The sequence below is a fragment of the Gasterosteus aculeatus genome, chromosome 4 (assembly GCF_964276395.1).
Source record: "Gasterosteus aculeatus chromosome 4, fGasAcu3.hap1.1, whole genome shotgun sequence".
Classification (NCBI taxonomy): domain Eukaryota; kingdom Metazoa; phylum Chordata; class Actinopteri; order Perciformes; family Gasterosteidae; genus Gasterosteus; species Gasterosteus aculeatus.
This window is the reverse complement of record NC_135691.1, coordinates 7539420-7827777: the sequence shown is the minus strand read 5'-3', so window position 1 is coordinate 7827777 and position 288358 is coordinate 7539420. Positions and strand designations below refer to the sequence as shown.

General features: G+C 42.9%; 3 protein-coding genes and 1 pseudogene across 12 annotated transcripts in view; all 4 read left to right on the top strand.

Annotated features, from left to right (window-relative positions):
* The first annotated feature begins 44648 nt into the window (after positions 1 to 44648).
* Positions 44649 to 47631, top strand: LOC120818506 (E3 ubiquitin-protein ligase TRIM21). The gene is made up of 2 exons (XM_040175634.2): positions 44649 to 44785; positions 45219 to 47631. The coding sequence occupies exon 2, from the start codon at positions 45221 to 45223 to the stop codon at positions 46859 to 46861; it is 1641 nt and encodes a 546-aa protein (XP_040031568.1). The 5' UTR covers positions 44649 to 44785; positions 45219 to 45220; the 3' UTR covers positions 46862 to 47631.
* A 100043-nt stretch (positions 47632 to 147674) lies between these two features.
* Positions 147675 to 271201, top strand: enox2 (ecto-NOX disulfide-thiol exchanger 2). Of its 10 annotated transcripts, XM_078100724.1 has the most exons (18): positions 147726 to 147899; positions 161350 to 161445; positions 172575 to 172670; positions 206130 to 206276; positions 230360 to 230491; positions 241825 to 241980; positions 242573 to 242638; positions 246491 to 246697; positions 248992 to 249225; positions 250458 to 250670; positions 253255 to 253361; positions 256857 to 256971; positions 259820 to 260007; positions 261575 to 261715; positions 264424 to 264480; positions 265131 to 265236; positions 267543 to 267628; positions 270483 to 271201. In XM_078100724.1, exons 5-18 carry the CDS (start codon positions 230374 to 230376, stop codon positions 270612 to 270614), a joined length of 1926 nt encoding a protein of 641 aa, XP_077956850.1. In that variant the 5' UTR covers positions 147726 to 147899; positions 161350 to 161445; positions 172575 to 172670; positions 206130 to 206276; positions 230360 to 230373; the 3' UTR covers positions 270615 to 271201. The 10 variants fall into 10 exon arrangements, with proteins under 10 accessions (XP_040029941.1, XP_040029940.1, XP_077956844.1 ...); XM_040174007.2 differs by lacking the exon at positions 172575 to 172670 and having other exon boundaries at positions 147675 to 147899; positions 206130 to 206234; XM_040174006.2 differs by lacking the exon at positions 172575 to 172670 and having other exon boundaries at positions 147675 to 147899.
* Positions 187005 to 190185, top strand: LOC144406143 (uncharacterized; annotated as a pseudogene).
* A 10605-nt stretch (positions 271202 to 281806) lies between the features above and the next one.
* The window catches only part of LOC120817863 (ATP-binding cassette sub-family C member 5), a gene marked incomplete in the record, with an annotated part of 20497 nt that continues 13945 nt past the window's right edge, over positions 281807 to 288358 (top strand). Inside the window, 5 exon segments of the mRNA XM_078100717.1 lie at positions 281807 to 282153; positions 283878 to 284066; positions 284485 to 284640; positions 287065 to 287124; positions 287967 to 288200. Of these exon segments, the coding sequence (XP_077956843.1) occupies positions 287101 to 287124; positions 287967 to 288200 (258 nt within the window).

The window sequence follows — 288358 nt, the reverse complement described above, 5'->3', positions numbered from 1 at the left end:
ACAGCTGAAGTCTCAACCATCATTGACGCCACGACAGCTTTATATTTCAGGGTTATTTCTATTAATTTAAGCTTTAATTAGCTTTGCTAACTTCCACTGTTAATACATTAGTGCCTTAAGCAGCTTTCTCTGCTTACAATTAAACCAAAACCTCTTCAAAGTTTAGGCAGAGTTTGTGTTTCTTGTTCAATATACAACCAAAATTGCACTGATAGTAGAGTAACAATAGAAATGTTTGTACAAGTCTAAAAGCCTCACTAAGCTGATGTAAATATGTGTTTATTCTTAAATAAGTAGGCTCCCAATAACCAACCATTAACAAAACCAGAGAGATTCCTCTATCATGCCACGATGGGAATATGATGATAAGCGGCAACATGGAACAATGGCTTGAATCATTTTTCTATTACAAAGATATTCAAGTCAAATACAACACCATTAGAATGGAAATTGAATCCTTCGGTCCGGTGAGAGGCTGATCCTTTTGTGTCGATTGTTTGAAGCATGAAGGACGTTGCCGACTGAACAAAGATGAATGTTGATTAATCTAATCTCAGAAAGGGCAGGCTTTCCATGCATGATATGAGTGACTGGTTTGGTCCGCACAAGGCAAACTAAGAAATTGATTGATTAAAGCTCAAATGTGAACAATTTTATCAAACAAATCAAAAGTTGGAATAACGCAGTGGTCCCCAACCTTTTTCGACGCCTGTCTTGAATGAAAAGAAATAAACAGGTTTTTTTTTTTCTTACTCTGCAGCCTTGTTACCAAGCGGCACCGTGGTTTGGGGACCACTAGTATAATGCACAACTCAAGTTAGGGGTTATTATGGTCATTAAGGGTTAATAATTTGACATACTGTGATGGGTAGAGCTCCCCCTCCCTTTACCTGTTTGGCCACACCCCTCTAATTAGCGATTCGCAACAGGTGAGGCCAAATTACTTCCTGGTTTCCTTTAAATATAGGCTTTGCCGCAGGTTTTCCCAGCTCCACACTGGTCTCAGGAATGACTACAGCTAGTCAAGGTGCAGGACTGAGCACTAAAGGGGACTAGTCAAAGAGCACCCACCCCATCTGAGAAGCACTCACCATGTGTGGCTGTACAGTGTGCAATTTCCACGTATGTCTGTTTTTGAACTAGAGCAGGGTTTTTTATTGGTTTTCTTTAAATATGCTCCATAGCGGTGCCATGATGTTCAGTGAAATTTTACATTGTTTATGACATGTTCTTCTTTTTTGGAATAGGAACGGGGAAGTGATGTCTGCTTTTGGTGGTAGCTGAGCTCCAGCCACTGCTGTTTTTGCCCCCCTTTTGAAAATATGTTTTGTATTTATGGTTACGTTGTTTATGCTAGTATTTTGATTATGAATTGTTAGTAAATTTCTTTTTTTCCTAGAAAAGTTGGTGTCTAATTTTTTTTTCCCTTTTGTAAACCTACTGGAGTAGGTCCTACACTGAGGTCCTCTTAATATCAGTACTCGTGGGCTGGTCATAGGTCTATAGGTGGTGGTTCACTAGGTGGAGGGCTTCCTCATTTTTTTGTTTATTTGGCATGTTTTATATTTGTTCTAATTTGTGTCTTTTTTGCTTTGCAGTTTGTGACTTTTCCTTTCTGGTCCCTGGTGGTGGCCCCTTCCCCCTTCACTCTCCCACTCCTTTAGACCTCCCTGATACAGTCACCTTGTGCTGGTAAAAACACTGAAGTATAGTGACATCATTTTTTACCATAAAGCTATTTTTGTAATAAAAGCCGTATTTTCAAACTGAGACAGTTATCTAACCAATCTGAAGCTTACTTATAAATAAAACTGGACACTATTCAAAACTAGAAATTCACCTCTGCTCCCCTTTCTTGAACAAAGAACCTTTTATTTGTGGTACTCTCTGGGTGACAGTCCCAGAGTGGCGTTGTTTCATTGCGGCCAGGCACATCAGTTGCCCCGGTCACAATACCTTCAACTCTTTAATTCTATTAAAGTTTGGTTAATCTAACCATTGCAACAACACTACTTGATCAAGGTCAGATATTACATTATGGTTTGGGTTAAAATAATACAACAACAATATAACAAAGTCCACACTTACTTAAGTCCAAACTGGGCACAGTGGTCTCCTGTCCGGTGTGCTCACAACCGTGGTGCATTGGCTCATAATATTATACTCGTTATTACGAGTTGAAATGTAAATTTCTATATTAGTCACTGGATTAACGGCGTGCTCTGACCGAATACAAAAATGTCCACATATTTACAGATGTATCCCTCGTTCGCAGAACCATTTTTTCCCTGCAGACTGTTTAAAAAGAAAAGGCTTAAAAAGCAAGTGTATTCTGGTGTGCTGAGTGAATCGAGCGACAGCTGTGAAAGCAAAACCTTGAAATGTAACTTATGTAAATATTAAGTTGCCCCCCTGGCTGACAAAATAAAAAACTGAAAATATAATCTTATAGCAGCCTAAGAAAAATTATAGTGATTTTCTTGCTCGCCAACTGACAGAACAAATTGGACAGCAGTGAAACGTACCTCAAGCAGAGCAGGAATATATGACTCATTCATGTACACTTTGAACTGCTGCAACCACTTTCCCATGGTTATACAGCCGTGGCCTGAATCACACCAGTTTCCATCAATCGCACAGACAACAGTACTCGAAGGGTTGGACATAAAACGTTGAATGATGGCCTCAAGACGAGCCATTATTCAGTGCTGTGGCTCCAGGGCTGGAGCGCCACTAGCAAAGCCATAGTAGAACACATCAGAGGGACTTTATGTCCGTGACCTCCTCATGTCACAGCTTGCTCTGACACACGGCCCAAATGCCTTCGTCCCATGACCTTGGCGATGATGGCTTTTAAAACTGGACACATGCACACACTGGTGGCTGCACCCTCTCATTCGCGTACCAACGGCCAGAAAACCCACACAAGGGCATCAACACTAGGACAGCACCAAGGTGATGGTTTGCCTGACTTTACTTTGCAGTCAGCTAAAATATGTGGTGCTTCATTGCACGATTCAGCATTAAATTGCTATTTCTGGCAGAGTTCGGCTGATGAGGATTGTGGGAAAAAATAAAAGGACAAGGCAACAGTGACATTTAGCTGACATCCTTGCTTCATATGAAGCCCGCTTTAAAAAGAAAAACCCACCTTTTCCAGACTAGAGATGTGACTGCATTACCAATTGCTTGGCTTTGAAAAGAGGATGGAATCCATACTGGGAACGTTTTAGAAAAGGAGGCACGTAGACAGGAGGCTTCTGAAGGGCATCGCTGGTATTTAACTTTATGGTAATTTCACATCAATGAAAAAGTGTTGTAAATTCCCCTTGTGTATCTTGCACCTCACAAGCAATATTATACAAAAAGACTACAGTCTACCCCGTGCAAAATCAGATCCCCTCAAACACTTTATTGGTCAAACATCTGGAATGTAAATCATCCAGATCATTGAACCCAGAGGTATTACTATCCTTAAATCACATGGATTGAAACTAGAAGATGTGTGGCAAGGCCGCAGAGGGTGTATTCTTCTTGTAATCCTCAGTAATGTTTTCCTTATTTCATCAGTTATATCCTGATTTATTGTCCTCTAGTTTCAGGTCACTTCACTTCTTGTCTATGTGTGTTTTTCTCATCGTATCCTGGTCCTGGTTGTGCCGTTGAGTTTTGCATTTTCTGAGTAGTATGAGTCATAATAAATAATAGCCGTTAAATGTAATCTTACTTTTCAGATCACGGACCGTCAATTTACGACCACTGAAGGCTCCTGTTTTTGTAAATGTCAGTATTGTGCAAACGATAATGAAATAAAACGTATTCTCCATAATATTGTCAGACATGTATAATGAAAACTTGAGCCTGTCTGTGCTGACGTTTCCTAGCCATTGGGCCGTGATGTCACCAACACACATGCCACGTTTGACCACCTTGCTCTCATTTCAGATCCTCCTACATCAGCTCATTACCCTCAACTGGTTATTATTGTCCTTCTCACCTGCACAACATCCCCTCGTCAGCCACTCACTATTTAAGGCTGTCACATTCTGTTGTTCCCTGTAGATCGTTTTGTGTGCTAAGTTTTCAAGCGGTTCTGAATTAGCTTAGAGCCTTCTGTTCCGATCTCGCCTGCCTTTGCCATTTCATTTTGACTTCCTGTTTTTCCTTTTAAAATGCATCATCTCCATCCTGTGCACCTCCAACACTATTGAAGCCACTAATGTCTTCTGCACTCTGTACTCACAATGTACTGTATACTGTACTGTATATACTCCAGTCCCCTTATCATTTGGTCCAAATAAAACTGCTTGAGTTGAATGTTCACTTAAGCAGTTTTCTTTGCAGAGATCTGAAAGACATACATTTAACACAAAAAAAGAAACAAAATAACGGAAGCTTGAAGAACAAACATATTCGTGAATACCAAGATAAATAAAATATATGAAGAACGTAACTAAAATGATGGAGCTATGAAGCTTGATCGAGAGAGTTTTAGTTTTGTCAGTTAAAGGTCAATAAGGAGGAAGCTGTCCGAGGTGGCAGACCTGGGGGGTCGTGGTTCATGTGATAGCTGCCATATGGAACCTGCTGTCCTCTATTCACATCAGACACACACACAACAAATACCTAAGGGGAAACAGAACACTGACTCACAATCATCCTTCACACACTGCTCAAGCAACATTTCTATCCACTTTTTTTTGTTTTTCTCCTTTATTTTACCCCCCCACACACACACACACACACACAGCACATGGACATTTGATGCTCCTTTTCAAGGAATACATTCAAAAAGATGCACGTCAGGTATCTATTGTGGCCCTGTGCGTTGTCCCCTGTGGTGGAACTATATCCCGCTTTGACACCCTTGGAAGAACCTTAGGGGCTTCAATTATAGCGAAAAACCTACCGGTGAGCCAAGAAATGTCCTCCATGGCTCTGCTTGGCTGTGGGTGAATGTCTTCCCATCTGTTCAAATAAATTGCAGCACTAAATTCCTACCGTGAATGCTTTTATTTAGTTGGCAATTGCCCTTTTCCTCTTCAGAAGTGCCTGGTACTGAGGAATGTCTTCTTATTGATTTCAAGGGACTGTTTTGAGGGCCTCTTGGTCTATTGTAGAGGACGACAGCGGCATCTTTCAAAACGGAAAAAACTGCTTCACTTTCATGTCGGAAGTGAATTGGCTTCTGCGAAAACTAACCTTTCTGCTTTCTCTCGACGCACTTCTTGCCTTAAAGGTGACATGGCAACAATCAACAGAATGTAATAAGGAAGGAAGAAATCCCTCAGTTGTGTGTTAAGTGTTAAGAAGGAAACTCAAATTGGAGTTAATTTCTGCAACCATATGATTTACATGAATTGTGCAAGCTAACTGCAATTCACAAAAATAATTTGTTGTAATTTTTTTTTGATTATTAATAGGCTTGCAGAAAATGAGCAGTCCTGCCTCAGCGCTCAATGCACGCCGGACCTATTTGTGTCCCACTTGGTCACGACACAACAACCTCAGATAGTTTTGTATTTTTCAAAGACCTCTGCTGCTCATTTTGAACGTATTGATTATCATGAACGAATGAAAAAGAGGAATCTTGCATTAAAAACAAAAAATTTCCACAGAATTCAAGACGGATTCTTTTTATTTTCTAAAGAACTTTGGAAAAGCAAAAAATGACTCCATATGAGACCATATGAATAGGCTCACTAAAGGAGTCTAATCAGAGAAAATAAATTGAATTGAGGGTAAATGGAGTGATCAGTTCTGATAGCAGTGTGATTGCTGATGCACCTATTCTGTCCAATCAGTGGAAGTACTGGCAGCTAACTTTGGACAGATAGAGCTGTCGGAGGCCTAATGACACTGCAAATGCAAGGTAAAACAACATTTCACTGCCTTCTGGTCCCCAAAACAACAAACTGACAGCACCGATACTCCTCTGTGCGACCTTCAATCACATTTCCTCTGTTGTCTTTCAGCAACAAGTCACACAACACAACAACAAACGAACCGGATAAAAGAGAGTAGGGTCCTTTCAACTGGATCGTCAGACACTTTTAATGACCATCTGAGCCTGTCAGTGGCGACACAAGCACTTTACGCTGCAGCCCGCTTTGAGGCCGGGGTCGCAACGTCCTCCCTCGATGCAAGATAATCCCAATGAGAAGGGGGCAGCCTAAAAGTTCATCAAAATGAAAATATATCATATATTTGTGTTGTTCAGTAATAGCACAATTGAAATATGTGGCTGGTAATCCCCAATCCTGTTTTTAAATAGATGTAGGTTGATGAAGAAGATGAAGATGAAGCCGCAAAAGCATTTTGTTTCAGGCTTCAGCAGAGAAGTAAGCTTGTTTAAAACGGCTTGATAAAGAAGAAAATAATGTTAGTATCAATCAAATGAATACAGAGATGTTGGGAAGAAAATTAAGAGGAGTCAGACAATGTGAGAGAAAAGAGAGATCGCCGCTGCTTACGGGAAATATCTCAAAGATGTGGGAAGGTGTTGCCCTGATGGAGGGAAGGTTAAAAGTGAGGTTTTTCTTTCAAGCAGCTTAATGTGCACCTCACATTCTATCCTAACACGACACTATAGGTGGATGCTTTTATCCCAAGTGTTTTAGAAGTAGCATGGCTGCTTACATTGTCTGTGTGAGGCCCATACACAGTAGATGGCCCCCTTTCACCTTAATGGGGTGTCGTTTGTAGAAACTTTAGTTTTTAAATTTTCTTCTTCAGCTTTTCAGTCCATTTTTTTCACATCTAATGCCAGATACATACAAAAGAAATGTCAAGGCTTGAATTGAATAAATGTCCTTAAATAACAGGGGCTCCGGTGAATAAAGCCGAAAAGGAAAGTGGGAAATTTCTCACAATGGGAACAGGAACACGAGGTCACACAGCAAGTGCTGATGGGTTGTTACGTTCGCAGTCGACTCCTCATTTAGCCTCAGGATTAGAATGAATTCTGTATAAGAAGCACTGTTTTCCATGTCCTCGCCTCTGATCTGCCGCGTGAAGGCCTAAAGGTGTGGAGGAAATATTCATTAATTTATTGTGCGTGATGAATGTATCATTCTGCATTAAACCACGAGGGTGAGGCTTCACACAAAGAGGGAGCTGAACTCGAGGTATCAAAGGCAGACTCCCATAATGGTTGTTTTGCGAGGAACTCTCTCCAATAGTATACATGGAACATTGATATCTTCTCCATCTGACATGTGAAGCTGCCTTGTAACAGAAAAGGCAGAGTCCTTACTTTACAATGGCCCCATGAAGGGATAAAGAGGCGAAATAACCTTTTGTATGGTTTCATCTCACTGCATGTATTGTCATATTACCTTATTCTTTTGTGAAAAATGAATTAATATATTAATGCTGGATCTTGCCATACATTGCAGTAGCATGTTATGAAAGGCTATAAGGGGGACGGGTCTTACTGTTCTCACAGAGGCAACGGCCCACGTGGGAGCCGTCCAGTTTCCTCCTCCTGTTCTGGTTCGGGTGGAAAACTTCTTCCTTTTTTTGATAATAAGAAAAATACTCCTTATAATTTCTACAAAGCACAGTGGAATGATTAACCTAATTGCTAGGAACCACCTAGAAGGGCCCACAGGGGGCGGGCGGGGGGAGGGGCGTACAATAGCTATGAATGATAATGATATTCTAACAATTCCGTTATGAGCGTGGGGACTTTTTCGCACGTTGATCCAAATCAAATTTTCACCCTGTGAGTTTGTGAAGGTTCAAGGATATGGTTTCCCAACAGCCCCCGTAAGTTTAATGTCTCCATGCACCAACGCTTGCACGGTAAACACATGTATGTTTATTTGACCGTGTGCAAAAAGATAGTACGTATTCATCCATATACATGTGCAGCAGTCAGAGGCCGGCAGAGACCTTTTCACCTGGAAGTAGTTTCTGGAAGACAGAGGTGATCAGGTAATTAAGTGGATTCGACCTCTTCAACGCAAGGTGGGAGGAGAGGAAATGCAGTATATGAGAGAGCGAGAGAGCGAGAGAACGAGCGAGAGAATGAGAGAGCTATACGTGCGCATGGTACAATGGAGCGAGCAGGTAAAGCGAGATAAGGGGGAACTCGAGCTAAGACGAGGACAGAGTCCACCGCCCCTTTGGCCTGGCATATTGGAGACAGCAGCACTGTGTTCTGTGCTCACAGAGGTCACTCCTCCAATTATACATTCACAGGCATCAGACAAGTGCACGCCGGCGTGCATACACACACCTGAACACCTACTTTAATCCCTCTCCTCCCCTCCCGTCCTGATGAAAAGGGAATGCAAATCAGCCACGCTCGGCTGGCTAAGAATTACTAAAGGTGACATTAAGGAAGCATGCTCCCTTCCTCTTCATTGTCACACAAGGACCGGCTGAGTGGTGCACAGGTGTCGACTGGCGGCCCGAGTGCGAGGCCAGAGATGAGTCACAGATAACGCACACTGCTGCAGCGGTAAATGAAACATGCCCTGGGCTCGGCCAGCAAAGCGTCTCTGCGCTGCTCTTTCACAACGGCAGCGGTGGCATTCTGTGAGACAGCGTACAGCTTTGCAGTGGATGATCTCCTTGGCGACGGGTGGGTCCTGGGGGAGGGGCGGGGTTGCCAGGCCCCATGCTGGGCATCGTGGGATTTTAAGGGGCTAATGCCAGTCATCGGCCCAAAACCGGGGTCAAAGTCGGGAGTCGGGAGAGAAACGTGGTTGACAATACAGAGCGAGCGCCGCAGCAGCCGCAGCAGCCACAGTGAGACGCAGTGAGATGCAGTGAGACACAGTGAGACACAGTTGCACACACTTTAAGAAATAAGCTTTTGTCTCCTAACCGCTATTCAGTCATAGCTAACCTTTACTGTGACATCATTAGAGCACACATCGGCTGCTTCTTGTTGAATCTAACATTGTGTACTTCCTCTGCGAACGAGGAGCGACACTTCTGTCAACAGCAATGACACACAAGCGGTGTATAAATAACTGCATATATCAGCCACTCATGAATGACTCTTCTGATGAAAAATATGAATATTTCAACTATTTTTACTGTCTTGTCTTCTTCCCATCTCTCTCTCTCTCTCTTCCCCCCCCCCTCCATCCCACTGGTTTGTCTTCCTTTCTTGAATCTCTTTCTTTTTTCCCTCACCTTCCCACCTTCCCCTCTTTAGTCTTTAAATAACAACCTGTAACATCACAAAGAACTTTCAGAACAACAAAAAAACGTTCCGATTTAGACTGCATGCTTCCGGGCAGAAAAACGCACACCTGTACTATGGCAAACATTCCCAGCCGTTTCTGATGCGTAAATCCACGTACCTCTCCCATGAGTCCCCACTGCAGTTGCAGCAGTAAACGGTAAAATGATGGTATTGTCAAACTTAAACTGAAACAAAACTGAAATGAGAGCGCAGCGCTGACGTAAAGGGCCGGCACGGAGGTTTTGTTTTTCTGTCAACGGAGAAAGACAGATCTAGTTTGATTATGCAGCAGAGTGAAGAGCTGAAAGCGGTTATCGGTGAAAGACTTCTTCTGCTGAGGTGAAGGAGAGGAAGGTGGATAACGAGGAGGAAGATATACGAAGCAGTAAAAGAGAAACAGAGCACAAAAACCTGATGCAATTATTACCATGGCATGCAGGATGTACTGTTTTCCCCTTAAACTCTATCTGTACCGGTGGTCGCAGTCGTACCTAATTGTATTAAATATCTGTATTTGTCATAGAAAAAGAATGGCTGCCTTCTGTATAGCAACCCTCTCATGAAATGCATCCTGATTTTGTTTGTCTGCCGCCTCTCATACTCGAGCGTCAGAGTCTCTAACGACGCGCCATAAATAAGACTTTTCAAAGGTCTGTGCTCTAAATGGCATTACGGAGCAACAGCACGGTAACTAAGGAAGAAAAGAAGACATTATATATTCACTGTACTTCACTTTAGTCTAAAAGATCAATCACAGTTCAAACATGTTGAAAAGAAGAGAAACCAAATGGCTGCAGGGTTGAAAAATGTTCAGCAGTGATGATTATGAATACCAAGGCTGTGCCCAAATCTGCTTCCCAATCGATTACAAATCACCGGTTGAGGTGTTTGTGAACAGGGCGCATTATGCAGTTTACAATTTTATAACTGATTTACGAGACAGCAACATTTTGAATTTGCTACAGTCACACTGCGGTTGAAATTGTTCAAAGCTTTAAAATGTAATTTCCTCTAAGCATGATTTCTAATGAGCAAAACGAAAAAAAGGGAATGTTTTCCCGTTGAGTTGCATCTTTCTTGTTAAATTATTAAAAGCAGTCCTGTCAGTACACTTAGGCCTGACTTACAAACACTTACAAATGACTTATTGTAGGACATTGCAGCTGTGCAGGGCCGGGAGTGAGAACTGAAGACAGATACACAACAATAGAATAATGACCTTTCGTACAAAAGCTTCTGACCAATAACTCGGTCAGAACTCGAAGGCACCTTCCTTACAGATATGTGTTGAAACCACGTGGGAGTAGAGTGGGTGGGAAAATGGAAGGGGACATTATTGTTACTCTGCGCACGCATGACTTCTCAGCGTCACTGACAGTTGGGGGACATGAATTCTGAACGGACACGACCAGGCGTCTGCGAATGTGAGATATGAGCAGCATTTAGAAAGCGAGCATGAAGACCTTGTTACCCTCGTACCATTTCTATTCATGCATTATATTAATACAAATGTTAATGAGTGTTATTTTTTTGTCAAATTGTGATGTTGTGTGCGCTTGGATTCTTCTTACTTTCTGTACTTCCTGCACAAATTAAATAAGGCTCTTTCCGACGCAGGAAAACATTGAGATCAGAGAAAAAGTTGTCTACCGGGTTACATCCCGGCTTCCCCTGCTTCTTGCACTCTGAACTCAGGTAAGTGTCAGTTGCTCCCGTGGATTTGGACTTCTTTCTCCGCCTGCTCATTTCTACCTTTGCGTCCATTTGTTGTGGGAGCTTTTTTTTTAAATGTCACTTTTATTATTTTCCAACCAATTAATCGATTGAAACAGATGCAAACGTTGACGATGTTTGAATGTTATGATGATAAAAAAGGCTGAAATAAGACGCGGGACAAAAAGCTGAAACAAAAGTTGTCCTATAACTGTTAAATTAAGCGTGGTGGTGGAGCTGATCGGATTTCTTGTTTGAGCAGAGAAGCCGTGGAGTTCACCATAAAAAAAATGAGATTCAGCCGTGTGACCCATCAAGCACATTTTTAGTCGATGTCCGTCAGAATCAAAGAGTGAAAAGGAGCTGGGAATCCCTTTCAGATCTTATCAGATCAAACAATCAAAACATAGAAAATAAGACAAAAGAAATGCATTTCTTTGTGCAACGGTAGTCTCTGTTTAATCAGCTCTGAGGCGCTTTAGGCTTGGCTCTTATTTTCCCCAAAATGGATAATGTCAATCTCTTCATACTGTTTGATCTTGGGGAATTCTCACTTCAAAGTCGAGGAAAACTGACAACATGAGACAACTCCGCCAATTTAGAGATTTTGTGAAAAAGACGTCAAATTTCAGAGAGTTTTAAAGCCCCAAATCCTGAAAATCCTGCAAAAACCCATCTGATAAAATAACCAAAAAACACTATACAAAACAAACTTTCAAGCTAGTATCCTACCATTAACACAAACAAATTCCTAAAACTCACTTTGTAAAATCAATATTTCATGTTTCCGTCTTTTCCCTGTCACCAAACAGCCTCACAATCTCATCTTCCTCCTCCTCCTTCTCCTTTGATCTAAATTGGTATTTTTCATTTCTAGCCGTCCCAGCTGCTTTCGCAGTTTGCCGAACAAATCAAGGCGCATTTAAACTTCTTGCATTCGCACACAGTAGCCACAGCCGCAGGAGCCACTTGGGGTTGAGTGTCTTTCCCAAGGACACATCGACATGGACAAGCAAAGCCGAGGGCGGAACCGCCGATCCTCTAATTGCAAGACAACCCCGCTCTACCCTGCCTCGCCAATATTGGCTGGTCGATCGATCCACTACTTTGGTCCAGACGGAGAAATGCGATGCAGACATTATGGTTCCTAGAGCGGCGAGCCTGATGACGTTGAAAGATCGCCTCACCGAGCACCGTCATTTGGCAGTTAAATGTGCCAAAACATTTCACTGAATATTGTAAGAAGTTATATTTGACCTGTAACAACAGCCCTGTTTTCCTACATCCATCAAACTACACATCACCGGTCCTGTCAGAGCAGAAGCACCAGAGATGTGTGTGATGAGATATTATTCACTGAAGGGGATTTCTAGTTGCCACGGCTCTCTCATCGCTATAGCAACAATGGCGCTTCACCCCGCAAGCCTTGTTTTCTGTTTCATTACTCACGATGACCTAGTGTTGGAGCGGCTTGAGTGCAAAGGGGGTCTGGTGGTGAGGAACTCCTTCGAGGCCCCAAAGATCGTGGCGGTGCCCTCAAAAAAAAAAAACATCAAGAAAAACCTTTCAGCTCTTCGACCGCCCACGCGAAGCCGCCAACCTCTCTTCTATGTATCTCTGATCTCTTTTTCTCCAGCTTATCGTTTAGCTAAAAGAAAAAACATCTCTCTGCGCATTGTTTCATTACTGTCCATGCCTCTGCTCAAAAGCATTTATACATGCGGTGCATCTTTATTCTGGTGAATCTCTTTTTAATGTAAAATCTTTCCTGGAGGTTAAATGTAACTGCATTCAAGCCTGCCTCCCGGTGAGAAGCAGAGACAGGAAATTAAAATGAAAAAATATAAATTTAAATAGACTAAGCTCCCGGCTATCACTGTTGCACTTCCTTTTCTGCCTCGACACAACGTCCCCCTCCCCTCTCTCCCTCCTCCCACTGTGATTTCCATAGTAAATGTTCCCGGTCCTCAGTCAGCGATGGGTTGCGGTCGGGGGGACGTGGACAGCCGCTGTGAGGCATGTTGGGTATTATGGGTAATATCTTCTGATGAACAGACAGGCCTAAGCCTCCTGGAACCTTTGCCTTTTACTCACCTTGCCAACTGTCTCAACATTTTCATCTCCATTTCCCTAATAATCTCTTCGAGATATCGCTCAAAAAACCATCAATCTTAACTAACCATAAATAATCATTTCTATTATTTTCAGTATTGTGACGGACAAAACTTCATTACATTTGTTCTGCATAGATTGTAACTGTTAAACTCTGACATTTTTCAACCAAAACTTTCATCCTTCATTTTTACACAATCAATTTCCCACAGACTTAATCGTAATAAGATATTAACCTGACTCGGTCTCTGGCTGATTAAATCATGAAGAATGAGCATATGTATGTGTGTGTGTGTGTGTGTGTGTGTGTGTGTGTGTGTGTGTGTCTTCATCTATAACTACAATGTGCAAAATGAACACAGCAGGGTCTCCTCCTGTGAGGCCTTTAATGTGAGAGTGTGTTTGTGTGTTTGCCTGTAAGCAGCTGCCTTCGACCCAATAACACTTCTAATCAAGGCCATTATTGCTTGTAAAATAAACATATATTTCTATAAGAAGTGCCCTCTTGGTCCTGGAGTGCTGTGAATTAACCGAAGAGGAATTTCACAGCGAGTGTACTATGAGATACATTTACTATCCACTTCTGCCTACATGAAAACACTTACTGTAATTCCCTCCAGCTGACTCTGACCTCTGGCCTCCCACGGAGCTATAGGGCAAATTATTATTTATGTATACCTATGGGTATATCCCAAGCCTCTTAATTGCATCCACGTTTCCTTCACTTGTGTCTCGAATAATCAAACAAGTCCAATTATTATTGGAAGTGTCGGCCAGCTAAAACGCTTGCTGCATCCCTAAAACACATCCCACCTCCCTCCTTGCCTCTCAGAGCAGAAATGAGAGCTTTGAGACAGCCGTCAATATGGCGGTGCTGAACAACTTAGCAGGTAATAGTGAGTCTCAAGGAAGAGACTTGGGATGTATCCTGTCTAGAGCTCATCTTAGAGGAAACACAAGCATTTGAATGTCATAGTGACATTCAAATGCTTGTTTTCTGGCGCTCCTACGTGTAACATCTGATAAGATATCTGACGTTCAACGTTACAGTTGGCTTGGTCAGTGAGAAGCATCACAGAGTCTTTAACCAGCCAAGAAGAGCTACTTTCTGTACTTTGTAGATGTAGCCATGGTCTTTTTTTATTGAATGATTACTCTTTTTCTGACTTTATCTTGTATGTGTTATTTTATTTATTTTATATTGCAATGAGCCCTCTTGTGGGTCTTTTTTAAGCTACAGGTCGGGGTCCGTAAGAGACATCGACATTCTGCAGGACCAGATATAGACTTCCATAACTGTGCTGGTGATTAATAAATACTCATTCCACCGTTTATTGTTATATAAAACGTAACATTGTGAGCTAGCTGGTCAACAGTAGCTAGACGGTCATGAGATACTGAGCGATGCCAGAGCTCCATCTATCAATTACTCCCTGGTGGAGAATCTTGAATGAATGTTGACCCGGTGGCTCGCCTCTCTCGCCTCTCTCGCTTTTCGCGTCCTGCAGTCTCAGTTGGAGCAGGTAGAATGAGCGTATACTTTCAGTGCGTGCCTAACCTGGTATTTTTGCCGAAAGTGCTTGATCCTCAGTCTATGACTCAGGTGCAAGGGGTATTACAGGCAGAGCCGGAAGAGATGCCCAACCTGTGCCCCGGTAGGGCATTGTAAGCGTATATGACTCACACTCAGCCTCTAAGGAAGTTTCCCCCACAGCTTTTATTTCCCACCCCGGCTGCAGCCTGTTCACCCTGTTGCAGCCTGGCAAGCAGTACAGAAGCACCAACTGCTGTATCACCAGCAGCTCTTTTCCTCAGGCTGTCAGACCAAATTTATCTTCCCCCATATAATATAGTTTTGCTTTTCAAGTGCTTTTGTTGTGTAGCAGATGTGTCTACAGTGCATTTTGTTTGGCAAACCTGTTCTGTATATTGATAATAAATGAATCATGTCACTTTGCAAAACTGGGGATTTTCATATAGGCCACATTGGTTGGTTGATTTAATTTCCTATGCTTACCCAAAACACAGATGTGGAGATGCGAGTGTCTGTAATAACAAGTGGTAGCTTGTACGGTCAAGGAGAAAGAAAAAGAGAGAGAGAGAATGCAAAGTTAAAGGCCACTGCATGAGCATTCAAAGTAGAATAAGCTTGGTGGTCATTTTCATAATGATGGATCTAAACGTGGCTTCATACTTCAGACAAAAATGATGCATTAACGGATTTCTGTAGAAAATAATGCATAAATTTACACATCTGCTGATTGACAAGCTTACCGTTTTTATAAATAAAAGATGGTAATACAAAAAGACTATTGAGCCTTTTACTACACCAATGTGACGTATATGATGGTTTGTTTTGACCTTTACTTGTTATAGAACTGACAAGTTTCATCAAATTCAGATGACTTAACAACCATACAAACTAATACAGACGGTTCCAATGTCTGTCTCCTGCTACCACATTCACCAGAAAACTGTTCAATTCTAAAAATAACGGATTGACAAATGACACAAAAATGCAAAATGTCAATTAACGCAGAATTAAATGACAAAGTGATGAGACATACTTTTATAACAAAAATCATCTTCATTTATACAGCACGTATCTTAAAGAAGAATTGACAAAGTGCTCTACAGCCAATTGGTGCATCTGTCTGGTCAGTTTTGATTAAATCATAGGGGATAGAAGAAAAATTGACATTTTTAGAAATACACTTATTTGTTTTCTTACCAGCTAATTATATTGATTTTATCTTTGTTCATTTGATAAAAAGTCCAATGCTTGTTTAGCCTAGCAATCAGGCTTCAAAAGACCCCACAGCTTTCATATGTACACATTTTACGTATGTATGTTGAGCAGTTAGCTGCTGTCGGGTGTCAGGGGGATTTACTGCACCCACTCGTTGCACGCGGCTTCTCAGCAGCTGTTGTTGGCTTTAAAGGTCCTGCAGAGCGATGGTCCACCAACACAAGTGTCAATTATAGTCCTTCTTTCGAGGTTTTCCCAAGACAGTGTGGGCGTGAACAGACTTAGCTTGACTGACACCTCCCTCACTTTCATGAGCTTCGTAGCAACTGCCAGAGTGGGGACCAATTACATTATATAGTTGGATGACCTCACACGTCAACCTGAGCGGTGTAATCAGCCAGGCTAAGTGAAAATACCAGTGGGAGAGTGTGCAGGTCCTTTCAAATCATCTATAACTCACAACCATAACTCTAGAGTTTAAAATAACAATATATGAGCCAATATAACGAAACCGTATTCATGCGTTTCCCTAAGATTTGTTTTAATGAGGGGGATCATTTCCTTGACAACTTCTATCTTCCTCCATCTGATGTAACGACGGCTAAATCACCAGCTAACAGGACACAACACTTCCCACTATTGTGCAGCTGTATTTTTACTCTTTTATCTCTTTTCATTGAACGCCCAAAGAGGATTACATTCACGCTCTCACCTAGCTAAAAGTATGAGAAGAACAATCAGTAGCAGCCATTTAAAATTGATGAACAACCTCCACATATATCAAAGAGACACAGAGACCTGGAGCGCTTCTTCTATTTCAGAGTCAATACAGAGCAGGATAAATTAAGTCATGATGGATAGTTGAGAGTCAGTCCATCTGGATTATAAGACCATGAAATATAAGATGTGACAGAGTGTGTGCATCTTTTATATGCTCTCTGCGTGTGTGTGTGTGTGTGGCTCAGGGGGAAGACATGCGTGTGCTCTACGCAGTATGTACACATTTTAATTCATATTATCTTGTATAGTCCAAAATCACAAATTGGCCTCAGAGGCCTTTTCCTCTGTGCCGAAATCTTCACACGTTAAGAGCAGAAAAACTACAAAAGTCTACTGAACCTATTGGTTATGTACGGAGTGCAGCACAGGTCAGGCTTAATGCTTGGATGAATCTATTCAGCTGCATGTCTAAGTGCAGCCCGAATAGGGGCGGTTAGACCCACAGCCGCAACTCTGACTGCGCAGAGCAGTCGACTTTGATTGAGCTGAGATTTCCGCTTCATAAATGGTTAAAGGAGAGGGACAGCCAGGGAAGGTGGGAGTAGAAAACACGAAAAAGAAACGGTAGGATTACTTCATAGAGAAGGATTTCTTCCTGTCGGAAAGAAAATTCCGTTCGTCTGTCTGCAGAGGCATTTTACTGAGAGGAAAGTTTCTCACTGATAAGCATGGCGATTATCTGATAGGGTTCTGCTCTGTAGGGAAATATGTATCACATAAAAGCTAACGAATTGAGTGATTAAACTAACTGTGGTTAAAGGAGAAATTTATCCAGCTCCTGGACAAGACACATACAATATCCATTTTAGATAGAGAGTGAGGTACCGTATTCTGTTACTTCTTTCAATTTATATATACAAATATATATATAGATATACATACATATATATACATATATTCAGTTTGCAGCACAACCCAGTGAATCACAGGGGCCTTTTGAGTTTTGCAGAGAGCGTGTGATATGTGAGTGAAGGCGAGAAACTGTGTCGCGCTCATCTCTGTGAAAACCGAGCGAGCAGCGTCTGCTCTAATGTGGGAGAGGGTTACTGCGGCTGACTCAGCTGTAATGAGACCTTAATGACGATGTCGGGTAATTTGGGCTGGCCAGGGAGAAAGAGAGGGAGGGAGACGGGGCGAACGGGGAAGGGGAGAGCAGGAAGGTAGAGGCAAAAGGAACGGGAAGCACCAGCTGCTCTCCCAGATGATCCATGAGGGGAGCACGCAGCTGTCCTCTTCACCCGACCCTCCTCCCTCTCCATCTCTGTCTCCTCCCTTCTGTCCTCTGCACACCACCCTTCAGACTCCGCTTGGGCAAACAACTTTAATGAAGACGTATGACCACAGCTCAGGCGTTATCTATTGTTTGCCACACAGATCAAATCCCTGCAAACACCTCTGCCTCCCAACGCGTGGGCAGGAGTGTTTCCCTCCATCTCCATCGTAGACAGCTCCCCACTCATTTGGTAGTGTTTATGATGCCTTAAATGAGGGCTGGCAGAGGCTGTGCTGAGTGGGAGAGCAGTAACAAACACACGTGTAATTCACGAGGTGAACCGCGGTAGTGAGGTGTGGCAACTTCCACGACCATTTATCTTTAATTTAGATACTGTTCTCACAATCAAATGCATGGACGTGAACACATAAAAGAAAGGCATGTGCTAAGTGAAAACAAATAAGGAAGAAAGAAACTGTTTACAGATTGAGGGCAAAAGACAGGAGCTACACTTCAAGTTGAATGGAATTGGTTTCAAAGCTGACTACTGGGTATGGTGAAGTGCTCTCTGAAGCTGAAATGACGTTGGAAAATAATAAACAGCGTCAACAAGCGTCAATTAGCATTAAAGCACTGTGCTTTAATTTATTTAGCCTGCGTTCTGGATAACACTGTTAATTAAGTGGTTTAAGTCTGTTGGCGAAACACAAGTTATTTGCATGAGATTTGTTGTGCCTATAAGGGATTTATCAACACAGCTCTCTGATTGGTGTTCATCATGATTGTGAACGGTTTCCATGTTTCAAGCTCCTTGAATGTCATCTTTGCATAAGCTCATTGCAACAAGAAAAACTGAGATGGCTGCGAGGGTGCTCAAACATCTCACACATCTTTTTTGTGTGTGCATATAAGTGTTGTGTTCATCGTCATGGAGTCATACATTACAATACAATACATTACACTTTACAGGCCTAATACAAACTCCCACAACCTCATTGGGCATCTTTTATGCAGATAAATACAATCAAAAAATTCTTGTGAAAGGTACTATTTTTTTGTTTATGAGATTCTTCTCAAGTTTGTCTACCACCTGGGCAAAGGAGGTTCAACCAAAACGATGGCCTCGCTAACCCGTGAAGTTTTAAACCAGTAAAATGACGTTAAAGGCATTTCATAATTTATAATTAGTGTACTTTTTAAAACCAAAAGTGAAGTCATTTTATTGACGTCTGTGATGGTTGACGAACAGGAGCTCACAAGTCAACCATGGATGGGAAGTGAAGGGGCCGGATTCAGATAACCTTTTCGTTGATGAAATCAAATCAAATCTGATGAAATGTCAGTTTTAATCACAGTTATGGCATTTGTTGTGGCATCTAAATAAACGCCATAAAAGTGTTTCACGCTCAGGTTGTAAACATTTCAACGCTAAAAGGAGGTGGGGCCCTCGGTGCCCAGCCCATTGTGAGCCACTCAGCTGTTTGCAGCTCACTTTGTGGGACGTTTTAAGTGTTCCTTGCTCTGGTTTCCACAGGAGCCCTCAGGCAGGCAATTAGTTCACTTATGCGTCAGTTTGGTTCTGGCTCTGGTCCTGAGGAAATAATTGACTCCATGCGCATGACATATTGATGAAGTGGATACAGTTTGTCATGGGAGCTCGTGGGTCAGAGATTTGGGCTTTTAATTCACAGTCTCTTATTATTCATATTTCTTTTTAGATTTTTACTTTTAAATATGACACATTGCAAATGAATGTGGAGTCAAAAGTTAATTTATGAACGCAATTTGAGTGGGAATATTTTTCTCACAGGAAATACTTTTCCTGATTTCCTGAAAACAAGATTCTTTGAATGAAAACCTAAAAAAATACCGGAAAAAAGGAAACTAGTGTGGGGCACCAACCAACACCCAGTTTAACTGTGATTTTTGGCCAGTTTCTTGTCAGGAACGAGCTGTGTAACACCAACCAATTTTAAGATTACAGGAGAACGGCGTTCGTATTCCAGTAGCTGCCTCTGAGGCAGAGCTATGGAGCGTCACTCCTTCTAGGGCAGTGAAGAATATGGTTTTTGCTAAAATAACTTTTGCTATTGATTATTTTTGTATTATTGTACACTAACTGGGCACTTTTCTTTGCAAGGCATAGACGTATCTTAACTGAGTCACTCTTCAAAAAAAGGAAGTCTGCTCATGCCTCAGTTGAGGTTGTGAACCGTAGTTGAAGAAAACAGGTCTTGGAGGGATTATAGGGATCTTGGCGTGTTTATATATCTTAACTTTAAGCGAGCTGGGATATACAGAAGGGTTTAACAAGGAAAAACATCATCTTTTCCGGACATTTGAGATGACAACTGTACTAGAACCTTGTCAGCTGCTGTAACCTGACCAAAGCAGGCACTCGATAAACATCACAACTAAAGCCTAGTTTATGCTTCTGCGTTTTCAAAGCGACGCAGACGCAAGACCCCCTTGCGGGTCCCTTGCGTGCCTTTTCACACCTCCTTGCGTCCTTGCGTGCGTCGACCCATTTTTCTATGCTTGCGTCGAAAGCGACGCAAACCTCCCGCAGCGCACTAGGCTGCGATTGGTCCGCTAACTACGTCCTTTACAAGAGTCTCACATTTACGTTTTCATAGCCCGATACCGGCATTATTAAAACGAAGAATGTTTACGAGAGAACGGATCAGATTTAAGAACTTTTGCCAGAAGAAATGCGTAAATATGACCCCTTCTACAAGCCTCATTGTATAGGCGGGTTGGATTCATGGAGGGAGATCTCCGCAAAAGTCGGTTTGCCGGTCGAGAGGTGCACCAAGTTGTTGGGGGAAAATACGAGACAAATGTGTCCGCGATGAAAAGCAGCAGTGGCGATGCACGGGGCGATAAAGTCTATGATAAATAAATAAACAAACCAACGACTTCCACACACAAAGATGTTTTTTTCAATAAAAACACGTTACTCCACCTGTTGTTCTGGCAGTGAATTGCTCTGCAACACACGCAAGACTTTTAGAACCATGAATTGAAACTAGTGCGTCGACGCAATGACGCAGACTCAGAAGCATGCCCCAGCCTTAAAGTGCATTAGCTGAACCCTGTGATAGGACTCATTCATTGGAAAAGATTGACATGTTGGGAATGAACAATAATTCTTAAACAGATGAGAGGATTGATATCACCATCACTGCTATCCATTACATGTGAAGCTAGTAGCCGGTTAGCCCAGAACAATCAAAATAGTGGGGACCAACCAGCCTCCAAAACAACCAAGCAACATGTCATTGTGAAATTCGTAGGAAATCAAAAATGTATAAAAGACATACCTCCTTAGGCTTTACAGGGTTTTCGGTGCAAAACAATTCCTTGGGTGAGAGAAATTGCTTCAAAATCACGGCTCATGGCCAAGAAAATAGTGCTGCGGTGATTAACCTCTGTTTCCCAGTTTCTAGTCTAAATGATTATCGCCCTTTGGCTCTCACCCCATTCTGATGAAGTGCTTTGAAAATCTTGTTCTCCAGCACATTCAAAAACAACATCTCACTTAGCCTTGACACTCGCCAGTTTGCATACTGAACCAACTGTTCCACAGAGAATGACGTCTTCACTGATTTCCAATCATCACTCATCTTAAAAAATAACAACACCTACAACACAATTCTGTTTGTTGATTTCCGCTCAGTCTGTAACACCCTCTCCACCAGGAAAATAATTAGTAAACTCTGGGCTCCCTCACAAACAGATCCCAAGCGGTTCAGCTTGGCCGCCGAACGTTCTCCACTCAATTGTTGAACACAGGAGCCCCCCAGGGCTGTGTGCTCAGCCCCCACCTGTTCACACTGTACATCCACGACTGCTGCCCTAAAACATCTAGAGAACCCTGTTGCAAAGTCGGCAGATGAAGCTTCCTTCATCGGCCATATTAAAAACATCGATGACACTGCATACAAAGAGGAAATCAATGCTCCTACAAAGAGGTGATAAGAGAACAATTTACTGCTTAGCGTCGGTATCCGAGGAAGTGATTGTTGATTTTAGACAGAGAGGAATGATAATAATTATAAACCAGCATGGGCTGTGTACGCCACAGGGTAGAAAGGGCTCTACGGTGGTAGATTAAAACCACCCAAAACTTCATTAGCACAAGTCTACTAAATATCTGTGGTAATGATGAGAATAGGAGCCTGCAAAGAGCCAAGGGGACATTAAAAGACAAAACACACCCAACCATAACTTGTTCACCCTCCTGCTGTCTGGAGGAGATACAGATCAAAAGGCTGCCGAACTACCAGGTTCTTTCTCTCGTTGCTCCTAGATTCATTCACTCCTTGGGCGAGGCATGAAAACTATTTTACAAAAATGCAAAAACCTCAGCCTCAGCCACACCATAGTGTGCATGTATAAACTTAGAGGCCCTCCTGGCCGGGGGTAGTGGAACAGTGAAGAAACTCCTTCGAGGAAGTAACCACACTGAACATCCTGAGTTTCAGACAGGCTGCCTTCACCACCACCACAGACCCCACAGTTGTAAAACACACACAAATGTCGTAGTCCACTGGACACGTTTGGCAGAGGTTCAAAGAAGAAATATGAGCCAAGAGCACGTCCTTTTTTTTAGCTGCATAGGTGGATGCAGAGGAGAGAAAGCTGCAGACATTCAAACACTGACGCATCGGGAGCAGCCCAGTGCGATGACTACGTCTTCTCCAGTGCTGACGTTCACCTGGTTGCTCAAAGGCACTTTGAGGGCCGCGGAGGGGGAGTTAACACTGTTACTCATATCCTCCTACACATGTTTTTCCCAGTCAGTCTGTGGATTCAAGGCAACAATTAAAGCAGGTTTTGTAACCTTCGGGTGGCTTTTTCTTCCACATCTCAAAACCTATAGCTTTACAGTAAGTCTCGACTGAAATATAGAAAGAAATTATGAGCTGTGGCATATAAATTCCCACACAAATATATGTACTGTACAATACAAAAACCTTTTATTTTATTTGTGTGTCACCATGTGCCCTGTTTGGCAGCATGTAGCCTGCTTTCTGAGGTGCCTGGCATGAGCTGTCATGCCTAGCGGAGCATCTCCATGCTGCTTGTCGCTGTTGCCTAGGCGCTGTGGTCCGACATGGGCATGGTCACGGAGTTTGAAGCTCATGTTCAGGTTACAGTTCCTGTATAGAGAGGAATAGACACACGTGAGGAAATCGTTTTTTTAAATTCCCCTTTTGGATCATTATTCACATAGTTCAAAAAGATGCGCATCGGTTTAGATGTTTAGGTCCGAGGTCAAAACTCCGAAAATATTTCAAAACTCTGGCTTATTTGATAATAACTTAGTATAGCTAGTATAACTAGAATATACTTAGCTTATACCTTGTTGCCATGAGTGCTTTGTTTCTCCAGCCTGCTTTCAATTCTGTCACATGGGTGAGGAGATGTCAGCCCTCTGTGACCCCCCCCTTTCCGTTTAACTTTTGCCCCACCGTCATTTATATTCATCCTCATGGAGTAGTTAATTCAACATCCTCGCCTCTTGACACTTCCTGTCTCAGTGACCTATGACCTCTGCTCAAAAGGTTTCTATGCATTGAGTTTGTGTTCAGAACAACGTCCAGTCGGATGTTATTTCTAATACATTTATTTGCTAAATTATTATGGCGATATTAAAGATGATGTGTAATTAAAATGATTTATCAAGTAAATCAAGATAAAGAGTTAATCTTGATCTGATTGTACATGTGATTAATCATGTGACAGATCCGTGATTGAGAGCTGCTTCTGAAGTTTACTCAAACACTTCACTGGGTATAAGAAAGTTTCTTAAAAAAATCTGTTTTATTTCTTACAGTCAACTCAAATTTTCAGCAAAGTCTCTGTTGACCTCACAGCAGTGCTATTCTTAGAAGTTTGACAAATAAAAGGCCTGACCAAAGTTCAACTTGAAAAACACTAAACAAGGGCACAAAGCATTATACATATAACATTGCCTCAAGTAAAAATGCAATATCTGAGGAATAAAATAAAATCCTCCAACGGCCTCACACATCAGCTGCCACTCAACACTTCAGGCTCGTGGTTCTTTGCCAAGTCCTGAGTCTTTCCAAGAAAAGAAAACATACTCCGCTCCCCACAGATAAAAAAATAAAAAGAAACTGCAGTCAAGTAAACAGCAGAGGTGTCAAAAATATTCACATTCAAGTACAGATATTTGCGTGAAAATGTAAGGAGTAGAAATAAAAAGTCGTCTGGAAAAATAAATACTCCAGTAAGGTATAGATACCCAAAATGTCTGCTTAAGTATTTAAGTATTTGTACTTCGTTACTTGACACCTCTGGTAAACAGTAACGCACATCCACCTGCGGCTGCTTCTCAACTTTTGCTTGTGCATCTTGCCGGTGAAGCTCTCGCTGGAAAGAGCGTTAAATTTGCGAGTGTCAGTCGCTGCTGGCAGAGCGACAAGTTTAACTGTGTTAATACAAACCAGCACCAAACTGCACTGAGAGATTACACTTCAAAAAAGCAGTTTTTTGTCCCTGTGCTGTTCATGTTCCCGGTTATTCTTACGGTAGCACACAGAAATATCTTTATCCAGCTGACAGAACAGCATACACAACATGCTGCAGAGATGTTTACAAACAAAACACCTCTATGTCATCAGTATTATGTAAATGTAATATTGCGTAATTAGGACGGTTCAAAATGTATTTAATGTCTAATTAATAAGGCTGTGTTTGGTAAAAAGGCTTTGACAAAGCGTGCTTGTCATATAGCAACAGGACCGTTTAACATTGCCTTTCATTCTGCTAATTAATATTCTTCTGAATTCCACTAACACAACAACAGCGTCCCAGCTCAGATCCACTCATTAAAAGCGGCCCGCATGTTGCCTCGGTGAGGCCCGATAACGCACCCGTGGTGGTGGTGTTGCTATGTTAATGTTCCCGACGGGAGCTTCACAGGCCTGTTAACGGCTAACAAGCCGAGCTGTGCCGCCGACTGGACGGCAGCGCACTCGGGGCGGAGATGATATAGTGGCGGGAACATAAAGCTTTACGACATGGCCTTGCCCATTACAAAGCAGGTTTACAACATAAAGAGAGACTGTATGAAAACTAATGTAGGGTTTGACAATAGACTGCCTACTGTCCGGCTGGCTGGAAAAGGCTGATTAGAACGGGGAAACGTGCCATACATTAGCATAATTGTCCACAGAAATAGTATCCAGACCACTGTAGCGTTCACAAGCCTGTGACGGCGTCATGTTTCCACTGCTCTCGACCCACTCTTTAATTTCTTCTGTCCTTTTTAACAAAACAGATTTCGTGCCAGCTCAGAGTAAGTCAGAGAGTTGGGCGGTGCAGTTGTGGGGGCTGCTGCTTTTGAATTAATGGACATTAATTAAAGAATTTAAATCAACCTGTCTTCCAGCCTATAAAATTAAGGGTCAAACTACTTTTTTTTGTGTGCCCTCAGAAAGTGTGAGAAGTTATATACCTTCCCCTCATTTCCTGGATTTTAAGGGGATCCACTTCTGTGTTTGTAAGATTTTGTAACTGTATATAGAATTTCACAATAACTGTATATATATATATATATATATATATATATATATATATATATATATATATATATATATATATATATACAGTGTGTGTGTGTATATATAGCAAGAACAGACAGATAAATTGAACCAAAGGCATGTGCAGCTCAACAAAAGAAATTCAACCAGAGAAAACAATCATCCAGACTTTACTTTCCTAAAAAAAATGTAATAATACACTGGCACAGTCATCTTTAAACTGCTTTTTATCTAAATCTATTTGCGGTTATTACATTCGTGAGCTATTTACTCCTCATTTCATCATGTTCACAATTCACCTACCCAGCTCCCTTGGCCATAAGAGGCGGTGTGTCTAATTAACAGAGTCACAGTTGAAAGCCCTTCACTTTTAAGCAGTTGGTTCAAGAGGAGCTTGTAGAAACAGAGTCAAGGACAAAGTCTGACAGCCGCTTATGAGTCAGAATTCATTATTTAGAGGCATCTGACAACTTCCATTAATTCACCATGCGGTACCACGCTGATACACACAATTATTTCGGAAAGTCGTGGGTGATATCGCATATCATACATTGAACGAGTCACTAAGAGAGCAGGAACTGGGTCATTATAATTACACAATACAGAAGCTGATTGAAGTGAGAAAATACTTTGAACTGAATGCCCCATTGACACAAAAACATATTAACATATCAACAAAACATTCAGTTAGAACATCTTGAATACATTTTTATGTTATTTAAAACACGATTATGTTCCATCACCACATCCACTCTGTGTGGTGAATAATCAAACATGATATAATGTGGTAATTGGTAACATTGAAAGTGGCTGCTTGAGGGGAATTTGTCTCTACTCGTTTATGCTAAGCTAAGCTAATCATTGGCAGGATGTGACCTCATATTCATTAATATACTGAATTATTTGAATAAGATGTCCTTTTTATGTGAAACTGTTATAAATTTAAAAAATGTAACTGCTAAATAATAGAGTTTTTTATATCCCTGTTTACTAAAACTGATTGGCTGGCCCTACCAAAAAAAAAATCCACCAGCCCCCACGGCATTTAAGGTCCTTATTTCGGTTTGCTTCCCTTGTGATTGGCACATTTAATACGGCAAATTAATGGCGGATAACTGCCTTTTTACAATGTTGTCTATTGAGTCTGGTTTCCTTTTTTCCTATAATTGAAATCGACAAGTCTGGTTGAAAATAGTCTGGGTGAAAATAATTAGCCGATGGGAAGTTGATTCCCCCTGTGCCCCTGAGTCAGGAACTTGTGAACTCTGACGGTTGATTTCAGACCAAAGCTTTACTGGTCTCCTGGACTTCACTAAATGCTCCCTCCGCAGGGTGGGGCTGGTGGAAATTGGAGCCATTTTAAGGCCATTGGCTGTAAAACTCCAAGTTGAGTTCACAACGGACAAGCTCTCCATCGCAAACCACTAGCATGACAGTGGTTCATGCTAGTGGTTTGCGAGAGGAGGAAAAAGTTTAGCTGAGGAGTTGAGAGAGAAAGAAATAAGCGAGTCAATACAAAACAACAATATGTGGCTTGGCCATCGCTTTGCATTTACATAGAAGAACTGCATAACTCTCAATAACCTCCTTTTATATGTTAAAAAAATAAATAAATAAACACTCCATTATTGGGGGTGGTAACTGCACTGTATGCAGTATAAGTTAGTTGAATTATGATGATATGTAAGGCAAAATCTGATAATTTAAATGTTAAGAGAAACATCACAGGCATCAAGTGACTCCTTAATCAGGAAAACACACAGCAGGCACAATAAAATGCACAGATTGCAAAACTGCCTCATAGTAGTGGATGGCTTTTTGACCTAACTGAGATGGAGTGTGTGTGTGTGTGTCTTTATGCATCCTCCTCACCTACGGACAACATCAGCAAAACCAGGAAAGTTAAACCACATCAGCATAAAACCTGGATCATCGCTACCAAGAGCCTCCTATCATACATTTAACATGAGTGGAGTGCATCATTGTGACAGTAACTGCAGAGAAAGAGTGAGTGTTTCATAAAGACTGGACGGGTCGACTTGGAGTACGCCGTTGTAGGGGCATTCTTAATTCACTTTTTATCCATCCGAGAGAACACCACAATCTTTGATTGATTGACCAGTGGACAATCTCCACTCGCTCCGCCCTCCCGCACCGGTTTGCTCTGATATCTACTGACAATCGTACACATATTCTGCAGCGAAACACAGAGAGAGCGAGGGAGAGAGATGGAGAGAGAAAGAGAGAGAGAGAGAGAGAGAGAGAGAGAGAGAGAGAGAGAGAGAGAGAGAGAGACATTATCTGGTCAATATCAAATCAAATCAATACTGATGCATTCATAATTTAGTATGATGTTTGTTCTTAACTCAACAGTCTCAATATTGGAGACCGGGCTCTTTTAATGAGTTATTAGCAAGCATGTAACGGGCACTGTTTCCCCAACCGCTATATTTAGGGAATTACAGGTGCATGACAACACAGTATGTTGCCGTGCCGATTAATGCACGCACACCCAATAGAACATACACACCTGCTTTCACACGTCACTCTGCACATCATTGTCAATCAAGATCTCAGCCTTCTTCCCTGGTGCACACACGTGCAGAAATACTGACACAACGGTGTTAATATTTTATATATTCCCTTCTCGACTGCTTTGATCTGTTACTTACAGCGCATGAAAACCAGTGGGGGTCAACTCGTAAGTTATCTCCCGCTGTGCCTCTCCTTTTTAGATGACAGAAATGCATTCTGGTTCTTGTTCCATTTTATTACAATGAACACCTTCCTTAATGCAGTTACCGTGAAAATGTAGACACAGGGTGAGAAAACGTGAGAATAGAGCAGTTTGTGTGAAAGTGTGTGTGAGAGAGATAATAGAGACTTTCTTACGTTGATGTAAATCTCCTTCAGCTCGTTATGAGGTTTGGGTTGGACTCAATAGATTGATCCACTGTCTCTCTACCCTTGAGGTCTATGCCATCAATAAATGTTTCTTCAAAGCATCCATTACAGAGGCGGTGCCATCGACAGAAAGAGGCAGAATGTTTACTGATGAATACTCAAACACGGTGATTACTGATCGGTACGCTGCTCCGAACAACCACCAAAAACTGCCACATCGTGTGTATTCCGACAGCGAGCTACTCCTTATCAGTCCTCTGTCAATCAAAGCTGGCGCTCAGCCTGTAACCCACCGAGGTTTATCTTAATCATGCACAGACAGCCGAGGATTTGCAAGAGTACTCATAAGTATGCAGAAATACCACACTCCATTCTCAGCATATATCGCATTCATGCACGCACGGTTGCACGGTTCTACCAACCAACAGTGAGTGATACACAAACTATTATTTAAAACACAAACTGATGAGAATGATAACAGGCGCTTGTTTTGTAAGGAAAAACATTCCGAGGCTTCGGGGGTTTATTTTCACTTTACTTCCTCCCCGTTATGGATAAGCCCGAACACAGCTCCAGGCCCTGTGAACATTGGGGAACGGGCGATTGTGCTGTATTCCGTCTCTATTTTGCCTGCGGCGAGTTACAAGGATGAAGCGAGTACAGTAGCACACCGTCAGGAAATCAGCAAAAAAAATAAGAGTCTGGAGACGCCACCTACTACTGTATTAGATGGTGAATATGCTGCAGATACAAATTGACTTTAAATAACTAAACCAAATAGGAAGAAATCTTCTTCCTTCAGGTTATTTGACGCTTCATTATCCATAGTTTTCACGGCCAGAAATAATTTGTAACATTCTTTTGGCCCACTGGTTACGGGACAGTAATGCAGGGAGGGGAATAACATGCCACAGAGAATTTGTTAGGATTGACATAAAGCATGTCTGGGGCAGCCGGAGCCCGGAGATTAAAGAAGTGCACTTGTGACTGAAAGCCACTTTGAATTTCTGGGTTGACCGAGAAAATGTAGGAGGAGAGACCCAACGACCAGGACTCTCACATCCCTTAAATATCATTGATTAGTCCTAGATGAAAGGAGCCGCTTCAGGCCCAGAGCTGGAAGACGCAGTGGGAAGGTGTGGAGCGTAAAGAGACAGAGGTTCTGCATGTTCGAGCAAATGACATAATTAAAGTAAGTGAATACTCCAAAATCTACGTTTTGAGAGGAGACAAAAAGTTGTTTCGAGACTATTTCACTTTTTTGAAAATGGCCGGCGAGCGCGTTCAGACAAACGCTTGGCCCAATTCACAATCAAGCCGTGGGTTGAGCTCAGCAGGGTTGCATATTGAATGTTTGCAAAAGTGTGAGTGTGTGTGCTGGAAACAAACACTGAGTACACATCTCCTGAATACCACCCACCTTTTGCCATCATAAAGTCCTTCAGCATTTAATCAGACATCCATAGACACATAAGCACCCACATATCCTTATTTCCTACCTGATTTAGTTTGTTTGACTTGAACCCCTCAGGTGGGCTTCTACCTTTGTTTTCCTTTCATTAATCCTGATATAAAAAATGATGGACAAGGCATTATGGATTTATTTATAGTCAATAAAAGACTCCTTCAACTCATCTCCCAAGATTGGACTCAAGGCATATGGTAGGCTGCATCGAGTACTAATCTGATCCTGCAAGAGAGCAATAAAATTGGTTTTACTATGCCTATTAAATGTGTCACAGCTCAGTGTGAGATGTTATTGAATAAAGAATGAGAGGCACAATGGTAATTACTATAGGAAGGACTACATAGGCCTCCCTTAGAAGAATTAATTGGAAAAGAGCCCGCCGTGTTGTTATGATCAGGGTGAAATCTTCAGAAGCACAATGACAGAAGCAAGTACGCCTCATATTTGAGATGAATAAAACAATACATATTTGATTATGTAATTTCAGATATATAGGATCCAAATCTCAAGCTGTGTAATGGGAAATGGATTTATTTTTTCAGTAATTATAAGTTAGTTAGAGACGGTATCTACTAAGTTCCCACATGTGATTCCTTTGGATAAATTATTATACAATGAGTCAAAACACAGTGTGAGGATTCATCAGAGTGGAGTGATGCGCTGGACGATGCATTCAATGACATTCAGCCCTCCTGCTAAGCTGCCTGTCAGTCAAAAAAGACAAAGAAACCCCCTTATGACAGAAAGAAAACGGCAGCCTGAAAGGGACAAAACAAACTCTTAACAGGCACAACAAAGATAAAGTCAAAAGAATAACGGATGTCAAAAGAAGAATCTGCCACAGCGGGCTGTCAGTCAAAACAATCCCTAGGAGACATGAACAGAGAATATACTCTGCCTCCATCTTGTCACTCATACAAATAGAACAACTCTCCAGAGGGAAAAAAACCAAAAGACAAGAAGCCTGAATAAGCTGTTGATTCTGGGTTACGTGGGAGACATAACATAAGGGTGGAACAGGTAGGAAGAATGGTCAAAGTCCACTTTGAAACACACTGCGACTTTTACAATGAAAAGAAAACAAGATGAATGTATTTTTCTCTGACGACGAGTTGTTTTTCAAGCCACCCTCATGAATCAAGAGTTGAAAAGGAGGGTATTCCCGAACTTTTCAAAACGTTTCAGTTATATTTATCGATACCATCTCTGTTTCCCTCTCTGGCTTCCTTAGGAAGCCTCCGCTTCAAGAGGAGAAAATACACATGCATGGGAGTACGCGATGGGTTCTGTATGCAGGTTTTCATCATTGACCTTTTAAGACAAACCTGCACCACATTGCTGCAGAGTAAAACAAATGTGCCATAAGATCTGGACCGAGTTTGACATTAACGCTCTTCTCTCCATCCATCTCTCGATCGGTGAGACCGCTCCATCACTACACACCAACTGCCAGTTGTCATTAAGATGGATGGCATAGATGGATGGATGGTTTATTTCAGGACAAATGGCGATACAGGAGCTGGGGATCATTTATTCTCTCATTCTTCACCGTCTCCTCCCATTACCTTTAATAAAACAACACATCTTTAACAGCAAACATTAATCACTTTAACTGAGCAGGAAAACTTAATTTCAAAATAAACGTGAGTAATTGCAAAAGGTGAAACGGGAGATAAGTAGAATGATGAGCAGAATGTCAGTGTCTGCAGAAGGCCATTTGGTGCCATGCTCAAAGGCAACGCTGCACTGCCCAAGGAGGTAAATTAGCAACTCTGCATGTACTAGCACAGACTCAACACCTGTTACGCCCAGGGCCTAAAATCATTGTGTGATATATGTTTGGTTTTAGTTAAACGCCTTGTTGCAGAGCTCTGGACTAGTTGGAGTCAGAGGGAGAACATTTGTGCAGGAAAAAGAAAAAAAGGCTGTTTTTGATACAGCTTTCCAGACATCGGCTTTATAGGCTTGCCAAATTTAACTCAGTAGTTAAATCAGTAGTGCATGAGGCAAGACAAACCTTCAGTGTGATAGCACAGCATTTGCACCACAGAGGATGTAGTCACTAAACTTTAAAAGGTGTTTATTTAGGATCAGCTGATTGATTCCGAGTTTGAAGATAACTGGTGAGATCACATTACAAGAAGATCTTGATTCTATTTTGCAAAATGAATTTTGTAAAGCTGGAACTGAAAAAATCTGTTAGTTTAAAGAAGGGCAGGCCATTCTGATATCATTAAAACCCACATGTGATTATCTCACTACCACATGGTCTAATTGGGGAAAGCACAACTTTTGACTTAGTAGTTTTAAATATTCCCAAAAAGCTTTTTCCAAATATACTCCGACAACGATAAGATCCAATATTTAAAGGTTTTAACAAACAATATTCACAGCTTTGTCAAAGTACATTTACCTAATTATTCATCATGTCAAAAATGAGTCACACAATCAATTCAATGTATCATTAAATTTGGAACTATTCGTGCAATGAACTCTTTTTAGTTTCTTTATGGCTTATGTCAAGATTTAATTTCCACATGACAGCCTTTCAGGGAGGTTTGCGTAGCAAAAAAACGTGAGCCTGTTTCGTCAGAAGCATTCAACAGTTGAATCAAACATGAGGCCGAGCGAATAATACTCGCTATGGTACACGGTGCGGTTGAATTCACTGAGAATAGGAAATGTAAAATCCTTTCTGTGAAAGAGGTGTGCACAAAGACTAAGACCTTGCATTGTCGTGTAATTACATGCGGCCAGCTGTGACTGTAAGAATTCTTGCCCGTGATTAAAGTAATGCCTTGTCTACGTATGAAATATGATAAGGGGTACATTCGGGTAAAATTAACCACCCAGACATTTTAACACACACATGCATATTCTGTAAAGTGAACATTCAATGTTTTAGCTATTCAGGATTTATAGTTTGAAATTCTTCTGACGTGTAGGGTCAAAAACAGTAAATGTCACACTAAAAATCAACTCCAGACCTTTTGCTCAGTTAATTTTCTACCAAGCATGAACATGACACACCCGTCCGAGAAATATTTGAGCAGGCGATCATGCCATGACCATTGGCCTCTTAAAATTGGAGATGATGTGCTTGTCAGCTACCTTGAAATTGAAGTCTTTACTTTGACCTTACTTACCATTTATTTTAAAACCTGAAGTGACATAGTACAATCTATGCACATTGAAGTCCTTCAACATACAAGCTGCATTTTGCAGTAGATATATCAGCAACTACTTATATCAAAAGACATAAAAGGAACAAAGCACAAAAAGGTACTATTTGATAGAATATCTACTACGGATTTCTGCACTGTAGTGGCAAATAATTTGTGGCTTGAAAAATCATTTGAGTCCACAGAATGCTTGAAATCCACTCTAGTACTTAAAGTTGCAGCCTCTGAATTCTCTCTATTGGGTCACATAATCATAATGTTTTCCATGAGTCAGTGTCACCATACTAATTGTCACTAATTTCAGGCCGTTTTCCATCACTTCCTGCTTTGCCCAGTTGCCTTGCATTAGGGCATATAACCAGCAACTGAAAAAACACACTGAATTGTCATTGGGGAAGGTTAGAAAATGAAAATGTACACATGTTCAATGAACCTTTTTGTTTGTTTTTTGTGCAACAATTCACTCTTGTGTCTCTTGTACCTCTAGCCCTTTGTCAGCAGGGGATTTTATAGTGTGGAAACACCTTCCTACAGATGGGGGAACATGGTTTGAGATACAGCGTCTGTAAGCAATAATCTGCTTCAGGGTCTTTTTACAGTGAATCCACCACCTCTACATAGCAAGAAAAGTAAACTCGATATTTTCCCATTGCGCATGTGATGTATAACATGATCGGAACAGAGCTATATTTTTCACTAGCATAGTCAAAGTCAGACAACTCCTTTTGAAAAGCCTTAATCTATTTGGTGAGGTATTGCTTCATCAAAAGGTAACAGAACTACAAATCCCCTTTTATCAGTTGTCAGTGGAGGATCCCCTGTCTAATGTCAAACTTGAAGGTAACAATGCTGATTGATGTTGAAAGCAAGACCTTGGGAAAAGTTACTTTGACTTTGGTGATCATCATGTTTCACGGTGCAACCTTACAAAGAAACATGGCAACGCTACGGACTGAATGTCTAGTTGATCCATTCACCGCAGGTGTGCCTATTCTTCGGTTATCTAGCTCCCAGGAGTTTGCAGTGAAAGACAAAAACAGATAGAAATGTCAAAAATGTCTCCTGAATAAGATATTGATTCACTACTAGTATTAACACCTAACTGGATCCTGTTTGAAGAGCTGGGATTTCAAGAGCTCCTATATATGCGTTAATTGAAGATGGGTGGGTACTCCATGAGTAGTCCATCCCCCCCATGGTTACAGCATTCAAAAGACAGATCTATGCATTTCACAGACACCACCGTCCGTTAGGCACTGCGGACTGCACAGGGTGTTGCCATGTAATGGATCTCTTGCATCTTATGGCTCCACCACGATCCATTTACCAATAAAAGAAATTGTTGCTCGTTCACAAGACCAATTACCTAATTATCAGGTCCCCTTCTGCAACCAACAAGATTTTCCAAAGTAAGATTTGGTGCAATGTTTCTTCCTGGAAACATGAAGAAGGCTTATCCAACTGCTCAGTTTTAAGGCTTAAAAGCGGCATCACATTAAATAAAATGTAAACAAATATCCAGTTTGTTGCTTGTGAGGTCAGTACTCTTTGATTTTGCTGCTTATAAAACACGATGGCTCATGAGCCACAGAGCAACTTTTCTTACTTTGTATCCTGTTCTCTGGGTTGCCAGTACCGGAGCTCAGCCTGCCAGCTGCTGTCAATCAGACACAGACACCGACATGGCTCTCCCTCTGCTTGAGACTAAGTAAAGCAATTCCAATGTTTCACAAAAAAATCTATTTTTGTTGCAGCTTCTAAGAATAAAAAAAAATAAAAAAATGTAGTGCTCGGTCAAAAAGTTCTAAGACCAACACCCTTTGCTCCCATCGGGGCTGCCATCCAATCCAGAACTCCCATTTCAGCCACCTCCAGCTTGTGAGTCATTACTTTTTGTCTATCGTAGGTATTAAGTAGTTTTATTTTGACTTTATAAAAGCAGAGGATTGCTGCCTGGAGAAGACCATTTAAAAGCAGTTGACAAAAGGTGTCCATTTGTCTTGCACGCTACATTGACAAACCAAGGTTGGACAGAAAGAGTAAGTGGCACTTTATGGTCCCCGAAGGCACGAGCAGCACACATGGTCACACACAAGTGTTCATCAGCAGAGACAGGCTTGTCACGTGTCATCAAACATGATGGGGAAACTTGACGGCCTGACCTAAACACAGAAGCTTCTAGAATATGGGGTGGAAAAAAAAAATACAATATGGGCTTAACCTCCAGTCAAACCCATCAGAGTACCAGTCCATCCGTCTCACAACTCCCATTATTATAAATCAACAGAGAGTGATCCACCTGGATGCTTCATGAGCAGAAGTAAGACATATTTGCTGAAGGGCTACGTGCATCGTCTCCCCCCTTTCGTCAGTATATCCGTTATCTGATCTCAAAGCTCCAGCTAAACCAAGTTCATTGTGTTACATTCTTTATCTTCAGCGAATTACCTGCTGTGCACTTACACACCTACTAGATCTGCTTAAAACATTTATCGCTCTCTTTCTCCTTTAGAACATTTTTGCTTAGTCAAACTGTTGTTGAGTCTTGCCAACATTGGCTAAAGAATGTTAGCTTTGAAGCTGGCAAAGGCATCCTACTCTCGTGCTTGCATTATTAGTAATATCTCTACCTACAAATAACGGTGAGTCTGATACGTGTTGGTATTTTCTTAGTTTGATGCAGGGCTTAGTAAGTTAGGAGGGTGGCACCTCACGTTTTTGTAAAGAACGGTACATCCAGTCTTATGACTGTATAAAAAGGTATGTTGATGTATTTGTTTCTTCTGGACTAGATTATTGCAATGTAATTCATTATTATCAGGCTGCTTTGGTAAATATCTTATACATTGTCTACCATTGATCCAGAATGCTGCAGAAGGTCTACTTACCAAAACTAAGAAAAGATGTAATTTGTTGCTGAAATAGCTTCTCTGCACTGCAGAGTGACTACAAGTCACTGTAAAATCTGAAATTGAATTTAAAATCCCTATTCTCACCTTCAAGGCCTAATTGGTCCGGACCATCATATCGTAAGGAGCGTATAGCACTACATCACCCCACTAAAGACCCGCCCCAATGCAAGGTTACTTGAGTCATACAAAGAAGGACGGGAGCCAGATTATTCACTTATCAAGCTCCTCTTCTGTGGAACAGCTTTAAGTTTCAGGCTGGGGGGCGGACATACTCACCTCATTTAGTGGAATTCCCCTTTTTGATAACTCGTATAGTTGGGGCTGGCTCGGGTTTTCCATGGGGCCACAGATGGATACGCTGCCATTGACACAAACGGCCGTGGGGGGCATCGTAGGATACACTGAGCTTCTCTTTCTTCTTCCTTATCTGCTGCATGACTTCATGTCACATTAATGGTTTGCTTCTTTGTAGCCATTAATGCACATTTTCCAATGCGAGGGTCCTGATACAGAGGATCATCGGATTCTAAATTCCTCTGGAGCAAATTTAGGTGGAGATCAATAGCATGTAAAGTAAAGGCCAATGCAGATTGTGAATGCAACCTAAACAAGATGACCGTTTTTGCTCATCAGCAAGTGTCTCAGCTTGCAAGTCACTATAAATCTTCCCACGCTATCTGTGGTCATGCAAAACACTAAACACCATGACGTCGAGACAGAGTTTTAAATTTATTCAGTTTTAAAATGGGAGTTCCCAAACAGAAGCATTTTGTACAGTCCAGTGGTCGTCAACACATTTCAAATATGATCAATCAAGTGATTGAGTTTACCGAGTGACCCTGTTATGTGGCGACTCTTAACCAAATGAGCGCGGTTGCATGTGAGCGAGGGAGCGAGCGCCGCTCCGCGTTTTTCATTTTTAACCAAATCAAAAGACGGAGTTGCAGGCCTGCACCGGGCCACCGTGGACATCTGCATTACAAATGAGAGCGTAGGTGTTGTGTGAGAGTTGCAATAAAAAAAACACGTCTGATGCACTTGCCGCCTAGGTGTGTGTGTGTGTGTAGAGGGGTGAGGAGGAGGGAGTCATTCAATTGTGTGTTTTTAAGCGATTATACAACAGTGGTCTTCGCAGACGCACCTGGTGGAGATCTGCATTCTACTGAGTGCATATTTTTATTTATTCAGACGTTGTGATGCCCCCATGACTGAGTGAACGGCCGATTCAACATTTTGAGAGTCATATCTGTCAGCGTTTTGTTCACTGAGAGAATGTTTTTTGCCTCGTTTTCATTTTCACCAGGAGTCCAAAGGGAGGTGGACGAGCTGGGTGATCCCAACAGGAAGGACAAGGATAACTATGACCAGGCTGAGTAATGTTAATTTATAGACCAACACAAACATTTTACACAAATGTGTAGCATTAACAATCAGTACATGAATAAACATTTTGTTATTATGTTGATTGTATTTCATATTGCAATATGACTAGTGTACAACTGGAAATTCTAGCATAATGAGTTGGTAGTCAAAGCCTTTTTACATAAAATGCGTAGTTGCATGCCTTTCGGATGAGTTAACCATTCAATTTGCTGTAGTGACTACAGATTTAATAAACAATTCTTCCTTATTATACGAAAACCTGGGGGGAAAGGAAATCCATAAACTGTAGCAAGGGAATGTTTAAAGGCTGTTAACAGAGTGTCTGCTTTGTTCATACAAACATCACAACGCTACCAAGCCGCCCTCGTGAACTGACGCTTCAAAGAGACAAGACTCGTTGTCACTGGCAAATTGCCCGAGAGATTGGATCAGTCAATAAGAAGACTGTACACTTTGACCATTTTCCATCTGCTGTATGCAGGACATTGTAGTTGACATTAGTTAGTACACATCTTGTTGAGGGTTTTAATCCAGACAGGCCTGGGAACAAAGCCAACTGGATAAAATATCCAGTTGTTTTCCTTGGCGATTCAATTATACTAAATTAATAAACTCACATGTATAAGATATTGTGGACTGAAACAACATTACTGGGATCTGCAAAACAATTTATCTCAATATAATCCATAGAAAGAACATTTATCTATTAAAAAGTTTAACCAGAAAAAGTGCTTCAGTAAGCCAATAAATGTGTACTTTAATGTGTACATTATGCTCAGTATTACAACAACATGAGGAACCCATAAAACAAAGTATTCACATTGTTACTAGCCTGGAAAAATCCTAGGAGAGCAACACAAAGTAAAAAAGGAGGGGGCGCTGCTCTTTTTAAATTTAATTCTGTCATATAGTGAAGTTCATTACTACATCGGTGGTGGGGTGGCGGTGGGTGGTGGGGGGGGGGGGGGGGCTGTTGTCGGGATAGTGGAAAAAAAGCATCAAGGAACAAGTGGTGTGTCATTGCCTTAAATCCAGCAGACTTCTGAAATGTCACCATTAAGTGACAGCCTTTTACGGAGTTGCAATCCTGTTTGTTGAAAGTCATTTAAGACAATAAATATAGAAAGACTGCAGTGTCTTGAAGAATATATACCTCATGCCTGACTACTTCAGACATCTTTCATCTAAATATCAGAAATAATTCAGGCTGTGAGGTTGAGTGTGGTTTTACAGAGAGCAACAAATCACATTGTAAAGAGGAAATGCAAATATTTGGGCTTATTCCCGATAGAGAGACGCTCACAGTAATAACGAGAGGGGCGGAGAGAGACAGGGCAGAGCCACGAGCCAGGCTGCCAAACAACAATAAAAAGCACTTGTGTATGATAGATCAAGCTGTGGGAGGAAAATGAAGGGCGAGCCGGGGTCAGTTAGATCCTCTGTGATCTCCCCCATATTTCCGAAAACACCGTCTGTGGCATCACAGACGACACGGAGGCCAGACAGATGGCAAAGAGGGAGGACAGTATATGGAGAGAGAAAAGACGGGTACATAGACAGAAACTGTGAGAGAAACGATGGAAGGAGACATGGAGGGATTGTGAGATGAAGGCCCCTCGTCGCGAAGCTGTTAAGAGATAACGCATCCATCCTGCTCCCACAAATATTACAACAAATGCAGCTGTGTTGTTGTTTTTTCTTTTTGTAATCCTGCTGTGCCTCTGATTTTTTTCTTCTTTTTTTCAGGAGTTTCTGTCCCTTTTAAATCTCACTAGTCGTTGGCCTCCTTTGGTTTCCCTTTTGTGTTTTGTGGTTATTTTGCGTCTCTTTTTGGGTCTGTATATTTTGTCTCTTTGTAGGCATTATGTGTCTCTTTGTGGTTGTTGAGTCTCTTTGTAATCTTGTTGTCTTTGTTTAGTATAGTCAAGTGTGTCGTTTTTAGTCTTTCTTTGTAGTTTAACTCTTTATTGCTCTGTTCTTTTGTATTATCGTCTCGTGTATTTATCGCTGTGTTCTTTTGTCTTAAATTTTTATATTTTTTGTAATTAGGTTGACTCTTTGTTGTCTCTTTTTAGATGTTTTGCGTTGCCGCAGTTATGAATGTCTCTCATTGTTTTACTCCTCATGGTAGTATTTTTAGGCCTCTGTAGAAATGTATCCATGGAACTTGGAGGGTCTTACGGGACAGCGAGGAGATGGCTAGCTGACCTCAGGACCTTTTGCAGCTGCATGACTGGCTGAACATATTTGATCCCACTGCTAAAGCATTCCAGAGAGGGGCTGAAGGTAGAGGGAGGTCGTAAGACGGGGATGCTCTGTGGCTTCGGTGAGAAACATGCCTTTCTCACATTTATCACGGTCAGGTTGAATGCTGGACGAATCTGAGCAGCTTCCTCTCCCTGCTTTTTACTGCAGCTTAAAGATGATGGAAGGCCAGCAAACACAGGGGCCGTCCAGGAGAGCACTATAGGACTGTCTGCTGAAGCCTGCTGGCTTTTGCCTCCTCCTAAAATCTATTAATGAACAGATTTACTAGACCTTACAGGAGTGCGACGAGTGATGAGTATTTAAAAATCTCGGTGCCTCTCTGTCTTTCTCCTCTGCTATGGATCAATAACTCTTTTATACTGTCGATAATTGAAATGCACGGAGCCTGAGGTGATTTAGTTGGCTTTAATTTCCTTGTTTTATTATGAATGCAAATTTAAGACAGAGGACATCAGATCTCCAGGCATCTATAGACACACAATTCATTCCTACCCTTACTAACTTAAATAATATTATAATAATATGATATAGCTATAAAGTCTGCTTATAGCTGCTGCAACTGATTATTTTCTTTGACAATTATTCTGCTGATTGTTATCTCAATTTCTTGAGTATTTTTCTCAGAGTCAAATGTACAGAAAATATAAAACCGTCGAGAGATTCAAGTCGCTTTCATAGAAAATGTAACGTGCAACGAATTTTGCCATTACAAAGACTGCTTTTATTATTTTTAGTTGAAAAATGACTAAAATTCTTAATTTATGTGCAACAAAGTAAGTTATCTTGCAATTAAATAATATAATACACCAACATAATAATTTGAGAGAGAAAAGTGTTTTAATTTCATCCAATAAATAATAAATTAATAAACTATAATGTAAAGTAAGCCAATATTAAATTGGAAAAATCTGTCCTAACTAAGTCCTAAAAGTGTTTTAGAAATGTCCTGGCTACTATTTAAAATATCTCTTTAAGATGCTTAAATCATCTCTACCCGTACTTTAGGCCTACCGTGTACATCCTCAGAGAAAGGTGAAATTGCAGGGAAAAGGGGAAAGTGGTAGAATGAATGAGAAAAGAGCGAAAGTGCAGGACCTTGTAATAAGCCCCATGGTGACAGCCAAGGAGTGGCTGCACCTCCAAGTGCTGCAAAATGAGGAGAAGGGTGCTTGTATGAAAGGGAAAATAAAGTTGACAGAAGTAAAAGCATCGAAGGGATAAAAATCAGACAGAGAAACCCAAACCTTTACTGAAAAATAAAAGCCTTAACCTTTCTAAACACTAAACTGTGTCAATATTATCGATGCTGGAATAAATAATTGCCTGTCAATTCCTCAAGCATTTGAGATCCTTAAAATCCCCTATTGTCTTTTATCTCAATGTCTATCAGGGGTGTTGCAGGTGACACTATCCGAAGAGGCAAAGTTGAGGCAAAGAGTTTCTGCTGATTTTACAACTGTAAATGGTGGACATATCTGGCTTTCTAAGGCTCCACAACTACACAGAGTTTAGGACCTCTGTAACATCAAAGCATTTTACCTCATTGAGTCTTAAATCATTCAATCCTCGTCAAATTTTCTGTCACGGACACTGAGTCTGGCAAATAGCACAAATGAATAATTCAACAGCTGAAGCAACCTATCAGAGCCACTAACTCCACTGGTGTGTGGAGGATCTCAGATAGGGCTGAAAATGCAAGAGTCGCCACCCGCTTAATGAACATGAGCATAGATGAAATAGCACATCAGCCTTCACATTTGGGAAAAAGCTCTCGGACCCTGTAAATCTCCGGCAGCTCTCAGGGTTCAAGAAAAAGTCGTGTTTGATTTCTGTGCAGCAGAGTAGCAACCACGCAAGTCGCAGAACCCACAGCTTTCAAAGGCTTTTCTTACACTTTGACATATTAAAAATATTTCCCAGACCGAGTCTACTCCTTTTCTGAAAGGCTTTTCCTGCTGTGTCAATCAGGCAGAAGTTCAGTATCAATGACTTCTCATTTCGTCTTCAGTGGGTCACCTTACGAACTTCAAATAACGTCTCATGTTCTCATCATGACTTCAAAGCCTTAGGATCGTTAGTAAGTAACCTGCTTTAAATCTGCAAACACCCCGACAAAGATGGAGCTTTCCCTGCAAGCATGTGAAAGTCATCTCATCAGGGAGGAAAATGTAAAGATGAGGAGCAGAAACACTGGAGGAAAAGGACTCTCATTTGGCTTTGGTTCCTCTGTGGCAGCCAGGTTCCCCGGGCTGATGGATGAAGGGAGAAACTCATCTTATGACTAATTATTTATCTTCCCTTTCAGAACTATTTTGTATGGGGGTTGAAAATAGCAAAACTCTTCGCTCTGACCAAGTAGTAAACAAACCCCATGGAAGCGAATGAGTCTCCTCTTTGTCTCTCACAACACTGCAGTGCTTGGCTGCAAGGCACACAGCCAACGTACAAAATCTGGCAGCTTATATTACTACAATCTTATTGTTGAGTGTATAATTACCTCAATAATTACTTCAATAATTGCTGTTAGATCACGAGTGATGTTATTGTGACACATCGAATGTGTGAGAACCGCATTTTTGAAGGATTGCTAGGTTGCTAAAGTTTGAATGAACTGAGAACTGAACACATATGTTGACATGCACAATATTTCCATCTTTCTGTTAAAATGCTTCCCTCAAACGAATATATTGAGATTATTGCAGACAAACATATGCTAGGTGAATAAATAAAACAATTAGCAATAAAAAATGGGCACATATGGCAATATTGGAGATGTCCATTAATAGTAACTGTTTCAAGTTCAACTATTTATGTGGGGGAGTCAAACTCACTTTTAACTAAAGTATTAACTATAACAATAAACAAAGAATAATTACTACTGAGATTACCGTTTATTTAGGCATTGAAACATTTAATATTTTGGCATTTGGACAGTTTTAAACTAAAATATATAGAAGCAGAAAACTTAGTTAGTTATTACAGCACTGTAATCATTCCTCTGGTTATACTCACAGAGCAGTGAATTATTAATTTTTAAATTAAATTTAAATTTTGTGCAAAAAGAATAGAAAGTTCCATCAATCTGAGTCAACCAAACAAAGTTAATTCAAACTTTGCCCTAAGTGAATGTGGCAGACGGGTATGTCGACAAGTCACATGTTATGTTATGGCTGCGTTGCCATAAAGCAACACAGCTGTTGGGATCTGTTCAAATCCACATGATCCGGCTGTCTGCTGAATTTTCAAAATAAAAGAATATCTGCATTTTATACGGACTTGGATTCTCTGACAGTTTAGTCGCTCTACAACATTGTAATTATATTATATATATTTTACTGATATGTTTAAGGATAATTGTGAGTTTAACTAATGCTAATTCAGAGAGTAGTGAGCCACAGTTGTCTCTTGGGATGTATAATCTGCTTTAGAGCAGGCTTCACTGTCAAATCACACCTAGTTTAAACCCAAGCAGGCACCTAGCAGGAGGCACTCAATTCTAATAGGAGGAGGTCTCTCCTCTTTGAGCTCCTCTCATCTCTTATTCATGTAGTGAAGGTGAGAGGAGAGAAGGAGCTACAAGTGAGAGCCGAATGGGTCAGAGAAGAGAGATGAAAAGGGGGAGAAAGCTCTGGTTAAAAGAAGAAAGAGGTGAACAGAAGAAAAAAAGATGGCAGGAGAAAAGCCCCAACTCCCTCTCACCCTTCCAGTTGATCCCACGGAGGAGAAGAAAGACTCTGGTCCTGGAGCTCCACACAGACCAGGATCAAAAGGAATCCCCAACTGATCCAAATGTTGTTTTAATGTTTCATGTCGGACAAGACATTGAGTTGAGGCTCGGATGAAACACGGCCCAAAGGGACTCTGATCAGACGACGTTTTCACATGACAACGTCACACCGCGGAGCTTTTTTGTCTGACCACATAAACTGTGTACATACATTATTCAAAATGTTAAGCAAATACATTGCTTGTCTGATTGGATTATTAATGTCTCGTTTACATTATGCCATTGTCACTCCCCAGATTCATTGATGTACATTCATTACATTTGTCACGGTTTGGGTTCATGTCCTGTTTTATTTTGTAGTTTTCTTTCTCTTGTCTTCCTGGGTAACTTCACTTCCTGCCTTGTTCTGTCATCCCCTGTGATTGTCATGATTGTTTCCACCTGTGTCCAATCACTTGCACCTCCATAGTGTATTTAAACCATGTGTGTCTCTGGTCCCTTGTCGCGTCATTGTTGATTGTCAGAAGCCTATGTCCGTGTCCGTGTCCTCGTCCTCGTCCTTGTCCGTGTCCTTGTCCTTGTTCTCGTTTCCTGACTATGCGTTTGCCTTATTGGAGTTTTGAGTTTTTGACTATTAAAGTCCCTTTTTGTTTCCTGAAAAACTCGTTTTGAGTCCTGCCTTTTTCCCCACGCAACTTCCTGACAACATTTACACGAAAGAAAAACTAGATATGACGCGTACAGCAATCCAAAACACATGTACATATTTAGACACAAACCCAGTACGGCTAAAAAAAATACATTGCATGGGGGCGAGTTAATTAGTGTCACAGTAAGGTACAATGTTTCAATGTCTCATTTTCATTTTCCCCAGTGCATTTTTATATGTGCACACCTACAATCCTGGAAAGCGCAGTTTGTGGGAAAACCTATGTAGGAATTAATAAAACATTCAATCATACATGAATGCTGTTAATGCATAGAAACCTTTATGCAACCCACACCGATTATTTTAGCTGTGACAAAGCCCTTCAAGGATGCCGGGAAGCTTTCTTGTTCAAAGCCTTGTTTCCTCAGAATAGAAGACCGAGGACGACCGTATTTAGAGTTTTTTTTTATGCAGATGCCATTACTACGCGCTCTCATGTAATGCAAATGTACACACTTGCGTGCTCACAAACTCATTTAAAATGTAGCACGTTGAGCTTTCATTTCATCTGTGCACAATACGTCAAAAGGGATCTTTGAAATGTGAATACTCCAGCAAGCATTCACTGAGAAGAATAGAATGCTCAATACAGGAAATCACTGCTCATATAGCTGCATACAAGCCTTTGAAGGTAAGATTGGGGACCTGTTTAATATCTCCCACTAAGCTCTAATGGATCAGGAAGACAAAAGAGCTCTAAACTTGCGTAACTAGTGAATCTCTGCCTGTGAAGGGTTAACTTGTTCCTCTCAGGCAGGTAAAAAAGGGTTGGGAACAATCACGCGGAAGTCATTGACGTAAGAGAAACTAAAAAGAAAAGAGCTGCGTGTTTCTACGTTACCTTTACAGATCTGATTTTCAAAAGAAGAACACTACATACATACACAAGGTAAAGTTTTAATGTGTAGTCTTGTCTTGAGTAATAACTAGTACAGGCATGAAAATCCCTCACCTTTCGGCGAAATTCGCCGTTTTGAAACCAAAATAGGTCACCTACGTGAATCGTGTAGATTCAATGAGTTTTTTGGGGGTGGGTTTGTATTCATATTCAGTGAACTGCGAACAATATTATGCCTGATGAGTATTTAATGACTTGTCCCCTATTAGTTGTTGTCAATTCCCATCCCCCCCCCCTCGTCGGTACGCGAAAAATGATCCCTGGGACAAAACCAGTTGAAAACCCCTGCCCTAGAGGGGTAATATCCTTCTCACCTTTTTCACCCTTGACCCGTTTTCATGCCTGCTAGTAACTACAACTGTGAATCAGGATCGACTTATGACTGCTCTCACATGTCTTCCTCATTTCCTTTCATGTTGTCTAGACATGGCTGCTGTTGCTGCTGCTGCCAGCGGTCAAAATACAGAGAATAGTGTTCTTTGTCCTATCTGTCTGGATGTGTTCAAAAAACCTGTGACGACTCCCTGTGGGCACAACTTCTGTCTTGACTGCATCACAGACTACTGGGAGACCAGCGATACCGTGATCAAATGTCCGCTGTGTAAAGAGAAATTCTTCAGCAGGCCAAAGCTTCAGGTCAACACTTTAATTGCTGAGATTGCCTCAGAGTTGTACAATCCTCCAAGATCTCGCGTTACCCCGGAAAAAGCAGGAAATGGAAAAGTGCTCTGTGATCGGTGCACGGGTGCAAAGCTCGAGGCCATCAAGTCCTGCTTGGTGTGTTTCTCGTCTTTCTGTGAGGAACATCTGATTCCTCATCAGAGAATTCCAGCCATGAAAAAACACCGGCTGATCCAACCGGTTCATGACCTGGAGAGCCGGATCTGCACGACACATCACAATCCTCTGGAACTGTTTTGTAGGGTTGATCAAATGTTTGTTTGCGAGACCTGTAAAGACACCAACCATAAAACGCATAAAGTAGTGAATCTGGAGGATGAGGCCCAACTGAGGAAGATCAGGCTGGGAACAGACCAAGGAATCACGGACGAATTAATCAAGGAGCGTCAGAGGAAAATTGACGAGATCCAAAAGTCAGTAGAGGCGAGCAGGACAAAGGCAGCAAAGGCCCTGTCATGCAGCGCGCATTCCATGACTGCTATGATAGACTACATCAGGAGAAGCCAAGCAGAGTTGGCTGACATTATTGAGACAAAGCAGAATCAAATTGAAATGGAGAGAAATTGCTTAATCAAAGAGCTGCAAGGAGAAATTCTACAACTGAGGCGAAGAAATTCTGAGCTTAATAAGGTTGAGTTCACCAACGACGCTTTGTGGTCCCTTGAGAACTTTCTGTCTCTCACCTTCACGCAGCCTCAGGTCAAGAAGTGGTCCGACGTGACTTTTGACGGCGATGAGTTCAGTGAGCAGGGAGCCGTGGCTGCGCTGGAGAGGACTGTGACGAAAGAGATAAAGATGCTGTGTGATCCCGATTGGAAAGAAATGCGGCGGCACGCTGTGGATGTGACTCTGGATCCGGACACGGCCCACCCTCTCCTCGTGGTCTCTCCAGACGGGAAGCAGGTCGCACGCGGAGACGGAAAGAGGACGCAGCCAAAGAAACCAGAGAGGTTTGACCACGTCCTTAATGTCCTCGCAAAGGAGGGGTTCTCCTCGGGGAAATTCTACTACGAGGTCCAGGTTGGAGACAAAACCAACTGGGATTTAGGAGTCGCAAACCAGTCCATCAACAGAAAAGGAGACATCAGACTGAGCCCTCGGAACGGCTACTGGACAATTTACCTCAGAAAAGGAAAGGAGTTAACGGCCAGCGCCGGACCTGCCGTCAACATCACTGTGAGGCAGACGCCTAAAAAGGTTGGCGTGTTCGTGCATTACGAGGTGGGTCAAGTCTCCTTTTACGACGCCGACTCCAGGGCTCTACTCTTCTCCTTCACCGGGTGGAGCTTCACCGAGAAGCTCTTTCCCTTCTTCAGCCCCTGGGGCAACGATGGCGACAGCAATCCAGCCCCCTTGATCATCACTCCAGTCAAACCCGGCAGCTGAGTTTTTTTTTTTTTTGTCTGCTGGATTTGGAGAAACAAAAAGAGACCGGGGACTTGTTGAGAGATCACAGCGGAGCGCTGAAGCGTTTTGATCCGTGAAGCGCCGGCATGTCGTCCTGTTTTCCCCATCCATCAGTGTCGGAACGGCGTGTCACAGAGCGACGCCTGTCACCCAGAACCTGCGGATCTCCAAGGGAACGCACAGGTAGCCATCAGGTGGATCCAGACATACATGAACAGCGTGACGCGTTGTGCTGGGTTACAAAAATAAATCTTTATCTGAGGGCCATCAATTTTGATGCTTTAAAAGCTGCCATTTGCTGCATTTGCAAACATTTCATCAAACTCGTTTTGTGTTCCTCTGGGGTGACACATATGAGGCCGGTTAAGTTTTGACATGATGGATGGGATCGACAACAACTATTTTTGGGTTCACAAAATACTGTTTGATCTACATGGGATTCACCTGAGGCCAGCATATACAAACGTGATTCTTCTAATGCGGCTCTCTGTGAGAATCGTTTTATCAGTCAGCAATGATGGAGCCTGACGCTGTGTCCTGTAATTACAATCTGCCAAACCTGCTTTCCAAGTTCAAACACAGCAAATGTGTTTGATTAAGAGAGACTTATGCAAATCTATATTGAGCCAAAGTATGTTTGTTTGCTGGTGAGTAAGATTTATTTCCGATTTAATCCCGTTTACGTGTTTCTTCTTCCTCCCTAGTAGAACGACTAAATCATAAGAAAGAATAAATGTTTACAATCATCATTTTGAGTTAATTTTGTGCTTAAACTGAACCAAATCATATTGATGTCATATCATGACTGATCAACATTGATGGGTGACAGTTTCAGAGGTCACAGATGTCGTCCTCATGACAGATGACACAAACAATTGCATTCTGTCGGTTGGTTTTCAGGACTTGTTTATTATTTATTTTTTTTCGTCATGATGCCGGTTTTCTGTTTAATCAGGTTGTTTTAATCTCATCTGGACACAAAGTAGCTGAAGAGCTTCAGGAAAGTCGGTCAGATCAGCCCATTGAATTGCTGTATCGTTAGGACCACACACTGGGCTAATGAGTGTGGGGGGCTGTTGGGTAAAAGCCTTTCACATCATCTCCATAAAGTCTGTTAATAATTACACCCACAATTGGATGACCGTGCATTTTTTGGCATAATTTATAGAGATGAATAATGATGTCATAGCAAAGAGGACCATGCTGTCAGAAAATTCAGCTTCATAAAAAAGTATATTGATTGTTGCTATTCTCTTAAAATGTATTTGACAGACAAAATCCCTCTTTTTTTGCTTATCTTTGGAGTCTGAATTGCAATGGCCGTGTGTGAATGTATCTTGGATAAACGAATCAGGGTAGAAATAATAAAAGCAATTTAGAAAATTGCAGAATGGATTTGTTTGGGACAACTTGAATAACTTAACAATCTAAGAAATCCTGCTAACAGATAAACACACAGAATGGCGAATAACAGTGTTAAAGTGCATCTGTCACACTGAGGGATATAAACACAAATTAGACACTCTCCTGACAGCCTGAGATCCCCAAAATAATACCTTGCTTTTTACTCCCAATGGCTTGTGAAAAATAATGACTATTCTGCATTTCGCAAGCAGAGCGTTTAATGATTGACACAAATCATTCCATATTGTTAACCATTAATTGAAAACATATCACCTGCAGAATGGGAGTATAAATGTGTAGGTGCTTTATGAATAGACACGATGGGTAGACGTTAACCCAAAACGGGCTTTATTTTACTGGTAATAGTCAGTGCTGCAAAACATTCATATCTCACATTAATAAATGGTGGCAATACTGTATTATGAAAAGTAAACTATTCCGACAAAAACTTACATAAGGGAAAGTCTGGTGGAAGTGAGACTACTATTAACACTGTTAAGCATTTGTTTGATGCTTAGATCTTTAATGTGTTAGATTTTCATGAATCATACAACATATTCCTATTTTTGTATGAAAAATGTGATTCTGCAAAGTAACTTTACTTTTATTCAATACATTATTTTTTTCCTTTTTTGCAACGTATTGAGTAAAGGTACAAAGTATCATCAAGAGGAGCTGTATAAGGACAAAGACCATAACATTCTACTTACAATTGAGTACATGAGAAAATGTACTTACATGTATTCCATCAATGGTTATGGAAATAGTAGTTTAATCTTTGTGCTAGTTTCAACATAATGGATCATATATATACACACACACACAGTATATATGCACACATATTCTGTATTTTGTTTTGTATTAGATATTAATATTCGAATAATTCAATTGGTACATAACAATTGGTACGCAGTTACCAAAAAACCTTGAACCTAAATGCACCCAAAACATTGGACAATACAGAACAATCCTACGAATATGCTTGAGACTGCATTATGACAATGTTTTCCCAGATATTTACAATGGCTGAATGCAGAACATTTTGTGTAATCATCCTAGGGGGGTTAAATTGCAGTAATTGACTCAATTGTGTTTTAAGTACTCCTCTGTATTTCAAATGTGCTGCACTTTATTACTGTCAAGGAAACAAGCTCATTATAAAAGAGGGCTTGTAAACCACCATTCTAAGGTTTCTGTCAAGCAGGATTTTCAAATTAAAAGCAGTGCCGGACTGTGCACTGCTTCTGGTGTGGAAAGACAGCTGCTGAAGCAAACCTGTTGATCCAGTCAGTGAGTGAACACACCCGCAGCTTCTTAGCGGCTCTTTCTGTTCACTTGGTTTTCTTTAATCACAAGACAACTGACAAGAGAGGGTAATCCTGGACTCCTGTAAAAAGCTGATACTCACTAAAAACTGGTCAACTCCAGCAGTTTGTAGAGAGGCCCGGAGGCGGCGTTTGCTACACACTGTTTGGAAAGAGACGCTGGTGAGGAGGAGTGCAAGAGTGAATAATGAAACGGGGGAAAATTAAGTTTAAATGAACCGCAACTGAAAAGATGACATTGTCTTTGAGTCCCAAGACCCGCAAACATTTTTATAATTAAAACCATGCGTGGTACCTTCACGAGTCACATTCCAGCTAATACATATTTAAAAATTCAAGATATTTTCCAACTCACGCTCTTATTAGCGTTGTCTGGTTAGGATGTTTTGGTATTTTGACCTAAAGAGTTCTGAAGAATTGTCTCCATTCAGCCACATATGATGTCATTAGTCAACACCTACTGGGTGTCACTGTTTCAAACAAATAATGAAGCCCTGATGGCTGACATAAAATGTAATACAGCTGGGTATAATTTTGTATGTAGTGGCTTGCCCCTATGATAGAAACATTGGTCGCTCAGTCCTCCACCTGATGGTAATGAAACTGAAAGAGATATCTTTTTACAGCTACTGAATGGATTGGAATGCGATTTGGTACAGACATTTATGGTTCCAGCTGGAATTAAGTCAACTTCGATACCATAAGACTAAAACTAATGCCTCTCCCATTGTCCTCAATGTTATGTTTTTGGTGCTAATTAGCGGTTATTAGCATGCGTACATGATGAGATAATATGGTAAACAAGATGAACACAGTGAACATAGCAGAGCCTGCTAGAAATCAGCACGTCATCGTGGGCCAAATAGCATGTCGACATGAACATCAAGCTTGAATCACAAACAACTACGCCCCCCCGGCAGGCTAGAGGAGGTTTATGAACTAAAATAAATGGCTGCATTTATTTTTTATGACGAGGATGTCCCGGTGTTTGTGTCACTGTGTCGGACCACAAATGGAGTGAGTACTTTGGTCCGGGTTATTACACTGGCTTAATGAATGACCGTTTGTGAAAAGTACAAGTCCATCATATGCTGTGTGTGTGTGTGTGTGTGTGTGTGAGGCGCGTGTCCATGTTTCCAAAGGACCGCATGACTTTGCCCCACAGTATGTGTATCTAATGAAGTGTCATATGTAATGAGATAAATCTATCCATGTGGGTCCCTTAACGAGACTAAATCCACATGGCTGCTAATGAGTCGGTGCTCCATCAGTCGTCCTCGGAGTACTGGAGGACCTGCCAGAGGCCGGAGACGACCCGGAGGCGGACAGAATCACACCCTCTAAGCCAGTAAATCCAAAGCTCCAGCTGCTGCAGACCTCCATCATCTAGCTAGCGGTCCTTCAGGGAGTGACTTCAAGTGAGCAAACGGCTGCAACTTGATAGACGGTGGAGTCATAGCCGGCGCAGGGAAACACTAATCATCTGTAATCATTGATCTGCCGTCACTGGTCCGTACTCATTAGCCTGGTGGAACAACGCTCTTGAGGATTTGTTACCATTGTCTATTATTAGCTATCCAGCTACTGCTGTTTTAAATATGTGCACTGCAGGCGCTAAATGCTGTGCAACAACATGTGGCTAATGGAACAGTGTGAATTGTTGTGAGTTCAACAATGTCACAAACAGAAGTGATGGTGTGGAATGAAGGATAATGCATAATCAGGTGATGAAAACATTACAAACTATTAAGCTTTTTGGATATAAAAAAGGTGGCATTAAAAATATTGTTTTTTTTATCCCAGTTATTAAAACATGTTTTCCTTGTAAAATATAAAACCGTAAGCCTAACGTATAGTCTAAATTTGCCCAGAACACAATAAAGACGTAACATACTGCACCATTCACCCTAAAAGTGCCAACACATCATTAAATTATGTTCATCATTTTGATGAAAAAAATATATTTGTGATTAATATTACTCTCAGTTATTTTATTTAAATGTAACTATTTAAATTTGAAACTCACAAACTACGATTTGAATGAGATTTGTGTCAGAACTGGTCAGAGATTTTGCTGCAGCTGCGTACAATGACATACTTCTGGACACCAGGGGAAGATTTAGGTTTAGTGCTACTTAGTACTTGCTTGGAGACAACAACCTATCAATATGACAATTCTAAAAAAAAACTCCTGAGATCTGGCTAATTGGATAGCTTTCATGCATTTCAAAGCAACCAAAAACGAGTCGACATTCATGCAAGGGGCTCTGTGAGCACTTGAATTCCTAATATGCGGTAATGATAGCACGGTGAACCGATCGACTGACAGACGTATCGACATCACCATCTCCAGAGCCAGAGTTGCTGGTACGACGAGCATACAAATATCATCGTTTCTTCAATTAATTAGCACAATGAGCCAATGAGCCAATATATATTCTGCTAATTTTGCCATGAAAATGTGAGATGTCTCACAATTTCACGTAGGTCTATCCAAGCCAAGCCTTTATTATCAACTGAATAAATAAATGATGTTTTGCAGTGTTATTGCAAAAATAAAAATAAAATGATTATTAAATACTTGCAGCAAATTTATTTCCTGCGGTTAAGGTTTCCTGCGAGGAAATTCAAAGAAATTGCAGCGAGGGGTGTCATCATGATACTAGAGTACTCACTCTGCTTTAATGGCACCTTTATTGTAATAGTGTTGAAAAAAAAGAAATCCAATGAAAGAGAGAAAAATAATGGAAGCGTGACTTTGTTCTCTAGTATATTTCTAAAGATAGAAGTCCAGATCCAAAGAGTCGTGCTTCACAAAGGCTTTGATCTTGAGGCTTTCTGACAGAACATAATGCACACAGACCGTGCACGTACACACATACATGCACAAACATACACATCTTTTCATTGACTCATTAAAATCCAACTGTCTGTGGTTCAGATAAAAGTCAGTACAGCCTTAAAGTAAAAATGCTAAGCTCTGTTTTCCTTTATACACAAATTGTGGTGAGCCTTACCGTGCTGTAACTCTGCTTATTATGGCTACTGAGGCACAGAGGGTCGCTTTTATAAATGCTCCTGCTGGACCTTCTTTTCTTTTAGTTATTTTTAGTGGGTTTGTGACAAGAGGTGTCTCCATTCAAATTAATCTCGTTAAAATAACAGGGAAAAGTGGGAAGGAGAGGAAATTTAAATCATCAAAAAAGACACAAATAGAAAATAGAAGAGCCTGGACAGAAGGAAACTACAGCGAGTCCGAGAAAGAGTAAAGCACCACAGGATAAAATGGTAAAAACAATGAATAAAGAGGAGCAGAAGTAGATTTCATACTCAATAGCTCTTTATTGTCAGTCATTGTGGAAAAACAGGATTTATTTTTTCATTGAAAAGCAATCTCAGCAGGTTGAAATACTAAAGCTTTGTTTGTTCAACATTTATATGGTCAGTACCTTCAAGGTCAACAGTGGTATTGACTGTGGGAGAAACATTATCTTTCTTACATAATTGGTATCAGTAAGTGGTGGTGAGAGTGAAAGAAGGATGAGTCATGTGCAGATTCTCCCTATGTGGACTACCGTATCTTTACCTCTGGGCATTGAATCCATAAAAGCATATATGCTGTAAAGTTGTTAGCGACGGTCTTTGGCACGAAAAAAATTAGCCAATCTAGTGTAAGGTTGCACAGACCATGTTTGACTATGAGCGCCACCAATGAGGAAGCTGTGCCCTGCAAGGACAAATATTAGTGCATTTGGAGCCCCTATGTATCTCTGCCAGATTGTAAATCCAGGACAATTAGTGTCACCTCGATGGATAAAAACAACGGATAAACACCTCTACGTCTTAAGGGCCCTCTTTTTTCTACCGCTCATAACGCAATTAATTAGAAAGCCATTTTTTAAGTAGACAGCACACTGGCCCTGATTAAAATTAGGCTCATTGGATGACACAAACACACACAGGAAGAAATGACAGGAAATGCATTTGCTCACAAAGTATTCACCACAGCATTTTGTGTCAGGTCAGAGCTCCGAAGGCTGGAGTGAGATTTTTCAAAATGCAGCTTCCTGGTTTTTGCCGTGTGACCTCCAAAACAGTCCAGACAAGTAGAGCCGCGGGCTACAGCAAGCTAATCAAAAACAGCAAAGACCAAACAAGGCAACCTCTCTCAGACTGTCTCAAAATAACCGGATTAGAGTTTATCTCTCACCAGCAGTTATTTGATGCTGGTAGCATTTAAATTGTGTTCCATCAGGAAACCTCCAACCTGACCGAGTGAGCCACTGTGATTCCAGGCAGGGCCCGTGTAGCGTAACACACAATGGTATTGGGGGATTATAGAGAAACCAGAGAGGACGGGTTGCGAGATGCTTTTGCGTTACTGTTACTGTCATGAGGTTGTATTGTCAGTACCTTGAGGCGGACTGGTTCTTTTCCTCCTCTTTCGGTTTCCTGCTGGGTTTTCCATCGAGGCACACTCGGTCGCCAGCGCTACAAAACGGCGGGGCACAATCATGTGTGGTCACTCACAGCAATATGTATCCTGAGAGAACTATTTTATCCACAAAATGGACATTTGTTTATCAATCACTCCCTCGAGGTACCTGGAATATGTATTTGCAGTACAGTTTCCGACAGAGAATGATGATGAATTAGTGACGGAAAGTCTTGATGAATTGAAGTAATTGGAGGCTGCGTTCGCCCGCGGTTTGGTAAGTGGTAAGCCTAAGAATGAATGAATAACATCCAATAGAGAGTTGGGTCACTCAACACGATGTAGTGAGGGTTTGCAAAAGACCGCTTTGATGTAATTTTCTATAGTTGTCAGACTTTCTACCCATTTTCTTTAATTTATCAACTTTTTTCTTTTTTCTTCTTTTATGTCTTTAGGTCTGTTGGGGTTTGACAGACGAAATAACCTTAACACCACATTGCACATGAGTAGTTAGCTCGTTGCAACATCATGGAAGCAGCATAAGAAGCATCAGGGAATTTATCTGCTTTCATTAGAATTGGGAGGAAGGAGAGTCTGAAAACATAAGTACTAAAGCATTAAAATCACATGTGTTTCTGTTTGTCTGTTTTTTTCAATTGAACACTTTTAGCAATAAAACAAAAATCTTAAGAGTTAGTTTCACTGAGTGCTTCTGTGAGAGTTATTAAGTATTATTTTTTACTCTTAAAATAGGATTTGCATAATTGATGTGTTCGCTGTATTGCAATGGACTGTCGGAAAATAAATAAATAGTGGCAGCTTTCTTTTGATATTTCCTTTCACTTATTTCATTATCTATTAACATCATAACGTTGATCAGAAGCGCATGTGTGTTTTCATCACAATGCAATTTTAACTGTATTTAAACAAAAGGCTTATTTGGGAGTGTCATCTAGCAACTGGAAACTACATTTAGAGAATATGAAATACAAATTCCAAAATGCAAATTTGTGAGAAAAAAACTTTTTTCCATAATAATCAGTATTAAAAAGGTTTAGAATCTTTTATCAGATTATCTTAATTTCCCTCATTGCAAGAAGATATGAGCACTTTCATTTCATTTATTCTATATTAAACACTCTTTGTATCTTGTTCTTTCCTCTGTATTTCTCTGTGTTATTTATTCCTTGCTGCAGATGGTGGAACATTTCATTTTAAAACCATATTAAAATTCCCCCTCTACTCATATTGCCTGCGTTTCTCTGATGATTGTCCAATTCTGAACCAAAATACATGCTAACCTTCAAAACCACCACACAAACAATATTCGGTTTATTCTGACAATTCAAGCCATCACTTGTGACTCTGTGGTTGACATATTTACTTGTTCCATTGTTTCGCGTCATCAGGATGCACAAAAAGGTGTTAGCAGACACTGACGTGATATTATCTTTATGCATTTATGGATGCGTTTCAGCCTCTAAATTGTTGTTTTGGACAAGACAAGAACAATAATGTGTTTACAAGAGATTTCTTTCTGCTGAGCCTCCTCCCCATTCACTACGGCCTAATCCATATCTCCATCCTTCGGGACTCACAGACTGTGTTTAAGGGCTCTCTGTGAGACATTCACAGCCCTTTATAAACCCCTCCCATGGGTCAGCATTAGATGCTGACTTTGCCCAAGGGAATTACCCGAAAGTCGTTGCAATTTTACTTTTAACACGGGATAAAAAGTGGAAGCACGTAGACCTTAAAAAAGGTAAACAAAGGACGGCATATGTGTGTTTGTTTTCAATTCACACAAAACAAGAATGAAAGATGGAGTAAAAAAAAAAAAAACAGATGAAATCAAATTATTTTCTGTTCAACAAAAATTTTGCCATTTGAGCCGTTTTTAGGAGAAACAGTCAAAACATTTTTGACCTCTCATCCTGTGATGAACGGCCCTGGAAGACGTTCACATCAGGAAGTAAAAGGTACACAATAAATACAGAGAGTTTGACAGCGCGTCATATGTTTTAACGTTGCCATAGTGACGTGATATGATGCAGCAAAGTGCTGTCTCGCTCATAATTGCACACTTTCAATTTCTTACAGACACTGTAACAAATTGCTGTAAATATACGGTGCATTTCTAAAGGTATCTTACAGTATGTCATGATAACTGTAACATACAGTTAAATTTCCATCCCTTACTTACTTACTTACTTACTTACTTACGGCCAATGTCATGAATAAACAGTGAAAGCCGTCAAATTACATTATTTGTATCATTCAAAGTGTTCATTGCCTAAAAGTCATTTGAGTGTTAATCGTGACCGACTGCTCCTGAACGTGTTGTCAGATGCGTAATCTCAGTTCATCCAGAACACCTGTGCAGTTCAACATCGGAGGAGTTTCTCATTGCCTCGTCTCTTCAAGTAACATTGGTAAGTGTTTTTTGCCTAGCATGATTATTGTTCTCTTTCCTTACATCTTGTTGTCTTCCTCATCTTTGTAATTTTAATATTTTATCAATGACAGTGTTTCTAAATATTTTATTTTGGTTTGTTTTACAGTAGCCACTGGATTAAGGAGGCAAGCCGTTTTGTGCGGTCAATTGAAAGTGTTCCATAGCGTATTGTTGCATTTAGTTTAACTTGTTCCTAATAATTTTATGATTCATTTTTTTATTATTGTATACCTACGGCATATTTTATGTTTTGTTCTTGGTTACAAATGTCACATATTTTTGTCTTAAAGGAATTTAATAAACTCCAACCACTATGACCGAAATGAGTTTGGTTGTCTTTCTTTAATTTGTGGGGAATTAAATGCAAAGTATATGGTTATAAGTAAACGGTAACATTCTGGTATTTATAGCACAAAAACAGTAATCCTATGGTAACAAAATGTAATCCATTATACGGCAACAGACCCTATATTACGGTAGGGCACTGTAAATAAAACAGTAAGTTACTAGCGTCAACTGCCGGTAAATTGCAGTTAATTCACAGTAAAATTGGTTCAAGTTTACAGTAACATACAGTAATCCATTATACGGTAATATACTGTATTCTACGGCAGTGTACCATAAATAACTGCAAATTATTATTGGCATCCGCTGCCAGTATTTTACCGTTAAATGACTGTAAAGTTCAAGCCAATTTACTGTAATCCATTGTACGGTAACATAGTGTAAAAATCATTTACGGTATTATACCGTAAAATAACGCTAAATTCCTGACGTCCTTGCTGCCAGTAAGTAACCGTTAATTTACGGTGAAACTTTTTAGAGTGGACTCTCACACTCAACCACTTACCAGGTTAGGACAGTAAGTCCCTGAGGATGCAGGCTCTGGGGCCTTAGGGGGGGCCGCAGGGATTGGTGTCGGGGACAGAAGGACCCTTACTTTCCGGCGGTCTTATTTTTGTTTCACTGTGGTTGAGATTTTCACTATCTCTATGCATATACGTATGTCCCATGTTTTGATGCAAGAACACATAGTGTACCTTCATACATTAATTATTAAAACACAAAAAAACAGTATAATGGAAAACATTTTCACCATACCCGAAGGCCGTGGGGCTGTGACATAAAAAACAACGTGTTTACCTTCAGTCCCCCTGTAAACACAGCTCTACATATCAACTCTGACGCTTACCTTTTGGATAAAAGAATCCTGATCAAAACCTTCCTCAGACACTACATGTGCATATAACCCAGAGGGATCTAGAACATGTTGCAATGTGTGCCCCACCCTGATGTGTCCTACATCAAACAGAAACCCTCCAAACAGCCCCTTGAACGTTGTTAATTTTTAACCATATTTTGGTATGTTTCTCCAGCTTTTAGTGCAACGTGAGGATTAATTTTTGCGCCACAGGCTGTATCTTTTCCCTCCATCCATGTCCAGGCCCTTGGATGTAAGCTTTTCGGTAAGGTCACTTAGATTTGTTTGGACAGCCAATCTTTGTTGACCAATCATTAGCTGCTAACTGACCAGATTAGTGCTTTTCATACAGGGCTGCTGTGGACTAAGTGCCGAACAAGTGGCCCAGCTACTCTGATAATTGATGCAAGTTAAATCCACTATTTACCACCAGCTTCAGTGTATGCACACACAACAGGCTACCGCGTCTCCAGTTTAACCGTCTGGGAGAGTTAGCAGCCACAACGTTGCATGTTGGAGAAACAATCAGCTATTTTACCAGTAAATCTCCACAGCATCAATCATGTCTTCCTGGGGACTCTCGGGGTTTAATTGGAATTCAACACTATCCTTGTAGCTCTGACCGTAATAGTCAAATGTGTGTACAGTTCAGTTGTATTCATCAGTGAAAAAAGGCTTCAAGACCCAAGTATTTTCCTGGGTCGTGCTTGCTAAGGCGCTGGCCTTCAGCCAAGGCTCTCTTAAGGTGGGTTGGCCTTTAAGGTGGAGCACTCCGCGTTTAGCTCAGCCTCTTTTTGAAAAAGCTTTCAAATATAATTTTTTACTTTTGATTAATCTAAATGATCACGACAATTAACCGTTAATCATGAACATCCCTATTCCTGTAGTGGCAGACATGCTGTGTTCTAGAAGGACGCGCAGTCACACTATAAAGGGGAGCAAGAGAAGGTTATGTTGGTGTACAGCCAGACTTAACACATACATTTGTGTAGTTGCATGATTAGCTGTTAGTCATTTTTAGACACAGCGGTTCAATCAGGGTTTTTTTTTAAGTACGACTTTAAATTATATTGCTAATTGTAAATGTCAAGTTCTGACGGAAATTCCCTGAATCAACCTTCACATAAACATTTGAGAGTTCCTTGAGGGAGGAGACATTTTGTGATGAAAATTGTAAAATTTAATAAATAATTAAATAATAATAAATTATTAATGCAACATCATGAAGCCACTTTCCATTTTCTTTAATGCGTCTCTGATATAGCGTTCATACATTTTACATTAATAAAAGCCTCCACATCCATAAATGGAAGCACATCTCAAAATGTAGTATTCGCATGTCAAAAGTTCCCAGCTTCTTCATAATAATTTATCAATTATACTATAAATAGTTTTCCCATCTATAATGTCGGTGTTTTCCCATCTACAATTTCATTGTTTGGATTTCAGTGTTTTATAATGACATATTGCTTGTTTACATTTTTTTATGTTAAAAATTTAAATAAATGTATAAACTGTAAAGTTACTCTATTTATATAAAAACATAGTTTAAAAGAAAAGTAGAGACTTCTTTTTGCCTTTTAGTTCACATATATGACAACCAAGTGAAATTTAAAATTACAAAGGGTGCCTGTGGGCAGGAATAACGCAGTACGGATCTTTAACTGGTAGAATACTAGGATGTGACATTATTTCTATTTCTTAGGGCTGATAATGTTTGTATCGTTGTAATCATGAAAATGTTAATTATAATTTCATGGAAGTCTGACAAAATACAGAAACCTAAATGCTAACTCAGAATGTGTAATGACCATTTACATATTGATTGATACCTGAGAGAATGGGTTATATATATATATATATATATATATATATATATGAATATATTCAGCGAGAAATCTCATTCTGGAGCTCACATCAATTTTGCATTTGACAATTACTACATTTCCTCTTTCAATATTTTTTTGCAAAAGGCATTAACAGGGAAAATACAAATATCCCAATCCCACGCAACATCTTACCATCACTCATGAACAAGAGAAGTTAGACACTTACTCCCAAACCAGGGTGAGAAGTCCAGGTTTAACTGGCGGAGAACAATGGCCTGAAGCATGAACACAACGGTTTGTCTTTTGTTAGGTTCTCCTGTGACTACTATTCTCTGAATTTCCATCAGTCTCAGTTGAATATTTTTGAGTATCCTTTGCATTGATGGTTAGACAAAATGAGCACTCTGCACAGGGCCCCCTTGGGTCTCGACACGAAAAACGCTGAAAAAATAATCAACGTCTCACCCTTAAAACTTTTAGATCTGATAATCATGTTGCAATTGTGAGTGAGCATGATGAAGAAACGCAAAAACCCACAAACCACAACATGAATATTTCATTAGTTTGATGACTAATCTGGGACACAATATCCCGCTGCAGTCATTTCAGGGTCCATTTTCTGTAAGCGTTTGTGTAGCTTTTCAATATATTGGAAATGGATGCTGTTTTATGTGCACACATCAGATGATCAAGTCCGCACTGCACAGCTTGACTTGACACACACTGGCAGGTGAACTCATGCATCTGGGAGCGTGTGTCCAGGAGAGAGAGAGAGTGTTGGTGGAGTGTAGACACGTGTAGATTACTCTGTGTTCATCCATCTGGAGAAGATAAAGGCAAGACATTAAATATGTCATTGAGTGAATGTGATTTGTTCTTTTAAACATAACTTCCCAAAGGAACTCTATGCAGCTGAAAGGATTTGACTGTAATGGCAAAAATAAGTATTCACTCAATAGCTAAATGTATTTTCATAATAATGTAGGCCAAAAGATTAGCCATATTGGCACATTACAGAAGGGGATGCAGGAAAAGACTGGAGCTATATTATCTGAAGAAAATATTGAATAATGTACAATAAACAGTGGGCACATTCATTCAATAACTAAACTATCTTAGTCTCCTTAAGGTACTTTGATTTTCAAAAGGATACATTTGTGGTTAGAAGTCCATGGCTGTTATCTGGTCTTTATGTTCCAGTTAATAAATTATTTCAATCATTTGTAATTTGAATAAAGACACCGTGTTTTTTTCTTATTAGCCAGTCTGTGTTGCTCACCACTATTAAAACTGCTATGAAATTGCACGGATTAAAATCATTGTCCAAAGTATGTTCATTGTTATTGTCAAAACGAGAAAAAATAATTTGTAGTTGAAGTAGTGACGCTTTGTGTGCCGACGTCCGGCATGTAAAGGTCACTGGTTACGGCACATCAGCTGAAAAACGTCCATAATTAATTATATTATAATCTTAAGAGATAAAAGAAAATTTGAATTTCACAAGGGAACACAATGACATAAATCTCTTTCTGATAGTCAAATCTGGCACAAAAAAATCCCCTCTGTATTTCAGTCTCATGTAAGACAAAGTGCAGTAAATTAACACCTTTAAGGTCATCTTTAATCTTAAAATTTTCCGAAAGCTAGTATTTGCAATAAGTTCATCTGATGGGTGATAAACTAGAGGCTGAAAAGAAACTCAGCCATCTGTGCCCTTTCTGTCATCACTTGAATAAGCTGCTTCCTGCCCGCTGAACAAAAACATCGAGACAAAGGGGGACACCGAGCCAATGACAGCCCTGCTTTTTACAGAAATGATTTCTGTCATGAAGGTCACACAAAGGGTGAGTCACAGTTCAGGGTTCAGGGTTCAGGCTGCGATGCAACCACTCACATTAACCTCCCAGCTGATAACTCATTTCCAAGTTGGAGATCACTCATAATCAAGTGACACATTCCTGCTTGCATCATGTGCGGCGCTTTCTCCAGTTTAGCCTTGGGCCACCACCACCAGCAGCTATATTTCCGTATCTGGGGGTTTGCCTGTGAAACTTCACTGTCATGAAACATCCGGCGGTCTAGAGGTGAGAAGAACTACTGGTGGAGAGGTCAACCACGGGAACGTGTCATTGCTCTATTCATAGCCCCGACTGTCGGGCTCAACGAGATAACTGACGATCGTTCCCCATGATGACCCCAAAAGATGAAAAAACGAGGCGCCTGAATGACTTGGCTTAGCAAAAGCTGGCTTGGCCAACTCGCCCCGCGAAGCCTCCTCATAAGGATATTAACCTGGCTTTATTTTGAACAAAGAGTGAGATGTATACAGTGGCAAGAAGGAGAGGAATTATCTGACAGAGATTTGTCTTTCACCTATAAAAACACAGTAATGACCTTGCAAATAATCTAACTGCACTTCTGAAAGAAAGTAGATTTTAGTGGAGTTTCTTTAGTGCTTCACAAACTTATTTTATCACAGACCCTTAGGGAGATAAGATTCTCAATGTCTTAAAGAGATGAATGCACACCTCTAATTGTTCTATCATATTTGTTTCAGCTCCAGATGTGCAAAAGCAAACAGATGGATCGCAGCGCGGCAAGCGCCCCCAACAATGACAACGTGTGAAAGAACATTTATCAATAGTTTCTGTCTGCCAACACATGATCTGCTTCTGGTGTAAATATGAAAGGCACATACATAAAGAAAACACAGATATAAGTAACTAAAGTGCAGAGCTTTGCAGCTAAGTGCAGTGGAAAGAGTAAAAGCTGAAAAGTACCAATGGCACATCCACCTGTGTTTTTCACTTAAGGCAGAGATTTACCTCAGTGACGATGGAAAATAAACAGGTTTATGATACAAAGCCGCCTCAGAGGCAAATGCTACAGCGTCCACACGCAATTTCTGACCATCATCATTACTGTTTATACGAGCTGTGCCCATGGCCCAGTGGCAGAATGTTCTCAATCCACTTAAACATACAGTCCCTGGTTATTTCCTAAAGGAAAAAGCAGAATTTACTTTTTCTAAAGCCTACTCCCTCTACAATTTGTCACAGTTACATGTGAATAATTGAAAATAGTATATGTGGTTGCTTGTACTGGCAAACCCACTTCTTTACGCATTTAGTTCACATTTTGCTGCTTCCATCAATATTCATAACAACGCCGGAAGCTTCTGTTCATAGTGAAAAACCTTCAGACGACTTGCCCACCACCGAAAAACACTCCTCAGATGGACAGAAATTCCAAACTTGTTGTGAGTACCATCATGTTGCCATATCTCCTTAAGAGGCGACATGTCGTCATTGTGTTTGCAGCTCGTTTACGCTGCCCTCAAGCGGCAACAAAATTGATTAAATAAGTTTTCATGACATCATTTGATGCAATTGGCTCTTAAGTTACTGAATATAGTACCAAGCCATGCACAAAACGTGTAGAGTGCCCTGTGCAGAGTGCCGAGAAGGCTTGACAGATTGAGTATCGAGTAGGGTATCCATGGTGACATCACAACCTGTGGTGACGGGTATCTGTTGGCAGTTGTACCAGCTGTTCAGTTTGACTCTTTCCACGGAGATATCAATACACACTGAAGATCTCAGCAGTGCCAGCTGTCAGCTCTGTGTCGCACACACACACACAGTGAGGCTGCAAGAGACACTGCAAACAGCCACCCGCGAACACAAAGACGTACACACGTATTAAGCATGCGACCGAGTTAACCACGTGGAGCCACACGAGAGCACACGGCCATACATAATCACAAACACACGCATACATAAACACAAACGCACGCCTACACGCTCTCTTTGTCGCGTCTGTATCACGCTCGGCCACATGCACCTGCGCACGCAACGGTGAAATAGCCGCCCATCTTCCAGGCCTGTGGTGGCGACTTATCAAAGCGACACCTTTCAGTAAAATCTGCTTAAAAGAGACGGTGAAACCATTCGGTGTGCTTTCTATAAACCAGCATTTTGTGAAGAGTGTTCGTCGATATTCTCGCACAAAAGAGGCCGGCAACAGATTTTACGGTATCGCTGCATTTATTGAGGCAGCAGAAGCTGTGTGAATGAGATTGCTGGTGTGAAACCTCCTCATTTGTACAGCTTTAGCAGAAGTACAGAGGGGGTGGAGGGGGTATCCGTTTCCATTCACAATATAACACAGAGCCTACTTACTGTTCTGCACCGTGGAGATACTGAACACGAATAGGACAGGAAGGAGGCTTTATCTAACCATGTAGGAAATAGATCCTGAATGATTTAATCCAACACAGTGAGAGTTCTGGTTAATCGTTTATAAACTCACACACGAAGGTTAATATGAAGGCTGCTTAGAAAAGGAAAACCGTTTTAGTATTAATGTTATTAATTTCTTGAAAAGACTGACATTTAAAAATAAGGCTTCCTTCACAAGAGATCAGTATGTGTCCTAGTTAAACATATAATTCTACCTTTCAGTATTACCAAAATAAAACATATTTTATGATTGCGACTCACACAAGTGATACCACAAACCCCACTGATATTTTACAGGTTTTGAAAGGTCTCAGTTCATTATTATGCTCTGGACAGACTGTGCGCATTTCAAACACCTTTTGTGTTAAATCTTGACGAGTCCACCTCCATAACACCTCTCTTTGCACAACTTTGCCACATGTTCTGATTGTGTCGTAGCAAATCATGCATCCATACACGCACTAATATCGACACATGAGAAGATGCCACCGTGAATTCATCAACTTTCATTTTCTATACGCTAAACTTCCTATTAATCTTTAAGCATCTCTGCCCCATCTACACAAGCTCGTGTTTAATTGTAGGTTGAACAAAAACAGAGTGCATGCCGTCCAGAATCATGTTATCAGTATTCATTACATCGCGTCACGAGAAGAAAATTCCTCCTCAGCCCCCTTCTGTCATTTCCCTTGGGCTTTCTAAGAATCCACTGAAGGTTAATTTATTTAAATCCTCCATTCACTCATCTCTATTCCATTAAACTCTCCTAATAAATCTTTGGTTTGCCATGTAATCTGTTTCCTACTGTCAAAGCCCCAACCCTCAACTGTCTTTTACACATATGCTAGTGGATGTGCGCTCACCGGTAAACATGGCAGCCGATAAGGTCACATTAAAATCAGTAGTAATCATGATCTGTGTGTGTCTGCAGGGTGTGAGTTTGCGGAGGTCCACATATGTCTGCAAAGGCATATGTCCTTTGAATGTGGCCAAAAAGCTTGGTTTAATTAATGTGAGTGCAGCTCATGGTAGGGGGTCATAAAATCAAATGGCCGAACCCTCTCAGCCCCCGAGGAAGCTCTAAAGTCCCGAAGCTCCTGTCTAAGCACGTTGTGAGAGTATTTCCCATCTGCCCTCTCTCCTTTTTTACATACCATAATAAAGAACATGGTCATACCTCTCTGGCCATGATAGCGTTGATTATTCAGAGGAGCAAGGGGACCTTGGCTATATGGACAAGCTGTGCATCATAATTACTGCATGTCATGTCAGCGCTACACAGATGCCGTTATAATGGCTGTTAAAAGGCTCAGCTGTTGGTTTAATAGCGGGTGAAGCCGTGTGCAGTCTGTTGAAGGGCTGGTCTCGCTGAATTCAATCTGGGTTCAAGAGGGTTTGTCGATGAGAGGCTTGGAGGCATAGACAAGTTTAATAGACCTCGTGAGGTTAGACTGATAGAGGTCCGGCAACGGTCAGTGTAACGTCAAATAATGGCAATTAATGACCCGACACACAAGTGAGCGTTGGGTATGGCAATGCTTCTTAATTGATGTATGATGAAAGACAAGATATGCAAATTTGGGGACGCCTCATCATTTAGTCATGAGCGGGTCACACTTGCCTTCTCACATTTGAAAAAACTGCTGACTCATCTCAGAGTCATCTTCGCTCAACCCCCCCCCAGATGGAAAGTACAATTCAGCAGTCAAAAATGTACATACACTTGTAAAGAATGTCATGGCTCTCTTGAGCTTGAATTTTCTCTAGAGTGATAGGAACAGATACTTCTTTGTCATAACATTCAAAAAACATTCATGAAGTTTGGTTCTTTTATGACTCATGGGTTAACAGAAAAAGGAATCAAATCTGCTGGGTCAAAAATATACATACAGCAGTGCTCATATTTGGTTACATGTCCCTTGGCCATGTTCACTTCAATTAGGCACGTTTGGTAACCATCCACAAGCTTCTCGTTGAATCTTTGACGACTCCTCTTGACAGAATTGGTGCGGTTCAATTAAATTTGATGGCTTTCATACATGGACTCGTGTTCTCAATGGGCCTTTTGGAAGCCCTAATTCTAGCCATTCTATTACTACTTTTGATGTGTGTTTGGAGTCATTGTCCTGTTGGAACACACAACTGCGCCCAAGACCCAACCTGCGGGCTGATGATTTTTGGTTATCTTGAAGAATTTGAAGGTAATCCTCCTTCACTATCCAATTTACTGTAAAGCAGCAGTTCCATTGGCAGCAAAACAGCCCCACAGCATAATACTACCACAAACGTGCTTGACGGTAGGCATGGTGTTCAAGGCCTCACCTTTTCTCCTCCAAACACATTGCTGGGCATTTTGGCCAAACAGCTCGATTTTTGTTTCGTCTGACCACAGAACTTTCCTCCAGAAGGTCTGATCTTTGTCCATGTGATCAGCAGCAAACTTCAGTCGAGCCTTAAGGTGCCGCTTTTGGAGCAAGGGCTTCCTTCTTCCACGGCAGCCTCTCAGTCCATGGAGATGCAAAACACACTTGAATGTAGACACTGACACCTGTGTTCCAGCAGCTTCTAATTCTTGGCAGATCGGCTTTTTGGTGGTTCTTGGTTGACTCTTCAACCTCCTGACCAATTTTCTCTCAGCAGCAGGTTGCGTTTTCTTCCTGTTGGTGGCAGTGACAAAACAGTGCCATGCACTTTATACTTACAAACAATTGTTTTCACTGTTGCTCTTGGGACCCGCAGCTGCTTTGAAATGGCTCCAAGTGACTTTCCTGACTTGTTCAAGTCAATGATTCATTTTTTTCAGATCTATGCTGCGCTCCTTTGACTTTCCCACTGTAGCGTTTGTGGCTGTTTGTATCCAATGAGCCCTATTTAAATGACCTCAGAGAAGTCCCCAGCTGTAGTCACTCATAATCACTCACTTGAAGTTAAGAGGCCATGCTATGAAGCTCATTTCATTGACACTACTTTCTAAGTCACCAAAGTTGCTAATTCATGAAGCTGTATGTATATTTTTGACCCAGCAGTAATCCTGTAAAAAGGTCAGAGCAATGGGATTGCATCCACATGGCACCCAGCATTGTGTTGTTGTTGTTAAAAACACTGTGTGCAAACAATGGCAACAAGTACCCAGAAGGCCGATTTATCGTATAACAGTAAAAATCCATTTCTATTTGTATCACTTCTGTTTTAAAGACTATGCATTTAAAATACACTGCAAGCTGGTTAAAATGCTGGCGTCTTAGTCTCCAATTCGGCAGGTAAAGAAAAAATGACAACAGTATTTGGCTCGAAAGGTAAGGACGTTCACTTTAACACTGTTGTATCACCTGAAAACATTGCACGATTCATTTCTATTAATAGTTTTACGGGACAGTTAGCTAAAAACTGTCTGGGTCTGGAAACCTTTAAGTTATATCGTGGTGTCAACTATTTTCTGTTGCATCAGTCATTGACGTCCCTAACGTTTTAAACATCTAAAAGACATCAATAAGAATATATATAATCTTTTTTTTCTTGTTCGAAATGGAAAGTTATTATCATATAGATTCTAAAATGTAAACTCTAAATTAACCCTCTTATCAAATAAACCAACAATTTTGGCCAATACCAAATAAATCCCATTATGTAACCGTAAGGCCCCACACGTCCTGTTGGCTGATTACGCTTCTCTGGGATGTGTGGGCTGATTATTCATTCCTGCTTGAGTGACAGCCCACCAACTCTTCCGTAAGCCTGAATTGTATGTCAATCAAGGCTTTTTTTAAGAACAATACCGTTATACCAATATTGGTATCTGACACTTAAATTTAATAAAGTATTGTACTACAAGAAAATTTGTTTACCGCAAACACAATTTAATTAGGTTTGATGCTCAGTCGTGAGTGTATAAGGGGGAAAAAAGTCTTTCTGGACATAACAAAGCATAACAAGCATGACTTAGAATTTCTGCAGCAGCCAAAAAACACCAAAGTCCAGTACTATTGGTATGAGCTCCACTGGGCCAGCCTGCAGCATGCCACCAGCACATATACTGTTGCCTTTACCAAAGAAATAATCCCCGCCTTTGGAATCTCTGCCTCTCCGGACCCCCCGTGGCACTTCTCGTGATTTAGGCAGGAAGCGCAATAGGCTCAAGTCCTCCCGTATGAGTGTGATGGCTGCTTATGGTGGAATCTGTATCCGAATGATTTATTACCTCAGAGCGATGACACCCGGGAGAGCTTAAGTGCCAAGTCAAAAGTTAGAAGGAGAGGCTTTCTCCTTTAAAGTTATTCCAGTGTGCAGTTGGTGAGAAAGCTTTGGGAGAAGGACAGGCAGATGGCTGCTTGTCACTCTCTTTCAGTCCATGAGATTTTCTGTTCTGCCTAGCAGGAATGCCATGAGAAATTCACGGGGTTATTATTTTATACCAATATTTGACCTTTTTTTTTTTTTTTAAATGTGAGGATCTATGTTACGATTGTATGCTTGGGTACGTTTGGATAGCTGGACAACTCCAGCTGTCTGAAGACATCTGCTCCTGGACTGATGGATATGTTTCACTCTTTTCTGGTGTCTTGCTAAATGATGAATTGGCTAATCCAAACAAATAATCTGCAGTTAAATGGATATTGTACCAGAGTTGACCTCGGCAGTCACTCAGTTACCAAATAAGCAGCGAGTGCAGTCCTGTTGTCTAGTGTGGACGGATGTGGATGCACAGTCATTTATGTGATTAATTCAAATGCCCTGCATTGATTTTAGACTACACGCTGAGGCAAAGCAGTGAGTCATACTGTGACAGCAGGACCAGAAAACAACCTGAATCATTATCAAAGTAGCTCCGTAACAAAGAGGAATGAACCTATTTGTGTCGTATAGTGAATCACAACTGCTGCCGGAGAAAACTGCTTCCTTGAAGAATAGTCATCTACTTTGTTTAGTCATCTAAGATTTGCTATTCTCCAATTTTCACATCTCAAAACGCAAAGAACCAGTAAGTCAGTTTGACAGTGGGACACGTTGCATCAGTCGGTCTCAGAGTGCTAGTTCTGACAACACGTAGAAACCATCCCCAGTCTGCTTTTGGGCTTAAATGAGTCAAAGACTCATGTTTCTTAACCAAAGATCTCTCACAAATATACAGAAGATGAATTTTGATTCTCAGAACATTTTTGCTTCACCAGACATCCCCTTTGAAAATGATGCTTTCCCTGCTTTCCCCCGTATCCTGGTGTCGCCATTTTAACTCGTTGGAGGAATTATGAGGCTCACGCAGTATAAACTCAGTAAAACAAAAAGAGCACAGAGGAGAACATTTAAGCTTGAATTCTCTGCAGTTTCTTATATTTCTTGCTTTTGGAGATGAGGATAAAGATGGATAAGAAGGGCAGTAAAACCGTTCTAACCAGAGAAATCTATCACAATTTCACCACAAGGTACAGAAAAGGCATTTGAATTGATGGCGACATTCACAGGATGGCAAGAAAGGAATCAACCTTTGAAGACAGGAAATGACCCGGTCACAAACACCATTAATGCAGCAACGGAGAGTTGATAATCAGCCTGTCCATGGATTACAATTTAACAGCTGACAAAAAAGCAACCAAGCCATTCAAAGCTAATTTAGCAAACGTTACTAAGCACCTTGCAACGCTAATATTTAGCACTTTCAATACCGCCGAACTTGATTGTGGGGTTCACACCCTGTAATTGAACTGACTGAATTGATAATGGCTGTCAAGGCTAGTCTGACATATCACACCTGCGTAATTAGATCATTTAGACACAACAGAGGGCTTCAAAACAAGCCCAGGATCTAGAGTTGTTTTACTCAAGTTAAATAATTCACCTGAAGGATACAGCTTGTACAAATTATAAAAAAGAAAACTGTTAGTATCTATTCAATAATGGAGATCTCAGTCCAACAGCCAGATGTTAAACAAGGTTTCAAAATTGTACTCACACTGCAACTATAATATACTTCAGTGCAGTGCAATGGAATTACAGACATTTCCAAGAGATTAGCAAGGGCTTTTTATTATAAGGGGCTGACCCTACTGACACCCAGACATGTTCAGCCTTCTGAATACCTCACTTGGAACACACCAGTACCTACAGCAGCTGAAAAACAGTGTAGGCTGTTGACCCAAAGAAGACCTTGCACACTATCTGCATTACTGGCCACCACCTAAATAGTTGAATTGACCTTCAGAAGCTAAAACACAAATGGGGTAACGGTAGAATCACAGTCAACTACAACAGACATACGTGTTCTCCCCTAAATGGAAGTGATACTTTGGCTGTATTGAAAAAAAATACATCACAAACTGAAAAGAAAATGAAGAGGCTTTGTACAGTGAAGAAAAGTCAGCAACCTTCAGTGCCAATGCAGAAGTGAACGTCTTTACAGCAGAAATAAACATGTTGAAGTTGCGGGTTTAGTCTCCATAGATCATTTTCCTATTAATAACAAATGCACAGGGGGTTAATCTTTACATCTCACTCGTTTAAACTGTATAAAGGCTAGACACAGGGGCGTGATTACTTTGATTGACAGACGGCTGTTTTTCAGGGTCGCATCACCTCGGCCCGCCTCGGCTTTACCGACAATGCATCCATCTTTGCCCATTTGTTGAGTTGAACTGTGAGGCCCCTGCCAACAAGGCATGCGTGATCTCTCCTTTAACAAGGTACGTACCCGCACAAATACCGATTCGAAAAATCGGATGGCTGCATCGGTATTTGTCTACCGGTAATTCCAGTGTCTGCAGCACATAAAAATTCTTTCTGGATGACTTCTCCTGGTGTACTAGAAGGGAGCAGTCACAGGAACTTTCAGCGTGGATTACAGTAAATCAGAAGAATAGCACTTGGATCAAATCCATGCAATGCAGAAAGTGGTATTACTTTCATGAAAACAATTTACAGTAATATTTTAACGAAAATATTATGCACTTGGCATCTTGAAAGACACAAGACTTTCAGCCTGAGTTTTAATTATTCTTAGGATTACTCAAGGCATATTTTTTCCAAACTATAATATTAAAAGAGTGCTGATATATAGAATAAAGAGACTTTAGGCAGATTAACCTCTTTTCAGTTAGAAAAGAACAAACAGGGAAATGTGAATAATGCAAGATGATGACGTGAGACTGAAATAAATGTATGAATATGTTGTAAAAGAAAAAAATTAAAACACCCATAAAAGACAAAAAAAATCTGAATTTCAGAAAAAGCCAGAGAAATGGATGCATATTCATGACGAGGTCTTTGGAGAACTTCAATAGGGAATTGATCCAAACTGTAACATGAAGTACTTCCCGCTCATTGCCTGCAAAGCTCTAAAAGGTCTCTGAGAATTATTAGGGTCAATGCAAATTAATGTAGCAGCGATTCATGAGAAATCCCTCAGTGTCATGTTATGGCCGTTATAGCGAGAGAATGCGTGATGAGACCAAGCCAGATGTGGAGTCGGACTCCAGGAAAACCAAAACGAACCAAAAAAAATGAAGGCGGTAAATAATGAGGGAAGCATCCGCTGAAGCCACCTCAGACACATCATCCCCACTTTTCACACCCGTATGAAGAGAACAGCATCAGGTGATACAAAGCATTCAAAGTCTCACCCGCTGTCAAGCCTGTTGAACTGAATACTGTTGGCTCTACTGGTGCAATGCTAGTATTCCACCACCATAATCGGACGTGGGTGGCAAAACCCATTTGTTAACAGTAGGAGAAAATAAAATGATTTGAAAAAAATGAAGACCCCGAGAGCTAAATTATTCATGGCATGGTCTAATGGACCAGTGGTTTTATCCAGCTTGTCTATTCATTTTCATGTAGTTATTGTCGAACTGAACACGGAAGCCAAGGAGCTCTTCCAACACACGGTGAAACCCCTGTCCCTAGTGGCACAGCGGGCAATGGTTTATTGTACCGTTACTGATTGAAGCCCAAGAAAAAGGTTTCATATATATCTAAATTTATAAAATCTTAATATGCGTCCGCTTCACACTGGACTGGGAGGGCATCTAGTTTTTTTCAGCTCCTTAGAGGCAGTCATAGTACATTGACCTGGTTTTCCCTGAAACTGTTCATTTGAGTGACTACAGTTGGGGGAAAAAAAGTGCTTTGGGCCCTTCAGGCTGTCGTGAACAAAGAACAGAAGAGCAGCAGAGCAGCGGTTGGCATCAAACCCCCGCTTCTTTACTTTGCGGTGGCGCGACTGCAGGAAAGCAAGATAATTAACATTGACAAAAAGGCGTCTAAATAAGGAGATGGCATGGGGCCTTGTCAGGTTTGAGCTCACTGACTTTACAGACTCCTCTTCTCTCGAGACGCCTCGCTCCTCCCTTGATGAGCCTTCAAATCAAACCACCGCTAGAGGCGGCGCAGTGCGAGGTCCCCTGACCAGAGCCTGCATAACACATCTGAAACGGGTGAGAAAGGGGCGAATGTCTCAGCCAATTAGAGAGAGGACTGATGAGAAGTTGCTGCTAGGCACGAGGCTACAGCAAAGCACGGATAAAGTGTCTGACTCTATATTTGTGCCAGAGAGCTTATGATCTGAACGCCACCTGACGTTGGAGAGCCCTGAAAATCCTCCCACAGAAACCCAGGGAGCCAATTACTTTGAGATTCTCGTCATTTTATTTTTTCAGGCTTTTTAAAAATATATATAAATAGGAAAAAGGTTTGGGCTTAATTGCAACATCTTTTAATGTCCCCAAAACACCAAAAATCTGTTGAAGCAACAGAAAGGTCATGAAGTCATGTTGGGTCAATTTTTATCATAATGCCATTGTTTATTCCGCCAAAAGAGTCGAGTTTTTAGATTCGATGTTTTACCATATCTCACTATAGTTAAACACCTTGTGAACTAATTATGGAGGTTTGTAGTATTTATTCAATTTAAAATAATTAAAATAAACAAATTAACCTTCAGAGGGCCTCATTCTTTCAATATGCATTAGAGGCATTCAGCTGTACTTCACTGTACCCGAATGCTATTTTTCCACTGTGGTTCACCCGTATGGTTAAGGCTATACTACCAACTCGGGGGGATCGGAAATCCCGACAGTTATAATAGGCTTCCACACCTGGGATTAGCCCGGAGCAATTACTCTCTGCTTTCACTGCCCATGAGCAACTCAACAGGCGTCAGAGGAACAGTCCTGTAGGCTGTCTTACTGGTGAACACTCAGGTGGGAAGGAAGGCTTCTTTCTCCAAATATATTTTTCCTATTCGGTTAAAGATTTGGACAAAAAAACCCTAACATCCAAGTTAGAACCCACCTATTATGCACTGATATAGCGGTAATTCCCTTGTAATGTGCTTTCTGAAGCGTATACGCCACACTTAAGAGTAAAACAAGGTCCTCTTTCTCTTCCTCATATTGTTTGGATCCAATAGTGTGTGGAGTCTCGTCTTCATGATGCGTGGAGGGTTAATGTGAGTCAGTCTGGGCATCTGAAAGCTCTGCTCTTCAAAGGCTTCAGTCACATAGTGGCTCTGTGGTGGGGATTGAAACTCCCAACAGGAGCACGTGTGCCATGCACACATCTCCGATCTCAGCACTGGCCTGTTGAGCTGCAGGATCGTGTGCGACTGGAGAAGTCGACAGCAGTCCATAAACAAGTTCTGACTGAAGGACTCTGTCGATATGAGTAAATTAACCCTTATTATCTCTTTAATTTGAACAGCAAACACTGTCAAATCTTTGTGTACTTCTCTAAAAACAATACAAATATTTTGAATGAACTATACCTAAAACGTTTATTGCTTGGTGAATTTTATGTTCATATAATTGTAACAAAGCAATTATGAGAATGTAATTATAGTACCGAATTAAAGTTAATCCTAGTGGAGAGTATTTCTGTTATTACACTACAGCTCCTGGCTCACAGAGATGCTTCCTCCCATCATTTTTACACCATTATCATTACTCCACTCTGGAGATTTGCGATTGTCTACAAGGAGATTGTGACGGATGCCACGGCCCCAAATGTCTATGCCGATGGCTTGAGCCTTGCCCACATCCTCATTAAGGAAGTACAGGACAAGGAATAAGTCGGTAAAAAACTGAATCCATTCGATTAATGGCTTGCAGGCTCCCATGCCTCACCACCATTAATTATATTTTCATGCACAGAGATTAGATGAGAAAAAAAACTAGCTATTTGCCAGAAACGACTGCCTTTTCATGAAATAGGCATTCCCAACGAAGTTAACATTACCACATTTATCGTCATAAGTATTATTGTAGTCATTGTAGATTGAAAACGTCGCAATAAAGAACTTCATAGGGATTAACTTGGCACAAGACATTTACGCAAAACTGTCGATACAAACCCTGTGTATGATAAGGACTGTGCAAACGTAATGTGAGTACACCATGAAGGTCAGAGTACATTCTTTGTCATGCTGTCAGCCCAGCAGCTCCCCCTGTGTTTGTTTCCTTTGCCTGTGTTTTCCCCTGTGTCTGAAGAGTCGGAAGAACCTCCCTGTGACTCCTGTGTGCTGCGCTTGCGCCCACGCCCATCTACCTCACCATAACATTCTTGGAGGAAGAGGCTTTAAGAGGCTACTTTAATTTACCATGATTCAGAATATTACCATGCAAATGTGTAATCAAAACAGTCCGGCAAGCTTGTCTCTTCACGGTGCAGTAGTGCCAATTGTTTGTAGTCGATGTAATGTAATCTCCTACAAACTGCTGCGAGTTTATGGGCCCTTGTTGGATAAAACAATCTTTGTTATTCTCGCGCTACATGTTCCTAGTCATTTTAGTGAATTATATACAATTAAACAAAACCATCACTGCCACTAATTCTAATTATTTATAAATGATGCAGCTATTAAGAATTCTGCGCGCTGGCATCCAGAAAATGATTTCAGTTTCCGAATTGGCAAAACTTTCTGGCCGTCATAAATCATATTCATGTTCCTCTCTAAGCAAATATTGTTTTTACTAGAACATTAATAGGGTTTTTGCCGCCTTAAAGGCACTTTGACACAGCATTGAGGCACAGTAAGCCTTCTTTCTATTGACTGTGTGTCATCACATTGAGGCCGTGAAAAGATCTTCAAAGTCATATCATCTTACCTTAAGGCAGGTAATACGGTTGCAACACTTTGTATTGCATATATCACTGTCAGAAATTCTATGAAATGATTCCCTCACATTTAATAAGATACATTGAAAATCCTTCATTATTGATTCCTGCAATCAATGTGAGCAACGTGCTGTTTGTTAGAAGCCCCCTTTAACAGCTAAAATGGGCAAATGACCTGGAAACACTGCAAACATGTTTAAAATCAGTGATGTAATAAATCATTGTGGTTCTGCTGGTCTCCAACCACCACTGATCTGGAGGCAGTTGTTATTATGCACCGGTTCAATAGTTTCCCCTTTGGAGCTTTGTTATTTTCTGCTTTCTGGCTTCAAAGCTTACATACAAATCAGCTTTATCCTATTTCGTTTTAGTTCCGGGTCAGTTAGTTACCTGTTTGATTTGCATCAAATTCATCTAACAATAATTCTTCTTCTACCGACTTCTTCAGAGTCAAGTTTAATATTAACAATATTAACCAATAAACAGATTATATGGATCATGCAACTAACATAATAGGTCTTGTTTGGGGGAAAACACTTAATATTAATACATTTTTCACAGCGCTTTTGGTAAAACAGAAAAAAAAACATTTAAACCATTTTTGTAAATCAGAAAAGTAACCAAACGTTGTCTCTGTCTGTCTCCCACTCTTCTGATCTAACATTGGAAAAGAAAGCAGGTAAGCATTTTCCCCAAAATGTCAAACGATCCACCCACAGAAAAAACAAGGACAACCAAGAGCTGTCTGACTGCCAAGAATGGACCAGATTGCAAGGTGGGAGTTTACCAGTCAGTCTGTGACCATATGGCGAAGTACACCACCAAGTACGCTACATCCTTAACTTCTACTCCACCAACTCTCGTTCCTTTTCCTCCATTACATCTACGTATCACGTATTCAGGGGGACCAGTACGTTTAACTTAGCGAAACGATTAAACACATTCATTCCTGCTGTAGATGATTGATGTCAATCTGTCACATGCCCAGCAGTATGCTTTCCAGCACAGCCATTACAGGAATACGCACAAGCATATGGCAAGATGAAGGTCATCTGCAGGACAACGTACGTGTATCTGTGAACACTAAGCTTATTGAATCTAAGTAGCTGTATGAATACCAATGTACCATAGGGGCTTCAATCCAAACCTGCAATATTAAATTGAGATTGAAAATAATTTGTAAATTAATGAGCAGGGCTCCATCTTGTCCCACCGCCAATTAGACTTGATCGTTCATTTTCACTTCCTCTCCTTCTCTCACACAGTAGACCGCTTTTTGTTTCCACATCATCAGCAGCCATTTAGGGAAATGTCTATTTGTCTAATTATCACAGAAGAACTGATCTTTGGAGAGGTTGCATTTTAATTCACGGTAGAACTTTTACGCTTTCACGTATTGGTGGTACCAAACATTGCCGGGTTCTATTGTATTTGAGGAAAGGGGGGGAGGGAGGGGAGGTGTCTTCCACCTTTATAGTGCTATAAGTGCAGATGCATATATGTGGGTGCCCTAAAGGTATGCCCATGTCGCAGATGCACTGCAGAGATAAAAGAAGACTTTCACTAACAAGTGCCATGATGTGAGTGCCAGGAACAGCGTTACATGATTATGCCTGACTGAAACAATCTGCAACTAAAGATATTTTATTGACTAAACAGAAATGTGTCAAGGACATAGCAGAGCATCCAAATCATCCAATTGTGTTGGTGCTATAGATAAAGTGTATATGCAATTAATTATATGAACCCTTTCCTCTGATTTTACCATTAAGAACTGAACTGCTGTTGGCAAGGCTGCATAAATAGACATCACTGGGAAATAGGATTTAGCCATTGTGCTCAGAGCTGATAAATAGAATTCAGTATGTGAAGATTAGTATAGATGAAGAGTATGTTTGACTCTGTTTATAGAGCCAAAATGATTTTGCATGGAAAGCAGATCCCTCTGGAGGGAGCAATCCGGTTGCTTTTTGTATCCTGCTTCATTTCCATCGGCTTCGACGGTTCATCCAATCAGGCGATACGGTGCACACCTACAGTGACATCACCCCCTCCATATCTGCCAGCGCCAATGGCAGATATCATTCTCGACCCCATCAGTAACAAAACTCCTCCACTCACAATCTGTTTTGTTTTTAATAAATCAGCCTGGCAACGCCCACATATTCCTGTGGCCTTCACAAAGAGAAATTTATCATTCAGCTGTTGACCAAATCTGGCACACCCCAAGCTTTCCTGGCATCCGCCAGGGAGGTTACACACATACTGTTGATTTATTGGCATGATATACTGGACATAGCAAAATAAAATATGTTCCACAGGGCATAAGCAATTTATCTTGGAACTGTCACAAACCAATCTTTACTGCAAGGACACGCAGAAATTGAAAAGGGGAAAACACAGCAGAAAGTTGACCAAGTAAGCAAAGCAGTGCCCTCAAGGCCTCACTATATTCACGCATACAGATATGTCAAACAAAAAAAGGCCTTTTCATTGAATGGAGCTTTAGACAAGGTCTCTTAGGCAAAGGTCTCTTCAGCCAAGGTCTCTTCAGACGTTCTTGAAGCAAAGATTAGATTTATACCTTACTAAGACAGCACAACTGTAATTGCACACATGAGATGCTTGCTGATTTCATTTGGTTAAAGAGATGATTGTTCCTCCGCTAGACAAAAAAGAAGGAGCTGCGTGCTGCTCCGGAGCCCTTTTTTCAGTATGCCGTGGATCTCAATGGGGCCCGATAAAGCATGCCGCTGATATTTCCCCATGTATATGCAGAAAACAATTAATCTTCATTCACCCCTACCTTTGTGGCGCCTGCTTGGCCTGGTATCAGCAGCACAGAGGGACGAAAGGATAAGGTGGACTATCTGAGAAGGTGCAGGCGGAATCCTCAGCTGCTTCTTACATTTTTGTCTCCCATGACCCATGAGATGCAATAACAGAATTTCTCCGACAGCGAGAACAGCCCGATCGCTATGCCATAATAAAGAGCAAAATAGACAGGGATGGAGTGAGAAAGGGGTTATCTCATTCTGTGCCAGGACATTTGCTCCGACCTCTTCATTCAGTTCAGATGAAGTACAAAAACCTTTGTGGATGATATTCCGCTTTCATCCTACCGAGCTCTTTTCTTGTCAGTGGCCAAAGCTTCTTAGTGCAGTACAACACAGAGAGAAGCAAATCATTTCTGAGATCCTGTTTGCAATTTGATAGAAACAAATGAGTAAATTAATACTGTTTAAAATGCTCTTTGATTTAAAAGGATTCGGTGAAAACGGTTCACAAATGATTTAGCAGGGTCGAGTCAAGTGGTCTTTCAGACATTAAGTCAAAGGCTTAATTGCCTTCAAAAGGCATAATGACTGCGGTCAATGATCCCGGCCTTAGTTCTTTGGGGCTGAGTGGTACCACAGTGATTCATTGTTCACCAGTGGCTTTTGCTCAGTCAAGGCTCAGCAAAAGATAAGATATAAATGCCGCAGCTCCCCTGGTGCTCTGTCCTGTGCCAGTTCCTCACAACCTACAAACTACCTTTGACAAACTTCCCAAAAGCACTTGAGTTATTGCCCATAAAGCCCAGATGTCTCTATGAACCTGGAACAGTCGGCTGATTTGTGAATCCAATTAGCTTCCTCTCTAAATTGGGTTTATTCAGTGCCATGATTTCTGGCACTGCTGATAGAATCTGTCAAGAAAAGATTCAGCTATTTCAGCATCTGGGACAGATGACTAAATTATCTTTAAAGAAAGGCCTGTTAGGTACAGATCATCATTCCATCAAAAACATCTACAGGGTCAGGAGAAGAAAACATGTCCATTTTAATACAGAAAATATGGAGGATACAGTCTGTCTTGTTCCCACTGTTTCTGGCCTTTCCCCTCTCCCAAATAGTGTTGTGTGGCTCTGACCCATCTACTGTCGTGGTGTGATTTTTGATACTTGTTGTTTTGTGTTCTTCCATTTCCCTGGCAGTAGGAGACGGCGGAGGGCGAGGTTGGTGCTGAACGAGACACACCTGGTTCCCATCCCACCTAATCACTTGTGCCATAAAGACAGGCTCTGCTCGTCACTCCGGTGCCAGAGTATTCCCGCTCGTACCCGCTGCAACTCGTGGCTCCCGGCTCTCTTCTCCCGTGCTCTACGCCAGCCCAGCCAGCTCAACCTCCGTCGTCTCCTCCTTTTCCAGCGCCTTGTGTTTTTGTGTATCCTGCTGTGAGGATTAAACCTTTTGAAGACCATCTTGTCTCCTGTCTCTGCATTTTGGGGTCCACCGAGAACCGCACCGTGACAGAATACTCTGGCCAGTCGGTGGACCCCGCAGAGACCGACAAACTACGGCAGGCATTATCCATGCAAGGCACCCGAGTTGGACAACACGAGCAAGTAATCCACGAAATCATGGAAACGCTCCAGAAACTCTCCTCCGGGGTCACCCAGCTCAGTAGTCGTCTGGATCAAGTAGTCACCCGGATCCCCTCGTTGGCCCCCACCGGAGATCCACTGGTTTCGGCCGCGGCAGCAGCAGCGCCCTCAGCCCCGCTTCCCAGCCCTGTCCGTGAACCTCACATCCCCACCCCAGACAGGTATTCGGGTGAGTTAGGGGCATGCAGTCAGTTTTTACACCAGTGTTCTCTAGTCTTCGATCAACAATCTGTGACCTATGCTGCTGATAAATCTAAGATAGCTTTTATTATGAGTTTATTGTCTGGCCGGGCCTCTTCTTGGGCGCTAGCCATCTCAACCAGGGATTCTGCGGTTACAAACTCCTACCTAGCTTTCGTGTCTGAGATGCGCAAAGTATTCGATCACCCGGTGCAGGGTAAAGAAGCCGGTAACCGGCTCCTTTCCCTCCGCCAGGGTTCGGCGTCAGTCTCTCACTACGCTATTGATTTCCGCATCTTAGCAGCGGAGAGTAATTGGGACGAGGCTGCACTACAAAGTGTTTTTCTAAAGGGGTTAGCTGACAGTGTTAAGGACGAATTGGCCGCACGTGATGAGACCCAGTCTCTGGACGATTTGATCTCCTTAGCTATACGGCTGGATAACCGGCTACGAGAGAGACGTAGGGAGAGGCTAGGCAGACAGGGAAACCCCCTCCCCTCCTTGCTGAACTCACCGTCTCCGGCCGAATTCCTACAGCCATCTCCGGCCACCGTTCCTGCAGCAGCTCCAGGACCCCGTTTTTCTTCCACCCCCAGTCGTGAAGAACCCATGCAGTTGGGAAGGATGAAACTGTCCCTGGCCGAGCGGGAGCGCAGAGTCCGGAACAGTCTGTGCATCTACTGTGGGCAGCCCGGACACTTCCTCGCCACCTGCCCTCAGCTGCCAAAAGGGCAGGCCCATCAGCCACCGGAGGGACGCTGGTGAGCCGAACCACATCCCCCTCCACACCCTCCAACCGCATTCTTCTCCCCGGCATTCTCCGGTACGCCCAGAACTCCTTGCCATTACAGGTTTTTGTTGATTGTGGGGCAGATGATAATTTTATTGACTCCGAACTATGTAATCAAGCTAACCTGCCAAAGGAGACTCTCTCTGTGCCCAAAGACGTTTTTGCATTGAATGGTCAGTTACTCGCTCATGTTACTCACCGTACTGCTCCTATTTCCCTCCAGCTCTCTGGTAACCATCAGGAGATCATATCTTTTTTTGTCATTCCCTCGCCCACCTGCCCTCTGGTCCTAGGTCTCCCCTGGTTAAGATTGCACAACCCCCATATTGACTGGTCTAACTCGACCATCACCAATTGGAGCATTTTCTGTCATTCCCATTGTCTACATTCGGCTATCCCTTTCAGTACCCCCTCACTGCCAAGCCCGTCTGAGACCATTGATTTGTCCAACGTCCCTTCCGCCTATCACGACCTCCAGGAGGTTTTCAGCAAGGACCGTGCACTGTCTCTCCCTCCTCACCGTCCTTATGACTGCTCCATTGAGTTACTCCCCGGCTCCCCCCTTCCCTCCAGGAAACTGTACAATTTATCTAAACCCGAAAGAGAATCCATGGAGCAGTACATTACAGACTCATTAGCGTCGGGCCTCATTCGCCCCTCCGCCTCGCCGGTGGGGGCGGGTTTCTTTTTTGTGGAAAAGAAAGATAAGACCTTGCGGCCGTGTATTGACTTCAGGGGCCTTAATGACATTACTGTTAAAAACAAGTACCCGCTCCCCCTGATCGATTCCGCTTTTGGCCCCCTGCATCATGCTACAGTGTTCTCAAAGCTGGATCTTCGTAACGCATACCACCTCGTCAGAATCAAGGAGGGGGACGAATGGAAAACTGCCTTTAACACACCACTCGGCCATTTTGAATATCTGGTCATGCCTTTTGGACTGACCAATGCCCCCGCAGTTTTTCAAGCCCTCATCAACGATGTGCTTAGGGATATGCTCAATCGTCTCGTGTTTGTATACTTGGATGACATTTTGATTTTTTCCAGAGACCTGGAGGAACACGTGCAGCACGTAAGGCTGGTGTTGAGAAGACTGCTGGAAAACAGATTATTTGTAAAGGCCGAAAAGTGTGAGTTTCATGTCACCTCTGTCAGCTTCCTCGGTTTTGTGGTGGAAAAGGGACAGCTGAAGGCGGACCCTGCCAAGGTCCAAGCGGTGGCAGAGTGGCCATCCCCTTCCACCAGGAAGCAACTCCAGAGATTCCTGGGATTTGCTAATTTCTATAGGAGATTCATCCGTAACTACAGTCGGGTATCAGGACCACTTACCCAGCTGACGTCCTCCAAAACCCCCTTTTTGTGGTCACAGGCAGCCGAGACTGCATTTAGACGTCTTAAGAACTTGTTTACCTCAGCCCCTGTGCTCTCTCACCCAGATCCCTCTCTTCAGTTCATCGTGGAGGTGGACGCGTCGGACACCGGTGTTGGAGCGGTGCTCTCCCAGCGATCCCCTGTCGATCAACGAACTCACCCCTGTGCCTTTTTCTCCCGTCGTCTGACCCCAGCCGAGAAGAACTATGACGTGGGTAACCGGGAGCTTCTGGCTGTGGTCCTCGCTCTCCAGGAGTGGAGGCATTGGCTGGAGGGTTCCACACACCCGTTCCTAGTATGGACCGATCACAGGAACCTCTCCTACCTACGCTCGGCCCGTCGTCTGAACTCGCGCCAGGCTCGGTGGGCCCTGTTCCTAGGCCGCTTCCAGTTCACCCTCTCCTACCGTCCTGGGTCGCGGAACATAAAACCAGACGCCTTATCCCGACAGTTCTCCTCCCCTGTGGAAGACCTTCCCGTGGAGACCATCCTCCCTGCCTCCTGTGTGGTAGGAGCAGCTAGGTGGGAGGTCGAACAGTTGGTCCAGGAGGCACTACGTGACCAACCCGCCCCGGAGGACTGCCCCCAAGATCGGCTGTTTGTTCCGCCCACGGCCAGGTCCTCCGTGCTCCAGTGGGGACATGCTTCAAAGATCGCCTGTCATCCCGGTTCTCACCGGACCCTCACACTCCTCCGGCAGCGTTTCTGGTGGCCTACCATCGCAGCCGACACCAGGGAATTCGTCTCAGCCTGCTCCGTTTGTGCTCGCAGCAAATCCTCCCACCAAGCGCCCGCAGGCCTCCTTCGCCCACTGCCGATTCCCCACCGCCCCTGGTCCCATATTGCAGTAGACTTTGTTACTGGACTCCCACCTTCGGAGGGTAACACTGTTATCCTTACTATAGTTGATCGTTTCTCCAAGGCTGTGCACTTCGTCCCTCTGCCCAAACTCCCCTCGGCTCTAGAGACTGCCAACCTCCTCGTCCTACATGTGTTCAGACTCCATGGCATTCCTCTGGATATTGTGTCGGACCGGGGTCCTCAGTTCGCCTCTCGGGTCTGGAAAGCCTTTTGCCAAGCGTTAGGGGCGTCGGTCAGCCTTTCGTCTGGGTACCACCCTCAGACCAACGGCCAGACGGAGCGGGTCAATCAGGACCTCGGGTCAGCTCTCCGTTGTGTCTCAGCTAAACACCCTGCCTCTTGGTCCACCCATTTAAGCTGGGTGGAATACTCTCACAACTCCCTGGTCAGCTCCGCCACAGGCATGTCTCCTTTCATGGCTTCCCTGGGTTTCCAACCTCCCCTTTTCCCCATTCAGGAGACCGAAGTGGCAGTCCCCTCTGTCCAGGAACATCTCCGGCGAGCCCGCCGGGTATGGCGCGAGGCTGGTGCGGCCCTCAGACGTACTGCTGCTCGCAATCAGCGATTGGCGGACCGACATCGCTCCCCAGCGCCCCCATATCAGCCTGGTCAGAAGGTGTGGCTCTCCTCTCGGGACATCCCGCTCCAGACCGTGAGTAAGAAACTGGATCCCAGATACATCGGTCCTTTTGAGATTGAGAGAGTGATCAATCCTAGTGTGATGAGACTCAAATTGCCTCCGGAATTACATATCCACCCTGCTTTTCATGTGTCCCTATTGAAACCTGTCTCCACCAGCGATCTGTGCCCTCCGGCCGAACCCCCGCCACCCCCCCGGCTTGTTGACAACCATCCTGCTTACTCAGTCCGGCGGCTGCTGGATGTCCGCAGGCGCGGCCGGGGGTATCAGTACCTCGTGGACTGGGAGGGTTACGGTCCTGAGGCGCGGTCGTGGGTGTCCCGCTCGCTCATTTTGGGGCCGGACTTGTTGAGGGACTTTTATCGGGAGTTCCCCGACAAGCCTGGTAGGCCGCCAGGAGGCGTCCGTTGAGGGGGGGGTACTGTCGTGGTGTGATTTTTGATACTTGTTGTTTTGTGTTCTTCCATTTCCCTGGCAGTAGGAGACGGCGGAGGGCGAGGTTGGTGCTGAACGAGACACACCTGGTTCCCATCCCACCTAATCACTTGTGCCATAAAGACAGGCTCTGCTCGTCACTCCGGTGCCAGAGTATTCCCGCTCGTACCCGCTGCAACTCGTGGCTCCCGGCTCTCTTCTCCCGTGCTCTACGCCAGCCCAGCCAGCTCAACCTCCGTCGTCTCCTCCTTTTCCAGCGCCTTGTGTTTTTGTGTATCCTGCTGTGAGGATTAAACCTTTTGAAGACCATCTTGTCTCCTGTCTCTGCATTTTGGGGTCCACCGAGAACCGCACCGTGACATCTACGTTGTTTGTTTTCTGCTTCAGAGCTTGCATATTACCCAATACGGGGCCGAACAGGATTCTGCATTAACGACAGCTTGGAAAAGCCCGTCCCATATTGATTCACAACGGGACGCATTATTTTATTCTCAAATACGGGACGATTCCGTATTTTAAGGGAAGGGTGGCAACCCTAACGACAATGGACAGCTAGCATGCTATCAGAAGCTATATTTTCTTATGTATATTGTATTGTATTGTATTGTGTATTGAATAAGAATCGCCTTCAGACCAGTGTTAATTTTGGCAGTTATTTTTGATTTAGTCTTAGTCTTTAGACGAAAAATGCATATTAGTTTTAGTCACATTTAGTCATTTTAATCCTTCTTAGTTTTAGTCTAGTTTTCGTCGACGAAAACTCAGAACATCTTAGTCTAGTTTTAGTCGACAAAAACTAGACTAAAATGTAATTGTTTTAGTCTAGTTTTAGTTGACGAAAACTAGACTAAAATGTAATTGTTTTAGTCTAGTTTTAGTCACATTTAATAGCCATATTAAACTCCTTTTCTTCCCTTCTCAGGCACAGGGACCCCCTGTGTTGTGTCTACAAATAGTCTAGCTTGCAGTACTTGGTTGTCCATTAGATGTCCCTCCTAGGACAGGTCTATAGCAGGGGTCGGCAAACTTTTTGACTCGTGGGCCACAATGGGTTGTAAAATGTGACGGAGGCCAAGAACAAATGGTTGAAGTGTTTGTGTGAGCTAATATAAATGACATGAGAAAAATCATTACATGAAAGGATTTGGATTTTAATAAATAGCAAAGCATTTATTTGCAAGGCAATTTAACAAATTGGCAAAGGTGTAACAACTTCATGAGGACCAGGGATCTAAACGCAACACTTTGTTGTCCTTGTCTGTTTACTTGCAATGCTTTTGACATCGGAAACTTCATGGTCCTTTATTGTTTCCACTGTCCCAACAAAAGAGACCCGTTAACGTCCTACCATCGTTGCAATACATTATTTTCTTGGCTTCAGAACCTGCAATGAGTTCATTATGTTAGACGCGTTTGTAACGGAGCGTCTCATCCAGCCGAGGAAACGCTGCCTGCCGTCGCCAGAGAACAGAGCAGAAAGGTCCGACAGACTGTTAAACGGGTCTTCATGTTTCTGTGAAGCAGCGCGGCTTCAGCCCGCTAACAGTCAGCTAAACCGAGACAGCTGAGCTAAACTAAGGAAGCGTACATTCAAACTCGCCGAAACGTAAAATAGTCGTCGCGGTTCGTAGTCGGTGCACAAGAACCACCGCTGCACCGATGCGAGCGCGCGTTCTGGGTTCGTGGATGACGTCATCATGACGCGTTAATAACCGCCGTACGCGGCCGTACTTTGCCTGTCTGTTGTCTGTTACCTGCGTGCGAATTTAGGGGAAAAAAGTACCACCAACATGTTCGTCTCGTCTCGTTAACGAAAGTTAGAATAGATTTAGTCATATTTTTTATTTTTTAAGATCGTTTTAGTCTCGTCTTAGTCATGGAAAAAAGGTTCGTTAACGAAAAATTTTCATCGACAAAATTAACACTGATTCAGACCCTCGTTGTAGCTATTTCTAGCCATGTTAGATGGCACCGTTGATATTTCCATAAGCTATATTTTTTACCTGTACGAGCTGTGTTTAGTAGTAATTAGCATTATTATTGTGAGCTTGTTATCAAGCCGACGTTTTGCCCCAGGCACCACTATTTTTAAGAACAGCGCTTCCCCTCCAAAAGGACAATCCTCTTCAACTTTGAGAGCAACACATGTGGCCACCATCCAGTGGTCATTAACACCACGCTGCATTAATGGCTGATGCAATAGTATCCTAAAATCAGTGGCACAGAAAATGAGGTAAGCGTATGCAGACATCGCTATGGGAGTGCAAGCTGAAGGTACACAACAGTTGGCATCAGTTGACATCTGGAAAAGAGACAGGCTGCTGACAGGGAGATTATCTCTACCAGAGCTGCAGCACAGCGGAAGCTATCCACTGCAGCTGTGATGCTCCTCAGGGAGCATGGACTTTCACAGACATAGTGAAAATGAAGGAGCAAACTGTATTCTAGTGTTACTCTCACTTAGCATGCGCTGTCACACGAAAAGACGGAGGAGTGAAAAAGCACATCTATTGAAGGGACCGGTGAAACGACATGCAGGGATCCAGCGATGACGACTATAATCCTGTGAGGATCTATCACCTGCAGGGAGCCGTGGTCAGGCCAGTTTGATGTAAAGATCTTAACAAGGAGATATAAAAAATGGTTGAAAGTGTAGAAAAAAGGCCTATTCAATACATGAATAGTTCGATCTGTTTTAATCATAGTTTGCCTTCCTAGTGACAGATGACATCAGAGCTGTTGGATGTTGCTGTTCTTTATCTCACTTCCTGCTGAGATTGTGAAGTACTTTCCAAAAGGCCAAGTGCACTGAGGAAGATATTGACAGTTTTGCCACATACACTAAAAGTCATTTTATTCTATCACACAGTTTTTTCCTATCTCCTCAGGCTCAGAAAATAATCAGAGGGAGCATCTGAACTGTTTGAAACCTCCAGTCTACGGCCTAAAGAGGGATTCAGATTGGGCTGACCCTCGTAGAGGTCTCCTCAGCTCACAGATGAGGCCAAATCAATGAGGGGCGCAGCGAAACGCAGACAGCAACCCCCCCACCCGCCCCCCTGGGGAGGTGTTTGGATGCACAGCCATGGCGAAAAGGCTGCTAGGACTCACAAAACCATGGGAGGAGAATAGTTTTGTTTCCTCCATTGTCTTGTGTAGATATTTTTAAAAACGGTATCTCAGAGAAACATTTTGAGAGTTATAGTTAGCTTAATGTTTGACCTTTTAAAATGTAGTTCTGACAACTGAGACATTCCAAGTGGGCCTGCGTGGATTGGACGTAACCTTAAAAGGACGCTACATTGTCAGCAGCGCTTGTGAGTGAAAGAGTGCAATGTGTTTACCAAACCTGGGCTGATAAATTGTAGTGCCCGATGTCATATCCACGGCAGAACACAATCTGAAAGACATAATTATCCCAAAAAGAGATGTAGAATGTTGTAGGGTTTCAACAACCAATAATTAAATCGCTAAAATTAGAGTTGGCAAATTACTTTAAATGTTCGGAAAAGTCAAATAAAAGTGTAGCCCGGTACCTCTTTGTTATAACAACCTGTCTGTCCAGTTTCTGAAGATTATTTGAATAGTGTAAGTTCTGTTTTGGGGGAAAAAGAGTTGGAAATGAATGCTTTGTGTTTTTTTTATCCAATTGATCGATTGATATAATAAATAATCGACAGATTAATTGAATATTAAAATAATTGTTAGTTGCAGCCCTAGAAGGTGGCAAATTCTACACGTGCAAGCACAACAAACAGGTCATTCTTTGATTATTTACCAAGGGAGCAAGAAAAAGTGTGGGGGTGTCAGAAATAACAGTAAGCGCGGAGACGGTTTGAAGGCCCGAGTGACGGATGTGCGGGCATACTGCTGACTGAAAAGTGCATTTCACTGGGCAGAAGTAGACAGAGCAATACATTAACAACTCAAACGGATGCTGTTTGCTTTCATCTTGAGGTGTTGCACCAGTGATGTATCACTTCCTTGTAAATGCTGACCACAACTCATTCCACCAGAAGACTTAAAAAAGCAACCAAACTGATTTTGGTTGGAGAGTTGTGCTGAACACACCGAAAAAACAAACAACGTTATCCAAACAGCAGGAGTCCAACTCTGGCCAGGCTGTGTGCGGTAAACACCCAGGTACAGGGCTTCTTTTGAGCTCACACAGTCAACCCTTCATTGCTACTCCATATGACCACATGACATCAGATAGACCTTCTCCTGTTTTTATGAAAGGGTCCGCATAGTAAGGCTCTGTCAGAGAGAGAATGTTTACAGCAAACAGGACAAAATTCTAATAAACAATTCCCAGAAAGGCCCCCTCCGCTAGACGGAAAATTACCGAGAGGTTCCTCAGTTTCAGTCATTTCAAAATGCATCAAATGAATCTGGAGGAGCTCTGATTCCTCAAACAGCCGTTCCGTGGTGCTTCCTGAAGGACAATAGAAAATCCACCCTGCAATCCAGCAAAGTGTATAGGGTTTATTCATTCAATGCCACACTGCCCCGAAGGACAAGAATCACCCTGCACCCAGAGGGCTTCAGCCACACTGTTGATCATTTGTCTGGTTCAGAACTTTGAATAAACTCCCTCAGCATCATGGTTTGTTTTTCAATGTTCACGATATTTCTTTGTCCAGGAAGCGTTGAGGTCCCTGTTCATCCTCAAGCTACCATTGACGCCCCTCAAGGCATCCGACGCCTATTATGTTGGAGACATGGCTGCTTTTCAGACAAACAATCTCAGTGGAAGCTGCTTCTTCCAGGGCAAAAACCATTGAACCACAGCCTCAGAGCCTCACCAGTGTCTCCTCCGGGAAGATATCTATTCTATTCCAGAAGAAGGTATTTAACATGAATAAATCAGTTGAAATAAAAGTCGACTGACTTTTAGTAGCCTCAACAGCCAATAGTATCTTTTGATTTATGATTAGGTATTCAATATTTTGGTTAAATTCTGCATGAAATATCTATTAGTTTGTCCCAAATGTCTACAACACTTATAATGCAAGAGATATATTAGACATGCTAAAGAAATTTACTATACGCACAAATCTATGAGAAGATCTTGTAGAATTATATCAACCAGGGAAATCAGTTTCTGAAAGTCTCTTGCTTTCAGTTTTTAATCCCAAAATACAGTATTGGTCAGGCTTTAATAGTAAATTTGTCTAATTTTTTGTTTGAAATAGCTGCTGGTGCCCATATGGTCCCACATATACAGAACACATCCACAGGAGCAGGGGACTGAAGCACCAATGTGACATAGTGTACTTCATCCTTAATCCTTACAGTAATCCCTCATTGCCATTGTTGTGCTGTTTCCAATTGTTTATCCTGGCATTTGCCGGAAAGAAAATAAATAGCCATAATCGTGGCAAAATCTCAGCATCACTTTGTTCCTTGAAAGAGGCCGCTCTGAAGGGAAGGCGATAGTCACAGTAATATTTCTTACAGTCTTCCTGCTCCGATGCAGCCGAAACAGTTTTCCTTTCACCTCCTCTATTTGAAAAAGTGGAGTAATCCAGGGAGGAGGGAGAAACATCGTGCATTTAAATCAAGTTAAGGTTTTACCGTTTTTTTTTTTTTTTTTTTAAACAGCAGAGTCAACGGGGGCCTGTTGTTTAACTCCATCAGTCGGTTCTTGCTACCACACAGAGGCTTATTCTGGCAGGCTGGGGGGATTCCTGATGTTGATGGAGCAGAGGAACGGCTTCTTTTTTAAGATGATTTGAACAGAAATGACATTTGCTGAGATGTAATCAGTGATCAGTAAACGTCTTAATCCAACGTCAATCTTCGATCTACTCCAACTGATATTTTTTAATTTACAAAATCTCCACGTTTTACTTCGAATTAAACTTCTGACAAGTTAGCCTTTTCAATTCCATCTTTTCTCACTGTTTTGAATTTGACCCCTTCAACCTCATTGAGTTTGCAACATTTCTGGATGGCCAACCCTTCCACATATTGGTTTAGTAGACAAACTCTGCAACTGAACTGACAGCAGCTTCGCAAAATTGTACTTTTCTGTTGAATTAGATAAGACCCCCAATATTACTGATTGTTCAGGTTTTGGAATTTCCAAAACATCACAAGGCTGAACAATCAGACAGTCCCAAATCAAGTTTGGAGTAAACACAGGCATCATTAGTGGCAGGCTAAAACAACAGCCATTACCTAATAAGATCAAACCACGGTAGAAACAGGACCAGCGGGGAAGCGGTGAGACAATGTGAAGCTATCGCCCAAACTCTAGTGAGGCTCTTGCACCTGCTGTTACTGAGTCGTTAGTTCCAATTTCAACGTTCCTTGCATGGTACTTTATCTCTAAAGCGATTAGAAGGAAACAGCTCCATCAATCAGGAGTTGGAGCCCCCAGAGAGCGCCAGAGCCGATCCAAAAACACCTCGAGGCTGCCAAGTTTGTGCAGATTCTGCTGACTCTCACAGTGTTCGACCGCGCGATCCTTCACACTGCGCTTCCAATGGGCCGATTCTGTCGGCGGTAAAAATCCCTGCTGTGTGCTGAAGGCCTCATCTGGAAGACGAGGCCAGCCAACAAGAACAATTTAATAGACAGAAAAGACTGAAATACTGGAAATAAAATGAAAACGCTCATTGACTTAAAAATTAAGACTTGTGGATTGATTATCATGGGAATGTCGGCACGCAGATCGCAAACGCCGGCAGCAGCACATTTCACAAATGTGTATTACTCACAAGCTGCAGATCATTTTGAACCTCAAATTCTACTGACTGAGTATAGTTTTAATTGTTGAAATTAGTCACATTGTAACGTCACTCATCTATAGCTAATTGTAAATTGGCTTATTTGAGGAAATTGCACTTTCTTGTTTCTTGTTCTCTGAGTTTGTACCCTATGGTTGAATAAAATGACTTTTTTGGATAAAAGCGTCCGCTAAATGACATGTAATGTAATGTAGTCAAATCAGCAGAAGGAAATCTTGCAAATAACAGCTCCAATATCGCTGATTTTTTGTGTGTTTATATCTTTTTGGAACGAGGTTGTAATTTTGCTTTGCCTTAAATAGTGGTGTAACCTTAACCATACCTTAACAAAGTTTTAAAACAAAACAAAAATAAAGTTTTACTGACATCCTCATCTGCAAATGTGATCAGGGCACCAGCGTTAATGCTTTTCTCGTCTGATAATGTTACATTGTAAAGAATTCAATGGCATCCCACCGATGTGATTTTGAGTTGACGCAGAAGAGACGAAAATGGTGGGTTACTAAGTTACAGTCATCATTTTTTATGAGGATAGAATAAATAAGTTGATTATGAATCAAATTGAAAGACGAAATGACTTTGCGATTATAGATTAAGAAGAGCTGAAAAGCTCATGACAAAATACACACTGAGCAGAATGCGTTGGACCGTGTCACAAAGATGCTGATAGACTGTTATGTAGCGTTCTCAGGCTTTGCTTTGTGGTTTTGCAGTACTGAACTACATTATTTAGCTCAGCTGTGAACACTACATTCATCTTTTAGTAATATGCAGTCAAGCACAGTATAAAAATAACTGTCTAGTTGAATCACTAGCTAGAAGAAATGGTGTGGGCAACAATTAAAAATGAATATGTTCACAAAAGGTAGCATTTATTGGGATACATAATGGGTCTCTTGGTACTTGATTTACAATGTACTGTGGAGTGTGTTGTGTTTTACTGTGCACTTAATATAATTTGAATGTACAGGTGAAATTTACAGCATTACGATCAACAGTGGGAATAAATCTAAACGTTCAAAATTCCCCACCATGTAGAATTTTCTCGAATTATATCAGATATAATGAACTAGGAAAGCAACAACTATTTTTAAATTGTTTGGCCACTCACCGCAATTCATCTAAACATTTCACTTTCCATCGTTGCTTTCATTATTTACCCTTACTTATGCAGTCGTTGGATGAATAATTTACCAGTTTAGAGAAGAGAATGTTTCCAATTTATCTGCAGCTGAAGAATTCCCAGTTTGTCCAAATAAAAAACTATTACACCATTTCCTGATGCCCCAAAGGACTGTCATATCACACTTCACAACAGCAATTGTTGCAGTATAATATATTATCTCTATTTAATGTAGTTTCTTCATATATGCATCAAACTTCCACTGAGGGAGAGTGACAACTGGTATAAAAGTGTTATTCTTTAACCTCCTGTCTTAAAAAAAGGCTTCAGATGACAGACAAAGAAAGGTGACCCCCTGCTCACCATGCAAAATAATGAAGCTCCATTCATGCATCCATCATAATTTGCTAAATATTGAGAGTTTGCAATGTTGGCAGATACCTTCCCTTTATGTAGCGACAGAAAGCTCAAAACCTGTCAAAAATCAGAATGTGAGGTACAAAATCTTATTCCAAGCTTTTTGCACGTAACTACAATTTACAGAGCTCTCTGCTTCCTTGCTTTCTCTTTGTAGTGGCTTTTTATATATGTATATATATACATATATAAAGTTAATTACGACCCCTTCAAAGCTTTCTGTTATTTCTCGACTGCAAAAATACAGGCGTTAACAACAATAACTAGGGAGCAGTTTGGCCAACAATCCTCAATCAATCATTGGGTATTTCAGATCATTTCCAATCAAACTAACAACAATTGTACTGTTAAAGTATCCTACCGCCATGAGCCAAGGAGGGTAAAGCTAAACAAGGCGAAACCAGAAGCCATCCCATCTGGACCTAAAGCTATAAGAGACGGTGATTTAAAACCTGTCAGGGCACTTTTCAACTGCCGCAGCTTTGGTATTTTTTAAGGTAGTGGCTTAAAGCACAGACCAATGGCATTTGAGTTAAGCCATCCCTCGTGATACCACTCGACCAGTGGAGTATTTGCATTCCAGGCAGAGTGATATTGTCTCAACAGTGCAGACAGATTAGAGATTAGACTGGGTGGAAAATTACGAAGAAAAAGATCACAAAATGTGAGAAAAAGACGAGTTAGACGGAGAATGCGAGAGAAAGGGATGGGTGGGAAAAATACGGAACAAATGGTGCTCTCCAAAAGGAGAAAAGTGGACAGCGCAAGTAGAGCATTTAATCCAGAATGGACAGACTTGTTTCTGTTCATACTTCCTCTTTGGGAGCACTAAACCAGTCGCATACGCTCACAAACGGTGTTGGTGTGAAACATCATGAGGCACAATGAGCACCTCCAAATGAGTAGGAGAATTTCTATTTTCCTTATTTTCTATTATTTTGAAAGGCAGCCCTACTTTTAGTTATTAAAAGGATATTATTGATATTTGCAGTCATACATATTGTCAGTTCTTTGGTATGTGACAATGTATATTTGGGTTTTTGAACCATACTGAATTCAATTTGATTCATCAGTCGTTCATTGATTGCATGCAGATGTTGATACAACTCTATCCCTCTATTTAATCACACTAAATAGTCACATTATGATCTACCAGACCTTTGGTTCTAGACATTTTCTCTAATTGGACCTCTTTACACTTTAGTTGAATACCCCTGAACCAGAGTCTCTCACACCGGCCAGTGTCAGCATGGAAAGCTGTACCCTGCAGTGACAGTAATTGTTGAAAACCACCATTATTGTTCCGAATTGGTATGGGAAAGTCTCTCGCTGTAACAAAGACATTTCTTGGTGCTCTTTGCGAATTTCAAAACAGAAATGAAAAGGGAAAGAATAATTATTCCAAACAATTGCTTTTGTGGGTGGAAGGTGTTCAAATAGATGGAGAGCAGACTAAATAAATATATAATTTAGTGGCAAATAAGCCATGGACATGCTTTATCGCTTCAACCACAATAATTGTTGCATGTTTGTGCAAAAAAAAAGGGAAGACAATGCCACATGAAAACGGTTTCTCTTGATGCCTCTGTAAAAGACTTTTAGAAGAAGAAGATAAGAGGAGCTGTTTAGTGATTCACTTAAGCTCTCTGTCATGTTGCCCACTCAAAAGAGATGCCTGTCTTGAATTAGATGCAAAAAGGGTCCAAACTGCTTTTATCAATGCTCCCTTCACATGTATAAGATGCATTATGAAAATGAATCCTCAACAACCAAATTTCTCTTCTGAGTTATGAGGTATTACTCAGATTCTGCTTTGAATAATTACCCCTCTGCCTTGGGGAGGAAAACCAAATAAGATCCGAGATCTACTTTTTGGAGAGATATAGACGACAAGTGTTGCTTAAAATAAACTGAAAGTAATTGGAATGAGCAGGAAAGCAATAGCCTAACCTCTGCTCACCATTCAACTGCCATTGTCAGAGGATCCCGCTAAGAATCGTGGTCGCACAGTTCCATCATGGTTGGGGTAAGTTGTGCAGATTCAATAAAAAGCTGTGCATTTTCTAAATGCCTTTCACCCTGGAGCTGCTAACGAGAACATGTCCGTCAAAATGTGTGGTCGTTTCACAAGGTCACCTTAACGTTTTGTTCCTGTTCACGACAGCTGCCGTCAGTGCCAGGAAACACGGATGCATGCACGTTGAGGGTCCACTCTCCATACAGTCACTCATTAAACCTTAAACACTGGCAAAGTCTTTAGCTGCAGGCCATTCAACCAATTAAAAGGCTTTTGTTTGTGGCGGACATTTAAAAGCACAACAATCTAAAGACTGAAATCATCTCAACGTATTTGATGCCCTCTATAGAATCACAAACATAATACATGCATCCATTGACTCGTAGGCACTTATTTCTCACGACACAAAACGCTCGCCTGAAAACCCCATTGGTGCAAGCTTTTCTCTGACACCCTTTTGAATTTAAGCTTTTAAAGCGTCGCAATGTGCAAGGAATGACGGATTAGTAAAGTTGAAATAAGAAGATATCTCCTGATTTCAAAACAAATATTCATAAAGTGAATGCTGTCTGGCAGGGAGCTGGATGTTTCGAGTCTTCTGTTGGATGTATTGGATGTTTGTCAACCTGTTGTAAAAAAAAGACTTGATTGTTCTGCTTGACCTGCAGTTTCATTTTCAATTACTAAAATAATAGAATATATATGAGAACATTATATTATATCCACTCCCTAATAGCACACTAATTGGTAAAGCCAATCAGGGATTGTTTGTGGTCAAGGACCTTGCATAATTTGACATGGTCTTGCATTCCACCATACTTGTGTCATCACTGTTCACAAACTGTAAAACAATTGAATAGCCTTTGAAAAAGTGACAAGCAGCAGGTTTCCCTAAGAACACTTCCTTATACTACCTCTATGATGAGGCTATACCAATGCATGGCTTAAGTGTGTCTTGGCGAAACACATTGAAGACAATGAGAGAAAAAGTAGTTCAGTCTAAGAGATGGCGTTTGAGAGCATCATTTATTTAGCTTCACCCTTTGACACAACTTTTTAAAGGATGGAACACAGAAAGACATGAAGAACAACTCAAAGCTAAAGAAACCCAGCAGAGGAGTTAAACTGCCAGTAAACGCAGAGTCTTCTGCTGATTGATCCAAAGCCAGCGCAGCCTCTCGAATCCTCCTTTCCCAAACTGTGATATTGCCAAAGGTACTCAAAGAAGGGGAGCTTCCTTTATCCCCTCCTCATATTTCCACATTTCATTATGCTGCCTCTTTTGCCCATAGGCCATTTTCTTTACTTGCCACACACTTACTGCTGAATTGTTAGCAAAACTGAGCTTACGTTTCCTCATTTAAATGGGAGATTTTCCCAAAACTGACAAATCTCCCCACACTTCCATATCTCACTCTGCATTTGTTTGTGCTTTAATTTAGCTGCACTAGCACCACTGTCCTGGGGCCACTGCAAAATCAAAACAAATGACGTATACAGTAGTTTCTCTCTCTCTCTCTTTCTCGATCTCTCTCAAGCCTCTCTGACAGCCCCTCCCAGCTGAAGGCAATCCAACAATGTCCTGCTCATTGATCAGAGAGCCGATCGGTGCGCGGTGGAGGTAAATGGCTGTCATGTGAATGATGGACCTTAACTCAGCCATGGTTGCTCCTGAGGCCACTCAGCCTCCACTTATAGTGATGGATGCAACAATGTCGCCCATCCCATTCTTGAGGGTGGGGATGACTTTGGGCCATCGCTACCGGAGTCGGAAACAATTAACACAAAACATTGGATTTAGAAATCCAAAAAAAAAAGAAGGTTTGGATAGACTAAGAAGACATGCGTTTTCAGAGGTTGAGTAGGGCTCCTCATCAAGAAGAATAATTGTTGCGCTAAATACAGTGTGGAGTCCACAAACATTGGCAACAGGTCAGCAGGATGACCTACTAAACTGAAACAGCTGTGTGTACAAAGCTTCTGCCAGCCAAAAGGTTTGCTCGCATAGTCTCAGCATTTGGCAGTCTACCAGCTCTGGGAAATATTCATCAAATTATGAGCTCTTATCCATCATTAGGCTGGGCTGTAAACGACCGGGAGTAAATAAATCACAGCTGAACAAACTGCAGGCAGTTAAAACGGTGAACAAGGTGTTTGAACAAAGCAGAGTACTTTAAGCCTGTTTGTGGGAGGTTTTGGGATTGTAGGACCCCTCCACCCTCAGTGGCCGAGGTCTTATTTAACCATAGTATCACAAAGAAATTAGGAAATGAATGCAGGGAAAATACAAAGTCACAGGCACTCTCAATTAAAATCCTAGATGATGATTCAGCGGCATGTAAAGGCTGAGTTCTGTAGTTTCCAAAAATGTGCTCCTTCGAGGTGGATGTATAAAGAGACACAGTGACGGAGGCAAGGCCCTGTTCATTCCCTGTTCAGCAAACACAACAGCTAACATGCTAAGAAGCTAACATGCCGGCCAGTTGCAGCTGTTGAACAGCTGTTTGGGTGGCTGGTGGTCCTTTTCGGGGTTAAAGTGTTATGTTGTGTTATGTTAAAAAAAAATATTGTGATACACCGGGATACCGACAGAATCTGGCAGAATACCGTAACATTTTGATTAAATTACTCGGATCATCCGGCCATCACCTCATCCGGTGGCCCCTGAGCACAAGTGTGCTAGGTTTTCCTCTCCTTAACCCGCCTCCAGGCCGGCACTCAAGCCTCCATTGTTCTAGTTCATATGCGAGGGAGGGGGGGTGGGGGGGGGGGGGGGGGGGGGGGGCATGGCTATTTTCTGGATCAGGGCTATCAAGCGTTCGTACTAGGAAGTTTATTTATGGGTTGGAAAAAAAAGAAATCGCTGTTGATGTCTCTTTCTAAGTCAATGGTAAAGGGCATGTTTAATGGATTAAGTAGGCCAGGAAGTTGTAATAGCTTCAAAGCCGGGTGCTGTTCTTGGTGGCTTGGCTCTTTCTCAGAAAAAAAGACATTCTCTTTGCCCCCCCATCTTATCTTAGAAACAAATGGATTAGTGGTTAGTTCCAGAAAAAAAAAGGTTTTGGATCCCGAGCCTCGTTTACCCCTATCCAAACCATATCAAAGGGGTTTTTCAACAGTGAATCAATGCAAATCCTGAGCTTCAAATGAAAGGAGGTTTTAATAACGACAGTTAACATTATTCCTTCAGAGCGGGTTTCAATCAATCAATTTTCTTTGTGTTTTTAATTTGAAAGGTGGCTGGACGTTGTTGTCCCGTGTTGTTGTCCCGTTGTTGATCGTAGTGGGTGTTCGTCCTGGGTGCATCAGACAATGAAGGGGAATGATTTTCAGAGAGCTGTCAGGCTTTCATCAGCATATAAAGGAAGAGGGAAGATGTTCACCTCGAGACCGGACGGTATCATTCACAACAGCAATAAATACCCAAATAATTCACCACGTTTTTTACTTTTGCTTAAAACCCTAAACTAAGATCCTAAGAAAATGAAGCATTGCTGCAAAAAAAGGTTGATCCAATTATTTTTAAAAGGTGGCTTCACAAGCTATTTCAAGCACTTTCAGATGCACTGCACAGTGCGCATCAAGATGGAGCTCGCTCATCTGTCTGAAAGCTTCTGAAAAATCTAGTTAGTACATTTGAGTTAAGATGTTTACACTACAGCTGAATGCAATAGCACATTTCCTTCTCAAGCCTTCAAAGTACATACAAAAGGAACTAAAATAAATAAGGTTTCACATGTAATGTCTTTTTGTATTTTATTACATAGAGTGTCATATTGTCCAAGTGGAATATGTCACAGCAGGGGATAACTGGGTTGTTTGTCTCTGTCCTCATTAGCGATCCTTAACCCAGTTCCCTCCAAGATTTGAAGATATGCAAGCAGCTATATTTATGACACACAGAGAATAGCGACCAGGAAAACTTCATTTTCATCAGACGAATACGTGTTCATTCATACATGTTCCCTTCTTTTGTCCACAAGATATTTTAGTGTCTGATATAGAACTTTTCCCACGTTGGGGAGAAATGCATGCAGGAACAAAGCAGAAAAATTAACACCTTTTCCTTTTCAATCAATCAAAATGTTTACTTGAAAAAGTGTTTCTTTCAGACTTCTAAATCTAAATCTGTCTGGTTGAAGTGTTCCTCATGCGCCCAGGCTGTCCCTGTGCTTCTCAACCATCGCCTGTCTGGCTTTTTGCCTGATAACACTGAGACGTTTTTACACACTGGGAAACAGCTCTCCGAGAACCCATGTTAACCAAACAAGTTATCTTCCTCCAAGTTTGTTTAACCTCACCTGCCCTCAGCGGCCCATTCCACGTACCCTGCATTTGCTTGTGGCCATTTTGCACCTTCAGTTTCGTAATGGGAGACGCTGTTGTAGATTTCTTCCATTGCCGAAACAGCAACAAAAAGTGGAATAGCAATTTTGTTTTGTATTCTCCTACCAAAGATGTTTTGGCGGAAGTGAAAGTGGTTGCGTTTGTTGATATTGTGCTCTGCTAAATGACATACATCTACCAACAATGCAGGGTGGGGAAATGGTAAAAAGCATTTCAAAGGAAAAAGTTTGACAAATATTTAGGCAATAGCTGACCCGCAGTTTTCTCTTGTGAAATGATGTTTTGTGCAAAGGTAATCTTCGGCATTCATCCGCTGACACCAATGGATCCTTGAAAAATGATTTGGAATTGCTGTCCCTTCACCCTGAAACTAGAAAAAGGGTCAGAGATAAACAGAACCTCAGACGTATCCTAAAGTGGAAACGAATTAGGCTCGCTGTGCATCCATCATGCACAGCAAAGTGTTTTCAGCATTGATTGCAGAAATAAATGAGGCATACGCTGCTCACGGAGCACTGATGTTTATTTCTCAATCTGCACAGGCACTTTCGGGATATGGAAATTACATGTTTAGGGCCTGTCTGATTAATGTAGAAGCAGCACTGCATATGAAATTAATGCAAAAATACCTGATTTGTGAATGCATTAAAAGTCAATATTCATCTTGTCAATTGCATGTTTAGATCAACTTTTTGCCAGCGAATACAGTACTCATATAGGAAAAATATATTGATATTAAGTAATCCATAAAGGTGACTGATATCATATGCGTTGTTTCTTTTTAAATATTTTCAAAATATTCCACCTCAAATTTTGTTCTTAACAGTAGGCCTACTACAGTAAAGTGGTACCATTTGTGTGGGAATTTGTTGAAAATGCAAAAAAATGTGCCAAATATGCTCTTTGCTGTAATATGAGAGCTTAATTAAGTTTCAGCATGAAAGAGCTGTTAAAGTGTTGAATGTGCCACATTTAAACAGCAATATCAATAGATGTTGATGTCACTGAGCAGAGCCAGGTGGGATTTGGCTGGCTTGACTCACAGTTGAATGCAAGCGCTAAGCAGATCAGAGCGTTGTCTTTTCTCTACGGTGTCTTGAAGACTTGCTATTTTTACCCTAAACAAGAAAGAAAATGAGGTTTCAGATCCTTCCCTGGGTGAGAAAGATGTGCTACGTGTGTTGACTGCATTGGTTCTTCTTGGTCTTGGGCAGAAATGTACAACCAGACGGGGCTCTCGTTTTATTGTACATATTTCCTCTGAAGAAAGGCAGTCATAAACAACATTAATGGTTTCCAGACTGAATTCAATTACCTCTGTCACCTGATAGAAATGAATACACGTTTGTATATGTTCTCTCTTTTTGCCTGGCTGTTAATGTTCGCCTTCCGTGAATTCTAAAACTATGATTTCCCCTCCATGGTTTGTCTAGTCAGAATTAATTCAATCAAATGCCAGATTGACATAACACCTAACAGATGCAGGAGACCTTCTGTGGCTTTTACAGATAGCACTGTGCATTAACAGCAGAGCAGCCCTCTGTGGCAAAGTGAACTCAGTGGCTCGAAAGTGGGGGTGTAATAAATCAAAGTAATTCCTGCCAGAACGTTTCCACTTCCCTCAGAAATGAGGAAAAACCTTTGCCGTCACCCGGTAGCCACTTCTTCAGTCAAGGAGGCATGAATTTGACCTGGAAAATGTCAACCTAAAGGCAAAGTTAGCAGACAATTCAGGAAAGCCCTAGTTAATGAGTTTGAGACATTGATTATTGAAGCTAAATAACTAAGTTGAAGGGAACCCGCAGATATCTGAGCCATATCTGTACTGATGACTCTTTACCGAACCCCCCTGCTGTGCTCTCAGGGTTAGGGTTAGGGTTAGGTTTAAACCCTTAAGAGTAGAATCATATGATGAAACAATTTAAGATCTTGGCTTCCTAGATATTGTCTTGGAACGTTGTGGAGATCGAACAGAGGTTATTGTACTTCACAGACCCATTGTACTTTATCCAGAACCAGACCGGTTCTGGATATACATATATTCAAGGATATACCCCAGCAAGTGAAAGCGGTTTCATGAAGGTACCGTGTCCTGGTCTTTCCTACCGTGCCTCTGTCAGTTCCGTCTCTTCGTGCTGCCTGCTCTTCATGCCGTGACATCGTTAATTCTCATCAACTCCCATTGTCTGTTCTCTGACTCCTCTCCATACCTTGCTGTTCATTCGTGATTAGCGAGCGATCATTTGGACAGAGGCCGGTGGAGGCGATCCTTCAGCCACACCCCGTTAACCGAGCATCACATTATTTTAGTGAACGGGTTGACATTTTCCTCTCTGCAGATGTGATAGCAAGCAGGAGAAAGTGTGGCTGAGGTCTTCCAGGAACTTTGAGTTGAGGTAATTTTCTGAGAAAGAGAGATTGTTGTTTTGTCAGTTGCAGCATTCAGTAAATTGGATTAAATCCACATGTTGGCCAGCTGGTCTTTAGAGGCTTTCCTCGTAGCATGAATATAGCATCAGGGTTTAATGCTGGGCACATAATAACAGCTCTTAACCTCCCTCTCTATCGCTGAATTCCTGTCAACGGTAAGGGCCTTGAAGCATCGTTCAGAGTATACAGGCCACTTTAACCTAAAACATCATCAATGTATAGACCAGGGAAGGCAGAATTATTTGTGGTCGTCATAAAAAGGTCAAAATTCGCATTAAAATGCCACAAGTCTCCTGTTCCACAGGACCATGACAGTGAGTAGGCACTCTTAATACATTTTGGCAGCTGCGTTGTGCAGCTAGCTGTTCATGATGTCTGGCACCAAATGTGCCATCTGTGCAGATAAGCATCAGATCCAGTGTTTACCATGCTGAGGATGAGGCTAAGGAAAAAGCAAATGCCAATGTTAGCAAGAGACATCAGGTGTTGGGCAAAGTCTTGTACACAACCCAAGGGGTGAATACTTTCACATGGAGCGTGAACATTACAGGGCAAAAAGGCAACATACTTGTTTCTGAGCATTTCACACCACTAAAGGCATTTACGGATTGTGTGCAACAGGTGTAATTTAAAACGTATTCCATGTTATGCAACTAAAGGAAACCTCAGTGGTCTGAACCAAGACGCCTACATTGGCGCACACAAAAGGCAACACATACCAGACCCACTCCTTGTACTGTTACCTTTCACAATAAAAGAAATGTACAATAAAACTTCTCCTCCTCAAAGGTTTTCATCTTTGGAGCCGGAATATATAGTCGGAAGATAAACATGCTAAAATAGGGGGGGCTCTGGACAAAACCCAAGTGCTGGTAGTCGACCTCGGATGTAGACGATCATCTTTGGCACCACAAGATTTCAAACTGAATATTTAATGTATAAACATCGACGCACAAACATCTTGATCATCAATGACCCAGAACACAATGTACCTCTGTATAGAGCACAGACTTTCTGTCGTACTAAGGTACAATATTGCAGTTTTTCCAACACCAACCTTTTATTTGAAAAAGTGTTTGTGCATTTTGTATTGTTTATTTGTTACGCCCCCATTGTGTAAAGGCTTCAGATTCAAAGTCAGATTCATTACACTTTGCATCCTTTGAATTGTACTCTTTCAAGTAAGGAGGGCCAAACGAGGGAAAAAACATGAACGAAAAAGAAAGTCCCACATTTTAAATGAAAGGTCAGCAAACTTATTTTGAGACCAAGGCCAACGATGCAATTACTACCGAAGCTCTCCATTAAATCTTCCATCACATGTACACATGTATGAACTCAGATTACGTCGTTGCGTTAATGTAGAGTGCTGATTCGCCATATAGACCTCATCCCCCCCAAGAAGGAAACCGCGAGCAGCAGTAAGTGACAGCACAGCCTTCAGGTGAGTGAGCGCTGGGCTGCGGTCATGCAGCAGAAGAGCTGCCAGAGCACTGACAGCTGAAGTACACCCAATAATGAAAAGGCATCACATTGGGTTGTCCAGGTGGTCAAAGGGTTGAGGCACAGACAGTGAGCTACAGTCCCTATTTTGTGTCTGCCCGCTAACCCTTGGATAAAGGTAATTTTCCGTCTTTCTCTGTCATCTCTTCACTATCACTCAGCATCGCAAAAAAGGGTGTGTGTCTGTGTGTAACCGAATACAACTGACGTATCTTCCCCTTTATGGTTTTTTCTTTATGGGGGTGAAATCCAGAGTCTTAGGATTGTAAATGTATTATCTGAAGAATTTGGGGCCGCTAACATGTCGTGATTGTCTCAACTACGCAGACAGCGCACACAGTGTTTGTTTGCGATGAATGATTGTTAGTGACATTTCCAATGTGCTTGTTGTACCTCCAAATAAAGTAGCTTTGATTTTCTGCCTAAAATTTGGGCTTTACAACATGTATGATTGTAGGGCTTTTGTTAATCTAATGAATTGGTAGTCTGCTGCATCAGGACAGGGCGAGTGTGACCAGATTTCATTTATCTGGCAATGTGACCGAAACAGCTCCGCAACTCTCGTCTTAGGTTTTAATTAACCGGACTTACACTTTCAATGTGCACAAATACAACTCCCCTGGAAAGAGAGGATTTAAGCCCCCATTATCTCGTTGCTCGTGTCTCAGCATGCTCAGGCTCCGGCGATCAGACACACTGCAGAATCACTACCATCACTTTCCTCCACACGTAAGATTTAAATGCCAGTCAGAACTGACTGAGAAATCCACCGGGGACATCCAAATCCGACCAATCCTACGACCCTCTGCCCTGGCCTCTTCCTCGCTCTCTCTTTCCCCAATTAAGAGGGTGTGGTTAGCGGCCCTTAACTTGACACTTCCTGTCTCTCTGCTCCAATTATGTCTCAGTCCCCGAAGGCCACAGAGAGGACAGAGTCCAATTAGTCAACAGAGACAGAGGGCGGTGGGTGACGTCATGCGCACACATGCCTGAATCCATCAGAGAGATTCAAGAGGGCAGTTCAGCTGGTTGGTGGTAAGAAGAAAAGATCCTCTGTAGAAGGGTGAGGATAACGGGGGAAGTTGGGTGAAGGATCGGGAGGGATTAGAGCTAATGATAAAGAGATGACAGATATTAGATACTAGATGTAGCTAAAATAAATCATCAGTTGGTATGTGCTCTAATGGCTCTAGGAACTCCTCGTTTGATTCTCCCTTTATCTGGCCCCGTTCTTATCGGCACTTTGTGTTTGATCTTTACGGCTGCCCCCCACCTCTCACTTCAATAATCAAAGGCTCCCACTCTTCTATCCCCGTCTGCCTTTCTGTCGCTCACCATCTTCCCCTCTTTTACAATCTCTGCTGTGCCCCAACATTTGATCATCTGTTTATCAACCTGAAATGTTAACGCTCTCAACACCCTGAAAGAGAGGACAGAGTAATTATCCACTTGCTTTTGTAAGGGGTCAGTGAGAGCAATTTAAAAAAGAAAGTCTTAGGTTGTTTTTCTTTTATCTCTGGACGGCAAGCCTTCAAACAAAAGAGCAGGATGCATGTATTTGCATCGCTGTTTTGACCGAAGTAAAAAAAGATTATTTCCCGATGGTAGATGTGGTGCCAATACGGTGCACTTTGATTAATCAAAATCGGCAGCTTGTTTAAGACGGTGCAACAGCAGGTGCCGGTAACTGCCTAGAAAAATGGATTAAAGCCTTCCAATATATACCGTGGGGGCACTGCAGAGGAAAGGGATGGAGACAGGGAGACGGGGGGGGGTTAACACGGATCAGAAGGCGCTTTTTCCAGATCTAAGGAAAGACTTCCTCACAGGGGATAATGACGCTGTTATCAGGTGTGAAGCAGAAATGTTGCCAGAAAAATCCTCTTTGTGTTGTGACATCTGGACAATCCACCTATTGGAGAGCATGCCTCCGGCGATATAAACATCGGTGAATATAAACACGGACGCATGTAGCCCCTTCACTCCGGTCCCTTGCACTAGCCAAACTGCCCTGGCCCGTCTTCAGCCTGTACAAAAAGCAGCAGCTATGCAGTTATCTAAGACAGCCAGATCTCACACAACTCCTGTTTTCACCTTAATGAATTCACCGCCGGTGAAGTTCAGGTTTGATTTTAGGATTCGTTTGAGGTCCTGTGAGTTACCTCAACGCACAGCTACTTCCTACATCTCAGAGATTCTAATTCTAATTCCTCCGACAAGGTGTCTATTTAGGTTTCCCAACGAAAACCCTGTTGGCTATTCCGGGTGCCAAGCTTCAAACCCGAAGGGGACTGCTTCGTCGGCCTCATGTTAGATCTGCTCAGACTGTTGACTGTTTAAAAACACAAGATGGTTGATCTGTGAAAGCTTTCTTAAAAGTACTTTGTGCTTGGAATGGATCTACACTGACTCACCGGTGTTAAAAAGTTATGTTTCATTCTTGTCTATTTATCTTCATATTTACGAACCCCTGGAAGTCAATTCTGTCTGCACTCAAGGATTCTTAGATAAGTGGTTATTAAAAACAAAGATTTCATATATGAGCTGCGTCAAGCTTTTTGCAAAGTTTTGCAGACACTCACTTGAGACAGCACTAAGGCCTTGGAAAGCCACTGTGACATAATTAGCACTTGAATCAAAAAACCTTGAAAAAAAAGCTACCAGAGGCAGATTAAAAGCAGCGTGTGATGAGCGAGAGGAAACCTGAGGGCCTTACAATGACCAGAATGATTAGATTTCCACAGTAGTTTGCGTCATTAATCCGCTGCTAACATATTCCAGCACACAAGGAAAGGTCACAAGTACCACAAAGCCTCCCCTAATATTCTCATACGACAACTGCCATTCTCGTTTGAAAACTGCACATTTATTTTTAACTGCACAATTAAAAGCTTTCTCTTTCCGGTTCACCTGGTCGGCAAGATAGACTTCTCATTCTCATTCAGACACACTATTTGTCACGGCTAGCTGGACTAGCCGTCTGCTGTAATGTGAGGGCCCAAATGCAGATACTGTAGGCAGAGATGGGAGTGAGAACAATGTTTATTGGTAGAAATGTTGGAGATCTTCAGGGGGGCGGAATGAGGAACCTCAGGAAAGGAGGGCACTAGATAAAGAAAAAGACAGTTGGGAGGGTTGAAAGAAATGATGAATCCAGTGGTGACGTTGGTAGTCCTTACTGTAGCAGAGGGGAGCCCAGGTAGGAGAGGAGGGTGCTGGCTGTATGCTGAGGCTAGAGTCCGCGGTGGGGCGAGCAGGCAGGGGGTGAAACGGAAGGCGGTGAAGTCTCCAAGCGTGCCGCCGATTCCGGCGACAGGAGGTAAGCTAGGGGAGACAAAGGTGAAATGTCAAAACTCCGGAAACAACTTCTCTCAGAAGCGACAAGTGGAAGCCGCATTATCACTCTAGAAGCGAGATAATCTGGTGAAGACTGGAGCTCCTGCAGATCCTTAAGAAGGGTGTTCAAACGAGGGTTGATTCTTAACAGGTGTGATGGCAGGAGTGATCCAGCCTATGCCCCAGGAGACCGGCCCCGCCCTCACCTAAGACTCCGAAAACAGCAACAGCCAAGCATGATCGTGACACTATTGTGTCGCCCATCAATCAAATGTGAAAGCACAGTGAAAAAACAATGCATTCGGATTGATTAATGATGTATACATTTTCTTTCTAGATGTATCTAATGACTTTAGTGATCCCTGGTTTTCCCTAACGAATCAGTCATAATAAAGGTAAAATCTGAACGCGTCCACTGCTTTGGTATTGTGGTGAAATACCTGCAAAACTAAAAGCATTAGGGTATCGACTGTTTAGGGCTAATTTATGAATTCTTACGCAATTAACTAAACTAATGAACATGGTAAACAATTATGCTAATCATCAGCACGTTAGCCTTGCTGTGAGCATGTTAGCTTTTTAGTTACGAAGTTATGATTTAACCGTAATTACAAGAGCCTCACATGTACAGTGCCAGAGGCCCTGAGTGAGACTATTATTGTATTTCTGTTTATCTCTCCTTTATCCTTTTTGTTGCTTTATGAAGCACAACACAACCTTCAATGTGTGAAAATAATGTGTCAATGTGTGAAAATAATTATCCCTGTTCTTGCAGGGTTCTTCACTGACTTTCTTCCCGCAGCCTCAGCAGCCGATCCAACGCAAACCACAAATCCAACGGTTGAGCACCATTAATCAATCACCTATCTCTAGCTCAAATTAAAGACAGGCCTGACCTCAGCTCCAACACAGGGCCAAAGTTGTCGAGGAGTAAACGAGGCTTCGTTGTCGTCGTAAATATTGGCCACAGGACAGGAACACAAGTTTCCTTTATGTGAGTAACTGGTCAGATGTATAAAAAAAAAGCCAGATCAACACCGTCTTCCTAGAGGTGTTTATGGACCAATATCTCACAGGGGACCAGCAAAGCATCTCGCTGCTGTTGCTATTAACATCGATGGCGGTTCTGAGAAACGTATTGTTCTGGGAGCCCATTTTAGTTAATGAGAGGGAAATGCAAAAAATAAGATCATCATGGAGGAGGAGAGGATTTTAAAGCTTTTGTCTCACTTAAGAGGAGGACCCGGGAGCTTTAATTATAATAGAGAAACAAAAGTAGACCACTTCTCCTAATAGCAGGAAACATTTGGATTTTCTTTTGAGGATAGATTATTAGGCATCTGTAATTGCTTTATGTATTACGGACATGGAAGTCTGACACCCTGTAAGATGCTTGCCATTCATTTTCTCTTTTTTGAGAGTATTCAGGTCTAGATATTTCAACTTCTAGGTAGTTGCAAAAAATGAACTTTCAAATTGTTTTCAGATACTAGTCTCTCACACAACACAGCCACATAATATTTACACCACAGATGCGTTCATTTGTGTAAATGCGTGTAAAGTTCTTATTTTGACACTATTAATAGTGTCCATGTTATTAGTTTTAAATCACTGTTGCACTGTTGAGAAGGATGCTGGAGGAGCCGTTTCTATTAACAGCCAGACACACAAGTTGCTATTTGCAAATGTGGAGGTTTCTGTTGAAGCCATATTATCCCTGAATACACCTGCTCACAGGATCCTCTATTATTTGGAAACAAGGAAGAGAACAATAGCATGCCACAAGGCAAGGGAACACCTGGAAATCACAGTGATTCTTGCTGCATTGGAAAATTCAAAGACACTTTTCTAGGGAGTGCAGGATGAAAGACGCCCACACAAAGCAACATCAGCAGCCTTCATTCATCACAGTCAAAATAACAATTGTGTCTGTATACATTTATGCAAAATACATTTTTCATTCCCTTTTCATGTAGGCTACGAGAATTCCTTTAAAGGACTTCTAACAGGCCTGAAGAAACAAATGTGTAACAATTATTAAATGGTATGGGCTCCAGCCAAAGAAAATTCCAACATGGTTATGTTTGTAATCTGTCTCTCGCAAAAGAGTGCAGATGTAAGCTCAGACATGAAAGTAGGGCAGATACATTGCGCAGCTCCAGCGAGAATCCTTTAACAGTCTTTTCAAGAGCACATATTCCATTAAACATGGAAATGAAACACGAGAAGAGGATATAACTTTCCGCCTCATATCTTATGTTATCTATTTACTGTGAAAACTGGCTTCAGGATGTACAAATGAGTAGCACGAGCATGCATGTCCGAATGTAATAGTTTAGACGCTCGCAGCTAAGAGAAACATTCTCAAAGGATTTTTGAGTTTCAAAGCAATTTAAAAATGAATTAATTAAATTTTAAATTTAAAAATCATTACATTGTGATTCTGTACCAGGCACAACCAGCAGAAACTCTCAAGAATGTCAGGAAAACCTGTGGAGAATAAACTGTTTTTTTAATTCAAGAGCAGCGCTTTTCATGCAATCAAACAGACAAATCACAGACGAGCTCTGAATTTTAAAGTGCCGAGTCCGGGAACCTGTTTCAAGCGCCGATCAGAGGACCCCCCCCCCCTCCATGAACACAAAATTACCAGACAAAGTCAACACAGTAATGGAGGGGGAGACACTACACTACGACACGTCTGAGTCTATTCGTCTTGCCTGGTTGCGCAGCGGGACAACGGCGGCCTAGCGAGGCACAGAGGCTCCACCTCGGCTCCCCGGCATTAAGATAAATCATAGTAACTTTACCAGAACTAATCCATACTTCACAAGCCAAACTCTGCTTTCTTTCTATTCCCACAGTGGCGCCTCAGTCTGCATTCTTATCAGGGTGATGAAGTACCTCTTTCACTGTGAAGCAAGAGGAGACTTCTTATTTACTTCCTACTGAAAGCAGAGGACGGTAGTGGCCAAGTGGAAAATCATATTTGGACAAAATTTGCCCTCTCTGTATTTGTTCTCGATCAAATTGTTTTGTAGTAAGAGAAATACAACTTCACACTGTTAGACTTTTTATTGCAATACTGCTGTGATAGTGCTTTGATTTATGATTTTTATACAGTTTCATACATGTTCTATTGTAACAAAACATACTTGAGGGAATCTTTTTGGCGATTAATCCCTGCACAGAACACGTGGCAACAAGACCCACATTCTTGGAGGATAATGATAAACATCCACCACTGCACCCCCACCTGTACTTGTGAAACCCGATCAGCACACTAGCCACACTTGATTTTTGGTTATTTTGTTAATTTCCCATCGGGAAAGTGGAATTGTTTGTACTCTGTAATCCAGTCTGACCTTAACTGGACAACACTGTTTTTAAGACATGTCAAAAAGGTGAAATGTATATCATCTGTCAATGAAAGTATGAAAAGTAACACAACAATATTTCCTTCTGGATATCTCCAGGGTAAATCTCTTACTCACATGCCGACATGCATACACATAGCCATGGTGACCAAATGATTAAGCATGAATACATTTGAAAATCAAAGATCTATTTCAAGATTCCCTCCGTATTCTTTATTTTCAGATTCTTCAAACAAACTGCTTACATTTGCAAAAGTGCCAAAAGCTGCCTTTGTCCTCCCTGGACGCTCGCGTTGTCTCTGGGATCAGGACAATGACCACCTGAGATTCGACGAGGAGGAAGACAATTTTTAATCCAACCATAGAGAAGCGCTGTTTGTGAGACCAGTTGGTCCTTTTGTTTACAATTCGTCTTGTTCACTGAGGCTGGAACTCGTGTTGGACTGCAGGCGATGGCACAGATTTGTTTAGTTAATGAGTCCCCGCTGACACATTTAAGACACGACAGGCACTGTCATGCTTTCATTCGCTCAAGGAACCAACAACCCCGTGCCAGAAGCAGACGTCTACGGGAAATCTGGCAGAGGCTCGATGCTGCAAAGCAGATGCCCAGGCATGACAAATGGATCTCATCAAAAACAGAATAACAAAGCCTGAGATGGTTTGCGGAGGAATATCAGGGTTTGACAGCAATTCAATATTTACAGGGTGGAATACTCATTGTTTATGAGCAGAAAATGATTCCAAAGTGGAAACTGACTCCTCAGGTCCCTGCTAAATAATACAAAAGGCAAGAACAGAGCCCCATGAGAAATCTGCAATGTTGGCTCAGTGAGCAACAATAAATAATCCCAGATTAAAAGAAAGTTTAATCACAATTTGGGAACAAGATTCATAAAAAATAGTTGTGTAGCACCTGTCATGTCAGGCTGTACCTCATTTCAATTACAAACCACTTGTACCTGGTAAAATGGGAGACGGGTACGCTCTTTGACATGCAAACTATTATTGCGAGTGAATTATGTCGGCGTTCACGAAAGATTAATTACAGTCAGCTCAGCTTTCACGTTCTAAATCACGTCTTTTACAGATGTAAAAAATATTTCAATGTTTTTTTCTCTTTTTTTGCCAAAAAGCTCCCCGGCAGGAAGAAAACCTCCCTCCTGTTGTTTATGCGAGTGCTGGGAGCCAGTGCACCTTGTTCAACACCCGACGGGCCACATGTTCTCGCTGCATTCATTTCCAGGAGGTAAAACGGTGAAATCCTTCCAAGCCCTTTTCTCACCGTCACATAAACACACATCACAGGGCGTCCCAGATAAATACGCACTTTGGCAGCACCTGCACGAAATTTCTCTCACAAAAACAAGGAGGAAATCAAGTAATTTCGCCAATTTAGGGAGAAAAGAAAAAGTGTCAGAAAACTTTAAATCATTCCTGGCAGCTGTAAGAAGAAGGAAGGCGAGAGAGGCAAAAGGTAAGTCGAAAATGAAGCAGTGCTTGACAGCTTTGGCTCCAGACGGATGCACCGTGCAGAGCTGATGTTTGATTACGCAGAAACAATGAAACGTTAACTGGTAATGTTTAAGAGTCCACCGCAGGCGGTTTCTTGCGAATGTGCAGACAGAGAAAGGACCTTTCTATTTAAACATCAAAGTCAAGAGAAAATTGGCCTCACATTCAGTGTGATGCTGTGTTATTTCATTCAGGGGCTCCTAACTGCCATTAACTTGACACACTATAGAAAAAAAGACCAACGTTCAAGTAGATTTTGAATAGGATATACATAACTACGTTTTAATCAGTGTATAGACGCCTGAATCGGAGAATGGTGGCGTTTCCAACAGCTTGAAGAAAGGTATTTATATCTGCGTAGTGTCAGTGGGGGAGGCAGGACTCAAACGCAGAGTTCAAAAAAACAAAAAGACTTTAATAGTCTAAATACCAAAGAGCAAAAGGCCAAGAGGCAAAAACGCAGACACGAACCAAGAACACTCTGACATGGACGTTCGGTACATTCAACAATGACGCGCGCCAAGTGACAAGAGACACATGGCTTAAATACACTGGGGAGGTGCAGGTGATTGGAAACAGTTGGAAACAATCATGACATGACAGACAATCACAGGGAAAGACAGGACAAGGCAGGAAGTGACGTGACCAGAGGCAAGAAACTACAAAATAAAACAGGACATGAACCAAAGCCGTGACACGTAGTGAGTGAGACGCCATGTTTCTGCAGCAATATCAAATTGTGTTCTGAATTTAGCCAACAATGCTGTTGCAGGGGAGTACCACTACGCAGATGAATCAATATCACCCACTGGTTGGTGGTTTGCGTAGACGTCGGTTTTGGGCAAGAGCTGTGAGTGACAAACAAATGAGTAATCAGGAGTAAAATATAGTCATGGACATTTTGCCTTTTGCTGCAATTCATTTTCCTCATTTTTGCAAATGGAAGATATTGCAGTAAATAACAGTAGAATTTCAGTGCAAAGTGAGCTTTTCGAAAGATCAGGAAAAGTCAAAAAGGGTGGGTTCAGTAGGAGCAAGAAGAATACAGTGGCAGATGTTTCTTTACCAACAGTGGTGATTTTATGAATTCATCTATCAACTTAATGTTCCTCTCTTGTTCTTGAACTCTTAACCAACAATACCGGTTTACTCAAAGCTTTTGGGAATGGATATAAATGTGCCTCTTATGAAACATAAAACACTAAGAAGCTGTCCATTAAAAAAACAACTTATTTTTCATATTTAATTTACACTTGTGCTCTTACATAACGTTGAGCAACATGTTAGGATAAGACAGTGAGGTGAGAAGAAAGCGAAAGTTTTTTTTCAGCAAACTGTGCTTCTTTGAGTTCTCTAGATATTTCCAGACAAAGCTTTATTTTTTACTACTGTCAAGGCTGAAAACTAAGTCTCAGGGCACACTGGAGGATTATCTAAAAAATATATGGCCGTTCGGTCGATCCCTAAAATTGAAGGAGAAAACCCGACGGGAGGCTTTTTAGGAACACGTGTTCAGTTTCGAGAGGTTTAATGGTCACAGTTTTGAAAAAAAATCAAATTTCTATGTCTATGTGGTTTCTCGTGGGCTTTAGCAACAACAATTGAGAAAATATTTATGAGCTAAAGCATTGTTTTGTTCAAAGTTGCCAATGAGAAAGCTTTGAGACTCACTGACAATATTAGCTATAAAAAGACAGCTGCTTTTGGATAAATATCTGATGAATGTATTGACTAAAAAACTAAGAAAATTATATTTCATTTTTTGAGTAGAAAAGCTTTTCAAATGATTAAGAATCACAATTTGGGATGACATCATGTTCATTTGGGACAGCTGCATGATCCGTTTGTGGGTGTGATCTCAAATGGATTTGCAAAATGTATCAATTTGTATTTCATCCTGAAGCCACAGTTTAACATACATTTTTTTAACTTGGTATGTCATTTATTCATCCTGAATTAATAAAAAAACGAACATCACACCCCATAAAATGCACATAGTATAATACAGTTTATATGATTATTTTACATTTTAAGAAACTCAGCTGCTCTCTTACTGAGGTATCCAATACAGGTTAATGTCTTTACTCAGCTCTGGCCGACATCATTTTGTCAGAATGGTAATAGAGATAACCCATAGTCTTAATGACGGCACAGTTTCCCCATTATATGATCAAAACTGCTGCCTTGATAGTAAGTGATAAGGCTCTCTTTTGCCTTTAAAATAATTTGAATGAACGTTTTTCTCCACTCACCGCTTTACCGTGCTGCAGTGGTTCCTCTACGCACCGGCCCGGCAGTAGCTTCAAGCGAGACATAAATTATTCATTGTTTGAAACAGACACAATGAATACCAATTCCTTCATATTGCCCAGCGCCGTCGTCAATGCTGATTTGCTCAACCTGAGGTCATTAATGTTATTGGTGGCAATATGTCTGCAATATCAAACATTTGGTTTGGTCTATTGGCACCGCGGTTGGCCAGATGTCAACTGGAAACACATCGGTATCTATCACTGGGAGGGACGTGTTGGATCTATCATGGAAGCGTCAGTTTATCTGTCTGCCTGCTTGCTCTCTGGCAAGCAAGACCAATGACGGCAGTCTCTCTGCCGGAAGTTAATTTGAGATCAGTGAGTAGATTGGTATGAACCACAAAAAATAGAAAAATAGACTTTGTGGTGTGAACTCCTGCAAGTTGCATAAGGGGACTTTAGGGCCACTGGGCCTGTGTGGGCACGATTTACCCTGGCTGCTGGATTTGCAAATAGGGTACAAGGTGTGTAAACCAGGGATACCCTAATTAGCATTATCATTAGTTCTCCGGTCTACCGCGCATGCATGATGAGATTTTCTTTAATCAATGACAGGCGATCTACTGGTACTGCCTTTGCAGGATCGACCTACCAACTCAGCCTGGAACAGACATGAAAAGCTGTTCACAAAATCTGATAGTTTCAATTGCCAATGCTGGCTCATTCTTTGAAAATATGTCATTTTAAACATAATTGCTTGTATTCTTCCCTTCCTCCCTGCATTGCCTATTGCGACATAGATATTCAATTATCTTTGTTGGTGGAAGCCTGGTACAAGATTTGTTGTTTCCAATGAAATACATTTGAGGTGCATGGATAAAAATAGCCATCTGAAGGCTAGTTATTCTAATAATAACTATCTTCGCTTTCGGTGGAGGTTTTGGCCACTTTGATGTCATAGTTTTGAGACATTTTATTTTCCACACTAGGAAAGTTAATCTGATTTTCCTTTTCTTAAATGATGTTGTGTCTCCCTCATTCCCCGAGGGATATATTATAATAATTTTCGTAAGATGAGTCAACCAATGGAGATTCTGGGAAGTTAGTAGTCCCAGCTAAGAACCAGTCATACGCTAAGCTTAGCGCGCCTTCTTCAGGCTGTTATTCACAAGATTCCCTCCAGCAACCTTACAATAAATTGGAAAACACCAGTAAGGCCATAGAATATATATAGTATGTGAACTGACGCACATCTGAAACTTGTTTTGTGTGGTTTGTGGCTGGTTTTTGGTTACTTTGTGAAATGAGTGGTTTAAAAATATGATCGTCCTGGAAGCATTATTATTTTGTAGAATTTACTCAACTTAGTGACTTATTTACTGCCTGTGCTGATGATAGTGATTTTCTTCTTAATGGGACAAAGTACAGAAAACCTGAATTCCCTCATATATTTCTGTTTTATCCAACAAAATTCAGAAAATGAATTCAGTCAACGTGTTGATCATGACTGTGTGCGTTTGTGCGTCCCTGACGAGTGTGCATCACCACACCTCCGCTGCTACTGTACGGCCAGAGTGTGGAATTATAAATTTCACACTGATATTCTAATGGCCTTGGTGATTTAACCTGTTTGTTTCGGCATTATTGTGTGAAGTGTATTGTACGAAGACACGGATTACAGAACATTGTCGCTTGTCTTTGAGTTCAAATGAGGTTTGTTTGAGAACGTTTCGGAGCACTGGTTGTGTTCACTCAATCATACAGTACACTAGTGGAGACGTCCACTCCCAATGAGGGCAGCTTTGTGCTTTCACAAAGCATCCGTAATTTCACAGTTATGGCCAGTTATGGCTTTCACTGTGCAACAAAGACAACTCCACATGTTTACAGAAGAAGAAAGGCCTTTATCATTTGGTTAAAGTTATATTGCCAATGCGTTTTGTTGTATATTTCCATCTCTATGGCATATATATCCTGACAAGATAATAACCTATGCTGCAACATGTTGACATGACAGACTACTCAGACATTACTCAATACCACCAGGTCACAATGACACGGATACTGCTTTGCCCAGTGAAATATTAATTTCTTCCTGTGTCAGCACAAAAAGCTCACACACAGACAGCCACGGACACAAAAAAACACCCATAGGCAGTACCCGTCAGCAAAAAAGACAGACGTTCACACCACAGCACTACAGTCGTCGTGATGCTTGGGTTCATGCAGCAGGTCAGAAGGTCACGTGATTTTTGAGAATTTTCAAAAAAACAAAACAAAGTAAAGGACATTGTCTGTCCTCTCATAATACCACTATCATGAAATGCTGTAAAACCACAAACTAAGATTGTAAATGTTCCCTTCTCAATCGAATAGTGCGGATCAACAACGTATATTGTTGGGGTGAAATGAATGAACGTAAGACTGTAATTTACCCTCCACGAAACCATCGCAAAATCCACAAAGCCAGCCTGAAAACGTAAGAAGGTAATGTAAGAAAATTACTTAAAAAACGGTTAAAAAACGTTAAAAAACGATTTAATGAGAGTCAAGGGAGAAGATGCGGATAGCGGCGGGAACATAGTTACAGCGGGTCTTCTTCTTCTGGAATCAGGAAGCATTTATTACCATAATATGTCATTGAAATTGAACATGCCGCTGTTATTTTTCTTGAAGTCCATTGTCTCATTGACTGCAATAATATGATGAAGTGCATTGATAAAAAAAGTTATGGTGCTCCATCCAAACTGGATTTTGGACATTTGGATGCTATCGTCTCTTGATAATTTAAGCACTAATTTGCAGTTTTACTACTTGAATGCCTGTGTTTTTAGTTGCTACATTCAAGCCTCCTCCAACAATCTCACAAAATGTTCATAACGTCACAATGTGAATGCCATCACACATTACAATGATAACATCACCAAGTGAAAGAAGCGTATTTATGTGTAAACTGGGAATAAGCTGCTCCCGTCTGTTTCTATCATGCAGTCTAATTCCCAGGAAGAGGTCCTGACATTGAATGACCTGAACTCATGATAAGAGACCGGTCCATTGTTTCCTCACCCACTGCTGGTGTAGCTGAGTGGGCTGCTCATCTCAGTCTGGTCCAGTTGACTGATGGATTTTTAAATTCTGCATCAGCCAAAGCTATTAAGTGGTCTGCTGGAGCGAAATAGCTTTACCGTTGCAGAGGTGCTGCTATTGGCTCAGCAATTCCTGCCCGCTATTGTCTCAGACCTCTGTGACTAAGTTCATTTCTTGCCAGACAAGCACAAACACATACATGCTGACTCACACAACAAATACCAAGCAAGAAATACTGCGAGTCCCATTCTTAACAACCTCGTATATTCCCCATAATTATCGGAACAGCATTTATACGGAAGAGGTGATCCCGACCAAATGAATTTCCTCAAAAACAAGCCTTTCTTCAGCCGCATATCATATGGTAACGGATTCTTCCATGTTTTAATTCTGCTGCAGACTTCATCCATCACGTGTTTGAAATCTGCGTTCTCATGTGGTTTGACTACTGTATGTACACCACTTTTTATCAGTAAATCCAATAACAAGATTCCGTGGTGTCGTACCATTTACTTAATATCAAAGGGGCGTGGAAAATGTAATGGCCCTTTGATCCCTTTTCAACAGTTGCTCTACCCGCTTCTACATTATTTATGGGCATATTTAAGTCGGAGGAGATAAAGCCTGTCTTTACATTCATGGTGACAGGCTGGATTGGCCCTGAGGAATTCAGGCCCTCTGTGATTTAAGTGCCTGACATGGTTGGCCAAACACAGAACTGAATTTCCCTGTACAGAACAAACTGAATGCAGTTATTTCCCACAAGACCTTGTACACACACTAGGGACTTGCAGCAACAATTGTGAGGCAAAAGAAAAGCCAGGAAATACAAATTTATTTCATTCCTTACAATACAGTACGTTCAACGATGAGCCCTTTAGAATAAGTTCCAAAGATTGGAATCTTTTTAATACATCAATGAACTACTGATTGTTCAAAAGATACAAAAGTGTATATACTGTCTATATATATTAACATAAAAAAAAGCCCAGAGCGTGTATTGCTGCAATGACAAAGAAGCGTTCAGCGGGAATGTCGCTACATTCTATTCATGTAGAACGTCTGTTATCTTTTCAACATCTGCTCTGGAAAAACCAAAGCATTATTCATGTGTATATGTTTCTCATTTAAAGCATTTGCTAAAGGTTCATGGTTTTATATATATATATTTATACATACATATACATAGTACATATACTTAGTCACAATCCACTCTTGATTTCAGTTTTAGCAGGCAGCTCTCCAAAGTGAATTTAATCAGGAGAGACTTGGTTCGTATTGACAACCATTTATTACACCTGTGTGACATTGAAATAGTGCAATTATGTGGCGATTGGACTCCATCCTAAACCAGGATAATCAAGGGGCGGTGATGCAGAGTTCCAAATGCCTCCTGGAGTCCAGACTCTAGTGGTGGTGGTGAAGAAGGGAGTTGATGAAAATGATGGCTGGAGGTGCCTGCATGGGGTGAAGGAGGGTCGCATCTGGTTTCTCGTTGAAAGGACACCTGACCGCAACGACAGAGAGTCTTCCTATCTGGACTACCTGTTAAGCTTCATTAACGGGGTCCCGTTCTCCTCGTGACTGCCGGCTGTGTTAATAAGCCACTGATTGTTAATACGTTAATAGTTTATTAGCTTTTTGAGGTGATAATTTGTGTTGTGTGTGTTTATCCTAGCGTTTACACTAGGACTAACACTTTTGTCGTGTTGTGTGCTTTTTTTCCTTCAACCGTTCACCACCCTCCTCCTTTAAACCTCTGCTCAGTGTCATGTTATACGCTGCCTGGAAAGGAAGAAAATTTATTAACGAACGTTGCCAGCAAGCGGCCTTGGATTTGGCAAAACAAATAATAAGTTAATATTCATAAAAAACAATCAATTTAGTTGGATACACAATTTAGTGAGAATTGATAAGCAAAGTTCTACGCTATAAAACCAAAACAACAAGTTAAAGGACACAAAATGCTCTGCAGATTAACTTTCACTTTAAAAGTTGCATTCGACCTGTTGTTGAAATGAATAAAAATTGATTGATTCAGCTTAAAGATATTTATATCTCACTGGTAAAAACTCAAAATCTAAATCACCTGAGTCCCTTTTGTTTGTGAGTCGCGAAGAACACCACCGCACAAACACAGTCGGTTACGTAATCTGTAACACTCATACTCCCTCACACATCTTTGGCTGCTATCAAACATGCAAACATTAGATTGTGTCAGTTTTAACTTCTCTGTGTGGCTCTTTTTCTTTAAGTTTCATAACATAGTCAAAGTACAACCTGTTATCAAAGTCGACGCTGACAGTAACTGACAGTTAATCAATGTCTCTCTCTGTCACGCCGAGAGCAGCTCCGTCATTGTGCATCAGGGCAGTTTTTCACGCTCCATTTACTGGAGCTGGTTCTCTGGTATTTTAGGAAAAGGTGTCAAAAGGACGAAACACGTTCAGAAATCTGTCCTTTTCCAACCTCGAATTTTTCAATGTTAAATCGTTTCGATGTCATGTCACTTAACGCGGGTCTTTAAAGGAATTAAGCCAGATTTAGCAAGAGTTGTGTGAAAGCACGGAGGGGGAGTTCTGGGTCACGTAGTCTCTGTGCTCCGTCCAGTCCTTTGTAGCGATGGAGGGCGGGGGGGTGTCTGGCTGCAGCGCGGTTTCTCTGGGGACCTTATCTGGGTTCTGGGAACAAGGCGCTGTGCTGCTGTTTCTATTGGCATGGGGATAGAGGGAAGGCCTGCGTTGGGAGATAAACACTCCCTGCAGCCGGTCAGGATTCCCGTTTGCTGCAGGTGTCAAAGAAAAAGCCCCACAGCCATTAGACATCAACACGTCTGCTGGTGACAAGTTGTCCCCCACGACTGGAGAAGATAGAGGGCTGGAATGTAGTAGGTAAACAGGTATACAGATGGCATAGGACAGGGATGGGGGGGTAAGTGAGGATGAGGGAATTGATGGAGGCACAATGCAAAAAAAGGCTTTTTACCAAGTCATTTAGTTTAATTTTCAGTCTAAACATCTCGTTATTTTTTGCTAGCAAATAGCAGACATGTAACTACAGACAAATGGGTGAAAGTGTGTCACCTTGGAGAGAAAAAAACACACAGACCAAAAACAAAAAAATCAACAAATAATTGCGTGGGTTATTAGATGTAAATGATCAACCTGATGTATGAGACATAAACAGAGATTGAGGGTATTAACCAATCTAAAAAAGGTGAGATCCCAATTAGCAGTGAGGGACGGGAGCTGGATCGTTATAGTTTGCCAGGGAATGAGCCATCTGTGGAGGTCACGTTGAATGGCAAGAAAACACTTCAGCGACACAACGCCGCGGCAGGTAGTGAGGAGGACACCGAACTGACACATCAGAGCACCTGGCCCCGCCAGACTGTCAGCTTATTTATACACGGGACAATAACCTGCCCCAGAACTGCTCAGTGCCACCAACAGGGAGAGGGGAGACGGACTGCGGGGTGAAAAAAAAGTGATCTAATATAGATTCACGTGACCGTCTGCCATCTTTTTCACTGTGAGTTTGCGCCTGTAGAGTGAACCAATGACAGGGTTTTTCTCCTCTGCCTGCTGTCACCTTCCTACCAGAGTTACTGGGAACCCATTAATGATGTTGGAACACAATCTCTGGGAGATATCGGATTCATCACTCTAAAAGGAAGGATTTGATGAATAACCATCACTGCAAATAAATGAAGCAAAAATACATGAAAATATAATTTGCGAAGATGTTTTTTTTATTTATAGGTTAAAACCACCCTATGAAACAGAGGCTTTACCCATTATACAAAACTGTTGCTGACTGAATCAAATGCTTAAATTGGTTGGATAAAGCAGACTCAAATATTAAGAAACACTGTATTTGTTCTCGTTGTTAAAACAAGTGAATTAATGTGTCATAGAGATAGAGAGGGAAAAGGGGAGTATTTTCTAGAGTTCCTATTAGTCCGCCAATTCAATTAATAGACATCCGGTCTCTTGGCTCTCCGTTGAAAAAAGGTAAGGCTGGCTGCAGAGGCGGCTAAAGACATTGTAATTACTTATTGAGTGGAGTAGGTGCCTGCGGCAGTGGACAATGTCAGCCAGTGTAACGTGAGAGATTCGGTTGGGGGACATTAGTCTAATTGCTTTTTGTCACCCCACAAGACACCCATGGCAGTTTTAGATAGTGTCAAGGTGTCTGGCTTTGGCTATCTATTGGACACATTCTCAGGTCCAAATGGGGAAAACCTTAAGATCAATGAAACCTTATATCTTTGTGATGATAAATGAATAGTTTCCTGCAGGTGTGTGGTGACCTTTCCATTTCACAGCCTTCACATCAACAAGCAATAATTCCAAAAAGTCAGAATTCCGTGACGTCCGCCGAGTATGGAGTTCAATTTCAGTATAAGAGCAAGATATGTTCAGCTCAGCTAAATTAAATGGAAACACCAGCAATGTTGCATAAACTGTGGTGATGGGAACGTCTTGTTTCCACGATATACAGAGAGGATTTAGGGAGCTCTGTTGTTAAGCGTTGAGAACAGGTGGCAGGCTTGTGTCCATGTGTGAACGTGTGCTTGTGCACAGGTGCAACATGTGTATTCGGGTTGTGTGTGGAAGCCTTTGTCTGCCGTCCCAGAGGTGCACACGAGCAAAGAAGAGAAATATTTGGTGTTGGCAGAGTGGATGCGTCTAATGTCTGTCGCCCCTTTGGCTCAAAGCTGGACAGTGATCACAGAGAAAACAGGAAAGGCTCCTGGAGCAGCTAAAATATGTTGTGATACAACTAGTCAATTTAAACAGAAAACCTTTAAGCACAGAAATGAAGGGCCTTTTTTAAGAAGTATTGTGCCTAACTGTTGGGGACCACTGGGCTGATTCACAGCGTGTATGTGTTTACACACCTCCTGAATCCTGATTGGTGTCGCTGCTGCAGCCGCAAGGCACTGATTGGATGCTCACAGACCGTAATACAGCGCAGATGAAAATGATTCAGACTACGGCGTTTATATGTTCAACAATAGGAAACGTAGTCTTAGCTGTTTTAAAATTACACCAAGTTTATTTCGGATTATTCCAACGGAAGAATACAAGGCGCAGGAAACTTTGAGGTGCGTACACGCCACTTAGAGGTGCGTAAACGCTATTTATAGGTGCGTAAACGCTATTTCCAAAATTCTAGAGGTGCGTAAACGGCGTTTACGTGCGTTTACCCTCCACTACAGCCCTGCCTGTTTGTTATTGTTTTGCCATGTGCTTGTGGTTTTGTTTTTGTGTCCCCAGTAGTGTCCTCAGAGCCCCGCCCAGTGCCACGCCTTTCATGTTGCCTTTGTTTTTTCCCTGCCGGAGAAAATAAATAACCCCTGTTGGAAAAAGAGAAACCTTGGTGGTCCTGCGTGTTGCATCTGGGTCCGTTTGCACATCATAACATGTTGAGAGGAAATCAACGTAGTCCTAATGTAAGATCTTGCACATTTAACCATCCTCAAGCTACAACGCGTAGCCCCGGAGTGACTCATTAGAAAGCGATACCTTAAAGATGCAACATTCCTCTGAGCTTTATTACACCAAATGCAGGGCTTCCAGATGCGATTCAGACAGAATACCCAAGACTGCAGTCTTTGTGTCCCAGAAAGTGCTCCATTACTCACTGTCTGCTGTTAACTTTAGCTGCAAATGGCATCATTACCACTGTCTCACAGCAGCTGAGCTTCACGTGAGAGGTGTCTAAACCATACGTTAAACGTGAGCTGTTAGACGTGTTACACAGCTTTTTATGAACTTCGACAATAACAGTACTGACACTGCTAAAAAAAGAATCAACCTCAAACATCTTGCTGACAATAGCTTGTGAGATTATTTGCACAGACCTCAGATTTGTCTTTCAGAGTTGTTTATTTTTAGGATTTGAAGAAAAGGATATAAGCACAGGCCCAAACCCAAGATGATGTGAAGGGAGCGTTTTATTCCCAGAGCCATAGTTTCTTTGTTCTGATGACTGAAGTGTTCTGTTTTTGACAAAGAAATCCGTGAAATTCTACTTCGTGACTTGGCGCTTTCTTTTCAGCCCTATAACAGAGCAGAGGTTACTGCTAATCTTGGTCGACACAACCTCACCCTCACAGAAAGACATGTTGGCTCGGACTTGCTGCACGAGAGATTCTTTTTCAAATCTCAAGTCAATAAGAGAAAATCTAATCGAAACAGACCAAAAGATATTGCCGGGGGAGAGGCACCATGTTATTAACTGATCTGTAGATAGACTTGTTGGCTTTTAAATTGTGCGGGATAAGTGATTCTAGATAATCCATCGTTCCTCCTGGACACAAGAGTGCCAGCCTGGATTCAACCCCGGCGACAAAATGCCCAGCAAGCTTGGTTTCATCTGGCTGACAGACAAACAATTGGAAATAGGAGATGTAAAATAGTCCCGGAGACGCCTAAGTATTCCACGCTAATAACAGTTTTAATGAATTGAAAACTGAAAGCCACTTATGCAGGCTCATGAAGGTAAACAGTATTTGTCAGTAAATATGACCTAGTCAGTTACAGACAGAGTGTCAAATGAGAATAATATAGCGTTGTGTGTCTGTAGTCAAGGCCAGCTTTGACTTGTGATGAGGATACGTGAGAAAAGAAGGCACAATGGGAGAGAGAGTCGAGCTGAACTTTGCACAGATGGTGCAACTTTTCAGTATAAAATAGTAAAGCTCTGCAAAACAAAACCCCGACAGGCATTCACATGCTTGATTTGGTAAATCTTTAATTCCCCATCTTGTAAAGCAATAAGTATGGGGCATCACAGCATTGTCGATGTGATATTGAATTGTATCCAGGGTGAAATTATAGTGTGGAATTAATCGGTAACAAGCCCATATGCAGGTCTCTGATTCCATTTTGTGTACATCAAGCATCATAAATCATTGTGAACCTCATTAAATGCCCAGCAAGCTCGAGGCAATTTCCTAGGGAGGCCGCTTGGCTCGGAGCCCCCAAATCCCCATGACTGAGAGAGGGAGAGGAGGGGAGGATCAGAAAGAGAATAAGCGAGGGAAAGATAGATGACTAGGTCTTGAATGATGAGCTCTCCTCTATCTCTCTTCAGCCACAGATAGAAACAGAAGGAACAGTGGACCTGGAGAGATCGCACTCTGCTTCAGACTCGTCTTATAATAAGCACTCCGAGCTCGCCTGTCAGCATATTTATTACCGCGTTTCTTCTTCAGGGTACGTTGCTGTCACACTGTTTGGTTTTCCTTCTATGTTGATGTTATTGCTGCCTACACGCAATGTCGGCAAAGTTGGAAGAGCAGGAAAACCTCTTGTCGATGAGACAGCGTTCATGCATAATTCAGGACGATTGAACCCATTTCCAGCCTTGTAGTAACACGGGTGATGCGTTACGTTAGAGAGCAACTTGTGTCAGAGAATTTAAGTTGATACAATAAAGTTTTGGTCAAAAGGGATCTGCTCTTTGAAGCAGCTGGATGATAATGTTTTCTTAATAAAAATACATGAACATTAATTAAGTTTCATCAATAACATTAAAGAATGGGTGCAGGAGGGAGCAGCGTGCACGCGAGAGGTAGATGTTTTTTGTGAACAAATTGTGAATGAGGCGGCACTTCGGGGAGTCAGTGGGAAAACCTCCCCGAGATAAAAGTAAAGACCAAAGCAAGTCAACCGAGAATAAAAAAGGCTACAGACGTGCACTTATTCAAACAACATCATCCGGTATTTCCAACAGATACAAACTGTGCTGCTACTTACTTGTGTGCCATGCATAAAGCTTTTGAACAAATCCATAATCCTGTTTTTCATTACTGTGTAAATCTTGATTTGTGCTCTACTGTTTTTAATCTAAAATGTTTTTTCCTGCCTAAATCCTATTTCCCAGCTCTGCAGCTGTTATGTGACATTTGTGTCTTGATGTGCAAGGCAGGAAGTGAGGTTACCCAGGGACACAAGAAAACTACAGAAAACTTCAAAATAAGACAGCAAACAAACCCAAACCGTGACACAGTTAATCACAAAAAGCTGGTGCCGAAAAACCAAATATTATTTACAGTTTATGAAAGAAAAATATAAAAAATGCCTTTGGGGAATCATTTGAATTTGACCTCCCATGTTGCAATCAGCGAAGCAAAGACCCCCCACTCCGTATTTTTGACTGCTGGGGTTCATCAAAAAGCTCCGGCCAGCCCAGGTCAGTGTTTCTGACGGTGGCTTCTGCTCGAGGGCGGATTATCAAACTAAAACGTCTCTGATGCCCTCCTCAGCCAGATTCCTCTTCCTCGGGGGACTATTCACAAAGGCCCCTTTTGAGCTTTTTTTTCATCCGTCCATCAGATGCACTCTTTTCCCTCCTTCATCAATCAGCTGACTGCCACACCCTCCTGCACACACTGGTCTCGACTATATCGCTGAATACAAGTAATGTATATGTCTCAGTGTATATTAATAATTGAAACCCAGCACATCCTATGTATCACAATTAGTAGTCTATATATTGTATCCACAACTATTCTATATTTCCGTGAAACAACACTATTAGATGGGAATAGCTCATCATTGAATTTCCAGGGCATTTGGATTTCTTTAAGCCTTCATCAAAAAACACTTAAAATCTCATTCTTAACTTTTGCCCCACAAGGTTTTTACGAGTGAAATGCTATACTGTATGTGTACGTGATATTGATATAGAATTTCATAGAAGTAATATGTTGTGAAGTGTTATCCTCCACATCGGGCTCTAGAGATCTGATAGAGGACTTGTGTTCCCAAATTACAATCAAAAAGAATATCTCCAATCTTGTCTTTCCTCGTCTTTTTTCAATTAAGGGATGATTGGCTGCTCAGAGTCTCACTAAGCCACTCAAGGTGAAGCTATCCTAGAAAGTCATCCTGCAAAAAAATGTCCATTTTGAAGTATTTGGCTTTTGGTGTGACATTCGGTTATTTTTTTCTTTGTGATTTTCCTGCTCACTTTCTGTCTGGACACAATCATCATCATCAAAAATACAGATAAGCTGCTCTGCATGAGCGTTATCATTTGTCCCACCAAGCACTTCAAATGACACTTCAAATTAGTCATTTTAGTCATTTTGCTGAGCCGGGTGTCCCTTTCAATTCCGTGGCTGCGGACATCTGACAGCGGAGCGCAGTCGTTGGCTCTAAATTGGTTTGTTTTGACTGACAAGCCGTATTGACCAACCAAAGAGGAACCTGCTGGCTGCTCAGGGATCGACTACTAAGTGATGCCAGCATGTCGCTTCATGCGCTTGTGCCCCCTGCTGAGCTTGCAAACGGCCCCTCTGTGCCGAAGCATCGGTGAACTACTAAGCAGTAGTGGGTGAAGAGGGCGGGGGGGCTATTTGGGCACAGGTCGACAAAAACAACATAACACAACATGTACTGAAAGAAGAGAGGAGAGCGCCAACTAGTAAAAATGCACCATTTACTCTGTTGAGAAAAGAAGGATGACATAATTTTGGAGATTGTTTTTCACATTATCATTCCCAAAGTTCAGTACACATTTAGAATTTGTCCAATAGTTCAAACTATGTTCCACCTGATTGTTCAGATGGCCCATTAACCTTTAAATTGAATTTCACTCTTATATATTAATCTCCCCATAAACCCAGCTAGTTGTTTGACTGGTATTATACTGGTACTGTAACGTTCTACGTTTTAACGTGAAGGTGTTGAAATTAAACAAACAACCATTTAGAGATAGAACAAGAAATGTATTGATGGGCACAAATCAAACTCACTCTTAAAACCTTTTTCTTATCTTTTTCAATGAGATATCTTACATGACAGTCAGGCCACAGATAGTCATCTCGTGCAGCCAATCAGTTATTCAATAGACTTAAACATAGAAAGACAGATTCAAGAGATAAATGACAGTGTTAATTAATACATTACTGATTTTCAAAAGGTTCTACAGCAGGACAAAGGTGATTAGTACGTACATCCGCACCCATCACGCAAGAGGTTGAATTATCAGCTTATTGATGATGGTTCCGAGTAATGCACAGATTGTGAAAGACTGAGTACCCAATATTAAGGGATAATAACAGTGCGCAAGGTGATATGAAAGGGAATTAAGAAAAAAGACCCAATCTGTAAGGTGATAAAATGCAAATTGCAACAGGAATGTGGTTTGCATAAAATCTATTAATCCCAGGAAGATGGGAGAATAAATATATAAGAAGGTTTTTATGGAAGGTAACAGACACAGGGGAAATTAGTGCTGGCAAAGTTTCAGCTGGATCGCAGCGGAAACACAATCCAGTTACAGCGGCCTGAGAGGCAATCACGCCGACTCGTGCACTTGATGATGATATCCTGTGAGGACGGCAGCGGTTGCATTCTAAATGTTGTCAGTGGAAGAATCCTCTCTGTGAGACACGCAGCAGTACCTTCGTGGGATTGAAGTGATCATCTGTGACATTGTTTATCGATACTGCATAGAACTGTCACACTGAGTAGTTTCTTGTAACGGCTTTGTTTTTCCTCTGTGGCGGTTTGGATATTTTGGTTTTTGGTTTGATGCTGTTAGAAGGGTCTTTTGTGGAGAAAATGATTTAATGTAAAGAACTATATCGAAATGAAAAACTTGAGAAAATTGGATAGGTTAGATTTTGAAAAGTAAGGTAAATAAGGCAGACTTTTTTGGTAAGTCATGGCAATTCAAGAATTTTCCATTATTTTAAAATGGGAAAATTTGTGGCACATCCCTTCCGACAGATGGTCTGACACTTGGCTGGTGATTGTACATTTTATTTTTAAATTCCACAAACAACGTAGGAGCTGTGGATAAATCACAAATAACATCTCCCGCGCCAATGTAGTAACGTTAGCTTACTAATGCTGTTTAAGAGCACACATACAGTTATTACTTAATTCCTATAAGTGTTAAACATTAACAAACCTTTTAATACCATAACCATTTATTACCGTTTTCTCTGTTTTTTCTCTCTCAGCGTTTTCGCGTGCACCTTTATATTTCCGTTAACCCCCGAGCATCTTTTGTCTGACTCATCCCGCTTGGTAAATGCACATTACTTTGAAAGTAAAGTATTCCAAGTTCCAATATGTAACATGTTAAACATAACCAGTAAATTGTTAATCATGTCATATATATTTTATACACACAATATTTAGGGCTTAAAGACAGACAGCAAGCCGGATGGACTGACTGGAAGTTGTGCTGCACGTAGAGTCACATAAGAACAGAGAGATCTGCTGCTTTGAAAAAGCTATTTCCTCCTAGTACACGTCATGATCCCATTTCAACAAAGAACAGCGCGGCAACCATCAATCAGCCGGGCCCTTTCTGCAAACACGTCACTCATCAGTACAGCCCAGCTGACACAAATAGGTGAGACACAGGCAACTATTGTCCTCCCTGAAATCAACAACAGAAGAACAACATGCCCCCATAGTAACTGTGTACCATTCTCTCAAATGGTCACTGATTACAGCCAAAGGGGATGGGGGGGGGGGGTACATTCAGTTCCACAACCGGGTGAACTATGCACAGCTAAGAGACAGGGTTTATAAAACCATAATTTTCCTTCTTGTGTGGAAGCCCTCTTAGGAAGCTATCTAAAGAAGACCCTCTCTAAAGCTCAGTTTGTGCCTCTGCGCAAGGCAACCATTTAAACTGAACATTGGAAACCGCCATCAGTAAGAAGAATTGATGTGAGTGTACAAGGCATTGATAGTCCACCCAAGAAGCACCTCCTTGTGTTACACTCTGAGCTCAGATCTTCACTCAGATCTTGCCCCGAATGGCAGCACATTGATCGGAAGGTCAGACAAAATTGTATTGAACCGTTTAAATCCCGGGGTCATCCCATGTTTACGATGCAATAGCTGTCCGTAATGCGACAGGTGACTGAGGTGAGAAACAATGACAATAAGACCCCAAAGCAAAATTAGATGTCTTTGTTGCTTGGTTATGGTCGTTTGACACGTTTGCATCTGCCAGCCTCAGTTGTCATTTTAGCCAAAAAATCAGGAATGTGCTTCTTCACCTTTCTGAAATCGAGGACCCCTTGTTTCTAAAAACGACTATGAAATTTGAGTAGCAAACCTGACGCGCCGCGGTGGCCACCGATGTTTTCCCACTGCTTTTTCACAGCAGAGAAATGGCGGGAGGCAGTCAGCGACGTGTCGTTCCCTCTGCTACAGTCTCATCATGCCTTAAGGAGGGGAGGAAAACAGGTCAAATCCTTCTGCACATTAATCCAGATGGCTGGCTTCAATTTCAAAACCCTCATTGTCATTCTTTGACATTTCACAAGCCCCTCCTCAACACTCAACACTCATCTGAGTCATGCTGATTGAAATGAGGATCGCAGCAATGTGGAATTCAGATGCCCGCCTGGATGCTCAGCCCAAACTTTTCCTCTTGATACAAAGAGGATTCTTTTTCTGTCATGATTGTCTTTGAGGCCTTAGACAGAGTATAAACCAACATGTTAGCCGACATCAGTCTTGCATAATTCAGCACTAGAATAGAAAGTCATTACTAATAGATCCCCATGAAAAAACGGAAGAGGGAAGGAGTTACCCGGCCCGGAGGAAGCCCGGGGCCCCCATTTGGAGCCAGGCCCAGATGGAGGGCCCGACAGCGAGCGTCTGGTGGCCGGGTTTACCGCGGAGCCCGGCCGGGCACAGCCCGAAGGAGTGACGCGGCAGCCCAACACTCTACTCCCCATGGGCTCACCACCTGTGGGGGAAACCGATGGGGTCGGGTGCGCTGCTACAAGGGTGGCAGTGACAGTGGGGGGTCTAGACGGAACAGACCTGGGCGGCAGATGCTGGCTCTGGGGACGTGGAACGTAACCTCTCTGGGGGGGAAGGAGCCGGAGCTTGTGCGGGAGGTGGAGCGTTATCAGTTGGATCTGGTGGGGCTTACCTCTACGCACAGCCTCGGCTCTGGAACCAAACTCCTGGATAGGGGGTGGACTCTATTCTACTCCGGAGTGGCCCATGGTGTGAGGCGCCAGGCGGGTGTGGGGATACTCATAAGTGCCCGGCTGAGTGCTGCTACATTGGAGTTTACCCCAGTGGACAAAAGGGTCGCCTCCCTACGCCTTCGGGTGGTGGGGGGGAAAACTCTGACTGTTGTCTGTGCATATGCACCAAACAGCAGCTCAGAGTATTCGGCCTTTTTGGAGACCCTGAATGGAGTCCTGCATGGGGCTTCTGTAGGGGACTCCATAGTCCTACTGGGAGACTTCAATGCGCACGTGGGCGACGATGGAGATAACTGGAGAGGCGTGATTGGGAGGAATGGCCTCCCTGATCTGAACCCGAGCGGGTGTTTGTTACTGGACTTCTGTGCTAGCCACGGATTGTCCATAACAAACACCATGTTCGAACATAAGGATGTTCATAAGTGTACGTGGTACCAGAGCACCCTAGGCCAAAGATCAATGATCGATTTTGTAATTGTATCGTCTGATCTGAGGCCGCATGTTCTGGACACTCGGGTAAAGAGAGGGGCAGAGCTGTCAACTGATCACCATCTGGTTGTGAGCTGGGTCAGAGGATGGGGGAAGACTCGGGACAGACCCGGTAAACCCAAGCGTGTAGTGAGGGTGAACTGGGAACGTCTGGAGGAGGCCCCGGTCCAAAAGATTTTCAACTCACACCTCCGGCGGAGCTTCTCTCACATTCCTGTGGAGGTAGGGGACATTGAACCAGAGTGGTCTATGTTCAAAACCTCCATTGCTGAAGCCGCGGCGGTGAGTTGTGGCCTCAAGGTCTTAGGTGCATCAAGGGGCGGTAACCCTCGAACTCCGTGGTGGACACCGGTGGTCAGGGAAGCCGTCCGACTGAAGAAGGAGGCCTTCCGGGTTATGATATCCGGTGGGACTCCAGAGGCAGTTGCAGTGTACCGACAGGCTCGAAGGGCAGCAGCCTCTGCCGTGATGGAGGCAAAGCAGCGAGTATGGGAGGAGTTCGGGGTAACTATGGAGAAGGACTTTCGGTCGGCACCAAAGTGTTTTTGGAAGACCATCCGGCACCTCAGGAGGGGGAAACGGGGAACCATCCAAGCTGTGTACAGTAAGGATGGCACCCTGTTGACCGCGACTGAGGAGGTTATCGGGCGGTGGAAGGAACACTTTGAGGAACTCCTGAATCCAACTACTACGCCCTCTGTGGTGGAGGCGGAGATGGAGGCGGAGGAGGGATCATCGTCAATTAGCCTGGTGGAAGTCACTGAGGTAGTCAAACAACTCCGCAGTGGCAAAGCCCCGGGGATTGATGAGATCCGTCCAGAGATGCTAAAGGCAATGGGTGTTGGGGGGTTGTCTTGGATGACACGCCTCTTCAACATTGCGTGGAAGTCTGGGACAGTGCCAAAAGAGTGGCAGATCGGGGTGGTGGTACCCCTCTTTAAAAAGGGGGACCAGAGAGTGTGTGCCAATTACAGGGGTATCACACTACTCAGCCTCCCGGGTAAAGTCTACTCTAAGGTGCTGGAAAGGAGGGTTCGGCCGATAGTCGAACCAAGGATTGAAGAGGAACAATGCGGTTTTCGTCCTGGTCGTGGAACAACGGACCAGCTCTTCACTCTTTCCAGGATCATAGAGGGGGCTTGGGAGTATGCTCAACCAGTCTACATGTGTTTTGTGGACTTGGAGAAGGCGTATGACCGGGTCCCCCGAGAGATACTGTGGGAGGTGCTGCGGGAGTACGGGGTGAGGGGGTCCTTGCTTGGGGCCATCCAATCCTTGTACGCCCAAAGCGAGAGCTGTGTTCGGGTGCTCGGCAGTAAGTCGAAGGCGTTTCCGGTTGGGGTTGGCCTTCGCCAGGGCTGCGCCTTGTCACCAATCTTGTTTGTGGTCTTCATGGACAGGATATCGAGGCGTAGTCGGGGGGAGGAGGGTCTACAGTTCGGGGGGCTGCGGATCTCATCGCTGCTTTTTGCAGATGATGTGGTCCTGATGGCATCTTCCGTCTGTGACCTCCAACTCTCACTGGAGCGTTTCGCAGTCGAGTGTGAAGCGGTCGGGATGAGGATTAGCACCTCTAAATCTGAGGCCATGGTTCTCAGCAGGAAACCGATGGATTGCCTACTCCAGGTAGGGAATGTGTCCTTACCCCAAGTGAAGGAGTTCAAGTACCTTGGGGTCTTGTTCACGAGTAAGGGGAAGATGGAGTGTGAGTTTGGCCGGAGAATCGGAGCAGCGGGGGCGGTATTGCACTCGCTTTACCGCACCGTTGTGACGAAAAGAGAGCTGAGCCGGAAGGCAAAGCTCTCGATCTACCGGTCAATCTTCGTTCCTACCCTCACCTATGGTCATGAAGGATGGGTCATGACCGAAAGAACTAGGTCACGGGTACAAGCGGCCGAAATGGGTTTCCTCAGGAGAGTGGCTGGCGTCTCCCTTAGGGATAGGGTGAGAAGCTCAGCCATTCGCGAGGAGCTCGGAGTAGAGCCGCTGCTCCTTTGCGTCGAAAGGAGCCAGTTGAGGTGGTTTGGGCATCTGGTGAGGATGCCCCCTGGGCGCCTCCCTAGGGAGGTGTTTCAGGCACGGCCAGCTGGGAAGAGGCCCCGGGGAAGACCCAGGACTAGGTGGAGAGATTATATCTCTGCACTGGCCTGGGAACGCCTTGGGATCCCCCCGGTCAGAGCTGGTAGATGTGGCCCGGGAAAGGGAAGTTTGGGGTCCCCTGCTGGAGCTGTTGCCCCCGCGACCCGACCCCGGATAAGCGGTTGAAGATGGATGGATGGATGGATGGATTACTAATAGATGCCAGTTGGGTCACACTAGGCATAAGTAAGACTCCCTTCTTTTTCTATTCTATTACTTTAATTAGTAATGAACTGTATCTTACTGTATCAAACTTACTGTATGTAAGTTTTGGATTTTCTTGAGGTCATGGCTAAAGGTAGCTAGACATGGACTCTTCTTAGCTACTATTTAGCTGTTAATTAAACATGTGTGTGTTAAACATCCTGCCTGTAACTTAATAAGCCACCTGAAAGAACATATTAACCAAATAAATATGTATTGTATCAATTACTAATCCCCACTGCACCACTACATTTTATGATGGAAATGATGGGGATGTATGCCATCATTTTTTTTTAATTACCCAAAATCATAAATTTAGTTTGAAGCAGGGATTATTATTTTAAGACAAAAGCTTTTATATAGTTTAAGCAGTTTGTTTTTGTCTCTGTTATTATTAATTTCTAACAGCTGATTTGATTAAAAGAGGCTTAGACAGAAATATCAAAACCTTTACAGTATATGAGCTAAAAACAACCCATGCTTTTGAACTTGTCTAGTAAGAAAAGCTCAGGTGCTACAAATAAACATTAACGATGTTTGAATTCAGCAATTGTTAATACACTTAATTGACAAGTGCTTTTCCTTGTGGTTTATGTCATAAATGTCTTTCATAAAATGCTCAATAAATAAATATAATACCTGCTGTGTAACTAGCACTTTTGGGGGGGCTCTATGTAGTAGTGCACATAATTCGGTCAATCTCATTTGAACTTTTGAGCAATTTCAGACAGCCTAATATTTAGCGTGTCTCGTTACATGAAAAGCCTACTTTATAAGACACACAAAAGTACCTCTAAAAAAACAAGTAAAGAAACCATAACCACAAATCAATGGCTTACAAGAAATGTTTTAATAACCATGAACCAAGGACTACATTACTGAAACTTTGTGTAAATCTCACAAGCTCACATCCTCCACTCACTCAGGTGTTGCCCATTTTGTTGCCTGATTAGACCTCATCTTGGAGCCTTGTGAGTTTGCACACGCTGGCCAGGAAGAACTCGCCATCAGTTTTATGGTTCATAGAGTTTTGTCAGATGTAGCTCACTGGTTTAACGTTTTCACATGCCTCTGGGTGAGAGGAGAGCCCAGTCGTGAGAGAATTGGCAGTTTGATCCCGGGCCCTGCTGACCTGCATGCTGATGTGTAACCACAGCAGTGCTCCTATAGCTGTGACTACAGCGTGTGAATAGTGAGAATAATAGCTGGTGATGGGCAGGTGGCTCCGTGTATGCAAGCTCCTGTCATCAGTGTGTGAAGGATGATGTGAAATGCTAAAGCGCTTTGAGTAGTTGGAAGACTGTAGAAGCACTATAGAGTCAATTTATCATTCCTTACAGCATGATATTCATTTAGTATATTATGGTCCAATTTAGGGAAAAATAGACAATAAAGCAGGTTTTGCTTTAGGGCCGGCCTACCTTATGATTGATAGGATGTTAGCATGACATTATCCGATGTTTTCATCCAACAACTTTTTCACAACCATTTCACACATTTGTTTTCATGTCATGAAAAATGAACCTTTTCCTATCGCCCTAAAATGTCTCCTTCACCGTCTGGCTCCATCCTTTCATTTGGCGTGTGATGTGAACCAGGATGACGAGGGATATACAGTCAATGACAAGAGGTCAGATTAGCGAGTAATCGAGTAATTTTTTATTTTTCTTTAGAAACCATTGTTATTATCTTGTATCAGACCATAAGGGGATGAGGGGTCAAAGCAAGTATTTGACCAATCATTTCGCTTAATTTTGCAATTAAAAAACATTCTACATTCTAGAATATAGATGTTGAACTAGTGGGGGTGGATGGGCGCCATCTGCAACACCCTCGCAAAGGGGTATTGAAAATGCCCTTCAGGTCTTATCATGTGCTGATACATGAAAAAATTAAGCACACACCAGTATAAGACAGCATGCTGGAACAAAACAATCACGCCACTGCCACAGTGACACTGTAATCACAACTACAGGATGTAGCGGATCCCCTCCCGATGTGGCAGACGTCTAAGTCCCATTAGCTTGAGCTGAAAGGACGCCCTTCAGGCTATTTATGAGCGGTGAGATGGACCAAGGTAAGAACCAGCAATGAGCTCCCTGTCACTTTCACTAGTTTATATCAAACAGATCATGCTTCATCACCGTTCCTGCTGATGGCTCAATTTCAGCAGCAAAAATACAATCAACTCCAACATTGACCAGCTGTCTCTGTGAAAAATAGGTGTTTGTGAGAGTGAGGCCAGTAAAATCCAGGTTTATAGTGGGGAGTAACTGAGTAAAACACATTTACCGGCAGCATTCAGGTCAACCGCTGACGATCAGTAAAAGGCTACACAAGTCTCACCTCGAGAGCATCCCTGTTCAGTGAATTCAAACATGTATGGGTGTACATTACACAGCGACACACCTTTTTGCTGCGCAGGATTAGTCACACGTCAACCTCAATCAGAGAGACCGCTCAGTCAGAACTGAGTTTTCAGGCTTACTGGTGTATGAAATGCATTTACTTCACAACCTCCCTGCAGACTTCATCTTAAATCAGTGGCCATTTAGCTCTGATGGCGGGATGTATACCATGTGGCTGAAGGAAATATTGTAGGAATCTGGATGCAACACTAGTAGAAGCAGATGTGTATACTGTGAAATCAGGATGCATAATTCTACAGCATCAGCACAGCTAACACACACACACACACTAGCAGCAGCACGGTGCCGGGGATCAAAATAAAATACAACATTTTTTTGTACACAGAACTGAACCCCCTCAAACGTCTATGGTTAGAATTTCTTATGGCTCCATTTTCAGAAAACATTCAGATTTCAGACACACAACTTTTCTTGGATATTCTGGATGCTCTTTCAACTGCTTGTGTGAATGCCAGCGAGCATTGGGCTAACCCATCTAACACAGGGTGTCATTGGGTGAAGTCAAACCCGAAGCATTGGACTGCGAGGCAACAGTGCTAACCCCTACACCACCGCACCACCCTTGAAAATGTTCTTGGAATGACATTTTTTTAAGTTCTGTGTCTGAAAAAATCCCAAAATATTTTGCAAAAAAGTCCTGAACTTCTTACTGTATTCATTTGAGGGAAAATGACGTTGAGAAAACGTACATTTGAGAAGAAATCTGAATGTCCTACAAACTTCTAACCATGCGGTGGTGTAGGAATTAGCACCGTCGCCTCCCAGTCCGACGCCTTGTGTTCGACTCCACCCAATGACCCCTAGTGTTACATTTAGCTATGTTAAAATGGGGTTGCAGTCCCATTAATTTGTCTAAGGGGGGCCAAGGCACGTCCTAAATAATGATGGTATACAATAAGTGGTAGCCAAATATACTTTTCCATTGATTCTTAGTGAAGTAAAACAAATATCTCTGGTGCTGAAAACTATTTTTGTGTCATTCTGATTCAACAGGTTAAAAGATCTGCTTTGCGGGCAATTAGTCTTTACTCCATCATCCTATCAAAAGGAATTCGTATAACCAGTGGAATACCAATTAGAGTGAGGTGTTCCTATCTCCTATGTGCCAGCTTTCTCCCTCCTATTGGAACACTAATGGTGCTGAGTAGCTGTCACAAACCGGCACTTCACACTTTTAAACTATGAATCGGTCGGCTGAGAGATGATCAAACCGGATTTTGAAGTTACAGAAATGGAAAACCCTGTGCCGTGAATCCAGGAAGAAATATCTCAGCAATCAGACAAGTGCATGTGCTCTGATCCGTAGATATCAGTGACGTTTTGCAGAGAGGATACGGACACTGATGTCCCTCTGACAGACTGGAACAGCCTGTACGAAGTGTATTGTTTGAGCAGAATAGAGAGACCTCCTCATATCTACATCTTTCCTCATCTTGTCAATGCCCTTGAGGGTCAACACAGAGTCTTTTTTAATTGGAAATGCTGCCGAACCCTTACTGTGAAGGACAAAATCTATTTGGGGTCAGGATGGGTAATAAATTAGACTAATGTCTTTGCCGTTCAGATGCTGTCTGCCGGGCTGAGTTTTGTGTATACAGCCCACAGCGGTGCAAATGTTGCTTTTCTGAAGTCATCTTTGACAAATCTCTGAACCCAGCCTGCAATAGAACTCGGGGGGGAGGGAGGGGGGAGGGGGCGCAGTGGGCAGCAGATATAGAAATAGGCACTATGAAAATAACCTAAATCAATAACATTGACTAAGACTTGCACACAAACACAACATACAAACAAAAAACAGACTGCACCATTACAGAGCATCTCTGTACCACTACCAAGCCGAGAAAATCACAAGCATAATGGCATGATAAATTAGCGGCAACCCTTGGGACAAGATGAACAAGATTAAGCTGATAAATGGCTTTATTCCTCCAGTGAATGTATCTCAATCCCTACAGGAAGTGCACTGATCCGACACACATGTGCAACAGTCATGAACTGATTATACCTCTGTTGAGAAAACAGCCAGGTGATATTCTATATTTACTGCAATAAGTGGCATCTGAGTGTATTAAGCCTGATCGTATTCTTCCGCAGAGGTGTCTTACTTAGGAAGAAATTTGGGGTATTTATACTTTACTGGAGTATTTTTTTTTCAGACGACTTTTTACTTCTACTCCTTACCTTTTTACTCAAATATCTGTACTTTCTACTCCTTACATTTTAAAAATAGCCTTGTTACTTCCGGCTTGTCGTCGTTCAAAAACACACACACAAAAGCGACTTGCAAATTCCATGTTATGTTAAATGAGTATCTACATGACCATGGGTTTGCCATAAATGTTTTTTTCTATCTGGCACAAAACAGCGACTTGCAAGTAGCGCAGCGTCTTAAATAAACTGATGTGTATCTTAATGCGAGGCTTTAGAAATTAACACAATGGGATTCTGTATTTGCTTACAAAGCCTGAAAGAAATGGGTTATTTGGCCAATGTTTTGATAACCAACTGTTGCCTGTGTGTGTACATCCTCCGACTCGTGTCATTTAGCGTCACTGGAAAATGGGTTCTGGTTTTATCTGTTTAAGTTACGTAGCATGTGGGTCGATACATTTGTCCCTCGGTTGTTTCAGCGTTGCCTCTCAGAATATGTTTCCATCATCCGAACGGCAGGTCACGTGATCTGAAGGGACCTTCCGGTCATATTGTAACGGACTGACATGTTCTGTGAGCGAGGTTTACACATTAAGAGTTTGTCCCAAATTTGTTTTCCCTTCCATTACTTTAACTTTTATACTTTAAGTAGTTTTGAAAGCAGCACTTTTATAGTTGTACTCAAGTAAAAACCTTGAGTTGATACTTCCGATCTATACTTCCACTTGAGTAATGAATGTGAATACTTTTGACATCTTTGTTCTTCCGAGACTCATCAGAGTCACACCTTTGGTGACGACTTTCTTCTTTACCATGAACACACACAAGAAGGTTACTTTGAATGCATCCTGTGCCGGTTGGAAACACACAGTATGTGGTTCAATTGTCATCTTTTGAATTGTCCCAGAGAAATGCACTATTTACATCACCTTGAGTAATGTCAGATTTAAAAAATAAAACTACAGATTCGTGAATTGTTTTCAAAGATTTATATCTTTAGCTGGAATGAATGGGTTTGGGGCTGAATGCCTTAGAGTAGAGGAGGGAGGTTGAGTAATACTCGGCTGGTTTTGGTCGTTTCATAGAATTTGTGGGCAAATTCACCTTTGAGCTTTTTATGTTCTTTTTTAGTTGGATGGTGTAAGTGGATGTATCCTTTCTGGGGTCCAGACAAACCATATTTACTATATTAAGAAATAACATGTGCAATCTAATCCATAGTTCTGCTCATACACTGCAGAACTGCACAAACAACTCTGCTGTGGATGCTTAAAAGCGTCTCCATCACACCTAAGTGACGAGCATTGATTTCCTAGTTCGGCTTGGCTAATCCTCTCCACACAGCCTCAATTGGCTTCATGTGCTGAACAGCAACTACGGCAAAATGCAGAACACTGCAGATAAATGTGTGTGTTGATGAAGTTATTCAAACAGCAAAACGTGTTCAGCTAAAAGAGAAACGTCTATGGTTCTGCACTCTACTTGTATTGGTATAGTATCACTATACTCAATAAATGAGAGGGGGGGTATCTGTAATCCACAGGTACTGGCAGGTACATCAGTGATAACAAACAGTATAATTTCGCCTCAATTCAATCTAATGTGAGGAACCAAACAAGGAGACCCTCTGAGTCCGTTACTCTTCACAATATTCTTGGAACCTCTGGCAATCGCAATCAGGGCAGAAACAGACATTAGAGGGGTCTCAATGATAGAAACATTTCAGTTTCAGTTTCAGTTTAAATGGATCCAGAAGGGTCTGAAATATCTGGGAATTAGACTCTGTTCAGATATTGAATATTTTAATATGGACCCTTTAATACAAAAAATGAAGTTAAAGTTAGACAAATGGAAATTGATCAATTTTACCTTATGAGGAAAAATGAATATTATTAAGATGATGGTGGCTCTGCAATTTAACTACATTTCCATGATGATTCCAGTAACTATCTCTGAAAGGAGCTTTAAACAATATAATCACTTAATTAAGGAATTTTTATGGGATAACAAAAAACCTTGAATCACTTTGAAAAAGCTCTTGGAGAAATGGCTCTTGCAAATATGGAATTATATAGTATAGCATTTGAAATGAATAAGCTAGCATGGCACTGGGGAAATTCTGGACCTAAACCACCGTGGGCAAAAATGGAAGGACGTTATAGACATACTATCCCAAAAACACATAAAACGCAGAGATCTCATTTTGCAACACTCTCAGTGGGCAAGAGCACACAAGATGGTTGGTATCTCTCATAACAAACAGGACTACTCCTCCCGTAATTAGTATCGGAAAAAAAAACAATTATGGGATAAAGGGATACATGCGGTCAAGGATATATATGAAGATGGGGTAGTCAGATCATTTGAGAACCTTAAAGGAAAATTTAATTGACAGGAGAAAGAGGATTTCTGGAAGTATTTACAGCTGAGAAGCAGCATAGGGAAGGTGTTTGGACTGAAAGCAGCAGAGAAGGAAAAAAACAGGATTGAGGAATTTCTCAGTGCTTCAAGGTGTTCACACGCTGCCTCAATTTCTACAGGAAAATATCAAATATTGAAATTAGAATGTGCGAAGGCCTGAGACTAACGTGACAAAGGGGTCTCGGCAATGAGATTAGGGAAAATGTATGGCAGGAGATCATATCGAATGAAGGCTGGGCTACAAGAGATGCAAGAAGCAAGTTTATCCATTATAAAACTGTACATAGGTACAGTAGGTATAGGTATTTCATAGGTATTTAGGGATTAATGCAAGATAATAAATGTTGGAAATGTAATAAAGAAATCTGCACTTTTCTACATGCTATGTGCGAATGTTCTAAAGTGGCGCCTTTCTGTATAGCGGTTCCAATGTATTTAGAAAGGTGGCTCAAACTAGGTTCTGCTTACCAGGACTAAGAAAAACAGAGATCAGGCTTTCATGTACAAGTTTCATTGTGGCAGCAAGACTAGTCCTGCGAAACTGGAAGAGCCTGCACGCACCTATGTCCAAAGAATGGATCAAACTCATGACAGAGACAGCAGCATTTGAAAATATGATAGCCAGGGTAAAGAATACCTCAAGCAGAAAAGACCAGGTGTCGGAAAATCTGATGGCACACTTTACAGCCTCTTAAACAATAGATGGAGTAATAGTTTTTTTGTTCATTATTATTATAATTGTTTTCTTTTTTTATATTAATAGTTTATTGTATTTACTAACCTGTAAATCCAACATTCAGTAGACCCATTTTGCTAGTTTCCAGTAAAGCAATGGCAGTTCGGGTGACAATAATGGGAAAGCAGGTGTCAAGGTGCAATGCAAGGTCATGCAACCATGCAAGCAGGATCAAACAAACAACCGACTGCCTGCTGACATCACAGTTTCCAGCAAAGGTCATGTGATCACCAATAGAAACTGCACAAGTCTAATTAATTACAGTAAAGATAAATGTTTTGGCAACCAAACAACCCCTGTTTGCCTACAAATTCTCAGGATTTTTTTCCACAAAAGCAATATCAGTGGGGGCCTGTGGTCAATCCCAGCTAGCATCGGGTGGGAGACAGGATACACCCTGGACTGGTCGCCAGTCAATGTCAGGACTGACCTAGAGACAGACACCCACTCACACTCACACAGGCAATATAGAGTCACCAATTAACCTGACCTCCAAATCATGGCTTTAGACTGGCGTACGACCCGGAGAGAACCTACGCAGGCACGGGGAAAACATGCAAACTCCACCCAGAAATGTGCTGCACAGGTTTGAACCCAGGACCATCTTGGTGTGAGGCAAGACATACATTACAAATGAGACGAGCAGGGACAAGTTGGGGAGAAAGTAGGCACTAGAGAACCAGAACCAGGACAGAGCAAGCCAGATCGTCAAACCTTACTGGAGTGAAACCCCACCAGTTTTGCACACTAGTGAAAGTTCCATGCAGTAGCTTTAAGGGTCTTTGAGTTTTCATCAAAGCCAACAGCCTCTAATGTCAACGTTCAGTGTTTCTCATACAAATGGATTGTGTGTTTTTGCTTAATGTATATTCTTCCTCGTCACACATTTTTAGAGCAAATGTTCGGATTGTTACAAAACCTACCCGTTTTCCCTCTTTCATCTTCCTCCCTTCATTTCCTTGCACATGTCTGCACCGCTTGGAACTGTTGGCTGGACGACGTGTTGTGTCTCCCAAACACTCGTGCGAGAACTTTCCTGAGTTCCTCAACATAAACAAATGCTTTCATTCTTAATGTCCTTATGCAGATATAACAGGGTAAATAGTAGGTAAACAAATAGAATCCGTTGTCTGTTTCAGTAAGAACACGTTGTGACAGATACCTTCATTAAAAATGTTCCCTCATAGTGTTGATAGGATCTAAATTTGGATGGTATTTCTCTAAATTGTGTTTGCGGTGGCAAAATTAGTAATAGACACAATTTGAACCCAAAGCACAGCGCTGTGAAGGATGACAATGTTTGTGTACTGAGCCTGCCGTACTACAAAACAAGTAAAGCCCCACGAAATGAGTTTACCGGTGTGTTTTGTTCTACAGGGTTTATCCAATGGAGAGTATGAAATAAGTTATAATCTGATTCGACCTGCCTGCCAGGGATGAACATATTTCTGCGATTTGTAAGAGGACCTGCTCGACTGCACCAATGTCCTGTATAGCGAATCTCTCTCAGCGGTAGACTTTTCGGAGACAATCATTTGTTTTTGGAGTGCATTTTCTTCGCTCACGGAGCAGATGCGGCCCAGGGGCGGCGGTTAGTGTTATCTGACAGTGCTAAAAATGAAGCGTGATGGGTGTGGAATTATGGAAACTAGCACAGTCAACAATCTTTCACTCGATGAGATGAATTAACACCTTTGTTGTATGTGTCATGTCGAGTTATCAGGTGCTGCCGCAAAACCTGAGAACTGAGAATGAAAATAAAAAGCTACAAGAAAGAAATGGTTCTGCATGTTTTACTGTGAGGCATTTTAATAATCCTAACTTTGCTGGCAGGAGTGGAAAGTAATTTAAGTAGATTTGAGTTTTCCCATATCACGGTGCTTCATATTTTTACACCTGCATGTTTCACATTTCAAGGTCAATACTACATGTTTTAATCCACTATTTTTTGCATGTCTTTTGGTGGCAAGATTTTGGATAAAAGGTATGTATTAAACATCTAAAATTATTTTAGATTAAAACACTTTTTGACTCTTGACCGGTTGCAAAACGTTAGCATTGATTTGGGCGCACAAGCTTTAATGACTGTTACATACATAAACAACAATACTGCAGGGGCTGCAGAATTCAAACAATTCTTTCTTACTCCACTTCTCTACTACTAACTCCCGGATTTTTATTGTGAGCCTTGAAGGGAAGGAATAATAGATACATCCACCTCATACATACAAGAGTCCAAACACTTCAGCCACTGAAGCATCAGTTTAACATCAGTTTATCTAAAACTATGATTTTATAATAGTAGCTAAATCAGGGGGAATGGCAAGTTTACTTTAAAGCTTTTAGTACTTTTTGCTGATAATAATACCCTAGACCAGTGGTTCTCAACTGGTCTGGCTCCGGGACCCACCATCACCCCTTAATGACCCCAAATACTACCTGAGATAGTATGGAGACAGAATACGTATGCCAACACAAAAACAAGTTTAATGAAAAAACAAAACAGCCAGCTGGTAGCAATGCTAGAGAGGGAACTATTCCCTTTTACAGTCAATTAGCCAAAAACCCCAAGGTGTACCTTAAGGACACGAGGTATTACAACATACATAAGAATTAAGAATCTTCAGCCATTTCAAACAAATTCAACGGCTTTCATGCACAAACAAAAAAGTCAAAAAAAGACACAAATGACCTATCTTTAACAGATCTATGATAAACACTATGTCTTGAAGAGCAGCTTTTGCACAAATTCAAAATAAATTAAATAAACCTGGCAAACGCTGCAGAAAACATGGGCGGACGAGCCGGCAAAAAAAAACGCTGCATTAAAAAAGTCCCGTCAAAATAAAATCCCAGGATGATTTTTTTTTTTTTTTTTAATTTTAATTTTAATTTTAATTTTCCCAGGCAAAGGCCCCTCCAGTTGAGAATCACTGCCCTAGACTTAGTAAACGATCTGAACACCTTTCAGTTTTATCTTTTCTGCAGTGAGCTTCAATATTTCAATCCCTACCATTTACCTCACTGCAACATTGTTCATGGCTTAAGCCCTCCATCCCCTATAATTCCAAAACACTGTTACAGTGTTACACAAATCTTCTCAAAGTCAGCTGGGAGTCGGTGGAAATCACCTCATCACGAGTCCACTTGCAGGTAAATGCAGAGGCTGCATTGGTAATGACCTGTAATGATTCGTCACACTGTTCAGCGACCTAGTTGATTCATAATTTTGTGCTTGGAGAAATATTTATGCAAGAGAGTTTTTCTTATTGCTAATTTTATAATATCATTTGCATCTGGCATTACACTACACTGTATATTAAATGGTATTTGTAATCGTGGTATAGATGTTGTATGCAATAAAAGAATAACAAAAGTTTTTGTTAAAACTGTATAATCTTTTAACAGTCGTTATCATTTGAAGAACAAGGACGCTATAAAGCACACAAGGAGCATCCCACAATTGATTATCTTCTACTAGTGTGCAATTGATTATCTTCTCTGACGTGCGAGAGCAGATGACTTTTTTCTCTTTCTGCAGGTAATAAAACAGCATTGAAATACCCCTCCACTGTTCTGCACTGATATGAACAGTTTTTTTGTAACTTTTAAAATGATTAGCTGCATTTCATTTAAAATAATATATCATTGTGTTACATACATGAATGTATAAACACAGGCACACATATAGATCTTATCTTGTCTCCACCAAACAAACAAAACAAATTAGCCACTAGTGGTGTTCAATCTTTTTGATATCCAATTATATTGATTACTTAGCAAAAATTAAAGGCATTTCAGGCATAACAAATGCAAATATAGATGTTAATCTGTCTTGATGTACTGTGTAATTACTATACAATAAATCCAATTACAAGTGATGATCAAAATCATTCCATCCACGGTGTTAAATTATTGCTACGTGGTTTCAAAAATTCCATTAGAACAGACATTTCTTCTTCCTTCACCGCATCAAAACCCAGTAGAGTGTTGAATAATTCCTTTTGATAGAGACGGAGCACAGCAAACTGTCTTTGTTCTTAAAGGAAAAGGTTAACAACAAACTGAAAGAAAATAAGTTTGTTTCACTATAACACAATGCAGGATTGATACACAGGATAACACAGGATAGGATTGATGGGGTCGTCGTGGCGCAGGGGTTAGAGAAGGTGTGCTGGGAAGCACAAGGTTGGTGGTTCGATTCCAGGCTGCCCCATGTTCCATGTCGAAGTGTCCCTGAGCAAGACACCTAACCCCTAATTGCTCCCCGGGCAAAAATGTGAAAAAGCCACGGGTTTAAAGTGTAATGTAAGTCGCTTTGGATAAAAAGCGTCTGCTAAATGACCTGTAATGTAAATGTAATGATACGTCTGAAAGACATTAAATACCTTACTGTCAATTTCAACTGGCTTTACTTTTGAAGTGCCCTGACTTTCATGATGTGATGAGAATAGATTTTTTGGTAAACACAGAATAATGTCTGTGTGTTTAAATATCTTCTGACATTTAGAGCACGAATAGAGTTACTAAAAGAACAGAAGCAACAATTTTAGAGGAAACGGTAGGAGGTTCAATAGGTAGAATTATTGTTTTCTTGTTTCCAAAATTTTTTGAGTAGTAAAAGTAAAAATGCACACGTTAGGAATACAAGACACAGGAATATTTATTCTAAATGAAACAATTTGATATAAAATACTTTGTATAAAACACAACATAACGTTAAAAGCATTAATGGAATTTGTTTCATGTTTGTATAAGTTAGAGTATAAAAATGGCTTTAGACATAGAAAAATACAAAGACCAGATTTTTTTCCTCCTGCCCATATCTAACACCAGAATTTAATCTGGATATACATGGAGAGCTTTGAGCGTGTTTGTCAGATGTCATTGGACATTCCTCGCAATAGCACTTAAGAGCTGAGAAGAAAAGTTTAATTTTCTTTAAAAAAAGCTCCTTGTGCAGTTTTACGCTAGAAGACTGCAGACAATTCAGGGCCGACCTGACAGTGTATGCAATTTGGGCCTGCTTTCTCTTATTGTTGCACGCTGCGCGTCTTGCTAACACAAGCTTCTTTAATGGCTTTTCCCTGTATAAATTGTATCGTCTCACCTAGATTAAGTGACGCCGGTGTAAAAGTGACACCAATGGAAACGCTAAAATATAGATTCATCTCAGAAAGGGTCTTTTTCTGAGTTGAGCCTTGCAGGGTAAAAGCCTCGAGAGTGTTATATCCAACACAGGACTTACACACGATGGATCCGTGCATGAATGACCATCATGTGTGAAAGACTGTCGGATGGTTTAATTCCACAATTACCGTCCAGCTCCTGATGGATACCTGATTGGGTCCATTTGGTCTGGTGTAACATGTAAAGACTCCGTCATCAGTTCATAGAGAGGCGGTCCTGTTGACTATTTAGTTATGATGGCCACGGGAAGTAGGCAATCAAATCCGTCTTTTATTGGCTGTTGCTAGGATACCAAACTTATGTGAATCACCCTGTACATGATGAGATTTGTGCAGGCTCAACACTTGAATGCAATGCATCATTCCACACACAATGTACTGAAAAAAATGCTGTACAAGAGGGGGAAATCTAAGAAGAAAAGTTGAACAGACTGGCGGAGGGACGACGGAGAGCAGCTTGCAAGGAGATTGGATGCCCGTAGGAGGTCTGATATAAAATCCTCTCACAGACACCGTTGATGAGAAACAACATGTTTTTTTCTGGTCAAAAGTGACTTATATTGACGAGGTAATCTTTTTTTTATATTTCTTCTTGGATGTTTTACCATCAAAGCCCTGCAGCTGGCAGAAATATTATTTATTTATCAAACGAAGTGAAAATGAAAGGAAAGCACGCTGTCCATCAGGCTCAATAAGTGTCCTTAAAATAGTAAACAGACTCTTTCCAGGGGTGTTACCTGTATTTCAACAAACATTCACATTGAGGAAGAGGATTGTTACAAGTTTGGGAAAAGAATGCCAAGTGTGCTAAGCTAGGCTAACTTCCTGTTCAATTTAGCTTCATATTTGTTGTTCTGACAAGAGAAAGGATTGACCTTCTCCTCTAACTCTTGACAAAAAAACTAAATGATCGTATTTATTATTATGTCAAACTATTTATTTCAACAAAGCAACGAGGAAGGCTTGAATCCCACCCGAGGTACCAAGACTGGAAAAGCCTTTGTTGTCAAAGGAAAAGAGAGAAATTGGAAATGTGGTTATTAGGGAGCTTCTTGTTTTTAACTCCTCTTTGGAAGAAGGCATTGGATTGTGTAGCTAAACATATCAGACTGAATGTGCCATACTCAATATCTCAGGAGTTCAGGAACTTCAGGTTTGTGTTTAGCTGCTGAGGCTGTGCAGTAGGCGCCTAATTAAAGCAACCGGCTGTGAACCAGGTTACGACACATCTTCCAGCTGGGAGAGACATGTTGGCATTAGCGTTCATTCGCAAATATTAATGGCTCATTAAGCATTAATGTATCTCTCAGATCAGTATTTACACAGTACCAGTTTCTCCCGTCTGGTTAGAGTGTGCCTAAGCATTAGGAGCTATTAATGTTTAGTCAAACAGAAGAAACAGATGTCTGCTACAAGGCATATAGTGATTACCAGGTAGTCCAATCAAATGTAAACAAAATGAAGATAAATCTGTGCTGAAAACACTTAATGATGTGGGAGTGGAATGCATGCTGGCACATATAATAATCCCCCTGTAATGAGAATTCACTATATCACTGGCTTTGTTCATGCTCCGGCATCTCTGAGAGAGCTTAGCCACCAGAACAGTAACCATACGCCAAAGAGCAGGAGATGGCATTGCATACAATTGAGAGAAAAGTGAAATTACACACAAAAAGAACTAATTTGCATAATAAGGGCAGAAATGTGATATTAGAGGCTTTTAAAAATGTCATGTACATGATTTCTCTGCTTTTGAATGATTCAATTAAGTCATTGTGGTGGTTAACAGTGTCATCTCTGAATGAGGTTGTACTTCAGGGGGTGAGGGAGCGAGAAGAATCAGCTTTGAGCTGTTCTAGTTGTCAAAGATTAGAATGCAGACAAACTAAGCCTTTGCGAATCCTGAGCCCAAGGTGCTACGGGAACAAAATTAAGATCAAGGAGCGACGATAAAAATGTTTTTAATTTCAGATCTGATTAAAGGGAAGAATTCTCATTACAACTCTTTAACCTAAGAAAAAATACCATTGAAAATACAGATGTACAAGTACAACATTATTGTCAATGAAATTTAAGTCAATATAAAGGTTAATGATCCTGTTGAGAAAAGGCCCTTCTACTTTTACTGTTAGTGAATGAATGCTGTATTCTATTAATTTATTTGGTCGAGGTGGAGGAATTTTATAACTCCTTTATTTACAGTTGCTAGTTTAGTACACTTGTTCCCAGTCAGGAAAACTGTTCAACTGCATACTTAGTAGTAGGTAGGTTTTTATTTAACATCTATGAAGGCTGGACTTTCTTTGTAATTTCAGTGAATATAATAGTCTTGTATTAATTTGAATTTGAAGAGAATTCATAACAGCCCAAGAATAACAGCAGCCATGAAGATAAACAATTTTGGTGATAAGTCTGCAGAAAGACAGAAATTAGTCTTCCGAGGTTTTATAAGACATAAACAGTTAAAAGTGTTGAGCTACCATCTTGTGAGATTAAACTTGTATGTTTTTTATAATAATAATGGTAAATACATGGTTTCATTATGTGAAAAAAGTTTTAAAAAATGAATGTATCCATCAAACTCCTCAAAGTTCCTTCCTCATCAAAGATCCAGAGAAGCTCTAGTACACATAAATGTATGCGCTCACAGCCCACAGCTCAACATTCATACACTCTGTTTTTTTGAGTAGCCCAAGTTCTGCACTATATATACTCTGTGTCATTTCGGTACTTTTTCATCTAATTTATCATGGCCTAAATTATGTTTTAAAACGTTCTCTCCACAGGCGTAATCCAAGAAGAGTACACTTAATGACAATCTCCCACAAAAATGTGTGATTTTTACTACTCCACCTAACATATTTAAGCAATAAGTTACGAGAGGCTGTACTTTATCATCAAATAATGTTATAGTTTGAGGATGTTGTTAATAAAGTAATACAGCAATAAAGTACACCCTATGACTCACTCACTCACCTCATACACCCGTATTATAAGAGGACAGGTCTTGTTAATGGAATTCCCTGAGGTGAACTACCTGGATACTTATTCCATCACAGTTATTGAATTATAGGTTACTGAAGAAAGACTTACTCAGGGGGAAATCTCGCTCTCTCTCTCGCTCTCCCTCTCTCTCTCTCTCTCAGCAGCAGCACCAGCATGAATCCCTCCCACACAGAATTTCGCCCATACAGGTTCGCAGAAAACGTCAACAAAAAGCACGTGTGTACTTCCCGCTTGCCGTAGTTTGCGCCGCCATTGTTTGACAGCTCTCGTTGCTAACCAGCAGCTTTCCTGGTGACCCGCTCAACAAGAACAACAAAGGAAAAGACACTTCTGAGTGCGACGTGGATTATTTTAGGACGCCTCACGGCGACACGGAGAGCATGAACGAGGACGTACGTTGCCGAAAGGTACTTTGATACTTCCTCCTACACTTCCGACAGCGGTAGTTAGCGTTAGCCTCTGTCAACAGTGTGGTAAAAGTTGACCGCATGGTCCGTGTTTCTGCCGCATACAAAGTCCTTTGTTAAGTATTGTTATCAGAGAAAGGGTAACGTAGCCATGGATAGGTTGCTAACTAACGTTAGCTAACGAGTGCGAGTACGTAACTTAAGAAAGTAGCGTAACGTCAAGTAACAACGTAACGTTAACGTACCCCGCGGACCCAGCCTTAATACGTCGGTTTCATATTTATATATTAATCAATTACACCGCTGGTTTATGTTCTTGAACTGTTTCCCACACACAAAGAAGAGGCTGGAAGAAGAAAAAGTAAAAGTAACTGCGCTGGTCTAACGTATTTTCCGGAGAGTTGAATTAACGTTAAGCAACAACGGCAGAACTTTCCGCTGAATTTCAGAGGTTTAACGTTTGCGATTCACAGAAGTGGGGACGCCTTTTTTTGACCTGCGCAATCATTTTCTTACAACTTAAAGCTGTACAGGCTCTGCTGTATCCAATAGATCCACGTTTGTAAAAGTACTCCACAGTTGAGGAACGTTTGAATCAATTTTTCTAACTGAACACCGACGTTGAGCCAAAGCAGCACGTGGTTGACGTGTTGCTTGGTGGAGGTTTACTTCATAAGCTCCTCACCTCGTGAGGCGAAATGAATGAGTGCTGGACCCCGCAATGGGGTTCGCCTCGCTGCACTTCCGGCCCTCTGGTCAATGGGTTTCTTTTTAACGTGTGTTAAGCCTAGTTTATGCTTCTGCGTTTTCAGAGCGACGCAGACGCAAGACCCCCTTGCGTGTCCCTTGCGTGCCTTTTCACACCTCCTCTGATTCATGGAGGAAGATCTCCGCAAACGTCGGTTTTGCCGGTCGAGAGGTGCACAAAGTTGTGGAGGAAAATACGGGACAAATGTCTCCGCGATGAAAAGCAGCAGTGGCGATGCACGGGGCGATAAAGTCTATGATAAATAAATAGACAAACCAACAACTTCCACACACAAAGACGTGACTTTCTGTCGAAACACGTTACTCCACCTGTTGTTCTGGCGGTGAATTGCTCTGCAACACATGCGAGACTTTTAGAACCATGAATTGAAATGAGTGCAGAAGCATGCGCCAGCCTTTAGTTGGATCCCTGAAATAAGATCTGTGACGAACACACGTTTTCTTTGTTTTGTTCTACAACATAAAGTGCGTGATTTAAATATCTTGTGAAATCTCAAGGCACATGTAGAGTAATTCGTTTTGCTGGAGAGAATTTGGGGTCAAGTTACTGTTCTGCAGTGTCATACATTTGCGAACCCCCTGGTTTGTTCTTGCATCAGCACTGCGTGGGTCATATGGAAATAAGAATAATTCCTGTGGCACTTCTCTAAATGTTCAGACCTTGGCCGTTGGTAGGGGCATGCGAATGGAGACCTGGGGCCTCATTTATAAACGTTGTGTACGCACAAAAGAAGGCGTACGCCGCTCTCTACGCAATAATTGGTATTTATAAAAAGCAAACTTGACGGAAAAATGTGCGGTCCTTCACGCAAGCTCGGACCCATGCGTACGCACAAAAACGGGTGAAATGAGAACCGTGAGAACGCTTTTTTGCATCCACTTTGACTCTGATTTGACCATTTTTTCTTTATTTCGGCCGAGGTTGTGAGGCTGCAGCGTTGCTCTGCATCCTTTTGCCACTCAAGTGCCTTTTTGGCATTAGTAATGTCCACACTGTGCCCTCCAAAAAGCGTTGTACTTCTCCTTTCCACCTCGCCAATGATAATTTCGAAGTTACGTTTATTCATTTTCCTCTGTGTTTGTCATTATTTCGCAAACAATGAATATTAATTTGTGGGCGTTCCACAGACTATATATGGGCAACTATGGGCGTGACATGAAGCCGCAAAAGCTGCGCTGCATTTAGAAGTGATTGTGATTTATTAAGGGAAAACTGCGTATTTCTGTGCATACGCACGTCCTATGTTTCATCCGTACGCCACTTATGGCGCAAATCCTACGTAAGGTTTTATAAGTGAGACCCCTGACCTCTAAAAATACGGAGGATCATTGCCAAAGACACCTCTGCAAACAATTTAATTTCTAGAAAAGCTCATGACTAGCTGCTTTTCTTTAGGGAGATTTGAAGGATTACTGAGTCAGTAATGAAAACTGCCTGAGATGTACAGTGCATCCGGAAGGTATTCACAGCGCTTCACTTTTTCCACATTTTGTTATGTTACAGCTTTATTCCAAAATGGATTAAATTAATTATTTTCCGCAACATTCTACACACAACAACCCATAATGACAAAGTGAAAACTGCAAAGCAAGAAAATTTTGGCAAATCTGTTAAAAATAAAGCACGAAAACATAACACCAAATCACAGCCTTTGCCATGACACTCGAAACAAAGATTGAACTCTTTGGCCTGAATGCCAAGCGTCATGTCTGGAGGAAACCAGGCATTGCTCATCACCTGGCCAATACCATCCCTACAGTGAAGCATGGTGGTGGCAGCATCATGCTGTGGGGATGTTTTTCAGCGGGAGGAACTGCGAGACTAGTCAGGATTGAGGGTGTGGTGGAAGATTTTGCACAGACAATCGTTAAGTAAGAAACAAAGGCTCTGAGTCAAGTATGTCTTTTCTCCGTTTATTTCCTTGCAAGGGAAAAAGGGTCACAACAGCTACGTGGTCAGTAGACTGTCAAGAACCTCCTTTTTTCCCTCTCAACACATCGAGGCAGTTCTTATACCTAAACTTAGATATCGGTGGCGTCAACAGAGACCGTTAACCATCTTGTTGAGTCTCTACAGCCAGGGTACTGGGAACACCTCGTCCATGTGAGACACGTCAGTTCTTTGACCGTATCCTTGCTCTCCCAACATGCTTAAACAAAGGTGGTCATAGACATAACAAACACTTTGTTCAATCTCTACAGCTATGACGCTGGAAACATCTAATCCAAGTGGGAGACATCAGTTCTTATGTCAGGGCCTTTGTGACCTAAGCACTTGCAACTAATAAACTGGTTATACAAATGAAGCATTTTAAAAGGGTCACATATCATTTTCCCATTACAAGGGAAAGATGAATGCAGCAATGTACAGAGACATCCTCGATGAAAACATGCTCCAAAGCGCTCTGGATCTCAGACTGGGGCGACAGTTCATCTTCCAACAGGACAACGACCCGAAGCACACAGCCAAGATAACAAAGGAGTGGCTTCGGCACAACTCTGTGAATGTCCTTGAGCGGCCCAGCCAGAGCCCTGACTTGAACCCTATTGAACATCTCTGGAGAGATCTGAAAATGGCTGTGCACCGACGCTCCCCATCCAACCTGATGAAACTTGAGAGGTTCTGCAAAGAAGAATGGGAGAAACTGCCCAGAAATAGGTGTGCCACGCTTGTGGAATCACACCCAAGACTTGAGGCTGTAATTGCTGCCAAAGGTGCTTCAACAAAGTATATAGCAAAGGCTGTGAATACTTATGTACATGTTATGTTTTCGTTCTTTATTTTTAACAGATTTGCCAAAATTTGCTTGCTTTGCAGTTTTCACTTTTTCATTATGGGTTGTTGTGTGTAGAATGTTGAGGAAAATAATTAATTTAATCCATTTTGGAATAAGGCTGTAACATAACAAAATGTGGAAAAAGTGAAGCGCTGTGAATACTTTCCGGATGCACTGTATGCTGCTGTCGTACAGGGCTGAAGGTCTAATTCCAACAATGAGCTGAAGCATGTCTTCACAGGTATACTCATATATATATATATATATATATATATATATATATATATAATGGTATAAATCTTGACTCTTCATTTTTTTTATAGAGAGGCGCTGTTTATTGCAGAGGTTAATCCTCCTATTGATTAAAAATGGATGCCATTTGTTCTCTCCCACTTTCATCCCCGTTTTAAGAAAATAGGCTTATTGATGCTTTGATGTTGTTAATAAGAGCAAGTGGGCAGTTTATTAAGTGACTGATTAGGGGGGTGCTTACCTATTTTATATCTTATCTAGAATCAAAAATGCAACCGAAATCAATGATGCATTCTTTATACAAAAATCAAATCTACTGAAATTATTATTTTATGTTGATCAACCTAATCGTTAATAAATGAACATTTTGATCAATGAAGTCATTTCCCAAGCAAACCTTTTGTGGCTGCCTCTAACAATTATTTTCTTTTAATTGTTCTGTCAGTTAATTTAGCAATTAACCTGTAATCAATGACACATGAATAGTAACAAAATGCATTTACCTTAGAAACCTCAACATATCCTGCGACATGTTGATGTTTATAATTTGATAGGTTTTGGACTTTTAGTTGGCCAAAACAATTGTGGAAAATAAGGCAATTAATCAAAAACAGGAAATTGTCACAGCTCCAAAGATTGAGCGATTCTGTTAAGTAGATTATCTTGACCATCACGTATTAAATACCAAACAAATTAGCCGCAGCTTCCAAAATGAATATCTAATTCTGTAACGTTTAGGAGTTCATGGAAGAGCCCCCTTTCCATCACATTTCAGATTGTTTGTATTCCCTGTTGGAAGACTGTTCTGTAGTTTCCGTGCCTCCCTCTAGATTTGCCTGATTTATTTAAGCAGCGTTGAGGACCGCTGCACCAAGATGTAATAGGGGTGTCAATATTCCTCATGTCAGCAGGTTGTGCTTCATTAATCCGTCTGATTGATCCGCCATCTATGTGGTTGCATGACCTTGCTTTGCACAAATAAGAACTGCACCCATGGCAGCGTTACCTGATCTACTGCTTTGTTGATGGATTTGTGCTCGACTTGTTGGAAGCGCAGGGCAGACACATGAACCTCCCCCCCCCCCTGCTGAGAGTGCTGAGGACTATTGTGATAGGTGGGAGGTCATTGGGCTCTGTTGGCTTGTTTGAGTCCCGTCAGCTGCAAACCTCAGTGAGAAGTATATGAGGTACGGACAACAAAGGCAGCTAGTCCTTCAAACTCGAGGTGCACTTCTCCGATTTGCTGGATCCGTATGCCTGGTGCACTTTATGATTATTCTCTAGATTAACTATTAAGACCATATGATATCATAAACCACTAAAATGCCCATCTCAATTTCCTGAAGCCTATGCTGATGCCATTGGATTGTTTGTTTGGTTTGCCAAAACCTGAAAATGTGAGGTTTATTCTTGCAGAAGACCAAGGAGACTCTGAAATCCTCACCATTCATTCACTATCTCAATTTTAGTGCTGCAGCATCAATGATGCATTATACTCATGACTCAATACCAGGCTACGGATGGCTACTCTGACTTTAGAAGTGAGAAAAGTCAATTTCTAATCTTACTCCTACAACAAGCCAAATACACATGAATGCTGAAGAAAAACTAGACGAAACAATCTGTTACACCTACACATTCCTAAACTTTACCAAATATACCTAATACAACCTAGTGTGGAGCTGTTAACACCGTTTAGTGACACGGCACGTCACTAGACGTCTACAGACATGTTAAATAGTAAACCGTGAAAATAATTGACTTCAATTTCATCAAAATTCATCATTACTAAAGAATCCCTTTTTTCTTCATACCAGACGAGGAGTTCCATCACGACTGTCTCTAATCGTCTTTGTTAGGAAGGCCTTTCGACTTCCATTTAAAAGAGAATTAATTTGCTCTACTTTACTATTGTAGCGAACAGCTGTAGCAATCATCACCCCTATAGACAAGTTTCCCGGGCACTTCCGGTTTACTTCCTGTTTCTGCCAAGAACTTCCGGCGCAGGCTGAGTAGTGGTGTAAAAATGGCTTTGCAATGGCAACATTCGACCGAAAATCTTGTTAAAAATGGTGTTTTGACCATTCCGCATCCAAGTAAGGTAACATCATGGGCGGACAACATGTCGATATGGCCCAGCATCACAACATCCAAGATCTTTTCTTATTTTATTGATTCCATGGCGGTGGATGGGAATGCAATTAATAACCTGAAAAGCTCAGAGGCGTTTCAGTACCTCCATTCCGACAAAGTGGGCTGTGTACTTTTACACGATATGGACATATGGACATAACGGCCGATGTTCAACCAAGCCAGTCCGTTAACAATTCAGCGCGTAACGCCTGGGTTTTGGTTACCAAGACGGGAGATGTGGAGACTGCAGGCTGTACCTGTAGCCATGCAGCCGCCGCGCTTTGGAAGGTACGTTAGCCCATCTTATGCCTGTATTAAGATGTTTGTATGTATCCGTGTGTTAATATACAACAGAACACGAAGAGTAATAAAAAGAAAGAGTTATCCCCTATAGCCTGCCTGCACTAAAAGCATGCTTTAACCCTTCAAAGTCGACTGACGAGCGTCAAAGTGCGCACCCCTGACATATCTATTAATAGCTTCGGAATGGATAAAGGTATTAACTTACTTTTTTTTTCTATGAAAAGGGTTAGGGTTACATTCGTCTGCGTAATAATTAGTAGACTGTGTTGACTTTGAATGATAAGCCTTCCGTATTTGAGTGCAAATCTATAGCATTTTACTCACTTGTAGATGGTTGATGGTCGAAACATTCTCCTTCCGACCAAACATTCAGCAATCGCCACGAGTTGTTGCAACCGTGAACAGCACAATATCTCCCGGAGCCGTGTCGGCGTGTAACACATCCATAGTTTACTTTTTCTGCACGCTAACCAAAGACCGTAAAAGACGCTAACTCGCTAACCGGAAGTGCTTTGCAGACACAACCGGAAGTTGTTGGCAGAGCGAAAGGCCAATGGCGGCCCGCTTATTTCACTCAGGAAACTTGTCTATAAAATGCATTTGTCCGCCCTGCATTTCAGATCTGTCGGTTTCGTTAAATTCGTTAGGTAAGGAGACACAGAACTAAGCTTCAATATGTAATTGACATAACCTTAAATTTGAAGTCAAAAGCAAGCCCTTCATATCAATTTAGTTTAGCTTTTCATATTGGAATGAAACTGGCCTATTAATGTCATGCTTTGGTTCATTCAGAAGAGATGAGCAGGAATGACCGGTGCTTTGTGCTTCAGAGCGGAGCCCAGAAATCAATTGTTTTATGTTTGTCTTTATTGATTAAGAGCTCCTGCTTTTCACAATAGTTGACAACTCCGTATTCTAATTGGAAAACACTTTATTTGACGGATGGTAAAATGAGAATTAGGCTGTATTAAGTTGACACTGACCCACGGATATGCACAATCATTTTGTTGTGATGGACAGTACACATTTATTTGAATGACCCTAAGGACAACGCAGTGGAGTCTTACATGTAAAATAGCCTTTCCTCTCCATTACATATCTTTGTGAATACTTAAAGAAATGCGTCTTAATTCAGTTTATTAACGGCATTATAATAACTAACCCACTCTCCACGATATGGTCAATATGTCTTTTTAGTTTTTAATCAGTGCTGGGCGGGCCCGCTGCTTACAGCCCACTTATAAAGTGTCCATCATTGTTCATGCGCAACATTTGAGTATCTGGAAACCTGTTTAGCAATGTTAATGAGGTATAGGTTTACATGCATGTAGACGAGCTCTATATTGCCATATGATTAAAAACATCCTCCTGCCGTTGGGCATGAAATGTGTTTTTATAGCACTTGTCAATCAGCAACTAGACAAGAGATTTTGCTGGTGCACCACATGTTGAGAGTGCTGCTGTTTTAAGAATAAAAACTACAATTTCAATATTTTGTTCATGTTGAAAGGGAGGCTGTCAAAACCCTACGTCTAAATCGTCCTGCTACAGAAGTGCACAGACACAACAAAAGACCGGAGGACACCATTATTGGAAAGCCGTAATACAAGTCATTACAGTTCATATAGAGCCATCAAGCTGTCTGTCGTCTCCAGAGCTCGAATGAAACCGTTGACATGTTGCCATTGGCAACCATTTGGGGAAAAAAGCTGGCGTCCAATTATTGTGCTTTGTTTGCAATAAGTGGCAACTATGTTTAACTACAGAGACGGCAAACCGTGCACCCTGAAATAAATCATTTTGAAATATATGTATGACTTTTGGTAATATTTAAATGTAGTTGTTACAGTCGGAGCAGGATGAGACGCCGTGCACTTTTTTTGGTGCCTTCACTAGCATGTCTACCATCTGTTTTCGAGACTAATTGACGCAGATTTGAGTTGTTTGACTGTGGGGTGGAAGGTTGTAGTAATTTGTCAACATCACTTGCAAATGTGCAATTGATTCAAGTGACAAAAAGACACTTTCGAGGCATCCGTAAAGGCATCTTCGAGCTGGAAGGAAAAATATATTGTCGTTTTTGAGAACACATAAGGATTCATTCTGTACCTTTTTAATATATTTGGTCTTTTTGTCACTTATATGAGAAAAAAATGGTAACCATATTTTCAAATCATTCTACGGTTGATTGGTAAAAGTATGAGTGGCTCACTGTTTTGATTCTATCAATACTTTTATCAAATTTCCAATTCACAATTCCAAATATCCTAAATTTCACTTCAAAGAATTTGCAGTATTTCTTTGTTTTATGAGAAACTAATTATCTGTTGGTCCGGCAAAACAAGCCAAAACAACAAGCTGTTTGATCTAATTGTTTTGTGATAATGTTGTTGTTGAAGCACACTATGCAACACTACCGAATAAGAAAATGTACATTTTTGGATCGGTTTTATTTAACTTTTAAAACCAAAACCCATTGCTATTGGGGCTGCAACGATTAATCGACGACGTAGATTATAAAAAATTGTCGACGCGTGGTATATTATAAAAAGATTCAGAGCTACGGGTCATTGCAATACACCACAGGAAATACCAATTTAAGAACAAGTACTCCAAAAGGACGAAGGCATTGCTTCATTGTGGTTGTATTACTCCAGTAAATGAGCTGGGCCAAAAGAGAAAGCAACAACGTGTCACGCACACATCCGGAGTTCCTTAGAGGAAACATTGCGAGTGACAAATGCTTCACTAAGAAGTAGGGGGTCGCAGCTTTTGCTTTGATTTCACAAACACTCCGTGAGTGCCTGTGACATCATCCTCCAATGAAGGCAACTCTGTAATCAGCTGGCACACCTGGTAATTATTTTTTAAAGTTTTTTAAATTGTAAAAGCAAACGTTTTTACAGCGCAAAAACACACTCTTTTGCAGTAGATCTCGTCCTGATATCCACCTCCCCCTTATCCCCTCATTAGCGTGAATGTAAACCCATCGCAGTCCACCTCTGACCCCTTTTTCTTATTAATATCAAAGCGATGTATTATCCCCAGTATCATCTTTTCATTCATTTGTTCGTTTGTTTTAATTTTGGGTCTGTTGTATAATTGCCCCGGCCCTGTTTTGATTTCATCCACTAAATCTGTCTAACTAGACTGCATTTTCTGTTTTGGCAGAAATGTTCGGAAAGTTCAGATGACAGAAGTGTATTGTGCAACAACATTGTTTCAATTCATCCCTAAAATAGCATCATGGATGTTTATTTTGGATGTGGATTCTCAAGAGAAACAATTTTCCTGCTGCCTGTTGCCATTCTTAAAATAACACCACATACCGGTAAATGGCCGATAAAAGGAAGAATATTTTTTCGCTTTGTACAATAATGATCGCTGATGTCAACCGGGGAGAGTTAGGTTTTTTGTAATTGAATGTTTCTTTCTGCTAGATAATTCCACGTGCACGCACTCTTATTTGCAACTGGGTGTGCGCTGCAGGGGTCGACACGAGGGCAGCGTTAATGTGGAGATGAAGACATTCAGTTGGCATAGCAACTTAATTACAGTCACCTGCCTGGTGGAGGTCCTCTCTTCCATCTGTTACACCTCACTCAAATGACTGTTAAAAATAAATCTATTCCTTAGGGTTAAACATCAGCTACCTTTTTGGGTTTAAAAATACACCCGTTTAAATGACAGTACGGGAGCGCTCGCTGTCCGCCTCCCAGCAGGCTTTAGAAATTGAGCAGTGGACTCCCAGTGCTACATGGGAATTGCTGCAGGTATCTATGCAACATAGAAGATTAATGAAATCCTCCCAGTGACCTTGCAGTATGAACATAAGTGCACTGTTCCCCTTCAGGGGGACTGAATTGCGGTTTGGAACTGGTCCGACCTCTGTGCAACGTACCTCTCGGCCATTTAGGCCTCGTAGCGTCCGGCTTCAGGGGTTAATCTGCCTCAGCTGACCTCAGCGTGTGTTGATCTCAGGCAAAGTCTCCCAAAGGTGTGAAGATAACTCATTTCACAAGCCGGCCGCCACAATCGACGGTTGGAGGAAGGACGGGTGGGGGGGCAGGTTCATATTCTGGTGATTTGAACCAGAACCTCAGATTCTTTGATTATGCCAAAAAGAAAGCGGTCGCAACGTTATTTCAGGAGTCACCCTTTGTGTCCCATGACCTGCGTCTGCATGTTGCAATTTTTTGTGAGGTAGGGTAAGAAACGCTGCTAAGCTGCTAAGCAGTGTCTCAAGTTTGTTTGGATTTGATTAGTCTGCATCTGTGCTTCTTGCTTCTCTGATTTTATCCGAAATGGTCTTTTTTTTAATTTGTCGGATTATAGAAGGAGCGACATACCAAGCAAACCTTTAAAAAAAAAAAGTTTTAATTTACTGGTGTTGCATCTAGAAAAAATAACAAAAAAAACTGCTGCAGGCTTAGAGCCAGAAATGTCACACTGGGTCTATTTGTTTGATTCCTCTCAAGCCCATCAGACATCTACGCTTGGAATGACTGTACAAGCGAAACACAATCTCACCCTGGTCGTTTTTTGTAAAGATGGGCTTAGCCTTGTCACTTTAACTCTTTTTGATGAAAGATAGCGGCTGATTAGCTGCCAAGACCTTTGAAATGACTCCAGTCCTAATGCCAGGATACAGCTCTGACAGAGCTCCACGTCGGAGGCAGCCAGACATCTGCTTAATGTGTGAAAGGATTTGACTCGTTTCCCGCCTCACAGCGCTCCAGTGCTGTTGAAAAAGAAATTGTTCTACATAAGCAGGTAACTTGTTGGAAAGCTTTACTTATGAATATGTTTATTTCCCTAGTGAATGTATGATGAATGAATTAAGTTATTAAGCTGTATACTATTGAAGTAGGAGAAGAATTCTCTTTGGTAATATAACTAAGTAATAACTGCTCCCTGTGTATGCGCATGGAGGCAAAAAAACATTTCAATATTTAGTCCACACTAGATGCACAAAATGAAATATAATTTGAGCAAAGCAGCACATTAACACAAATGTCCGAGAGTGACATGCCGCCCCTTTGTCCCGCCCCTTGGTAGTTAATCTTGTCCCACAAAGCACCCTTCAGCATCCGTATTTTGCCAGGCTTTCTAGTAACTACAGAGTAAACCCATCAGTGTCATTATCCAATGCTCAGAGGGTGCTCTCTGTGAGTGTGATAACACGGTATAAAGCCCTGAAGAAAAGAAGATGGTGTGGGTAGATGAGTCAAACAAACACAAGGCTCGGGACCATAGTGTTCTAACCAATAACTTAACGTGTGGTTAAGTTATTGGGAAGTGGTCAAGGAATCTGACCTTTTCTGTCATAGTAGCAGTATATGTACTTTTTAAAGTGCTAAATTATATTGTAGAAATGCTCTCTGCATCATTTTAAAGATGTATTGCGTCCCATCTTATAGCCGCTTTAATATTTGGTAGCTGAGTTTCAGCAAAATTTGAGTAACTCTGGGGAATGTATACACGAATGATCAGATTAACATGTTCTCATCATATCTTATTATGCAAAGTCGTGCATCTGGTGTGCGCGCCTTAACCCTGGAGGCGACAGCCGTTGCAGTGAGAACGAGGAGTGACGCGGGCAATGAAAGGGCGAAATCCTACCTCACCTTCTGATCAATGCTCTCCTATTTGGAGCTGGCAGGCCTGAGACCAGCACTCCTTTATCCGGACTAATAAAGACGGCACCGACCGCAGCTCCCGGCCTGCACTGCCAATACTTTTAACACCCCCATCGATTGTCATTACCGCGAATGGCTTCTCTGCAAATGCGAGTCGGATGTTGAGAAAGGGTGTGGATGAGTGCGGAGGGAGGCCAGTCCGAGGTTTGGCTCGGGACAGAGTTTCCATATCCGTAACGGGCCTCGGGCGGACAGTGATGGTTTCCGCTGTATAAAAGGGATCACGGGTACCTCCTAAACGTCACAGGAAGCAGGACAACATCAAATCCCTGTGGGGAAATTTTTGCTGCTGTACCGTGAAATGGGTCGCTAGAGGTGCTGATTTGTCCGTTTGGCGAACAAGACTAGAAAGCGAAGAAAGCTTCCGGCTCAACGGTCAAAGTGAAACGCCGATGCGGATTCAGTCCCAGTCACCAGGCCACGTCTCTAGCGGCTGAGATCGGCAAAATGAAAAATGACACCCCCGCCAAGTCATCGGCTCATTCTTGTATTTGTTGATTCCAAACAGCCGGGATAATCCACACGCTGAAGAAGCTCTTACACAAATCGCATCAACTCCGGCATTCCCTCTGTACAGATCTGACCGCTGTAACGAGGCAATAAGGAGAAACAAAAACACAAGAAATACATTGCATTGTTTTTCATTCTGAAAGGATCCACTTCCTGCTGGGTGTGTAGCAGTGTGTGTGATGGTCCCCCATGCTGCAGTGAATAGCCGGTTCTGTGTCAGCGGCCTATAGAGCTTCTTTCATTCTCTGGCTCTAATTAGTGAGCGGCCGGCTTTGGGATGTGTCCTTTTGGTTATATTATTAATATTCTTCTTATTTTCAATTCTTCACACTAATTCACAGTAGTCCGCCCTTGTAGGCCGCCCCTTCATTTAAACGTTTTTTTTCTTTTTTTTCTTTATTCTTCTTCTTCTGTTGGGATTAAAAGCAGCATTGTGTGCTCATCATCTCAGCGGTGTGAAAAAACCCAAACGAGCCAAGGGGTTGAGTAAGTGTGAACGCTTTTTGCCACAGGGTATAGAATATGAGTGTGCAAGAGAACAAGCTTAAGATGAGGGTTTAAAATGCAGAGACGGTGGTTTATGTCCCTGTACTCCACTGAGCTTTGATTGTACAGCTCTGGAAAGATAATCACAGAAGTAATCATTTCCTCCTCCACGCCTGGTAGGCAGCAAATTAGTGCAACGTTACAACATCCACGCTGGAAGGTATTTCGCTTCCTATGCACGCTTTTACGTACCCGATTGGGGGAGGAAGAAAAAAAGCACAGTGTGTTTTGTTTAATGACCCAATATTGAGCCGAAAGCCCCCTTCCCCCCTCCCTCAATTGTTCTGCTTCATCCTGAGCCGAGCAGGAGCAGCAGCCGAGCCGAAACGAGTGCTGAAGCTCGAAAGCTGCCTTAGGGCCGCTCTTCGGCTTCCAAAACGGAGATGTGCTTTGTATCAATGATGTGCTTTAGTCGCACAGCTCTGAGTCCCAATGTTTTTTCTTTATTCCTTCGTTCTGCAGGACCCATGATGAAGCCAAACTACTGCAAGCTTCCCTGTGCCGGAGTGCAGTGGGGCGGCGCTTCAGAGACTCTGCTCCATGACGCTTACAGCAAAGGTACGATCTCCATGGCCACCTGTTCACGTGTGAATGGGACGCTGATCCACCATTATTTATCTAATGTGGGTGTTTTCTAAAGTTTCGTTGGTATTTTTTTTTCTTCGTTCAGCGAAATTTTCCAATTCACCAGTTAACAATCTTTCAGTGTTTCTTCTCTAATTTTGACTGATTATTTCCAAATTAGCCACTTTTCTGTAGTGCATTGTAAATTAGTTTTGTAACTTTAGCAGTGAACCCTGTCGTAGAAGATTTAAATAACAATCTTGCTTGTGTTGAATTGTCCGTAAGTGTATTTTGAGTGTCATCATGCTATGTTCATCCTTTTTTTGCCCCCTTTCTTTTTTTTTATTCTTCAAATGTGCCATCTGCAAAGTGGCGACGCAAACATATAGTTCTAATTGGATGCCCGTTTGGTAAAATATTCTGGAGTAGTGCAACGGAAGAAGGAAATGTCCTGAGCTGCAGAGTAACGAGGGGGTAACGCACCGTGCAGATGTCTCCTGCTCCTCGTTGTCCCAGACGCTGATGTGCTGCTTGTCTCTCGGGCTGTTAATACTGGAATCTGACTAATGATTCACCAGCAGAAAACGGCAGCAGTATCTCCTCTAATTACCTGTTGCCTAAGAACTACTAACTACCGGGGGTATGGGCTGCATGTCAAATAGCCCCCCCCCCCAACTATTCTACTTATGCTGGGGGGCACATGCTCAAATTAGAGCTCGGCTTATTTGAATATACGCGATGTATTTTTCCATCTGCGCCATAATTGTCTCCCCTCTGTTTTCATTTAGGAATTAAAGGCATGCCACCATCATGTCTCTTAGAATTATAAACCATTTAGGAGGTGTGCATGGTTAGAATTGCTGAACAGCATTGAGCAGGAGGCTTTGATTTGACATAAAAATTAACATTTAAATTAAGGTGTAATTGAATGGGCAGCACTGCCTCATTGTGTCGTCCTATTTAATTTCTTTCCATTGCATCCTCTCCCACTGAAGATATGCGTGTCCAAACACAACTACTGGGGGGGGGGGGGGGAACAAAAGAACAACATTTTGTCAGCGTCGCTCTGTTAAATGAATCTGTACCTGTTCAAAAACCAACAATCAAGCTCATTAGCAGAGGAGCTCGAGTCAACAACGCTTCATGCTACCTGTTCCAAGCAGGACCCATCGACAGGAGCGGTTCCACTCATTCATAATCATGCAGAGTGGAGCTTGAGAGTATTAAGCACTAACACTTGCTGAGCTGTAATGTAAATGGTGTCTTGGCGTCCTAATTATATGACGTGCGTTTTAAATCAAGCTAGTTTTGCTGTTCTGCGTGAACACAGCAAATAATACCAGACGACCCAATTTGACATCATAGTCATAGTTCATCATAGTTCCTGGTATTTTGGGGGTTGTTCTCACGCCTTCCCTGAAGGCAGATTGCAGAATAGGCTCCAGTTTGTCCGTCTCCCGATCTGTGGGTCAAAGTCCAGACTTTAGTCTCTTGGCTCGGTTCAATTATTTCTAGTGTCTGCGTCTTGTAATGTAAAGTAATTTGATCTGAACTCCAATGACCGGTTACTCTGACTCCAAGGCTCATTTTGCCCAGTAGACAGTGTAAAGTTCTAGTTTAATACCCAACAAGGAAACAAATGGTCACAGAACAACGTACACAGCAACAAAAGGAAAAAAAGGTTCAAGGTGAAAGATTGGATTAGAGCGGGGAATCTCTTTTTCTTGCTTGTTGAAAGTTTGCCATCACCGAAAGAAACACCGCAAAGATCTTTTGATATGCCTTTTGATTTTCTCGCCATCCCGTCTTCTCTTTGTCTAAAAATCATTCTGAAAATACTGATGTACCGTTGTCTGACAGAGCAGATAGCTTGGCTCAGAAACCCGACTATACACACACACACACACACACACACACACACACACACACAAGCAGCCGGAGGTACTTACCAGAGGAATGTTCATCAGCCTCTTACTGGTTATTACTTAGAACAGCCGTTTGACATTTAAAAGCATCCCAGATGTTCCTGTCAGTTTGAAATGGAGGGGATATTACCTGTTATTCGGTCACAAGTGCAGACACTTTAGGGACCCGGACAAATCGCTGTCAATTTCTAATTCAGCATTTGGATGGAACCATTTTGCTGTCAAGTGCCCGTGCATTTAGCTCCCGCTCTTGTCCTTCTCCCATCTGCTTTGCGAGGTTTTCGCCCTCAGTGCTGTTCTGTGAGGGGGCGCGTTAACGCTCGGGGGGGAAGGAATGGCGGAAGCCCTCTGTTTGCCGCCTTCTCAATAAATATTAATTGAATCAAACCAAACTTTTGGAGCCTCATTGAGTCATTTGTGCTCATCAGGGATTTAATAATATAGGCATCTAAGGGAAAAAAGTGACTTTGGTAGAATTGCGGCTGCCGCTAATTTCTTTGTCAGCAAAGATACACAGAGGAAGAGCTTCCTTCTTTTGATTGTGGTTTAAATTGTTACGCTCTGGCACAAAACCGACACGTCACTCACGGTAGCAGACTAATATTAGCGCTCACCTTTGCTCCATGTGTCAGTCTGTCTGGCTTTGTCTTTCTCATCAACTCTCTTGCAAGACACAGTCTGTAAATTAGCTCCACTTCGCTCCACCGGTTTCCCAGGCCCAGTTTTAAACTGTCAGACCTCTGCATACAAAGAGCAGAGCAAATGTGGTTGACCGAGGACTGAGCCTAACTTTTAATGAGAGTTGCTTACAAATAACAAATAGCAATTAACGGAACTGTTCATCAAGCTTTGAATCTTGAACCGATCGTCTTTCTACGTTGTGTTAGGATGTATCATGACTGCAGACAACGACCAGCAAGTGGGCAAAGGCATGCGGTCTAAAAAGTAAACCTGTCCCCACTTGGTTCAACAAGCACTTCACCAGAATCTCTAATGCCTTTTTCTCTGCAATTTTCCACAGCAGCAGTTTTGTGATGGCGGTAACTAATTACAACGACTTTGACTCATCTCTGCCTTCAGCCTTTTGTATTTTGAAAACGAAGGTTTGATCGCTAATAGGCTGAAATGGCTGTTGAAGCACCTACACTCACACACACTCATGCTCTGTCATCCACACCCGCACTGGATCTATGAATGTAATTGTTTTACTCTAGATTATTTGTGACAATGCTGAACACTCTACCAAAGCGTGCTCTAAAGCCTAGTTTATGCTTCTGCGTTTTCAGAGCGACGCAGACGCAAGACGCCCTTGCGTGTCCCTTGCGTGTCCCTTGCGTGCCTTTTCACACCTCCTTGCGTGCGTCGACCCATTTTTCTAGGCTTGCGTCGAAAGCAACGCAAGCCTCCTGCAGCGCACACGGCTGTGATTGGTCCGCTGACTACATCCTTTACAGAGTCTCACATTTCCGTTTTCATAGCACAACACCGGCATTGTTAAAACAAAGAATGTTTACGAGAGAACGGATCAGATTGATAAGCTTTTGCCAGAAGAAATGCGTAAATATGACCCCTTCTACAAGCCTCATTGGCGGGTCGTATAAGTGGGTTGGATTCATGGAGGGAGATCGCCGCAAATGTCGGTTTGCCGGTCGAGAGGTGCACAAAGTTGTGGAGGAAAATACGGGACAAATGTGTCCGCGATGAAAAGCAGCAGTGGCGATGCACGGGGCGATAAAGTCTATGATAAATAAATAGACAAACCAACAACTTCCACACACAAAGACGTGACTCTCTAGGTCGTCTTTGAGAAAAACACGTTACTCCACCTGTTGTTCTGGCGGTGAACTGCTCTGCAACACACGCAAGACTTTTAAAACCATGTATTGAAACGAGTGCGTCAACGCAACGACGCAGACGCAGAAGCATGCGGCAGCCTTAAGAGAAAAGCTTGTCAAAAAACTTTTACAACTTTGCATGAGCACCTGGAAGGAGTGGGGAGTGACTTTGTGCAAATTGAGCTGCGTCACAGCAACATAAATATATCATATTTAACATAAAAATGTTTAACACAAAAATATGAGTGATTAAAATGATTTGCTTTTATTGGATCTTTTAAACACGGTGACACAATCATTTAACTTGGAGACATGTTCATTACCGCGTGAAATGCTCCCCGAAATGAAATATGGCTGCCACCAAATTACACGCCGGTCTGCTAATGGGAAAACGTCAGGCATGGCAGGGGCAACAAAATGAGTAAATAGGGCTCTTTGGGGTTTTTGAATTTAGACCAGCTGTGGCCTGGTTTAATTGTAGCGTAGTTTATTGCCGTATTGTACGTTTGCTATTTTTTGAGTTAAGAGTTTGCGGAGCAGATGGTACGCAAAGCATATTTCAGTTCATGCCTACATTTTCAGTCTCAAGCCAATAAAATGATGCTTCCGCTCGTTATTTAGTGGATTTTGGCTGTTTTGGGCAGTTTTTGATGTCTCCCAACAACTTTGACAGCGCGACTGATCAAACTAGTGTGTAATCAAAGAGGTTTCCGCGGCTCTGTGGAGCACGCACTGCATATAGGCCACACCGTTACTGTCAGCTAGGAAGTATGAGCTTTTCTTGCGTCAAGTTTTCCTCTTAATTCATCTCTCAATTGTCGTATTGAGTGAGACAATTGTATCTAAATTCTGAGCATATCTACGACTGAGCGAGGAATTCTCATTTTTGTCCTCCCAGACATAATGATGATGATGATGTAATAATGGAAAGGCATGACAGGCCTGTGACGACGCGGCTCAAACTCCAAACCATTTGTGTTCACATAGGTCTTGAGTGTTAACTCAGAAAGAACTACAGCTGCAACAGTTGACCAATGCAAAATTAATTATTTTAATTATGTTTATTAATTGAAAGACATTACATTTTTAATGGTTTGAGCTTATTTTAAAAGTGTGCTGCTTTTTCTCGTCTTGGCATTATTATTTGGCGAGCTGAATGTCTTTGAAGCTTCGGAATGTTAGACTGATGTATTCTTTAATTTGAGAAGATAATAGGCTCATTTGAACTAAGCGATCATGACCGCTGTCATTAGCCGCAGCCTCATCAGTCTGCTCTTGTTTCTTAAGACCACATTTGTTCCCGTTTTCCTACTCACAAAGGCCAAACTCTGCTTTTCATTTGTATCATGACAACGGAACAGTTTTCTTCTCATATTTAGTGTTAATTGCCATGTCTTCAGACCGTTTTTTAAGTAGAGAAATTGTTAGTGCGTTCATTTAAGTCCCCTTGTTTCCATTTTCTTGCCACCTGGAAGCGATGCAGCTGCTGAATAGTCTCCTAACAAGGATTGTCCCCCTGGTGAAAGTTTTGGAGCAGCAGCAGCAACGAGCATCGTTAGCGCATGGTCACAACCGCCCACCAATGTTTTCTCATTATTGGATACATTCTCTCTTTATGGTGTACGGTAATCATTAAATGCAATCATTTCAAGCTTGCCTCCCCCCTGTGCCGTAACCGTGAAGGACTTTAAGTCTCCACGTCTTTTGTTCAGCCTCTTGTGTAAATGTGCTGAGTTTGATCCGCAGATTAATTTAACAACGCTGTGTGAAAGACTGATGAATTATGATCTGTTTTAAACTACTTTTGGATTAGCAACTTCCATCAGTTATGTTCCCCTATTGGAACAGTTACCAGTAGCTACTCCAGCTAAGCCCTTTCCCCTCGTTGCGTCGTTCTCCCGCGTCGCCTCCCGTCCCGGGTGCCAACGTGTCATCGGCAGCGCCGGAGTCTAACCGCTATGGGAACATTTTCTCTGACACCTGCAGTAAACCTAAAGCCCGCCGGGCCGCGTGGGGGACAGAGGGAGGTTTATCTAGGATGGCAGGCCTCGCTCACGTCCCCATGCCGGTAGAGACGGCGGCACAGAGCTCTGCACACCCGGACAAAGAAGCACCGCAGCGAGACCCCGTTCTGAACAATGATGGGGGACAGAACGGGACGTTTGACTAACGATCCTTGACAGTTTGCTCCGGTTAAACACCCCACTTTGAGCCTCCGATTAGAAGTTACAGGCGTAAAAGTATTCATCTTACAGAAGTTACAGTTCGTGGAAGAAATCCCGCTGCGGGGTAATGAGTTGGACCTCGTCTCCGAGGACTAGTGGGCCAAACATCCAGAGCGCATTGGACAGCGTGTGTGTGGGTAATCACTGAGCTCACATTGCTCTGTCAGAGTGCACGTAGTACAAGGTCATGAAGACACCGAGGTAATGTGCACCGGATGATCAAGTAGCTCTTGATGGTGTTCTCGTTCCTATTTCCAGAATATCTAGAAAGGCTATGCACAACATATAATATAACAGCCACACACTGACTTCCTGATATTTTTTATTCTTTTGTACTTCAATTTGCAACTGATATCATTATGTAAATGTACTAATGCACCTGGTCTTTCAATCCTACCGTGCACATGTAACAGGGCTACAGATCATGCCTTCTAATAAGAGCAGCAGGGGAAGTTAATGGTTTATTCTTTATATTTTTCTGACAGAATAAGAGATGTGTGTGTGTAAACGCTTCAGCACTTCAAGACTCAGATGGCGAAACCGTTTCAATGTGCACCAGCTATTATTTTATTGACAAGCTAGCGACCATACCTGCAACTGCAAGTCTATTTATGTCCCGTTAATTCAAGTGCCCAGAAATACAATAGTCAAATCCAGTTTGAGTTTCTCTTAAGTTGATATAAATGTGCCTGAATGTTTTTAATGGGCAAATGATAACATTTTATATTTACCCCACATTGCTCTGTTCAATCAAATGGAGATTTTGCAATGTACACCCGTTCTGTTTTACGTTTCAGTAACTAAAAATTAGTAAAGCCGTCTTGAATCCCGTCCATCTTTGCTTTCTATCACGCGAATCAATTAATGAGACACAGGGGAACATTTTCACTGAAAGAATGAAAGGCAAGGAAACGCTATTACCTCCTTAGCAAGGACACGCTAGGGCAGCCTGACGGTGTACCGTGTTGTCTTTCAAATATTTACAGTAAACCACTGCACACTGTGTGCCTAATAGTCATCCCACTCACGGATAACAGTGTGCAGATGTGTGCAGTGCATGCTGGCACTTTGCAGCCCATTATGAAGAAAAAGGAAGTAAACCCCTTTCAGCCTTCAGACGTACCGCACGTTCGCTCAAAAGCAATCTTATCGACAGGCATTCTACCTTTGCAAAGAGCCAAGTTCAGCGAGGGCCTTGCTTGAGTAGATGTTCTTTTATTTCTTTTTCTCCTTTGTCTGTATTGCATCTGCACTGCGCCTCAACAGGTCATTGTCGGATGAAGCCGGAGCTCAGAGACACTGGAATCCGCGTCTTTGTTTGGCGAACCGTGGCTAGCTCACTCGACTCGCACGGCGCGCCACGAGATGCGCCCTCCATCCAGTCGATCGTCCTGAAAGTATTGGATTTATCTCCGAGCAATTGGATATGACCAGATAATAAAGCGGGTCAGGATGGTGTGTGCACCCTTTTAGTCCTGTTACACATCTTCATGCAACAAAACCACACGCAGCTGTTCAGCTAAGAGCTTGCTGTGTCTCCATGGTTTATAGACGGCAGTAGAGGTTCAATAAATGCGTCCATGAGGAAAATATGTTCATCATTGCAGTTTTCTGGAGGTATATTTTCCCGAATCGTGCAAGGAGGAGGCTTCTTACTCCGACCAATTGAATAGGTAATCCATTATAGCTAGTTTGACTTTTTTATTGGGATTTCTTCTCCAATGTGAAAGAGAAATTAATTTGGCATGGGCCACCTCATGTGACCAGAATCTTTTCTTCAAGCCAATTGAGAAACGGAAATTATTCAAATGACATGTCATGATGCTGTGTGTGTCGGCAGACTACGTTGTGCTTGTCTGGCAAGTAATGAACTTTGTCAGAGTGGCCCGAGACTATAGCGGTCAGGAATTGCTGAGCCTGATGTTGCGCTGAGGGAACAGTAGTCATTTTGCTCCAACGGACCACTTAATAGCTTCAGCTGATGCACCGCTTGGAAATCCATCAGTCAATTGGGCCAGACGGAGATGAGCAGTCTGAGTGTCAGGGTGGGCTTGGTACGGGAGGAAACAGGTTGCAGGACAATGGAGCTCCTCTTATTATGGACTCCAGTCATATAGAAACCTCTAATTGCTTTTCCTTCAAACGGCACAAAGTTGTCCAGCAACAGTTTGATCCAGTATCACCGTCAGAATTGCTTAATTCTGTGTCTGGTGCTGTGATGTAGGGCTGCATCAGCTACTTCGACCCTTCACAGAGCCGTGGTCGGTTTTAGTCTTATTTTGTCATGTTTGAAAGCTTTAGACGCATGTTTTTATCACACCACAGATTCCACACGTCAATGTCCTGAATTGGGCCTGAAGGGTGGATATGGAAGAGATGTGGGTATGTGCTGACTAGTTTCAGGCCAGTGGTCCCTGTCTACATTAGGAAAATACACTCCAAATATCTGACTGAACCCTCCCAGGTCAAGTTGCATTTTGGGTAATGTAGGCGCCGGGAATGCTGACTGAGTTAGTGGGTCATGGTTAACCAATGACCAGCAGCACTCCCGATGACATTCGGCCGCTCTCCCAGCTACTTTCTACAGCTTTATTGATGTTCGAACTGAAAGGTTGAAGGTAAAACACATCCTACTACAAGTATTGCCTGGCAGGGAAACCTTCCTGAATAAACCCCCTCATTCAGATACACGCTGGATCTGATCGATAGATTTTTCTGGAACAAGTTAGACCAAACATTATTTAAAATTCCAACCCCGTACGTATGTAATTTCCTCCATCTTGTCACCATGTGTACGGGGAGAGGGGGCGGACGACCTGGCCCGTTGTGTCGGGGTGTAAAGATTGCTTGTCAGTCCATTCAGCTCTCTCCTGACCGAGATCAACGCTCTGATCCCACTGGTCAGGAATTTGGGCACATTGCGACCTGAGATCGTTCAATCAGCGGCGCTAATGGTCCTGGGTGATATGAGGGAATTGGTATTCACTCCGTCCAAAGTTTAATTGATGCTCTGCTTCCAGGTAGATAGATTTGGTCTTAAAGTGACTTGCCTCCCGATTTGTTGCTCCTATTTGAATTCATTCTCATTGTGACCGATGTCATCTGAATTCAGTTGTCAAGCTTCATTTGGGAAATATCTTTATGCATGCACGACTGCTCTTTTTAAAACCTTTTTATTCTTTATGTTTCAGTGTGGTGCGTATTGGGTGCAGTGATCTATTACTTGTAGAAAATTGTGATTTAGAGAAAAAGGATGGGGGGAAATAACCACATAACAGCAAATGTGACACATGCTTCTGTTTCTCAAGTTTCTATGTCTCGTTTCACTTCGTACGTGTAGGCTGACCGGCGGTGGGACGGTGCCGCGTCCACGTGCTGCTAAAAGCAAGACAGCTGCACTTTTCGCTTTGATTGCATGGAAAGTCATTGAGGACCCAGGTGATTACACTGATAACAGCTCACTTAGGTGTAAATTAAGCGAAGTCTGACGGAGCTAACGGGAAAGGTGTAGAAAAGGTGTCAGAACTACACACACCAGCGCAAGCACACATTTGTTGTAACACAAGGTAACACTCTTAATTTGTGTTTGTCGCCTCAAACCATTTTGAGGCAGATGCTAATTTTTAGAATTTTCTTCTTGGTTTTTTTCCCCCTTCTTGTTCCTACTGGATTTGGGTTACATTTTCAGGACGACACACCACAGTTTAAGTCTAGTGTGTGTGGCTGTCGCAGCAGTGTCATCCTCTCCCCTCACGTACCGTCCTACCTTCCTTCTCTGATGCAAGTTGTTGTGACAAGGAGAGCTGAGCCCTTTCACATGCACGACTGCTCTTTTTAAAACCTTTTATTCACCAGGGGTTGCTTGGACTCAACGTCTCTGCTCTTTTCCAGCAAGGCCCTTACCCCAGTATCTTGATCTGTATATTTTGATATAGACTATAGTGTACAGTGTAATCATTTATTTTTTCATGATATTGCCTTTATTAAAGGCCCTAATTCTAAGGATAAGATGTAAAAGCTTTGGCTATAACACGATGGTCTGAAGATAATTACTGAGACCTTAGAAACAACACGGCATTGTTCCTCTTTATTGCCATGTCTGGTAATCAGTCATTTACTCTTAATACTCTCATTAAGTCCCCTCGTCAGACTCTCCCTAATTACTTCAATAAACTAATATGTGGCTGTTACACAATGCACCCGCAACTGTTTTGATAATTGAATAAATGTTTGTCATCTTATAATGGAAAAAGATAATTTGATCATTCCAGCCTCTCGAAAAATCTGGAGTTTTCTGCGCGTTTGACATTAAATTGAATCAATCTCATTGGGTCTCTCTGTTAACTGATGAACAAGACGTTTGATGATGTGACTGGGGATTGACACTTTTTGTTGCGTTTCCTGTGGACGACGGGATCGTCGGAGAACCAACATCCTCGGCTGTCGCGGCTTTGTAGTTTCCCGCCTAAATGAAAATGATTTTAGGATAATCAGTTCTCTGAGATGGCCTCTTATTATTCACTTCTACAGGCGGCGAAGCGTGTAGACTTTGCATTGTGCATCTCTACCAATGCAGCAGAGCTGTAGGTCTTGCCGAAACGTTTCCACAAACCGAGGACACAATTTCATTTGTAATTTGTGGATGCGCACATTTTATTGCCTTCCCTCACACTTAAGGGCTTTTTCCCTGACTCGCGGGTGATAGGAAATAGTTTCAGTGCTGCTCCTCCGGCTCTGTTTATTAAAAATGTGGAAAAAGTTCTCAGCTTTGGAGCCGCTCCCTCTGTCCTCTTTTTGCCCTCTTGGTTTTAACACGTTGATTTCGTTGTGATGAGTGTTCGGCGCCAAACGTACCTTTTTTTTTTATGGGTCAACAATGCTACGCAAGCAAATCCTCATCAGCTGATGGAAAGGCTACACCAATGATTTATAGCCAGTCTTCTTACTCTTTCCGATTGAACGTATAAACTATTTCTGGATCAGGTCACTGTCAGAACGATTCGAACATTCATGGAAAAAAAAGGCTCTGTAACCATATCTTTGAGTAATGCAGCCACAGGGCTCAGAAGATGCTTGAGTGTTTCTGTGTGTTTTTGCACCTTTTTACATGGCGCCCCCACTGTGCTCCCTTTGTGCAGGAAGTCGCCTCTTCAACATGTCAGCAGAGCCTATTATTGCACCCACATGCATGTTTGCTATGGCGTGGGAGGAGTCTGCACTGTAGTTCCAGTGTGGTGCGTATTGGGTGCAGTGATCTATTACTTGTAGAAAATTGTGATTATAGAAAAGGGATGGGGGGAATTAACCACATCACAGCAAATGTGACACATGCTTCTGTTTCTCGAGTTTCTATTTTTATTGTTTAACCAAAACAATTAACGCACATGTGGTTGCGGCCCTATTCTCAAGTGCACTTTAAAAGACGTTACAGTAAATGTGCATCACTGCAGAATCATGATACATAACTTCATTTTATGTAATACACAACCAAATGATATGACTACCAAACCACATTATGCTATTGTACAGCAGCCCTTTGCTTGCAGCAGTAAAAGAAGCTGTAAGCGCAATATCTTTTCTATATAGGTTGTTTTCATTTAAAATAAACACAAGTGGATTCATGCAGTTCACGTGTTGTCAGCAAGAAAAGGAAGTGGAAATGGCTGGAGTATTTATAGCGCTCACGCCAGCTAACATTGTTTGTGTAGAATTCGCTTGAGACACCAAAATCAAAGATTTTTAACAGTAGACCCAAATAATACATTTTCCATTTACCACTTGCATCCCGACAAATATAAGAGTGATCCTTGAAACCGATTTTTTTAATATGGTTTATTGTAAATACGGGTAAAGAACAGGACAAATACTCATGAGAAAGAAAACACAGAATTTCTATTTTTTTTCAACAATATAGAAGAACCCCTACCATCACTCCAAGGTGAAAAAACACCACCACCACCATCCTCACAAAAACATCACAATGAAATTTGGAGACGTACATCTCAAACACATGTGTATGTTTTTGTGTCCACAAACTTATTGTAGCCATTTAGCCCATTTAAAAAATAAATGTCACCCTCCTACCCGATGCTGTGGATGCAATTTAATGATTCCAGACAAATGTAAACAAAACCTGCAAGCTTTCCTTCCGTAGCCCCCCCGGGGGAGACGAGGCGCTCCATCACAGAGATGAGCTCGCTGAGCTGAGAGACGGCTACAGCAAAGAAAAGGTGCGCAAGAGCCTTGCGTGATGTTTGGTGTGAATAATACAACGCTGCCCATTGCTGAGGAGGGCGATCAGGTCTGTGGCTGCCGGGAAGACGAAGGAACCTATCGGGGCCATCAGGGGGGTATCTCCCTTCTCCATCACAAGGGAGGGGAATTTGGGGGAGTTGAGTCCGATAATCCTCTTTACTGAGGGGAGGGATCCTCTAATCCACACTAGGCGCGGGTGTCTGGTGTTGGGCCTCATGCGTTTGTTCGTCAGGACCTGCGTGTGAAAGTACACACATCTTCACGCAAGGCTCGACGCACATTAACTGCTATGAGGAACATCTAATGGCATTTTGAAGCTGGTAAACTGACATTGCATTGATTCGTGTGAACGGTACAAGGCAGCAGTTCATAGATGCTTTTAAGCAGGTTGTGCTAAGCTAGCCTCACACCTGATTGCGTGCACCTTTTTTCTCTTATTCTGACAAACAACTGAAGTCGCATTTTTTTCTCTCCAAAGAAAATCGATGGGTGCATCGTTAATAACATCAGCGTGGAGCTCCGTTTAGAAAACTGCCTCACGCCGACTGTTGCATATTGATGAGCGCGATCTGAGTCACAATTTCAAACTTGTTTCAGAGTCCGGTGCAAAGCTTTCCTCTTCCCAGCTTCTCCGCTTCATTCGTAATCATCACTGTTCACATTTCCTCCAGTTAGCTGCTCAGGCTTTTCCTCACTGTAGAAAAGCACTTTAGAGTCAAGTGTGTGGAAAAGAAAAATGTTGGTAATAACAAATATGAGCATGGACGAGGTTGCCTTAAGATCGATGAATGCCATTCGTTGCTGTGCCAGCAAAGGGTCTTTAAAAAAAAAAAAAAAAAAAAGGAATTCTCTCTGCACACAACCCCATCATTTTATTTCCCCAAATTAAAATAACTGCCATTATTCTTCTTTAGTTTGGACTCATGCCACTGTGTGGGTGAATAAGTAAGTAGCCTATTTTTCTCTCCTCACAGCGGGAGTTTGCACTTCCTCGGTTGACCTTGATTTCTCTTTGTGGCTGCCATTAGTTGTGCACGGTCTGCACAGTTTTCAGCAGTTTTTATCCGGATCTCAATGTAACGCTGGTCGCCTACAGGCCCAAATGCCCGTCTGTACTTGTTGTTTAGCTCGTCTTTTCTGGGGAAAAAAGGATGACGAGAAAGCGAAACAATCGACAACACTATTAGCCTGTGTATTAATCCCGTCCCGTCATCCCCTCCATCTATAATTCTTACTTATGTTTCAGTATGCGTTGATGTCTCCATTAAAACTATGCTATGTCGGGGTTAATCTAGTGTCATCAGATTCTCTGCCGAGTCATAGTGGAAGGTCATTGCAGGAGGTCACCGGTGTTGATAAGGAAGTCCTAGCAATTAATTGTACCAGAGAACGGGTACAATATTCTTTTCCGTTGTCTGAATCCCTCTCGACGGATTCCGTATTTGTGAACAAGCCGCAGTGTAATAGTTACAGGAACTTGCACAAATATCTATTGCGTTAAAAGAACAGCGTGCAGAGCATCTTACAAACACGGCATCAAGATGGTTTTGTCCCTCTCATATAGAGCTTTTGTCAGCATAAATGCACACGGACATCAGCAAGCGATTAGTTATCCAAATGTCATCACTTCCTGACATATAAAGAAGAGATTAACAGAGCCGATACACTGCAGCTGGGACACAAGTTCTTGGATGGGTTCTACTTTATTCGACATGTACATTGTGTGTGTGTGTGATTGTGTATATTTGATTTGTATGTCTTGTATTTGGCTGTGATTATTTTTCTTCACCGTTCAGGGTCTGAGGTAACATGCTAAAGTTGCTTGTTTGCCCAGAGAGCCGTCCAAATATTCCTTTTTACAGCGACACACAATAGAGATTTTGAGAACATGAAATCAGAATGTTTGGCTTTTCTCCTCAATAAATTACTTAAACAATGAACCTAAATTGATACAGCTTGTTGTTTAAACCCCATTCTATGATGTCTAATTAAGTCTTTTTACTTAAACATGAAGTAACAGTACCGAAAAAGTCCACCAAAGAGCGGTAAGGCATAATTAGTCAAGCCCCGGAACTAATGCGGAAAACCTGCAGAACGGCGGCCGCGCCGTCTCTCGTCAGGAACTGGGCGTCTGCAGTCAGCGGAGAGGAGCACGGTGACCTTCTCGGTGGCCTGAGAGTGTGTTGGCATGGCATGACTGATGCAGATTATCATAGCTGGAGAAAGCCAATTACTGTGGTCATCACAGCGCCTTCGAGCCCTTCTCAGTGGAATGAAATGCATTACAGGATTTCTCTGTGCATCCTCCTGGCAGCGCTTTGTATTTCCTCAATGCTGAGCCACCCGGTCTGAGTGTTAATATCGCCGTCAATGGGACCCTCCCCTCGCGTCTGAGCCCTCTTTGGCTCGGATGAGCTCCTGCTCCACAAAGCGGGGAGGTCGTGCCTCTTGGAGAAGCGGACAAATTACATTCTCCTCTCTTTATCATCTCTCTCTGTTCGAAATGAAGCACACTTTTTTTTTTTTTTTTTTTTTATCAGCATCCTTGACCAATTTTGTTTGGGCAAAAAGTCAGGCTGCTGATTTGTGATCGACCAGAACAAACGGCAGAAGATCAGACTTTTTGTTGTCCTTCTTTTTTGAATTTTGGTTTTATTACATATTTGCTAATGGACCAGCCTGAGATCGTTTTCGCTTTGCTTTCTCTGTTGCTCAGACATCAAAACATGGCGCACCATCTCCGTGATGGGTGTCCAGGCTTCTGGTTCAAGGCATGACATGGAGAGCGATGAGACACACGCATGCTGTGCTTATGCTCAAGACAGGATTCCTCAACCTGCACACAGTTATTCACAAACGCACACAAAGGTGTCTCAATCCAACCGATACATTCACGAAAGATGCTGAAACCAGAGTGGGACTTATATAATATATACTCAAACCTCACGCTACGGATCAGGAGTTTGGATCCTTTTTCGGATCAGCAAAAAAAATACAGAATAATGAGTTGATGAAGAACTGTATGGTTCCCTTTTTTTACCAGCTCGTTCCTGCACATCTTTTTAAACACTTAACAAATGGCATTTAATATTAGTATTAGCCTACAGCAAGATATCAATGAAAATTTTGTGCTGCCATCAGAGAAGGGTTACTCTAAAGAATGTCTGCCTGCCAGAGGTTGGGGACTCCTCCACAACTGCTAAATTGGTTTAATTTTCTACTTTCATGGTTCCCAGGGGATGAATCATATTGACTCCACTGACATTTCCTCCAGTGACAGCATGAGTTTGACACACATGGTTTTAACTCAAAATGCCATGACAGCTTTCTGAAGTAGATTTCCATTCAAAGGTGTGAAGTCGGACATTCCCCTGACGATGAGCGCCATGCTCATGTAAAGGAAATTGCATTCTTCCAATATTTCGGTTTTAAATGCGTGCGAAGGTTTGATTTAGCGTAGTCTGTGATTAGCCGACGTTAGCCCGGAAACACACTAAAGCACGATGGTGAACGTGGTAAACTTTCCTCCTCCTTTGCAGCCTTTTTTACCTGCGGCCCCATGTAACGAACGTGACCAGTGCAGGATGCAATAAAAAAAGAGAGGAGTGCTAGTACCCGCTCATGTTCAGAGAAACCTACTTATTTAATATTCACTGCATTAGGTGCCGGCTGCTGCTGTATTTTCCAAAACAACGGGACCCGACAGTACGGCGCCGGGGAAGAAAAGAAAAGAAATTGAACCAAGCGAAGAAACTGACAGAGCGCTTTAGAGAGCGGGAATGAAAAGCGCCCCTCTCGCTGGGCTTCGGCCGATGAGTGTGTCTTTACCCATTACTCTCACACAGCGCAATACGCGGGTCAGTCAGGTGATAATGAATGCTGCGTCTGATACACGGCCTCTCTCTCTCCCTCCCTCCCCTCCCTGCTCGTCTGGTCTGCCCTCTTCCGTTGCATTGCCCCTCTGTCCACGTCCTTTCCCCGGCAGGGTTTTATACAGTGTATTCGTCTTCAGTGGGTCTAATCATCCTGCGGCGACGTCCGGTTCAGCCGGCCCGAAGGTGTTTCCGGTCAGTTTTATGAGGCAATGAGGACGCCGAGCCTCTGTCTTTCTTTGTTAATTAAACGCCGGCTAGTGGCCGAAATTAATTTGCTTTTCGAAGCTAATTTTTCTGAGTTGAAATGAGCAAAAAGAAAAGAAACCCTTCGCTTGATCGATCGCTCGCCTTATTCTCCACAGTGCACGTGGGATTGGATGAACTAATCAAATTCTGTGCACACCAGTGCCACTGCACGACCGTCTGCTACAAGAAGGGCTGTAATAATGTATTCAGCCGGTGCTTTGCTCAAATACGTGGTGCTGGGTTCAAGGTTTGATGTGTCTGACCCAGTCAACTAATGTGGGATTTTTTTTCTTCTTCTTCTCCTCATGTTGCGATTGAAACATTTTGATTTGGAGCAAGAACTACCAGCACCGACGGGCCTGGAGATGAGGCTCGAGTGTGGTTCCTGTCACGTTAAGATACGAACAGAAAAACACGAACGCCGTAATTACATTCGCGTTCTTATGGATGAAAGCTTTTACTCAGTAAGCGCGTCACAGCTGGTAGCTGTGGTAACTCTTTTTGTGCAAAAGTACAGCTCTTTAAAATGATTGTCAGATATGCACGTGACTCAAAACAGGGCCCCTGTTACGGGGCCATCTGGTATTCTGAATGACCACATATTTCACCATTCCAGTCAGCGGAGACGGATGACTAATGCTCGGGCCAGAGAATATAGCTTATTGGACATTTACTAGTTTTATAGCGAGGCTCTCGCGCTGCTATTATTTACGGCCGCTCTTAAATCTGCAGGTGTAGGTCGCCGTGTAGTTCAGCATATGAAACGGTGGATATAGGAAATGGTTGTTTCACGTCAAACATGTGAAAGACTTTTTTTTTTCAAGCTCCAAGGGAATCAAATTTCCACTCCGGGGCCTCAGAAGTCACTTCATCCCAAATTCTTTTCGCCCTTTTTTTGTTGACGTCAGGGCAGGAGCTGGAAGTCTGTCCACAGGACTGTCTTTGTGTGCAGCCTGAGCCAGTGGAAGGCCGACGGCACATCCAGTTTTCAGGAATCACAACCGGCCTTTTGTTCGGCAGCGCGCCCGCTCCCCCTCAACCAAGCAGGGTTCAGAGTCGAGTGAAAGTACCGGCCCGGGTAGCGGGTGCTGTTAACAGCATTGCAGCGGTGCAGAGGGGTTAAACTGTTATTTTGCGCTCTGTTTGAGACTCATTTTCCGCCAACGTTCATGCCGAGGGAAACGTTCTCCAGTCACAGGCCTGCGCATTGTTTGCCTTTTGGCAAAACCCGGTTTCGGGAGCCACAAAAGGCAGCGCCTGCACGGCGACTCCTCTCATCTCGCACCAAAACGACAGCAGACGTGGTTCCATATCTCAAAACACGTTGGATGCACACATTGGATGCAGTTACTTTAAAAAAACATTTTTTTACAGCTCATCCATCCGAGGCAGGGACACACCAGCACGTGAGCTGGGACACGGTGAAGCTCGCCTAATGAGGTCTGACGAGTCACCTCAACCTTTCCTGTCCAGAGGATCGTCTGCTAACCATCGGTCAGGGGGCAGGGATGTGAGGAAGAGCGCAGAGCTGGGCAGGGTAATTAGAAAGGCAAGAATTAAGGAAGATGGAGGTCAGAGATATCTAGCAGGAAGCCAAAATACAGATTCCCCCCCGTCATCCCAGAGACACATTTCTGTGCTGGTCGTCTCCCTTCATGGAGGGCAGCAAAGTTAATGACATTTTTCACTCGTGCCCGAGCTACAAACACATTCATGAGCTCAGAATGGAAGACACCAAATACGGCTTTCTGCCGAGCAGAAGCTTTTTATTTTGGTAAACATCATCTTCTCCCCCTCTCCGAAGGCATCGCGACGCGGCTACCTGAGCCCCTTTTGTTTGATTGGAAAAGGCCCCATTGATACAGCACGCCGCCGCGCGATTTGGAGAGTTGTTCGATGGCGGCGATCAGCGCCAACACCTCCACAGGACAAATACTACTAAATGATTTTCAGTGAAAAGGGAAATACAGATGAAAGGAGAGCTGGTTACAAAAACGCTATTCTTCTCAGACACCCCACTTTGCATTGATAGTTGTCAACGAGGCTCGTTCTCGTCAGTTTAATTCCTTTCTTTTAAGAGATGGAGAACTCTGTCTGCCGGAACTACTTATTTCACCTGACTTTTAAGTAAGGCAGTGTCATTTGACTAAAAAGGCCTGTATTGTCACCCAGCACACACACACACGCACACACACACACACACGTTCTCATCGAAAAGCCATAAAAGCAAACCCACAACGGTTTCATCTGCTGAGGCACAGAGTCAAATTAGTATTTGATTTGAATGTTTTGCTACACAAAGCAGGCCACAAAAAAGGACATAATTGTTACTACTGAACGAAAAGCGAGAGAGAAAAGCATCATTCCCCAGGGACACTGAAGCATGCACTGGCTGTTACTCATTACTACTGGCTGACAGGGATAATTGAATTCTGCCGGGGAAAAAAATCTGTTTATTTCTCCTCCCTCCTGGTGGGCAGCGGTGAAAAAAGCCAGCTATCACTCAGGTGGCGTTATTTCTCCTCGCAACATGCAGATAATAGATATGTTACTCCTGGCTAATAATCCTATGTTTGTAGCCACTGATGCGCCTTGTTGTTGGTAAAATTTTAAGTTCACAGTTCGTACGGTCAATAAAACCCTGGAAAAGTCATGAAATTTCAAAACGTGGAGAACTTTTGATATTCTCACAAACCCAGAGTTTAGGAATAGTGATGGAACTTTGCCTCATAGATTCCCTTCATGCTTCCTTTGGCGTAACATCGGGAAATGTCAGACTCCAAAAAAATTGTCTTAAACCTCCACGTATACACAAACGTTTCAGATCAGAGAACGCACGGTAAGGACAAATCTTCCCAAATGGCACGGAGAGCTTATGGAAAAGTCATGGACATGTATTGGTAAAAATATGTGCAAACTCCGCTTGTACGCGTATCCAAATAATCTGCATCAGGGCCCGACTGAAAACACGCTGTTGTTCCTACCAGAAGCTCGCAGTGCGCCTCCCGCAAACACGTTTGTGTTTTCCAAAGTATTGTCTCCAAATCAGCTGGTTGATGTAGTAACGCTATTTGCTGACTATGGCCGACAGACCCGGCTGGCTGTGTCACGCTCATAACTGCTCTTTGTATCTTTCAAACGCCTTGTCCGTGGAGTCGCATTCTCCCAGTGGACTGGAAATTGAGGGCGACATCCTGTGCTTCGGTAAAGCAGTTTTGTTTACCTTTTTGAAATTGTGTTAGGGTGGCGGTGGAAACCCACTTATTGTTGTGGAAGAGGAGGAAATAATGTGATCCTGGAGATATTTCTCTAACCGTGCCCCAGACCTCCTGACCTGAATTACACAACCTCCGTTTTGGCTGTTATAGATTTGATTGCTGCGGTCGTTCGGCGGCTCTTAGTGTCGGTGGCCCGTTCATTAGGTACTTCTATATGTGTGGGGCGATCAGGAGACCCCCGTGACCCCAGTGCATCTTTGTGATGTGTCCAGATTGAAGCATTGTGTGATGATGGTAAAGAATGTGTTTGTATACCTGGCGGCAGTCACATTGTTTCCTCTTGGTATAATCAACTGCGGCGTGACTCAACTTCTACATCAATGACTACATTTCGCCACGATGACACTCAGACGCACAAGGTGACAGCGACGTTTTTAATGGCTGACAACAAAAACGGATCATTTCAGTGCTCACAATCGTGGGGGTATATTTCACGTGTGTTGTATTAGACTACAATAGTTGAGGCAATACATGCTCCACAGTTCATGCTCCTATTACAGGGAGGTGGAAAACATCCAAAGAGCACCAGGTGAAGTGTTCCCATAAAGAGCACGTTGTATACATCAGTTCACGATGAAGCAGTTAGACATGCTGTGAAGTCAACATTGAAGAGGTGATGTCAGCGTCTCCCCCAGAACACCGAGTGAGCCGGACAGTAGGGAGGAAGAGACTCAGCTGACCACAGCAGTGACCCGGGAGATATCTTTTCCATCCGCATTTCAATATTTTTTTTCATGACTCTACACAGCTTGTGTCTAATTCTGGAATCATAATCGTGTTTGTTCTGCTGCTTTCTGTGTGGAATTAATCTGCTGGCTTTGTTGATCAAACCAAGACCATATTCACATCCCGAGAAGCCGCGGCTGTTTTTAAACACATTCATCGTTCACAGCGGGAGCCCAAGATTATACAAATATTTAGTTAGTCTGTAGTATTTTTCCCCGAATGGTTATACTTTGAGCAAATGTAAAAACCTGGCCCTATGAGAGGGGCAATTTTTAAGTGGGCAAACAGAACCTGGTCACAATGTCACACAGTAATACTATTAAAATATCTTTCACAATCCTGCAGCTGCATGGAGACTATCGCAATCCTAATTGTACAGTAAGTTCGATGGATATTAAGTTACTTTATTAATCTTGCAAGAGGGGGGGGGTTGTATCACTACAGCAGCAGGTGTGAAGGAATGAAGTAAAGAATATAAGAAAATGCTCAATATATACAAAAAATAGAACTAAACTCAAAATAAAGCGTCCAAGATCCAACCAAACACAAACTATATGTGACATTTCAGGAATCAGGAATCAGGAAACATTTATTGCCGAAATATGTCAAACATACAAGGAATTTGTCTTGGCCGTTGGTGCGTGACAGTAGACAGTGTAACAATAGACAACAAGACAGCACTGCACAAGTAATAAAATAAAATTAAATGAAATGCTAATGCAATGGGTTAGTAAGGTTAGTTAGTTAGTTAGTTAGTTTGGACAGCCATGACTGGGATGCTTCTCATCATCATCACTGTGCGCCTGAGATATTAAACCGATAATGTCTTTGCTTCTCCTCCTCCAACTGGCAGGCACTCAGAATGACACCCTTCTCTACAGCTGTGAAAAGTTTGGGAGGAATAGCATCGCTTTTATGGGAAATTAAGGGATTTGCTGCACCAGAGATAATGTCATAAAAATCTGAACGGAAACTTGAGGAAACGTGTTTTTTTTTAACATGGCATGCAAGTGTGCAGGGCTTGTTTAGCGATTCCTCCTGTTCGCTGTAAGGGACTAACCGAAGCGGGAAGCTCGCGAAAGCGACGCCCTCCCTTAACGGTCCACATGACCAAAAGCGTGTGCTCTTCCTTTTATAATACAGCTTTACAATGCCATGACCCCTTCCCTCTCCGCCTTCCCTCCCCACCGACGCTTACCCGGAGAAGTTAGCCTCCGCTCGCGTCGAACTGTACATCGGAGGCGAACACCTTCGCTCGGCGAACTTCTTGTTCGCCCACCGGCGCGTCGTGAGGGGCGGGCTCGCCGGCGCCGCAGCTTAAAGGTCCCGCTTCGACCGACTGCTCCTCATTGCAGTCCAGTCTGCCGAGCGGAGCGGGACTGACCGAGGAGACGAACCGCGTCTCCATTCAAGGATTCCTTTTTTTTTTTTTTGTCTTGCTTGTTGTGACTTCGTCCCTACAGCAGACAACCGACAGGAAATCGCACCTCGCCTCCCGTGGACCATGTTTCTCCTGCAGTACACAGGTACGCGTTTCAAGTTTGATACGTAAGCTCTTTATGTTGCCAGCGTAGATGGGTTTTTTTTTTGGGTGGGGGGGCGTTATCCATTTCGGTTCTCACACCCGCAGCCTCTCACCGGACGTCAGGTACCGCGCCACCCGTCTCCGCACGTCTTTTCGTCCGTCACCTCCACGCTGTTGGATGGAAGTTTCTAGCGGGAAGCAGGTCCGTCGTGGTCGGGCGTTCGGCGGCTATCGACACCGCAGGAGAAGCGCCGTGCTGCCTCTCTCCGCTGTGCCGGTGTTGCCTTCTTTTCTTTTTTTGTTTATTTAATTTTCAATTTAATGTTTTGGTGGTGTGTCACGAGAGAAAACGGGCATCGTTTCCTGTTATTTCCCCACTTGTCCGTCGGCACGGTGGTCCCGAGCGGCGGGCTGTGGTCTCCTGCAGCTGCGAGGATGGAAGTTCTCACATGAGATCACACCCACGTTTATTAACTGCTATCCAAATGCACACGGTCTTCACGTGCCATTCTGTCCGTCTATCAAATAAATATACTCTGGCAGCTCATGGGGCGACGCATCGTGCCTGGGGGGGGGGGGGGGGGGGTGCAGGCCCTTATCCTGCATGGGGGGGAGTTGTGAGTTGTTTCGCTGTATGGATAGAAGTTGTTTGGGTCCAACTATTTCCCGTTTACCCTGTCATCCATTCCAGAGTCGCCACATCTTGCAGAGAGCTGGGTTTCTAAATGACAGATGTTTTGCTTGCACGGGATCTAATGGCGCGAGGAGGGTTGCGGTTTGAACTCCCACATTGACCTGCTTACTGTGCCTTATTCTGGAGCCCTGATCACCAGGCTTCCTCTTGTTTATAGTCATGGTGAATTTGCCTTTCGAATGTCTCACAGCTCCTCTGTTGTCTATGTCTTCGTAGCCTAATTAGCTACTTTCCTTTAAGCTCATAAAAGCAGTGACTTGTCAAAAGATTAGTCTAATGGCATTAATTTGCCGTTTGTCATCGCAGTGAGTCACTAAAAGCATCCTCTGCATCCGCCTGGCATTCCTCTCCCGACCTCGTAATTTAGAACTATACAAAACGTTAAAGCCCTGTATGCTTTTTGTCCTGACATTTAGAGGCCAAATGTGAAGTTTAATTAACTTTGCAATGCAGCTAATTGTTAAACTTAGTCTTTCAGTTCACTCTTTAGAATAACTGTACAGTGCTTGATTAATAATTCACGGCATTAAGTCTGGTAAAAATACATAGTTAAGGTCAAAGGATAAGATTGTGTTTCTGTCCCTCCCTATCTGACTGGAGAGGTCTTGGTAGTCTGCCACTCTCTCTTTTTATATTTTTATATATATAATCTATATCTCTTGGCCAGACAGAACGGATCGTTTCTCTTCTCTATTTCCTTCCCATCCAGAGGCACAAACACGCTTTGAATCAAATTGAGTGAGTGGGGGCGAGTGCCTCCCTGTGACCGCTGGGAGAGAAAAGGTCCATCAGGCCTGGTGACGGCCATTTACCTCCACACCGCACCAGTCCTCTCCGATCAGTCAACGGAGCATCCTTAGATTGCCTTTAATGGGGAGAGGGGAGGAGGGGGGCACTTTGCTCAGATCCGTCAGAGAGACAGCATTTAAAGGATACTTATAGAGTGCTTGAGAGTCTGCTTAAATGTTCCAGTTTCCTTTGGCATAGGATGATAGTACCGCGGAACAAATGAAGAGTGAACACCGAGCACAATACCAGGAGATTCGGCGGCTTCGGAAAACTTCTAATTGGTTGTTTTGGGACAGTTTTGTGGTTAGTAAGTGGGATTCTTCTACCCACTTACTGTCAAAAATAAATGACAACCACATATACCCAATTTGGTGCGAGGTAGAACTTGAGAAATTTGATTTAAGCCAATTATCATCAGAAAATGTCCCAGCTTTTTTATATATGAGTGCTCAGAGTTTGCCTTTGGGCTTCAAGATCATGAATTGCTGTCCTGACAAACACTAAATTGTTTCACAAAATTAGCATGATAATGTAGTGCCTATTAGTCTGGAGGTGAGCATCATTCTCGAGGCTGAAAGTAATGTGTTCGCTCAGCAGCAGAGATTATTTAAATTAATTTGAAGTTATTCAGGACAAAATAAAGTGCCAAGTGAATGCAGTCCAGCTAATTTATTTGTCTTTTGTGTTACGGTGACTACTTTCTAGCACTGAATCATATCCTGTAATATTGCATAATTGATCACGAACAGTCCAAAGAATGTTTTCTCTTCCGTGATGCTTTTGTTTGTGGATTGTGGAATCCAATTCCACTGGTGTCCGGCTCGGCCCTTCATGTATCTACTTCTGAAAAGACTCCATGGCACATGTGCACCTTTCGTGTGAAAGGACTAAATGGATGTGCATGCTTTGCCATGAAAGGAGAACATTCCCATAACTGTCTCTACCACCAGAAATGCATACTGCTGTGGGAACAGGTCCTTAAACCCCTCAAATGACTTGTTGTGCCATTTTAGTTTCACTTCACCATTTTTAATGGGTTTTTGGTTAAATGTCCAAAATACTGTCTGCATTAACACAAGCGTGAGTGCAATTTTTGATTCTTTGATATCAAATGCCCCAACAAATAGCCAGAACAACCGAATAAAACATTGCCTCGTCATGCCAACGATGTTGTCGACAAAAAGTTGCCTGAAACTGCTGGCGTTGTCGTGATATGTTATAATCCATGTTCAGGTGAGAAGGACAAAGTCCTCTCATGTGCACCCTCGTGGAAAACCCAGCTGTCTTCTCAACCCTCAATTCTGAGACAAAATCCAACAAAATTTGTCTCACACAAGATGCAATGTTGTTTCGGGGAGAAGGAGAACGTCTGCTTGTGTCTGAGATCCCCGGGAGGACCAGCGGCGTTGGCGGCGGTTCTACCTGCCATCTGGTGTCGAGTACCGAAGAGCGCCTGGCAGTCTGAAGGCAACTAACTCGGGGGACACCCACCACACCACGAACAGAGCACTTCATTTCTGATCACTTTCACGATGAGCAACCACGCAGGGAACCTTGAAACCGGAGCTAAGGACTCTGCAGTGGTGTATTCATCCCGTAGGGCGAAGTGAGCCATCAGCGCGTGTTCTGCATTAGCCCGTGTGTGAGCAGTGTGCAAAGACGGGATTGTAGCGCCACCGAGCTAAACCCTGCTGACAGGTCCTTTTTTTGGAGTGGAGGAGAATGGAAAGGATTCAAATTACAGTGTTCATCAGTGAGTAGCTGGGACGCTTTTTTATTTTTTTTCCACACATTTTGAGATATGCTCAAAGGTATAAAGTCAAATGATTTCAGCCTTTCTAAACTAGTTGAGTGTCTTTAGCCCGCACTAAATCTGAATTGGTTAAGTTGAAATGTGTAACTGCTTTTTGAACCAGGGGAACTTCGTTTGGGAAATGTTCTCGTGTTAGGAGTGCCAATAACCAGTATTTAGTCAATAGTCAATAAAGCAGCACAAAATCCCCATAAAGCACAAGGCGACAACATCAAATGACAATGAAATGAAGGATAAGCGGTCCTGAGGCAGAAAATATTGCTGGAAAAGTGACTGAAACCATCAAATATCAAAGTAGCTGCTGATTCATTTCCCCAATGAACAATTATTGAGCAAACCTTTACTGCTCTAAAGTAGCTCTTGACCCATGTTGGTGTGCTCTGGGATGGCAGGGGACAACTGTGGAGGTCAATCAGCCAGAGACGTCCTGCACCTGCCCGGCACTGTGACATTCCTGGGAAAAAAAATTTACTGTGGCATTTCTTCCCTTACTAGATGTGCTATGAGAAGCAACTGAAAGTAGCACAACACTTGCCATGATGGATCACCAGAGGGATCTGGGGCACTGCTGCTGTACATCTTGAAGTTTCACATTACCACAAGCTTTGTACGTACAGTACAGTTTTGCAGTTTCTTGAAATATAAAAAATCCGCTCTGCAGATATCGAGGATATCTTTGAGTAACTTAACTCTATAGCAGGAAGTTCTGTGACATTTCTTCCTGTAACAGCTCTGAATATTTGGTTGTGTAGGAGTTGACTCTTTCTGTCTCCGCCACGCGTAGATATGTTGAACATTTGCCCCACAGAGAGAATGGAGGAAGACTGAGTGTCTTGGACCAGAGAACAGGAGTGTCCATAGAGATTGCCTGTCTGGCAAGCAGCCATCACTCTACTGTTATAGACGCTCACATTTATATGGCTCTTACTTTGGGAAGAAGGAATGACTTGAGGGGGAAAAGGGTGGTGGGGTAGTAGCATGCAAATAAAATGGTACCAGAATCGATTGAGAAAACGTCACCAAGAATTATTATTAATCGACTAGCAGTCCTTATGTTGTCTGTCTTACGGGGACGACTTTGTCTCTGTGATGAACTAAACTTAACATACTGTAGGTTAGTTGATACAATAAGTCTGCAAAATCATTCATTTTATGAACCATGCTTGCATGATAACGTGGTCCTCTGTGGAAAGGAAGTGGAAAAGTTGGTGTAACTGGGGAATTTTCCATTTGTGAAACAAATTTTTATTTTTGGGGGGGGTGGGGGGTATTTCTTCCTATTTCACATGAAGAAACTCCCACTGACAGACCCCACCGTCCACAGGCTTTAATGGCAGAGAAACAAAAAAAGTCTAAAAACCCGTTTGTGAAGCGTTGTTGGAAGCGCACACAAGAAACAAGGTGCTCTGAAAGGTCTGCTGTCCGAGCTCAAAGGAAGCCCTGTACTTGCATGTTTACAGCCCGGCTAAAGTCAGACCCCTGCTGCTGGATGAATGCAAGGCTTTTCTTTGGCTCAGCACATCTTACTCACCGATATTTGTGTGGCTTCTGAGGAATGGAAGGTCAGCATTTTCGAGGGGGGGTAATTATACTAGAACCAGTATATCATTTTGAGGAGGAAATAGGGTGTAATTTTCCATTGGGTTCTCTTCAAATTGCAGCTCTGTCTATTCTGGGTCATTGGAATGCCAGTTGAGGTCAGCATTTGTGTCAACTTTAGAGCTCTGTGTACCGACAGTGCGGGTTAAAATGAGGTCCAAAGGTCCAAAACCCAGAAACTGTCACTATCCCAAGGAGGAAGTTGCACAATTTGTTGTATGTGTGTGTGTAAATATATACATTTTTTAAAGCTTTTTATTTTCACACATTGTCAAACATTTTTATAAATTCAGCCGCTGGATGGACATTGTTGTTCTACATCCGCGCTGGAGGGGATCTCCGCTCCTCCCGTGGGCCCGAGTAGTAAACGAATCCCGACATCCGTTTCCGTCGGGGGTCCAAACCAGTGTAATTGGTTTGCGTTTAATGCTGGTGGGCGCATTTTCTTTTCTAATAAAAGAGAACCATATTGTGATCCAGATGGGGCTGCAACATACGGTCCATTCAATATAAATGTTCGCAGGCCATTTGACAATGTTCAGCGGGCTGTTCACACATGCTAACCACATAGTCATTGTAGTGGGAAAATAGGCTTTATTGGATGTTATTCACCCACACTCCCACTGACTCACCCACTCCCCCTCCTTATTTGTCTTTTAAGCTTTTTATTCCATGACGAATGACTTGTTGCCAAGAAACTTCTCTGGTAAACACAAGATTGAAGATGATTCTTTTTTTACGACTCTTTGTGGAGATGATAACTTTTAGGGATCGGTTGGTTGCAGCCACTATAAGTGTACAAAATCAGATGAGTTTTAGTTGATGGAAGACCGTCTGAGAAAACAGTTTGAGTTCAGCAGGGTTTTCACAAATTTAAACAAACTTGCAAGGGCGACACTAAATGAGTGTAAACGTATTTTTGGCACATATCTCGAGGTTATAACTGCTTGGTCTAAACAATATAAAGTGGTAAGAACAAGTATTTGATATACTGCCAATTTTGCAGGTTTTTCCCCTTACAAAGCATGTAGGAAGGAGTCTGTAATTTTTATCATAGGTATTCTTCAACTGTGAGTGACGGAATCTAAAACAAAAATCCAGAAAATCACATTTCGATTAAAAAAAAAATTACTTTCCAGTTTATTGCATGACATAAGTATTTGATCACCTACCAACCAGTAAGAATTCCGGCTCTCACAGACCTGTTAGTTTGTTTTTAGGAAGCCCTCCTGTTCTCCACTCATTACCTGTTTGAACTCGTTACCTGTATAAAAGGCACCTGTCCACACACTCAAACACACTCCAACCTCCCCACAAAAGCCAAGACCAGAGAGCTGTGTAAGGACATCAGGGATAAAATTGTAGACCTGCACAAGAATGGGATGGACTACAGGACAATAGGTAAGTAGCTTGGTGAGAAGGCAACAACAATTATTAGAAAATGGAAGAAGTTGAAGATGACTGTCAATCTCCCGCGGCCTGGGGTTCCATGCCAGATCTCACCTTGTGGGGCATCAATGATCATGAGGAATGTGAGGGATCAGCCCAGAACTAACTGCAGGACCTGGTCAATGACCTGAAGAGAGCGGAGACCACAGTTTCAAAGATAACCATTAGTAACCCACTACGCCGTCAAGGATTAAAATCCTGCAGCGCACGCAAGGTCCCCCAGCTCAAGCCAGCGCATGTCCAGGCCCGTCTGAAGTTTGCCAATGACCATCTGGATGATCCAGAGGAGCCATGGGAGAAGATCATCCGGCCTGATGTGACGAAAATAGAGCTAAGTCTACTCGCCGTGTTTGGAGGAGGAAGTAGGATGAGTACAACCCCAAGAACACCATCCCAACCGTGAAGCATGGAAGTGGAAACATGCTTTTCTGCAAAGGGGACAGGCCGAGTGCACCGTATTGAGGGGAGGGTGCATGGGGCAGTGAATCGCGAGATCTTTACCAACAACCTCCTTCCCTCATTAAGGGCATTGAAAATGGGTCGTGGCTGGGTATTCCAGCATGACAACGACCCAAAACACACAGCCAGGGTAACTAAGGAGTGGCACCATAAGAAGCATCTCAAAGTCCTGGAGTGGGCTCTCCAGACCTGGACCCAATAGAAAATCTTTGGAGGGAGCCGAAAGTCGGTGTTGCCCAGCGACAGCCCTGAAACCCGAAGGATCTGGAGAAGGTCTGGATGGACTTATGTCATGCAACGGCAAAATAATAAAAAAATAATAATAAAAATGTGATTTTCTGGATTATTGTTTTAGATGAGTCACGCACAGATAAAAATTACAGACTACATGCTTTGTAAGTGGGAAAACCTGCAAAATAAAATACTTGTTCTCCCCACTGTCTTTCGCCCATTTAAGACTGCTGAGACTAAAACAACATGACTAGACTCTTAATCCCGCCAGTTTATTAAAAACGAGCTGTCTGTTGAGTTGCAGTATCTGAAAAACCAATATCCCCCAAACCGGTGACTGAAAATCCCGTAGCTCCTCGGGCAGCTTTAATTTCTCTTTCTCTCTGCCAGTAGCTCCTCTCAATCAGTCTCCATCTTCAACTGCTCTTTGACCCCTCTGTCTTTTGTGCGAGCAAACTAAACTTCTCTCTCTCTCCCTCCCGGCGTCCCGACAGCGCCATACATCAGGCCGGTTATTGAGATGATCCGTCCTCGATGCTGGCTGCCGCTCCCCGTGGAGGCTGCGGGCTTAAGGACATATGCTGACAATAGCCGACTTCACATCATGGCACTGAACACAGCCATTACAGACAGGGAGGTAATTGGATTCACAAATCAGCCGTGGCTCCAGGTTTATAGTGGCGTAGGGGCTTTATGGGTCATATTTCAAAGCGTGCTGGGCAGCGTGTCAGAGAGATGGGGGGGTGGTGGGGCTCGATGGTAACGAGAAACTGGTGCAGGAGGGACCTGGGCTCCAGATTCGCCTTCGGGGACTCCAGTAGGGAGAAACGCATCGTGCATCCACACACACACACACTGTTGCGCTGTGCGTTTCACCCTTTATGTGTAATGGACTGAAATCCGAACGTTGCCTCTTTTTTTCTGATTGATATTGTGATATTTCACCGTCTATTTATCCGGTTGCCTTTTTTTGCTTCAAAATACTTATTTCACACAATACCATCTCTTCCTGTTGTGGATGCTTTCTCTCCCGTAGACAAAGTGAATATCTCCTGAGTCGCAGGGATGTTGAAGATACATTGTTGTGGGTGTTTATGAGACCGGGTGAGAGGAAAAGCTCAGGGTCTCGTCGGCGTCTTCCTCTCCTCCACCTGAAACCGACTGCAGGTTCTCAAAGACTTTAGTTTTCTTGGTCAAGTTTTATGAACTATCAACACGTAAAATGGAATTGAATCTTTATTTGCCCTGCATTGTATTCTGTCAGTGAGCTCGTCCACACGAGGATAGTTTGGTAGGTTTGTGCAGTAAACGCTACCGATGTGTTTTTCCTTTGAAAGAGCCCTGGTGGATTGAGAGAATGTAGAATATGTGACGACTAAGTCAGCAGTTTATGTTTATGTAGACCAAAGAGCTCCCGAAGGCCACGGCAGAGTTTGAGTGGTAATTTATTATTATTAAAGGTGCTGGTGTGTTTAAGTCATCATATTAAGTTGGTCACAATGAAGTGTTGTTGGCAGATGTTAGAGGGGATTAGATCACGCTAAACAGCCCCATGATAGTGTGAAGTGATGTGGCATGCATCTCAACTCACTGTATCAAAAAGTGTAAAATATTTTATTTCTTGAATATATAAGACTATATTTTTCCGCTTAGGTTGTTTTTAAAAGAAAAATGTTTGTCAGTAGAGCAGCTACACATTGAGCAGCTAAATATTGAGCAAGAGAAGCCAGTCAATATTCGTTCTCTTTTGATTCAATGGTCTCTTAATTCCCCTAAAATGTCAATTGGATTCAAATAAAGTAATAAAAAGACATTAAACTTGACATTGTCAATTCCAGTTTATTACATTAAATTCCAGACCAATACTAGCCCTCTTCCATCTTATAAGGGGATGATCCAGCAGCATGAATCTCAGTCTGTCTTTAAGGACTGAAGCGAGTTGGATACCATCACCATGGAGAGAGACCAATGTCCGCTTTGATGCTAATATAATTGGTTCCAAAGGAGTTTCATTACTTTTTGAGAACTTGACATTGTTTGTTTCCCTTTGGCAGTGCACCATGCTTAGTAGTCACACTCTCTTGCACTGAAACAGGAGAGCGTGGGTGGGATATGCAATACTCATCTCTACTCGCCAGTTCAGAGTCTCCCACTGTGGAATCAGTGTTGGAATGAAGCTGTCAGCACCGACGTCTGGGAGAACAGTTTGTGGTGGTGCTTGTGTTTGCGTGTTGTTCCCCGACTGGAATGCTCTATGTGTGTGTGTCTTAAGTCTGTCTATATGTAAATGTGTCTTGTTGGACTGGAAAGAACCACCTCTGTCCAATGTGTATTAACAGTGTGCTTATTGAGCCTAAAATCCAGTAGTAGTCTTTATATGTTAAATTGCAACAAAGGATTATTTTCATTATAGATTAATCTGCCTTTTTTATTCCCCCCTAACTTGCTGTTGTGGTACAAGTCAAAGGTTGAGAAAGTGAGAAAAAGCAGCATCTTGATCTCACAGCTGTTGTGAGGGACATGCTCAGAACCAGGCCGGCACAGTTTGTCACGAGTAAACATCCACCCGGCAAAACCCGTTGTTACAGGCTGCTTCCTTTCATGTACTGAATAATCGGCTGGTGTTACCCTCTTATTCTTGTCGGACCCTTTTCTTTCCCGTTTCGGCTCTAATCACATTAGCCATTGATGACTGTGTGACCTCGGCCCCCGGCCTGTCTGCTGTGATGGATGGATGGATGCTGCGAGGAAGACTGGTAAAGAAGAAGAAGAATAATACGAGCAGCTGAGGGGAGACGAGCTTGAACGGGTCGTAGCCTCCGGGGCCGTCCCTTAGCACGATCTACGGGGCTTCACTTGTTTGTGCTGCTTTGCTAATTAAACAGGGGAGGCCCACGGTGGCTGTTTTGCTTAGTTTCTCTCCCCTCTAATCTTCCCATGAGACCAGATAATGGATGGCGTGAAGGCAGGCGTGCGTGCAGCCCCTTCTGTTAATGGGAGGGATTTGTCTCGTTTACTCGACTTACTCCGTGTGTCCTTATTCAGGGCTTGGCCAGGGTGTCATGGCCGAGGATTTGAGATTTTGGCCTCCATCCAGATGTCTAATGGCAGATGATATCGTGACAAGTGCTGCTGCAGACATGGATATGCTCAGCCCGGATTTAGCGCTCATCCTAATTGTCTGTCTTGTATCGTCATTGTTGGTTTCAGCCTCCTGTTCATGGTCACATTTTCTTTTGCTGTACATGTTAAGAGTCCAGCTACCACTCTACCAGAACTACCATTAATCCCAATGAGTAGAGTTGTAATGCTTCCCTCGTACTCCCAGACTTCACTAACCTGTCTGGCCCCAAAAAAACATTTTGTGTGTGTCAGGCAAACAGTTCACTGTCATATGGCCTAAGAATGCTAATCGAAGACATTAATACATTTGACATGTAAATCCATTCCTCGTTTGAATATACACGCGCCTGCAGGGAAACGGAGCAGCGTTGGGAAGGACAGACCCGCTCCTAGTAGAAGTGTTCCTGTGGGCAGCTAGATCAGATTTGCAAATATCCAAATCCCCCCTAGCGATGTTGTGACGGAGGCTTCTGAAGAGCCGAGCAGTCAGCGGCAGCCCCCTGACCAGAGGCTCATTGGCCGACACCACCCTTCAAGAGAAGCGGCTAGAGGCAGACGCCACTTCAGCACCGCTCGAGAGAAAAACGTCTCTAACTGAATTCATTTTGCAATACGGGATTGGTTGGGAGAGCGTGTATGAAGCCGGTGTCTCTGTATGAGTGACATGCCACAGAAATTCCCATTAATGTGGATCCCTTTTGGGTGAAGTTAATCCGTGAGAGCGGCTGGAAGGTAAAGGGAGGCGGGTGGGGAGCGGAGACATTCCCTGCGTTGTCTAGTTGTTGAGAGTCAGATGAAATGAACATGCAGAGAAACACGACTGCGCAGATAGCTGGCCATCAGATATGGACTCACCAATGATTTAAGCTTGGATCTCTCAATGTCACTTTATGATTTATTTCGTGATCATTTCATTATCTTAATTAACTGATGGGATTTGCCAGTTTGTCATAGATTTGTAACAGTTAACGTCTATTTCTATCTTAAAATTGTGGCACATTCATAAAAACCTAAGAAGAGCAACTAATCGGACCGTGTTGATCAGAGTTGACGTTTACATAAAATATATGAACTCTCAGAATTTTAAAGGGACACTTTTCAAAGTAGATATTTGAGTCCTGATATTTTATGTGATGAGGGTGTGAAAGTATTTGAGCTAACCGCCATTCTTTCTGGATGTTTGATCCGGTTGCTTCATTTTGTCATCTGGTGATCCACAGCAGTTGGCTGCCTCCTGCCGCTCAGCCTACAGTACAATTACAGAGAGGCACTATAGTTTATAGTGGCCATGAAACCACACAAAGGGTGCTGGAGCAGTAAAAATTCATAATTCAGTTTCACATTCATTTGCATGACTCGTCTGGAGCCAGTCCAGGACCACGCAGCCAAGAACGAACATCTTGTTGAAGTTTAGAGGGCGTGTGCTTTCCTGCAGGAACAGATTTCGGCAGTATTTCAAACGGAAATCTCTTTTTCTTCCTCCCTACTTCTGACCTAGTGGGTTGTGTGTCAGTCCAAAATCAATCGGCAGAGTTGGCAGTTGTGTAGCATTTTTTAACCGTTGGATGCTGTTTGCATTGTTGTAACAAAAACTCATGTGCTAATCAGTATATAATTCATCAGTAGATTATCTGGTCCGTGTAGTGTTTATTCAGTTAGTTTTAGACCAGTGAATAAATCTTCACTTCAGTTAAGAAATACAAATATTCCGATTGTTTCTTCTGGAGGAAAAAAAAATGCAGTTGTGATGTATGATGGAGGATGATCATGACGGTGAAGTGTTAATGTTGGCTAGTTTAAAAATTTCAGACATCCGAGTTTTCTTGTGGAACTTGTGGAATATGAAGCAACTTTTTAAGGACACCTCCTCTGCCCCCCGCCCGCCCCAATCCAAAATCCTTCCACGCGCCGCCTGATTGAACACACTGGTTTCATTCCTCCCTCAAAACGTGTGATTATATGTACAATTTGTGCACTACGTGAAGAATCTTTTCCTGAAAGAGTGCAGGATGTGCAGGGTGGCCGGAGCTGCTGTTCCTGTCAGACAAGGGCTCTATTGATTTGAGCAGAAGATTGGAATTGATTGGGAAGGAGACTGAAATCACTGAATCACTCCAGTTTAAATGTGGCGTACTCTCCTGCCGATGGTAATGAATTCCTTACAGGTGTTATTCAGAGGCAACCCGACACGCAAAGTCATTACATTTTAGAATACAGTTTTTGAGATTTGTTGTGCACAAGTGCTCGTTAACCAGTGACGAGCAAAGAAAAATGTTACTAATGTTCTGTTGTTGGGCTTACTGATGGAGACGGAAGACAACGCTGCCATCTGGAGCGCTCTGCTTCCCGTTTGCCACAGTTCCTCGGCATTATTTCTTCACCATCCCATGTGTTTGTTTTGCCTCTACCAACTAAGGGTTACTTTCGTTAATCCAATAACAAAAGCTAGACGGAATAATTTAGCAAAGTAGCTGTCGATGTACAAAAGAATCTACTCCACTTAGCGCAGCATTGATGGCTTCAGATACGAGGACGCTTCCTGCGACCGCTCGCCGCCATGCATTAGATGTCTTGATGGATTTACGCTCGGCATGGACTGTTCACTCATTACGTTGGTTGAATGGCTGCGGACGAGCTCGGTCGCCTCCTCCATAGCGGGATAAGTGTGATCTATGAACTGGCTAATCGTCTTTGTCCTGATCGTTTCCGTGACCGGGCCATTAAGTGTCTGGAAAGGTCGTTTCCTGTTCTATTTCAGGAGAGCGAGAGAGAGAGAGGAATACTCCAGATGATGTTATTGTTTGGTCTCTTTGTCAAATTGCTGAAGCTAGTGCTCGGAGAGAGGTGGTGGGAACAGCTGGGAATGTGGAAGTTATTTTCAAGGAGGCCTCCAGATGGTGAGCCGAGGACAACTTCTGCGCTGGGACACAATTAGGGGGGGGAAGTATGAATTCCTAGCGTATTTGGAAACAACAGGGGCATAGCTGACTCGCCAAACGACCTGAGATTCTAAGATATGACGCAAATACGTGATCATTCACCTTCCATTTTTGGCCCTCTTTTAAATCATTGATGGGATGTGAGATCTCTAAGTGAATCCAAGTAGCCTACTCGGAAGTGTTTACTCTCCTCAAGGCTGATGCTCCTTGTGTCCATTAGAGTTAGAAATGAGCGACAGGAAGTGGAGTGTTTGCCATTTGACAAACATGCAAAGGAAGCAGAGGTTGTTGGCTCCAAAGCAAGCTTCAAGCTCAGTTCATGTTACAGAACAACTGTTTGATTTATAGTTCAAAAAGGAGTTTTTGCTTCCACACAGAAACACACGCAAAGTGACAAATGTGATCTATTCTGGTGCTCGTTGGCGCGGGAGATGAGGACTAAGGTTGAGGTTGTAAGGTTGTGATAGGACGTCAGTGGGGAGACAGGAGGGCAGATCAGGAGTCACACACAGGGTTTGAACCGGAGTCTTCCAAAAAATGTCATTGATGGTATTATGTGCAATCAGTTTCTCTGCACACGCACATCTTGCAAAGTTCACACAGCGATTTGTTTTTTTATTTCCTCCTTTTTTCCATTTTTTTTTCTTGTCAGAAATTGCCCATAACTGTTCCTTATAACCCACGGTGAATCTGCAGATCGCTTTTCTTGTCTTTGGGTTCTACTTTTTATAAATTGCAGCGCAGCGGCCCCACACCCAATATCATCCATGTCTCATGCTCATTGGGCATCATTTATACTCAAGGCTGTGGTTGTTGTTTCATCGTTTCTTTATGTGAAAACATCCCATTACCAAGAATTGAAAGTGCAGGTCAGGTCATATTTAAGTTATGAGACAGCCCTACCAATGATGAGAAGTGTTGGAAGTATTTGTATACTATGGATGTTGCCTAAAGGTTAGTGTTAATTTTACCCAGCTGGCAGAATGCATTGAATTCCACTCCCAACGGGCGGGTTAGGGTCACTATGTGACATAGTCTCCATTTTAAATAAAGAATGTTTATTAAGATTGTTTTGGACTAACTCCTTTTGCCGTTTGCAGCATTGCACTGTTAAAATGAGTCAACTACTACCTTTGCTCTTATTTTGAAATCTTTTGCATCGTCTGTGTGCTGCTGCTCCTTTTGTCTCGGCGTTTTCTCATTTAATGCATGTTGTGGAAGATTTCCATGTTAATCGGTAGAAGAGTTTCTTTTCCCGATTAAGTCTTCGCAAGATTCAAAGTTGTCTTTTGGCTACTTTATTTCACTTGCGCGGGAAGAGTGCACCGCAGTCGCTCAGTTTGTGTCTGTGCTGAAACGACGTACAAGACACCAGAACATCGTATACATGGAGGAGTTTACGCCCCAGATGTTTTACATACCAGCTGTCTGATGTGGGTTCATCTGGTACCTGCAACCGGCTTTTGACAGTTTTTGGCACACTCAAGATCATAAAGGTGTTTCAAACGCCTCATTACTGCATAGTTTTAACATTCTATCACCTCACATCCGGTAAAAGTAATGAGCTCAGGCCGTAATTCACAGTCCGTTGTTCTGCTGCTCCTCCCCTAGCCGTCTCCCTTATATTCTCCCAACAGTGCTGTCACTGTGCTCGCACCCGGGCTCCCATTAAAATGCTGATTCAGCGCACGCTATGTCACGGCGCTCCTCCCTTTCCTTAATGAGTCGGAGCTCGGCTTCAGCATGCATCGGTGGGAACCCGAGGCATTTGAATAAATCCGATAAATCATCATGTTCCCCGGTGGCTTTACTTGACTCGAGGGCAACCTGTTGTGACCCCGACTGCTCGCAGCCTCTCCGAAGTGAAACAAAGATGCTGCTTCGTGCTCTCGCGCCCCTCTTTGGCTATTTTCTCTATTTATGCCTGTTCAGTGTGGCAGCTCTTCGAATAGATTCTTCCCGACTAGTTCCCTGGTCATTACGGAATGAACTTCATCTTGCCTCACTGGCTAATTCCTTCTGGCGAACACCCCCCACCTCCCCTTGCTCTGGAACAAATACATTACCTCCCATTTTCCAGTGACAAAACCACAAGGGACGAGACAGACGCACAATGAGGCCCGACATTTGCTGCCACAGGGTCCATTAGCACTTTCATGTGTGACTAAACATCGTTTATTTCCACTCGCCGCGCAGAATGTTGGCGTGCCTGTAAAAAGACAAAAACCTACATGTTTGATTTCGAAGCAGTGTTGCCAAATGTTGTCAGAAACATTCTTCATTTCCAACCTCTGTTGAATATTAAAGGGCAATTCCACCGATTTGTACACACGAAGACCAATTAACTCATTTTTTATTCTTTCACCTTACGTTTAAGAGACATAACAGGCATAAATTATACCCATTTTTTTGGTCACGCTTTCATTCTAGATATTTTTCAGTAATCTGGTACACTTTCAACAGCAAACAATGAGGCCGGATTTACGAAGCACGTTGTGTCCCAGTAAACTAACGCGCACGTATCTATCGACCTTTTGAGCTCCCATAGAGTTTTCACAGAAACTGTCTTAAGTACGAGTCGTACGTACTGAAAGCGAAGAAAGGTGCCTCCACACTCGTCTACTAACCAGCGGGTTCTATCGCTGCAGCATATGTGTGCCTGTTATACATCAGACTTCACTGTGAGGACCTGAGCTTCCTGGACCAGAATTCCGAGCTCTGACTCGGGGAGAATGACAAGTAGCCATCTGGTGATTCTTTCTCTTCAGACCTGTGCGGCAGCTACATACCGAAATAGCATCAAAGGCAAAGCGTTGTGTTTTGAAAATGGGCTGTTGCATCACGAGTGCTGGGATCTCACTTGCAGTGTTACTCAGGGGGTCTGATACTCTTTCTCATTTCAGGGAGGGGGGGAAGAGAGGCGTTGTGCAGGAGGTAAACAATACAAACGGCTACGGAGCATTAATTGACACACAAGGGGATACGGCGTATCTGCTCTCCTTGAAACTAAGACAGCCTCTAGGATGTTCTGAAGAATACTGACACGGTGTGGGCTTTCCTTTCAAAACCAGAGAGCAACAAATCTGTGGTGACGCAGACAGTGAGTGAGGGAAATTAAATGTATAGCGTTTTGGAAAGGCCATGAATTTGTTTTGCCTAATGAAGCAAATGCGTCTGAAATTTGACCCTGGCTGCAGGACTCCTTATTATTTTGAATTAATTATTTTTTTCTTTTAAGTGACACGCAAAGCTTGCAGAGAAGGTAATTAATAAAATACAGACTCATTACCAGAGCTTAATAGAAATTATAGGAGCACCCGCATGACGACCTCGGGCTTTAATCAAATATTAAAAGTATGAAAACCTTCGAAAAAATAATGCCGTGCACCAACGGTATGTGTATTATATGGTGAGATAACGACTGAATATGTTATCTTGAGAATTAATGATTGTTGTGGTTTGACTTGTTCTAATAGTTTTGGACAGTCTTAAAATTTGTGACAAACAAAAAATGAAGCACGTGTTCTACACTCAAACACAAAGTGCAGCGTCTCGCTTACTTTTAAAAGCCCTGCGCCGGGGGCGGCAGCTGCCAGTCATAAATCTCTTCTTCCCTCTGCACTCGTCCGGTCTCTTTGCAAGGAAGAAATATAAGTGGTCCGAAGCAATACATAGAGCGGTCGGCAATTTGGGAATGAGCTACAAATATTACAACAAAAAGAAGGGAAAATGGCAGCGAAGCACCGGAGTGAAGAGACGGGCCTAATTAAATAGACTCATACGGATGGGAGAGAGCAAGAGGTGGATCCTCAAATGACTTGCAGACATCAACAAAAGACTGCAATATGTATATTTTCTTTTTTTAAAAACCCTAAAAGAACAGTGGGGCCCCCTCTTCAACCTAAACCCATTTTGATCAGCAATAATGACTGGCATCTTTAAACAGCGGCCCCCTTGTTTGCTTTAAATAGTGCCCGAGGGCTCGGGGCAGCATCGGCTCAGCTGCTTATTGTAAACCAGCAGCTGATTATCCGAACATCAAAGACGGCCAACTTTGCGCGGTGTGAGCCGCTCTGTTGAAGTCCCACGTACTGAAGCGTTTAGGGGAAGAGGCAGCGCTCCCAAGGTCGTTAGCAGAAGAGCGCCCGTGCCAATCGTAACGCACGCCATCCCGTAATAACGGCGCAGCGATTGTCCTCGTGGCCGACGTGTCCTTTGTATTGTGCATGTGCTCTGCGTTCACCCAAAGGACCTTCGGGCCGTATAGGCGAGAACGGCTCTCTGGGGAGGAGCCCACATTCTCCATTAATGGTCTCGTAGGCTTATCGGGCGGACGCTAAGCATCGCTGTCGGAAGACGCGGCGCACGCACGTGTGAGCTAACGTGACCTTATTGACCGCAGGGTTGTGTGCATTGCAGAGAGGGCACGAGCCTTTAACTGTAGAAAGGGGATTAGTGTGTAAATGAAAGATTCTTAGTGAGTTTAATGGAATAGAGATGAGTGGATGGGAGATTTAAATAAATTAACCTTCAGTGAATTCCCCGAGGCTCGGAGCAATGACAAAGGGGGTCTGAAGAGGATTTTTCTTTTTTTCTTTTTTTTTTCCTTGTCAATGATATGAACAGTCATGGCAGCGCAGCAGAAGTGACGACAGAATGCGTTATACTTCCACTGTGCATTTTGTAACATCTATGCATCTGTGTGTTGCGGCTCCCAAGTACTGGAGTTTACGTTGCATGCAGAGTGCAGGCCACTTTCGTAAACGCACAATGACATGTCCCAACGTTAGCATTATTTTGAAATGTCATCACAGCATCAGGGAATAGATTAACCTTTAGCAAGCTCCCAGCGGGAAGAGCATAATCCTCTCTGCGGCGTCATCCCGATATTAACCCTGATTGGTGCCTCTGACATTTACTTAAAGATGCAAAACGCTCAATACTCTGGACATTCTCACTTTATTGGGATGTGATGAAACGCTGAAATAGTATAAAAATTCTATATTACGCTATATTGTGGAACTGCCATTCAGTTGTTTTGCGTCCCTTGAAGGGATTGCACTCAGGAGAGAGTTGGTATGGTGTGAGTTAGCCCTGTCCCCCGTACTTGAGCCATAGTGTACAAAGTTAAAGCAACAATAACAAATATCTGCATAATATAACATGAGTCATTCTACCCTTCTCTGATTTTATTTTATTTTTGGAGTTTTTCAAGAGCAAAGTAATAAATGTTTGTAGATCAGGAGATGAGCTGAATTGTTTGTACAGTGCGTCAGCTGTACAGCAGACACATTGTCTAGCTGGCGTCATTGTCACAGCATCTGTGCCGCTACCCGAAGAAGCTCCTCAGTCTCTCAGCTTTTGGCAGGTTTCTATGGTAACCATCAAAGTTAACAACCTGCATCTTCAGATGGGCAAAGGTCACAATGGGTAACTGTCACCATATTCACTTTAATCAGTCGGAGTTTCGAAATATATTTTGCCTGTATTATTAACTGATAAATCTCCTGGAACTAATTACAATGTAGGAATCTCACACCCGTCTCCTATCATGTGCTCTGTCTGCAGAGATGCTGCTCAATCACGTGCGTGGGGTCGTCCAACGACCCCAACACTGCCTGTTGTTCTAACGGACCTTTTGTAGCCTTGGCTATAAATACACAGGAAGTGAAAAAACTTGGCTGATACCGTCAGAAGAATTCCACAACTGCCTGGCATGCTTTGCCATTCACCGCTAAGCCACATTCGTCAGACACCTTGTTGATACAACTGCTAAGGGCATTCGCAGCGTAAGCCGGCTCCCTTATTTAGCAGCTCGTGTCCCTTAGTTCCGGTGGACACCCTTGGCTATGAATAGAGCCATATCTCATTGTTTTGCGGGGGCCTGATCTTTTAGCGAGACTTAACGGAGGTCTGGTGACTTTCATCGGTGACCTTTTCAGGTGACTGAATGCTAATTTAAGATCCTGTTTTGTAGACCTGCCAGACCTGCCAACACAACCTGGAGTTCTGGCCCGTGACGGGCACGTCAATGCGCCGCGACCCGCAGCCGCCTGCTTTGCAGTAAATCGTGATGCGGCATCATTTTGCATGTTATCAGACGGCGACTTGTGCCCCGCATGTCTGACTCAAGGGTGACGGGCAACGTGACCTCTCTCGGCTCCTTGTTTTAAAATCGGTTATTCAAAGACTCCACGTCCTTTCCTCTCCAGCTACATGGTCTGCATTCTGACTCAAATATCGACAACTTGCTGCACTGGGATTGGTGCTCATTTGTTGAGGGAGTAATGTCAACATCCCCTCTAATATGAGGTTTCCCGCCGTTTTATCCAATTGGAAGTGGAATATATTTTGGACAAAAAAAGTAATTTCAAGAAGAAACTGGACTTTGAGAACTGGCTGCCAGCTGGGCCGCATCACGCGTACGAACAGTGTGGACTTCTTCCTCACCAAGAAGGCCGCACAGTGGTACCGTTCAGATTAAAATGATTTACTATTGCAGTATATTGCCTATATTGTCTCTATTGGTTCTCTGTATTAATCAATGATGTCTGACGTTCTGACGAGTTAAAAGAATAAAATAAAACCGGAACACTTGGCTTTGTGTTTGTAATGGGGCGATAGCTTTGAGTCCTGCTCCTAGATGTTCCTGCTGTTTTAAAATCTGAGTGAATCATGAATACATTTTTTAAAGCATTAATCCACAACCTCGTAAAATGAAGTAGTGCAATCAAATGTGCTCAAATTGCTCCACTTTAAATATTTAACAACTTCCCTTGGACTCCAATTACAACACGGTTGTGATTATTTCGCTTGTCTTGAAAAATAGCGGTATTAAAATCCAGATATACGAATTCGAGAGAAATCCGTAGCACTTTATATATAAAGTACTTTGTCCCAGCATTGCACTGTTTTTGCTGTTGAGCATTAAAACCTTGTTGCTCTTCAGATTCGGTCCTGAAAGGTGAATATGGCCCACCACTTGGCCTGTCTTTGATGCCGGGAGGCACTTTGTTTTGCTCCAGTAATGAATGGGAACGGTCAGAAAAAGGAAATTCCCCTCTAAGGTTGGACAAACAATAATGTTGTGTGCCACCATCTGGCCCTTTGTCTTGTTTGGATGAATGAACCTGCAGCATTCTACACGGCCTCCATGTTTCTCAGTGTTATCTTAGATTAATAGTCCACTGCTTAGGCTTCACACACACACGCACACACACACACACACACTCGAGCAGAGGCGCTTACCTGCGACGTTGGGCTGATACACATTCCCTAATGCTCTGCATTATTCATACTGTACTGCTGGGTTTATTAGCTGATCCGAGTCGGATTAAGGACTTCAGGAGAATGATGCAAACATGCTACCAGGAGAATCATTGCAGCGAGGAGCAGCGGCGCTTAATGATGTGATCTCTACAGAGGGGTCACAGGTTTGAGCCCCCGCAGACGCCGGTGTGCTTTGAAATCATTAAAAGTGGTTCTTTGTGTTATTGCTGTCAAACCTCATTTCAAAACTCCTGAGGCACTCCATGACCAGTGATGGGCGTGTCTTTCCCCTGGCTTCTATATTTGAGATGTGCATTGCTGCTGTTTGATTATGGGCCTCTAATATCTCATCCATAGAATATTAGAAAATTATTTCAGCTTCTTAATCAATTTAAAACAGGCCTAGCTTCTTAACCTTTAGATAGTCGACCAAGAATTTCACAAATAACAATAACAATCTATTCGACATCCGATCATTTGGGTGTCGTGTCTCGATTATTCCGGTGCACTTTGGTTTCCCATGCCAGACACCTTTTTCGTTCTAATGACCCACTGAGTTCATCTCATCTTCTAATGGTCATGTCTTCTTCTGGCCCACTACACCATAAATGAGGCATGTTGTTAACGCGTTCACGCAAAATCGGGTCACTTTCATTTCTGGTATCTCCTCCCGATGTCACGCAGCATGAGGTTTATCGGTTTGGTCTCTCCAAAGCCTCCACTCGTCTCCACCCACTCTCCTGGTATTTATTTTCTGTGCACTTACATCACTCTCCCCGCTATCCAGATGTTAAAACACTGCCCATCAGCCTGCAGACAAAAGGAGTAGCCCAGAATTGACACGGTGTCTTTGGCGGGCCGCAACTCTCCGATAAGTGGTCCCGAGATAAAATCACACGGCGACGTACAGCCGTTTTGTTGAGGCTGAATGTGTGAAATGCTTCACTGCTGCATCACTTTTTAATCACACATTTAAGTGCAGCACATTTCCACCTCCTCGATTCATCCTCTCACCTTCCTTACACCACATTTAGACGTCCCTTCCTGGACAATAAGATCAAAAGTAGCTGCTTCCCTCGATGCCGACCGGGGAGGACGTAGTGAACGCTTCTCCGCTGTTTCCCTGTCAGCTCTTCAGCACCGTTTCACTCTTTTCATGGTTTCTCTTGGCCATTTTCTTTTCACAGCAACTATCGTGCCATCAACTGAAAGGCCGTGTTTTGTAAACTGCTGACGGAGTCGACATCTGCAGAGCAATAGATTTCTTTCACTCTTGACACCATTGGGGTTCATCATTAAAAAAAAAAAAGAAGTGTGACTGAAGGGTGCTGGGAGGAGGCGGACTTCAGATCTCGGTGTGTAAGCTCAGTCAGAAGATCTATTCAGACCGACTGCAGCAAATTCAAAGTCACCTCTGCCTACACGTAACAGAAGAGAGGGTATTTGAATGGGAGCTTCTTAATATTAGTATAAGAGTCCTTCACGGATTAGACTGTAATTATCTAAGCTGTCGTACTTAAAAAGTACCAAAACACACTTTAATTGAAGTATTCTCCAAAGCGTAATCTGAGTCTTCATTTCATAAAAAGGGAGATTTGTCACAACAAAGACCACAATGGCGATCCTTTCCAATTATATTGACACTCGGAGCGCTGTTTGGATTTGATAATGACCGATGAGGGTCCCCTTGACCGCTGATGGGGCCACGGTAATGTGTGGCTGCTGATTGGGTGTGCAACAGAGGGAGGATAAACAAATGTATCATGAATGTTTCATGACTGCAGACAGAGTCTCCACAGAACCCCGCTTGGAATCACAAACAAATACACAAGCCCAAAAGAGAGGAAACGAGCCGATGCATCGAGTTAAGTTGTTATCATTTATTAGGACTCGGGAGCGAACTCGACATTGTTTTTGTTTTCATTACTTATGGAGGTGAGAGCTCTTTTTGTCCTGTATTCATGATGTGAATGATGATCCTGTTATTGTGAGATAGCGCTGAGCAACGACAAAATGCAACAAAAAAAAAAACATTCCTTCCTCGCTGAACTGCTTCACTGATTGATCGGCCTCGTTATGCAGCGCACCGTACAGCTACATTTACATCCTGTTTAAAATCGAATGAGATGTTGTTTTGGTGGACGTGCTGGTTAAATATTGAGCATTAGATTCTAAACAGCATCATTTCAAATAATGATTCTTACTGGTATGAGACTTTTTTTGACCCCTTTTTTGGCATTGATTCAAAAAGCGATGGAAATGGTGTGCCAACTAGCGCACCTTTGTGCCTCGACTGTATGGTGGCAAAAAAAAATTTGCATTGCAAGCTGGATGTAAATGTGTATGAACGCTGCGAAATGCGATTGTCTGATGTAAAGCGTCTCTTCCTGTTGCTATAGTTTGTCTCTCTCTGTGTCTTCCAGGACTCAACTCTCTGTCCTTCGATCCGGCCGGCAACAACGACCCCCTGCAGTTCAGCAGCTCCGGCGGGCCGCTGGGTACCGAGTGCCCCCCTCTGGAAAGCACTGGTGAGAATAGCAAGAAGAGGAAGCGGGCCAGCCTGCCTCCAGGTACTGACGACGACTAACTGGCACGCGTTGCGCTGTTGCTGTTGCTGCTGTTGCTGCTGCAGGGTCCCTATATGGGGTCTAATCCCAGCCCCCCCCCCCCCCCCCCCCCCCCCCCCCTTCACTCCATCAATCGGGTCAAATTTCAAATCTCCTCCTCCGTTCAAACCCGCTCTGATAAGAAATACTTCTTTTTTTATATTGCTCAGATCCTTTGACCCTTCCTCCACCAACATCAAATAGCTGCGATGGGAATTGTGGCGTAATCCCATAATTTGGTGGTGGTAGGGGTAGAGAGGCGAGGCGGGGGGCGCTCAGTCTTTGTTGTTTTCGATTAGCTTGCCATGTCCTGAGGCTGTTTAGCTCTTTTTTTTGGAGGTCAGGCAGCAAACTGCTCCGCCGAGATTGTGTGCCTGACCGTCTGTTACCGTGCCAACACCTCCGGCCAATCAAAGCTGCAAACATGCCTCTAGCTTTCTCTCACATACACTCCATACCTGTCGCACAAACGGATGCACTGAGCAAGGTTTGTCCCTTCACACGATGCAAAGTGTGCTGTAACGAAACCGTGATTTGAGTTTTAAAACGAGGCCCGCGATGCATCAAATTAAAGAAGGGCTTTCTAATTAAAGAATTAGAGAAGTACGGAGTAATGAATTGCTTTGTGGGTAATTGGAAGGGCTCTTGAGAGGGAGAGGTGGTGTTCCGTGTTCTCCGCTTCCTTGGCGATGCTAATTGGACGGGATTAACACCCTACATTAACACGGCCCTCATCCACAATTCATCTTCCCTCGGACCGGTTCACGTCTTGATGAAGTTCCCTTTCAGTTCAGCGACCGAGTCAAACTATGATGAAAGGGTGTCAAACAAAGGACCACTGTGTGTCCAAATGATTGGATTTATTTCCACACTGTGACATTAAGACTGGTGAGTGAAGCAGTTTTACACTTTGAACTAAGATGGCACATAAAAATCAATTCTCCCTTTGGTTGATTCACCAAAAGTTCTCTCGCACAGCGTTAAGAAATAGGTACCAGCTTATGGAACAAACTAAAGCGCATCAGTCCCGTCTACAGCTGAATGTATTGACCTCCGTCCTCATCAGCCGATGAACATGTATTACTCTATTTTCTGCTATCAGCTTGTACATCACAGAACACGTCTGTGTTCAGTTAGGATGTTGGGAACCAGAATTTTCCTTTCCACTTTATTTTTAAAACTCCTTTTTTTTCTTTTTCTAGTAGCTAACTGAGTGCTTCCTATCGTTTTGAGGAATTCAACAACAGTTGAGGGGAACCAACTGGTTTGCGGTTCCAAGGAGCCGCTCTGCCTCGCTTTCAGTTTGAGATGCTCAGTTGTGTTCAAGGATGAATCGTTTCCGTCTTGCTGCTCAGCGGTGAGGCCGATGCATTTCCTCTCCCCGGTCTTTATCTTGCTTGTGGAAAGATGTGCAAAGCGGATTGAAACACCAGTAACGCGTATGAGTGGCCCAGAACGCCACTTTCTGCCGCAGAACTCGAGCGGGAGAGACTGTATTTCTTCACTTCCGTGCCCCATTACTGGAAAGCGTCTTTTCCAGTTTACATGTCTAAACCTGGCCGTTGCAGGAAGTGGACGGTAAGCCGCCTCCTACTGATGTGCGTTGTTCTTGCTGCTCGCGTGTCTTTGAGTGCAGCGCCGGGGGAATCTGATAACGATGGTGGGCCTGAGCGGTCTCCAGTGTCGGTCATCTCTGACGGATTGCCCCCTCTTTTAGATGGCATGTTTATTGGGTCTACTTAAAGGCACCCTAATGGATAGATTCCTCTCATTACATTCGTTGATACAACAATAAATAATTCAAAGTCCTGTAAAGTTGCAGGAAATATTTTAAGGTTGAATTAATATTCACTCTTCTAAAAAATTCAATCAGTCAGTGTGACTAACTCAATATTTTTATTTAGTTTGGTATGAATCGGCTCTGGAGGAGTTTTTTAGTTTTTCTAGGCTGGATTTCATTATGTCACGCCTGGTATGTTAATGTAACACTAATAATCATCCTCATTTGCAAAGCAGTTCAAAACAAAGTTAAGTGCAATTTGCGAGGCGAAATGGAGACACTCGACGGAATGAAAGGGCATCAAAGAGAGAACTCAAAATGGGAAACAAATTTCGGGTTTTTCCTTGTAAACAAACAAATATTATGTACATTTTATTATTCACCAAGTGTGTGTGTGTGTGTGTGTATGTTTCTCTCCCTTTAGGTCTATTACATGAGTTGATGGCATTTTGCTCCTCGTACAGCTTTTGCCAAGTACTAATCCAGCATTGTTTACACTAGAGCGATGATCGTTCTCAGCGGGTCAATTTGCCTGCCCTCCGGAGGTGCTGCTCGCTCTGCTCTGAGGAGCCGCTTATCGCTCATCGGCCACAGGGAAGGGAATAAGATTTTTACATTTCGTATTTCCAGAAGTGGGCATTGAGCCACTGCAGTGAACGTGTTTTACTTAGAAGCTTGTTTATTCAAAGATAGTTTATATTCAATAATTGTGTCCAAATCACACCACCATAGACGTCTTTGGGTCCTTAGCAATGCACCGGCCGACTGTGATGTCGATCAGATTAACTGCTCTGAGATATCTGGAGCAGAAGAAATGGTTTAAAAAAAATGGTTTGGTCACAGTTCAAATGAGCAGAAACGCTTAAATGGGTGTGGATTTAATTAATAGATGGTCTTGACGACCAGTACCAAAGAGAGCTTGATGGCGGAGAAATGTAACGTTTGTTTTTGGGGGGAAAGTGTGAACTAAATGCCAGCTGTTGGGTCGGTAGGGTAGTATGAAATCATTGTGTTGAAATATTGCAGATTGCACCGATTAACCAGCTTGGAATGGCTCTTTCAAGTAGAATAGGTTGGACGGGTGCCGAGGACCCTCATAACAAGGTTGTTTGACTGTAAAAACAAATATTGAGCAGCGGTCAGAACCGAGGCCCATTTTCCAACCTGAGGCCATGCATATAGATTAGTCCAGGATTAAAGAAATCCTCCCACTGAAGTTTGTCTCTGCATAGAAATCAATTACTGAAATATGATCACAAAGGCCGGTTCAAATCCGTAGTTTTGGCAAATAAAAGAATCGTGCACTCGCCGATTCAATCTCTTGTGCATTAACCTTTAGCCGCAGCTGAGAGAGAGGTGTTGAATAAAACGCTATTGATTCTTAAGCAGAAAGGTTAATCTAATTTAGCAAGGGCATATAAGCATGCATGTTGTGTATGTAGGGAGTGGCATGATTTCATCAGCCAGAACACGTAGCAGCCGCAAAATGTTTATCTGGAAACGGATTACTACATGCCAGCGTTGTATGTATTATTGAGACTACTCACTTTACTGCCGAGAACATATGCAAATATTCTGAGGCTGCTTTTATCCAAGCAAAATGTTATAAAGCATAATTATTGATATTTGTATAGATTTCTTTTCCAAGTGAGAATATGTAATCTTTCTTTTTTTGTTAATGATGTCCGATGTGACAAGACTTTGTCTGTCTGTTTTTTAAATATAAGTAACTCTAGGCTCTGCAGCTTCTCAGCAGCAATGTTTCAGGCATAATATAGACAAAATATATAAGTTGGCATAGACTTTTTCCCACTTTACCCCTGAAAAGCAATTCTTTGGAGAAAGCGAACGCTCTGAAATTCTAATAGGCTGCGTCACATGAAAAGAGGGGGGAAAAAGAGCAAGTTTGCTGATAAAAAAATATATATTCCATTCCCCCTTTGTTTGAAATAACACAAGCTATTTTACTGACGAAGACAAAAAATAATCCTTACCCTTTTACAGGTGTGGCCTTTTAGAAGCAAAGCCATCCTCGCACACTTCCTCCTCGGTCAGGGCTTGTATTGGATTCTGGAACCATTTGTCAGAACCAGGTCTTCTATGGGAGCATGAACATTCAGTCCGCACCGCACATTTCTTCCTTATGATGAATGCTTCTCGGTCTGACTGGCATTTCCCGTGTGGCGCACCAAAACCCTCAGAAAGAAAAAAACTGCACTTCGGCAAACGGAATGTGGTCTGTCTGAGAAGGTTTTACATAAGTTTCCAATACTGCATGCACCAGTACTTTTTTGTGGCTTGTTTTTTTTTAAGGGCAAGTAATGGATTTTAGCATGAAGACTGTAATATGATGTCATTGACCTACCACCGGGAGCCAAAGAGCCGATGGAAGGTAAGTAATGTAATGGGATACTCGAGCTGTCAGAGATGACACTCCATCTAGACGCATACAGCTGTCCTGGCGTGAGAGGGGGGAGGGGGGGGTCCTGTTGTCGAGGTTGTGGTGGGAGACTGACGGCTGGATGTCCGTCTTTGTGACGCTGAGGCCACACAGTTGGCGAAGAAGACTGGAAGTGATGCTGATGGATGGGCTATAGGACGACAGATTGAAGTAAAAAATGACCTCATTAAGCTCCCAGAACTTGCACTTGCATTGCCCGAGTGTCTGTGAGCAATATATGCTCATACAGACTAATGCAATCTGCAAAACGGGAGGGGCGTGTCTTCAGTATGATGGTGAAAAACGTCCTTCGTAATAAGGTGGTTTTGTCTCAGGACTATTGAGTTTGAGATCTGATAAAAGGCTTAAAGGATTAAGGGTTATTTTATTGTTTCAGCTCTAATATAAAGTGGAGCTGGTGTGTTATTAGTCGCGTCATGATTCCCAAATACCAACTCAGTCACACCAGCTCGTCCTCCTCTCGCTCTACTGATCGACACCAAACGGTGGGAATTGGATTATTTTATCCCGTTGTCTCACCTCACCCTTTTCCTTTTTTTTTCTTTTTTAATGGCGCCTTCTCGTTTGGTCCTCTGCACGCGGCTGTGGTCAGCGATTGGTGCCATCTGGCAAAGCCTACAAACATATGAGATCTAAATCATTCACGGTGCCAAAAGGCGGCGTGCTCTGCTCCGCGGGCTCGCGCTAAAGCTCTGGAAGGGTTCTCATGTCTCGGCACATTTTCTCTCCTTGATCAAAGCAAACAGGCCAGTGTTCTTGTGCGTTGTTGTGTGCTTGTTACCACCTTCTATTATTGTGGGGAGCATGAACAATTAGCCCTTGGATGGCTTTTTTTCCCCTCTCCAGTCTCGGGGGTGTGAAACTCAGTCCAAATAAGTTGTCTTCCAGGGGGCTTTGCGTTGATATTTTCCGTTCCATTTGGGTTTTTTATCTTCAACTTTGCTTAATTAATTTCTATTAAGGACATAGCCTGCAGACTAGTGTTTTAGAAGCTGACTGTCATGTTAACTGCCGCTGAATAAAAAATCTTCTAAATCTGATTGTATTGCCAGTAATAGACGGGTGATATCTGTAGCTTTCCTTTACCAATTATGGGTCAGTCGGCTTCTCATCTGATCAAATAAACAATTTATCGTGACTTCCTATATTTTTGGTTTTGTCCGACCAATAGTTTAACCTCCAAAATATAATAATGAATAAAATGTAATTGGAGCAACAGATTGTCAATGGAGAAACAAGATCCCTCTCAAAAAATGACAGAACTAAATAGTTGCCCATTCATTTTCTTTCAGTCGACTAAACATTAAGAATCTAAAATCCCTCATTTACTCTTTAAGCAGCCCATCTCCCTTCCCTCATCAGGAGAATCTGTCATTTCCTCTGGTCAAGAACATGTCTAAATGAGAAGGATGGCCCGAGACTCCAATGCTCTGAGAGTCCAATTACAAATGTAAAGGCTGTTTATCTGCAGTGATTTTTATTTCTCTTAAGCCACCAGCGACCATCAGATTTCTGCACTTTAACCCCCAAAACGCCAAGGAGCAAACGTTCCGATTACCCAATGAATAATTTATACCGTCTAGGTGGACAAGATTTGTTTCTAGTGAAACTAAATGTGGTTTCATCAAACCTCTGGTGTTTTTTGAACTCGTATAAAACTCTACATGGAAAATATTGGAGCCGCATTAGAATACTTCTTTCCTCTACTACGGTTTGCGATTTGCATGTTCTAATATAACGTGACACCATTTTATCCAAAACGTGACATGTTGGGCCCTTTATTTCATTCTTCCCGAGCTTGACTCAAATCCGATACACCAAAATCCGTTATTGGGGGAAGAAGAAGGGACCTAATGATGGAAAACATCATTTGAGACCTTGCCTGGTTTCGTCTGTGCTCCCTCTCATCAATCCGCTCAGTGAAGAAGCCCTCTTTTCTACCCAGCGCTTTCGCCCACAACTTGTTTTCCATCAACACCTCTCCCGCCATCCATCTCGTCCCCCCCTCGGCCCTCCTGGCTTCTCCCCCAGGCTGTAACCGGGTCCACCAATCCACACACCAACTCCCTTTAGAAATATCTAAAAGCTACAGTAATCTAGCCAAGTTGCATCGCCTTCGACTCGTGCGTCTTCAAACCCAAGCGGCAGAAGCTTGCTGCGCCTTTTTAATGTGCACCAAAAGTTTGGACACACTTGCTCACTGAATGAGAAAACGAGTCTGAACTTGTGTCGTATGTGTTGGAGCCAAGCGCTGAAATAAGCTGTCCACCCTTTTGAGTGGAAAACCCAAGTGATTTTTACCTCTGCCATTCTCTTATGTCAACTGGCATCAGGAGGCCTTCTAAACTAGACTCAAAGGTGCCACTCAGCCGTAAAGAACGCGTGACGGCGACAACTTGTACACAACCCCAGGGGCTGTTGTTTGTTGATGCCGCTGATTGTCGGCACAGGAAATCCACGCTGCGTCGCACAACCTAAGCAGTCAGAAACTGGGCGCAGAGAGTGGAATCACAATTAGACACACGGCACGAACGACACTATTTTAATGCTCAATGAGATTCTCATGGGACAGCCGCACTGTAGCTCACCCTGTTCTCTCAACTCCTTCTGAAGAGACACGTTGAAAAAGAAAATACTTTTTGGCTACTTCACATTTTTTGTCAGGGGGGGAAAAAAAAGTCCAAACGTATATATACTTTTTTTGGTCCATGCACATTGCAGAAGCAGTGCATTTTCCTTTCATTCTTCTTCCAGTGGAAGTTGTGTTTTAATGGCTGAAGCTAACCTGCGGCCTCACTCCACTCAATCCATCAGCTGCTCAGTGAGCGAGCCCTCCTCCGGGCTCCCATCTGTTGGATTTTGAAAAGTAGTCTGTTTTTATGACTTTGCCGCAGTCAAATGACGCTTCAACACCGCTGCTTGAAAATGTAACTTACTGGTGTAAAAGAAATACCTGCTAAACTTCACGTTAACAGACTCTTGATAGCGATGTATTGCTTTTATCTGGTTGAATAAAAATTGTAGTTGATATAAACCTTCAATGCTACAATTATTTATTATCTGCTGATTATTCATTAGTCGTAGGTGTAAGAGTAGCCATTAAAACTTCCCAGAGGTTCAACCATCAGAATCCTCTGATGATCCATTTTACTATCATTAATAACTAAAAAAGCATAATATTCCCATTTAGGAAGCTGTAATCTATGACATTTTGGCATTTTTGCTTTTGATTTCCAATGTAATTCTTTACTACAGTAATACAGTTAGCATTAATTAATAGTTTCAATTTTAAAATATACTGTAGATATTTATAAACCTTTATTTATAACCTGTACCTTTATTTTTTTTCTCTGGCAGTTTTCTTTCGCAGTCCTAAAGGGAATTTATTAATAGACTAAACCCTTTTTTTAACTAGATGGGATTTGCTGAAGGGCACCAATTTCACTGCTCTTCAGCAACCAAGACCATTTCAAAGTTACATCATACAAGTACCTTTTGTCTGCAGTTTGAGAGACTTGATGGATCAAAAGAAAGTCAATTTTTTTCCACTGCGATTCCGCATATTTCTTCCTAGTCTCCATGGCTCCGTAGTCTCATTAAATGCTGAACAAGCCTTTCTATTTAACGAGCACCTGCACACATCTGGATCCGGCCACTGCTGCTTCTCGCCTTTTTTGTATTCCGTTACCTCCCTCCTTCCTTCCTTGTTGTTGTCTGAGCGAGGATATCGTCCTTGTGCATGGGCGGAAGAACACGGTGACAACTTCAGGAGACCATCTTCACCCAGTTACACTTTGTGCACGTGGGACTCGACCGGGCGCGCACCCTCGCTCATTAAACCGCACTTAAAGCCTCCGTTTGACATGGACGACCTAATTATCGGAGCTTACAGTGATGCATTTGGGCATAAAGCAGAATAATGAAGGAGTCTATAGTGACACGTGGCAACCGGGGATCTAGACTGGCATTATCAAAAAGAATTACAAGGACACCACCCGTGTGAGGCATATTGACAGAATCTATTGAATCATTTCTTATTCATAACATCAGTGTTTTCAACATGCATGCTAATCAAATGGATCCAACGGGGAAACGCAGACGTTTGCCGTTCCGACTACAGATTCCCAGACTGCGCAGCAGGAACACGTCTCCGCTCTGTGATGCGTCAGTCGGTACATGTGTGTGTGCGGAGGCCGCAGGGTCCACTTGCCCGATGACGTTTGTATCAGCACAGCGGCGGCTTTGTTAACAGCCATTCGACGTTGCCCCCTCGGGGGTTTATGCTTTGTAGAAGAAGGGCTAATGTTAATCTGAAGTCAGCATGCTACATGATTAAGGGTGTCGAGTTCCCACGTTTGTCGTAACGCAACTGGACGCCGCTTGAGCCGTTTGTTGGAGGGAGGCTGAGGTTTTTAACGACAAATGTCACGTAGACAACTGCACTCCATTACCATTTAAGATGAGTTGTAGCTTTACATCTATTTCCGCTGAAACAATGAGTGAATTTAGCAATAAGTGCAGTGTCAGAAAAGAAATAGACATACTTTACTTATATTAACGAAAGAACGACTCATACATCCGCCTCAGTTTAATGAGCTGATGCAGACTTCGTTAAATGTGATGGCTTTCTTTCTCCTCTCGTTCACCATGTGGTGCAGACAGCAGGTATGTCTTGGCTCTTCCTTTGATTGCAGGAGGAAATGTGAAATTTTCTTTTCAGACATATAAAGTGAGTTTAATTGGATCTAAAAGGAGAAGGAAATACCAACGTGTGATGCCTGAGTAGGAGACTCTCAAAGCCGTACTTCTGGTGGTCAGCTGTTAAGACTTTGAAACCACATTGAAAACTCATCTCTCCTACTGCGTTCTCTCTTCAAGCCAGCGGAGAGAAGGGTTCACTTGGCATCAGATGTTCTCTCATGACTCCTGCCAACCATACCGCCATTAGAGAAAATATGAAGCATTGAAATAACGGCATTGACCTCTATTCTGAAAGCTTTGCTCAGGACAGCCCCAGACCATTATTCTTTAATGCTCCGTGACTCCGTGGAGGTCACTCCCTGCTAGAGTCTTGGATGGGGTCTCAAAAGCCTGACCGTACTCTGATGTGTCTCCATTAGGTTTCATGACCGGTGACCCGGTTGATGATGGCAGGAACGTGCCTGTCTGCACTCTGCAGACAGTGACAGTAAAATCCCCACACAGCTTTCATGCTACTTTTTATTGATGATGTTAGTGGGCTTTACATTTTCACAAGTGCCAGCTAAGGCATGTCATCTGCAGTGAATGAAAGCAAAGAAAAAGGAAACATTGTGACATTTTTTTTTAATTACTTTTTTGGATCTCCCAGTAAGATTGGTGCAATTAGCAAACGTCAATACTCTGTTAAGGGATAATGTATGTGTAAATTATCAAGTTTGTGCAAGGATTTTAGAGCTGAAACTAGTCGACAATTGTCAGAAACGCAATAAAAAAATGAAATGTAAGAAAAAGAAAATCCCATAGTCCAGCCTCTCAAATGATAGAAAATGTCTTTTCTTTTTCTCGTATCATTGTTGACTGAATATCAGAACACTAATCCTCGATGCAACGATAAGAAAATGGTGAAGAAATGTAGTGCTTGGGGTAAAACATTGTGTAATATTTATTGAGACAAAAGATCAGATCTGTGTGTGTGTGTGTGTGTGTGTGTGTGTGTGTGTGTGTGTGTGTGTGTGTGTGTGTGTGTGTGTGTGTGTGTGTGTGTGTGTGTGTGTGTGTGTCGCTGTTTAAGTCTTCAGTTGCTCACAAAAAGAGAGGCGGTAGCATGTCATTGATTCCTCCGTTGAGATTAGATAACAGATGTGTATACGTAGAAATAATGCATCCTACCTGTCATCTGTGTCTGGAGGATGTGGAAAAGCGAAAGCGCTCTCTACATCTCTTGCACTGTAATCAATCCGAGAAGCCTGTCTCACAAAGGGCCAAATGCTTCGTTGAATGGCTTCTGCATTCAGTCTGAACGCACACCCAGCTGATGCCAAGTGAAAAATGGAATCATTTTGTTGGTTTCTCAGACCTCAGATGTCTAAACCCTACTGAAATGTTGCAGCTTTCGATGTCTTTGCGGGAGGCCTGCTCCTGTGAGACCCGGCTGTACCTCCAGCCCCTCTTGTCACGACGTTGCACCGGCAGTCGTTACCGTGACAGAAAACTCAAAAGAGGGCCGCGTTGGATGGCGGAGGCGGGGCCAGATAAGAGTCCCAGCAAGTTCACTCAGCTGTTGACATCTCCTCACAGCAACTCCCCTGGTTCTAATTGGCGGCCGCTGATAAGGTTCCCGCGTTGTAATTGGCAGCTGCTGATAAGATGCTCCGAGCCGCTGCTGCAGCACGGTGCGATGACAGCCGGAGTGGGTGGGCGGACTGGGCTGAATCCAGGGCCTGAACCTTGTGTTCCACGGTTACTATTCCAGTCAGGGATTTCCATACTGGCTGAAGCCAACTTTGACACTAGAAAAATATGGTTTGAGGGCCCTGGACATGGACGCATTTTTATTCCAACACTTGTTTATTCCACATTTATGAATGTGCTGCCCAAAATAGTTTGAGGCAAATTTGGAAATATGTGAGCATTTCTGTGCTTCAATCGGAACTAGAAACTTAAATCGTGTCACAACTTTGTACGCGGGTTATTAATGGCTGTTGTTTGGCCACTGTCCTGAAGACACCACACCCACGTTGAATTCTCAATTGAGAAAACTCCCTAAAACGTTGACTCTTTTCAGACACTTTGGAACAGCAGAAATTATTTCTTCACACCGTATTGACGTCCCGCAGCTTTATTTGGAATCGCTTGGAGAGTTTTGGTCCCAATGTGGTCACAAGCGAGGTTGCTAACTTTATAAACGTGTTAAATGCCAAGCATGTAACGTACAGGTGACGGGAAGATTGCCATGATAAACCCTTAGTTTTGTAGAGAAACCCGAGGATTGAGACCATCTTTTTCAGGGGCTTTCACACAGGAAATGGATAGAATGGTCACTACTACACATAGCAGCAGTCTTTGTCTGTGAATGTTGAAAAGGAAATGATCAAACCACTGGGAACCTCTGTGATCCACCGGCTAAATCCTGTTATACAAATGCCTTTGCATAATGCATGGCGTGTACCAGACATCAACGAGCGCTACATCCAGTAATTAAGTGCAATTTCCACAACAGCGAGCTTCAAGAAAGACCCGACCTGCTTCCAATTGAGCTGACCTGAGTACCGTCTAATGTTGATGCTCACCCCCCCCCCCACCACCACCACACCCCGAGGGACCGGCTATGAAGGGGCTCTTAAAGCGAACAACAGTGCTCATGACCTATATGTGCCGTTTTGAGGTACATGCCACATTGAGCCTATTCATGTCATCCTCCGTGGTCCTGGGGGCAGCGGGCTTGTCATGTCACACAGATTCATATTTCTGTCGTACCCCAGTTCTGTGCTCAGGAATGTGCCGCTGACGCAGCTAAATCCGAGCCACTTATTTACTGTGGAAATCTCATTGCAATTGGTCGTGTTTTTAGGACGAACTCATACATTTAGCAGATGTGTTTGCTGGCCGGTCTCTCGGGCTTGAGCTGGAACAGCTGATGAAGAGCCGTTGCTCCTCTTTGTCTGTATCATATTCAAGCGCATACAAGCCTCGCATTGAAATGATTGTTCTCACTAGAGTAATTATGGTTGTGTTTTTTTTTTTTTTTTTTGCCAGCATGCACAATAAGCTTTCCCTTTTGGACAAACTACTTTGTGTGCTATCTTGCTACAGCTCTTAGCCGGGCTAATGAGAGGATCTGTGGCTGGGTATGAGTACTAACTGGGGTATGAGGGCATTTCACTCCGGGTTAGGTTTAAAGTTTAGGGTTGGGAAGACAAAACCCTCAGTTCCCAGGAGATCTAGGATGCAGGCGTCTCCAGCAGTATGCTGGCACTGTGTTTCAAATGTGATGGGAGGGGTTAAATTCCCCTTCACTTGTGATTAGAGTTCAAATAAAGAGTTGCATAAAATATTCACAGAGGAGCAAAAACTGTCCTTTTGTTGAAGAAACGTCTCTGAGAATTATCTGCTTTCAGAAGTGAGAATTTTTGCTGCTTTTCCCGGACGTGGTCGGGCTCTAGTGGTCATGAATTGGGCGAGGATTGAAACCCTGCCTCTATCTAGTAACTCCTGGTGGATGATCTGTATACTGTGGTGTCATTCTAGATTAGGTGCTCTAAAGATAGAAGGTGATATGAGGGTTTAAATCCGTCTGCATCCACTCCTTGAACAAATTCTATTTAAAGCCACTTCATTTGGTGTTAGGCAGCTTCTTGTTTAAAAGATACTGCCTTGACTTTAAAGGATATTTAATTTGTCTTTCCCTTTATTTTTAGGCTGAAGGCTGAATTTGGGGGGGGGGGGGTAGCATCTGTCATAGACTTGTAATTGTTTTACAGTTTACTGAAGAATCTTTCCAGCTGTCTATTAACCATGACCATCAAAGTTGTTGTTTTTTCTGTCATATTATAACAACATATAAGGGACTTACAGCACTGTAAGTCCTCACTACCCAAACAAAGAAGCTTTTCTTCTCTTGTTCTTGACAGTATAAACTTCAAAAGGAGAACGGAAAGCGGATTTAAAGTAGCTCTCCAGACGGTTTTCCCTCCTCGAGGGTGTCAAGCTGTCCTTCAAGCATCAATAGACCCCTCCTATATGTGCCTCTTGTACTAAACACGGCTGTGGGCTGCGTACTGAATACTTGTTAAACAGAAAGCTCCTACAAACTGGTCACAGTTTTCTCTTCCGTGACTGCAGGGTTCAGGGATTCTGTATTAAATGGAAAACACAGCTTTGTTTTTTCTGAAAGTCCAATCACCTCCGTAGTCCACGTTAATAGAGGTTGTTCGGGTTCTACATTTTTAAATCTGTGCCACCATCTTTGTCCTAACCTTCAGTCACCCGATGGGGATCTCCCTCTGGCTGCTCAGTGCGTCATTGGATGAAATATCCACATCGGCACTGTGTCCTTTCCTCGTTCTCATCCATTTGTTCTGGGGAAGAACGGAGCACACGAGGACATAAAGCACTGAAGAGGAAAATAATTGGGCCCCAAGAACTTCACTCTAGGAATCCTCTGCCTGTGCATCTTCTTAATGACAAATCAGGACCTTTTAGAATTACTATTGACTTATGAAGATGAAATTAGAGGGCAATGAAAGGTAACCGCAAGGAAACAAGGAGATGTTTGTACTAATTAAGTTAGTCGCGATAAAGATTGTTCTATTGATAAAATCAATTTTTCCGATTTTCAAATTAATTTGAACACGATGAAACTGATTTGGATCGCCCGGGTTGATCAACCCAAAAAAGCACTTCAGCGCTTACATGCGCGCAGTCACATACTGGATCAATTATATTGCACAACTGTTTGTTCTCCCATCGGATTCGCACTGGCTCTCTACAATAGAATAAAGTACGGTTTGGATCTGGCACATTGTTTTCACCCTAAAACTTGAGAATTTTCCCTTTTATTCTCCTCCTCCAAGTCTCGATGTAATTCATCATCAGTTGGCGGGGCATTCCTTCAAATGTTTTTATGGATCCTCAGTGTCCCGGCCTTCTGTTTTTTGTCTATTTCAGAGACATTATGGGACTGAGCCAACCTGAAAATGCACCACGAGGCCTTGTTGCACATAGGAGGGTAGTCCTTTTCTTTAAAATGATGAGAAAGAGAGATATGTAATCTAATAAATCCACCTGAAATAATTCAAACCTGGACAGATACTTCTGATTTCACTGGGGCACATTAGTAAAATTGATGTATTTGGTACAACATAAGGATATCAATCTAAAATGCATAGCGTACGGTTGATCTTTGGAGTGTTCACAAAATACTCACAAAATGACAAGTTGACAAGTGATGAGTAATCATCAGTAATGTGGGTATAATTACTTGGTACATTTACATCTAGCTCATCACATCACGGTAACGCAGCCTTAAAACAAGGCAAAACAAAGAGAATAAACTGCCCCGTACCTGTCAGAGTATCTCCGCCCACAGCCTGAGATCTACCTTCTGCAAAGGTGCATCTCATTTCCATTTAAGTATCTCCTCTAAACAAACAACACGCATCCAGGGAACTTGTCAGACTTCCTGTCGGATAAGACACTGATACAGAAAGACGTGCACATCCGGCGTCTGACAGGATGAAGTGTGGATGAAATAAATACTCAGATCAATAACAGATCCGCACATCAAGTAGCTGCCTTCAGACTGATTTCCTTCTTATGGCGGTTAATTATTTGTTTAAAAACTTTCTGTCCAAACCCTGCAAGTTTGAATATTACTCAAATAGACTTCTGAGCAGAGGCAGACTGGATTGGAACGAGTAGCACAAATGTCCATTCCCATCAAATGGACCCTGATATTTATTTTATTTTCCTTCACTAATGCACCATGTTGCCGAGTAGTTTCCTCATTAAAATAGTGCGAATTACCTCTGAAGGTTGGCGAGGAACTCTAACTGCTTTCATCCTTAGCTGCCTCTTTGATCCTGTTTATGTCTTTTCTGACCAAATCACTTTATGTCTCCATAACCTGTCTGTAAATCCCTGTGAATCACAGCTTTTTTCCCCTAAAAATTAATAGATGTTTTGTATTGAATCACCTTTATTCACTTCTGTGTCTCTACTTGTTAAATGTCCTGCTTTCCCTTGTTATTTTGCTTTGTCTGAGAATAGTTTGTTCTTTGGTGTGGGGCCCCGCAGGACAGCTGAAAGTCATGCAAATTGACTGCGATAAGTCATGTTCCGACGTAATGTATAATGGATGAGGTAGAGAGTTAAATTAATATAGTATGTACGTGGACCTAGCAGGCTCCTTACATTAACCTCGTCCATGTTTATCTAAATTTAGTAGCATGACATTCCTCGCTCCGGTTTGAAGTCTCAATAGATTAGCTCCTACAAAGGTTCATCCCCCTGTGAGTTTATCATATTACTATATATATTTTATTCACTTGGTGCAGGTGAAAACTTTGCTGCAGGAATTTTTCCCAATAACATTTTCAATTGGAATCTCTCCCATTCCTGTTTTAATTAGAAATACTACGTTTAAATATTCCATGTTTTTATTTCAGCTAAAGCTAATATGAATATCGTATATGTTTAAATCAATTCCTGCTATATTCGTTTTAGGGAATATATTATTAATATTGGTCATAGCTTTATCTTAGGGGCCAGGTTTAATTCCTCATGGGTTGTGTGGACTCCGGGAAAACTGAAACCCTGAAGGAACTGTAGGGGTGATGTTGTTTGGGGGGAGTGAATGTTGGGTGAGCAGACAGTCTCGGTCAGAAGACCCGAACGGGGAGTGAGAAAATGATGCAAGGCAGGTTGGATGTAACACCAGTAGTTTATTTCCTTTTTGTAGGCTTGATATTTATTCTGTGTGCTGCATCAAAAACATAAACAAAGAAACAATACAATAAAATAAAATAACGGAGTGGTCAATCAAACAACAAACAATCCTACATGGCTCCTGGCACATGTCTGAGAACAAAGGAATTGGTCAACATAGCACATGTCACAAAGGCGTCACAAAGGCATCACAAAGGCATACAAATTAAACAATCAAAAGGATATATTGAATTGACCACTCACGTTAACTTGAATATGCACACTTCAGGATACGCTGGTGTACTGGCAGGGCGTGGGAAAAGGTGAGCTGCCAGGGGAGCAGACTATTTATAGTCTCCGCCCCCTTAGCCATCAGGTGAAGCTTGATTGAGTCCAGCAGATTCACCAGTCATTCATAAAGAAATTAACAGAAAAAAAACAGGTTCCAGGGAGTCTTTTCAAACCCCGTAAAATAAATTTCAGTAACAGATTTGGGTTGTGGCATCTGTGCGAGCAGTGGAATTTATGAGGTCTCCACGGGCCTTTTGGGGTGGAAGCCCATAAAAAAGATGATGTTACTGTACAACAGGAGACCATATAAAAACAACGGTTATCAAAATAGTAGCTAATTAATCAAGCGCTTTCTCAAGCACTAATACCTCACATGATCTGTTCCACTTGTAAATTCTGACAACTTGCTGCTTTTCTATTGTCCTGTGTGATTGTAAAGTCTAATCCTTTATTGACATTTTGACTAAACAATCAATCAAGTACACAATTGGCGGTTTAATTGATAAGGAAAACCGTCGCTGGTCGCACCCTTTATGCCTCGCTCATAATTTAGTGTTGAACACATGCAGAGCACCATGCTGCTCCTCCTCCCACATCTAGTCCCGTCGAGATAAGCGTTGATGAGGTTCACGGTGTCAAAGCTAATTTCCGACTCGTCCATGTTATCTAATAAAAGTAATGGGGTGCTTTATTGATCCCTGGCTGCGTGTTCAGTGTAAACAGAGGCTTAAACGTAGTTCATCAGGTTGAAGCCGTTTTCTTTTTATGCACTCATGTATCACATAAATTACACGGCCAGGTTTCATCTCTTCCTTTCGCACAACTTTAAATGATCAAACAGCCAATTACCTCCCTCCTCTTCCCATGGTTGCTCCGGTAATGGAGTCTGTTTCTTCCCCGTCTCCAACACACTGTGTGTTAGATAAGATTGCATTACTCACAAATCAGTATTTACTGATGTGACAGCTCGGCCATCAGAAATGTATTTCAGATTCACTGCTGCTACCGCTGTCACTCATCTGCCCCCTCCAGTAGAGGGGAATGGATGCTGTGAATCATTTGCACATTAAAATAAGAAGCCATTTCTCCTGCCCGCTGGTGAGATCTGTTCGACTTGTTTTTTTCCAGTGTAAATAAAGAAGTCGTGAAATGCACATTACAAACAGAGCTCACCCGTCTCACAGATAGAGAGAAAGTATTTAGTTACGCCGTTCAGATCCATACTAAAAATAGCTGCTTGTAGATGTTACCTGTGTCTTTTATTAAGGATGCCTCCATTATTGATGCTTGCATTGGAGAGATTTGAGATCAATTTGTGTGTGTACCCCAAAGAGCATAAGATGTACTCATTCTTTTTGTCTCACCTGTTCAACCGATTAAAAGTGGCAGATATTATGAGAAATACAAGAAATATTCTAAATGTTTTTTATTTTTCTGATTGTGTGTGTGTGTGTGTGTGTGTGTAAGATTCAGTATCCGCCTTCGGCGATGTTTCAATCATTCATTTAAAGCCTGCTCATTTTATTCATGAGGCCTTTTTTATTTAGCGTTGATGTGATGTCTTAATTTTTTCCTCTAATGTGCGTAATACCTGCGTCATCACACAGGAAAGGTGCTGCATCTTTAGATGGCCGACTAACCAATTAAGGACTTTTCTAGAGAAAGATTTTCCCAAAGGTATAGTCTGGTACCGGCTTCAGAAAGAACACAAGAATCCAGAATCCAAATCCCCTTTCACTTTGATTAGAAAAATAGTTCATCAGTGTGAGCGTGGACATCTTGTTTATTAATGTGGTGAGTGAACTCTGCTCTGTTCGAGATCTCCTTTTTTTTTTTTTGTCCACCTTCATCCCTCTTTCTCCCGCCCGCCCCGTTATCGGAGTAATCTGTTCTTGTCTGTCGGCTCCCTCAACCCGATAAGGAGGGGGAAGAGTCGTGCTCGTGACCGGGAACGGATGTTCCCCCGCGACAACATTGACAACGAAACAAATGCCTCCGCTCCATTTGTATAAAATATCCCGCGATAAGGCGAAAGGAATTGAGGTTGTTTACCATTCTGCACAGGGAGATGGGGAGATAAATGCTGATGTCCACGCCGTGCGTCTGTTTCTCTCTCCTTGATATACAATAGTATGGAATCATAGATAAATAAAGTGGTTATCGTGTCGGGGGGGTTTACGGCTCTGCAGCCCTCGGTGTGCACTAGCGTTGTTGTTGGCGGGTGCGATGTTTTTAAAAAACAGCCGTCTTCAGCATCTAAGGAAATGTAATTACACATCTAGCTGTAGTTGCAGAGTTAAAGATCATTGGAGTCACGGCAGAGCATCTTTAATTTGCTATCAGGTCATTAGTATGTTCTTCAATCCTTCTAAACGTGGATTTGTTGGGATGACTTCCTAGACTGTTGATTTATATTTTCCATCACTCAAATGGAAACAGAGGCAGCAGGAGGTGCTTTTAATCGACCTCAGGACTCGACGGTCTTCGTTCACAGGGCAAAGTAAAGAAATGTTGCTGCAGAGCTGAAAACATTGAAATATCCTCATTTTACTCATTGAGGGGCAACGTACGATCATGACTCTTCCCTGTGGTGCAGCCCTAAATATTGTACGTCAAATCTGCCATTGATCACGTCAGAATGAGGCTTTCTGCACGTCGGATGAGCAGCTTACTGAGTATTCAGAGTCCTGCGGAGGACGTATAGGATTTTGTGCTCTTTGACTAGCAGGACTAAATCATAGGTTCAACAAACTTTTTTTTAATCAGCGGGCCGCTGGTTGCACTGAAGGAGTTGGACTGTGCATTACTCTTTGGGGTGTTTATCCGATCCAATTTGGGGAATGTAATTCGATTGGACAACCTGTGCTGTGGCCGCCGTATTAAAGCGGCGGTATCCCGTTAAACAAAACGCCAACATGGGTTCACTCCCAGCCGTCAAATCTCAAGGTTTGCAGCTCATTTCTTTCGGCAGGTCTTTAGGTATCCGCCGTTATAATGACGTTTTAAAGTTGGCACTGTCCCATTGAGATTCTCTGAGGCCTGAGGATTTTCTCTCACCCTTCTTCTGGAGGGTAAAGGTATGAAGGCATCGCTCTTCAACTGTTAATAACTCCTGCCTACACATAACATTACTTCTGTGGAGTTTTCTTCTAAGCAAGTAAAGTAAATCCTCACATCCTTGAGGACCGATGAACAACATTTTCAACGCGGTAAGATTTTTGTTCACCTTTTGTCTTCTAGTTTATTGTCTCTTATCACCACCTGTAGATCTGTATTCAAATGATATCGACAAATTCACGGTTTCTTCATGGAATATCAGTTTATTGATGCAGTTACCAGACAGAAATACAATAGTTACCTGTCAAACGTATGTGCCCGTTGTATGGTCCTATAACCAGGCAATAGCACTCTAACAAAAACATTTCTCCATAGTTGCGTCCAACACGCTGCATGATGAGCTGTGACATGTGGTCAACATCCGCCTCCGTCCTGGCAGGAGCTGCATTTTCCTCTCTGAACTCAACTCTTTATTAGCACATTTATTTATCGGAGCGTAACGAGGAGATTGAAAGAGAAATGGCAGCGGGTGTTTTTCACACTTTTTCTTCTCTCCATATATATATATATATGTATATATATATATATAAGGAGAGAGCGAGCAGAGAAAATCTATATCTATCTCATTGAATGAGAAAATGTGTCCAAACTCAATCTCCACTGAGGGTTGGCTGTCTCCAGGCCACTTCTGTCATCTTTACATCTTCACTTTGTTGTCGTCTTTTCCTAAATGAGATGTGGTGTAGTATAACACTCAGGGCCCTCTTCACAGTGCTACCACTAATCACCAGACCCCTACCATTTTAATCATAATTAACAGATCAAAGAAGTGGAGAGAAGGGCAGTCATACATTATTAAACAGACTCTGCTTGTGCGTCTGTGTGTGAACGCTTGTGTATGTTGGGCACGTAAGTATTAATCTAGTTATCTGTAAGGGCACATTTCTCATTTCATAGTAGGCTGTGATAAAGTAGCACAAATGCTCCCCTAAACTGGGTTTTTCTACTGATGCATACTTTTGCTCTTCCCCACATTGTGATGGGACTCGTTTTTCCCAGAGGACCCTTAAAGTGCGGCTCCGTTGTGCCTCCCTACTCAGAAACACGCATAGACAAACGCACAAAACTTGCATTCAGGATTAGGGTCAAAGCGTCAGGGCGTCTTGGAGAGCATTTTGTTCTTTCCATCCTTACAAATGGCTAATAGCAGAAATCTCCAGTTTCATTTTTTTTTTTCACCTGGTTGTCGAAGTGAGGAAATGTAAGCTCATCTTTCCACTTAGCCACATTTGGATCGGCGCTGTCATTATATTGTACACTAATTGTAGTTTTTTTTTTGTTCCATTCCTACTTTGTTTTAATGACTCATCAGATGCCTGCGCTCGTATTCATTGCCGCAATTATGAAAGTTGAATTTGAGGTCGCTTCCTGTTTCTATTTTGTCCCATCGGCATCGCATCAATCTGTTCGAAGTGACCTTTCCTTTCTTCCGTTGTCGCCGACCCTCATCTTTTTAGCAACCCTCTTGAATTCCCTCTCCGGGGGCTGTAATAAACCTGTAGTTAGCTGTTAAAAACCATGTGCATTTTAGACTAAATGGCCCCGAGTGTCTCTGCCTGCTGTTGGGTCTTGCAGCCAATGGGCCTTAAAATGACTTAATTTCCTATCTGCCTCCTGGGGGAGCTTTTAGGGGAGCTAAAAGCCGTTCACAGCCCTCAGAGAGTGAGTATCCGGAAAGCCTTGGGCTGCCGTGGGCCCCAGCTAAATCAAAATCACTATCTTTTTAATTGCCATGGGCATAATCGCCGCAGAAATAAATGCCATATACCCTAATTTCTAAAAGTCTAAAGTCTACATACAACTGCTTGCTTCGTCCAATCAACGGTTCTTAATGCAAATATATTTGGTTTCATAGAGTGAAGAGAACCAGAAAAAATACATGGAAAAGATTAAACTAGTTCATTTCTGCCCTTCTACCAGGTTATCAAAATAGTGTCGGTCAATGTTGGTTTATACAATTATTCCTTGATTTGGAAACTGCAACCAACAAAATGCCTTGAATGAGAATGTTGACTTCCTTCCAGTAGAGACACTTGTGTTTCTGTGAAGGTCTCAGCTCCTCATGATTAATTACATTGTTCGGTTTATATCATTTGAAGTGATACATCTCATGCTAAACTAAGCCACCAGGTGAAAATAATTAGCCTTTTTTCTATTTCCATCTGCATTGCTCTGATACATTTAACCTTGGAATAAACAAGGAACTGCCGGGAACCAATTAGGTACTTTTTTATTGCATGCAGACACTTGGCTTCAAAGCAGTAAAAGCAAACCGTTCTAACCAATGTTTTCAGTTAAACTGATTTACCCTCATTGATTACCTTATTGGCTTCAACGTCCCCGGATCCTATTCCCCTTCTCTGTGGCAAGGTTAACTTGTGTGCGTCGGGGCGTTTTCCTGCTTGTGACTGAATCGCTGTGTGGATTTTCTCAGCAGCTGTTTGCTATTCCTCCCTCGGGTCTTTGCTATCGATGTGATGTGGGATGGTTCCCTCTTAAAGGAAGCCAAGGCGCAGTCCTGCCCTCAAGGTCACTTTCGCCGCACCGAAATCAAAGGCCCTTCGGTGAATGACAGAGCTGCAAGTCTGACAAATATAATTAAGTGTGTGTGTGTGTGTGTGTGTGTGTGAGAGAGAGACAGACACTGGCTGCTGGTTGAGTCGATGCAGGACAGGCCACAAGGGTGGGGGGAGTTTTAGTATGCACTCGATGAATGGGAGCACAGGGGCAGACGGATGGACCGAATGGGGGGGCGCGGCTATTGTCAGCATGGTCTGAAGCTGCTGAGGAATTAACCTGACCCAACGCCGCGCCTACAGCGCCCGTGACCCGGGCAGTCAAACCGAGAACGACTCTGCCCCTCCCTCCACACCCCTCCCTCCACCCTCCCCCCCCAGTGGAGGAAGAGAATTGAGTTCTGCAGTTGACCTTGAATGATTTCCAATCAAAGGCCGATCCCTTGTTGTGTTTTCACTCAGAACTCAGGAGATTAGACGAGAGGACAAACGGACACGGGGAGCTTTGGAATGTTTTTCTATTACGAGTCCTGTGGGGGCTGCTTGTTACTGCTCATTCTGCTTATTCGTCGTGGGAGTAGGATGAAATCAGTCACGGTGTGTCACTGTTGTAATTCACATCCTGGTAGAGGATAATATTTCTGGAAATTTGATTGAAAAAAAGAAAAACTACATGGTGGTATTGACCAATAAGTCATCTAATTATCCGTCATTTTGGGGCTCTGGGAAATTTCACTGCTTTAAGACAGGAATTATTGAAGTAAAATCAAAATATCAATCAAGGATGGAAAAAAAAAACGATCACAGAACTTCAATATCATTGTATAAACATATATACGTATTCATCTCAATGCTTTTGTTAAAAGGTCTGTTGATTTTAATGAAATAAAAAGCTCAAATCACTGACAGTAGCACAGCATTCGCAAAAGGTAAAATACATCTCAATATTACACTTCCCGCATCCAAGCCTGAGCTCTACATCATGACACCTTATGACACATAGATATTGTTATTTGTTTATCCGAGCAGGGGAGCTGAGGACCTCGCCTGTCAAACCCTGTGTGTGTGTGTGTGTGTGTGTGTGTGTGTGTGTGTGTGTGTGTGTGTGTGTGTGTGTGTGTGTGTGTGTGTGTGTGTGTGTGTGTGTGTGTGTGTGTGTGTGTGTGTGTGTGTGTGTGTGTGTGTGTGCGAGCTGCAGTGACGGTACTTAATGCTGTGTAAACCGCAATGAAACCGCTATGAACCGCTCCCCTCCTCCTTCATTCTAAGCCCTCAAAAGTGTCCCCAGTTAATAGGGTTGTGTTAGTTAACAAGCCTGTGAAAACCCTCGTCGGCAGATTTATCGTGGCGACAGACGCACACAGGCAGGTGTTTATTTATTTCTTTTTTTATCAGGCCTCTGCGGCAGTGACAGCGGACAGCTCTGAAATTAGCAGCTCGGAGGAGAAGGCGAAGAGGCAAATAACATCGTTACACGTTGCCAGCGGTGTCTTAATCTCCAGGAATACCAATACAGGGGCCATGGTGCATGGTGCATGGTGCATGGTGCGAGACACACCCGGTTCCGCGGTCGGCTCTGCTGCAGGCCGAGGTGTGAGGTGTCACCAGGGATGCTTCTCATTATTAACAGTGCCGTCAGCTCTGGCATCGGGAGAGACGAGGGCCGCTCGGCTAAGCCGTCCATTTACAGGTCTGAGAGAGAGAGACAGCGGTTACAGATGTGGAGCAGACTGGGAGAAACAAGCCGCTGGCGGATGTGAGATGCGTTCATGTTGACTTTACTGCAAGGTTTTAGTATGGGGTTCTAAATGTGTATGATTAATTATGCAACATTTGTCAGGCAACCTCTGTGGTTGTGAGTTTCCTGTGTGTGCGTGCGTGCGTGCGTGCGTGTGTGTGTGTGTGTATTTGTTGTGTTTTTCCTCGGTTTAGCACCACAGCGCCCGGCAAATGCCTGATAGCATGAGGGTTTATGATAATCTGGTTTAGCGCTGTGTTGTTTTCTTACTCTGAAAGCTGTGATCTTTCACTGGAGTGTATGTATTGTGCTGCTTCATGAACCCATTGCTTTTTAAAGTCAATTATTCCATAGTTCTTCATGTTTTATTTGTTGTTGCCATGGAGAGGCCGGGCCGTCAGACCTCGGCGCGGTGGGCGAACCAACCCTGAACAGCGGGGGGAATAGATTGTTAATGACAGTGTTGTTGAAACCACTTTGGTGTCAGACCGACTGCCGGGTCGCAGTGGGCTCCCCTTGGGCGGAACACGAACGGAGGAGGATTTATAGAGAGAGAGCGGCTGGAGATGCCACCATCGGCAGCGCGCCATTGGAAGCAATCTCCCGGCTCAGTGTTGACCATAGCGCGACCCCCCCCCTCCCTCCGACGTGACCTTCGATCATGAGGATTTATAGGTCACAGCAGTGACACTGACGCCTCTCTCCGCCCCCCTCTCCTCCCCTCGTGTGTTTCTGCAGAAGGCATCTGCAACATGACAATGGACTCCAACTCGATGACGATGCCCATGTCCGATCCCAACCCCTGGGCAACGGCCATGAACAACCTGGGGATGCCGCCCATCGGGATCACCGGACAGCAACTCATGCCAGGTACCAACCACGCAACAACAACAAAAAACACGAAAACAGACGCCTTGGTGTCGAACGTTCATTTCAATATTTCACCGACAAAGATACTGTCTCATTATGTTAGACAGTTGTTGGATACGGGCATTCTTTTACAGTCATGTATATCCAGATGTTATTAGCTGAGAAACATAAAGATTTAGTCCAGTTGAGGGTTTTGCTGCATTTTGCTTGCCCAGTATCAAGTACAGTGTATTTGTGATTTTAGGAATTTATATCCTATGATGTTAGTTTGATGTTGTTTAGTAACATCAGAACTGCACCTTTCCTCCGTCCGATCATATAAATTTGATTTATTTTCACTGCAAGAGTTTTTCCCCCTCTGGCTATTTTCTTTTTAAGCCATAGCAAAGTGTTCTTTTAATTTATTTTTTTAATGTCAACGATTCCTCAAGAACTATTTAAAATTGGATCCATTTCCAGAGGCAGTTTGATGTGTTCTGCATCATCAACAGATCCTTTTAATTCTGTCATTCACATAAAAAAAACAGGACTAACCTGACTCGCTTCAGCCTGTAGGCTGTCTGCTACTGTGGAAGGGAATCCTCATGTGTGGCCGCATTGGCGGAGCAGCGAGTCATTTCTTTCAACTTAGAGCTGCATGTCAAGTTATGCAAGAGCAGTCGCATGTTTCCGTACATCCGCCAAAAGCCTGACACTTGCAGACTTCGTTTTCTGTGCCACTGACAACGTTTAAGTCTAAACGCCTCTCCGGAGCGAGCTGAAGCTGAACTCCTTGAGCTTTGTCCCACAAAGACAAAACCATGTATAGTTCTCCAATTTCATAGAGCATATGTCGGCTATTGTGCACACTAGAGAGCTGAGCTCAGCACTCAGTAACAAAAAGTCTATTGTCATTGCAGGCATGAAAATCCCTCACCTTTCGGGGCAATTCGCCGTTTTGAAACCAAAATAGGTGACCTACGTGAATCGTGTAGATTTGAGTTTTTGGGGGGGGGGGGGGGGGGGGTATTCATATTCAGTGTACTGCGAATAGGTGCGCGTGCCAGAAGGGAGCGCGAGATTCAGTGAACTGCGAACAGGGTGAGTGATAATAATAATAATTTTAATATTTTCTAGTATATCGAAGTTAAGTTACCCAGGAGCTTTGTTGACCTAGACTTAGCTAACGCTAGCTACAGCTTGATAAATTGAGTCATTTAACACAGCTGGAGGCCAGCTAGCTAAAGCTCCGGTGGAAAATGATTAGCTAACGCTACCGTTTTTGAGGAGGTATATTTTGAGGTGAGGGGACCGACAAGCAGAAGGTAAAGTGGTCCACCGTTCTATCAATAAGCAGACCTGCCAACCTGATGGAGCATTTTGACTTCAAAGTACGCTGGTACGATTTGTCACTCTAAACTACGCAAGAATTGGTCTAAAATTAATTTTAGACTAGTTGACCAGCACACATTATATGCAATGCAATATAATACATGATGAGTATTTAACGACTTGTCCCCTATTAGTTGTTGTCAATTCCCATCCCCCCCTCGTTGGTACGCAAAAAATGATCCCTGGGACAAAACCAGTTGAAAACCCCTGCCCTAGAGGGGTAATATCCTTCTCACCTTTTTCACCCTTGACCCGTTTTCATGCCTCTATTGGTTGAGTAGCAAATGGGAATCATCAGTTCATGGCTTTTAAAGTATTTGAATTTTCTTCTTCTTGTTGTTACCCCCTCTGGGAGCATTTTTTAAGCTCAAATTTGAGCCGCTTTACTCTGAACAGCCAGTATGACACCCATCGTCACTTATTGCTCTGCTATCTATAACATAGGGCTGAGCAGCATCCGCCCCCTCTCTGTCACTCAGGAGTTATTCTGCCATGTCCTTTCTCTCTCCTCAGTAGAAAGCCTTTCCCTAAAGCCTTTTATAAATCACTTCCCACTTCTTAGCTGAAATGCACTTTCATATTTTGTGTGTGTGTGTGTGTGTGTGTGTGTGTGTGTGTGTGTGTGTGTGTGTGTGTGTGTGTGTGTGTGTGTGTGTGTGTGTGTGTGTGTGTGTGTGTGTGTGTGTGTGTGTGTGTGAGAGAGAGACACGGAACAGTCTCACAAATACACTCCTTAAGAAATATTAAGGAAAGCACATGCTCTCACTCAGGCCCGGCACATTTTAGAGACTGTAAAGAAAAAGCTTATGTTGAGGAGAGAGCGAGAGGACACAACTGGTAAGGTAAAGACTGGCTACTGGATACACACAAGCATCCATTCACTACTGTGTATCGATGAAGTGTGGATTGAAGGTGCCAAGTCCCTCCTTTAAACTGCATCTGCAGATCGTTTTTAACTCAACCTAGCAGGAAAATAAATAGTGTAGCTAATGACATTAATGGTAGACTGTTCCATTTTTTAAGTGTGTCATTAAGCCGGTGAAACAGCATGTGACCACGCCAGAGCCCAGAAACTGGCGCGCGCACACACACACACACACAGACACACACACACACACACACACACACAGAAAAAAATACAGCAATTAGTGATGCTATTTGCTACACCTGTGTTTGGCGAGTCAAGATGTCTGCTGTAAGAAATGTCTCACAAACGTCTCTCCCATGTGTTCGGACCCAGTGCCAGCTCTGGCCTACAGTCGGTCGCCGAGCCAGGTGCTTGCAGTTTGTTGTGGAATGCCTTTGTGTAACGGAAAGGGAAAACTGAGTAAGAGACCCGCTGTTGATTTTTTTGTGAGATTGAAGAGGGCTTTTTCATCACCACCACCGCCATTTTGACTTGTCCGAGCAGGAAAAGCTCCGGTCAAGCTAATTTGACCTCTCCCGGTAAGCCGTGTCAGCAAGCACAACACCTGCAGCCTGGAACTCGCTCACACGAATGGCATCGCCCTCGGTTCTATTGTCCTCCACACCCTTTTTCATCCGGTGGCATCCCATTACAAGATGGCCCTCAGAATTGGCTTTAATTTTACTTTGAGCCTAGGCTACAGTCATAGGTAATTATTATGGCTGTCGCAATGAACGTGTTGATCTATGCGATTAATGTGGCCGAGATCAATTCGATAAAATATTTTTGTAATGTAAAACAAACCGGCGCGGCATACAGCGGAGAACTGTGCAGAGGAATTACCCCACGTGTCAAACAGAACGGGGATGAGTGGTAAACGGCAAAGGGCTAAGCTAGCCGCTAAGGTAGTTCCATCTCAACATCTAACGTTACCCTGCGTGGCACACAGTCTGCAGAGGACCACCGCTGTGTCCCTAAAAAACAGGTCTGAAAACGTCCAGGCTAAATGTGACATTGTTAGCACTTCAAACACAGCCGTCAAATGATGGAGAGTTGAGAACAAAGTGCACGAGGACAACAGGAGAGTCGCTACTTCAACAGGTTCCACCGGGTGGAATTAATTCTGCCTCCAAGATGATCAAATGTGTGTAGTTTTGTGTTTAAAATACAATTACAACAACATTGTCTAAAATGCATGCTTTCTAAACAGATTACTCATTAGAGTAATAAGAGAGATGTAGTCTCGAGAAGAAAAATAAATTGCGATTAATTTGTTATTTGCCCTAGTAACTATCCAAGTATCAGAGGCAGTAGTATCAGAGGAGATTTGGGATATGAGATCACCTGTGGCTCCGCTTGTGGATCACCTGGAACAACAGCTGGTGCTTTCCTACTTCTGCCTTCCTTTTTCCCTGCCCCCTCCCTCCCTTGCTCCCTCGCCAGCCTAACATACCCCACATCTCATTTATATCTCATTACAGCCGAGCCAGCCTCTGTAACACAGAGACACATTGCAGCACTCAGTGTTCCTCTGCTCTTCCCAGAGCTAAGCTCCTCCACACACTCGGTCCGAACCGAGTCACACTGACATGCTCCTCTGGGCTCCAACCGTGAAAATAAGTGAAGGATACTTTAACTGTTAAATGACTCTCTCTCTGTGTCTCTCGGTGTCTCTCGCTTTCATTCTCTGCGTATTCTAAAGGAATTTTAAATATGTTACTCACAGGCTTACAGTTTCCACCAATGCATTTTATTTTTACTTCACTCAAGCCTAAAAACATGTGTGTACATATATTTTAAATATAGATGTGGGAAGAGATCCAGCAGTCTCTCTTACCGCCCTCTTTTTCTCGGTCTACAACCAGCGTCTAATCGGGCCTCAGAAGCTCAAGGTTATATTTGATAAATTCCGGTTTTATAGACTACTCAGCCCTGGCTGAGATCTACTTTGTGCCAAACATGGCATCTCCTCCTCTTGTTTCTGTTGTTGCTTCTCACGGCGTTGCTGTCGGCACGGAGCTCTTCGGGCAAACGCGTTCCAGTGGTGATGTCCCACAGTCCCTTTCTGTTGTGTGGAACTTGTTCCCAGAGCCCCTTCTGCTTTCGCAGTAATCCATGTGGATTAGTTATTGATTCTCCATCGCGGCTGAACATCATCTGTGTGTGCTTCTTTGTTTCACCTCTAAACAACAGGCGACGGTGCAGCGTCACGGTCGCCATCCTCCTTCAGTGTGTTTTTTATCCCCGCGTGCTTCATGCATGTAGGTTTTTAGTGCATTTTCTCATCTCACTTTCATGCTCAATCATTATAAGAGAATGTCTGAGCCAGAGTGCTTTCATTACACATTAGAACTTTTCCTCCATTTCATCCAACGTGAGCCTGGAATGTATTTCTTTATCGCGGTCTTTCCCCGCCTCCAGCCAAGCGGATTAATCCAGACCGACAGCTGGACAAGCAGACCACTGTGGGTGGAGCCTCGCAGATCCTGCTTCACGTCTCCAATCATGACAGTTTTATTACTACGGGGGACCGGGCAGCGGTGGTGTACTTTAGAAATGTTTGCGTTAGCGAAGGATTTGGATTAAGGCATAAATTAGACTATGGCCTTAGGCATGAGTGAAGTTTGTATGTTCCTGATGGTAAATGGTGCACGCCGTGTGTAGAGGAATGCTGATGTCTCGTATGATGCAGATAGTCTGTTCCATGGTGTTAGAGGGATTCCCGCTGCTTGGCTTTCTCTCCCATTTGGTTCCTAAAGGACACACTCCTCTTCTGAGATGAGCATCTGGGGATACAGGGTGTCGTCTTTTGGACGGATTATGTTTCGCGAGTCCAACAAAAACACAACAAAGAAACCGGGCCAGAATTCAAGTCCACCGTCCCCAGAGAACAATTACTTGGGGAGAATTACAACAACTAGAAAAATGAAGTTGCAATATTTAACAAATAAATATCAAACCACGAGGAGCTAAACCCTCAAAGCGCTGAATTTAAGGGATCTCTTTCAGCCGCTGCATCGATGTGGAGCATATCTCCGGAGGAATAATGCCATGTATTGATTTCATGTTCTGCCATCTTAATAGCTGCTGCTGTCTTGTTTTTTTTTGTTATGATCATAATGTACCTTGTCTGTGTCGGTTCTAATGATCGCTGCTATTCTGTAGACTGCGTTCCCCCAGTGGAGAGATAGAATAGGAGTTATTTGGGTTTCTGCTTAATTGTTCAGTCTGACCACAGACGCTTCCTGTGGTTCTGGAAAGTGACCCAGCAGGGCTTTTCCCCTTCTGGTGGGAGAAAGTTATGGGGAATGTTCCAGGTTTCAGAAATAACAAGGCAGTTATTTATTTCTTTTCAAAATGTTTGGTTCCAAATGGATCGAGTTACCCTTTAAATGAATGTCACGAATAGCAGCATCACTGACATACCGACATCCATTCCGCAGTAATGCATAGACGGGTGAAATCTCAAAATGAGTTTCATGACATGACTGATAAGTTGAGCCCAAAACCCGATGAGGGAAATCCCAGATTCATTGTTCACTGTGAGAACGGAGCCGAAATGGGAGCAGCCGCGGGAAGAAACCACATCTGGTTTCAGCATATTGGACATGTGACAGACCCACGAGAGGGATATCCTTTTCCACGAGGGCTCACTGTATTTCCCCGTCCTCCACCGGCGCTCGCCGCGGCACACCCAGCCTCTAAGCAGAACCAGATGGAAAGCTAAAGAGTTCTTCCTCTTATATTTCTATAGAAATACAGACGCTCCCATTTGTTTGATTTGAAGAATGTGCCAGTTGTTCACGACCTTTTTGACTTGTGACGCCTCACAAGAAAGCGCTGTGTTTTGTATGTTTTATTTCACTTTGTGACGTTTGTTGTTCTAAAAGTCCTCAACACAGACTCCGTGTGGAGGTGAGTCCTGCAGAGTTCAACCAAAGGCATTTCTACTGTAATTACTATCACAGAAAAGTCAGAGCAGAAAAATTATATTTTTTATTATCTATCTTGTGACCTTTCAAATGGATCCTAACTCCAAGGTTTGACAATATTAGTAATCCCAGGCACATTCCAGTGAGACCTTGTGAAAAGTAGTATTAATGTTCTTTCAGACGTTTTCTTTTCGTCTGACCATGAACATTGCACTTATTCGTTTAACCGATAACGACACAGTGGCTTAGTGGCCACAAATTATCTTAGGCCAGTGTAATAGGTTTTTCTTCTATAATAATAATAATACATGTATAAATTCACAGGAATGAAGGGTTAGGTTTAACTTTATGTGTCTCACATTTTGATTCAAAGCTGCTACAGGCCAAAACGTGAGGAAATTGCACTTTATATTTTGGGTGGCACACAAACGCACACGCCACCGAAAGGAAAATAATGTTATCAGAATTAATTTAGATGCACATTCTTGTATGTGAAAACACACACACACACTAGAGAATATATAAGCAGGCTCCAGGGACAGACGACTGTTCCCTGAATAAACAACCACACTTTTGTTTGCTGCATCCCACTCGCCCTCATCCCTTTCCACACGGTTGCCAAAAACCCTTCCACCACTGTGCACATGCACACACAGACTAAAAGCCACAGTGGAATATATGAAAACTTAGTGTCATGCTTCATATCCAGTCATCCTAACAGAGATCCTCATGTGGATTTAAAGGTCACAAGACGCCCCAGATACGAATCGGGCTCCTCCCGTTGCCACACGTTAGCTCACCTGGATTAACATTAGGAAATACACCGGCTGACAGTCACTCCTCTGCTGACAGCATCCCCCAATCCTCGGACTGCGGGCTGTGCCCCGTTCTGCTGAAGTGCTGCACTGAAACTGTGCCAGAGGTTTTGGGCAGCTTGTGGGCGCAGCGGCTGGATATACAGTATGGCTAGGGAAAAGGAGTACAGCAGTACGTACAGAGCTATGGGAGCGGGACTTCCTGACAGTTCGTCCTCTCCGTGGCGGCTGTATTAGATTGTAGGGTAGACTCAGCTTAAGGCTGGATTTGTTATAGAGATGTGACTTTGGAGGTGTCAGATGTGGAAGACAGATTCTTGAAGGCGACAAAAGGAAGCAGGTTCTTAGATATAATACAATAAAGAATGTCTCTTATAAACAGGCAGGGTTTTTATTATTATTCCATCCTGGCGGCTGGAGAATCGTTCCCGAAAGAGGAATGAAGTCTGCTGCGTTCATATGAAGATGCAAAGAGAGCCGGAATCTATTGCAGAGATGGAGCGAGGTGGATTTCAGGCACGGGGAGGGTTCCAGGTGGCGTGTCTAGCTCGTCTCATTAGAGAATATTATGTGAGGCGTACCTCGCAGCCACCGCCTATGTCTGCTCACAAAAAGACTGCTATGAGGGACGTTTACCCTGGGAATCAGAGGGGGGGACGCCGGGGAGGGCAGGCGGGGATGACACTGATGGCCGGGAGCTTCAGAAGTGTCAGCGCTTTTTTCTCTGCACCTCCTGGTTGATGGGCAGCTCTAAATGTAATTACTTCGAACAGACCTTCAGGAACATCAGGGAGAGCGTTTGTACAATGTTCTTATAGGGGCTGACTTTGTTTGTGTTTATGTTAAAATGGCATCAGATAGATGTGCGAGGGGGGGAAGGGGACCCCGCCTCAGGTGTCTTTTGCTGTCCCTCTTCAAGGGGACAGTTTTTCTCGCTAGGTCTCTTTTTCTTTGCTTTTTCACCGCTGTGAAGAACGTCGGCTTTTAGCACCGTATTCAATTCATTCGTTCCCATTCATTGCCAGGGAAAAATGTTCCTTTCAAAAAGATTAGTTTGACATTTACATGTAAATTCATAATTTTTATTGCCAGGTGTTGAAGTTTCGGGGTTACGACTAATCTTTTTTTTTAATTTTCATTTCACTGATCAGTTTTCCAGAACCCAAAGTGACTGGTTTTGTGCGACCCAACATTCCAAAAAAAGACTCACTGCAGTCTCTTTATTTTCATTAAATTCTGATCAAATTAATGACAATAACTGTTGCTGATTGACGCAATTTCTGCAAAATGACGAATCAAATAATCCACTAATCATTTCAACTATTCTCTCAATCACTTAACAGCTAGATTCCTCCGTGCTCATTTGCAATTGTCGAGGCTCCCCTTCGTGACCCAGCGCTCGTTGTCTAAAGCTTCTCGGGCTCCGCTCTCGTTTTCCATTCATCCAGGCTGCTGCTTGAATAAATGAAACAGAAGTAATCACAGTTTGAATTCTGTGTCCAATCCTGTAGGGTCAGTTCATTCTCAGTAGATTATACCGACACCCACAGGGCTGTTGCTTCATGCGGGATGTATGAGGTATTAACCTCATTCACACCCACCTGCACTTGATTGGCTGTGAATGTAATTCAGGATTAATTTCAGATTGTTATTGATCTCTTTATAAACGCTACTTTTGGACCAGGGCCTGTCCTTTTCTTTTTTCCCCCTCAGGTTTTTATCCGCAGCCTATCACTGTGATAGTTTAGGCAACCGAGGACAGCTGATCTCTGGTGACCGCCAATGAATGACCAAGGTTTTACATTGACTGAGCCTCCTGTAGGTTTAACCATTGTCTCTCGGGTGTGCTCCCTGCAGAAGCTTGAATAAAATGGAATACCGCTAATGCTGGCCAAGTCTTCTGCCTGTGTGAAACTTTAAACTGTGACGATGGCTTTTGGGGAAATCCTCTCTAAATCTGTAGTTTTTGGCGTACCGGTTGTCTCTGACCAGTTGACTTTTTCTACAGACAATTCAAATTGGTCCCTCTCTTTGTTGCGCCTTAAAGACCTCACTTTTGTTGAAAATCCATCCTCTGCACCTTCAGGCGGCACAATTGTTAAACTTGCTTTAGTTGTTGCATCCTCTGGCTGTAGGTGGTCACATCAGCATGCCTACATACATCTGCAGGTCTAAAGTCATTACTTTACATTCCTGTGGCGCTGGCTGGCGTTCGGTCGCTCTTGTGGAGATTCAGTGTTATCCAAATGAATAGTTCCATCTCAAATGTAGACAGTGCTCTAATTTACCACAAACAGAATAATACAAATGTGTATTTGTGTCTGGGACACGACAACCAATCCATTAGAAAACTGTATAAATCCATACATTGGAAGAAGTGCCGCAGTGTGCATGTTCATCTGTGTCCACTTGCGGCATACATTGTTATGATTATGCTTCTCATTAGAATTTAGGAGGGAGGAAATGAGGGTATGTCAGTGATGAAAGGCGTCCTCCAGCTACTTTGTTCAAAGTGGATATGAAAGAGCTCTGCTCTAGCTGGAAATCCTTTAGAAGAAATGGATAATCTCCTTTATTACGGGCAGCTCTGCTACATGCTCGCTGCAGGTCCTAATGGACGAGGATAAATACGTAGACGCTCCCACCAACACACACTCCAGAGGGAACATGAGCAGCACTGCAGTCAAATTGCACCAGCCGAGCCCTGATGTAACCGGATCGCTTCCTCTGCGTGAACCCAGATGTAGTTTGCCTTGCGTTAATACACGACATATGAACTCATAAGCACGTTTTCTAATTTAGCCTCACGTACAGGGGAGCGTTGGCTCTGTGGAAAATGAGGTATTGTCCCCCCGAAGAATCCTTTCAGAGATGGTTTTACAATGTTTTCTCCTTCAATTCAGTATCGGTTGGTTTGTTTCCTCTGCCTCTTTCTTCGTAACGTGTTTGGCATTCAGCTTGGTCATTGCTCCGGCCTCCCATCATCCATCCCTCCCCCCCTCTTTGTTATCATCCACCCTGTTATCCGTCTTACTTTCCTCCTCCTCAACGGTCCGTCAATCGCCTGGCAACTACGGTCCTTCTCACCACCCGTTTCCTCTCAGTCAGATACCTGGTTAGGGCCCGATTGCGAGGTCATCAACAGACACAAAGTTTCCATTACATGTTCCTTTTTAATGTGTTCGGCAGGCGTGTTCGATTTGTGTTTTCGCTTGCTTAATCTGGCCTCTTTTCCTCAGTTTATCAGCCCAGCGTTCACACCCTTCCCGGCTTCTTTTTCTGGGTGTTTTTTATAATGTGCATATTTCATAACTGTCCTTCACTGGGTGTGATCTAATTCATCCCTTTTTTCTCTTGCAGTAGATTCAGGAAACTCTGTTCCGAGGAAATTCATTAAGGTTCATTACGTTATTCCATCATTGGATTTATTGCAAACACTAGTGGACACCACGTAATGTTTGTTGGTGTTGATTTCTGTGCAAATCAGTACACTATAATATTCCGTTCTGTCTAAAACCTTCTGAGAGGTGTTAATTCAACTGGATGTTTGGTATTAGGTCAAAGTTGGCAGTGAGATGCACTGGCCTGCATTTTATTGAGAGCCGTTCCCAGACCTTTTGCCATTATGAGGGGATAGAATATTAAGAGACACACGTGTTTATTTAAACAAGGCATTACCCTGATTTCATCTCTCGCAGACATCAACTTCTGGTCCCCGTTAATTCCCCAACATGCCTGCTGTATTCCAGTGTGCACATATCATTTCTAGTGAAGGATTTGTTCTGCAGAGCAGTGCTCCTGCGTAAACATTTACACACCCCGCGGCGTAATTGTCAACTACAAATCCTCTGCAGGTGATGCTGGGGCACATACTGGAGGGCAGCTTCATTTCCATTTCAAAAAGCTCCCCACTGGGAAGCGTGTGAACATAAAAGCACACGTGGTGGCTACGGATGCCCGTTTTTGTGTGTGGCTTTTTCCCGGGTGTCTGTGTATAACAATCCGGCGAATAAAGCCTCTCTGTTCCGTAGTTTTTCAGGGATCCAACTTGTCTATACGGTCAATATTCAAGCAGCAGGAAGTGACTAAGTGAAAAGTTCTTCAAGTACGATGATTTATTCATGAATGGCTGTGTGTTCTATTATGAGGAGGCTGCTCGTGTGTCACTGGTGTTTACAGAAGAATCCCTCCTCGGATTAAGTACACAACTTAATAGACTTAGCACGCAGACCGAGGGTTTTCTATCTCCGTTTGAATCTTACTGTGTTGGTGTTGTCTTCTCTCCAAATGTCCCTTCTGCTTACACAGAGTTTGATCCCAGCCTCGGCATGATGGCTGGAATTAACCCCCTGAATCCCATGATGCCCGGCCTCGGTATGGGGCCCCCGCCGCTCTCCCAGGACGTGCCCGTTATCAAGGAGATCATCCACTGCAAGAGCTGCACCCTGTTCCCCCCCAACCCAAGTAAGTCCTAATATTATGCCCATCGCGCACCTTCTGCACCCAACGATACTCTTCGCCCCCTGAAAGAAAGAATCCCACCACAATAAAAAGTCTTATTAAAATAAACGCAAAAATATACGCTGTGCTTTAGTAGAATACTCCCAAAACCAACACTAACCAGAAAGAAATATTGTCAAAAAATGTACAGATCTTCTTCTAAAAAAAAAAAAAAAAAAAAAACTAAGCTCAAGTGAAAAGATGAGTGAAGTTATGGCAGATGTCAGCATGCAATATCTGTGAAGACATGATAATATGCTTTTTGTTTCATATGTCATTAGTATATTAAAATGTTATTGTTTTGTTGTTCATCTGCGTTGTTGCTCTATATATTTCTTCCCCCCTCCTCCTGCCAAGCAATTAACCTCTTCATCATGAAGTGTCTTGTACATCCACACAACAAACGTTCAGGGCAAGTCACTTTGTGTAACCCGTCTCCATGTGTGCTGCACAAGCTGTTGTTTGTATTAATCTCCTCTCCACGTTCCAATTATACAGAGTTAGAAAACAAATAGTGGGGGGTGCTTTTGATTGATCCCACCTTTTGCTTTTTCAGATTTCCTGCTAGAAAAGTTTCTGCCTGGGGACTTTATTCAAACAAGTCTTACAAGTCATCTTCAAGGTGAACTAAAAAAAAAAAAAAAAAAGCTCCCAGACGCAGTCGCATTTGGGAGTTTACCATCTTTTCACTAAACAAAACACGCATTGCATTCTTCTTTTTGTTTTGTTTATCACATACATAAACCACTTTTTCAGATGTGCTTGCATGTATGTGGTGTGCGCTACGGCTCATTATAAATTATCCCAGTTCAGAGGGATCAGCTAAAGTTTAACTTCACCTGGGAACATATTTCTAAATATACAGGGTGAAAAATCATGCAGGCGGTTCCTTGGCCACTGCGAGCTGCTTTCGGCGCCTTGAACCGATATCCCAGGCAAGGCGCCGGTATCCAGGTAACAGGGTTTTGCATATGGTGTCCATCACGACTAGTCATTACCCTCCAGCTGGACACGCTTGACCTGACGCCACGTACGGCGTCGCCCCTCGCTGACCTGTCGCTGAGACGCTACGCCCCCCCAAGTGCGCATCCTCATCAAGCTTCTCTTCTGCATCCTCCGCCCTTTAGAGCCCTTTCCGTTGCATCTTAACCCGTCTTTCACCATCTCCGTCGACGCCGCATGGCTCTCCTCCAATCTAGTGCTAAAGGTGGTACTCTGGCTTTTTATCTACGTGGTTTGAAGGCTTGTCTCAACACTTGAGTCTAATTGGGCGTCAAACTCGCATCGTCTGTCTCTTACGCTTTCCAACTCCTCAATGCCGTCTGATGAGTAATAATTATCTTTAAGGAAGGATGAAAAATAATCTTTTGAGCTTTGATGATAGTGGCAGTGTGTCCCCTGTGTTGTTTATGCACACAAACACAACAGTACAACAGTAGTTGCCACTGGAAAAAGAAAGAATGACATTAATAATAAGAAACTTAAACACTTAATGGAAAGCTGACCCTCTAGAATAGATAGGGCAGTGACAGTTGGTTGCTATTTGTCATTTTTGCACAATATGCCGTCGATGATGTTGGTTCCTCTGTGTGATAAATCTTCTCTTTGTTCACGTGTGCCGTGAATGGACTAAACATGTTTAGTCAAGGGTTTGTAAATGTGGTTCATCGTCTGAATAACAGCCCTTGGAGGGTTGGAGCCTCCTCCCCGTGGCAGCCCCTCGGACTATAAAAGGCTGTTTAGCCGGTCTGGCTGATGGATGGTGATGACCCGTGTCGGTGAAGCACAGCAGTCGGTGGCCGGCTTGAGGGACGGGGCTGGACGGAGAGTCCCTCCTTGTGTTTGCATTAGAGCAGCCCTCCTGTTTATAGAAAGCAACGTAGCTGAATAAAAGCACATCAACCAGCTTATTAGTAAGCCCGGGATTCGTAATGGCCCACAATGCAGTCCGGTAGAAAAGTCTTTGTCTATTATATATATATATATTAATTATTTAAGTTAAATAAGTTAAACAAAATACTCATATTTGTAATATGATATAAGTTTTGAAACTTTCCCCTCTGGGTTCTTATCTTATTGGTAATTGTCGACCTCGAAGGATCTCAAAATTACGCAAAAGGGACACACGTATTGAGTTAGAATTTGGACCAAACAAATACTTTTTTAACTATTAGGCAGTAGCTCCCTTGTGTTAAGGTTTCCACATTGGATCCTGCTAAAGCTGCTCCCTCCGTCCTCTCCGTGTCTTTCTCTGCATTTTGAAACAGGTGAACCTGATGCACTCGGTTCACAGATGTTCTCAATATATTGTATGATAATACATATTCATTGCAATTCAACCAGGAGATGATGAATAGTTCATATGAATCTTAATATAATATATATATATATATATATATATATATATATATATATATATATAATTATATAAAAAATATATATTTCTGCCCCGCTTATTATCTCAATGTTTTGCATTCCTAGTCACATTAAAAAGAGAGGCAGAGGGAGGTCTATGCAGCTTTGTGTGCGTGTGTGTGTGTGTGTGTGTGTGTGTGTGTGTGTGGCAGAGGCGGGGAATGTTAAAAGAAAAGGACAGTGCTGGCTTGGGCTCAGTTGCAGCTCTTCAGAGGACTGCATGTGAGTACAAGGAGCTCTGGCAGCAGGGGGATTGGGAGCAGATAAATATTTGTAACCAGGAAAGATTTCAGTTTTCACTGCGCGGCGGGCCGTAAATATCATCCTTCTTTGTAAAATATGGATTCTTGACTGGTTGGATGATTAATTGTCGTAGTATTACGATGCTTCATAAAAGCGTGGCTCAATGCAGTTGTCCTCTCAGATGGCTGAGCCCTTGACTCCGTCATGTGGAACGAGACGAGCCGCCCTGCCAAGAAAACCTTCTTTCAGCTCGCATTATGATCTTGTTGTTTCTTTCAAGTTTAGGATCCAGTCTTCATGAATTTGAATCCCGAATATGTAGTGTATGCTTTTCCTCACATCTGAGTTAGAAGGCCAGATGTGAACGTGCCGAGGGCCGTAAGGGGTTTCCGAACGTATAAACTGCTCCACTTGGATTGTGTTACTAACTGACAGCGAGAGGGATGAAACGCCTGTATTGCCGCACCACAACGACGCTCAGTCTCAAAATCCTTTTGATCGCGCCTATAAGAGAGCGCGAAATATCCGGATGAATCCACATGCTGCTTATCAGCGAGGCCCTCGTGAAACACCTCTGGTATCCAACCCAGTTCTTGCCGGGGTATCGATATCTACAAAGGGTGGGAGCGTTGGTAACGCTGATTGCGAGGCCTTTATAGCAGACCTTGAGAGATCCAGCATCCTCAGCGTTCCCCTGATTAGCTTGTTCCCTCCTCCGTGGACCCCGCTAATCACATTCATCATGGATGAGAAAGCTGATCTATTGGCGATTAAATCAGTCGACACTCATCTGTGTTGAATAAGTGATTTGTGCAATGCAGGGGACCTTTCACATGAGAGGATTTGCAATCACTTTATGACCAAAAGGATTTCATTTTCATGCATGGAATGGTTTTGATATTAACATTTATCTAACAAAAAACGGTCCCAGCATGTTGCTCAAAGTTATCATTATTCACGCATTAGGCGCTATCATTTTTTAGGTCATAAGTGCTATGTTTAAAATATGATTTAATTGAATTTTGAAGCGCCAGGCTCCAAAATGTTGCATGTTTTTCAAGGACTTTAATTGTATTATAGTTGGATTGCTTTCGTCTTTTCTATATTGTTGTGTGGCTCTTTTCTTCTCTGCAATAATACGGAGTTAGACCCCAAAGACCCATCTGGGATTCATTTTGTTTTTTTAAGCCCTATTATTGAAATGCCACTTTCCCCTCTTCAGAATCTCTCCTTAAATATGTTGATTGATCTTTGAGGGTTTTTTTGAGAAGTTTTATGCATGTTTAATTTATGTATGCACCTGGTGGGCGGTCTGTGCGATATAAACACCCAGGTTTTTGTTATTTATTGGAGTCGCTGCTATTCAAATGTTGGCATTAAAAGTAAGAATATATTTCAAGAAAGCATCTGGTGCTTGTTTTGACGTTTCTCTGTTCAGAGAGCATAATGTTGTTTAGATTTTCTTTTGAATGCACATACGAGCGCACCCATTTATTTTTTGATTTAAAAACAGAAGAGAAAATAATACATCTTCGTGTCTCCCAAAAATGATTTCCAGCAGCGATCAGTTATGTTCTCGCCATTGGACATTTCGCCTCAATATTCTCAATAAGCATAATTCCAACGAAAAATCAAGCGTCTTGCGACGGCTGAATTATTCCTCAAGTTGTTTGTATTACAGCTGTATCATCTCCACATAAATGCAAGTGCACACACTTCCATCATTCAAATTATTGTTTTTCAGCCATGTCTTAATATTTAACCCGACGGACGAATCCCTGTTTTTAATCTCCTCTGCTCCGCCACTTTTGAACAGACCTTCCACCTCCTGCCACAAGGGACCGCCCCCCAGGATGTAAGACTGTGTTTGTCGGCGGTCTGCCCGAGAACGCCACAGAGCAGCTCATCATGGAGGTCTTCGGGCAGTGTGGCGATATCACCGCCATACGCAAAAGCAAGAAAAACTTCTGCCATATCAGATTTGCCGAAGAGTTCACCGTGGACAAGGCTCTCTTTCTGTCGGGTAAGCCGCCGCGCGTCTGAAGCCTCGTTCCGTAAATGCTTATTGTCGTGATGCTTTATTGTGTTTGTGTCAGTAGGTCCGTGGAAGGAAAACTCGCACAGACACATTTTACTTGTCAAAAGAAAAATTGCTTCACGAAAAAGTGAGAGCTCCCAAGGTGCAGGAATGACACGGCTCTCAATGCTGAGACAAGTTATTATCTGCACCCTTAATTCACATTGACGTTCTGAGTACATCTGGGATGAATTGAAACATCTGTATTATTTACAACTGTCGGCCATCCCAAACAAACACACAAAACTTATTTTGGGGTAACATAATTACAGCTAGTAGCCAGGATCATTAAATTATTCAAGATAATCTGGAATGAGAAACACGCATAGCCAGTAGATTCATCCTCTTCGTCTTTGAAACTGTATTGGGGTTCCTACGGGAAAGGACAGCTGGGAGACAGAGGTTGGGATTAATAATGGTCGACCACTAGAAACCCAAACGACAGGAGATAAAAGTGAGCGTTAACTCCAAAAAAGAATAGCACTCTAATAACCATGTGACACCAGCTTATGGTTTCTTATCTTATCTTCATTTTCACAGCTGCTTCTACGGCCCAGACGTCTTAAATCTCTCTGTGCCGCGGCCGTATATTCTTGCTTTGAAAAACCCATTTAACCTGGAAGCCAGTTCAGTAGTATTCCAGCGTTATTAAGCCGCGGCGTCTGTGTGTGTTTGTGTGGGAACTAGTTTGAATGAGGGGTCCTGTGATTTAGCCTTGTTCTTTTTCCCACAGTGAGACGAGGTAGCAGAGTTCCATATATCAGCCAGATGACAGAGCTGTGTAGTATTCCCATAAATAATACCCCCCCCACAACACACAACACATTCACTGTGCTAACACAATACCCAGCAATGACACAAACTCCGGGGGCTGTGAGCGCACAGAGATCTCCTCCATATGAAATATTGAAGTAGTGGTATATTGGGAGCCAGAAGCAGGGAGAGCGGCCTGAAGTAGAAACCCCCAAACTCCCACTTATTTATTTTCCTGTTTGCAATGGCATCTATCAAGCCCCCCACCCTCCTGCCCCACCCCCACATAAGTGCGCTGTGCCTCACAGTGAATCACACTGGGCATCATTACCCTGTCCTGCAAACACACACACACACACAGGCACATAGGTACCAAAACACTCAAACTCGACACGCCCTCTGATCATTTTAACCAATTAAATCACTAAATGGCCATGATTTCCCTTCTGATCCGCAACCAGCCATTAGTGAGGACTCAGTTTGAGAATACAGGGGGAAATGGTGGGGGGGTTATGAAGGGATATTGTGGTCTCCTAAGTGAGGTAATTGGCCTCTCTTGTGTATTGACCAAAAGGATGCAGTCCCATCTGGTCAAAGGAAGGGTTTCAACTAGCAAAGTAGATATGACAAGGGTATAAAAGGGAAATAAGAAACCAGGGAGACCCAGATAGAGAGCTTGCTCAGGGGTTTCTCTGTTAAATGTTGAGTAGTCTAATTACGTTTTGTGGACGGGGATGCAAAGGGACTCTCAACTGGACCAGAAAGAAAACCTTCAGCATAAAGACTAAAGCTCATCTCTGTAAATTCTGCTCTTCTGTTGCTATTCAGTTAACTCAAAATCCGCGCCTCAGGGCTTTTTTTTCTGTGTCCTTTGCATAAAACATATTTTTAGTACTCATATTTTAACGCTACTCTTGTTTTGTTTTTTATTCTTAAGCAGTCGAGAGATCTAAGACTTACAGATTACCATATAGAATATTTTAAAAAGTGACCGCCAGGTGCAAATGGGAAGTGTGACGTTGACAGCTGTCTAAAGTTGGAGGCACTGGGGCGTTGCGTTGGTCTTAAGGTGAAATTCACGTAAGCGTGACTGCCTCAGTCTGAGTGTGACGAGGGGTCTTTATCACGCGTCACCCTTCTTTCTTTCTTTCTTTATTGTTTCCCTCCACATGTTCACAATGACAATGCCAACATGTGACTGCTAAGCGGCGATCATGGTTGCCCTTTTCACCTTTTGAGTTTCGGGTGTTCATATGCTAGAAATCCATCAAGTCAGTGGCTCACCAAAGTCATTAGGACACATCCTCTAGGGACCTTGACTGTTTACACAAAATGTCCAGAAAAGAACGAGGACAAATTATGCACTTGCAAAACGCTCAGCACAGTGAATAAATGACATCAATCTGCCTCGGCAAACAGATGACTTTATTTTAATTGGTGAGTTCCCCGCTGTCCCATCTGCTTCTCCCATATCTCGCCTCTCATAGGTTACCGTATACGCCTGGGCTCCAGCACAGACAAAAAGGACACGGGCCGCCTCCACGTGGACTTCGCCCAGGCCAGAGACGACCTCTACGAGTGGGAGTGTCGCCAGCGAATGTTTGCCAGGGAGGAGCGGCACCGGCGCAAGATAGAGGAGGATCTTCTCCGGCCACCCTCCCCTCCTCCCATCGTCCACTACTCGGAGCACGAGTGCAGCCAGCTGGGAGACAAGATCAAAGGTTGGCAAAAAATATAAAGCACATACGGTGAAATATGCATGTTGTCTGATGGCACAAACACAACAAACACTGCTCCGTACTGAAGCAAAACCCTCGGCGCGCAGAATTTTCTTTAATCAACTGAACCGCATTTACATACACAGGCCTCATTTTCACATCTTTAATGAGCAATCCAAACTAAATGAGGCTCCACTCACGACACCATCATTATGCCACAAAACACCAACCGACAGGGGACGGAGTGAGGTAAAAGAGCAGTCCTGTGCTCGTCCACTTGTGCACTTGAGAGCAACGGTATTACAGGAAGGGTCCGAAACTGCAGCTAGTTACGCAGGACCTCTCTCATGTTCTAACGAACTCAGGGAGTTTGTTTTCAGACGATGCTTCTCCGAGGCTGTTTAACACGGTGTATCGGTTTACTGTTCCCTCGGCACATGCTCCTCTCTCTCCTCTCTGTTCTCTGCCAGTCCTCTCCACTTTCTCGTATCGGCTCTTGTTTCCCCGCTCTACTCAGCTTTCCCTCCAGTTCCACTAACAAGCGACGGCTCTTCCAGGTCTCAGACACAGTTGCCCGATAGCAGAGCGTCAGTGACTGTGCCTCTCTATCATCTGCCTGTGTCGCTTTCAGCTCTACTTTCCCCGGCTCCGATGCAAAGAATGGCTGTGTTGTTTTAGCCAAGGGTTTGTTTCTGAAGTCTCGGCCACTGCTGTTAAAGCACACGTCCCCACTATTTACAGATTTCGATTGACTTTCTCCTGAGTTGTCCACCCAGTAGGAGTAGATGGTTTAGCCCCTTTTCGGTGACATCAAACTCACAGCAGCACTTTCTTTGACGAGGACCACCTCTTTTTGCTCCCCTCGGGGATCATTGGGTGCTGTGAAGCTCCTTGTTACCGAACATATGCCAGTCTACACAGTGCACACTTCTCTTTTTTCCTTTTATCCAACACCACAGATATTTTTCTGTTCTCCTGGCCTTGTTTGCCGCGGGGGGGTGGGTTCTAAATAAAAAGTGCTGGCTACTTTCTCCTAATTTAAATAGTCTTAAATTAACAGCCATATCTCACATGGAATGTATGTGTATACTGAGACCATGTTTCCCTTCTTTGACCTCACCACCCGTTTATTTTTTCCCCGTATTCTGCGTGCTAAGACTGGATATTACTTCATGATTTTTGCTCCCCTGCATCGTCTGACTCTTCCTTTCTCTGTGTCCTCGCCTCCCGGCAAGACGACGGGAAGTTTCCTGAGGCGGTGCGCGTCCTCCTGACCTGGCTGGAACGAGGTGAAGTCAACCGCAGGAACGCCAACAACTTCTACTCCATGATCCAGTCCTCCAACGGCCACATCCGCAGGCTGACGGGCGAGAAGAGTCAGCACGAGAAGGAGGTGGAGGAGGCCAAAGAGAAGTTCAAGACCGCTCTGGCCGGCATAGTTGGCCAATGTGAGTCTTCTGTTCTCAATCACACACACACGTATAATACATTGTAAAGTGTACAACAGTGGTTTTGTACAATGACCAAAGCAAGGGAGTACTACTAAGTCCTTATGGTACCACCTACTGTGCAGTATAGAAGTACAAGAAGTGGATAACAATGAGTCCATTCCATGCTTAACCCAGTTTCTGGCTCAGTGTAGGTTTTCCTATCATAGGAACACATACGATGAACATATTGTATGTAAGACATTTTGTGCCAGAAGGTCCGAAGGCAGCAAATAAGTAAGTATAATATTACTATGCACACTGGATATGAAGGTTATTGAGTTTTAAAGGTAAGTTGTGTTACTTTCCTACAAGTGCTGTTCTGTCACTCTAAATTCATTCAGCGAGATCCAAATAGTTTTACTAAATTCACACTTGTGACTGTAAAGGAATATTGTTCATGTTTCCTTCAGATGAAAGTAGTAAGTGGTCCATCACATCGCTCGTTTCCATTGATGAAGCATATGAAAGCACACTGCTCCCACACACAGTAGTGTCAGGCTGCTAGGTTACAACCGCATGCATCTTAAATAGAATGTAAACAACCGTCGACACAAAGAGTTCTCAGGTTTTGTTCACTAGGGAAATAAGATGGGTAGAAGACATGTCATGGGGAGTTAGGGTTAGGGTTTGTTTTGTCTTAACCGCCTCTGTCATTTCTGTTTATGCAAACTCTTAATTCATTACCTTCCTCTTGGGGCGTTGCTGGTCATTTTAACCAGATGACATCGGCCTTCTGAGTTTTACTTGGGAACAACTCTGTATCCATACAAAACATATTCTGTCTGCTACTCTTTCAATTGACATCCACATTTAGTCTGTCTCAGATGGAGTTTATAATCCTTAAAGGTCGATTCAACCAACTCGCACAATAGACACATAGTCATTTAAGCCGTGTGGTGTCTCGGCATTCAGATAGTTTTCTTTTTATGTGCCCCAGTTTAGAGATATTGGCTTCTCAATCTTCTGCTGCTTCACAAATACAATGGAGCGGTCCAAAGAATTTCATTTGCGGCGCTCAAAGCATTGAGGAAAAATACCCGTGACTCTAAAGTATCTTTCCCTTCCGGAAACAAAGTCCCCTTTTCTAAAGGTAATCCTTCGGACTCTACTCTAAGGAGTTGCTATTCGAGCTGCTGTGTTGCATATATGGTTTGTCTGTCCGCACCCTTTCCTCTCTTCTCTGCCTTCACCATCGATCTTGCTCCATCAAATTACAGAGTACAGGGAAGATGCTATTGATCCCTCCACTGTTCTCAGTCTCTCTCTCGCTGTCGCTCTGTCCCGTCCCGCCCCCCCCCCCCCCGCAATCACACACACACACGCTGCCAGTCGTATTGACAGACCGCACCCCAACACCCCCGTGTACGGTAGGAGCTTTGGGATACACAGACCACCCATATGACAAAGGATGACCATGGCTGTATCAATACATTGCTGCAAAGATCCAATCAGACACAGACTCTGCAGATCCAGAGCAGCTGTCATCGTACAAATCACACGTAGCAATAATGGAAACCTCCGACTTAAAGGAGTGGTTGTAATGAGAATCTCCGACCCAAAGGAGCTCGCTCTGCTCGACCTTCCTGCGGTCATGTCTTCACTGAAGGATTAACTGGCCCCGCTTGAAGCTAACAGAAATCTGCTTGGGGAAAGCCATTGAGGAACACTAGGCTCCTGTAATACGTTTGGAAGTGTCCTCGGGTAAGATTCTTAACAGCCCTCTTCTGTAGTGGAGCTGCACCGTGGTCAACAGAGGCACGCGTGTAGTAGGTTATTTTTGTCATCTGCCAGTTGCTTAGCGAAAAGTCCCCCGTTGATCAAGTGTTTAACGAGACACTCTGTGTGCAGCCATGCTAACCGTCCTGTGAGCCTGTAATAAATACAGCAAGTCTTTGTCAACATGCTGCTGTTTAGCAAGTTTGACTCTCAGCTTTGCAACACAAAGTACAACCGAGGCTTGTAGGAATGTCATTGGTTTTGCAGATATTTGGTGATGCAACAAAGTATTTGATGAACGTCATGGTGGTTTTAAAAGAGAAATCCAGAGATTATAATGATTCGGGTCACGAATACTCGTTCTAAGGACATGAATAGCTCCAGGGAATTTTCAATCAACCCTCTCCTTAGTCACCAAGACATTTTGATGACCACAATTGTTAACTTGTTTGCAAAAAGTCAGTGTAGAGCAACGCCACAGCCCAATAAATATAAAGTGAGTATTAGGCACAGCTGCAGTGTCACTGCACTTTAAATACTTGAACATTTTAAATATGTTTGCAAAATGTACGGTTCACTGAAGTTGTTTAAGTTTCTCGTGTGGGAAATATCAGACCGGGCTTCAATGAGATGATGCACTTGCATCAGCTGGTAAGTGGATCACACGCTTGCACACACACATAACACACACACACACACACAGTGCTTGACGTCCCTAGTTGACCACACTTTCTCACTCCTCTGCTCCTTCCCACCTGCCCTGTGTCTTTCTTTCTCTCTCTCTGTCTCTGGATGGTTTCTGGTCCTTCCCTGGATCCCGCCACAGTTGAGCAGATTGTGTCTGTATTCCAAGCTGCTTCCAAACAAAAGGCATGGGACCATTTCTCCAAAGCTCAGCGCAAGAACCTGGACATGTGGCGCAAACAAGCAGAGGTTAGTACACTTTGATTTCAATCTGTGGTTCACCTGATTTATTGAAATTTAGACTTTATCCCATTCTTTTCAGCCGCGGTCTCCCTCTTTACTTTTACAAAGTAGTTTTTTTTAATTGATAGATAAGATATTTACTTTCAGGCTACATAATTACCCTCAAATTCATCAAAAAAGGGGCTGAAAATAGGTCAAATCAGAAGTCAAAAGAGCAGACTCCTTGTGACAGTAAGTACTTTGAATGAAGCCAGGACACAGAACAGGTACTGGCTCACTGCAGCGATTGTGAGATAGAAACACAGGGCTCTGAACCTTCGCCCCTACTTCCTCCTCTCTCTCCACCACTGCCGTCCTTGTTGGATACAAGCTGCCGGTGAGTTCTCCATCTCTAAGCACACAGGTAACACAATAATTCCCCCCCTGCTCCAAAAAATCACAAAGAAAAGTTTTTGAGTGGATGAATGAGGAGGAATTTCTCGAGATGTAAAAGCATATTTATTTTGAGAGGAAAAATAATCACCGCCAAATCAAGCATTGCAGTAATTTATCCCGATGACACACTGTATGTAATAGAGGGTCTGGGTTGTGGTACAGTTCTGGGTGTAATGGACTCATATGTGATTGGTAAGTTTCTTTGAACCTCAATATAAAAAACAACAGATTTATTGTGAAGCAATCAACTTGTACAAAAACATCTCTTTAAAGGTAGGTGTTACAAAGCAGAATTCTTGATTTATGTTTAAATTTGATCAGACCTTGAGGGTCTCACAGGGATCTACTCTCTGTATATACAAAGGATGTTTTAAAGATCAATTATGTGGATAGCAGAGTGATTTTATCGGGCCTCCGGGGACCATTCTTTTTTCCTCCTTTCTTTATAGAGTTGCTGTATACACACTGTCTACAGTAGGGAGTACAGCATGACAATGGATACAAGCATGTCCCCCATTCACAGAAAACAAATCCTTTCACTAAAATCCTTTTGTAGTGTTTCCCTTCCAGCTGCTTTAAACCTAATTATAGGTGTGAGTAGATACTTTATTGTATTTAAGAGTGACACACAACTGTGTTTTACAAACGTTTGTGTCTCATGGTGGGACGCAAACAGAAATATTGGTTTAGCAGTGACTTCCACTGAGTCTGGGTTTCTCTGGAATTGTCAGTTTTTAAGCAAGTTTATGCACAATAAGGAAACAGCCCAGAATCGGAAGACTTAAAAACTAGAATTTTTTACCACTCAGCTAGCATAATCAATATTTCAATACTTGTATGTCAAAGGGCCCGTTCTGTAATTAAGCTCCGCTCCACACCGCTTTTTAGTTTTGCAGACTCCCGCTCGCTCAGCGGTGGTCCTGGCAGCGGCTAGCTCCAAAAAGCTCTGAAAGCGGACCGGACGCTACGTACTCTGCACCCAGAAGACTGACTGATGGAGTGAACTTGATTGAGCATTTAGCATATAAAGAAACCGATATTTCCCTCAGAAGTCAAAAGGAAAAATGGATGAAATGGGTTGATTATTGGACTTTCCGCACAGCTCCAAATGTATTTCACCACCAACTACCGGGCAAAAAGATGTGACTCTCTTGCTACAAGCCGGTTGCTTAGTTCAGCTAAAGAGCATAGAGCTGAACTCTCCGTGCCTGGTCATTTCTTTACATTACAGCGAGTGATTGGATTCAAAAAGTTTATTTTTCACATTGATCTTTTGAAAGGCTGCAGCTCAGAGGACTGGCAGCCTCTGGCCAGTGTAAAGAGCATAGGTAAGTGAGTGCAGTTGCTCAGGGGTACTTTATCATCAAATAGGCAGCCAGTTTCACTCTGTTATATTGTATATTCAATATGATTCTCTGGCCTGGAGGCAAAATATGGAGACAGAATCAGACAACAGCTGCCTGGCTCTCAGTATTTTCACGTGTGTGTGTGTGTGTGTGTGTGTGTGTGTGTGTGTGTGTGTGTGTGTGTGTGTGTGTGTGTGTGTGTGTGTGTGTGTGTGTGGACCTCTGCCATGGGCTCGAGATGATAACATCAGCTGGCAGATGTTTGTAAGTTTGTTTACTCTCGGGCAGCATTATTTTTTTCAGCCTCTTGGTGGGAATCGTTCATTGTTGGAGCGCTTGTGTCACTCCATGTTTAAGCTTGTAAAGCAAAAATACTTAGTATTTATGTTCCTAACTTGATGACCAGATGTCCTTGTTTATGAGATCTATTATATGCTTTTATCAAGACTGTGGGGTTACTAAAGGTGAGTAAAGTTGTATTGTGTTATCAACCCAAACAATGGTTGTATAATTTCCCCACTGGCTTAAAGAAGACGGCGTGTCGTATACAGCACCAAATAAAGCGTTAATAATGTATCTTTCATCCAGGACTGCAATAACACGCTATTATTGCTTATCATTTCTTAGAAAAATGTTCTATTGATTTTATGCTCTTTTAGCGAAACATTCAAATTGGATTTTTCATTATCGAGACGTATCAGCCGTGAGTGTTTTGTTATGATGAAACGCAGAAATTAAATTGGTCTCGCTGATTTATTTAGCTTCTTTTTCTACAAGGCACCTATGTTAACATGGAGGTTTGACCTTGAACACGGTGCCCGTGGTTTACTTTTGTTTGGGTGCACGTTTTTCTGTCACCTTCAGACCCCTGAATGAAAAATGGTGTTATCAGTCTGTCGCCCGACTGCACAGTGAGCTCTGCTCTCGATTCTCCTGCTTCATTATCATAAGACCTCCTGTTCTTAATAGAGACGACGTTAAACATCTGCTCACAAATGGATTGCAAGCGGGCAAAATCCCCTAAAACTGTGCCTTTGTTGCTTTGGTTGTAGCCTGGAACGTCTGCTGCGTGTAAAGCATTAGCAGGATTTTATTGTTTTATTTTCTCTTCCTACAGATGTGAACTCTTTGGTCTTATTTCTTCACAGCCAATCCATTGGTTTGACCGTAATCTTCTAGAGACAAGTCTCTCGATCAATACATGAATGAGCAATTCTGCCTGTAAGGGTACAAGGAAATGGATTGGTATCCTACAGTTGCTGCTGTGGGTTTCCAGATGTGGGTGTAGAAATCCCAACGGCACATATTGTAAGCGGTATATGCTCAAAGATGCATTTCATGCCTTGTCAGCTTAAATCTGTGTTTCCTGACGCGACGGTGCTTCTGACGTGTTTGACAGGACCAGTTGTCACACAATTATAGTGTATTTAAGCTGCCTGAATGTGAACAGTTTCTTCAAGAAGTACCAAACTGTGGTTTGTGCTACCACCTGCCCTATTGCTGTGCCAGAGGAGGAGCGTAGCCTCAGCTCCTGAGACTGTCCTTTTCATCTCCTTTGTTGTGAACTGACGTGTCATATTTATTGCTCCACCTCAACGTAGAAATCCAAGCGCTGCCTCATTGACGACCCTTCTACTACGAGCACATGCTAAAAAAATAAATCGGGACTCTGCCATTATTCTTTGCCGCTCTGACCAGTGTGGTTGGTTGTGTCTTGCAGGAGATTAGAAACATGCACAGCGAGCAGCTGATGGGCATCAGGCGAGAGGAGGAGATGGAGATGTCGGACGATGACATGGAGGACTCTCCCGACAGCAAGGACTCTGAGGACTCTGGTATGCACGCGCGCCCTCGCAGTTCCATGCGGCTGTCGAGCTGGGCTGATCAAGGTCTTGGGAGGATGAGCGCGGAGGCCGTTGCATAGATGGGAGTGACTGCCGCGTTTGGCTTAAATGACAGTAATCACCCCCCGGGCATCTGACACCCGTCTGACAACGCCACGCGAATAGAAAACCCGTTCATCGAACTGCGACACCAAGCGCTCTTTACTGAGTTGACGTTGAATATGCGTGCCAAGCGACGTCTGGCCCACCGTGTGATGCACAAACAACTTTGCGTGCTAATCCGTCCACCACTGCCTGCTGCTGCCTAATATCCGATCGGGGCGCCACTGAAGTGCCGTTATCCTTCGCTTCTCCCCCCGCCCCCCTCGGAGGAGTCTCTTTGTGTTTGCTGAAGCGACAAAAACCTCTCGACCGCGATTACGGCAACCTGTAAGTTTTGAATAGGCACCACGTGTGGTCACGCTCTCTTCGCCTACTCTTTCTTCTCGTCTTTTAATCATTCCAATCTCATGCCATTTGTTAATATGACGGCTCCACTAATCAGCATGCAAATGTATGTAAATGCACCCGTTGGCACGGCCCCTTCTCTTCTGCAACCTGACCTATATATAACTATTTGTATTCGCATTGCTGTTGACGGCCTGTCAATCCGCTCGGCGAGGCGATGGGTGCTAATGTGACACTTTCTGTTAGTTGTGTTAACACGCTGACTGTAACACCTCCTTTACTCACTAACCTTTTAGCAAAGCGGGCATGTTTACACGTCCACCAGGCCTGCTGAAAACACCTGTGTTTTGACTGCAGCCTCTTAAAAAGTGAATCAATGCTCAGCGTCTGACATGTACGGGATAGAAAGCGAGAGAACTGCGCGTGTGTGTGTGCGTGTGTGTGTGTGTGTGTGTGTGTGTGTGTGTGTGTGTGTGTGTGTGTGTGTGTGTGTGTGTGTGTGTGTGTGTGTGTGTGTGTGTGTGTGTGTGTGTGTGTGTGTTCTATTCATGCAAGCTCGCGGATGTCTGCAGGTCGATAGCGCCCGCTGTTATGTAACAGGAGGGGGAATTGCTCTGACTCTGGCCAAGCGGTTGACATCCCCCTCACACCAAGTTGATGAGGCTCTCGGATCAATGCTCTTCTCACCTCACACCCTTATTTTGCTGGGAGAAAAGTTCGCACACACACAGCGTGGATGCATGCACACACTCGCCCAGCAAGAGTTCATTAACACCGCCAATGGTCCTTCATGATAGACTGCAGGCAGCACTCATGTACACCCACACAAAAACCTAAGCAGACACGCAGTCATGCACGCGCACGCACACACACACACGCACACAGACAAAGAGGATGGGCTTATCTCCTCTCTCCAGTCCGTGTATTTTACTTTTCCAAAAAGCTTCCCCCCTCGAGGCCCACAGGAGGAGAGCGGGGCTGATAATACTGGACGTCTCTGGAGTTGAGCAGGTCTCAAATAATAACTCTCACTGTCTCCTCTCTTTGCTCAATAGGTAAGGTCAACTGTCCGGTAGAGAGCGATTGGAGCAGACACTGGGATTATTACGGCTTTCAGGAGTCCATGTTGATGTGGTCCACATGTTTGATTATCTGACACAAATTAGGAGATTGTTTGAAAGCATTTAAAGGAGAATTACACCTTTACTTGGGTTCCTTTTGTGTTGATTGGATTTATAAAGAACAATTTCTTTTTTTTGTCCTAGCTGTTCTCACTGGTTCCAAAAGAGTGGATTTTGGGTGTTTCTTTCTTGCTAAATTTAAATCTGATGAGTTATGTTTTTTTGTTGCTGTCTGCCCTTTTGTTACTGCTACTCTGCAACTGTCACTACAGAACTAGAACTAGTGAAGTGGATTAAGCAAATGGTTCCAGGTCTTCTCCCATTATTAATTAAAAAAAAAAAAAAAACACTGGCCCCTTCCTGGTACTCCGATATCCCCGCGTTCGGCCACTGTTGCCCGTGAAGGCAGAAAGACATTTCCAAATCCGTTGGCGTTGGGACGTAACTTATATTTATCAATCATATTGAAATAGAGCTACATAGAGCTGATAGAGCGAATTATATTACATTACATTACATTACATGTCATTTAGCTGACGCTTTTATCCAAAGCGACGTACAATAAGTGCATTCAACCATAGGGTACAAACTCAGGAGAACAAGAAACAAGAAAGTGCAATTTCCTCAAATAAGCCAATTTACAATTTGCTATAGATGAGTGACGTTACAAGTACAATTTAAGTGCTACAATTTGTTAGTCTTTAGTGGAGGTAGAGTCTGAAGAGGTGTGTCTTTAGTTTGCGGTGGAAGATGTGAAGGCTCTCTGCGGTCCCGATGTCTTCAGAGAGCTCGTTCCACCATTTCGGAGCAAGGACAGCAAAGAGTCGAGACCTAGTCGAGTGTTTTGCTCTCAGTGAGGGAGGGACGAGTAGTTTTGCAGATGCAGAGCGGAGAGTGCGGGTTGGGATGTAGGGTTTGACCATGTCCTGGATGTAAGCTGGACCCGATCCATTCACAGCATGGTACGTGAGCACCAATGTTTTGAACTGGATGCGGGCGGCCACCGGTAGCCAGTGAAGAGAGCGGAGGAGTGGAGTAGTGTGGGAGAATATATCTGTTTAACACTTGAATAAATGCGTCCTGATCTTTTTCTTGCAAGGAAGGGCGGAGATATATTTAGCAGCAGACATCGATCAGGACATTTATAATTTTGTGTTTGAGGATGCATGAAATGTTCAGGTCAAACTGAGACCCGATCAACGGGTGCATTGTCGTGCATGATCCACACCATATTCCACTCTGTTCTCTATACCGTCTGTGTGAACCCGTAGGAGTTTCCCAAGCGGAGGCCTTAAAAGAGGAGAACGACTCTCTGCGCTGCCAGCTGGACGCCTACAGGAACGAGGTGGAGCTCCTCAAACAGGAACAAGGCAAGAACCACCCAATGAGCAGCGAGGAGGACACCACACACTCACAGCAGCTCAGCTTCCTGCAGCAGGCCCTGCAAGGCATGCAGAAGGTATCCACACGTCACTTTTCCACTCATCTGGCCTGCAATCATTTTAGTCTTCCCTTCCTAACTGCTGGGCACCTTGATGTTTTTTAGGAACGAGGTCACTTGGGTTACCCCATTGAATCCTCAATGCAATGCGACTGTCATTTATTCATGACCCTGCACTTATAAATGAGTGCTGTGAAAGTAGAAAAGTACAGCTGTCTGCCGCAGCTGGTAGTCTTTTCTGAAGACCTGCTAAATAGAAAAAAAGATCTTTTCAAGTTTAGTCCGGTTAAAGGAAAGCTTATTTGCAGTTGGAATTGGTTTTTTACTTGGGATTGGATGGTTGTGAGTTGCGTTTTGGGAAAAACCCAAGGCTATTAATACAATTTCAAACTATTTATTCAAAAAAATCAAATTAAATATAGTGAATTTTTCTTTGAAAATATGTTTTGAATACCATTCACCAAAGTACGTACGATTCAGTATAATGACTTGGAAATGTGGTTCTTCGGTCTTCCATTCCCAACTTAAAAACATCTCAGTGGTTGGTATTACGGTTTATCAGCGTCATATTTACATACGATGTGATAAGATACAACTCTGAATGAGACTTTTTGTCTGAATGAGAGAATGAACAATAGGAGGCAGAGACAAGCATTCATGACTGAGGAAGAAAGAAAATCCATCACTTACTATAATTCCTTTAAAAGGGAAAGAATTGTCATTTGAAATTGTCTCCTCTGCAAACTCGGGAAGATCGCGTGACTTTGGTGACTTTTTTGTTTTCTTGAGTACTTTTGTACCAAAGAACTAAATTGACTCACTCCGGCATTAGTCAAGTGTCCGCACTTAGCCCGCCGTCACAGAGAATGGAAATTATGATCGATTCGCTTTGAGAAGAGAATCTATTACGGCTCCGCTGTTCACTTCTGCTTTGAGAGAGCAAATACCTGCGCATCTTACCTCTCTCATGTCGTGTTTATGAAAAAAAATAATCGAGCGGATTAAATGAACCGGACGGATACCTCTCCTTCTCGGGGTTAAGTCACGCTGAGACGTGAATTGCAATGAAACATTATCAGCGCACGCTGGCCTCCTGTTCGCTCGCTTCAGAGTTGTAGCGCGTGCATCTCTAAGGCGCTTTGTGTGTAGTTTAGCAGAAGGCGACCGCTGGCTGTAAAGACCCCCCGTGTCTCACAGACCCTTGTTTTCTTGACATGAACACAGCAGGAGGGGAATCTTTCCATCTGTGTTCCGCAGATAAATTGGCCATCAAAGCTTTGTCCAACACAAGTTAACCAAAGCACGGATAAAACCCAAATGAGCGTTACTTTTTTCCTGTTAGTCAACTACGTGTAATGGGGGATTATTTTGTGTTTTACAAGCAAAAGATCAGGCAAATTATTCCTCTTGTAGCAAATGCAAACCAAATACAATAAGACAGATAATTAATGAATCCAATGGCTGATTGGTTCTCTGCTTTCTGAGCCTTACAGTAGGTGAGTATTTTCACGGTTCGTTAGTTCACCGTAGCATTAGTGCCCTAATGTTCTCACATTCTCCTTTTTTTATTATTTTTTTGTTTCAGCAACTGTTGAAAATGAGGGATGAATTAAAGCTGCGGGAGACGGAGCTTGAGAAGAGTTTGGAGGACAAACAGCAGCTGAATAACCAAGTGCAGAACCTGAAGGAAGGACTCCAGAACCTCCAAAACACGCATGCCATGGAGGTTAGCCTTTGTTTCTGTTTTGACGGGACAAGTGATTTCTGGTTTCAACGCTGGAAAGTCATTGGAGAAATAAAAGTCATCTACGCACAAAACGACATAATGTGATAGTTGCAGTGTGTTGTTTTGGGTCGAGGAAAGGACTCAATCACTTGAACTTGTTTAGAAAGTATCTGAAAGCCCATCAGATCTCCCAAAGTAGCCATTTTGGTTCAAGATCTTTATGAAGACTCATTTCTCATTTCCCTCCAAAAATATATATGATGCAGCTTTTCCGCTAAATAAGCGGAAAGCTTTTCCGCTTATTTTTCCTGATAAAGCTTTTCCGCTTTTGCTCTGGTTATTATGCATTATTCATCTCATAGGAAAAGGAGCATTTTAGGTTATTGTTTTTTACTGTTCCTCAACGCTTGCTGTGCACCAGTGTGTGAATTTGTATTGACATCGACTTTACGTGAGTTTGTTTCGGGGGATACTCTTCTGGACATCTTTAGTGCTAAACCAATGAGGTGATTGTTCTTGGCAGAAATAAATGAGCTGTTGGTCACATAAAACAAGCAACTTGATGACTCACCTTGGCTCTGATAGGCTTTGCTATAATGCTGCTATAATAATGACCGTCCCCATACAACTCCAGTTCAAACAATCCCTTTACGGTCCCTTTAACCGTTTCAGTTAGATCTTTCTTCTCCTTAACCCCTAACATGAGACTGCTTTTCGCGTTAGGAAGCAATTTAGAAGCGTAAATATGAGCATGTAAGCGGGATAATGCAAACCTATTCCTTTATAAGGAGCGCTGGGTGGAGGTGTCCATTTTAGTCAACTCGTCCAATGCATTCATTTCCCAATCAGAAACACGGTGAGCAGAGTTGACGCCGTCAAATAGCTTCCACATTGGTCACATACTCTAATTCCGCAACATCTTGTCCTCTGGGCCACATCAGCTGGCCAATTTATCTTGTGATCGTAGGGGGAGAATACACTAGTAAACCACTGGTGCCGTCTCAGAGCTGTTACACAAGGCCACATCATCACTTAGAGCCACTCCTGCTGCAATAGTCATCCATCACTACATCCCATTTGTTATTTGATTGAACGTGTTGCTTACATTGAGGCATGTTTTTCCCCCCAACAAAAGCCCCATCTGAAGCGAGCGTTACACTGGAAGAGGACGCCGGTAAATGCAGTGCAGTGTGATCTACGGTCTCAACGAGCCATTTCAACCCACAAGGGCCGTTTTTTCCCTCGCTCGACGTGTCGTGTTTACTAATGTTCCTGGGGTTGTCCCGTGTTCCCAGGTTTCAGAGGTTAATGTTTGTTAATGTTCCATTTGGCCTGGTATAATGAGAGCAAGGGCTGTCACTGAGATGAACCTCGGGTTTAATCGCCTTTTAAATTGGATGATAATGCGAACGAAAGGCTCTCCATCCACGTGGGAGGTGGGGGGGGGGGGCGTTTGCTTTGGCTTTGGGATGTACTACAGGTTCCATGCGGTGCAGAGGTGAATTAGCAATCGGCTAAACGTCTCCTCACTCCAACCAGAGTGACAGAGTTGTCAATAGCCCGTTAATGGTGATGAGTTTGATTAGAAATGTGCTGCCAGGACGCTGCGACCGGGGAGAATATGCTAATTAAAGTCCTGCACGCGGGCAAACATGAATCATGAGAGGCAGTCTCATTAAAGGGGGGAAAGAGAAATCAATTTTGGGGTGTGGGTTTCTCTGAAGATAAGCAGTTGCTTCGTGTTATTTGTCATGTGGAGGAGAACTCTCCAGTTATCCTTCACAGTTGCTGCTGTCTCCGCACATTAGCCGATTGTGACCAGTGCCGGTCACTGCAGCTATTAACCTTATTACCGATATGATGAAAACAAAAGCCTGGTGTCATATTTTTCAGTTCTGACACTGATGATTTATTTTGCCATTGATTTATCTGCCGTTGATCTTTCTGATTGAAGGAGCACTTTACTGCAGCATTTCTATGAAGACCTCATAAAGCTGGCACAGGCTGGGTGCTCCAACAAACTAACTGATGCTCATGTGCAGTCTATAAATTAGAAAATTGTGGAGACTTCTCCTAATAGTTCCGCTGATTTTTCCTTAAATGCTTTGTTTTTGTCCAACTAACCGTCCAAAAAGTTTCTCGAAGTTTCTCATTTCAAATGTTCGAAATGGGGGGAAAAAAACAGTGAACACGTTTGTTTAAGAAGCTGGAACCAGAGTGTTTGGCTTTTTTAAACATTACAAAAATTTGTGATAACCAACGAGGGCTAATCATAGATTTATTGGTGGTATTTAAAAAGATCGCAGAGTAGCTATGCAGATTTTCTGAAATGGAAATTATGATTTTGTCATATAATTGTCACAATAACCTTTTGGGCTGCCGTCACCCCACTACACATGGACATTACTCAGTTTCCCTTTAGCGTGACTTAAAATGTTCCAAATCAAAGTATAAAAATAATTTAATTAAATTCTGTGTTTTTAGCAAATCGCCAAAACATCTGTAATTTGTTACAATATTAACAGCTGACTGTTCTGTGCCAATTTTGACTCTGATTCTGTCCAAATGTAGTTCAAAGCCTCTTTTCTTGTTTGTTGAAAGTCTGCACATTATTCTAAACACAGATGTTGCCTGTACTCACACACCACACTGTGCTCTCCCCCACATCAGTCTGACATTCTCTTTGGTATGTTCCTAATGTTCTGCAGCTGGAGCAGTTGAAGCAAGACGACCGAGGCGGCGAGGAGAGCGCCAATCAAACCAGCGTAAGTGGGAAAGGTTTGAGTCCTCCCCCACTGCTCTCTCTCCTTCCTCCTCCTCCTCCTCCTCCTCTGAGACTCTCACTAACCTCTTCCAGTGACATGACATGATCATTACGGGCCAATCCAGTTCACGGCAACCGCTTTTGTCCTTGAATAAATCACCCAGACACGACTGGGCGAGGAAATCATCATCTCATAAAGTCAAAATGGCTTGCACATGTGCCTACTTCTCCACTCCCACACACTGAGTGTTTTGGATAGATTAAAAACAGAAAAGGGCCACCAGGCATCTCTCACCATGAGTGGAAATGGTACACACAATGCCGTGCAGGATAACAATCGCGTCCCTGCCACCTGTCAGATCTGTAACATCTGAAACCCGCTTGATCATTTCCTCTCAGTGTCTCTCGCCTTTTATCTTTGGGTGCAACATGCATTTCATCCCTCTATCAGAAATATAGCTGCTGGCAAAAATAATCCCACTCGTCCTCTTTGTATTAACGTGTTGGTGGGGAAACTTCCTGGTGTTTTCATTCATATTCATGTTTGTTCTTCTTATGAAAAAAAACAAGCCTGTTTCCCTCTTGCCAGCCGCAGTCGAAGGTAGTTCTTTAACTGTGTGTGTGTGTCACTGTGTGTGTTAATGTGCACAGGAAGCCACCGTTTCAACAGTGGTGTCCTGCAGTCAGGAGAAGGACGGGCCTACAGAGAAGAGTCCTCAGAGTCCCGTCCACTCGGAGAGGGAAGCCCTGCTCGTCGGTACGCTGCCGCCAGTCCGACTCTCAATGTCCATTTTCTAAATGCTGTTTTTCAAATTTCTCCCAATTTGTTTGCTCAGAGGTCAGTGTGTATTTTTTGGCCATAATTTTGTAATTTATAAGCCAGAATCTACAAGCGTCTAATGGGTAGAGCGATAAAGCAAGGACGTTTTGGGATGACCTGGATTGCTGGTGGCATCTGATCGCTCGGTGGTTCTAGTTCGTCCGTGGCACTCGGTGTGTAGGAATTTGATTGATTGCACATTTGTTCAAGAATATGTTACCTATGGGCACCATGATTCTGAAAATGAAGTTGGAAAAACCTGAAATGATAAGCTCCTTCAAAATTGCCTTTAAAGACTACATCACACGTCCGATCTCCCGAGCAAGTCCGTACCTGCGTCAAATGGCCGCGCTGCTGCTTCTAGCTGCCTCGAGGCTTCTCTCTCTCTCTCATCCCTCTCGGGAGAGTTGAGGATGCTTTCAGACGGAGCGGTTGCTTCGGTCGCAGGTCGCCGCGTCTCCCGGCTACCCTTTGATACCGACCGTGTGAACTCCACAGCTTCTCCTTTATCAATGGGTCCTATTGCTCACTAGCTTGAACATTGTTGATTGCACCAGGCCAGACGCTCCCGTTTTTGAAGCCGGTTTTGCTTCAATAATCATCTGCTGAGCAGGTGTGTCATCGAGGGAACTGTGGCGCTCTTAAATCAGCTCCGGTATTGTTTCCCTCGCTGCGGTTTTCATGCGGTTGCCATGGTTGCCATCAAGTTGGAAAAGTTGAATACCCTCCCTCCCTCTCCTCCTCCCTCCCCCTCCCTGTAACCACTCCCTGTCTGCAAACAGGCTGTAGTGGTGCGTGGAGTGGGAAAGGAGAGCTTCGGAGTAAGGGTCCAACCCTGCTCCCTTTCCATCGTTCGCACACCTCAGCAATTGCTGCATAAAGTGAGCATTATTGCATAATGGTCTGTTGGAAATCGTTGGACACGGCCCGGAGCCCCCTCACTTTAAGTACAGAGAGGCCTGAAGGTGCGTGCCTATTCCTAGATCCATCTCCGTTACATAAAAGTACCGTAAAGTAATTGACACAGCACAAACCTGGAGGCGGGAGGTAATCCACAATAGGGCGTATTGGTTGGTTTCTGGAGCTGCAGGCGTTGTACTTGATGGCGGTTTGAAGGGGCTATGAGATGATACGCCATGCACAGAATGGCGGAGGAACGGCGGGTCAGGAGGGACTCGCAGCTCAGTTATGCTGAGGGGCACTCGGGAAGCTTACCACGGCATTGTGTGGAAACTGGCAGCAGGTGTGAAAGCGGACATTCTCGCGGCGCCTTAAGATACAGTTTGAAGCACTGAGTGCTTAAAAAGTCGGTAAAAATACTCCGAGATTCACCCTTTCTGGTGCAATTTAGGGTTGAAATCTCATCTGCTACTGTTGAGGTGTGCATGACAATGTAAAACTTGAGCTTTGGATTCACAGTTTGCATTTATCCAGAGTTGGTAGACCCAAAGAAGGAAATGTGATGTAAATGAAGGGGAACAACTTGAGTTCCTGTGGACTTATAAAAGTGTTTAAACGATTATCTCGTGTGATTATGCATTGATAATGTCTTATTAATGTCTTAATATGACTTAATATGTCTGCACACTGAGTGGGTGTGTGTAGTTACAGCCAACGTCTGCACACGTTCATTCGCTCTTTGAAGGGGAATAAACACAGACAGCAAAACCACACCAGTGGGCGCTTTCATGCAAATAAATCAACATGAGCCCTACTTGGTATCGTATCTGAATGGACCATTAGACTCCCAGTCAGTCTCTGGTTCAGTGATCGGCTCCGGGCTCGCACGCTGTTTATGTTTTCCAGTTCGACTCACCTCCAGCAGGCAGCGAAAGGAGCCTTGGGGTTGTCCTTTCCTCCTAAAAGCCCCAGGTGTTTGGCGTTTAGTGTTCCTGGTGTCGGGGCCAGTGGACCGCTTTGTGGCTCTGACAGTGTTTGCGGGTCGGCCTCTCGTTGCCGCGTAGGTGTTTAGAAAGATTATCTCTCTTCTGGCCCTCTCTGTGAGCGGATGGCAGATGGTTTGTTTGAGCTGGGGGAGAGTACGGCTTTGATGAGAGACAACGGCATCAGAAGCTGTCACTAAACACTCCCTCTAATCCGGAGCCACAATAAACCAGACGCTCCTCAGCGCACCGGGACGCTGAAGCAGTGCAGTCGTTTGGCCGTTAGGTGCAAGGAAATCTGAGGTTTTCCTGTTGTATCTGCTTTGCTGTGTTCCCATGACTTGTCTGTTTCTCCCTCAGGGATCATTTCGACGTTTCTGCACGTCCACCCGTTCGGAGCCAGCATCGAGTACATCTGCTCCTACCTGCAGCGCTTGGACACCAAGGTAACCGGCACGCGGGGATCATTCTGCCCCCGGTATCCCTGTGGATCAGATGCACCCGTACAGGCTGTGTGTCAGTCTGTGTCAGTGCCCCATGCAGCGCCAACATATGGGCTCGCTGTGTTTGCCAGGCTTCTAGAGAGACACACACACACAAACACACACACACAGGGCGTCCAAAGGGCTCTGTAATGCTTTTGGAGGAGACATTTTAAGGTGAGGTAGATACACTCGATATTTTGAGGAGCAGTATGGATATTCTCATCCAACTCTCTGCCAAAATGTTAGTGTAGCCCTTCTTAAGAATGTGAATATGATTGGCTGGTGTACTTTCGTGTGGCAGATTAAATCTGCTGCAGATCAACACATATTAGTAAAGTCTGGCTGTTTGCTCTCTGCAGCTCGTGTCAGTATTCAGCCAAAGATTATTTCTGAGTGGAAAGTAATTTCCTTACACCGTAGTTATCTAGTTGATAACCTTGAACCAAATCACCCTTAAGTTTTTCGAGTCAGTAGCTCGTAAAGTACTGAGGACCACAGCTATGAACATTCAGAAGTAAAATGCTAAAAACTGTTGTTACTGCCTTCTCGGCCAAGAAAAGGTGTTAAAACTCTTATTAGAGATAAATCTGATACCTGATTTGAATTTGATAAAATGGTATCAAACCCGATCCTGAGACCCGAGTGCAACAGGAATGAATGTGTAAGAAAACCCAATCACAAATTAGACATATAATAAATTCATCATCTTCAGTTCTAAGTTGAATCCAAAATACTTCAAAACTTGTCAAACTTTGTTTCTCTCACTTTTCTATCCTGAAATGTCATAGCTATGACATATGTCTGGCCGTATGTGGCTCGTTGTGTGATTTCCCCTGACGCAGGAACATATTAAAAGTAGATCCTTCATTTTGACACTCGAAGCCTAGAAACATCTTTTAGTTTCTAAGCACAGCTATTTCATGCCCATCCATCTACGGAGGCATTCTAGACGTATTACCGCTCTGCGCCGCCACTCACACGAGGATTTCAAAAGGCCAAATTTCAATGTAACCCCCCCGGAAGGTAACGCCAAGATTAACGGCCTGTTTTATTACCGTGCCAACGAGGACATCATCAGGAGAAACGGGCCGATGTCCTCTCTCCCTTTACAGTCGCAGTCTCCGGCCGCGCAGAAGACAAATTCAACTTCTGTGCAGAAACCGTCCAATTCCAAGCCACTTAAACTCCCTCAAGAATTTAATTTAATTGTCTCCTCGTCCACAGGGTTGCCCCAGGAAATGATTGTTCTCTGTAGCCAGTCTTTGAATGTCCTCATCAACAACCTTGACTCATTCTCACACTTGCAAAGAACAGAGTGGACCGTCTTCTCTCATGCCTTTTGGGTCATTTAATCCGTGCCTTCACGTGTGTGCGTGACAACGTACGCCCACTCCGATCCGTCATTGTCTCGTCTGTCATTCTCGCGTTGACTCTCCGCCACTGAGAGTTTTGTCAGTTTCACCGAACCGAGACTCTCCGGCACAGGAGGCCAATCCGCTCTGCTTATCTGCCGGCCCCACGCGCGGCTCCGTCGTCTAGTGATGTCACGCCAGCGCCGTCTCCGCGGTGGACATTGATGCGTCCTGACACCGGCATCGGACTCCGACAAGCCAGTTGTTGATGCGCGACACCGTGGGTCGGCAGCGGCAGCTCCTGCAGGGGATTTTGGTAAATGTCACCTCAGGATTACAGGTGACTGATGATCGTCGGCCCACCCGAGCGCTGTGAGCCTGATCTCCCTCAGTCAGGTGGCAGCGCCATCATTTTACACGAACCACGGTCCTCTTGGCTTGGAGTGGAGAGGAGGTGTTGTGCGTAAAAGAATAAAACGTGTGCGCAATGTTCAAAGTTAAGTCATCGGTTGAATTGGCAGAAATATTGGTGGGCATATTGATTACGGCAATAGACCCTGTGCTAGTTTAAATATGAAGGGGAGGTGCAAGGTGAACACATATTACAAACACACGTTAAAATAAACGTACATTCATTTCAATAGAATTGTGATGTAAAGATTATTTTAATGAACAATTTTATTTCATCATTAAAAAACATCCCATGCAAAAGAATACCATTAGTGATTCAGCATGTCTCAAATTTCATGAGTCAGCGTAAAGCAGCACGTGTAGGATTTAGAGACCTCCAGTGGTGGGGTTGCAGATTACAGCCCACTGAAAACATGATGGTGAGATAAAGGCTTTTACGGCTTTTAATTCCTGCAAAGTAAAAGTGCGTAAAGCTCTTTGTAGATCCAGCGTTGGGTTTGTCCTTTCCGGGCTACTGTAGAAACCCGACGGACTCTGAATATATGAACGTCTCATTTCAAAGCTAACAAAACAATTCTTACGTTTTATATTTCATTTTTACCAATCAATCTCCTTAAATCCTACACAATGTTCTTTTAAAATGCAAAACTTTTCTAAAGTTGGAATCCCTCCCGTTGGCTCGTCTGGACGACAGAACCTGTGCACAGGAAACGGCTCGAGGCGTGACGGGTTGGAGTTCTATGCTGCTGCTTTGTGTGAAGCCGTTGCAGCCCGTCAACGTAGGGATTTTGTTCTGAGCCGTTTGTTGGCACACTTCCTGTGAGCAATCAAAACAAAGTTTCATCAAAAGTCTGCCAAAATACCGTGGTCCATTCCGTCACAGTTTTTAATTAAATGAGACACGGCTTCGGCAGCCAAGTCACTGTTGTTGTTCTGTAGACCTGTCGGTACTTTTCAAAGATCTGATTCGCATTCATTCATTCATGCAAGTTGAAATGGCAACATGAAGATGGATCGTCTAATTCTTGTCTAATCTTTGTGTATTTCTGCAGATCAACACCGGCGAGGTGGAGGCTCTTCTCTCCCGGCTGCCTTGCACCTTCAGACAGGAGCTGACCGGCGTCGGCGCCAGTCTGGAGAAACGCTGGAACTTCTGCGGCTTCCAGGGCATCAAGAGCACGTAGACTGTTGCCGCGAGACAAGACAGCGGGGGGGGGACACTGTAAAGATGCAAAAGACGCAGTATAAAGCCCACAAATATCAAAGACAGACTGTACAAGGACACCGAAGACTGAGCACACAGCTCAGACGAGGAGCATTTCAGGGACTCTGTGGGTGGCGGAGATGTAAAAAAAAAAAAAAAAAAGACATTTCCACGGTCACGTGAATGTCGGCGGCAAACACTCTCTATCACGTCTAAATGTTGTTAGACCTGACGACTCTCCAGAAGACCGCCGGCCCCTACAGTCACTGGATTATTATGTAGTAGTCGTGCTTTCTGAGCCTAATCCGTGGCTCCGTACGGCGTCAGTGAGCAGCCGGGGCCGCGCGGCCGAGGAGGCCGACGGGGTCCACGGGAACACTTGAAACCTCCGAGCTCTTTGGCCTCCAGCGCTCCGGTTTTTGCCGATCCTGGTTTGTAAAATAGATTTAAAAAATGGATATATTTCTTCATTTTCTGTAAAGGCCGTTGCATAGAATTATTTGTTGTTATACACTGTAAATGCTTGGATGATATTTTGATTATAAAAAGACAGTTGAGTATATAAAAGTTTCAAGTAATATATTTTTTTTATCCGATGCTCAAATATTCAGGTTGTAAAATAAGTGTGTGTGTGTGTGTGTGTGTGTGTGTGTGTGTGTGTGTGCGCGCACCCATTCTTGTTTGAAGGGCATTGTTTTGTTTCTACCTTTTTCTCCTCTTGGGGCTTCTGCACTGAGGCTGATTTTTGAAACCTTACATGAAGCCATTTGTGTCCTTTCTAAAGAAAAATGAAGCCGGGGGCTGACTGCACAGCGGCGTCTCACTTTACTGGGAAACACACCAGAGGGGGGTTATGTAATGATGTTTAATTGGTGTGATGCAGTTTTTGTGTTGTACAATTTGCACACAAAATGTGTGTGTGTGTGTTCGCGCGGGCTACTTTCCAGGATCCATATATCGAACGGTTACACAACACTACGGAAGGAACTTTTTGTCTCCATCCAAACCCGATTCATAAATCCCAGTCAGGCCTTCTCGATGACCCCGCCACCCCCCCGACTCCGAGCAACAGAGCTTTATTATCCCACGTGATCCGCGCTCGCTGAGCCTATTTATCTCCTGCAGGCTTTCTTTTTTAAGTCTGTGCCCGTGCGCTTGTCAGGTACTCCTCCTCGTACCCGAATTAATAATGGAGAACGGGAATGTTTTTCCTACAAGCTTCCACTAGTCGTCGTCCCCCCCTTCCCTAGGCATTGCATCTATTATTAACCGCATCGTTTGGAATGGGAAGAGGGGTTACATGGGTGATGCGTCGTGGGAGTGGGCCTCCATGCGTGACCTCTGACCTTTTTGTTTGAAGGCCGTTGTCTGGCGCGATCAGGGGAGAGTTGTCTCCTCTGCACGCATCCAAAAACCGAGACTGTCTCGACATACGTTCTCCACTCCTTTATGATGATGATGGCGATGAAGCCGCGCATCGCCTCCCTTCCTCGCTCTCTTCATTAGGCGTCTCTCTCCTGCGCTTCCCGACATAAACAAAAGCACTAATATGCCGCGTTGTTTCCCTCCCGGAAGTCTCGTTCTGCCTCGCGTTTCCTCCCTTGCCGATGAACTGCGAGGCGCTCGCGAGTTGTCTCTTTTACAGCGTGTTTGCGCAAACACGCTCCCGGTGGCGCATCATACTCTCTGGCGTCACACCAAGGAGGTAAGCACGGACTCATTAAATCCCGCAGCAGTCCGAGGTGCAACATGTCCCCCGGTGCCGTGGACGAGCCTTGGCAGGTGCACAAGTCTGACTTTAAGGGCACAAGTGTCGTTTCCTAGGAAGGAGTCGGTAAATCCGTCACGCTCCAGAAGGTGTAATTGGACGTGAGGAGATAACTGGGTTCTTCGGGGTGATGTGATATGATACTGGAGATTACCTTTTCCCCTCTTGTGTTTCCTCTACTTGATTGTGATTTTGGCCTCCTTTGAGCGAGCAGGTGGGAGCACTGCTCCACAGTAAGGAAAAGACCACCCCAGAAGGTGGTCCAGGAGGACGCGGGAGGAGCATCGCTTCCTAAGCTCGTCCACAGCCGATGGATCTCCGCGCACGGAGCTCAAACTGCTCATTGATGTGATGAGTCGCCAGCTCTTGCCGTCGAGCGCCACAGCAGATACACCTCACTCCATTCGGTCAGGCAGTGGGCCAGAAGGTTCCTATCTGAACAGAATCTCCACGGTCTTCATTAGTTCAGGTTTGCATAAAAGCCCCTCAAATGTGCTCCACCGCCGTGGTGGCGGCGCTGCAGCACGGCTCCATATCTGCCTGCAGGCACTTGGAATGGCATCTTAGGAACCCCAAACTATGGAATAGTAAAACTAGGTTTCTTTGAGGATTATTAGTTTGGCAGCAACCAAATCCTGTTTTGCACAATGTTTTTTGTTTACTCCTTTTGGCATTCAAGGAGAATCGCATGCACTTTTAGCTCTGAATGAATAGCAAGTGTCTGAGTAATTGCTTTACACTGCTCTCCGAGGCGTCTGCAGATTTCCGTTGAGTGTGACACACGGAGCATCTTTGCGCTTGATTCAGTGCAATCTCCTTCTCCTCCTTTCTCCCCAGTTCTACATCTTCATGCAAACCGTAACGACGCAGCAGTGAATGCCCTTAAGGTATTTTAAGCCACTAAGTGGGCTCTGCTAGATCAAATACTCCCTACAGGTGAGAGGGATGCTAGAGAGGGGGGGGGGGGACCCTCTCTTTTTACTTTTGGAAATGTATTCGTAGGATTCGTCCAAAAAAAAGAAAATGTGCAGTTTTAATTCTGTTCGGTCTGAGAAAAGGTCTCGGCCGTAGATCCTCGGCCCATTAGTTGGCGAAACCAGTGGGCCTGATCGGTGTGTTTTTGATGTGAAATGCCAGCACATTTCAGGCTCAGGTTAGATGAGATGGTGGAAGTCTCTCCTAATGAGCGATGGCCTCTCTTCGTGCTGTTACGAATGGAGTGACCTTTAACCAAAGAAGGAATTGCTTTGCACTGGCAGCAATTATCTGCACTGTGGAAACTTATTTGAGCAAAGTTTATTTTTGGGGTATGAGAAGTGGTTTGGTGAGCGTCAGTTCTGATTTTAAGGGTTTGTTGTGTTTGACAGCAAAGCATCCTCATGTGGGGTAAAGTTAAATCATCGCAGGATTTCCGTTTTTCTTTTATTTCATTGTGTTCTTGACGGCCTGCAAACAGCGGAAGGCCCCGCGGGGACGCCTGCCAACACGGGGAGGTAAGTGGTGCAAAGCGACACGGCACATTCGCGCCAACAAAGCCAGGTTTGTGTACATGGACCAAATACAAGAGATAACAGGAGCCGGCCCTTTGGAAATGCTTTAGTCGCATGAAGGGATGTTGAGGAAGAGCAGGTGGGGGGAAAGTGCTTTTACCACATTCAATGCTTTAAAGGTAGTTTATTTATATGGCGCTTTTAAAAACACTTTACAAAGGGCTTTGACTGACAAAGCAGCAAAAGAAAGGCAATAAAACATCAGAGAGCTCAACAGCCAGGCCCAGCAAAGCCAGTGAAACAAAAATAAGGGGTAAATGCCGATAAAACAGGGCAATACAATTCAAAATAAACTCAATACAATTAACTCAATGAATAAAGCAAAATCATTTTTGTAAAATAAGTCTGGAAACTTGGGTTTTAAGAAATTACCTCAAAGCTACCTCATGAATTTGGTCATATCTCGTGTACCTAAACGTTGCATCCTTTATTAGATTGTAAGCAATTTATTTTGATTATTGGACTGAAAAAAGTTAGCAATGGCAGAATATTATAGAATAGAATGTGTGTTTTTTGCATTAATGGTGTAGCTGGATAAGTAGGATATGCTACTGAGCATCTTGGGTTACATACAATTTAAGAAAAAAAAAAAGATTGTCAGTTGTACTTTAGTAGCTTGAAACATGGCAGCACAGATTGTTCAACAAAATGAACATTTACAGATGTTCATCAGAAAGCTCTGGAAATGAGATTAAAGAATAAACTCTAAATGGGAAAGCTGCATCGACTCTTTGGATGGACGCAGCACCCTACAACCTTCAGACTTTCACACCTCCGTCAGTCCTCCGTCACAGATTAGTTGTGTAGTTCCACATTCACATACATGACCTTCTGCATGAATAATGCACATGTCTCCATGTGAACACTGCTTTAATGTCAATTTCCTTGCACAAGCAGAGCGTGCAATGTGCAATGCTCTCTTTAATCCCATTATGTAAATAACCTGCATGCTAATAAATGCCAAGTAATTACAATGTGCAATGCTACTGATTTATGAATATTAATTCAATTTGACAACTGGAAAAGTGAAAAAACAATCTGCATTTATCTGCTGAAACATTTTCTTAAGGGAGAAGGAATTGGCAAACGGTTAACAAATTGCTATTGGCAATGCACCTTGCATACATTATGCATATTTTATATTTATTGTATTTGTATTTATTGTGTTTATATATATTTCTTTTTCAGGGCTCACTGTTATGGATTCTACATCCCAGTTTCACGTATTGCCTTATATGAGGCAAAGCAAAATATTTGGACAGTTCCCTATAATAGAATATACATGTTTGTAAATGTCTACCCTGCAACACAGTTACCAGCACTGCGAGTGACGAAGAAATTTTGTGGCTTTATGGGTTGTTCTTGTTTTTGATCACAATCAAATGTTTTGCTCATGCTTGTCTTTACAATAAACATCTGATTTCACTTTTGTGCTGTGAGATCATTTGAGTGCAGTGTTTTTCTCCCTGTTGTTTCATATGTACTTTAATGGACTTCAAGATGTTTTGAAAGTAGTGGACAGGGAGTTTTTCCTCACACTATTAACAATTTCCCACATAGACTTAATCTTGCTTTTACTCTCCTGCAGCTTTTTAGTATAGTATTCATTCTTAGCCTGGCTCATTATCCTGACAGTTTAATTTAATATGTATTTTGTGTTTCATTACAGTGGACTAGTTCTATATTTCACAAATTCTTTGTATGACTATTAATTCTTCTTATAGGCTTTTTGCAACAAGACTTTAACTTGGTTTCATATAACACAACAATTATTTTTTCACAGTATATATCTTTAAAGGAAAAATTTAATTAAATTAAACTTTACAAATACTTCCAATCCTTCTCAAAAATGAATTAGTGAACTAATTTCTGGCCTCATCTGTTATGAATGTGAGCCGTGTGATTTCTGCATCCTTTTTAGGTGGGGATAAAGTCCACCAGACACAGCAAACACCTGGAACTGATTATTTGTACAATTTATTACTAGCCTGAAGTTTGAGTAGTGCCACCATATTTCATGTTATGGTTAGAAAAGGAGAAGTTGTGTCCAGACTCCACTGCCGCCCGGCAGTTATCATAAATGTCCCAGGAGGTTGATAGCGAGGTGCAGATTCAGAGCATTGATTGCAGAAGTCTAGCAAATTTCCCAGCTCAGTAAAGTGTGACCCTGTCGATGACTTTCTGCAATATTTCGTGCATCGCGTTTTTTTTCTGTCAGTCAGCGGTGCAGAGAAGGCTGCTGGTGAGATTGCATCACTGCATTAAGTCACAGGGAAGACAGATACTGCAGGAAGAGTCTAAAAACGGTTTAAATTCTCTACTTGCTGGCGGCACCGCAGCTAGATGGATATTATTTAATTAGGCTTGTTTCTCAACACCCAAAGTTTATGAATTCACGATGCTGGAGTAAACGTGTACCTGCACCAAACAACACGCACGATCCTGTTGATGACGGTTTCTTTGCAATCGTATTTAGTAACATTTCATCAGGGCGCATGTGTGCAACCTCGGCAGTTTTCTGCTTGACAAACGGAGACGTGATGGAACGCGGTGAGGAGAACATTTGCATTGCAAAAACGCCGACGTGACATTTAGCAACGTTCACAGCGGATCTTGCGCCCTGGAGAGGTGTTGTCTGCTCTGAAAGTGCCGTTAACGGCAGAATCTGAACTACAAGCTGTTGATTGGAATCCGACTCATCGGCTTTATCATTATTTGATGCAAATAAAAGTTCAGGTGGTACATATCGACTACACACTCAGAGCTATACTTGAACATTAACGTCTAAATGTCACAGCATATGTTTGAATATGGAGAGATGGATATTTGTTCTTGATAATATCAGATCTGCTGGTATATGCTCCTTTTTTTTTTTTTAAATAATGGAATATAAACGTTGATGTGTGTGTTAAGTTTGGTTGACTTGGGCACTAGATCTACTGTATAGGTCTCCCTTGATGTAGAGACATCCTGCAGTTTCCTCTTAGTTGGAGTGAAGTCAGAAAGAGACCAATATGATGCTCAGCATTAGTTGAAAAGTGTAACCGAAGTGCATATGTTAAAAGTTTAGACTTGTTTTTTACAGTGCACATCGATACGGCCTAATCACCTGTGATGATCTGACTACAAGGGCTTTTGCCTGTAGAATTTAAGAGATCTGTGAGGCACTATTTCATCCAATTGATTTTGGTAACTTTCTATTATTTTCCCTGATTAGCTTCAAAGAGAAATGGTAAATCTAAGCAGCTCAGATGTTTTTTGAACGGGTTCCTCTGCACAGCTAAAACATTCCTGCAGTTTGTTGCAGACAATCTGACTTTGAATAAGATATTATACTATACATAAGCCCCTGACTCTATTACTTTTCGGATTATGAGAACTTGCTCAATGTGTAAATATGTCACTGTGTGTGATTGCATGTAGCAGTCCCACTGGGTGACCTCATGCTGCCAGCGGTAATCTCTTCCCAGAACTCATGCCAGTTTAATCATGTTTGCAAATATTTGAAGCGCACACACACACGTGCATAGTCACGTGGGTATTGATAATCAAAAGCTCTTTCATAGTGCTCATTTAGGGAGTCACTGTCTTGAGGAGTCCAAGGCCAGAGGAGAAGCAGAAAGTGTCAACCAGGTGGACACAGATCTGATAAGGATGAGATTTAGAGACACACCAAGCACCATAAAACAATCACGCTTTGTTCATTATGTTCACACTATGTCAGGAGACCACACATTGCATGTGATTGGATCTTGTGTTGTGGCGAGAGGAAATGCTCCTCCTCGACGCCAGTTTAAGGCCAATAGAAATATTATCTTTTATATCTAACAAGAAATAGGAAATGTAATGTTTTTCCTTATGTTAGTCAGTTGTTCTTCCGGCCTGCGGGCCGACAGAACTGCTTCTGCCTTTGCAAATGCAGCGCTTATACTTGAACTGTGATCTGACAAATAAATCTACCAGAACGAGAGAAGTTGTTGGGCTGAATTTGTGCAGAATAACCCCAACCGGGCTTCCAATTTTGTTCACGATCTTTCAGTGTGCATGTGCAAACACCCACCCAGGAGGCTGTAAACGTAAGGATGGACCACTGTTTTTTTGTCAAATAAACTGCTCCTTGTGTATTGAAGTCTCGCCTCGAGCTCATTTCTTATCGACCCCCTAAACTTTCCTCCACATTTGCTTCTACAATCCTCATTTTATCTGTGTGCAGTGTACTGAGCTCGGTGCATTGTTGCAGCTATACTGTTATTTTAGATTAGCTTTGTGTGCAATTCTGTTGTGTTTGTGTGCGTCCGAGGCCCATTAGGAGGTCCCTTAAAGTCTATCATTTTCAACCTCAAGTCACCGTAGAGAGAGTTTACTGTTTATTTGGCAGTTATTTCTTCAGTCCAGCTCCTCCCATCTCCTGTCAATAGACTAAGCAAAGTTAAGAATGCTCAAATTCACCCAACTTGTGACTGCGTTTTTATAAGCACCAGCAGCATTTATTGTTGAATTTTTGACACCCCCAACTAAAGCCCCTCTGCATCATCAATGCTTCAGTGTTTCCTTTTCGTTTTTTCTTTATGGCCTACAAATATCTAAACTTGCCCTCTGCAAGATAAACTGTCCCATCAGAGAGGTGTGATCTACACCTTAGAACTTGTGATAAACATTTTTAGTACTGCAGGCTTTTCCCACAGACTTTTTTCAGTTTTCTTTCTGACTTACTTGTAGACGGGTATGTGCGTGGATTGGTGTTATACGTGTATGTTTATTGGGACAAATAAGGACAGTTCAGGAAATGTTCTGAATTTTGCTGCAAATTATACATAAAAGTGCATGTTATAGCACATGTATTATATATTGTTCAATTTCCCTCAACCTCACTTAACAAATTATGATGGGGCATTTTATAATAATGATTCATCATTAATGTGAACTTTTTAAGGCTTGTTTTAAATAAAAATATACCAAATATTTTCTCATTTTTTATTATACTAAATGAAACTACTGGAGCGTCCATATAAGAATAAAGCAAACTTTCTTGCTCTTTATCCATTTGTGTATCTGCACCCACTGATCCACCAGTTACGACTTCAGGAGCCTCTGCACTGAACACAGGTTTCTCAAATGGGGCTTCAAACGGTAGCAGATGGCCAAGCGTCGATATTTCAGCCTTTTTTTTATTCAGATGGCCATCTGGTTTCCGGTTTCAGTGACAGAGGAGGGAACCTCAGCGAAATTGAAAGAACGAAGCGTTTCCGTGATTGAAACCATTTCCATAATAGGTGAGGCGGATGCTCCTGTAATGGGAATGCGAATGGCCCATAGTTGGTGGAGAAACTGGTTACGGCAGATACCGTCTTTGACGAAATGTTGATGTTGTTAAAACTCTTGGCCTTTCCTTTTGCACCTATTAATGCGTCCTGTTGTTTAAACCATGAAAGATCTGGTCCAGTTGTTCGACTCGCAGCCTTGCCTCCGAACAGAAAACCAGCAGCTCCTACATAATAGAAGAATGCCATGAAACCCAATTCGCTGTAACCTACAGTTATTTAACTCAAACAAAGACCCCAGATTGGTTCATTGAAGAAAAAGCTTGCGAGCTCTGGTTTTTTAAACCTCTTAAATGTTGACACAAAGTACTGCTATTTGCCTACTACAAACCGTAATGTTTCCACTTCTCCAACAATGTCACAGAAGAGATTAACTGAAGTGAAACACACACCGTTCCACTGATATAAGTCACTTTACAGTTGCAAAGGGGGCAAAGTGGTTCAGTCTCATTTGTCCTTTCAGCAACAGCGACACTTGTGGCAAAACTACTGCCATGTAACTTTGACACTCATAAGCCTTGTTTCACCATCTTTCTCCGAGCTTGTACTGCAACTTAAGTATGATGTTTCTCAGGTTGGTTAAGGTGACCAGCTCCTCCATGCATTCCATTTCCTCCATAGCATTGTAGCAGCTCCTGAGGAGCATGGCATCATCCTGTAGGGATTTTTAGGGAATTTAATTTGGGGCCAAGGTGGAGCCTTTTCTAAGGTTGCACAAAAGATCTTGTATCAATTTCTATAGTTTTCTTCGGTAACTCTTTAGCCTTCTGATAGCCTCTATTTAGGAACATGTAATCACAGCTTTTCACTAGTATGTGGGCTTGGCCTTTTGTAAATCGTATGAGGAACTGAAGCCTCTCTCTGTCTGTTGTCGTTTGTTAAGTGACTTTGCCAATTACCTGCTTTTAGATCAAACATGGAAATTAACGCGTGTTAATGAAGTATTAATTAAGCGTTGGTTTTGCTCTTAACTACTGGAACGTCCTCATAACAATAAAGCAACCTTTTTGCTTTTAATTCATTTGTGTATCTGCACCCACTGATCCACCAGTTACGACAGGGGCCTCAGGGGCCTCTGCACTGAACACAGGTTTCTCAAATGGGGCTTCAAACAGTAGCAAATGGGTGAGCGTTGATTTTTCAGCCTTTTTTTTATTCAGATGGGATCTGGTTTCTGTGACAGGGGAGGGAACCTCAGCTAAATTGAAAGAACGGGGCGTTTCCGCGGTTGAAAGAAATTTTCATAATAGGTTAAGTTGGTGTAAATGGCCCATAGTTGGTGGAGAAACGGGTTAGGCAGATACCCTCTTTGACTAAATGTTGCGGCTAAAACCCGTTCCTCATATATAGGCCCTTTGGCCTTTCCTTTGGCCCCTATAAATGCGTCCTATTCCTTAAACCGCGCAGGGAGATCTGGTCCAGTTGTCTGACTCGCAGACTTGCCTCTAAGCAGAAAACCACGAGCAACCTTCTCCAAGACTGGGGTAAGCTGTAGAAATAAGAGGGAAGATGTCAAAGTTGGGGATACAGAAACCACATTTGCAAAATGGTTTGAAAAAGATTCTTTAAAATGCCTGTAGCTCATTATAAGGAGCTTCTGCTAATACTTTAAATTCATTGAAGCTGTTTCCCATAACATGTTCATTATATATATATATGCATATAGACACTTGTCATTATGTGGTTGTTCAGCCAATGTAGCACCTCACATTCTGCCAAAGAGACTAGAGACTTAATAATATTAATTACATAAAAACACTTTCACTACCAATTAATATATTAGTTTGTATACTAATTATTAAGATAAACAAAGTTGACTTAATCTTAATAATATATAGTATAAAAATAACAAAATGAGAATCCTTCTTTAAGAAGTCTGACATCCCGTTTGAGAGTTGTATAACTTTTTATAACAGTATTCATGTGTTTGAGAGTTAATGGATTCAATGAGTTAACAAAACAAATGTTATAATTCCGGTAACTTTTTATTTGAGCATGAAATATTTGCCATGCATATATAATCAATACGTTCACAGTAATTTTCAGGTTTTACTTATTAAGTTTAAAAATGCATGGGTTTTCATGCTCAGTTTTATATAATTAGTTGTACACAACATCTTTCTGTTGTACTTTCTAGATATGAACTGCAAAATGGTAATAGCCACTCCCTTTGCCCCACTGGGCGTTGTCCCACAGCACTTACAGTAATTTCCCTGAAAATGTGACGTAAATTGTTGTTGCATTTTATAGCAACGCTATTTCTCATGAAATGTCACGAATGGGACTCTCCTCTGGATATAAGCCTCGGTGTTAAATTCCACCCCCGGTGTCGGTACGTAGCTTGCTCCTCGTTTAAAGGCGCTTTTCCTCTCTCGGGTACATCTTCTTCCCGCATGAGAACCGACGCCGCTCACCTGAGCAGCGGCTCAACGCCCGCAGCCGCCGGCCAATCACCTTCCAGGCGCCGGCCAATCACCTGCCAGCCCCAAACTCTGACGCGGAAACTACCCGGCGCGTGCGCTTCCTCCTCGTCGGGGGCGGGGTCCTCCGTCACCCCGGCGACCCGTCGAGCTCCGTCACCTGTTGGCGGAGCCGTTACGAAGCCCCGGTGACGCCGGGGAAACACCGGGAAAACGTCAGACTCCCCGCCGGGCAAGAAGTACCGCACGCACGCGCACTGTCCGGCGTCCGCCTGTGTGGTGTTTTTTCTTTTTACCGCCTTCGCCGGTGCGCCGCCGGGGGAGACGTGTCCGCGCGCTCGTTGGGAAATAAGTTTAGGTCTTTGCTGTGACAAAAAGCGTAAGAAAAGAGACACCATGGTCAACCGCGTCTTCACCTTCGTCCGCGTTTCCTGCTCATAAAAAAGAGGCCGACTGCCATGTAAGTGCGTTGTGAATGGAAAAGAGTTTGCTCTCAAACTTTCTAACACATTGCTGCCTTGGGAGACTTGTCAATTTGATGTGACTAACTGGGCAGTATGGGAATGTTCTATAGGTATAAGAACGTGCCACTGGGAGTGTTTACCAAGCGGCCCACGGGCCTAACTAATCATTTTAAAAAGGTAATAGTGGGTCATGGATTAGTAGACATGCTCTTTGTTCTTGACCTTTTCAAAACCTCTCTGTTTACAAATGCTGAATTGATTTATCTCATCTGACTGAAAACAAACATCTGTATGTATGTATGTATATACATATATAATCAGTATTTTCTTTCACTGGTTTGTCAGAGAAAACGTGCGTAGTTTTGTGGTTTTGTGTGAGTTGTCCAATCTATTACCGAAGCAGATATTTGGTTGTTTCCTTTTTTAAAGCATAACAAAGGTCTGGCGATACTTACTAATTTAACACAGCCCATGTTAAGGCCAAACCCTCACATTGCACATTGCTCACATTGCTCACATTGCTGTCCAACCGGGCCACCAGTAACTGCTGTATGTTTACAAACGTTTTGTTGTCCCTGAACACAACAATCTGGCCTGCTAAGTTCTTAACTGTAATGAATAAGCATGAGGTTTGTCTTTTAATCAACGCTCTGTGACGTTCACAGCCACGTGACAAACATCACGTAATAGAGACACCGAGGGCAGCGGGGAAACACGCACACAAACATCTTTTCTTCACGTGCTCGGTGTTTGGTTCCCGTCACCCGTTCAGGATATGGCTTTTTTCTCCCTCAGAACTCGATTGTATAACTTTCTATCACGTGACCACGTTTGGATCCCCCCCGCTGAGCGATCTCATCCGTATTACATCTGGTCACAGAACATTTTCTCTGGGCAGTCGATCTGCGCAGTGTGGCTGACCTTGTCACGGGGCTTTGCCGTCCGTGGAAGGGATCAGTAACGGTGTGTGCGGACACATCGGCAGCTCGGATGACTGCTGCCGGGCCTGCAGGCGGCTCGTCTTTAAATAGATAAGCACTTTAGTTGTATGCCAAAGAGGGGCCCCGACCTCTGTGCAAGGTGGTTTCTCAAGTCCAACTGCGTCTCGCAGGGTGATTCAGCAAAACACTGCGGCTCTCTAATACTGCAGCCCTCTGGGTTAAAGGAAGACGCTTCAGACAGATTACTGTGTTTCATTCTTCCCCGTTTCCCCACTGAGAGTTGAGCTGAAATGTGTTTTTCTCCAAAGAAAAAAAAAATCCTGAAGCATCTTGGGGGGAAAGAAACTCGGAAAAACTTCAGTATATCACACTGCTATTTAGAGTGAGATTAATCTGCCGAGATAATTATTGAATAATAATTTAATTTAAAAATAAACTTAAATAAAAATGGACAATAATCCATTGGTTTGTTTATAATATACATTATAATATTGCTTCTACAAATGAATAACTGAATTATCCAGACAATAACTGGCCAATTACTCCCTAATTTTAAATCTTTGTTAGTTGCAGCCCTACTTTGGATTGAGTACTTCTTATCGGTTCGCTGCCAAATTCAAATAAAACTAATAATACCAATATTTAAACTCGGGAATTGGCAGTTTTATTTTTCTGGCCGGCACTCCCAAGTAAATGAGTAAATACGTTTTTTTTAAACATATATATATTTGCAAACTCAGTCCTTCGTAATTAATGTGTTTTCTCTGTTCTCTCCCCAGAAGGTGCGCCATGTTCTCCGATGCCATAGAAGCAGCCGGGCGGGTGGAGGGTCTGCCCCTGTCCCCCCCGCAACTGCTGCAAGAGCTAGCGGAAGAGGAAGCAGAGGCATCTGCAGGGAGGGAGCCGAAGAGACGAGGCCGCTACCGCCAAAGCCTGCAGCTTTTAAAGCCCTTCAGAATAACACACAAGTAAACAAAACCGTATTAAAGTACAAGTGACTGTCTGACAGGTTCCCATTTAAAGACACATAGAAGTTCACATTTGTGTTTTCTGCCTGACGCGCCGACTGTTGGGGAGTAGCAGGAGGCCGTGATAAGGGACGGTTAACTTATCCCCCATCGACAGACCGACCGATAAGCTGCCCCTGAATTCTTTTCTTTTTTCTCTCCCTCTCTCTTCGCTGCTCTCTCAGATTTCTGTGAAGAGCGTGTAAATTACTGTTCAAACATGGCAGGCGTGATTCGCCTTTCACTGACTCCGGCGTGCAAAGGCGCCTCTCTTTTCCCGGAGGCCCATGTGGCCCCGCTCCCCCAACATAGCACCCGAGTGTATGCCCCCCCGCTCTGAGACGTCCCACCCATCTCCACATCTTCTCCTCTGTTCCAGGCATCAGCACCCAGTCGATAACGCCGGCTTCTTCTCATTTATGACCCTGCACTGGCTCTCCCCGCTGGCATGCAAGGCCTACAAGGCGTCCAGCTTGGCCATAGATGACGTGTGGGGACTGTCTCGCCATGAAGCCTCTGAGATCAACTGCCAAAGGTGAGGGGACCGCCTGGTGAATGTGGCCGCGCTCTATTTGATGCTGAAACACGGGGAGACATGAAAGGGGTTTGTGTTGGTTTAATATTTAATATTTGTGAGTTGGGTTGCGTGCATGGCACCGCGGTAGAAACGCGCGCTAGCCGGCTCCGTCCCTCTGGTGGTCAGCATCTCGCTGATTGAGGTCAAAGCAGCGCCAAGAACAGACCTTTTCCGATTGACAGCCGCTCGGGGCCGGTCATTGGAAAGTGTGCGTCGTTACTGAATCTTTGCAGGTACACGTTTTTGGAGCTCTGGCCCCCAGTGCACAGGCGAGTCCCATGATAAGCTGATACCATAAGAAACACCCCTTATGAACACATTAGGAAACAAAGAACAATCCACTTGAGGTCTTGTGTTTTGTTTCCGCACCGAGTGGAGCTCGTTGTTTCGGGGCGTGTGCTGGTAAACGTATCTCTACATCACTCCGACGGGGGGGATTGTTTTTCCTTTTTTGGACAAATATTTAGAAACCTTTCTCACGTTATCAAGTTCCAAATGTGTCTTTTCAATACAATTATGTAATTCCCTGCGGTGTACACAACAGTTAGGAATAATATCTCTTATTTCCCATCCACACTTGAAATGATGAAGGCGCTTAAAAATGACAAGTCGGTACAAAATATAAACCCTACCACCTCTTTCCTTTCGAATTCAGGAAACTTATTTTCTCCTTTGTGTTCCGCACGTGTGTTTTGTTTCCCGTGCAGTGGGACTTAATTCATGACCATGCAGCCCTTCTCAACCGACGCAGGGACGCGGTGCTGAGAATAGCAGGGATTAGAGATTAGATTACAGTGAGAGTTAGTGCCTGACTTTGCCAGGTGACATCACGAACACCCCTTTACCTGCGGTGAACTGCGTCTCCCCGTCACATTCATTAGCTGCCTGTTATTGACCGGAGCCCGGCTGAGACACAAGTCCCCGTTTGCCTGTCAAACACAAGCTCACGCACCGATTCTACCGACGAGCAACAAAGACTCACAATAATGGTCTCGCGGTCCATTCGCTGCTCACCGAGTCATTGGGGGGCCGCGTGACTTTGCACAAAAAGGGGCCGTTGACTATTTGGGGAAGTTCCCCTCTTCTGTCCAGTGACAACCGCGTGGGTGGCAAATGACCCGTCTGGCTCACTGCCTGGAGGTTCGGTGCCGCTGCCGCTCGGTGTGCGCTTAAGACCACACAAAAAAAGGGAAGCTGCCGCGCTGGCACGGCCGACGATGGCGTGCGTGAGCGCCGCGGCGACGCGGGAGACGGGAGGCCTTTATTTGGTGTTGACATAGCAAGAACAGTTATGCAACTGGGGGAGGGAGGGTGGGAAAAGCACCCTGGGAGAGTTGACACTTGTTGGTGCTCAGTGAGGTGCGAACCTTGAACGCAATGTGCCCGCCAACACACACTCTCGAAACATCAGCTCCTGCCTGCCATCCTGGCAAACGGAGGTTTGTGAGGACCATCTCAGCCATGTTCCGAAGCAAAGCCTGCCTCCTTTTGGATCCCACCTCGTTGCCCCGGCCCTCTCATTTCCATTTGTGTGTGTCACCACGCACTCACTTAAGTATATGCTTTTCGTATTGTGACATTTCTAAAACTGTAATTGTCGTTAATTACGATGGAAACTGTAAATACACTTAACTTTGGACGTGCGGTGTCTTAACATTGACCATCATGTGGGTAGATGTTCACAGCGAAATGTGTCCTATTATGCTGCTCTTTCAGAGCACCGCTCGCTTGCTGTTTTGTCCATTGATGGGATTTAGCAACACAAAATGTGTTACTCACTTAAAGGTCTCATTACCGGCAACTCAAGCTGTGCTATGTGCAGCTATTGGGCTTCAGCTAATTATAATCTCTTAGATTTAGCGCCATTAGCCTTAAAGGAGTAATTATTGGGCTACTGAGAGTCGAGTTGCTTTAATCTTCTGTCGATACGTTTTGAATAAAGTAATTTAGTAAATTACTGTCTACTGCTGCTGTATCATAAGCTATCATGCAAGATATTTTAGAATCCACAATGGGCAATATATATCAATAATAGTAAACATTAGCACATCTTTGATCTAACTACTTGGTGCCTTGTTGTAGGTCACCTTTAAGTTATTATCAGCCTTCATTCTTTTGCGCTCTCCAACTGCCATAATTGCCTGCCAGACAGGTTTTTTTTCCATTGCGCTTTGGCAGTCTAATAAACTGGAAGGGCAACTTTGTTTAAGAAGAAATAAAAGTGTATGAAGTATTCTTAAAGTACGCACTTTTTTACACAGTTAATTGCCACGATAAAATCACAAAATAAATGTCGGACTAAATGTCGGTACTCATTATTTACTAAATGAAGGTCAAGCTGCAAGTTTAAGTTTTTTTTATGCCGCTGGTTTCTGGTTGCAGGCTCCAAGCTTTGTGGCGCGATGAGCTGAAGAGACGATGGTGGGGTCCTTTGTTGGGCCGGTGAGTGGCGTCCAAATCCTCCTCTTGCCTTTTTATATTCTGCTGATACGCCTTTCAACACAGTCGCCGGCTTGGAGTCCCAAGTTTCAGAAAATCACTTCATCCTGTTTCATGCTGGCGGGGAAATTGAAAGGAAAACATTCTGAGAGATTACAAAGCCTTAAGATTGTGAAACCCCTAATAATGCCATGGATTAGCTGGTTTATAACCAGTCGCGCCTTTGGTGTCCCACTCTCCGAAGAAAAATGGCCATCCGTGACCCCGCGTACAAACACCCGGAGCAGATGCAAATGCCGGAGCCTTCCGACTGATCCCCGTAAAAAGGCCTTTATGTTTGGAATTCCCAGGTTTTGCTAATAATGAGTCGATCCCATTGTTTCCTCGTGCTCTAAGCTGTTTATTTTGATGTCACATGGTGTGTACACAAGTGCTCGCTACTACCCGCAACTAATAGCTTTAACTGGATTTAGGTCTTAAACAATGACGCATGTGTCTCACATTCCAGAGAGATTTATTTTGTGCACTTATTTAGACAATGCTGCGTTCGAAATATCCTCTCTGCAGTTAATTAATTTGCAATCTTGTTTTAGGTATTTGACTCATCCCACGTGGTTGTGGCTCATTCAGTCGTCCCTTCCAATTGACACGCGTATTTCCCTCATTTAATCTCTTGTCTTCTTGTGTAATGTGACTTCTGCTGCCCTGTTTATCTCTACATGCCATTTTCTCCATTTAACCTCTCCTTTTTTAACTCCTTTTTCTCCTGTCCCACAACGTTACTGTTTCTCCGCTGTGTACTTAACCTCCTCCCTCCGCTCCTTGCCTCCCCGTCCGTCCCCAAGGCTCTCCTGGTCCGAGCCCTGCTGGAGTATTCCCAGGACTCGGTGAGCCGCGTGCCTTACGGCCTCTCCCTGGTCGCCGGGATCTTCCTCATGGAATTGGTTCGCTCCTGGTCTCTTGGGCTCATGTGGGCCGTCAACTACCGCACCGCAGCTCGCCTCCGCGGGGCGACCCTGACTTTTGCGTTCCACAAGATCCTCCGCCTACGCACTACCAAAGACATTGGTCCTGGCGAGGTAGGTGATATAACCCTGGAGGGGGCTCCTCTCCAAATGAACTAAATCACCCGGCCCCGCGGGACACTACGCGCAGATGATTGAGATGAACTTAATTTGTGCTCTTACACCGTTTCTGCTTGATGTTGACACACCCCATAGCCTGAGAGGGGAGGGGG

What these genes read in the sequence shown, in the direction of transcription:
- LOC120818506 (XM_040175634.2), top strand. Translation starts at nt 45,221, where the DNA reads ATGGCTGCTGTTGCTGCTGCTGCCAGCGGTCAAAATACAGAGAATAGT.
- enox2 (XM_040174006.2), top strand. Translation starts at nt 161,355, where the DNA reads ATGATGAAGCCAAACTACTGCAAGCTTCCCTGTGCCGGAGTGCAGTGG. An exon ending in CAAGGACTCTGAGGACTCTG is followed by an intron (nt 256,972 to 259,819) that starts GTATGCACGCGC and finishes GTGAACCCGTAG; the next exon opens with GAGTTTCCCAAGCGGAGGCC. An exon ending in AGAGCGCCAATCAAACCAGC is followed by an intron (nt 264,481 to 265,130) that starts GTAAGTGGGAAA and finishes TAATGTGCACAG; the next exon opens with GAAGCCACCGTTTCAACAGT.